Source organism: Pholis gunnellus (genome assembly GCF_910591455.1).
Source record: "Pholis gunnellus genome assembly, chromosome: 14".
In the NCBI taxonomy this organism is placed as follows: domain Eukaryota; kingdom Metazoa; phylum Chordata; class Actinopteri; order Perciformes; family Pholidae; genus Pholis; species Pholis gunnellus.
The window spans coordinates 13,980,012-14,250,050 of NC_136541.1; the positions used below are offsets into that span (position 1 = coordinate 13,980,012).

General features: G+C 42.3%; 16 protein-coding genes across 26 annotated transcripts; 6 read left to right on the forward strand and 10 right to left on the reverse strand.

Annotated features, from left to right (window-relative positions):
- Positions 1–2,087: 2,087 nt before the first annotated feature.
- Positions 2,088–9,259, reverse strand: LOC306706184 (cyclic AMP-responsive element-binding protein 3-like protein 3-B). 3 transcript variants are annotated; one of them, XM_079173138.1, is made up of 10 exons: positions 9,071–9,259; positions 8,736–8,834; positions 8,116–8,386; positions 7,395–7,513; positions 6,915–7,025; positions 6,548–6,654; positions 4,607–4,675; positions 3,388–3,472; positions 2,978–3,071; positions 2,088–2,885 (listed from the first exon to the last, which is right to left on the reverse strand). In XM_079173138.1, the coding sequence occupies exons 1-10, from the start codon at positions 9,089–9,091 to the stop codon at positions 2,773–2,775; spliced, it is 1,089 nt and encodes a 362-aa protein (XP_079029264.1). In that variant the 5' UTR covers positions 9,092–9,259; the 3' UTR covers positions 2,088–2,772. The 3 variants fall into 3 exon arrangements, with proteins under 3 accessions (XP_079029264.1, XP_079029265.1, XP_079029266.1); XM_079173139.1 differs by having other exon boundaries at positions 8,736–8,847; XM_079173140.1 differs by lacking the exon at positions 8,736–8,834.
- A 6,346-nt stretch (positions 9,260–15,605) lies between these two features.
- LOC306706076 (elongation factor 2b) lies at positions 15,606–22,040 on the forward strand (the record flags this gene model as incomplete). The annotated part of the gene is made up of 14 exons (XM_079172986.1): positions 15,606–15,713; positions 15,913–16,127; positions 17,200–17,381; positions 17,467–17,678; positions 17,804–17,979; positions 18,378–18,483; positions 18,851–19,103; positions 19,271–19,466; positions 19,619–19,742; positions 19,902–20,144; positions 20,393–20,746; positions 20,901–21,083; positions 21,442–21,574; positions 21,847–22,040. The coding sequence occupies 14 exons, from the start codon at positions 15,606–15,608 to the stop codon at positions 22,038–22,040; spliced, it is 2,679 nt and encodes an 892-aa protein (XP_079029112.1).
- Positions 22,041–23,336: 1,296 nt separating this feature from the next.
- btbd2b (BTB (POZ) domain containing 2b) lies at positions 23,337–27,298 on the reverse strand. Its single transcript, XM_079173134.1, has 9 exons — positions 26,757–27,298; positions 26,516–26,635; positions 26,131–26,287; positions 25,929–26,034; positions 25,637–25,834; positions 25,336–25,528; positions 25,066–25,153; positions 24,821–24,967; positions 23,337–24,402 (listed from the first exon to the last, which is right to left on the reverse strand). Exons 1-9 carry the CDS (start codon positions 27,275–27,277, stop codon positions 24,241–24,243), a joined length of 1,692 nt encoding a protein of 563 aa, XP_079029260.1. The 5' UTR covers positions 27,278–27,298; the 3' UTR covers positions 23,337–24,240.
- Positions 27,299–32,377: 5,079 nt separating this feature from the next.
- Positions 32,378–54,714, forward strand: LOC306706077 (protein unc-13 homolog A-like; the record flags this gene model as incomplete). Its single annotated transcript, XM_079172987.1, has 40 exons — positions 32,378–32,450; positions 32,663–32,762; positions 34,319–34,436; positions 34,583–34,706; positions 35,258–35,328; positions 35,530–35,584; positions 35,941–35,970; positions 36,204–36,417; positions 37,910–39,022; positions 39,154–39,256; positions 40,540–40,583; positions 41,150–41,228; positions 41,949–42,023; positions 42,129–42,348; positions 43,006–43,233; positions 43,421–43,562; positions 43,812–43,981; positions 44,154–44,269; positions 45,141–45,304; positions 45,501–45,654; positions 45,898–45,966; positions 46,237–46,326; positions 46,636–46,770; positions 46,956–47,083; positions 47,727–47,812; positions 47,971–48,097; positions 48,195–48,291; positions 49,715–49,858; positions 49,977–50,054; positions 50,545–50,622; positions 50,703–50,791; positions 50,901–51,044; positions 51,467–51,590; positions 52,246–52,302; positions 52,412–52,492; positions 52,878–53,025; positions 53,340–53,396; positions 53,776–53,862; positions 53,956–54,112; positions 54,426–54,714. 40 exons carry the CDS (start codon positions 32,378–32,380, stop codon positions 54,712–54,714), a joined length of 5,658 nt encoding a protein of 1,885 aa, XP_079029113.1.
- A 7,176-nt stretch (positions 54,715–61,890) lies between these two features.
- On the reverse strand, positions 61,891–67,915 carry LOC306705719 (RNA-binding protein MEX3B). The gene is made up of 4 exons (XM_079172547.1): positions 67,574–67,915; positions 66,503–67,047; positions 64,927–65,228; positions 61,891–64,799 (listed from the first exon to the last, which is right to left on the reverse strand). The coding sequence occupies exons 2-4, from the start codon at positions 66,984–66,986 to the stop codon at positions 63,570–63,572; spliced, it is 2,016 nt and encodes a 671-aa protein (XP_079028673.1). The 5' UTR covers positions 66,987–67,047; positions 67,574–67,915; the 3' UTR covers positions 61,891–63,569.
- Positions 67,916–69,160: 1,245 nt separating this feature from the next.
- mbd3a (methyl-CpG binding domain protein 3a) lies at positions 69,161–75,132 on the reverse strand. Its single transcript, XM_079173794.1, has 7 exons — positions 74,986–75,132; positions 73,976–74,141; positions 72,812–72,949; positions 72,476–72,566; positions 72,204–72,381; positions 70,149–70,319; positions 69,161–70,044 (listed from the first exon to the last, which is right to left on the reverse strand). Exons 1-6 carry the CDS (start codon positions 74,997–74,999, stop codon positions 70,154–70,156), a joined length of 753 nt encoding a protein of 250 aa, XP_079029920.1. The 5' UTR covers positions 75,000–75,132; the 3' UTR covers positions 69,161–70,044; positions 70,149–70,153.
- Positions 75,133–81,186: 6,054 nt separating this feature from the next.
- LOC306705633 (transcription factor E2-alpha-like) lies at positions 81,187–107,739 on the reverse strand. Of its 4 annotated transcripts, none has more exons than XM_079172443.1 (20): positions 107,454–107,739; positions 104,044–104,140; positions 103,591–103,663; positions 95,571–95,644; positions 94,643–94,718; positions 93,930–93,964; positions 93,633–93,768; positions 93,177–93,226; positions 91,726–91,825; positions 91,191–91,327; positions 90,918–91,074; positions 90,736–90,794; positions 90,545–90,623; positions 89,437–89,513; positions 89,118–89,291; positions 88,837–88,948; positions 88,611–88,698; positions 84,466–84,692; positions 83,864–83,992; positions 81,187–83,736 (listed from the first exon to the last, which is right to left on the reverse strand). In XM_079172443.1, exons 2-19 carry the CDS (start codon positions 104,095–104,097, stop codon positions 83,871–83,873), a joined length of 1,830 nt encoding a protein of 609 aa, XP_079028569.1. In that variant the 5' UTR covers positions 104,098–104,140; positions 107,454–107,739; the 3' UTR covers positions 81,187–83,736; positions 83,864–83,870. The 4 variants fall into 4 exon arrangements, with proteins under 4 accessions (XP_079028569.1, XP_079028568.1, XP_079028567.1 ...); XM_079172442.1 differs by lacking the exon at positions 84,466–84,692 and adding an exon at positions 87,345–87,583; XM_079172441.1 differs by having other exon boundaries at positions 88,566–88,698.
- Positions 107,740–111,336: 3,597 nt separating this feature from the next.
- On the reverse strand, positions 111,337–116,656 carry LOC306706452 (dual specificity mitogen-activated protein kinase kinase 2-like). Of its 2 annotated transcripts, none has more exons than XM_079173540.1 (11): positions 115,789–116,656; positions 115,475–115,685; positions 115,195–115,341; positions 114,509–114,586; positions 114,132–114,183; positions 113,727–113,851; positions 113,307–113,520; positions 112,874–112,926; positions 112,716–112,777; positions 112,563–112,608; positions 111,337–112,367 (listed from the first exon to the last, which is right to left on the reverse strand). In XM_079173540.1, the coding sequence occupies exons 1-11, from the start codon at positions 115,875–115,877 to the stop codon at positions 112,257–112,259; spliced, it is 1,188 nt and encodes a 395-aa protein (XP_079029666.1). In that variant the 5' UTR covers positions 115,878–116,656; the 3' UTR covers positions 111,337–112,256. The 2 variants fall into 2 exon arrangements, with proteins under 2 accessions (XP_079029666.1, XP_079029667.1); XM_079173541.1 differs by having other exon boundaries at positions 115,475–115,674; positions 115,789–115,901.
- A 1,378-nt stretch (positions 116,657–118,034) lies between these two features.
- LOC306706772 (solute carrier family 22 member 21-like) lies at positions 118,035–126,448 on the reverse strand. 4 transcript variants are annotated; one of them, XM_079173971.1, is made up of 9 exons: positions 125,944–126,448; positions 125,648–125,751; positions 123,309–123,460; positions 122,859–123,030; positions 122,185–122,326; positions 121,938–122,032; positions 120,967–121,181; positions 120,667–120,849; positions 118,035–119,693 (listed from the first exon to the last, which is right to left on the reverse strand). In XM_079173971.1, the coding sequence occupies exons 1-9, from the start codon at positions 126,301–126,303 to the stop codon at positions 119,458–119,460; spliced, it is 1,659 nt and encodes a 552-aa protein (XP_079030097.1). In that variant the 5' UTR covers positions 126,304–126,448; the 3' UTR covers positions 118,035–119,457. The 4 variants fall into 4 exon arrangements, with proteins under 4 accessions (XP_079030097.1, XP_079030096.1, XP_079030098.1 ...); XM_079173970.1 differs by having other exon boundaries at positions 118,035–119,160; positions 119,540–119,693; positions 120,667–121,181; XM_079173972.1 differs by having other exon boundaries at positions 118,035–119,160; positions 120,667–121,181.
- A 10,295-nt stretch (positions 126,449–136,743) lies between these two features.
- LOC306706691 (hepatocyte nuclear factor 6-like) lies at positions 136,744–147,321 on the forward strand (the record flags this gene model as incomplete). The annotated part of the gene is made up of 2 exons (XM_079173850.1): positions 136,744–137,818; positions 146,963–147,321. The coding sequence occupies 2 exons, from the start codon at positions 136,744–136,746 to the stop codon at positions 147,319–147,321; spliced, it is 1,434 nt and encodes a 477-aa protein (XP_079029976.1).
- A 12,356-nt stretch (positions 147,322–159,677) lies between these two features.
- LOC306706069 (leucine-rich repeat and immunoglobulin-like domain-containing nogo receptor-interacting protein 3) lies at positions 159,678–162,290 on the reverse strand (the record flags this gene model as incomplete). Its single annotated transcript, XM_079172980.1, has 3 exons — positions 159,678–160,247; positions 160,440–161,183; positions 161,736–162,290. 3 exons carry the CDS (start codon positions 162,288–162,290, stop codon positions 159,678–159,680), a joined length of 1,869 nt encoding a protein of 622 aa, XP_079029106.1.
- Positions 162,291–215,003: 52,713 nt separating this feature from the next.
- On the forward strand, positions 215,004–217,755 carry LOC306705654 (uncharacterized protein). 2 transcript variants are annotated; one of them, XM_079172466.1, is made up of 7 exons: positions 215,004–215,125; positions 215,700–215,800; positions 216,441–216,469; positions 216,565–216,640; positions 216,744–216,878; positions 216,968–217,062; positions 217,174–217,755. In XM_079172466.1, the coding sequence occupies exons 2-7, from the start codon at positions 215,707–215,709 to the stop codon at positions 217,546–217,548; spliced, it is 804 nt and encodes a 267-aa protein (XP_079028592.1). In that variant the 5' UTR covers positions 215,004–215,125; positions 215,700–215,706; the 3' UTR covers positions 217,549–217,755. The 2 variants fall into 2 exon arrangements, with proteins under 2 accessions (XP_079028592.1, XP_079028593.1); XM_079172467.1 differs by having other exon boundaries at positions 216,747–216,878.
- Positions 217,756–217,895: 140 nt separating this feature from the next.
- On the reverse strand, positions 217,896–221,539 carry sf3a2 (splicing factor 3a, subunit 2). Its single transcript, XM_079172465.1, has 8 exons — positions 221,512–221,539; positions 220,542–220,852; positions 220,386–220,432; positions 220,050–220,159; positions 219,882–219,931; positions 218,851–218,991; positions 218,706–218,774; positions 217,896–218,594 (listed from the first exon to the last, which is right to left on the reverse strand). The coding sequence occupies exons 2-8, from the start codon at positions 220,737–220,739 to the stop codon at positions 218,334–218,336; spliced, it is 876 nt and encodes a 291-aa protein (XP_079028591.1). The 5' UTR covers positions 220,740–220,852; positions 221,512–221,539; the 3' UTR covers positions 217,896–218,333.
- Positions 221,540–222,363: 824 nt separating this feature from the next.
- plekhj1 (pleckstrin homology domain containing, family J member 1) lies at positions 222,364–225,852 on the forward strand. Its single transcript, XM_079173685.1, has 6 exons — positions 222,364–222,689; positions 222,811–222,878; positions 223,014–223,080; positions 223,316–223,406; positions 223,919–223,982; positions 224,682–225,852. The coding sequence occupies exons 1-6, from the start codon at positions 222,596–222,598 to the stop codon at positions 224,772–224,774; spliced, it is 477 nt and encodes a 158-aa protein (XP_079029811.1). The 5' UTR covers positions 222,364–222,595; the 3' UTR covers positions 224,775–225,852.
- Positions 225,853–226,162: 310 nt separating this feature from the next.
- Positions 226,163–232,092, forward strand: LOC306705642 (fizzy-related protein homolog). The gene is made up of 14 exons (XM_079172453.1): positions 226,163–226,304; positions 227,221–227,294; positions 227,681–227,809; positions 227,991–228,054; positions 228,736–228,866; positions 228,963–229,048; positions 229,144–229,327; positions 229,572–229,637; positions 229,901–230,003; positions 230,149–230,333; positions 230,428–230,661; positions 230,783–230,887; positions 231,536–231,628; positions 231,768–232,092. Exons 2-14 carry the CDS (start codon positions 227,226–227,228, stop codon positions 231,807–231,809), a joined length of 1,491 nt encoding a protein of 496 aa, XP_079028579.1. The 5' UTR covers positions 226,163–226,304; positions 227,221–227,225; the 3' UTR covers positions 231,810–232,092.
- Positions 232,093–244,472: 12,380 nt separating this feature from the next.
- On the reverse strand, positions 244,473–248,853 carry LOC306705704 (spindlin-Z-like). The gene is made up of 5 exons (XM_079172530.1): positions 248,773–248,853; positions 248,090–248,131; positions 247,147–247,406; positions 246,463–246,696; positions 244,473–246,059 (listed from the first exon to the last, which is right to left on the reverse strand). Exons 2-5 carry the CDS (start codon positions 248,107–248,109, stop codon positions 245,854–245,856), a joined length of 720 nt encoding a protein of 239 aa, XP_079028656.1. The 5' UTR covers positions 248,110–248,131; positions 248,773–248,853; the 3' UTR covers positions 244,473–245,853.
- Positions 248,854–270,039: the final 21,186 nt, after the last annotated feature.

Genomic DNA, 270,039 nt, shown 5'->3' on the forward strand with positions numbered 1-270,039 from the left:
TCACGGATGATCAGGGAAAGGCTTGTGTTGCATGGTGGGAAAGATAATTTAGCATTCTGATAGAGTCTGTTTTTTTCTGAATTATCTTTGCTCTTTGGTGATTGTATTGTTCTAAAGAGCTCAGAAACACAGCTTGAAATACATGTTCTTCTGCTGTATTTAAGTTGTGAGTATTTGTATGCTTTAAGCTTGCTATTCAATGTTTGTCAAATGTCCCCTTTTTGATGGAGCCAGCTGATCACCCTCTCTGATGTTGTGTCCAAAAATCACCTCTAATATTTCTGCATATGATGTGTAAAATGACACTGAATGGTATTTTCAGAAAGGAACGCGCATCTGAAACAATGCACATCAGAGGAATGATACATTAGAGATCAAACAACTTTCAGTGTTTGTGAGGGAGCCGGAGACATTTCTTATAGGTCACTGTCAGTATTCACACAATGCACCAGTTTGGTCAGCTTTGTGTGCGCTTTAGAGAGAAAAGGAGGCTAGAAAGAATCATTTAAAGCAGCCTCAACAGTCCAGACTGGATTTGCTTGGACAGTCTGCAATCTATCAATTAGCTTTGCACAAATCCTTCATGTGCGTTGAGGGTTTGCAGAATTTGAGACTGACATCATGACTGATCCTCTAAAATGATGCATCGGGGTCTGATTTAAAGTCCAGTCGAAACAGTTTACAATTCACTCTCGTTTCTTTGTTTGGCTCGTATACCGCGAGGAGCTACTTCAAAAGAAAACCTCACTCATTTGTTGACAGTTATACTGAGATGGATGGAAATGAAGATATGTTTGGAGTCCGACCCTATAGGAGGTCTGTGAAGCTGCTAATTTGCATTCAGCTGAAGCTTTCCAAGACACTTGAAGAAGGACTTTAATTTTCACACTTTTATGTTTTCATGGCACCTATTGGCTGCCTCTTTTTTCATGTAGTCAAGGTGAGGGTAAAGTAACTAGGGATGGCATTGTTTGATGTTCAGTTATCCACCACTTGTTATCAGACTCAAATATCTCAACAACTATTGGATTGTTTGTCTTGAAATGCTGTACAGACATTCATAGTTGTCAGAGGATGAAGCCCACTGACTGGTGATCCCCTGACGTTTCCTCTAGTGCCACCAGCAGTTTGGCATTATTTGGCATGATTATCATGAAATGTGGTCCAGAACATGTCCCCCTTATGATGTAATAACTTTGGTGATCCCCTTAACTTTTCATCCACCGTCATCATCAGATCAAACTTTAAATTTGTCCATACTAAATGGCAGTATACTTGCAAAACGTACTGTAAATCCTTCAAATTTCCAAAAATATTATTAAGGACATGTTCTCGTATTGTCCCGTTAGCTACAGCGCTGTCTGCAAACTGTATTCCAGAGACATTTTAATACATCCAGTGTGTAAAGACCATCTTGGGACTCTTCCTCAACACGCCTCAACTGAGTTCATGTTATTTCAGTGAGCAGAGGACGCTTGAACATCAGCGTTTCATAAACCCACATGTGACCTTGATGTTGCCCTCGTTCTTTCGCTGGGAAGGCATCGAGCTGATCAAATGTGTTTTGAGATGCAAATTCTGTCCCAGACTTACAGCTGCGAAGATGATTCTGTGAAACAGACACACTGAATTATGATGCATTACGGTGTGGAACGGAGATGAGGAAGATAACAATGGATGTTTTGAACAGAAAGTGGGGCAGAAAACATGTACAGCACCAGCAAACTAGGGACAATAAATAACCGGTGAGTTGTTTAACGGATGGTCTCTATGTAACAGACAGCAGTTTCAATCACTATCCTTCAAATGCATTCAATGACAACAATGTTCTTTGGCCCCACTGGAAAAAGGCACTTAACATAATTACATGACCAGCCAATAATTATATTTCCATATATAAGATAACAAAGACGTTTGCTCTAAAATTGAGATATGAAATTCAATATGTTTTTAAACTGAAGCCCACTTTCCCACATTGACAGCTTTCATGAAAGTAAAGCTTATTATGACTTTTTTTTTTTCATTTAAGTGATAAGTGATAAGCCTTCCAGCAGCTTTTGCTCATAAAGAACTTTATTTTTGGGGGCCAAATATCTTTTGTTTTTCACATATATTACCTCATTATTTTTGTAATGCGAATCTCTTCCAAATTGGACACATGGCATTACTGAGAGAAACAAATCCCCTCGGGGGGGCTTCCAAAGAAAATCAGTCGTGTAAACATTTTAATTATCTTGTGCTTCGTTAGCATTGCAAACTAAAACTGTTACAAAGTGCAAATCTTTTTTGACAAACATTTTTTGAACATATACTTTAAAAGTCAATTATAAAATACAGCAGTGAATATATATTTGTGTTGTTTAGCAGATCATACCTGTCTACATCTTGCAGTAGTATGCAGCGTTTAGATATAATACATGCTCCACCAGGACCCCGAGGCTCCGTTTTCCAAAGCAACATGAACAATTACATTTGTTTGGATGACCTCCCCGCTGACTTCCATCTGAGTGACTGAATTTCAGTTTAATCTTTTAACTAGCAGCTTGTGTGTATGAGTGGCAAACACACCATAATACTTCACTCTCAGCTTCTGCAGGGAGAAACGGATGTTGAAAAGCAATCAAAATTGCTCATTTGAATGCTGCTCCTGCAAGCAACCCGGCTTTCCTTTCCTACGTCTTTCCTCCTGGGGGTTACCGAGGAGATCAGTGATTGCCTGCAATCCTGGTGGTGAGAGGATGGGAAGTCTACAAAGGAGAGATATGTCCAAGCTCAGCGCTTCTCCATCAGCTTGCACAGAGCCTCAACGCCCCTTGAGATGGAGAAGAGAGGAATAGGAGCGGCGTGTTGCACTTCATCCATCGCCTGCAGGGAGCGGGACGGCACTGAGGGGCACAGACGTGGTGGAGAGGAGTGAGTGTATGTTTGTGTGTGCGTGTGTGTTATAAAAGACAAACGTGTGTGGATGTCTACACACCTTTGGTCTGTGTGTACTCTCCCTGGCTGGGTTGGCTGTAGGGGTCTGGATGGAGATTTGAGGAAATGAGCAGCGAGAAGGAGAGGAGCAAAACCTGGACATGAATAAAGGAAGCAGGACAAATACAGGCCAAACACAGAAGACAGAGGCCAAAGAGAAATAACAAAAACTTTAGGCATAACCCACATACCATTTTGCACAAAAGATAAGCGCAGGGGCTAGCTAAAACCTCAAAGGTAATCACAGCAGTAGTCAACAGTGGAGCACAGGCAGTGGTTTAATGATGTGCTCAGGCAGTGTAGCGTCTATTATATATCTCTATCTATTATTCAGTTGTTGGAGATTATGCAGTCTGATCAAATTCTCAATGGTGTAAATCAATGTGCAAAGTTGTGTTGTATATTCCTCACCAGGAGGCAGGTCCCTCGGTGCGTTGTTTTGCTGGAGCTGTTAGGAAGGAGAGCCTGTAGCCGGCTCAGCTGCTCCAGCAGATCACTGCAATGCAAATACAGACAGGAGGATGAAAGGGACTGTGTGAAACTTTTACACGAGGGCCCACAGGCACCGTTTTCACGGTCAACTAAAAACAACAAAAAGAGGAGCAGCATGTGGCGGAGAAGTGCAGGTTACATGGTCTCTTTTCACGTTTTGTTTTCATTCACCACAGCACTCTGCCAGCGTCCGGAAGGAAAAGCAGCACAATGAGAAGTCAGGATGAAGAGTAAGCAAAGTCAGAGAATGCCGTGTGTGGTTTATAAATTGGATGGGCTTTGTATTCTGGCCATTTTACACTCATTCTCCTCAGTCCTGATTTTAAACAAGTTAAAAGTTTTCTTAACTGGGTTGTCAACATCTGGGGAGGGAGGGTCCATGGACAGAATAAAGAACACTGACAGACGTACTCCAACACATGGTCGTTGGTAAATGGACTTGTACTTGTATAGCGCTTTTCTAGTCTTCTGATCACTCAAAGCGCTTTTACACTACATGTCATTCATCCATTCATACACCGCAGGCAAAGCCTACGTGGACTAGCGGAGCCGGGGATCAAACCACCGATCCTCTGATTGAAGGACAACCCTACCACTGAGCCACAGTCGCCTCCACAACAAAGGTAAAAAAGAGAGGATGGCACATCAGGATGACACATGACTCATACACAAACTATTTAGCCATTATGTCATTGCTGGCTTTTTGCCTGGGACATTCAGTTTCAGTCTCTCAGCACCGTATCATCTATCTAACCATCAACAGCATATATAGACTTTAGCAGGGTCATTTCATTTTTAAACAACTCAGCCAGAGTCTGTGCTATTAACCAAACCGTGGAGCTAATGTCAGCGTAATTAATAAGCTACCGCTGATTAAATCTGCCAGTGGTAGTTTATTACTTCAGATGGCAGAATATTCATTTAAAACAAGAATGACATGCTCCTCTCTCTTCTAAATCACTGTAAATTGCATATATTTGTGTCAGACAAGACAAGCTACTTGAAGATGTCATTTTGGAAAAATTGTGATGGGGACACTACTTTCTGAAAAAAAAAAAACTTAAAGTCCCAAGAAAGATCCAGTCATAATGAAAACAACCGTTAGTTGCAGCCCCTGTTGGCTGATTTGAGGACTCACTTGTTGGTCTCATCCAGCTGCTGGATCTTTCTCTGCAGCTTGAGGTTGTGAGCACCACATGCAGACATCCTACAGAAAGCGACAGAAGAGAGAGGGGAAATACAGATAAAATTGGGAAATAAGGGTATCATATAATACTGTGTTATGATGTTGTTTTGTGTTCCCTTCGTTTCTCTCTTTGCCAATATCTGTCTGCTGAGTGTTATCTAGTCTCTGTGAGTCACGCTCCATTATGGCCCTATGACCGAGCTGAACCACGACTGATAATGACACCACGTTGATGCGCCCCGTGATAACCTCATCGTGTGATACTTTTGTTGTCCAGAGGCAACAGAGCTTGTGCTTGAATGAGATGTCGATATAAACACACGATCAGATGTTTAAAGCTCCTATTTGGTTAGTACGTTTTTTAAATGGTTATATGCACAAAGGTTTGTTTGGGGACTCTGCTGTAGGCCTACCATACATTTACATTAAGTTTGACAGATGTTTGAAACACACAAACTGTTTTCAGACTTCAGATACAATTGTAATGCATCTTTATTGATTCAGGTGGAAAACAACATGGTTTCTTGGTTTATAGATTACCTCTCGCTGGTTACAGCTTGTCCATCTTTGGACTCCAAACTCTCAATCTGCTCTCCTCTCTACATCTCTGATTTCACATTCAACTTTGGTCCTGGCACCTCCACACAGTCTCAGATGATTCAGCTATTCTGAGGTGAATCACTGATGAAAAGTTTTAGAGTTCAGTGCTGCAATCATCTGAAGCTCAGCATTAGTAAGATCAAGCAGTCCTACAAACACCCCGCGAAGGCTAATGGCTAAACCTGGAGGGATCTGACACGCAGAGTCTTGTGGGGATACTCCTGCATTGCCCTTTCTTTCAACATGCAAGCTCTACCACTCTGCATTATTTGCGGAGGTGTGATGGGGAGGAAGAGCCAACACGGGGGAGGCAGGCAGGATTAACAAATCTGGTGATGAGGCTCATTCTTCATAGCCTGGAGGTAGAGGAGGTGGAGTACTAAACTGAGCTTCATCTTGGCAAAACCACCTGCTCCTCTATTGTGAGATGTTGCATCTACACAGCATCTTCAACCACCGCTCAATCCCCCTCCAGCTGCAACACAGAGCCTCATCAGCTGCTCTTTTGTGTGTGTTCTGTCCAACCGACCTCAGATCAGACTAAGAAAGCTCACAGCTGCACTGTCTATTTTCAAATTTCTTGCTGGAAAATATTCACATTCTGTGACAGTTCATTCATTATATGTCAGTCCTTAGCATGCTAACATACTAAACTAAGTTGTGTTAGCATTTATCAATGTACCTGAGAACAGCCTCAGGAAGCTGCAAGCTGTCCTCATAGGACTTTCAGATACCATCTAAATATAATAAATGTGTGATTGTCTAGTGTTGATTATTAAAAATATGAGTGGATCTGCAAGAAACTTGTGTTTTACCTTTGGCGACTGCGGGGATAAGTCTTATTTCTTTGATGTTTTGGTGCTGAATTCCCCTGATATCAATTGACTTTGGGTGCAGCTCTGTGAAGCTCTTTTCTCTATGTGTGTGGTCTTTCTTTGTGACGGCTGCCGCCACTCAGCTTTATGTCTTTTATTCCAAACAAACCACTTCTATTGCAATGAATTTCCTGTGATGTTGAGAAGCTTTTTCAACCAAACACTTGATAGACAAAGAAAAAGCTTTCATGAAGTCCAGTTTATCAACGATGATATAGTAAAGTGGATATCTTTCTAATAAATGTTCCCATCCATGCAGCAGTTTGTTAAAGCTAATTAAGTGCCTGACAAAAGAGGCTCATAGATTGCTTCAGAGCGCAAACAAATCACTACAGATGAAGGTTTACATTTTTCCAGGTCAATGTCTGCAGAGATTGTGTTGTATTGAGTGAGGATGCTGTGTGCAGCCGGCTCCTACCTTCCCTCCAGACTGTCAACATAATCCCTCTTCTTCTTCCGACTTTCTTGAGCCGAGTGCTTGTTGCGGATTTTCCGCCGGATCTTCTTTAAAACCCTCTCTTCAAACTTGTCAGGGTGATGAAACACATGGGAGGATAGAGACAAGAGAGAAGGACGGAAGGAAAGGTTAAGTTAAGTGAGAGAAAACTGGGTTGTCAGAGGGGGGAGGGGGGGGGGGGCAACTGGCAGAGGTTGTGTAACTGGGGATACAGATTTAGATGTTGATGCATGCATGTGTGTGCCAGAGAGAGAAGAGGCGTTGAATGTGTATGGTGCGTGAAGACATCTGCCCTACATACGTGTAAGTGTGCGTCTTGCTCATGTACCTTGGACAGGGGCAGTTTGCTGGGTAAGTTCACCCCTTCTTTAGCCAGGAGCTTCTTCTCATCCTCATTCAGAAGAAGCTCCTGCGGGGAATGCTTGGGGATTTGCTGCACCTGTAAACCAGATGGACAGAATATTCCAGTTAGAGTGACTTTTTTGGCAGTTTACCTAAAGAAGGCACTGGAGTGGAGCGGTTCATAAAAGTCTGTTTATGTTTGTGCAAAGGGGGCTCGCTTGCTCTCAGAGTGGGACAGGTCACTTTAAAGAAATGTCTCTGGTCAAATTACACAGAGAAGTAGTGGACCGTACAGTTAGTTCATACTTTATTCATTCGGAGCACGGAGACTGAATTCTTTATATTTAATGGCCCCGCTGGTTAGAAAGTTTGACTAGAAAATCAAGTGAAGTCAAGCGAAGTTTGGATCGAAAGTTTGACAAAATGTCTCTCTTTTCACAGAGATATTCCACTCTTCTCTGCTTACATTCTGTCCTGGACTGGAAAGCAGCAGGTCCTTCACTGTGAGAGTCTCACTGGAGGTTTGGTTCGTAGCGTGGTAGTGTGCGAGGCCAAACGGCTCTTGGAGGTCATCGGACTCCCAGCCTGCAGATTGAACCAGTAAAACTCACCAGTGAATTTCACAAAATTGCCTTTATACGCTGACTGTGGCACCCAGCTGTTCGTCTACAAAACATTTTACAAAATCTATGTCATACTTTTCTCTGTGTTTGATATCTTTGTGTTGTTGCAGATCTGGTTTACTCATTCAATTTTAAAGTGACCACTGAGGGGTCAATAATGCAAAAGGGGAACATTATTCAAAAGAACCCTAAAAAGACAATTTCCTCACATGATGAATTGCACCTTTTATCCTTCATAAATACTCAGAAATGGGAAAACCAAATGATGTGCTCTCTGAAAGGACCCTGAACTGTCAAAAGGCTCAGATAGTAGCTCTCATTATTCTGCAACACTCAAAAGGATAAATCTCACACAAAGGTTTTCAATTTATACCTGACTGTCCAGTGCTCTGGTTCACATTGTTCCCTTTAGTTTTGGTCCACCTTAGAATAACATTTGTGCTCAATATTGAAACATTCTACTGTTTCACAGCTCAGACTGTCGCTGCGAGTATCACAGTTGCATTTTCACCACTATGAAGTGCCAGTTTATCTCACCATTTTCCTTTTCACATCTGGTCTTACCTAGATCAATGGAAACATCTGATGTTCTTTCATGCTGCGGTGGCTGGTTCTCTGGAAGTGGAGGCTGAGGGAAAGACTGCGTTTCAAAGGCTGGAAAAACTGAGCAGAAGGGTGGGTGAAGGCTCTCTCTGGGGTCCGCCGCTGCGTCCTCGTTGATGCCGCTGTCAGTGGTGCAGGGCGACCACAGGGGGGATGCTGGAGCAGAGGAGTCGCTCCCACCCAGCAAGGCATCCAGGAAGTCATCAGCAGTACTCCCTCCGGGGCTCAGGGTCTGAGGAGAAGGAAGAGGGGTACATAAGCATCATCCCAAGACACCACCACTGCTGAATAGACTGACTTAATCAGATAATCATATTCCTACACACGAGCACAGACGAGACAACACATCAGCCATTCATGTCCTTGAGCTCATTGGCCCGTGACTCTTTGCCTCATTGTTGTCAGTCACAGCTGCAACTATACCAGGAAGCGCAACGAAACTGAATGAGCTCCCAAGATTGAGCTCCTAAACACATGACCGTTGTTGAGAATACAGATCACACTCTGAGATTGGGTGGCTGTGATCATGTTGTCCCCCGAGTGCTCAGGAGGGAACTGTGCGGAATGACCGTCGCACTCACTTCAAGAATTGTGAAAGTACACGGTTGACTGCTGTGGCAACCGGTGGTATCGTCCGGGTTCCTGAGCAGGAGGTCAATGAAGTCCATCCCACCATGCACCTGAAACAAAGAACTACTCTGAGCATCGGGTTTAATATGGAGATGTTCGTCAGTTTCTTAAAGGAAAAGCTGTGTAGCCTGTGTCCCCTTCTGCTTGTTTTTTATACAATATGACTAAAGTCTTCAGTTCCTTGAACAAAGACTCCTTCAATGAATATACATTTAACCTTCTCAGTCTGAATCCATCTCTTACACGCATAGTCGCATCCTGTGATCCGATGACATATGTGTCTTACCTTGTCTGTATTCAGCGTCATAATTCCAACAGTAAAGCAGCAGCTGATGAAATTACAGTGAAACTACCCGGCGGGGGAAAAAACCACAAAGCCAGGTCAATACGTTCCTCTCTGTGTCTTCGATGTCTGAGAGGAATGCCTGAGTCTGTTGAAAGGGACAAAGTTGAAAGGCCATATCACACAACGGTATTCAGCAAACCCAGCTTATCACTGTCCAATCAAGTCTTTAGCAGACAGCTGAGCCAATGGGCACAGGAAGAAGACTTACTGACAGATGAACTACTCAGAGTTGCTCACAGGTAGCCTACAGTGACCTTTGATGTCAACATGATAAGGATATGATTCCCTGTGTGGTTTCACATTCATTTGTTGTTGGGTAGGTTTGTTTGAGAGCTCTTTTTTTTTTCTTTGAAAGGCAGAAGAGGGAGGGAGTCGCTCTTTTAACTTAATCTTCCACTGTCAGCAGAATGCTCAAATGTATTTGATGAGATTATGGCCTGATCCCTCACTCAGGGTGGTACAAACAAAAACATTACATTACTGACATTACTGTCATTTAGCAGATGCTTTTATCCAAAGCGACTTACAACAATTCAGATTCGATCACATTCTACACCGTAGGCACAGCTACGGGAGCAATTTTGCGGTTAAGTGTCTTGCTCAAGGGCGACTAGAGTGGAGCCGGAGCCGTATGGGGTCAGATCAGTCTCAATAATTGCAAATGCAAACAGAAAGATTCACAAATATATTCAATTTATAAATGCACACAGAAGGATTTACAAATAAAGTTGACTCACAAATGCACGCAGAACGATTCACAAATACATTCCAATGCACACATAAATAAATTACGATTTATATAAATGTAAAAAAAAAATCACAAATATATTTCTGCATTTGTGTGTATTTATGTGTGGATTTTTCTATTTGTTTGTGGATTTGTATGTATTTATTTGTGGATCGTACTGCATTTATTTGTGGATTGCTACACATTTGTTTGTGGGTTTTATGAGAATCCCCTGAGGTGGCTGGATTCGCAAATGCGTTTTTTTCACCATGTGCCATCTGTAGCCAATCAGATGTCAGCCTCATTTTCGTTGGAAACGTTCTCTTTCACACTATCCAAACTTTTACAGAACTCACAAACTCTAAATTAAATTCAGATCTTTCTCCAAATTGGTCAAAGTAGACTTTTAGAAAAAAAACTTTTCCACAGTTTCTTTGTGTCTATCAAAGAGAGACTTTGCTTCTATTATCAAAGTTGAACAATGGCAACTTATGTCTGCTTTTCTATAGCAGAACAACCTCGCCGTGCCTCACTCTTGCTTATCTTTATTGCTATAATAAGGAGCATCTGTTTCATGCTATGTCGAAGCAGACACGTCATAAAGCAAAGAAATTACGTAACATGTCCTCCAAGCAACACAAGAGGAACATGCACACTTGTAAAGACGTACCGAACAATTATCACAGTGGGGAAGATATTCTTTCAGTGGCAGAGCTATTATACTTGTCTTCATTATAGAAAAAGTACAATCAACACAATCCTTCCGCCACTCTCTTGTCTTCAAAGTGTTGCACCTCTGGGGAAAGAGACTCTGCCTATGTGGAAGCTCAAATAATTGAATACAATTTTCTTTTCTCTTCAGATGATTTCTTTTGACTTTTCTACATTCATGAGCCAGTTGAAAGCTGACAGAGACATGAATATATTTTCTTTTGATTTCTTTAAGTTTATTTTCTTTGTCCCTTACTATTCTGTCCAAAAGGTTCAGAGTGGGGAGGGACGTGAAGGTGTGGGAAGACAGAAAATGAGACTCTCATGCCACAAAGGTCCTGGGCCAGATTCAGGCCTGGGCTTTATGTGGCTCGAACCTTAGAGCAACATTTTCTGTATGAACTATAAAGCATGTTTCTCATCTTTTCTCATTATGTTTCACAATTTGAATAAATCAAACTCTGAAGCAGCTCTGGAGACGGAGATTCATTTTACAGCTCGTGGGCTTTTCAAAGAGTCTTTGCAGAATAGAAATACACAATTCAAAAAGAATCCCCATATAAAAGGTGATAATATACCAGGATACAAGATTAGAACATGTAATCCTTGTGGAGCCAGTGTGAGTTAGAGTTACAATGATTCATGAGGGACCAGGCCGGATGGATCCATTGATATTTTATTAAACTATAATTATGCATACGCTGTGGCCCCTGCGTGAACCCCATGACATCAACATCTCTCAGTCTTTCAAGCACGTGCCTTCAGTATATTTGTTGCATTAAATTCCAAATATCTGTGACAGCGAGCCCAGGATTATCAGTACTGTAATAAGTGTAATTGCATGGCAGCGGAGCGCTGCTATCTTTATTGTTGTTCTTTTCTTAGATTAGAGAGTTTCAAAGTACATGCAGATATGATCTAACCAGGACATATCGCTGGATGTCAATAATAGTTTGCAGCTCAGTACAGATAACACAGATTGCTGTGTTATTGCAAGTTGCTGATGATATCATACTGTAATCCATATTATCGTGTCCATTTAGATGCACGTGACTGAGGGTGAAGAAGAGTTACATCCAGGTATAGTTGGGATGAAAGGATACATATTTGACATTTCTGGAAGTGATTCACCAAATAATATGAAATTTACCATGAAATCACAGTCAAGCTGCTTAATCTAATAGCTACTGAGATGAATCCAGATAGACCTGTTTTTCATATCCATAGGACAGAGAGGCGGAGACTGTGCTCTAGGAATACAGCCTTATCACCAGCCGTGAAATGCATGTTGGATGGCTCTTATCTGGAGCTCAGTGATAACTCTGATGAGCACAAAATGATCCAGTACCGGTAGCTTGTGGAAACTTCTCGGTGTGTCACAAATAAGAGAAACGAAAGCAATTCTGTGCTGTGTGGAGTGAAATGGGTTGTTCAGGTTTGGAGCACTTCTTAAGTGGTGAAACCCCACATTCAGCTAGTGAAGATTAATGAAGATGAAGCACACCTCAAAACAATATGGCAACTCAGCACGTTTTCATCAACATCATAAACGCGAGATAACTGCCTCCCTGTCCTGAAGATTCTCCTTAACTTCCTAGCTACAAGTGTCTTGTAGGTGGTTTCACGACTGCAGCACTGGGAATTTTTTTCAGTCACTTAGGTTGTTGGTCAGCTCTCACATTTCATGAAAGAGCTTGACCCGTAGTTACTCCATTACTCATTATAAGTCTAGATTTAGATCAGTTTCTGCAGAGTAAAAATCTATCATTGGTATTGTTCTCAAATATGTCATCAGTATAGGAACCAATATTTAAATTATGCCTATGTGTTTAATCATGAAATATATTATATTAACATACATTTGATTATCTAATTCTAATTGTATTGGTATTTATTATTTGTATTCTAATCTTTTCTTCTTCTTCTGTTAAGTTTAGGAGCCAATTCTGTGCATTTCTAAAACCTTTTGCGATAAGCGACGGGTGCAGATTTCAGATTCAGATTTCTCCTCTTGATTTTTACAAAAGCCTGTTTTCACTCGAAGCAGCAGTGCGACAGTCAACATCCTACTGAAGGAAGCTTCAAGGTGACACCAGCCGTTCAAAAAATATAGGAAAAGGGTTTGGCAATGTTATGCAATAAAACAGGCACTATTTTTATAGCAAAGTAATCGGTGCTCATCTCCTTGAGTGACTGGCAGCAGGCTGCATTTGTACCAAGCATCGCAGTTAGTCAACTCCACTGGTGGAAACATGACACAGAGCAACTGAAAAGAAATGACCATGGAAATAATAGTTTTTTGGCTCTCACCAGAAACTTTAATATCTCGTCTCCTTTGTGTTTATTTTTTACCTTTCAATTTAACTTTAGTTTGCTTCTTGTTGTGGACTTCTTATGGTTAAACATGTGTTAATGTGTTATAGATAAGTATAAGTGAGTATAAAAAATAACTGAAGAGCATCTGAAAAAAAATCCATTTATTGTCGATCATTTTTCATTCTCATTCTGTTCTCATCTTATTGTCCCAATTCAGAGTCTGTCAACAATCCTAAGATGTTTGGCCCTGCTCTGCCCTCAGCTGGTGGAAGACTGCTACAACATCCTGAAAGAGTACAGCCTTTGCTTTGTTCACAGAGGATCCATATTTTCCAATAAGAAAAGCTGCTTACCCTCTTTATTAAAGGCATAGACACACCCACAAGGTGGTGCTCAAAGTGGTAGATATTTCTTGACTACTTTCACGTGCTAAAATGTCAGCAACACAAAGACAATCACAGGATGTCCACTTTGCTCAATTCTTTAATTAGAGTTTAATCACAATTCACAAATTCTTCTATTTTTAAGTAGAGATACCTTATCGTTTATGAGTGTAAGTGAATATCTCCTACATTAAAGATTTGATTCATAGTGTTGTAAGACTTATAACATAGTTTAGGAAATGGTAATGTTTGCTCAAATCAAGCCAAACCGTTAAAGATGAGGCCGACAAAATGATGGAAATAACAATAGACCTGCAGTGTTGACCTTGAAAAGCTGAATCTTTAGTCTGACATGTTCTAAAATAACCACAGAGGATCAATCATTAAAATCTAGGTCACAAAATGGCCTTTCATCCAGCTCCCAACTTTGCAATTTTGCAGTAGAAAAAAAGACAACTTTCTCTCAATTTTCTCTTTGATTACAAACCCAGTAAAAGGAGTTGTGTACTCAGAAGGAATGGATCCCTGGTTAACATGGATAACTGAGACAGACCTGACCAAATGATTCACCTAAGGTTAACACTTAATTACAATATTTGGCGAATTTGTTAATTGTGCATTTACGCAACTAATAGCTAAACACATTGCTACAGCAAGAGACCCAAAAACGTTTAAAGCTAGCTGAAGATTGCCACGGCTAGCCTTTATTAGCTTAAGCTACATTTAAATAGCGTTAACGCTACTTACTTTGCTGTACTAGTTAGCCATTTCTTATCATTTAAATATTTCGATGCACTAATATTCTGGTAAGTTGGTTTGTTATCCCACATAAATAAAAAAGTAGTTTAATTCACTCATGGAGATGTAAAACAGCTAAATTGGTCCTGCTAAAAAGGTAACTAGCCTAGCGTAGCAGAGTAACGTTTAACAGTAAGCTAACTGTCATTTTAGCTTTTGACTCAAGTGAAATTCAGCTTTTTTTGTTTGCTTTTGTGGGGCACCGTGATTCAAAATAGTAAATACTTGGACAAAATGTAATGTTGAAATGTAATGTTATGTTTCTTTCTCACACAGGCTCCAACATGAACCCACTTAGCAGCAGAGGCCTCCGTAGTACAACAGTGGGCCAGACGGGAATAGGACCCGGATGTTGAGGAGCAGCAGCGCCCCCCGCTGCCGGAGCCTCTGTATTGAACCGCTACACGGCATCAACAGCAGCAACAACAGCAGCAACAGCAGCAGCGTCTCTCCTGTCACCACCGGGACTGCCTGTCCTCCGAGGCAGTGTGTTACAGCAATAAACCGTTGCACGCAAAGACCAACCATCTGCAGACAAAATGGTGAGTCAGTACTGTGCTGATATGCGCAGATAATTGTGTGTTAAATCTATTTGTAGCAGGTTAAAAGCGGGCTGTCAGCCGCCCCAGCACACAACCTTAATGTATAGTTGTAAAGGTGTCGGTGCAACAAGCTGCAATGAAGCCTGTCAGGTGTGTGTGTGTGTGTGCGCGTGCATGTGAAAAGGATGCAGATGCTCTCGTTATGTGATCATATAAAGGCTCTGCATGCAGTCTGTTAAAAAACATACGCAGCAGCAGCCAACTGATGAGGCAGCCGGGCCTTTAAGTGCACGGCCCGCTCTGCTTCACTGTGACGTTCATAGCAAATCCTTTAATAATGTAATAATAATCAAGCTGCTGCTGTAGCATGACTGCACAAATATTGGGTGTTGACACATGTGGGAGACTCGGCGCATGCTGACATGTCCAATTCACATGTAGGGAATCATGTTTTCAATTGTAGATTTAGATTAGATTACCAGAGATCGCGCCATATCCATACTCCATATCATAACAGGCGACAACATATATTATTACTTATAATACGTCACCGACAGCGAGAGCTGCAGTGGATTTCGTTTCAAAGGTGGATGGTGATTTATAATGGCTTATAATTAATTATTATTATGATGTAATGGCCTTTGATTGTCTGAGTGAATGTCTGGACATCCCAAACTTCATATTTCTATCATTATTTCGAAGACATTTAACACGCTAGACATGTGTTAAATAATGCTGCTTGTCTTTTCATATTAACAAATAAATTCATAGGATAGGCCTACAGTGAAAATGCGAACAAACATCTCTTGAAAAGCCTTCAACATATAGTCTCTTCTTAATGTATGCATACATACTCAATTTTAGGCCTCACTTGTATCTTGTATCCTGTATTTGTGATCTCAGAGGATTGAGCATGAGCAACATATATTGCTTCAAATAAAATTCAACATGTACATTTACCCTTAAATATGAAGAATTTAAGGGGAATTCAAGGTATGATGGGAATGCTGTTCGCTTGTGATTGTGAGACGGTTCAGCTCGGCCCAGCCAGCTGCAGCATGGTGACTCAGTCATTACTGATGTGTTGCTTGATTAGGAACCAGAAGGTAACGTCTTCATGCAGTGCCCACACTCCTTCCCTAGTCCAGCTGATGGATTCAGTTTCAAGTTTCTTTCTTTTTATAACTCTTGGAACGGCTGCAGGGATCTGGCAGTGGACATAGATAAATATAATATGATGAATAAGATGAGCCGATGCTGGTTGTAAATGGATGAATGTAACCCCCCAAACCTAACCCCCACCAGGTGAACTTCACTGTGGATCAGATCCGTGCCATCATGGACAAGAAGTCCAACATCAGGAACATGTCTGTGATTGCCCACGTGGATCATGGGAAGTCCACTCTGACGGACTCGCTGGTGTCAAAGGCGGGCATCATTGCTTCCTCTCGTGCCGGAGAGACGCGCTTTACAGACACGCGCAAAGACGAGCAGGAGCGCTGCATCACCATCAAATCAACGTATGTGCTTCAGAGAAGTGGGTTTAGGAACAGCTCTGTGTTTTTTGGTGCAACCTATTATAAGTGGGGAAACTTGTATGTATTTCTCTAATTCAGCAAATAACCATAACTAAATAAGCAATAATTAAAGTTGTATTTGGGGGAAGACACATATTTAATAAGGCTTTACCGTCAAAATCTCAGCTAATCTGCTTCATCAGGACTGTGTGGGTGCAGATTGATCAGATCGACTGACAACATGAGGCAACAACCCAATACTGTCATCAGATTTTGAGTTTCCAAATACTAATTAGTAAACAGAAATTACATCAGATTTTTCCATCTGAGCCCCGACGAGCACAAATAAAAGTGCACGGACAGAAATCTCTCTTTAGGATCACATCACGAAGACGATTGAGGAAAAAAAAGGTTTTCAGGGCCTTTACATTTCAAAAGTACTATGTTGTTATGTTCCAGAGGAGAAACACACAGCCTAGTCGTACACGGGGTCTGTAGCTCAACTTAGTTATTAACAAGAAACACTTAAATGTTCCAAAGGTGTCAGGTCTCGTATTGTATTTGAGCCTTTACATGGCCACCATTTCTACTTTCTTGCTACTTTGGACAACGCCAAGTACCTACAAGGTGGATTCATAATCGCGTTTCTTTGCGGGTTGTTAATAGAATTATCAAAACTATGTCTGCAGTAACTTTGTAAAGGCAGAACACATGTTTGTACCAGAAAATCCATATTCTAGCCATGTAAAAGTCCCATTTTTATCAGCCTTAGGATTTTTAGTTCCTTTATTTAAATGTCGTGTTCAAAGATGTGGAGTGGAGATGCTGCATTTTCAAAAATCTACTGAAATCATTCCAGTCAAGCCACTCGGCACATCTGCCTCATTTGAGTTAGAGGACCGCCTGGCTCATTCCAATATTGTGATTACTCAGTTTAGAAATTAATTCAGTTGAATTACATTTTTATTGAACTTCATTTTATCCATCCTGGTCTTTCCATTTATTTCAATTAGTCGTGGTAGGTAGTGAGAGGTCAACAGTGAACAAGCCTTTTCCGGTTCCCTCTGTTATGCAGGGCCATCTCTTTGTACTACGAGCTTGGGGAAAACGACCTGGCGTTTATCAAGAACAATAAAGACGGAAACGGCTTCCTCATCAACCTGATTGATTCTCCCGGTCACGTCGACTTCTCCTCTGAGGTCACCGCTGCCCTCAGGGTAACTGACGGAGCCCTGGTAGTGGTGGACTGTGTCTCGGGTAATAACGACGCCCTCCATCCTCCACACTCTACACGCGCACTCTCGCTTTTAACAAAGGCTCACCTGTTCGTGTCCTCCGACAGGTGTGTGTGTGCAGACAGAGACCGTGCTGCGGCAGGCAATCGCTGAGCGCATCAAGCCGGTCCTGATGATGAACAAGATGGACCGGGCTCTGCTTGAGCTGCAGCTGGAGCCAGAGCAGCTTTTCCAGACTTTTCAGCGCATCGTGGAGAACGTCAACGTCATTATCTCCACCTACGGAGAGGATGAGGGGGGGCCCATGGGGAACATCATGGTGAGGCAGATGCTCGAAAACAACTCGGAGACAAAGATCTGCTGAAATAGCTGTGATTTGTTGCTATACATTTACTATAGCTACGATTTCTGAGAATGCTGAACCTCTTTTTTTTCCCCCCTCAGATTGACCCTGCTATCGGTACAGTTGGGTTCGGCTCAGGCCTCCATGGCTGGGCTTTCACCTTGAAGCAGTTCGCTGAGATGTATGTGGCGAAGTTCACTTCGAAAGGACATGCTCTGGGTCCAGCAGCGAGGTGTAAGAAAGTGGAGGACATGATGAAGAAACTGTGGGGTGATAGGTAAACTTAATGATCAACACGCCCAGACAGAAACATGCTTCACATAATAACTTAACATGAGGCTGAAAAGCAGCATTTGACTGCCCTCTCTGGTTGAAAGTTTCAAGTTTGTTGTACCTCAGAAGTGTGCTCTGTTGTACCTGTAACCACACACAACAGTGATACACGGTGCACAAACCACACTCTGAAGTACACTTCTACGTCACAAGAAGTAAACCCACCAGAGGTCAGCAAAACCTCGATTTTCAGCTGGTGTTAAGTTGCTCTTTAAATCATTCTTGCACACATCTGCAAGACTTTTTCATAATAACTGGCATATATTGCACAATTAAAACAGGATTATGAGCTAGATGTCAATCATCTGAGTGTCATGATGTTGTGCAATAATTTATATACAGATATTTTGATCCAAATGCCGGCAAGTTCAGTAAGACTGCCACCGGTCCTGATGGCCAGAAACTTCCCCGCACCTTCAGCCAGCTCGTTTTGGACCCCATCTTTAAGGTGAATGGAGAGAAGGAAAAAAAAAAAGTGACATAAACATACAATTAAGATGTTTACTAAGTCAGGCCTTCATTTTTCTGATGACCTTCAGACGTCTCTGTGTTGTTAAAAATGAATTGAAAGCGCCTACATGTAGGATTTTAACATTTCTGTCCTAAGCACCTTTTAGTGGTAACACCAAAAATAAACGTGGTTGACAGAAAAGGCACACAACCAGGAGGACATTAAGATGAAGACGCTGAAAGCAATACATAGACTGCACAGATTTTCACCAGTATTTCTCTACAAATTATTTCAAAGATTACATAAAAAGTGTACAGACAGGGGTTTTTAGTTAAGGATCGTTTTGCCCTTTCTCACTGTCTAGGTTTTTGACGTTATCATGAATTTCAAGAAGGAAGAGACAGCCAAACTAATTGAGAAGCTGGATGTCAAACTAGACTCCGAGGACAAGGAGAAAGAGGGGAAGCCTCTGCTGAAGGCTGTGATGCGCCGTTGGCTGCCTGCTGGGGAGGCCCTGCTCCAGATGATCACCATCCACCTGCCCTCCCCCGTCACTGCACAGAAGTACCGCTGTGAGCTGCTCTATGAAGGGCCGGGAGACGACGAGGCTGCCATGGGTCAGTGGAACATTTTCACAGCACCGCACGCCTTTACACTCTGGAGAAGACAGAGTTTGATCTGGAGTGTTTGATGATTAGTTTTTTTTATTAAATACTGACCTAATTTGTAAGCTGTATTTTAGCTTTACTATATGCAGGGCTTACTATCTCTGCTGTCTTCGCAGGTATTAAGAACTGCGACCCTAAGGCTCCTCTGATCATGTACATTTCCAAGATGGTCCCAACCAACGACAAGGGTCGTTTCTATGCATTTGGCCGTGTATTCTCTGGCTGTGTGTCCACTGGCCTGAAAGTGCGTATCATGGGGCCAAACTTCATCCCTGGCAAGAAGGAGGACCTTTACATCAAACCCATCCAGAGGTGAGGATGGCAAGGATAAAAACACTACAGTGAGGCCTGAGATGGTAGAAAAGCGAAAAGAGTTCTAAATTAATGTTTGTCCTCTCACACTTTTGTTTTCATGTTTTCGTTGGCAACTTTTTATATCCATTTCCTTCTTTCCCTTCATCCAGGACCATTCTGATGATGGGCCGGTATGTGGAGCCCATAGAAGATGTCCCATGTGGCAACATCGTGGGTCTTGTTGGAGTAGACCAGTTCCTGATTAAGACAGGGACTATTACCACCTTTGAACAAGTAGCGTATTGCTTTTTTTACATTACATTGCAGATCAACTACTGGTGCACCACACAGTGTATCCTCAGTTATTTATACTGATCTATTGCTCGCTGTCGGCATAATTCTTCCTGTTACAACAACACGTTTAGCTTGGTGACACTGGTGCTCTGTCCTCAGGCCCACAACATGAGGGTGATGAAGTTCAGTGTGAGCCCTGTGGTCAGAGTTGCTGTGGAGGCCAAGAACCCCGCTGACCTGCCCAAGCTGGTGGAGGGACTGAAGCGTCTGGCCAAGTCTGACCCCATGGTGCAGTGCATCATCGAGGAGTCCGGGGAGCACATCATCGCTGGAGCGGGAGAGCTGCACCTGGAGATCTGCCTGAAGGACCTGGAGGAAGACCACGCCGGCATTCCACTGAAGGTGAGATTTGTCTGTATTAAACTTAAGCGCTTTAGACAGCTGTGTGAGTGTGTGTCGTTAGTAACATTACATTCATGATAACAGCAAAGCTAGGAAAATAAGGCCCAAGTTGAGAATAACAAGAATTATTCTTGCGGAAACTCTATTTTAGGAGATTATACACAACAAAAGGCACATTTGCGGCTCACTTTGTTGCACCATCAGATGTGCTCTCAATTGTGACTCCCAGTTCCTTCATCTCCTTCCAGAAATCAGACCCGGTCGTGTCTTACAGAGAGACAGTGATGGACGAATCAGACCAGATGTGTCTGTCCAAGTCCCCCAACAAGCACAATCGTCTCTTCATGAAGTCCCGCCCTTTCCCCGACGGCCTGGCTGAAGATATCGAGAAGGGGGATGTCAGCCATCGCCAGGAGCTCAAGGCCCGCGCGCGTTACCTCGCCGACAAGTATGAGTGGGAGGTGACGGAGGCCAGGAAGATCTGGTGCTTCGGTCCAGACGGAAGCGGGGCCAACCTGCTGATAGACATGACGAAGGGGGTTCAGTACCTCAACGAGATCAAGGACAGTGTCGTGGCTGGTTTCCAGTGGGCGACTAAAGAGGTGGGCAGCAGTTAACTTTGACTGCAAGTACATTTTAGATAGTTAGCTGGGTGTAATCAGACACAATATAGTTCCGATGCATTTGTGATAGTGTTCTTTTAAAAGCGTGTGCGTGGGTTAGTAAGGTTGCAGTCTCTCTGTCATCATCGTGCAGGGTGCTCTGTGTGAGGAGAATATGCGCGCAGTTCGCTTTGACATTCACGACGTGACACTGCACGCAGACGCCATCCACCGTGGTGGAGGACAGATTATTCCCACGGCTCGTAGGGTCCTGTACGCCTGCCAGCTCACTGCTCAGCCACGACTCATGGAGCCTATATACCTGGTGGAGATACAGGTGTGTATGGAGGCCGATTGCCTCCAAAATGAATCCTTAAAACAACATTGTGAAGTGGTGCAATTGTAAATTACCCCAAATCAGTTTTGTAAATCTATAAATATTATTGTAGCATTTAAGTTTCTGTTATAATTGATGTCTGTACAGACTAAACTTGATTATGTTATGATCAGCAAATAGAAAAGCACTTAAAGGAAAACAGATTTAAAGAAGTGACTTCAGGTTTTTTATGACTGTACCATTATGGGACTACGTACAATTCTTTTATGTGAAAAAAAGTTAATAGTAATTATGCTTGAAAATTGTCTGATGCCAGTTCACACTTCAGGTCTGACTGCTCTGCTTCTTGTCCGTGCAGTGCCCCGAGCAGGTGGTCGGTGGTATCTATGGTGTGTTGAACAGGAAACGAGGTCATGTGTTTGAGGAATCCCAAGTGATTGGCACTCCCATGTTTGTGGTGAAAGCCTACCTGCCTGTCAACGAGTCCTTTGGTGAGTTTGTGTTTTAGTCTGTGCTGTATGATGACTTTCTTTGTGGGATCTAATACTCACCTATGTAGTTTCATGATGAATCTGTATGAATCCGACTAGATTCTCAATAGTTACACCCAAATGTAATGTTTTTGAATGCAACAAAATGTTTCGTTTTAAAATAATTCATTTATTTTATGCATTGGTCTTAGCTAGTTATTTCTTTATTAATGGCAGAGAAGAACACTGCTCTTTTTAAAACATTCGTATTTATCTGTATTTATTGCCTCCAGGGTTCACAGCTGACCTGCGCAGCAACACCGGAGGCCAGGCCTTTCCTCAGTGTGTGTTTGACCACTGGCAGATTCTTCAGGGAGACCCCAGCGACTCCACCACCAGACCCTTCCAGGTTGTCTCTGAAATTAGGAAACGCAAAGGTCTGAAAGAGGGCATTCCTGCTCTCGACAACTACTTGGACAAATTGTAAACATTGAGCCTGGATTCTAAAATACCAAATCAATCTCTAAACCCTAACCCCGTGGGCACTTTAAACATTTTGCACAGGCTTAAAGATACATCGCACAAGTTGTTTTGACTTTGAGTCCGGAGCAGAAGCAAAGCTTTAGTTGTAGGCTAGTGGAAGCAGTGATGCTCTTTTTCATTTCACAGCTACAGTACACCCCAAGTGCCTAGGGCGAGGGTTTTGGGGAACAATTGGATAGCAGTTGTATTCCTTGTTTCTTCTATTCCTCCACATCACCCCCCCCTCCCCAGATGGGCCTGTACAGTGCACTGTGATACTGCTGCAATAATGCATATATAAAGGCCAGATTAAACCATGGAAACCACAATAAAGTGTTACAGAAGTCAAACTTCCTGGATTGGACCTTTATTCAGTGGATGTAATTAATAAAAACATTCAACTCATGATGAAATTGTGACTCCCGAAATACAGTTATTTCTGTGGTGGACTTAATTTGGGAAATAGCTTCTTGGCTTTTGGCAGTGAATTAAATGAGAAGATCAACACCATTCTGACATTTATATGGCGAGTAGAGCCTGAGGCTATAGCCAGCAGCCGGTTAACTTAGCTTCGCACAAAGACGGAAAACAGAGAAACCTTCTAAATCTTCCTAATTCGTCCAGAGACAAACAGGCTAGCCAGCCTCTGTCCAACGGTATCAACATTCAGAGCTCACCAGTTAACACAATATGCTCAGTTCGTGAACTCTGTAATAAAGCCAGTGTTAAAACGTTGTCAGGCAACCACCAGAAACTAAAAGTTTCTATGCAGAGTTAAGAAATCAAATATGTTTGGGTTAAAATACAAAACATGAAGAATAAGCATACATCAAGTCTTGTACTTTTCTTGCCGACGACAAAAGTTTGGTTTTCAATAGAAAATAAGCAGTACGACTGCAAATGAGTGCATCACTTTTAACGTCTTTATTTGATTATCTTGTTGTTTAAAGTTGTATTTGATTGATTTGTATTCTTGCTATTTTTTGTCCAATTACTTCAACACTGAACTCCCCCACACCATTTAGTTCACAGGCTTGTACTTGATTTCATTCAATAAAATAAATACATTTTAAAAAGTCCCAAACAAACCCCCATCAGGTCGTGAGCTCACAAGGAGCTGGTAGACGACGGACAGAGCCGGAGACACATTTTCCTTTTTTTGATTCTTTATATTTTCTTTCACCTCAATGATGAGTTTCTGCTACTCCTGAGAGCAACTCTTTTCCAAAAACACAAGCAACACAATATCTTTCTTCACGCTTTAATCAATAGTTATTTCAAGTTACATATATAATGTTAATAAATGACATTTTAATATACAACCCTTTACCTTCCACATCAAGAGGGAAAGCTCTTCCGTCCACACTTTTTAAAACAAAGCTAAAAAGAAACTTATCTGAAGCGTTAGAGTGTGCATCCATAGAACAAACAAATGAACATATGCAAGGCCGAGAAGTGCAAGGTATCTTGGGAATAGGCAACTACCAAGCAAGGACACAAGATATCACAGATTGTACTTTATGTAGAAACCCGAAACATTGCTTACCATTATCATGTTGAGAGTAAGATGAAGTTTGGTTCAAAGAGTTTATAAAGCCTATGAGGTCTACTGTTCTATGGAAGTTACAGCTGATGTGAAATTGAGTGAAATGCTGGTCTGTACTGAACGGTGATATGGATCTTGTCTTGGCAGATCTGTACATTCATACAGTTAGTGACTCCTTTGCACTAATTCTGTGGGAGTACAGGAAGGGGAACTGTACAGCTTAAGTAGAATTCAGTGTCAAGCTTTATGCCGTCAATCCACAGCAGTGACATCGATACTGTGAATAATCTGAGAGGCTCCTCCCTCCGTCTTTTTCTCCCTTGTGGAGTCGGTAACAGTTTCAGAGGCTGGCGTCACTACAACACAAAGGGATGAAAGGAAGCTGCTGATAAAGAGAGAGGCAGCTTCTCAAATGACAAGCTACGCCCCATGTAGTGACCTACATTGCCTTTTTGGCTATTTGTCTTCCCATGTGGCCAACTGTAGTGCACTATATGGGGGGGGGGGGAACAGTATGATGTCTGAGAGATTAGTCCCCAGAACGGCTGCTGAGGTGTGGCCCCGCGCTGGTGTCAGGTTGTCACATTTGATGGAAGATCGTTGCAATGTCAGGAGGTGACTATGTGTAGAAGATGACCTCGGGAATCTGTCCGTCCTCTACAGAAGTGCCGTTGTTGTTGCCCGCCGCGTAGCAGAAAGTGAAACACGTCTTTGTGCCAGTGGACGATGACTCGTGCGTTACCTTTCGCATCCCCTTAGTGCCATAATGAGAGTCTGGGCCCTGAAACACAGACAGACAGACGGATGGAGAGGTTGAATAAACTGGTAAAGCCAACGCTGCATAGTGACAGATTAGATACTCTAAAAATGTCCACAAAGGGGGAAAAGAAACTACAGCTGAAATGCTATGTCAATTACTCAATCAACAGATTATTATTTCATTACTATTAAGTCAAGCTTCTCAGTTTTCTTTTCATGAGAGTACATTTTAATATATTTAGATTTGTGCACTGTTGGTCAAGCCAAAAAAGCCATTTAAAGACTGTGATTTCTGACTAACTTTTGATATTTTATAGACCAAACGATGAGGGTAATAATAAAAAAAAAAAAAAACATGCATCATTTCCTAGACTGGAATGCACTCCTAAAAAGCGTAGTGCTGCATGTGTATGTGGCATCATCACCAACACATCACGGACCTTCAGTGTAGAACAGGCAGTGTAGTTGACGTTGGGTAATATCTCCACCGGTTCTTTGAACATGACTCTGAAGGTGTTGGCTGAGCCGTCACAGCTGAAGCCTGTATCATTCTGGCCCAGCACCGTGTTGCTGTCTGTGTGAATGATCTGCATTGAGACACAAACGTCCAAAATATGTTTTAGTACATGCCTCCAACGTACAGTGAAACCAGACACAAACTTTCTGAAGGGTTCAGGCTCCACACCTGTATGTTAACTTGGTAGTCTGTGGGTCCGTGTATAGAGCCGTAGAGACCGAACCCAACCACAAATATCCTCCTGTTTACCGAGAACCTGAGAGGGAAAACACAACGGGAACACATCAAGAGGGGAGAGGGAGTGATAGCTATAGAGATGCATGTACAATGGTCATTGATTGATTGCATTTCATTAATATAACCTCACTAACTTCAACATATAAAAAAAGAAGAAGTAAGCTGTAATTATCTTTTTAAGATGATCTGCTCCTCACTCACCGTATGCGGTCGCTCGTCCCGCTGTAACCCCAGCGGCTCTCCACCTGTCCAAAGCGCGTGATGCTGCACTCCTTCCCGCGGAGGCAGCAGCGAGGCCGGTCAATGAATTCAACGCGGGGCTTCGGGTTCACAGTGAAGTGAAGGAAGAGACTCACCACCTCTCTGTCAGTCAGAATATTGGACTGGGCTGGACCTAACGGGACGACGACAAGACCCGAGGACAAGGGTCAGGCTCAGAAGCACAGGATGTGTGTGCGTGTGTGTGTGTGTAAAGCTACAGTTTCATTGCGTTTCTGTTCACCTGCAGCAAACTCCTCAATGGTCATGAGAGGGAAGCGGATGAGCGTGAGAGCTTTGCCCAGCACTTTGCGTTTGTTCTCGGGCGTTGGCTGCAGCTGCTGCCTGTGAGTCTCTGCGTCTGCCCAGCGCACCGACGCACCGAACAAACGCACCTCCCTCACCCCGAGAGTGTCCCGCTCCAACACCGCCACCAATGTATCTAAGAGAGGGAGAGAGGAGAACTCCATGGTCAGTTAGGCCGTTATTCTGAAAAACAACACGTGGCAATAACGACACTCACGAGGTGACATTACCCAAATCTATGTCCGTAAAGCCTTCGGCGGCGAGAGCATCCCCCGTGTTCTTATCAATGTTCTCTAGACAAAGGCTGGCAAGCTGAGGCTCATCAAACAACCGTGCCTGAAACGATGAACACACCGCCAGTTACAGAAACATTTTTACGTCAAGTCACATGCAGGAACTGGTCTACAGTCATCGCTGGGGGGGGGAGCAGACCTGTGTGAGCAGCATGAAAGCATTGTCTGCTCTCAGGTTCTTCTTGAGGAACTCCACACAGTGAGCCTCCAGTGCCGGCACTGCGTACTTTTTAGCTGTATATAGCGTGGTCATCACCGTCTCGGGCCCGATCTGGACTTCATCAGAGTAGAGAAACCTGCAGCAGGTCCACAGGTTATATCAGACATTGCTATTTCAAAATGTATTGACTTGTATGCTTGATGAATTCTAAATCATGTGATAAATACATATTGCATGATGCATTGCCTGAGCATTTGCAAAATGCTGTGATGACAAATGAAACGTGTTTTAAAAACACGCCCACTTTCAGGACAGCCTAATCACCAGTTTAAATGGCACGCCCTCGCCCTCGCAGACTGCTTACTTTAGCAGGGCCAGAAAGGCAGCTGGCTCCACATCAGGAAGCTCGATCTCCGTTGAGGTCGTCGCCATCCCACCGTTGAACATGGCATCAAACACTGCGCTCCCCACGGCCAGAACAAACCTGACAACGTCAACAATCAGCAGCAGCAAAGAAAAAGAAGCCTTTTCGCCTTTCAGATTCACAGTTAGCTAGCTCGTATTTAAAAAAAAACCCAAGCTGCAGTTAAGCTTATTTACGTTACCTGTGCGCAGGTATCCTCTGAACCCCCATTCCTTTGCCCACTAGAAAATGAACGTCACTGAGCACTTCGTTGTTGAAGAGGAACGCAAACCTCTCCTTGACGGTGCTCTTCGTCGCCTGCCAGTTGTACACCGGCTCTCGGTACACCAGCACAGAGGCAGCTGCCGGAGTGGCGTTCGGTGCTCCCGACGCCGACGCGTTTGACGCGACGGTGGCTGCCATGTTGGACGCCGGGGTGGCCATTACTCCGGCTGCCGCAGCACCTGCCGCAGCGGACTGCTGCAGGGAGTTCTGCGCAGTCGGCTGAGCTCCGCTCGAAACACCGTTGCTGTCTCCGCCGCCAGGCCCCAGCTGCGGGTTGGGTCGCCTCCCCGCTCCCTGTGCTCCGCCTGCCGCACCGGCCGCTCCGCCGTTGGACGCTGGCATGGAGAAAACGCTGTTGCTGGGCTGGCTGTTTCCCAAAGGACCCGGACCGGAGAAATTAAGGCAAGGAGGCCTACCGCTGTTGTCTCCAGCAGCCATCTTGAACCGAGTGTAGGCGTAAACAACACTCTTCGTCGCTTTAAGTATTTCTAGCACTCTACAGTCACAGCTGCCCCCTGGCGTCTGTTATTGGTACTACCACGTGCTCTCCTGAGCGTGAGGTCCATTTTCCCCTCACACCAGTATTTACTCAAACACGCCTGTTTCTGATTGCTTATATCTAAAGTAGACTATTAACTTTTAGGGTTATCTCTAGGCACAATCATTAGCTTTGGTAGTCCCTGTTTTAAATATCCCCACTGAGGAGAGTTCGAAAACTGTCCATTAGAGTCCAGACATCGGCCCATAACTGTCCCACTGGGCACAACTGGCCAGATCACATTTCAACTCAGGACGCCTTTGATAAAGGAACAATGTAAATCTTTGACCCAGCGCGCTACCAATGATTATCCATATCATCATCATCGCTGACTATCAATTAATGTATGAAAGTGGCTTATATATGCATGCTATTTCAGCTGCAGCACTCTCCTCAGCTATTGTTAAAAAACAAATATTTTGAAGTTGTCCTAGCATAAGAATACAACTATAGGATTGCATGAAACAAGCAACTCTTTTATAATCCCAGTTCACCAACATTTCTTCAAGAACAACAGAAAGAGAGACTTTGGTTATAGCAAGCGTATTAGAAATTACAGCTTGCCAAATTATTTTGAAACCTAAAAAAATAATGAATACTATTTTCCCTATCTTTCCATGAGATCTATGTTGTTATATTTGTAGAAACTGCAATCTTTGGTGAATAAATATTAGGCACTTAATTACACAAAACTGTATACTTCCCAATGTCTCAGGTTTCAAGTGAGCAAGTCAACAGACATGACTTAATATTATTATTTTCAGGACTGTAACAATATTTTCTGGGAATGTGAGGAGAGTTTACATTGAATCGTATTACCTGCAGATCAACCTAAAATAATAATGTTATCCCTGGTAGAATGAGGCGTAGAAAGAAGACGTAGTCCGTCATATGGGAAATAAATATGTAATTTGAAAAATGGGGGGATTAGGACTCATGACCTTAAGCATTATTAAGAATCACTTCATGTGTTTGGCCCTGGCTATTATTATATATTCCGGTCAAACATGTGTGTTGACATGCAGTTAAAATATGAATTGATTGCAGAGATGTAAAGTGCAATTGAATAAATACAATAATACAGTTTAAATTAAGTTTACAAAGCTGGGTATATTAGATTAAAAATAACTTTGCTAATGCTTTGTAACTTTGAAAACAATGAATGAAATTCCTCGAAGCCATCATTGAGTGCACCAGACCGGCCAGGCCGGTATTAATTCAGCCCCATCCCGTTTGTGTCTCCTTGCGCTCACCCCCCCTCTCTCTCTCCGTCTGCTTCTCATCAACCGTGACGTCAGGGCGGCGCGGGGGAACTGTCCTCGCGCGGAGGGTGCTGCTGCTGCTGCTGAAACAAGATGGCTGTGCGCGCAGGAGGAGCAGCAGCGGAGGAGAGCTGAGGCAATGCAGAGGAGGAAGAAGAGGGGGGCGAGGATTTCACTCTCGTGTGTCTTGTCCTGTCAAAAGAGCAACGGCTCTGCAGCGCGAGGGACGAGCGGTTCTGACATGATACTAATTGGCTTCCGGTACCATTTAGGGTAACGGTTGGGCGGGTAGAGTTTTTTTTTTTTTTTTTGTAACCAAGAGACGAACGGACTGACCAAACAAATCACGGAGCTCTCAGTAGAGGACAGCCGGGGACGCTCACACCGCTACCAGAGATGTCCCTGCTATGTGTGGGAGGTAAGAGAGGAGATCAAAGGGGTAACGAAACCCTCCGTTTGATGCTATTCAGGTGTCACTTCCTCCAGGTTGAGCTATACCGGTTGTCTGACAGAGCCCTGCGGGCTACCAGCTCCGTAGAAAAGTCTGTGTGACGTTAGCAGACCGGGTTGTGCTGATCAATCATTAAATCACACCGGAGCTATAGTCTCAACGGACAGCACAGCACGTTTTGGGGGGGATGCCACTGGTAGACTTTTCACGGCACTCTTGCTGAATGACATGTTGTTTATTTACTCATAGAAAGATGTGTGAACGAGGACTTTATTAATGTCTTCATGTAAGGAGGAGAACCGCTGTTTTCCTCCCCTTACTGTTGCGGTGTGTGTGTGAGTGTGTGTGTGTTTGTTTGTGTGTGTGTCATCTGCTCTGTTCATTCATGCGTGGGCAGTCAAAGGCGGTGGAGGACGAGGAAAAGCCCCTGCTGCCGCTGATGCTGCTGCCGCTGCCGCACCGCCGCCTCCGCTCTGCCGCTCCGCTGTAGTCGTGAGGGAATACTTGTAGACGGATGGAGATGCTCGTCGCTTCTCAACGTCCTTTTTTTTTTCCCCGAAGCGATGCGTCACCCTTCCTTGATGCTGACACTCGATGAATAAGCATCTGCTGTGGTTGCTCATGAAGTGGCAGCACCTCCAGCTTCACATCCTGGGTGCAGTGATCAGGGAATAGACAACCCAACTTGCAATTTTACTGCAACTTGAAGCTTGTTTAGGATTTTTCACTATCAAAAAAAGTACAAGGAAACAGAATATTTGTAGTTTTGCTTGAAAAATGACAACTCTTCTGTTGATCACCGAATTGATTAACGAACGACTCCTTTAAGCTCTAAATCTGACCGAGCCCTAGTCAGTAAATGAGTGTGTGTAGGTATGTTTGAGTTCCAGACATAAATGAAGGGGGGTTTCAAAGTCACCTTTTCTACACCAGGCCCATTATGGATGCTTCCCCACCTCATCCCGTCCCAGTCCCCCCCCCCCACCCCCACCCCCACCCACTTAGCGTCCCTGCAGCGAGTCAGTCCCGGGTGTCATTAGGACCCTGAGCGTTATTCATTCATAAACACCGGCTGCGGCTGTCAGTGTCGTAGACTACGAGACTTGGCAGAGAGCCCTCTTCCTGTTCCTGTTACATCATTCATGCTTACCTGACCGGAGCTATTTCTGGCCTCCACAGTACTTTGCGCCTCTTGAATAGGCAGCACTTTTTTTCCTCTTTTTGGAGCATCTGCCGACAAAGCAGAATTCAGATACAGATTAACTCGGGCATCTTTTCCTGCAGATATTACACATTTTTGTAAATGTAGTTTTGGGAGTGTAATGTCTCTGTCAGCAGCACTACTGCAGATCTGCGTTTATATAATCCTCAAGAATAAGGCGCCGTCTATCTGAATCATGTCGGTGGATGGCTGAACCCGGCTCACCCACTCCCTACTTTACATTCTCCTGACAGTTCACGTTGACGGGTTCGCTTGATTCCCTGTCAAGTCTCTGTTTTCTTGGCAATCCGCTTAGTTCCCATAAGTCACAGTCTGCTGTGTCAGAGGTACTTCCTGAATGAAGGAAATGGGGTTGCACAAAATGTACTGCTGCGGGCTCACAGATTATGCTGCACATTCTCTGATTAAAGAATAAAAAATACAAACACACTTTGATTTGTTATGTCCTTAAAGACATTTAATCAGATTTTGATAGATGGTAATAGCTTTGACCTCGTTTTATGAATCCAGGCTACTTACCTCTAACCTACATTTGAGTCAATTTATCCAAATGTTACAGCTTATTGTTTATGTTTATATTTTACAGTGTTTGTGTTGTGCTCCTCCCTTCTGCTTTGATACATTTGTGGAGCTTGTGGACATTTCTCATCGTAACTCACCTTGTCATAGAGATTTATGATTGTGTGGTTATTAAGCTTCAGCTTTCCACCGTTGAAAATCCAATTCCTCTGTTATTGATCCTCCTCATGTACTGATATATTTCCAGGGCTGTTTTAGTGTTGGCACTAAAACACAGCGTGGTCTGCCTAAACAGTGTAAAAGGACTGCTGAAGACATCGCTCGGGTCCTTTCTTGTCTTCATTCTTCGTTGTGTTTTTGTATTGAAGCAGAGATTTCTTTTTTCTTTTGTCATTGCTGCAGGTGTGTGTGTGTGTGTGTGTGTGTGTGTGAGTGAGTCACTGCAGCTGAGTGTGTGTGAGAGCTTCTGTGCCTGCTGACGTAACAGCATGCCACTTAAGCTGCAGATTGAGCTGGAAATGTGTGTGATTCATGAAAAGAAATACAAAGTAAAAGTAGTGAGAAATAGAAACAAGAAAAGTGCGTTTCTGACTCGGGGCAATTTTATGTCAACTTTTTAGTTTGATGGCGACCGGTTATGGTGCGGACGGGTGTGTGTGTGTGTGTGTGTGTGTGTGTGTGTGTGTGTGTGTGTGTGTGTGTGTGTGTGTGTGTGTGTGTGTGTGTGTGTGTGTGTGTGTGTGTGTGTGTGTGTGTGTGTGTGTGTGTGTGTGTGTGTGTGTGTGTGTGTGTGTGTGTGTGTGTTGTGGACACACCTGCATTGTGGCGTGGGGATCTGTAGCATGTGTGTGTGTGTGTGGTGGAGGGCAGCAGGTAGTGGAGCATTAAAAATGTATGTGTGAGTTACGTCAAAGCTGGTAAAAAAAGATGCTGCAGAGAGAGAGAGAGAGAGAGAGAGAGAGAGAGAGAGAGAGAGAGACAGACAGAGAGAGCCTGGGATTTAAATGTACTCTGAAAAAATCGTTCAAACTCTTTGTGTTTGATAAAGGTGGGCATGTTCCCTTTGAATGCTTGTACAATAAATACAGTCCCAAAGTTAACAGGTTTTATTGGGCCCTGTAATATGAAATGGTTTTACACCACATCTACTACTATTACAACTGGAAACCCTTCTAATAAACACATGTTATTAATATGAGTATTTAGGGAATCTGTTTTAAATCTGTGCTATATGGTTCTTTATCTTTGCACGCAGGTATATTCTGTACCTCCCAGGTTCTGTAACCCATACTGATGAAGCACAGCAGTGTGTGTTTCTATGTGTTGCTACCACACCCAGTGCCCCAAAAAAAAGGCAGAGCACTTATTCCAAATCTGCATAGTTGCAAAAAGTTATTGAGTATCCACTGAATATCTATTGCCAGTCAGTGGGGATTAGAAAATATGTCCAACATGTATTAACATTCTTAGTCCAGTTTAATGTATAATTCACGGACTAATTCATGTGTCTAAATGTATCACGCTCATCCTCTTGTTGTGAAAGCAGATGGCGTTGCTCTGTGTGACTTTGTCCCTCTCTGTGTCCACAGTGAAGAAAGCCAAGCTGGATGGACCCCAAGGTAAGACCCGGGATCCTGGCAGCAGAGAGAGGGAGAGACTCGCTGCTATCTGACATAAATCTTTTAAGCAGACTGAGGACACATTACATGCTGCAGCCATTAATAGAATTGGAGGGATGGGAAGCAGTTACTCTGTAGACTATAATATCTATATCTCACAGGGACTATACATTGTAACCCATCTCTTTCTTCACCCCTTCTCTCCTGAACAGAGAAATTCAACACTTATGTGACTCTAAAGGTACAAAATGTGAAGAGCACAACCATTGCTGTCAGGGGCAACTTGCCCAGCTGGGAGCAAGACTTCATGTTGTGAGTCCGTCATTATCTTCAGACAGAACTCTCTCTCTCTCCTCCTGTTCCTCCCTGTCCCTCGTGCTTTCCTCTACTTTCTTTTTTCATCCTCTCATCTACTCTCCACTTCAGCAGCTTGAGTGCTTTTGTGTTTTTTTTTTATCTCTTACATTCTATCAACCTCCCCCTCCTCTTTTTCCCTCCTCCATCCCGAGTGCCCTTCATCCCTGTATTGTTTCAAGCTGCTCTTCCTCTCCACATCCGCACCTCTGACAACCGCCTCATCCTCCTTTTCATCTGCTCTCCCTCGACCACCATTGCCTTCTCTCATCCTCGTTCACAACCATGGCACCCTCCCAGCCCCTCCTTCCTCTCCTCTGTCACTTCTTCTAAACACGACGCCTTAATCTTCATCTACTCGGCCCCTCCTCCTCCTCCTCATCTTTCCATTTCAACCTTACCTTTCCCCTCATATTCCCTCTCCTCCTATTTCTGCTCTCTGGGCATCACAAGCAGCATTTCCCACATTTTTTTTTTTTACAGGAGTTTGTTTGATATTGTGTTTGAATAAGTCTTGGAATGATGAGCTTGTTGCAATCTTTAAAACATTACACAACACAGTGTTTGGCATGCAAAGAGAATACCAGCATATGGGCGCTAAACGTTGAGAATCGTTTAGCATGTGGGATGCGGCAGGCAAGGCTGACTGCGGAGTCCTGTGCATTTGTAAGATGTTCGGAGGCGTTGAGCAGTACTGGGGGTTGCATCAGTGAAGCTGTGTTATGTAATGTTTGGGCTGCAGAGAGAGCCTCATCCCCTCCTTCAAACTGCCTTTAAATGACTGTTCCCCCCCCTCAGTCACAGCCATGAATCAAACAGCCACGTTTCCTTAAAGGAGTCACCTCTGAGACGGGAAATCCAGTCCCCTCATTTCTTAATTAAAGTTCCCACTCTCCTCCTCCTCCAGGCGTGCGATACAATCACCTCCTCCACTGCCTTCATCACACTCTTCTTCTTTCCTCCCTTCATTCATCTCTCTGTCTCTCTCTGTCTCTCTCTCTCTGTCTCTGTCTCTCTGTCGGTCCTGCTTCCTGCTGTCTTGTAAATGTTTTATGTTAGATTCTCTCAGGCTTGCTCCCACAGAGACATGTCTTATATTTGGCACAATGAAGCCCTCAAGTAATTACTGTGCATCATGTGTGTGTGTATGAGTGCCTCTGTGTGTTTAGCATCTGTCTCTAAATGGTGATAGAAGAAGTCCGTTGTTCAAACTCCTACTTAAGTAAAAGTATTTTCAGCAAAATGTGCTTTTCTCTAATTCTTGAAATATTGCATAATTTGACCTTGAACAGGTTTAATCTTTAACAATGCACTGAATTGTATTTAAGTTAATCATATGTTCTTTTATGGAAAATCCTAATCTGAGAAGTAACTACAGCTGTCAAATATATATATTTCCTATTGAAATGTAGTTGGAGTATAATTATTACTTTCCACATTTATTTTTTATACTAAGGCAGTTACATTGTCTCTTGGTTTTTAACGATTTTGTTTGTCTTTCTCTTCCTATCCAGCGAAATTAACCGCTTGGACCTGGGTCTGACAGTAGAGGTGTGGAACAAAGGGTTGATCTGGGACACCATGGTTGGTACCGTGTGGATTCCCCTCCATAGCATCCGGCAGTCAAATGAGGTTTGCCGCTAACCACTTGAGAAATACTGTAGCTAAACACTCTGTACTCTGCTGTACTCGAGGGACTCACTCAGTTGGCGGTTGGACATGTTTTCATCATGCTCATCCGTTTGTGTGTCAGCTGCAAAATGTCTCTCTGTTCGCAGGAAGGTCCGGGGGAGTGGCTCACACTGGACTCTCAGGTCATCATGACTGATAATGAGATCTGTGGCACCAAAGAGCCCACTCTCCACCTGGTGCTGCTCGACACACGCTTTGAACTGCCCCTCGGTGAGAAATCAATATTCGCATCAAAGTCAGAAAACTGTCAATAGGATGGAGAAGATGAGAATATGAAAATACAGGAAATCATCAACCCTTGAAGGAAGGAGACGAGGACTTGAATAAATGATGTCTGTCTGTATATTTCCACAGCAAACAGTGAACACCAAATACTCTCTGACCCACTTTAAAGTGACTTGTGTATTATTCTGTGTGTACGTGGGGAAGGTGTTAGTGTCCTTTCCCTCTCAGTGATCTAGCTGGAATCCTCTTAACATTGATTGGGGGTTATTTTCTTACTGTTTCCTCTTCCTCAAATCGATACTGTACACCTGACTCCTCAGTTTGTGAACCTAACCTGCTGATAGGGGTTTGGCTTTAAGGCTGTAGTATCTGGGTCAAATGATATTTGCAAATGGGTTCTTTGAAATGACTTTGTCATCATTCTTTGGAGGTTGTACAGAGAACCAAACGTGAATAACTCTTTTAACAGCCTACAAAGGCGGAGCCTCATGAGGGTTGTTTTCGCCACCTGAGTTTGTCTGGCTTGTTGTTTTCAGATATCCCCGAGGATGAGGCACGATACTGGGCTAAAAAACTGGAGCAGCTCAATGCCATGAGGGACCAAGATGTAAGCTGTCAACCCATTTGATTTAATACCCCAGCACTCACATTTTAGGAGCATGCCAACATGATAAATTAGGGGTTTAACTACATCATGCATTACAAGATGAAATCCAACTGTACATTTTCTCCACTTCCTGCATATAGGCATCACATTTACATTTAGTTTACAAGTTAATCTGAAGTGTACGTTTTATATTTGTCTGACTCTTCTTTCCAGGAGGAGCAGGAACGCCCTCTGCGTGCACCAGGAACCCAGTGCTGTGAGTGACTCGTGTGTTTGTGCTGAACAAGAGAATTATGTGTTTAACTGTTGAGATGTAATTAGATTGCTTACGCTCGGTGTGCGTGTGACCACACATGGGTTACTGTGTGTTAAATGGTAAAAGATCGCTGCACTGTAAAGGATCGATACGGGTATCAGATGTCCGGAGGTCTGCTGAGCCAGCTGTCGGGTGCAGGAGGAAAGACTCGGAGGCTCAGCACTCCCTCTGTGCTCTCTGTCCCATTCACAAGCTCAACGTGGGAACATTAATGCTTTAATTGTGTGAATGCATGTTTATGTTTGGACACCAGTGCAATTTATAATCAATACTGACACCTTGCTGTTTTATTGCAGGTAACTGGAGTCTATGGGGAGACCAACAAAGTAAGTGTACATAGTGTACATACAGTGCAGCACATCAGTATCTGGGGAATGAAAGAGGTTTCCGGGGGCTGACTTAACATGTATATTGGATGAACAGTGTCGGACTTGTACTCTTATCTCTGTGCCACATGACAAGTCGTCAACTGGGATCATCACTTTCATTCTGTCAATCTTTCATATTCACTTTCTTATCTTAGACCTAAAAGACTGTTTTCTCTTGTTCCTCTGTGCAGATGAAGACCCAGACAGTGCTGTGGACGACAGGGACAGCGACTATCGCAGTGAAACCAGTAACAGCATCCCCCCTCCCTACTACAGCACATCCCAGCCCAACGCCTCTGTCCACCAGTATCCCATCAGCCACCAGCACCGCAGCTCCAGAAGCCTCTCTTACCCACACTCTGGCACCAGCCAAGACCTCGACTACCAACATCAGAGGGCTGTCAGGTGTGTACCTGCTTCAGTGCGATCAGGAAGTTAAAGTAATGGTTGTCTTCATTATCAGTTTTTTTGTTTTGTTTGATACATTATTTTGTTTAGGAAATTGGGGGAAATGGGCATTGCAATCTAGAGCACGAGGTGACTTTAGATTCCCTACAGTCCCTAAAAAACACAAACAATGAAACTTCATGTTCACAATCAACAGTCTTTCAGAGTGGTTCTCAGAGAACATCCTACTGTTTAATATCAATAAAAGCAAGGAGCGGATGTTAGGAAAGGGAGGCAAAGACACACACCCTCTCTGCAAGTGAACAGTTTTAAGTTGCTGGGAATCAGCATCACAAACAACCTGACCTGGTCCCCATCATTCATTTCATTAGTTACACCTCAGACAGAAATGCCCACTAGTGAATGAACACAGTCAATGACCGCCGTGTGTGTGTGTGTGTGTGTGTGTGTGTGTGTGTGTGTGTGTGTGTGTGTGTGTGTGTGTGTGTGTGTGTGTGTGTGTGTGTGTGTGTGTGTGTGTGTGTGTGTGTGTGTGTGTGTGTGTGTGTGTGTGTGTGTGTGTGTGTGTGTGTGTGTGTGTGTGCGTGCGCGCGCCAGTCCTTCATTGGCCAAAATGCTATTTCGCTTTCACAGTTGTTTACAATACTGTTTAATTTCTCAGCTCGTATTGACATATTTCTCACAGACTGGGATTGAAACTATGCATCCCATCACCTCTTGCTTTATGAATTATTCAACTGGCAATCTAATGGTCAATACTGCACATAAGATTAGCTGCTTGTGTGAGTGTATTGGACAGAGCAACCTCCTCTCATCCCTGCCCATTCTTATTCCTCTCTTTCCTCTCAGCTCTCTACACTCCCTCCCTCCCTCCCTGTGCTCTCTCCTTCTATTTTGTCTCTGTGCTCACCACTCCCTTCTTGTCTTCATTATCTTCCTCTACCCCCAACCATCCTCCTTCCTCTCTGTGCCTCTATTCTGTTTTTAATATCCCCATTCGTCAAGGACTATAAATACTTTCCCCCTGTTTGTTACATTTCTGGATGCTTGTTCTTTTTCTTTTGTCAGCTTTCTGGAGGCCCCTCACCTTTCTGTTCTGCTCTATTTCTCTGCGCTTGTCTGGTACTCTTGTATCCCCAGTGCTGTTCATCGATTAGCCGTCAACATTATTCCTGGCCACCCAAAGACATGTAGAAAAGGTTTTTAGTAAGGCTGTCCGATAGAGTGTAAAGTGTAGAGGCCATTGAGTGCTCTAATAAATTGCTCTGTAGGCATTTTTTTTGATTATGGTTCATAAAGAGAGGGTAAACCATTTATTTCATATGTGTACATGTATACATGCAATAATGACCTGAATGAAAGTGCCTCTACGTTCATTAAAAAAAAACTGTATCCCTCATAAGTACTCAATAATTACCCTCTTCTGGGCATGTTGCGGTCTTGCACCCTAACTCTGTTTCTGTTTTCTCTTCGTTTCTCCTCCCTTCAGTCCGTCGGGGAGCTATGCGTCGTCTGCAGAGCTGAGTCGGTGCAGCAGTCAGCTGAGCGTGGAGGACTACGGTGTCGAGTATGGAGAGAGAGACCCTTACGACGAGAACGACTCTTACCACTCCTGCCACTCCTCGGTCAGCTGCAGTAAAGGCTCTCCGGACTGGGACCCTGATGAGACCCAGGGGGCGTACAGCGATGAGGGCGGCTACAGCAAAGACGGAGGAGAGGAGGCGGCTCTGTACGAGGAGGACGGAGGACTGTACGAGGGAGAAGAGGAGGGCCTCTATGAGGATGAGGAGATGATGTATGAAGAGGAGGATTTGTACAACTTGGATGGGACCCTCAGTGAGGACATGGAGCCTCCGTTTACCCCGACACCAACGTCAACAGCCCCCCCAACTCTGGATGTACCCAGCTCCAGACCTCCTCTGGAGAAACAGCCGTCTTTACACCAACAGCAGCCCCCTACTCAACCCCCCAACCAAACATCCAACCAGTCTCATCCACCTGGCGTGGCCCCGTCAGCACAGCCCCCCTCTGGTCAACCAACAGCCCAACCACCTAAACAGCCACAACCACAGCCTCAGCCACAGCCGCAGCCAGCCCCATCTGCCACTTCCTTCTTCTCAATGGCCAAACCTCTCACTGCTGCCGTCACAGGCTTGGCCTCTACTTTCTTATCTTCCGTTCCCACCGGGCAGCCTGCCCAGTCTCACCCTCCAGCCTCCGCCGTATCTCAACAACACCAGTCTGCTGCAGCCAGTGTTGTCCCTCCATCCCACCCTGCCAATGCGGCTAACTCGGCCTCCCAGCCCCCGTCGACGGCCGTGGGCCCTTCCTCCCAACAGACCCAGTCCCCTGGGCAGCCTCAATCCCATCTCAATGGTGCAGCCACCACCACCACCACCACCACCCAGTCAGCTGCCCCTGAGGACCAGGCTCTCCAGCTGGAGGAAGAGCCATGGTTAGAGGAGGAAATGATCTTGGAAAAAGAGGCCAGGACGCCCCCCGCTCAGCCAGAGGAGGCGTTCCCCATGGAGGAGGAAGAGGAACATTTCGAAGACAGCAGGCCGCCGACACCAGTAGAGGAAGAAGAGATGCTGCCTGATAGGTAGGGAAGAAGGTTGAACAGCATCGGATCAATTAATTCAACAACAAAAATAGGCTAGAAGAGCAACAACACGCTTACCACCAATCATATACATTTATCCGCTGAAGACATTCAATCTGTTTTTGTTTTAGTCCTCCAGTCATAGAGGAGCCCAAAGAGCCAGTGGATCCAGCCGTCAGAGCCAAAGAGAACTGGCTAAGGCTCTACAATAAAGTCCTAGAACAGCTTCGGGAGGTAAGACCCCTGGTTTGAACCCCACCCTCTCATTCCAAACAGTCCAGTCTGAATCCCAGCGCTGCAGGCCTGATTCAGTTCCACCCTGTTGCTTAAAAGATATACTCCGAGTTCAAGAGACTCTAAAAGTGTCTACAAAGTTTTTGAAATATGAATGTGCAGTGCATTATTTATGTGAAAGTCCGGGTACATCCAGTAAGTTTTGAATTCTATTTTCGCTGGACAGCAGAAAGAAAGCAGACTTGATGTGTTTCAGATTTTTTTTTTGACTGCTGCCTTTTAGTTTCCTTAAAATAAAAGCACCGATGGCTCGACAGACGGCCGCACTTTTTATTTTTGAGTTGAGGTGCAGCACCACACCACTCCCTGACTAAACTGCTTGATATAGTTTTACACTTTACATTTTGCTTGATCAGTTTTCACTTGCATATTTTATTCGCATGTTATGTTGCTATTCATTACCTTTGAATTCAGTTGTGCAGAGAATTAATCACTTGCTCTGATGTTTATGTTCATGTGTGTCACGTTGCGTTTTTTGTACATTTGGCTCCCTTTTGTTTGTCTTATTATTTCTTTTGTTTGTTCCGAAACCCACTTTGTTTGCTTTTCAGTTTCATGTCATTGCCATAGTGACACTCGCATGCACTTTGCTCGGCCATCATTGGAGCATGCTGACAGGTAGGTACAACCTGATCGGATGCTTGAGAGAAAGAAGGAAAGGCACAAAGGAAAGATGTCTTGTTGAACTTCTCATTGTGTGAAAACGGGCAACTTCACTATGCTCACTCGTCTTCACAACAATTTGATCTTTTCTGTTATATCGAGAGCTGTCATCCAGTCATAAGCCACACTGCCTCCGATTCCCCAAAGACATATTTCATTTCAGAATTTAGGCAAAGCACTTTTTTTGCAAAACCTGTATTCTCTAATGACGTGAATAAAGGTGACATTTATTGGTTCCTATTGAGTTCCCAGTTGTGCGTGCCTATGGATCAAGTCTTGGCAGGTTTATTTCCCAGTTTTACAAATTGTGAGAGGAATCTCAGCGATTCTTGAGCAACAGCATAATATCAGTTTTTACTGACCCAGCCCACTTACGACCACTGATTAAAAAACAAATGAGATCCACATTTAAAAGCCAAATATTGCTGTTTCATAATCAGATAATTAAACTCTACTGATGCAGCCTTATTTATAAGGTATATGAATGCTTGAAAAGGCTGCAGGGATGAACTTACGGTTGCTTATTTCTTAGTCTGACATTTCTTCTTTGTCTCTCTCAGGCTCGAGGAGAGACCTCCAGCTCGCTGTGGTTTGGTAAAGGAGGGTGAGTGTCTTCTTCAAGTAATATACTTTCTCTTGCATGGAACAAATTATAAATCACACAGTGTATTAGTTAATGCAATAACTCCATAACCTCAACTAAAATGATCCTCAGCTCATTGTGGAAATCTGCCACCGCTGCTTTGGATTGAAAATGCCTTTCTTTAGTCCGGGAATCCTCCGTTCAGGCTCACTCCGCTCATGGCATTTGGCCAGTGAGTATTAAATGCTGTGGGCTGCCCCGACTTAGCTGGCAGGTCATTTGTAGATGAGGCAGACCTCAGAGTGGAACTCAGGCTGCATACTAAATAAGTGCTAAGTTAGCAAAAATAAAAACTCAGCAATTATACCCGGGCGTGTGGAGTGTCATTCCCACTATTTGAGACGAGGCAGTCTGCATAATTAAACTCTCCAGCAGCGTTAGGAACAATGATAGAGGGAATCACATCTGCCCCATAGTAACAAAAACGCAATTTCATAGTAAGACATTTTGATGATCGTTAAATCTGCTGTAAATATTGCTGAACATATTTATAAGAATGTATAATTGTTCATTCCTTTCTCATTCAGGGTGGGAGGTGCACTGTACAGTATTGACAGCATGCCTGACCTTCGCAAGAGGAAAGCCATTCCTCCTATCAGAGATCTGGTGAGAAACAAACACAGACCTAAGCACACAAGCAGTAATGTTCACCAATACTGGGAGGTGCCCTGAAATCATTCTTGTTGCAAACATTATCGGTTTCACTAAGTCTCAGTTTACTCGACAACAATAATCTCTATTCCTGTCTCTGATGCTTTATAGTCATAGTTAGTTGAAAACAGCTAAACATATTTCTTCTTTACTTCCCAGCATTCCCTTTTTTCTGTAATGCAAAGTGAATATACTCTTAAAGGTTCCTCATCTTGATATCCTTTCCACAGCTGTCATATGTTTGATTTGTCGATAAATGAAATGCCTGCATATCTGTGGTGTTAATATAATTACAGTAATTAATCAATGTAGTTACAATGTTCTCTGGAGTTTAGGGCATACCTTTCAGATGCATAGTGGCTCACACACACACACACACACACACACACACACACACACACACACACACACACACACACACACACACACACACACACACACACACACACACACACACACACACACTGCATCATAAATATTTGTACAGCTCGTTGTGTAAAAGTCCTCACATATTGTTTCTTTGTCTCTCCTCCTCTGTTCCATCACTGCCTGGACTGATCAGCTAATGGTGAGTGCTTGTTCGTCCCTTACGAATGGCTAAATCAAAAGAAAAATATGAAGTCCACTGTGTAGTTCACGTTCAAACATAAACTGTTTTGTTCCGTTTGTCCCCAGTCTCTAGTGCAGAGCTCTCGCAAGGCTGGCATCACCTCCGCCATGGCTTCCACCACTCTCGGCAATGAAGAGCTAGTGGGTTTCCTCATCTCACTTCTACACAAATCTGTTCAGGATTCTCCAACCTTTAATCACTGCTGGTGTCAAACTCACATTTCTCTCCTCCATGCCCTTTTGCAGAAAAGTCATGTCTATAAAAAGACCCTGCAGGCTTTGATCTACCCGATCTCCTCCACTACTCCACACAACTTTGAGGTGTGGACAGCCACCACACCCACCTACTGCTACGAATGCGAGGGGCTGCTTTGGGGTATCGCCCGACAAGGCATGCGCTGCTCTGAGTGCGGCGTCAAATGCCACGACAAGTGCCAAGATCTGCTCAATGCCGACTGCCTGCAGAGTAAGGATCGCAGAGTCAACTCACGCACACATTTTTGCACACCCGCGCAAAAAACACACTAAACAAATTCATATTTTTACTTTGGCATACACATACTCATCCCTCCACACAAACCCTAAAACTATTTTAGCACCTCCTCTGAATCCCTCTGCCCGATTGACATCCCATTATTCTTGTCCTCCATCCACTCTCACATTCTCCTCCCTCTTCCTTTCTAATTTATCTCCTGAGTAATGTGCTGTCATAGCCCTGCCTCACCTCTCTTTTCTACCCATAGCCTTTGCATTCGTACTGCTTTGACTAATTCAGCTCCACACGGGGTGACTTATCCAATTCCCATACTGATTTTGGAGTCAATCTATGCAATGCATAATTACTCACTCTGCTGTCTCCAAAGAGTCTCATAAGATCTTGACATCTGTTGGTATTTTACTCTCTGATTATCTGTGGATACAGTTTCTGCCATAATATTGGAATGTTTGGGGTTTGATTCCTGGCCAAGAAATGTCAAAGATTTTCTAAATTGATTTGATGCTATCGTGGGTTGCAGGGAAACAGGAGATAAGCTGCTAGCCTATGCGCCATATTGCCTTGAATATATTTGACACTGTAAACTGTTCTTCCTACAACCCTCTCTTCATTCATCCATCTCATCAGGAGCTGCAGAGAAGAGCTCCAAGCACGGGGCAGAGGATCGAACCCAGAACATCATCATGGTCCTGAAAGACCGCATGAAAATCCGAGAGAGGAACAAACCAGAAATCTTTGAACTAATCCTGGAAGTGTTCGCCCTCGACAAAACAACACATGGCACGCAAATGAAACAGATCAAGCAGAGCGTGCTTGATGGGACCTCCAAATGGTCAGCGAAGATCAGCATCACCGGTGAGTTAAGGGTGGCATATGTTGTCCACTGAGGCAAATTTGTGATTGGTTATTTTGGGTTTTAGAAATCAAATGTACATGCTGTTTCTGATATTAGATATCATGGCTGTTGTTTTCTTTTGTTATTGTTGATGTAAAAAACATCTGTGTGGGTAATTGTTTAAATGTTTTAATGTCTCTTCCTCAGTGGTTTGTGCTCAAGGCCTGCAGGCTAAAGACAAAACTGGCTCCAGTGACCCTTATGTAACTGTTCAAGTTGGAAAGACCAAGAAGAGAACCAAGACCATCTATGGAAACCTCAACCCTGTCTGGGAAGAAAACTTTCACTTGTGAGTACAGTAGAACGTTTCAAAAAGAAAAGCTAATGTTTCATTCTATGACACTATATTGGATGGTGTAGGGCTCTAACTTAGGGTTATAGCTCAGAAAACTAATTTAAGACACATTTTTTAATCACCAGACAAGCATGCGGTACTTAGAGATGAGTCCATTTTCCCTTGTTTCCTCCACCATTATGATGTGTTCCTCTATATCACAGTCGTTGACCTTTCAACAATTTCTGTCTCTGCTTTATACAGTGAATGCCACAACTCGTCAGACCGCATCAAGGTTCGCGTGTGGGACGAGGATGACGACATCAAGTCGCGCGTGAAACAGAGGTTCAAACGTGAGAGCGATGACTTCCTGGGCCAAACCATCATCGAAGTCCGGACTCTGAGCGGGGAGATGGACGTTTGGTACAACCTGGGTGAGTTTTAAGATAAGAGCAAAGACGCTGGAGAATTAGAGACAGATGAGACGAGCAGCAAGTCACACAGAGATAACAGAACAAGAAACGGATCATTTAATGCTTGTCTCTTGTAGCTACAACAGATTTCAGTCAACTAAGAAAGCATCTATATCTCACTTTCTTTTGACAGACAAGAGAACTGATAAGTCTGCCGTGTCAGGAGCCATCCGGATGCACATAAGTGTGGAGATCAAAGGAGAGGAGACGGTTGCTCCTTACCATGTCCAGTACACCTGTTTACATGAGGTCAGTGGACGTCTGGTGGAAATCTTCTAAATGTTGTTGTGATTATTTGCCTGTGAGGTAATTAGTTCCAGTTACACAATAACACAATCAATCACCTTGTGAATTCTGTGTTTCTGCCTTTATAACCTAGGGAATTTGCCTTCTTTTAAAAAAAATGTTTATGTAATGTCGCCAACATCAGGTTCGTTGTAACAGTTTTACTGTTTAATTGTCTGGAATTATTGAGCCGTTTTCACCAATATAGGGGTGTATGGACTCCAGTGCGCTACATATGGACTCCCTGGATATTGGACAGGCACGGACACAGTTCTTCATATGAGACTCTGATGAAGTCCAATAGACTATTTCACAGTTTCATATATAATCCTGTTACACTGCAGGATTATAAGAAGGGGATGAGTGAGGAGCTGGGAAACTGCTTTGGCAATCAGCTGTGTTTAAATGATGAACTTGAAAGTCAAAATCAAGGTGGATTTGGGCATATTTATAGTTTGACATTGTTTTCAACATTGTTCTGTATCGGAGAATACAGAATATTGTTGTGTTTTTTTTTTACATTTCTTAACCATTACAAATTCAATCAGCTTCTCTCAGTTTACCTGAACCAAACGTATCTTCCCCCTTCTTGTCTCCTCACACCTGCTGGATGTGTATTTTAGATTAGATAAACAGATCATTCAAATAAACACATGAATAAGTTGCTTTGAGTTACCTCAAGCTCACTCGGCTGGTGTCATCAAGGCTGCTGGTTATCCAAGCGTCAACGCTGACAGTAGCTCTAAGGCCTCTTTAAGGGATCTGTATGACCTCGCCGTTATCTTTCTGGTTAGATGTATTTGAGATGCTATTTTTTCTGTTTTTCTTTCTTCAGCATCTGTTCCAGTACACCACTGAGGAGCAGAATGGCGGCGTGGTAAAGATCCCTGATGCCAAAGGGGACGATGCCTGGAAGGTGTACTTTGAGGAGACTGCTCAGGAGATAGTGGATGAGTTTGCCATGAGATATGGAGTAGAGTCCATCTACCAGGCCATGACGTCAGTCCCTCAGCCATTACTCTGCATGCTTACCGTAGAAAGTGAAATAAGATTATCCTGAGTTAGAAGCATTGGTTTTATTCCACTTGTTTTTAAACAGGGATATTATGACTACATATAGTTTATTCTTCTAATACATGGCAGTAGTGCATACATTAATGCACTAAATGTTCTTTTTGCCACTTCCACCCCACAGCCACTTTGCCTGCTTGTCATCTAAGTACATGTGCCCGGGAGTGCCGGCTGTGATGAGCACCCTGCTTGCCAACATCAATGCTTACTACGCCCACACCACGCAGTCCTCCAACAATGTTTCTGCCTCGGACAGATTTGCTGCATCAAACTTTGGCGTGAGTCCCTTCTTCATACATGTGACTGTATTCTACAAGAAGCCCCATATTCAAAACTTTTAAAAACTCCTAAGAAATGACGAGCTGTTGGTCCCTTGGGCTGTAGATGAAAGTCACTTTAATGTGGCCCTGCCTACTTCTCCAAACGTCCAATCGGCTCAGCCTCGTCAGTTCCTGCCTGGGGTTTGTGTAGTTAAATTGTGACAAATAATCTTTTTCTGTTTTGTGTCTTTTCCTGTTTAGAAGGAGAGGTTTGTCAAACTGTTGGATCAGCTGCACAACTCGCTGAGGATTGACCTGTCCATGTACCGGGTACTGACTGCTTCTCTGTCATGACAAATGCAAAACACTTTGATTCTAAGTTACTCACTGCTGCAGTCCACCTCTAGTTGTGCTATTTCTGTGTCTACATGTATAGGAATGTCTGTTCTGTGTCTGGGATGAAATGAAAATGATGTTTTGATATGGTCACTGTTGTGTGTATCATGTTACTACTTGAAGAAAAAGAAACCTCTTTAACTTGGGTGAACATTTTGTGCCGTTTATAATTGTGGCTTTGTTTGTTTGTGAATGTGCTTTCAGAATAATTTCCCTGCCAGCAGTCCTGAAAGACTACAAGACCTCAAGTCTACAGTTGATCTCTTGACAAGCATCACATTCTTCAGGATGAAGGTATGGATGACTTAAAGACCGATCTTTTCTTTTCACAATAGCACTTAAAAACTAAAATGGTACTTTCTGGAAAGTAGCCTAAGGCATGAACAGAGAATCAGCATAACATTACCCTATCCTAACATAAGCTGTTATATAACTCTGTGTGAGTGTGTGTGTGTCAGGGTGTTAATGTATTTCGGTAGGATTTGTGCAGCTCATTGAGTTTATGGTTAAATTCCCACTAAGATAACCTCTGAGACTGTGTGTCTGACGGCTCTTTGAGGTGAATTGGATTCAACCATATTGTCGTGTAACATTTGTTTTCAGGTTCAGGAGTTGCAGAGTCCCCCCAGGGCGAGCCAGGTGGTGAAGGACTGTGTGAAAGCCTGTCTTAACTCCACCTACGAGTACATTTTTAACAACTGCCACGACCTCTACAACAGGGAATATCAGACCGACCCTGTAAGTCTGTCTGTGCGTGTGTGTGTGTGTGTGAAGCGAAAGTAGGGTATATATGTGTTTGTAATTGATGCCATTGCAGTATTCCTGCTCTTTAGTGCCGATACTGTGCTCTCACTGCAAAGAAATTACGTTTCTTTTTATTACGAAAGTTACGATATGAATCTACAACCTCTTTTTGTCTCCAGTCAAAGGCGGTCCCTCCAGATGAGCAGGGCCCCAGCACCAAGAACCTGGACTTCTGGTCCAAACTTATCACCCTCATCGTCTCCATCATAGAGGAGGACAAAAACTCCTACACTCATTGCCTTAATCAGTGAGTCGTTACTCATAACATCGGCCTAATTCCTTAAAATCATGCATGCAGAGGCACTTCAAGGCCAGTCTAGGAAAAACTAAGACTTTATGAGTAGCTGTATGGTATTAGTTTAGAGAATAGCAATAGCATATAAAGAGAGGAGTGTGTAGCTAGGTATTTATTTTTACTGTTTTGCCTGTTTCTCTTAATTTATTTTGAGGCCACTGTCAGTTCTGAAATGGAAAGTAAAGCAAATGTACTTATGATATCTAAGAATATCAAACTGTAAAAAAACAAAAACATCCAATTGTTCAATATTTACAATATCTTTCTGTATTGTAGTTCTGTGTATGTCTACACTAAGCCAGTGTGCATACAAACGAGTCATTCCTGCACAACAGCCGCTTTGGTGGGTGGGGTAGTTTGGATCCAATGCTTCTTTTTAAATCAATTAATTTAATATTTATGATTATTAATATAAAGAAACTCATTGGCTTCGTTTTGGGTGACAATGATGATAACTGCGCCTTGTTAATATAGAAATGCTAAAACAAAACACTGATGGAGTTACATAAAAATGAGGCTGGGTTATCTTGTTAAATAATAGATTAGCATTACTGGATGCAGAGCTGGATTTAAGACTGAGTACTGCCTCTTACAGGTTTCCCCAGGAACTGAACGTGGGCAAGATCAGCGCTGAAGTCATGTGGAACATGTTTGCACAAGATATGAAATACGCCATGGAGGGTAGGTTGTTGTTGGGCCGGGGGGGGGAGATCACAGGCCTAGAAATAAGTCATTAGTTTGTTGATGAGTGTGTGTTTTATGTGTAAACTACTGTATGTAAGGACAAAGAGTGATGAAATGGGACTTTCTTCATTCTTTGTTTCTCTTTGATATTTCAGAGCACGAGAAGAACCGCCTGTGTAAAAGCGCAGATTACATGAACTTGCACTTCAAGGTGAAGTGGCTCTACAATGAGTACGTCAAGGAGCTGTCCACTTTCCAGAAGCATGTACCTGAGTATCCAGCGTAAGTATCTTATAAACAGCATCCACACTTTTCCTTCTACACCAACCTATTTTGGCACAGAGACTCATGTTGTCTCCGCTCGTTTCTTGTCCTGCAGCTGGTTTGAACCGTTTGTCGTCATGTGGTTGGACGAGAACGAAGAAGTGTCCAGAGATTTTCTGCATGGAGCCTTGGAGAGGGACAAAAAAGACGGGGTAACTGCATTCATCTAAATCCTTCATTAGTAAAATGCTAGCCTACTAGCACACTAACAGGTGTTCCTGCCTTCATTTTATATTTATAGGACTACTTTTAATATTCTGGGAAATACATTTATTTCCTTTTTGTCCCAGAGTTAGATGAGAAGATTGATCCCACTCAAACATCTGTAAAGTATGAAACTACCATCAGCAGCTGGCTAATTTAGCTTAGCATTAAGACGGGGGGGAAACATCCAGCCTGGCTCTGAACGAAAGTAACAAGATCGACCTACCAGCACCTCTAAAGCTCACTAATTAATATGTCATCCCATGTTTGTTGAATACATACATGAAAAGTGTAAAAACAACACTGGTTTTACGGGTGGTGACTGACTATTTCTTAGTAGGGTGCAGTGGCTTCCTGTAGAGACTGTTTGAAGTCTTTTGTGCAGGTCGAAGCTTCATATTTACTGCACAGACACGACAATGGTATCTTCTCATCCAATTACAGAAAACAAGCATATTTCTCAAAATGTCTAACCGTTCCTTTAATAAACAATGTCAGCCGTCCACAGCACAGTGTGCAGGAAAAATGTGGAGAAAAGAGTTTTGAAAGAAACAGGCAGTCATGTGAGACTAAAGTTTGACTAAAATTCAACCATCCAATTCTGCTGAGACGGTAATAAAATACACTATGAAAGCTTAAATGTGACCTCCTACCTGCAGCATTTCCCTCTCGTTAAAATGTATTCATGCATTTATCATGCAAATTCAGGCAGCTCACGCCATTTCTCCTGACTCGGCACATTCGAGGGGCTGGGAAGAGCAGGATGAAGGCCTCAAGGCCTCGAGGCAATCAATAATTACTCAATACAAATGAAAGGCAGATGAAAAAAACCTTCAATGCGGAGGAGTGTGGATGAGTGCATACATCGGCATAAGTCGATGTATGCACACATACCATGCATACCCAGTCTCACTCGCGCCTACATGTCCACACAGCAAGAAGGTCGATTCAAAGCAGCTGAAGATTCCCCCAGCTCATGTGTCAGGACTCCTTTGGGTCCAATTACTGTCGCCAGAGGCAGCTTCTGCATCCCCGTGTCAGCAAAAACAGCGGCTCCCCAGGCCCAGTCACAGAATGTGACACTATTCACTAATGGGCCGGGCTGTTCATGAAGGTCCTGCAACTCGTCATAACCCTCTGATTACCTCTATCTCATCCAAAGTCTTTCAGAGGAACCACCTCACACATCTTTTGATCACAGTCACGTTCAGTCGAAAAAAAAAGGGCTCAGTTTCACTGTCAATGAAGTGTAACAGCACTGTGAACTTCTACCACGGGTGGCCCTCGGGGGAATCCAGCTCCTCACTGGGATTACTGTGCTGCAGCATCACACGTTCACACTTTTCCCCCTCTTTTCTTCTCGTTCTGCAGTTCCAGGTTACATCGGAGCACGCTTTGTTCTCCTGCTCAGTGGTCGACGTGTTCTCTCAGCTCAATCAGAGTTTTGAAATCATCCGCAAACTGGAGTGTCCCGACCCTCAGATCGTTGGCAACTACATGAAGAGATTTGCCAAGGTGACGTCCACCTGCTAATGCTCTCACACACTGCTTTTACCTGAGTAGTCACTCTAAACCCAATAGGTTTCTCACTGCAAGTGTGCACTTATTCCATTATTTTCTTTCTTTCTCTCAGACCATTGGAAATGTCCTGCTGTCTTACGCCGACATCATTGCAAAGGACTTTCCAAATCATGTCAAGAAGGAGAAAGTGGTGGGTGTTAACAAAGTAGAAGACAGAAAAGTGTGTCAAAATGTTGGAGCAACAAGGTACCAGATGGAAATTTCAGTCAGCGGAATAAACGGCAATGATTGAATGAATGGTTTAATTTGAGCTCCATCAAGAGCATTGGTGTACGTGGACAACTTGATTAATTTTCGCAGAATAAACCACAAATTCACTGTTGTAGCCGTGCCCGCGTTTCAGTGTTTCAAAGTGAATTAGGGCTGTGTAATTAGCTGAATGTGGTGTACGCTCTGGGAGAAGTGGGCTGCTCTCCCAGAGCGACCAGGAGCCGCTAGAGGAGCAGCAATTACTGCAAACTCTTGCTTCTCCTGACCTGCATCACCAAGAGTTCTTTTGCCAAAGAAGCAATAAAAAAAAGTTAGGAGGACTAACCTTGATTGATTACAATGAAACACCGGGAGCAGGCCGAGGAAAGGGAGTGAGAAGTGTGTAACGATTTTTCTTTTTCTCCCTTCAGCCATGTATCATCATCAATAACATCCAGCAGCTCAGAGTTCAGCTGGAGAAGATGTTTGAGGCCATGGGAGGCAAAGACGTGAGTTTCCATACATGCTGCTGTTGTGATTGTGCTGTAATAACACGGTTCTTCTATTCATCCTATTTGTCTTCTTCCAGCTAAACCTGGAGGCCAGTGACTTCCTCAAGGAGCTGCAGAACAAACTCAACAGCGTTATGGACGACCTCAGCCGCATCTTTGCCGTCAGGTAGGTGTGTCTGTTTGATTCCCGTGTGGAACTAAGACGTATTGGAATCGGTCTCTCCTGCTGATTTCAAAGTCTGTTTGCATGTTGTTCTTTTTGTGTGGCGCTTCAGTTTCCAGCCACAGATCGAGGACAACGTGAGGCAGATGGGAGACATCCTGGCCCAGGTCAAAGGTCAGACCGTCCCGGCCAACGGCAGCGTGGTTCAGGAGGCCGACAACGTCCTGCAGCCCATCATGGACTTCCTGGACAGCAAGTAAGTATGACTGGACATTTAACATCAATACTGATAAATAATTGATTGAATGTGTCTCAGAAGTTGGCATTAAATGTTCTGATGATTCTTAGTCTTAGTTAGTCTGTCTTTGATCAAGATCATGATTCTGCCATTTTTAAATGACTTTTTGGAGGAATAAATTATTTCTAGGAAAAAATATTGATTTTCCTCAAACTAAGCAACTGGAAAAAAAAGGTTTTGTTTAGATACTCGTACTCAAGTATCGTATGGTATTAAAAAACTTCATACGAAGTCTAGCAAGTGAGTTATACATTATTAGGACCTTTATGAACGTTAACATGGCCTCAACAAGCTCCACACGCTCCACAAATAAATGAAAAGATGGGTTGCAGTGCTGCCTCCGTGTCTGTCAGTTGAAAGGTTGTGTCTTTGTGTTTCAGCCTGTCGTTGTTCGCTAAGATCTGTGAGAAGACCGTCCTAAAGAGAGTGCTGAAGGAGCTGTGGAAACTAGTGATGAATACGATGGAAAAAACAATTGTGCTTCCAACGCTCACTGACCAGACGGTATGTGGTAAAAAACAAAAAGAGACATTCACTCCTATTTTCTTCATCTTTTCATTCTTCTGTGCTTTTGAATTTCAGTGCCTTTCATTGATTTGGTCCATTGTGTACATTAACCCATCTATCCTGCCATTACCCCATTCTCTCTCCCTTCCTTCCTTCCTTAGGTTATTGTAAGTATGTGAGTGTGCGTGTGCGTGCGCGTGCGTGTGTGTATTTGCAGAATTTGTCTGCATGAAGAAACACTTTTTACCAGGAGCCTTAACACCCCCCTCTGTAGCCTTCGTTGTTTTGTTTTACAAGTCTTTCTCCTTCTCTGTGGATACCAGTGCATCAAACCTGATTTAGAAGGCAGCACGTAGCACCAGAGGCAACACTGCAACACTAACTGACCGTGCACCAAAGCACTAAAACCTTCTTTCTCTCCCAAGATATAGCTTGTGTATTCTGAATGTTTATTTCAAATATATATAGATTAGAATAGAATTAGCAATTTGACTCTTTTCCCCTCACTCTTCAAACTCTTTTCTTGTGTCTGCTGTGTTCTTGTCCTCACTGAACCTCCTGAACTCACAAGTCACTAAACTGCACATCTCTCAAACGCCACCCTTCTGTTTCTCTCCCTTCTCCACTCACTTGTTCTGGCTTTCCATGACAGGGCACTCAGATGATCTTCAACGCCGCCAAGGAGTTGGGCCAGCTCTCCAAGCTCAAGGTGATGAAAATAGAAAGCGGCATAACAGAACGAATTAACAAAAAATATATGCCAGATTTGAAAGGGAACCGTTTCATAGACTGACTCCTTCGTTTGATCTGTCCTGCAGGAGCACATGGGCCGAGAGGAGGCCAAAGCTCTAAGTCCTAAACAGTGTGCAGTAATAGAGCTGGCGCTGGACACTATTAAGGTATCGTATGCTGTGTCACACAAACACAACAGCTGTGTTTTACTTTTACAATATTTAGTTTGCTCTCTGTTTCTTAACATAAAGAAATAGTAATGGGATGATCATCAACCCTACAAATGTAATGTAATATATATTCAAATATATATCAATGAAATATAAACAATTTCTAATCAAAACATGTAACTTTATACATCATAAACATCATGTTTGGTGTAGATTAGTGTAGGTTTCGAGGCGATAGTCACTATGCCGTTGCTCCATAGCTCCAGGACTGTCACATTTATATATTGCCCACTTAGAGCTCTCTGTGTCCTAACCCCTGTCTGTCTTTCTGCCTGTTCACTTGCCGCCTACGCATCTACAATTCATCATATCCGTTTCGCAGCAATACTTCCACGCCGGCGGTGTGGGCCTGAAGAAGACGTTCTTGGAAAAGAGTCCAGACCTGCAGTCTCTGCGCTACGCCTTATCTCTGTACACCCAGGCCACAGACAAGCTCATCAGGAAGTTTGTCCTCTCACAGAGCGCTCAGGGTACGGACTTCACACGGCAACAAATATTGAATGAATTGCTTCGGTGAATTACAGTAGCTATACCAGCAAATGCTGGTCGTAGTTATACACAGTCTCACTCCAAATGCCCACAGATGGATTTTAGATGAGCAGAAAACATGAGCGATAGATACATTTAAATGTCGCATGGACACCATAGTTGTCCAGCTATTTATACAATCAGCTATAACACTTTGCAGTTTAAAAAAAAATGTGTATACATGCTCTTCTCCTGGTGTATAAAATAATACTTGGTTGCCATCCTCTAATGCTGACTTTCTTTTGTCCCCTCTCAGTCCACGGAGGGAAAGGGCTCAGGTGCACGGCGAATGAAGACACACCGCCAGAGAAAGGTACGTGTCAGCAATGTTATGTGAAGTCTGCATGTCCCCCCACAGCAACCTGCAGCTGCAGCTCAGACTTGTGCTCAGACATCTTTGTGATCAGAAACCAAAGATAAGTGAGTAGACAGTGAGTGGTGTAAGACCGTGGCACTCTGCTTCTTCCTGTTACCAGCCGTGTGTGTGTGTGTGTGTGTGTGTGTGTGTGTTGCACTGTGTGCTGCAGCTGTGTGTGTGTGTGTGTAGTTCTGCATGTTTAAATTGAGTTCAAAATCTGCTGATGCATCCCAGTTCTATATCTCAGCTGTGCTACATTCTGGACTACAAAAAACACTGGTTATGGCCAGACTAGGACAAATGGGCACAAATTCAACTGAGTATGTCTTCACAGCATCTGGAGTGGATGCAGTTGGCGAGGTGGTCATGTGCGTGGACATTTTGCCTCAACCGAATGGAGAGCACAAGATTAATGTCAAAGGTAAAAAAAGAAAAAAGCTGAGCAGACGGCAACGCCGTCACAGTTTTCTCCTCACATTTTCTTTCTTTAATTCTACCTCCGTCTATCCTCCAGTGGTGGCTGCTAATGACCTGAAATGGAAGGCTCAGGGCTTCAGGCCCTTCGTGGAGGTCTACATCATCGGCCCTCACCTCAGCGACAAGAAGAGGAAATTTGCCACAAAGTCCAAGAACAACACCTGGTCACCCAAGTTCATTGAGAGCTTCCAGTTGTGAGTGTCGGACATTTCTGCTGGATTTGATTGTCTTCGTTCTTGATTTCCTTTGAGTTAACTTGTAGTGCAACTGGACAGACAGGACAACATGCAACACATCAAACTATAATTAGACGTATTGAAATACAACAAATACCATACACCAATACAGTGAAGACAATAACATGAAAACATGTATGTTTACTGCAAGAATTGTAAACTGGTTGACTGAAATGTATTGGACAAGTTTGAAATACTTGACTTTTGAATGCTAGTATAAAACCACTTAATAAGGCAGTGAAGTAAAACATGGACTCTTTTCTTGTTTCAGCTCCTTGGGCACTGAGGTTGGTCCGGAGAGCTACGAGCTGCAGGTGTGCGTGAAGGACTACTGCTTTGCCAGAGAGGACCGCACCGTGGGCATGGCCGTGGTGCAGGTGAAGGACATAGCCAGCAAGGGCAGCGTCACCCTCTGGATGCCGCTGGGCAGACGTGTCCACATGGACGAGACGGGCCTGACGGTGCTGCGCATCCTCTCTCAGCGCAACAACGACGACGTGGCGAAAGAGTTCGTCAAGCTCAAATCGGACCAGCGCTCGGTGGAGGAGGGCCGTAGTTGAGGGGGACACACGTGTGCACACCAGAGACATCGTAGGCTATTCTGCACACCTATAATAGTCACACCTACATAGATAAACCACCGTGTGCAAATACACAAGCACACACATGAACGTCCTCTATTGTACATATACCTGCATACATTATGCAACATTCACATTATCAATGCAAACATAAAGGAATATGTTTATAAATACTCATGTTTAATTTTGAATATTTCAACAGCTTCGACTCAAAGCTTTCAGTTTAGGGTTAGTCTCACATTAGCGAGCACTCGTCTGACCCTTCGCTCAATCTTTTCCATAACACATCGCACCTTTTTGATACGCTGTACATTTAGATGTGATATAATGCAACGCAGAACAACAACTAAACCATGTGAAGGACGACCACTTTGCACTTTTGCTTCTCCGCGTCTTCAGGAGAGCTGTCTTTGCATCGCTGTGCTCTCCGTCCGTCCGTCCGTCTGCTTGCCTGCCCGACTGTGTGTCGTTCTCCCAGTATGTTGGTCTTTCTCCCCACCCCCCCCCACACCCCTCCTCCCCTCCTCGTCGTCTGCTCTGGGTAGTCTTCCTCCCGGTGGGATGTGTTGCGTAGGTTGGAGTTCAGGCACAGATCTATGATCAGCTCCCTTTTGCCCAAACAATCGGGGCAACGTCACTTCTAGTCTGTCCCTAAAAGTACTAGCGTCCTGCATGTTGACCCCAGAAACACTGTGATTCACTTTGCTGCAAACACGGCGACCGTTCCCCCTCCCACATAAAAGTTGGGGGCCTTCAATATTTTCCCTGTGTGAGCATGGTGCATATATAACCCTGGTGTAATACGTTTTTTTATAATTATGACCTGACTAACAGTCATTATCACGGAGTGGAAACATGCTGAGCCTGATATGTGTTGATAAAGAAGAAGGTAGAGGCCACAATGTGCTTCTTATTTATTTTTTATTCTTGCTTCACATCACAACAAACGAAGCAATACCCCAGTGTCTAGCACATCCACTCCCCTAGAGTGCACATTAACTCCAAAAAGGGCTACAGGATTAGTGGTCTGGGATGTTTGTTTACGCACTAATACATACTGTCCACGCTTCTTTTGGCAAATTGACCCCAACGTTTCCCCTCGTGCCCCCTCGTCTACCTTCTCTGCCACAGATACACCGTCACACAGAGAGTCTTTCACAAGTGACACTATGGAGGAAGCCCAAAGGACACGCGATGTAGGACGACACCCTCCTCCCGATTGCCTGCACACTAAACCCAACTCTTTAAGGCAATAGTGGTTTGTTTGTATGTTCACGGACCCTCGTGGTTTTTACGAAGAACAAACCCCCTGAGAACACTGTTGTTTCTTTTGTTATTTTGTGCGTGCGTGCGTGCGTGTGTGTGTGAGTGTGTGTGGGTGTGTGTGGGCTGATTGTCACACCTGGCGAAATGGGATTCGAGATTGTGAGCAATATATTCTATTTACACACCTAAATGTATGCGCTGTCAATATAAATACAGGAGCACCAACTGCAATATCCAGATCCAAGGAATGGGAAAGTTATTCTAATTTGTATTTTTTATTATTTTAGCTATGGACTCATAAAATCTCCATTCTCGCTGGAGGTATGTTAGCTTGTTCTCACATTTTGGACAAGAAAGAGCGTGTTTTGTCCTTGAAGTCCTATTTGCCTTTAGGACCAAATTTGCACGAACCATAGCGCGTTTTGTTTTTTTTTCTCAAATAAAGAAGCCATCGGAGTCACCGCCAAGCATTTATGTTGTTTTCAGTCTTGTCATGTAATGAACCCCTTTACTTTTCACTGTCCTAGTCCGGCTCGTTTGTAAACTACCGACTGTCACTGCTGGCCTGTCACATGTTGTCTTTACTGAGTACTGTTGAATTCTACCAAAAACAAAACTTCTGAATGTTATTTCTCCTCAGCAGAGCCTTCTTTTTACGATCAACGGGTCAGTTAAATCCAAAACCACGACTAGCTTGGGGACACCGATTCATGCCGTTAATGTAGGCGTCCAAATTTAATTTCCATAAAATGGATCATTTTGGGTGAACTAGCCTTTTAAAAAAAGAGCTTTACCCCACATTTAACACGCAGTGCAGTTGCATTGTTTGTATGTTTATTAAGTCATTCAAGACTAAACTTGACATGTCAGGTTGTAGCTGAAAAAAAGCAACAACAGAAAAACATTTATAACCGATCATCCAGTTTCGGGCTCGTTGGTTGCCTGCTTCATGTATGTACGCACACACACACACACACACACACACACACACACTACTGCACACACACTGCACACACACACACACACCGATCTCTGCTCAAGCACAAAAGGGCACATGTAAGATGAAGCATGCATGCATGCACGCCGACACAACTCCGTGGAGACCAATGACGCCCACCCTGTGAATAGAACCTACTTACAACTGCATGATGGGAAACTTTATCGTGCCAGCACGTGTCTCTTTGATGTAACTTTTTCCATTTCTTTTTTATTTCCATAGCTATGTAATAAGTCATCAATGTTTTGTTTTCAAAAAGCTTGTGAATACGTCATCTGTAACCAATATGAATGTAGTGTCTACACAGAACTCGCATGAGAGAATTATTTTCTACAAAGGATGTTTCTAATTTGTTTCTTATCATTATTGATCGTTCTTTAATGAGGAGAAAGGGGAACCGGAATGCAGCCTGGTTGTGATCTGCTTCCTATTAAAGGGACATTTGTGTCATGATCTACACGTCTGTTTTATTATTCACTCTGTGGTACCTAAGGGATCGCATTACTGCACTTGTGTTTATTCAATTATTAAATCTCAGAATACATATGTTTGACTGATACTAACAGGAGCCTTCAAAGCCATACGTTATGAAAACGTGTACGTTTCAAAAGGAGTTTCGACAGATGCTTTATCCTCGCAGATGAAGACAACAGAGCGGTATATTGACACAAACCTTCATCCACTTCAGTCTGTTGTCGACGTGCCCTCTGACCTCTCTGTGCATGGGGGAGGGGGCTACCACTCACCACCACTTGGCTCAGGTTGAACCAGGTGTTTTAGCTCCTTCACAGTCAACAGAAGTGAGGAACAAAAGCTCAGTTGCGTTTAGTCTAACGCTGTTTATTTAAAGTTCCAGCTGTAATGCTCAAACCTGCTGGAGAGTAAAGAAACCAAACCTGGTGAACACAGTTTGTGCTACAGGAGCACAGCAGGGGTTGGCAACCATTCTGATATATTCATTTTGTCATTTAAACTTGTATTCTTTTTAACATATTGACATTATACATGGATACAAAAAAAGGATTCATAGACAGTAAACAATAACAATTAAGTTACAATTAGTTTTTTTTGTTATCAGCCTGATCCCTGCCTTGTGTTATGTGATTTGTCCGCTAGCGGGTACAGCTGTAGGGATTCTGGTGAAGGCCATTTGAGCCTTCATTACCACCTTCCAAAGAATCAGTGCTATGGAACAACTCCACAGAGAACTGTGACCATTTCTTTGTTGCATTCCCAACATTTACAACCCTGCATTAAGCCCATTTTAGACGGTTTCAAGGGTGTAAAATAATATCTATTAATAAACTATAATATCTCCTGCTGCACTTCTCTAATCTCATTGTCATGATCCTTTTGCCGTATCAGTCTCAGGCATTCACACATTCTAGTTTGAATATTTGACATTTCTCTATGAAACAGAGGCAGAGTGTAAGGTACGGGAAGAGTGTAGAAACTTTTAAATCGTGTTCTCTTTCTTTTGTTCTCTTTTCTGTCCAAAAACAGACCTGATGCTGCTCGCCATCTGTAAGTTATTCTAGAAATCCCCCTTCTCATTTAAATTAAGTAGTTCTTTAAGGTCCTTGTATGTATCCCTTTTGCCAGCCACGTATCCCAAAGAAATATATTTTTCCCGATTTTATCACTTTTTTCGACATACTATACTAAGACCGTTTCATGATTATTTCGACATACTATGCTATCTCTTTTTTCCACATGCTATACTATCACTTACTAATGACTATTTTCACCATTCAATAGTATGACTTTTTATCGAAATACTATACTATGACGTTCTTGGACATGCTATAGTGTGACTTTTTCATGGTTATTTCGACATACTATACTATTACTGTTTTCAATCACTTTTCTTCAAAATATAGTATGTCGAAAAAAGTAATAGTATAACGTACCTCGTATAGTATGTCGAAATAATTATAAAAAAGTCGTAGTGCAGGATGTCGAAAAAAGTCATAGTATTGTTTTTAATGATATATAAAGTCATAGTATAGTGTTCCATAAAGAATGTCATAAAATAGTATAGTATGCCAATTATAAAATATTAGTCATTGTATTGTAAGCCATAAAGATGTCATAATATATGGAGGAAATGAAGTCATAGTATAGTAAGCCATAAAAATGTATTGTTTGTCACAAAAAGACATTGTATAGTATATAATAAAAAAATGATGTTAGCTTAGCATAGGCAATAAAGTGATATATACCGTAAAGTGATCATATAAAGTCATAGAACAGTATGTTGTAAAGTCAGTGTTCCATAAAGAATGCCATTAGTCGTAGAATAGGATGCAGTGTAAATATAAACATGCTGTAAAAAAGCAATAGTACATCGCAAAATAAATAATTTGCTGTCAAACAAATCTTAAAGAATTTGTCGTAAAGTCATAGTATGCCATAAAAAATGAATTTGAGAAGCTGTGGTCTTTAAACATTTTGCATTTTGCCTGAAAACAGTTCCCAATTAATCTGCTGTCCATTGTCTGATTTTTTTTGTTTCAGTTCATCAGTTTATAAAAATTCCTGAAAACTGAAAGATTTCCACCAGAATCCAAACGGACATTAACTTGTTTTACAAACCAGCAGTCTATAAAGATATGTAATCCATAGCAACATAAAACAAATCCTCAAATATTAAAAGCATCAAATTGTTGACAAAAAGGCACTTTTGCTCGATAAGGGCTGTAACAAACTAAAATGGTAAATGTACTGTTGACTGATCAGTTTAGCACGACTCCAGACAACACTTTCCTTCCAAAGCTACACCTAAAGCTATTCAAGTGTTTGATTGAAGGGACTGTGGGCCATCCCAATGTTCTATTGATGTTCTATTGATGTTCTAGATTCACAAACATGCCTGAACGGCAGATTTCATTCATGCTTGTATCTGCTGCAGGTGCGTCTGTACTGCCACCATGTGGCAAAGACACCGATGATCAGGCTGCAGCACCTTTCCCCTCCGAACAGAAGAACAAATAAAGACACCAGACACAAGCTCTTATTTTACAGTAAAAAAATGAAACCAAAAACAAGACTTTATTAAAGAAGCATAAAAAATAAAACTCTTGATACATTTCTCATAACCGTCAAGTCAGCTCAAATTATACGATTATACAATTTTTCCGGCTCTTGGTTAAAAGGTCCATAAACTTTCAAATAAAATATATTTCAATTTTAAAATTTCTTCAATAATTTTCTCATTTTGTTATAAATTGCCTATATGTAGTACACAGGAAATAAGGAAAATAAAAAAATGGAAAATAAAAATAAATTTGAAGTAATAAAAAGGGTCACATTATTGTCTGGGATATTTAGGTAAGCAAATAAATTGTAAAAAATAAAATGTGTAAAAAGTTTTTGTTTTTTTTTATCTTAAAAATTATTAGCTAATGCCAGATGGCTTGAAGACATGCAGATGGTTAACTTACAAATAATGATACATGTTCTTTAGAAACTACACTTATCTTCATTTAAGTCATTTTGCTTTTGAAAACAACATCCCAATGATTGTATTCAGGGTATATACACACACAGGTCAGGCCTGAAACCTAGTTTGTCCACGTTTTACATTTTGGTTCTGCATACAAAGAATTAAAGCCAAAAATAGAAGAGCGGCGGCTTAAGGGGAGTCCCCCCCCCTTACTGGCATGGCTCTCTTTGCATCCCCCCCCCTCCTCCTCTAATCACAAAAAAAGGTCAGAGGTCACTGGCTAGCATGCCTCAGGAAACCCTGTTTTCAAACCTTTAGGGAGGAAATGGGGGAAGGGTGAGTTTGGCTCAAAAAATAAAAATCAGCAGTCAATCTGAAAAACTTTGTACCTTTTAAACAATGAAACTACTGTACATTAAACCCTAACATCCTCTTATTGGCCAGAAACATCCCAGGTGCAACACCGGGATTTACATTAGACCCATCTGGCAAATACAACACGCTTAACTCCTTTAACACGTCGACTTGAAAAGGGGCTTTAAGATCGGCCTCAAGACTCACGAGACGGCCTTCGACGGATCTGTTCATTTGGACGCGTTCGCGGCCCTGCATCTGATCCGAGGGCGCACGAGTGTGACACCAGAGCCAGTTTTGACGGGAATGATAACCGGGTTGTCGGGTCTACAGTGCACTGCAGAAGTTTAGCTCGAGAACCACTTCTAACTGGGTTTGTTGATCGCAGTGTTTCAGTAGGGAGTTGCACCAAAGCACCATGGGATAGTCTTCACTAAGACTACCGGTTCAGCTCCCGGGCAGATTTTGTTCCTACACATGTGGACACATGAATTAGTGCATTACTGCAACAGGACAGCGGCTTATTAGATTCCTCTGTGCAGCTGCTGCTGCCCTCGTCACTTAACTGAATGAACAGTCAGACAGCAAATAAGTTTAACATCCTACCGGCTGGAGCAACTTAAAAGCGCAGCAGAAACTGCCCATACTCACATATTATTGACTCAAGTAGAGCTACCCTTTATTTCCCCCTTGATATTAAAACCCGTCCTGATCTGAGACTACGTCCAGAGAGGAGGACACACTGTGACTGCAATGCCCTGCGCTCTACCGACAGGATACGAATGTGAAGACTGTATTAGGAACAGTTAGGAAATAAAATGAATTAAAAAAAAAAGCAAAACATTCTGCAGCTGCTGGGATTTGAACACAACGAGTGTCTGGAAGCCCTGGATGACCTAGCTACTAGCTGCCATAAAGGATAAAGTTCTACCTACTGCGCGTGAGCCTGAACATGTGATTGTGTGTCTGTGCAGTCAGAGGAAGCCCTTGAGAATTAGATGTGTCGTTTAAATTCTGTTTTCATGGCTTGTCTCATTCAATGAGCTGATTCCATGCATGTTCAAAAAAAAAAAAAAAAAAAAAAAGGGCCACAAACTGAAACCGTGTACGAGTCATACGTACAGTATTTAACACTATAAGAGGCGGTTACTGCAAACTCACACTGACTTCTTTAAAAACCACTAACACAAAACAGGATGCAACCGCCTCATCTGGAGTTACTCAGTAATGCTTCGAAAACATAGGACGAAGCTCAAACAGCTAACCATTTAGTGCACCACGGTTGGCCAGGAGGACAGCGCTGTATGGGTACGAGTCCTCTGAGAGAGTGCCATACAGCTTTGCCGTGAGAGTGGGGTGGAAGACCAAAACAAAAACAGTAAGAGCCGTTTCTTATCTTTTTTTAGAGGGGCCGGGAGTTACAGTGCATGAAAAGAAATTGTTCTATCGAGCCCCTTGTTATTGTTCCTTGCGGGGCCGAGAGGCCGCCTCTCCGTAACCTTATTGGACGAAAACATTCACGTGTGATATCAGAAAAGCCCTATCTTATCTTAAGAGTTCAAAATATGTCTGCGAGCCACACACTTGACAGTCACGAGTCAAAAACTAGTAGAAAATGCTAAATGAGCCGATCCGAGTGTAACAGACAGGATGTGAAAAGGAAAATGTCCCGGTGTGGATGGATCGGAGCGAGAGTGAGAGAAGTGAAGTGAAGGTCTAAAAACCAGGTCTTCTCATGGTGAGGACACATAATGGTGCAGATGTGAAAACAGCATGAGTGGGCATTAGTCACATACAGCCAAGAGAGAGAGAGAGAGAGAGCGATGTGTGGGATTGTGGGGAGGGATTGTCAGGCAGCCCAAACGTACAGAGAACTGACCTCAAACATTCCCATAGTATCACTAATGGTACGTGTCCCCCTAATTAAAAAGGATAATTAATGTGAATTAATGCAGCAGCCACATTTGAAACGTGGAGCATCCAAATTCATCCGACATGTTATTGAATTTGATCAATTTAAGTCTATTAATAGCATTCATTTTTAGCGTTACGAGAAACAGGGAGTCATCCTCAAGTGGTCCGTGGGTGTATTCCTCCGATAGGTGCCGGACTACATGTGGACCTATAAAAAAAGTTCCAAGCTTGCAGAAAAATAGCAACCACGCCGCTTAAACAACAGCATGAGTTAGAGGCAAGATGAGGAAGCAAAGGTGTGTGGGGGTAGGGGGGGGGTTGTTGGAACGGTTTGCGTCCTGTCAAGAACATTAAAATAAGGAGTAAAAAATTGCAGGCCTCATTGACAGCTCCATTGAAAAATATCTGTTAAGTACAAAAGTGTCAAAAGGAAAGGCTGTGAGAGAGAAAGCAGGCAGAGATCTGAAGAAGCCAGAATGAAGAAATGCTCCGGGTCAAAATGAAGGCCTGAAGAGAGATAAGACACTAGTTTCCTTCCAAAAGTTCACCGCTGACAGACTGAGCCCCAACCGTCTGAAGATCCAGTCTCAGTTAGCTTCACTCGGAAAATAAGTCATTGTAATTATTATTATTATTATTAATCTTGACAGTTACCAGCGAAACAAAATCAACATCCGTATCGTATCGTCATCTCTATTATGCATTTATTATGGTCCATCATGTGTGTGTGTGAGCATTATTAGTGTGAATCCTTCCATTGCCTCTGCCACAGCTAAAGCACCACTTCAGTCTTCTTCCTGCCCCCCCACCCCCCCTTCCCCATATTCTACCTCCCAACCCACTCCCCAGCCCAGGGCATTAGGAGAAGATGCGGATGCACTGTGTAGTGGGGGTGTGGCAGACGGGGCACTCTGGGTCAGCTGACTGGCAGATTTGCCCAGCGCACTCCATGCAGAACAGGTTGTGGCCGCAAGGCACCAGGGCCGCCGTCACCTCGCTCTCAAAACACACAAAGCAGTCCCTGTTGATCCCGGGGCCGACTCCGACGAGACCCGGGACCCCGGGGCCGGAGCTCCCTTTCAGCCGGCTCAGCATCCCAGAACTGAGGCCCACGCCGCTGCTGCCGCCCTCGGAGTCAGTGGGTGAGCCGCCGGGCAGGGAGGAGGCCGAGCAAGAGGAGTAACCGGTCGACGACCCGCCGGAGCTGGAGCTTGACGCTCCGGAGAAGGAGCCGCCCCCTGCGTTGCCAGACTGCAACCAGGAGAGAGTGCTGAGGGGGTCGCTCTGTGCGCGACGGGCTAGGGGATGATCCAGGGGGCCCACGCCCGTGTCCTGAGGCAGAGTTGGAGACAATCGTGGAGTGATGGCGCCGCCACTGAGGCCGCTGCTGTTGCGACGTAGAGGCTGCTGCTGCTGCTGCTGGGCGGAGCCGGCCGTCTTATTGCCTGGTCCACCGTTGACGAAAGGTGCCCAGATGTTAGCGGCACTGAACTCAAAGCCCAGTTCCTCTGAGGAGGGCAGCCCCGGGGTGGAGTCGCCCCCGAAAGTGAATCCTCCTCCAGCGCTGCTGGAGCCGGTGCTGAAGGGGCTCGTGGGGCTGCCTCCCTCGTTGGCCTTGCGACCGGTGCTGAAGTTGTCTGAGCTCATCCCGCCGTTGTGGGTGTGATAGGCTACTGAGGACGACATCTTCCGGTTCGATGAGTGATGCATGGACATGGGAACAGGAGGAGGAGGCGGGGAGGGCGGAGGAGGAGGGGGGGCAGAATGGTGGCCAGAAGCCCTGGACCACAGAGACGACCCCAGTCCTCCGCTCAGGGCGCCCAGGCCTTCTAGACTGACATCGGTGCCGTTGGAGTGGAAGTCATTGTCTCCCTGCAGGTCTACAAAGGTTCCAGTTCGCAGGGTGATGTGGGTCTCGATCTCCTCTCTCGCTCGGTCCACGTTCTCCGGCATGCCGGTCACCTCGAACACCGGGTCTTTCTCTCTGCTAGGCGTCACGATGTAGGTGTGAGTCTGCTGCTGGATGCGCTTAATAGTTGCTCCTTTTGGTCCAACAACTAAACCAACTACTCGGTAGGGTACCCTCACCTGGATGAGTGACAAAGAGAAATGCTTTAGTGTAACTACAGATGTTATATATTTAACATCCAGTTATCCCTTTGTTACCCAGCAGAGTAAACACAGTATGACGACTAAGTCACGGGGGTTTCTGTACCTGTATAGTGGTCTGTCCAGGTAGGTGTGGTGGTCCAGGAAGAGAGCCACCGCCGCCGCCGCCACCACCACCACTGCCTGCTGCTGCCGCTCCTCCTGCCGCTCCTCCTCCTCCACCAGGCCCTCCGGCTTTGCAGCGGGACGCCCGGATCATAGAGAAATGCTCCGCCGCAGAGACAATTTCACGCTTGGCCATCTCCACGTCCTCCCTGCGCCCCGTCACGATGAAAACTGGCTCCTCACCTCGGACTGGAGTCTTTATGTAGGTATTTGTTTTGGCACGCAAGGCCTTAATCTTACAACCTGGAAGATGCATAAACATCTTGGTTTTTACACAATCACAACACACGCAGTATAAATACACTTTGTACAATTACAATTTGTGATGCTGCAGTTTGTTGTGCTGGTGTTTCTAGTATTTGGCTGAGCGTATTGATGTAAGATAGATAGACAAAAGGTGTGGACTGTTATAATAGAGTATGTGTATCTAATTAACTGTCAACTTATAGGCTATTCAAAACATGTAGTCAATTTAAAACTGCTGTTGGGTACGGAAGTGATGTGTTCGTGCAACGTAACAGAACTAACACAAAAGCAGAAGACACTATGCAGGATGTTCACGAGGAGTCTGTCTGTCAAAACACCAAGCCAGTAGCTGCTGCACTGCTCGCGTCAGCTCGTGCTCTGTTTCTTTAAATATGGACGCTTCATTCTCGCCGACCAATGAGGCACGCGGAGTGTGATGTCATTCTGGGAAGCAGAAAGCATGGCTTTTTCAAACAAAGAGAACAATGCCGTAACGCTGCCGCGGCTGCGACGGGCGAACCAAACCCACAACATTAGTCTATTTAAAGTGGAGACCATACGCTGATTAAGAAAACCCGATACAAATTTTAAAAAATGACATGTATACAACGTAGCGACTGATACTGGAGCAGCAGCGGCAGACAGCGCTGGGTGCAGGGCGTAACACCGCCCAGCCCCGTGTTTGTGCGTCTGCTGCTCCGTTTCAGCTCCAAATCTGCTCAGCAGAGACCGTAATAATACACCATACATGTCGACATGAGCTAGAAATGTGCGTTCCGTGTCCACGGCTGCCCATTAGGGTCTGCGATACATAAAATCAACATATTTCCTTTGTCTGGTGCAGGCTGCTAGACATGTCCAGACTCCCGACAATCTGCCGCTTTGTCTGACCCTCTCCCACCCCTCCCCCTCTCTGCTGATCATCAACCGCACTCTCTCTCTCTCTCTCTCTCTCTCTCTCTCTCTCTCTCTCTATGTTGGGGCATTGTTTTAATATTGTTTAAAATGGAATATGAATATAGCCGGTGACGCTTTTTGGTGGCGCTCCCGCAGCATGCTGACATTTAAAGACACAAACGGTGAATGCACACCGAGCAGAGCACCAAGCTCGGGCTGTAAAAGTTCAGAGACCCTCCTCTCGCCAGACTGCCACCCAAACAAAGGACACCCGGACTGCATGCTGCCTGAACAGGCGGCCCAAAAACATAAACACCAAATAATTCATCACTAACTAAACTGCACCACACACACCCCCACCCCCGTGCTCTTACCTTGTCTCCCCACTATTTCGGCCACATGTTCGGAGCTGGGGACGGGCACACACTCCGTCATGTTGACACTTCTTTTCCTGCTGCAGAGGACGGAGCTTTGTTCTCCGTGGAGCATGGGGTGCGAGCCGGCCATGTGGTACCCGCCCGTGCCGTAGTACTCCGGGGATGGAGAACAAGACGACGGCGAGTCCTGGGACCCGTTGGGATGCTCCATCATCTGTAGATCCACGTAGCCCACACCGTTGCAGCCCTCGGAACCCGGACCCTGGGTCACATCCATAGTGTCCACAAGCCCGCCGCCCACACAGTCCACCTTCTCCAGGGCCATGAGTGACAGCTGGTCCAGGGCGAAGCGAAGCGCCTCTTGGTGGTCCTCTTCCCGGGACTCGTGGTCCGTCTCTCGGAGCAGACCGACCCCGTTGTGCTGGCTGCTGATCACCACGTCGTGGTCCATAATCTCGGGGTGGAATAAAGGGCTAGGCATAGTCTCTCCGTGGATCTCACATCAGATCGCAGATGCCTAATGGGAGTGAGCTCACCCTCTTCTGAAATTAAATTAAAAAAACAAAAAAACAACATTAAAAAGTGTTTTGTTTACAATTTAAACCCAAAACAGGAGCGGAGATGAGCACCGTGCAGCCACCTATCAGCCACAAACAGCCGCGTGCGTTCGCGGTGTTGATTTGGGCGCCTTGCTTTGTCTGTTGTTGCTTCTTGTCTGACAACTGAAGCCATCCAGGAGGCTGGCTGTTTTCTCAGCTCGGGTCTGTTTTTAACACAAGTGAACAAAGTATTCATACACACAGATACGAACAACCCGCGTGGCACCAACTCCAGACACACATTTATGTACTGATCGTATTTTTTTTAAAAGAGGGGTTTATTCTGTTGTTAGCTGTTAGCTAACAGGCTAGCTCCACATAGTCGGCACTCAGTCACGTTGTCGACCCCTTTGTTTGGGAGCACCACGGCTAGCTGGTTAGCTCTGCTCTGACAGTCTCGTGCTCGTTCTCAACGGCAGCCGCGTGGGTTTTTTTAAATTAAACAAGTGAGAAAACAACATTAACTTACTTTATCTGGCCTCTGTCGACGAGATCCTGTCTTCGCTTGACGCCCAGTTTTTCGTGGGAGAGATGAGAAGCAGCCAGAAGCGGACCTGTGCGGTGCTAGGGAGCTAGCGGGGGAGCTAACTAGCACGCCAAACGGGGGGCGTAGGAGAAAAACGTTCAACGCCGAATAGAGAGCACTGTTGTTTTTTTTGTCTCTTTCTGGAGAGTCGAAGCGTATTCCTGGGTGTGTCACTGGGTCTTCATTCTGCGCACCGTCAGGAAGACGGCAGCTGAAATCCAAGGTTAGCAGTTACCTTTTAGTTAAAACACACACAGTGGCTCTCTCGCTCGCTCGCTCTCTCTCTCTTTCTCTCTGCTGCTGCTGCTGCTGCCTGACCCCGGTCGGTCCGCCGCCTTTGTCTCGCCAGGCGCACGCCGCTCCGTCTCCCGCACACGGCACTGACGTCACCCGCGACACAACAATAGGTTCAAAGGCCACATGCAGCAAAGGGGGGGGCATCCACGGCCAAGTCACCTCTGCTGGCACTATTGTGTCTGGCAGTCTGCAGGGCACTATTTCATCTCCCTCTCCTGTAGTGCATGTTTTGCGACCCGGCTGTTAACGCATTGATACACGTTTTTTTTTTTAAATGTAGTCATATTTGGGTGTGTTCATCATGGCTACCGATGAAGTGCTTTGGGTGGTTCAACAACAACGTTGGATGGTGCTCATGCACACTGCATGTGTGTGTGTTTTTCTTTCTAGGTAGTAAGAAAATAAAAATGATATAAAAAATAATCATGGGCAATATGTTCATGTCAACGCTCTTATAGGCAACACCTTTTCTTGCATCATGAGCTGAAAGGAATAAATTATAGGGTTTATAATTTTTTTCAAATTTGAACAAAAATGAAATTTAAATACCAACAGTGACAGAGTTAAATGTCATTGAAACTATTCGTATTGACTGTGAAAACAGTCCGCCCTGAAATATATTTATATATTTTTTGTACCGAGCTCTCTTTGTTGTCCCCAGGCAGTGTTTCCTTGCTGATACGATACAAAGGGGGGGATTTATTAGATAGCACATGTATGAGAATATCACTATGTGTTATGTGCTTAATTTAACAGAAGTGTTGAGATCTTTTTCAGCAGAAACGCCTTACCAGGGATCGGGGTCACACATTAGCCGTGGCATGAAATATAAGCAATTTATTATGTATTTGTAAGCTGTTACAATGATTAATGCATTGTCCCCGACACAAACAGTTGCATTTAATTGTACTGAAAAGAGTAACTCTGGAAGATACCAACTTATATTAGCATTGGCTCAACAGACAGTGGATTTTGTAAAGGAGGACTCATCACAGGGACTAACGTCGTACATGTAGGCATGAGAATATTATATAAAGACTTGAACAATGTGAACCCATCCTTTACGGAAGAAGGGACCTTTTAATCACAAAATCTAAAAACATGTCCACCTACTACAACCTCCTAGATTTAAAAATGATAATGACCCAGAAAAAAACTAAACACCAGCCATGAAAGAGCTGCATTTATTTCACAGTGGTATAGAGACAAATAAGGATTCTTGTAATGAGGTACAGTACATCATGTTACGAGGTACATCAGTGTTTTATTGTTTTTTCTGAAGGTACACACTTTTTCTGTTACATATTAAACTCAAATGTAGCTGGCGAAAGAGTACTGAAAAATCTTTTGTCAACACAAATACCGTGACTTAAACTTCAAAACCATGTAAACTCAAGTTATTGTGAGCAATAACACTGCTTTGAGCTGTAAAAACATGAAATCAAACAAACTAAACTTGATTAGTCACAGCCACAACAGTGCCGTGTGCATGTAAACATACTGCAACCTTTCTATGCTTCCAAACGTAACACAATACCTGCAGTGCCAGAGTAAAATATAAAAGAGCAACGTGTCAAAAAAGAAACACACTTAAGACGTCAACATGAAAGGATACATTCAACACAAACACACACACACGCTCACACACATCAGGTTTGTGTTTTTGACTTTACTTTGAGCTTGAACAGCTGTTTACTAACTGTAACACTGCATTGTGTAGAGAATCATCCACAACTGCCGCAAACCGCCTTAAAAGTACAACCACTTACAGGAACAGTAATTTCGTTTGACTCAATATAGTATCAATGATGAAACGGTGATGTCATCGGGACATGAAAACGCTGAACAGAATGGAAAGTCTAAAGAAAGTCGCCTTACATTAGTAGAGGTAAAAATGAACTGGAAATCCAAAGCACCCTTCCAGAATTACACTATTGAATGTAAAAAATAATAATAATAATAATAATATTAAAGAAAACAGTCTTTGTTTAGGTAAACAAAATCTGCAGAACGTCTGCATTTAGGGTCTATTTCAGTTCAAAGTGTATAAAAATCTTCATGGAGCCAATTATTTGATAATGAAAGGAGTTTACCAGCAAACTTCACGTCAAACGAGCCTGTGGGAGAGAAGAGAAGGAGACACGTTAGATGTACTGAAGTTCATAACAAGACAAACAGAGGAAATGGATATAGCGACACTGGAACCTGTAGTTTTGTGTACCTTGGCTATAATTCCTCCTTGTCCACCTGCTCCACCTGCTCAGCCTTCTCCTGCTCAACCTTCTCCTCCGCTTTGTTGGCTGCAGTGGCGTCCTCTATGTGAGCCAACATATCAGCTGTGAGGGCTTCCTCGAGCCGCCTCCTCACATTCTGCACCAGGTCCTCCTGCTTCCTAAGAGACACAGACAAGGATCATTCTAATTGTATCTGCCAATCATTATCTTTCTTCGGTCTACAAAATGTCAGAAAATATTGAAAAACTGTCAGTTCCTCAAACTCCAAGATGCTGTTTTTAAATGGCTTGTCTGGTCAGTTCAATTCACTCAAATGTTCTGTTTAATCTGACAGAGAAAAGCAGGAAATCTCCATATCTGAGAGCCGGACATCTTCTGCCATTATTGCATGAAATATTGGTGGCACTTATGTATACAAAACTTTCACGGCAAAGAGTGCTGTGAGACAAAATCTGCCACAGTCACCCATTTAGTCAGAACATTTACACGACAGAGAGTTAACGATACGATTATTTTGACCGTCTTAACCAAAGTCTCTTCATCTACCTTCACCAGTGGGTTAATAAGGTCCTTAAATAGATTATCATCACTGCAGAGTAGGTTACTCTCAACAGCCAACTGCTGAGCACAATGTATGTGATCATGCAGCAGGCATGTATTAGGGCTGGTTTATAAGGCAAACATCTTCTATCACAATATAGATCATTTTATCTTTATCTTAATAATGATTTATATGAGAAAAAAAAGCATATATTCTGTTAATTTACATTGACATGAAATGACCACATGGTAAAGCACTTTACTCATGTCTGAATTGAATATTTCACAGTGAAAAGTACTGAGTATTATCACAATTAATTTAGACCTTTTGTGCAAAATGAACATAAGTTTCAAGAAAATTGCAGAGAACAAAATAATGAATATATGCAGCTATACACGGACGATGTTTACATGCATGCACACACATCTGGAGAAGTCAGATTAAGACAATAGTTGGATTTAACTACAGAATTCTTATCAATTCAGATGTTTTTGAGAAAGCTTAGTTAGTCTGTGCTTGTTTATCAACTTAGACGATGCACTTGCGTATAACGATATCGAGATATAATGACTTCATCACGATACGATTCCACTGAAACACGATAAAGTATCATTGAATTAATCGCTCTACTTTACAGGAGAAGTGACAAAAACACAAAACCAGCTTGCTAGCTATTTAAGTTGACTGTAGCTCATTTAAAGCTTGGTGCTGTTTTCTCAGGCAGAGGACACACGTACACTCTTCAATATGTAACAGCAATAACAACCGTTTCACTAGTTCAGCAACTCAGCGTGATAACCCACAACTAACAACAGGCAAAGCATTTACACCACCGTGTTACTATATTGGACAGCTTGAACGGCCAACTTAAAATGTGTGCCCAGCGGTGGATTCAGCCTATCGTCATTTTCCAATGAATTCATAAGATTAATCAACCCTACATTAGAGGTGTGCAAATGTCTCAATTCTAAAAAGGTGTATCGCAATTCGGACATGGACGATTTTGCATGGATGCAGTGACAGAACATAATCAGTTTGGTTTCATTTTAGCGCAGCGAGTCTAAAATGCGTTTTTACTGTCGCGTTCTCTCTCCTCTGCGTGGAGCAGAGAGACATCACTCGGCAGTCCACCTTTGCTTGTTGCTCTTGCAGGCTGAAATTCAACCGTGGTGTTGTTAAACCTGTCGGGAGAGGCTGCGACTTAAACCAAGAAAGAGTAGAAGAGCTACGAGTAAGGAACACTCTGCTAGGCAAATGTATGTGGTGTAAAATGCCAAAGACATTCAGGAGGTGCCCTGTTAGAGCCATGTCAAAACCGGACTCTTGTAGATTGCAGCACACTCGCTGCACTGCAGAAGGATTTACGTTATGCATCGAGAATCACTGTGCTTTTGAATTGTTGACGGGTGAATCGTAGCTGAATTGTGAGGCCAGTGAAGACTCCCTTCTCTACTCTACAGTGAGGGAAGCTGCAGCCGTGCTGCTGGTGTGAACAGCTTACCTGATGTCATCGTCAGTCACCACAAAGGCCTTGCAGAGAGGTTGTGATGTGTTGAGCCAGACTCCCGGGTTTTTCTCCACAGCAGCAGTGAGTTGTCCAGTGACAGGTGAGGGGCTGGTGTGCAGAGCACTGGCGATGGCAGAAAGAAGTGTTTTATCTGAACACGCAGGCCCAACACCTAGAAAGAGGACAACAGGGAGGCATAAGTCAAGCAAAAAAATTCACTGCTGTGAATCGCACAATGTCGTCACGTTTGTTTCGGTTACGCTCACCCTGTAAGCCTTTGGGAAGATCCATAGTTTTCACCAGCTCCTCTGCGATATCGAATGCATTCAACCCGCCCAGCTTCCTCTCCCAGAACAACTGAAGATCGAAGCAAATCAAAAATACTAAAATAATTTCCTTGTTAAGTTTCGAGCATTGTTTTCCACAAACTGAATATGTGAATCGTTATATAATGTATTGAAAAAGCTAAAAATGAATAAAACAACAGCAAAGCCAGAAAGACACAACACAGAACACTAAGGTTTCATATTGGTCAACATGACAGCTACTTACAGGAACAATTTCATTTACCCTTTTTAGTGTTAATGAATGAAAGAACCTACTTGTTTGGGTTGGTCCACAGCCTTCTGTGGGTCGGTCTTCACCTTGTTGTTGGGGTGATTTGTAACCTTGGTCACGGGTTGTTTGAAGATGGATGCCGTCTGTCGAACTGGTAGTGTTGTGTTTAAATCCGGCTTGTTCTTTGAGAGAGACGATACAACAACTTTGTTACACACACACACACACACACACACACACACGTTACTGTACAAACCTACACGGTTGTATGACTGAGTTATTGTTAGTTTCATCGGTACAGAACAGGAGGTACAGTGGCATCCCTTCAGTACTTCCATGCAGTGAGAAGAGACGATGGAAACATCACAATGAACCGGGACGATTATTTTGATTATGAGCAGTTTGGAGAGAAAAAAAAAGGTCCTTCAGCAGCAGAAATAAAAAGCTGTGATGATGTCACCGTTTTACAGAAGCACTGAATACCCCGAGGCAGTACAGTCATCAGTTAATCATAAAACAACATCTGTGGGAGAGGTTTAACAGCAAGGGAGGCAACAACACGGCCTATTGTAACTCTGAAGGAGCTACAGGTTTCCACTGCTAAGATTTAGATGTGTCCAAAACCATTTGCTACCTAGTAAACTATATATAATGTTTAAATTATAACACAATATATATGCATATAGTCATGTTAGGAATCTAGATGTAAAGCTCACTAGAGTAAACTATTTAATGTTTATCATGTGTAGACCATAGTAACTGTGTACGCCACAAATGTTGCCTGGGCCATTCAGTTCTTTATGATACAATGAGACTTGAGCTATTTGGCCGTATTATTAAAACTTAACTTTATGTTTTGGGTTCAAAGCCAAACTGTGGATGTGTCTTGGAGACACTAAGTCGATCCAAAATATGTGGCAGGTCCACATGGAACGTGGGCTTGAGCAGGTTTACACGGAAGAAAAACGTCAAGAGTCAAAACGTACAAAGCCGACACAAACCTTTGGATGTAATCATTGCCACCTGTGCCTCCACGGATTACTTTGGTTAACTTTTAACATGGAAATATTTATTGCGTCATAAAGTTAAATAAAAACCCCTTCGATTCAATTGTGTAAAAACAATAACATGAATATATTGTATCGGTATAAACACTAATTTAACGGTCATTCACGCCTCATACAAACCCAAAGCAAACACATTCTCACCCTGTTCTGATGGTTGATTTCGTACAGGTTCTTGTGCCTGCTGCGCTGCACTTTGGTCAGGAGCGACCATCCAGCCCGGGAGTGGCTGGCATTCACATCTGGGTGAAGGCTGCCGCCCAGACTGCGGACTATCTGCGGCTTGTTGAGGATGCGCTTAATCGGTACACTGGAGAGAGAAAACACAAAACCAGTCATCACAACGTTCACCTCTTCAATACCTGAGGCATTGAAGCGCTTAAGGCACCCATACATGGCTTCTTAGTTATTCTAAACGGTGGGAGTGGGCTGTAGCTTTGTGTGGGGAGACACTTGCAACTTAATAAATAATCAAAAGTAGGTTTTCCTACATAACAAGGTGTCAGGAAATGTCAGGCAAACACATCTGCACACGCCCACAGCTGCTGAAGTAGTTTTAATCAGCCACAGTACGTGTGGGTGCTCTCTGTGTGTGTGTGTGTGTGTGTGTAGGTGGAGCTTTGAGGTAGAGAGTCGCGATGACTCTGTACCTGTAATACAACAGGCTGCCTCCTTCCAAGAGTGAGCTCACTAACGTTACTCAGACCGGGGGGGGGGGTTTACAAACGGATAAGAACTACACACGAGGCGGCATATTCCTAATTACCTACAAGTTTTAACAAGACAACCGAGCTGCAGCTGATGTTTTATAGCGCACGCTCACGACTGGCGCAGACGTACCGGGGCCCAACGCACCGCAGGTCATGCGTGTGTAAACAATGAAACTTAGCTAGCTAATCAAGCTAGCAGCGTTGGCAACGTCAACGTACCCGCGACCACACTATCAATGACTATTGTTCAAAGTTGCGAGTTTACAAACTTAATCAAGTCAAAACGAGCTAACGCCTGCGTTTAGCTAACGTAACAAAAGTGTAAATAACACAGACTTGACAATTAGCTTAGTGTTGTTCTAAACGCATGTATGCATGCGTGCATTTCCTGCAGAGAAACTTTCATCTTAAGTCCTTCGACTGAGCGGTTTTTTAAAGTCTCACCCTTTTCTCTCCATGGTCTTGGTTGTCTTGCTTTGCTTGTCCGGGATTCTGGCTTGTAAAAGATCAGAAGCCAGCTAGCTGCCTATTGTTGCAGTCATAGTTTTTCACCGAGTCTGGTTTGTTATCGATCCACTGCCTGTCTCCCGTCAGGACCTTCACAACTGCAGATCACTCCGCCAGAGGGCCTTGTAACACAATGAGCGGAAGACATCCGCGACACTCCTGTAAAAATAGTCCGAAAATGACGCGCCGGGTCACAAAGGATCTGTTAGCTGCACACTGTGAGAGGTGGAAAGTAACTCATATTGAAGTAAGTACATTTTATTAAGTACCACACTTTGTACAGTTGAGGTTCTTTTGTACTAGATTTAAGAGAAATCATTTTACTTCCTAACTCACAACGTTGCACACAGAGTATCTGCACAATAATACATACTGTAAATATATCTATAAATTAAACTGAGTAAAGTGGTTGACACAACACAACCTGGACCTGGCTAAATTAAAATGCTGCTTAAACATTAGTCAATAACTTATATCGAAAAATCATTCCGTATGAGTACTGTAAATGATATTTAGAACATTTTGCTGCTAACTATGTCCTTTTTGTGTAATTTTATTCCAGGACTAATACCAGTAATGGGCTCACTTTACATTATTGCATATTATTTACTTTGCAACCTGTAGTTGTAAAAAAAGTATAAGACTCTTATACAGAAAAAAGTAGTCCCACCATCTAACATTTAAATTCAGTATCGGAACAGTCGTCTCTCCCAGATTGTTTGGCTGCTCTTTTAATACACGGACGTGTGTTCTGATGATTTCTAAGGGCTTGATTAGCCTGTTAACACCTTTATTATTATTATTATTATTATTATTATTTAAGCCTTTATTATGATCAGCTGTAGTTTTTAGGTATATACACACAAATCAGAGGCTTAATTCAGGATCTCCTTGATCTGACCAAACGTTAAGTCCAAGCAATGTGTACTGGGCTGCATTCAGGATACAAATACACTTCAGTTTAATTCAACTTAATATTAAATCATTGCAAGTGAAATAATTATACACAACCACAACATAGGATACATCTCACATACTTTACTTCTCTCCAAAACAATTACAGTGTGACATGAAGGACAGAGTTTTTCTACTGGTGAATCAGGTGTGACACACATGAGAATGATAAAATAAATACCTGACCCCCCCCCCCAAAAAAAACTAAGTAAGAAAAGAAAACAAAAGTCCATTTATCGTTGGTGTTTTCATATTCCTTCCATCCAAGTTGTCGCTGGTTGAGGAACTTTGAAATGACTCCAGTGCATTTCATGTGGCGATGGTGAACAGTTCAATGTTGACTGCAGGATGAAGGTCTGGCACGCAGAGCGGGCTGCAGCAGCTCTTCTTCATTATTGAAGTCTTTGTGTAAAAAAACAGCACCGACCTGAGTGTGGAAAAACAAAGTCATTAGTTTAACAGTAGAACTGTGGTTTGGCTGTGACAGACAAATCAAAGCTGGATGTAAACTCAGCAAGTTCAGTGGAGAAATGTTACGCTTAAGTGACACTGACGAGACCATTTGTTCACCATTTGATGCTTTTTTTGTTTTGTCTGTTTTTCACTTAAAAAACTAATTCAACATCAAACACCGTTTGTGAACTTTATTGGATTTGTGGGTTATACGTCTACCGATTTTGACATTTTCAAGCCAAATACCTAAGCTGCAGAGTGGTTGACGGTTTAAGAGACATTCCGGTCCTAATAGAAGCTGCTACACATGGTCTTAAAATAGACCACTGTCCTGGATTCTGGTCCCCTGACACCTCTAAACTACCCGGCATGTCTCTGATATTCACTTTGTCGTTTCCGCCGTCCTGACAGTTTCCTGGGACCCGTTCCAAAAAGCCAGTTGACCAAACGAGCTGATTTCAGGTAGTCTGACTCATTTTCAGTAGATTCGGTTCCATAATGCAAATCCAACATCGGTCACGCTCAGTTACTATGAAACCCTATGCTGGGAAGCTGACCTGGTTTGGAGTCGTTGTCGAACCAGAGTTTCTGTAACACCGAACTGCCAGGAAAGCAGTGATTTCACCACCGACTTTCTGGCGTGCTGACATATTATTTCACTTTATGAACCACTATCTAAAACTTAAAAGTGAATAGAAAATCTACTGAAATAAACTAAATAAATGATAAAAGATAAAAGATAAGATATAGACCCACATACTTGGTTAATGATATGGTATGAGAAATCAAACGTATGTAATATAAAATAAGTCTCAATCTAAATTACCCCAATAGAATGATAAGAGTTAATAAAGTTTACCGTACAATTGTAAAAGAAATTGCCTCTATCCTAGATAGAAAAAATAAAAACATGTTTAATGTATTGTATCTCCGGCTGCTTACTGAAGTATCTTGACTACCTGAACCTGATTGATGTCACCTGACTGCCTGACCGTGAATTCACCTTTATGGAAACGCTTTAGCCTCGCGTCGTGCAGTCTTTGTGAGAGCAGTGTGTACAGTTTGTCGGTCACTAAATATGGGCTGCACGCAAACGTCCACATAGAGTTTGCGTGGACACGGGTGGTTGATGACATTTACATCACACGGACCACCGTGGACTCAGACGGGGAAAGTATGAACTGACCGTTAGCCCACCTGTGCGAGAACGACGCTCTTTAGTGTCTTTTTAAACTGTTCTCTTCGGGGATTATGACCTGAAAAAGATGGCTTATGTCTTCACATGAACCTGTCAGCTTTACTTGACATCAACTTTGACATTCATTTCTCTCACCAGCAGCCACTGTGGCTAGTAGTAGTTTTCTTTACTTACGTTTCAAAGTAACTAGCCACTCAGCATTTTCACCAGCCACAATTTCATATTCAGGAAATTATGTTTTTATTTGATTCAAGTTAACTGGTGTGCTACGATTTTCTTTAAGAACGAGATTTACAACCCTTTAAAATGTCAATGACCGATATGAACACCTAAATCAACACTAGGCTACATGAAATAAATAACACTACAGTCATAAAATAAATAACACTACAGTCATAAAATAAATAACACTACAGTCATAAAATAAATAACACTACAGTCATAAGATATTCAGCTCGGATAAAGCTGTTTGTGCAAAGCTCCCGTTACATGAAAAATGATCTTTCTGAAGCCGTGTCTCATGTCTTGAGATGTCAAAGTAAAGACCGGGCATTTAGAGGATTTACAACCTAATGTTCAGTCGACCTCAACTAAACCACATAAACTTCATTATGAAGGTGTTTGTGAAGCAAATTTCCCTGATATTTCCAAAACTTTCTGGGTTTATATGTTTTTGACTCAACAAGGAATTTCTCTAGATCTTCGAACACACAGTCATCTTTAATGCTGCAGGTAGACTGAAAACGGATGGAAAAATAATGAATACGTTTATTTATATGAAGTATTGAAGCAAAGAGTCTAAACATATACTTATATACTATTCTAAAATAACAGGTTCTGTACAAACAGAATGATTTGCAAACAATCCTAAATGTGTTTGTTTTGTAATTACAATTATTAAGATTTAACTTTTGTTATAGATGATTGGAAATAGATAGCTGTAGAGCATTTTAAATTACCACATGTAAGAATTGAGAGTCTGTATAGTCGTAGAAGCCAGTCTAACTTATATAAAGGTTGAAAATGAAAAACGATACAGTAGGTGCAGAAATAATGATGCTGACCAAACTGTCCTGATTCATCACATGCTGTTTCACCTCCTCTCTTATGTCTGTACACATCTCTTTGCCGTTCCCTCGAGACTAACCTGAGTGTCGCTACTCGTCCTTCTTGAATTTGCCGCTGATGTATGGGACATAACCCAAAATCAATTGCCAATCTGTGAAGTGGACCAGAGCCACGCCTCCGGCTGTGCCCCAAACCGCCATGGTTGGGATCCTGTGGAGTGAAAACATTGTCAATGTGTACATATTTAAAATTGATTTACACTTAATGAATATGATCTGTGAAGACACACGTTCATTCTATGGACAAACACCAAGCACACTGTAAACTGAGTAGTTAAGACTGTAGTGTTTTGAGTAATGTATGCCAAAGATGAGTAACTTTAATCTTAATATATGCTTTGTTTATGTAAAAATATCAATAGATTTGCTGGTTAAACCTTTATCTATACAAATATGAAGAGTTAGATATCACATCAGTTATCTTGTTAGACTGTGTACACATTTAAAATGCATAATGTTGACCCAATACCTGATTCTAGACTAAACAAATGATCTTTTTGACTGATCTATAACTAAACTAATAGCTCTAGAGATCAGTAAGTCAGCTATCCAGCTGATTAACTTAAGATGGAATTCACATTTTTGCTATGATCAAGGAACAAACATGACAGTCATTGAGGAAAGGTAATGCTGACTTTGTTTACTTCGTTATAACAGTTCATTTTAGGTAATCATAGAGTTGAGCTGACAGGAGCTAAAGTTAGCATGTCCCCAAAGCTATGACCTCGGCTAAGCTATCAGCTAGCTAATGTTAGCTAAGGACACATCATGATACTGTTGACCGAAAGTCTTCCGCTTTCTACCACCAGAACAATATAAACAGCACATACCATGACTTGGCAATGGCCACATACTTTGCACCGACCACTTTACTGATCATTTCGGCTGAATTATGTCCTCCACAAAACGCAGGATGCGCCGCTTTGAAAGCTGTAAAGAACTTCCGATATGGTTTGACGACTACGCCTAGTGCGCATGTGCAATGTACGTGGGCTACTTCCGGTTACTGGAGAAACAAGTTACAATAACAATAAAACAGATTCAATTAAATAGCAACTCGTAGCATTTTTACCCATTTTTTTTGTCACATTGGGGGAACTGTTTTTAAAATACATTTGTTCACCTTTATTATTTCAGTTAAGATTTCCCTACATGGTGCTTATTTTAAAAATATATGCGTTTATTCAAACTAATACATATTAATGTACACACAGCAAACCAGGTAGTATTAACAGCAGAGAAGGGACGATTTGTTTGCAAGGCTCTGAAAAACATGTGTCTGCAGTGTATTATTATTATTATTATTATCATTAATGGCAGTGTGTGTTTGTGAGTGCAGCTCATTTCTGCCCCATAGCGGGCAAATCAAGCTATGGCCCTGCCAGCCATGGAGCTACCCGATGGATCTGTCCCAGTTGGCTAAACTCAATTTCACAAACAAAATATTGACTGGGTCGGTCGCTACCACGAAGCAGGATTTGGGGTTTTCAGTTCCACGACAGAGGATCACTTCTTACCGGGATAGACCACCATGGTATCCTGCTCCGGAACAGGTTATGTGGGAGATAAGAGATAAAATGGTATAAAAATACCGCCATACTGACCAATCAAAGCTTGGTACGTGGATCGTAAATTAACATCACACAAATAAATATAATTTAAAGTCATAATCCAGAAAGCAACACAGTTTGGACAGAGACATGAAAAAAAAAAGACAGCTGGTAATAAATCCCCGACTATGTAAATTATTAAATTAACAGATTTATAATATCACTGCTTCATCTAGAGCACGATATCTGACTATATATCTGTTAAATTAATGTGTTGCAGATGTATTCTGGTGGCGTGCGAGTCAATATTTTAGCCGTAATATTCAGCTGCAACCAGCGGCGTGAAGCAGGCTTGGGAGCAACAACAACAAAATAATCGGTATATATTCTCTCATGTCATATTTTCACTTATGCGTGTCTGCTTCTTGAGCCAGGTGACATGTCGGAGTCGTGGATGCAGTGTTACTTTGCTCGGGTTACCTTTATGTATGATTTATAAATTATGGATTGAAACCTTCTTACTGCTTAGAATTACGTTTTAAAATATATTTTTAATTCGCTCCCATGTCTGTTTCTCACCGCCGGGGTTGCAGCTGCTGCTAAAAAATGTGACACACGCCATAAGAATACCTCAAAACACCACAATAGTTTAACGGAACACACACATACTGTATAGTCAGTCAGCTCTGCTCGTGCTCTCCCGGTGACCATTTCCCGTTAAAGAGACGTGATATTATAGATCTGACAATTTTCGTGGTACAGGCCTGTGGTTGGTTGCATTGCAGAAAGAAAAATGCACATGTAACTTTTATTCATGGGTTGAAAAAAAAGACATTGGATAAACGTGGTGTTTGTTATTAAAAATGGCACATTTATTGCTACATTACTGTTATATACACAACAGTTCTCTATATCTACTTTATATATAAAAAATAGGAAACTGGAGGCACTTTGAGGACATAGCCTACATAGATGTTGTCCCCAAACATGAGTGAAGACAGAGAGATTTGTAGCAGGTCATCTGTGGTAGAGGACAAAAAGGGTCTGTTAACAAAGGATATCAGGTGCATTTTTGATCCTTGGATACTGCAGACATATCTTTCATGTAAAGAAATAAAAGTACAAGTCTTTAGTAGAGATTTTTCATATCACAACAACACCACGTTTTTTTTTCTGCAGAAAGGTTAGAGTGACTTGACAAAGAAAATAAGGGTTGGGGCTAGTCCGAGGGGCAAGATTTGGGATAAAATGACAGGTAGAAAACCAAATACTGTTACATATCAGTATCAGCTTATAATGATAAAGCTGATATATCACAGCTGTACATACATATCAATGCACATGCCAGTCAAGGACAAAATTATACTTAACAAAATCAGTACATAAAAGATGAAACATATTAAGTAGTTTTCAGCGTCAAAGTTGAAGACCGGGTTATTAGTCATCTTACATTTAATGACACACACACTGAAGCAGTCAGCGTGTGTGATTCTTCATTTAGATGTTCTGAGACACTGTCAGATGTTACTGAAGTATATATGTTTTTATACATCTGTAATATAAAAAGGTACAACCTATAAATCATCAAATGCAACGTCATCCACCATGTAGCAGAGAAGTATTCAGGCACTGGTGAGTAACCATTATCAAAACTCCCAAAGTCAGGAAAATGACTAAGGCCACCCTATTTGATTCATTTTATATGCTTCATATCATTATGAAACAGTGAATTGTGTTGCAGATTGTGCAGACCTCCCCCTCCGCCCCTTTCCCCAAACTGATCAACAAGCTCCTCAGAGAGCCGGACATCCGAGGAGAGCAGAGGGGGAGTGTGCCGAAGAAAAATATTGTGTTTCATTTAAGAAAGAAAACTGTCGCAAACACCAGAACAATCCAATTACAACTGGCATGACAGGTTTGTTTTCAAACATGCATTTAAAAAAAAAAAAAAAAGGAAAAAGAGAGAGAGCAATATCACAACATGTGATGTTACAGCCAGATAAGTTTGTCATTTCTAACATTTCTAAGCACCTGGCACAAAAGAAAACACCTCACTTTGTTCCTGGAATCTAAATTGAGAGTCGTCTTACATTTAAACAACGTAAACAAAAAAAGAAAGAGCATTCCAAAATGATAAAAACAAAACTCATACAACTATCTTACAAAGTAAAAAAAACAAACCAATAAAAAACAATGATAAATCAATTCTACAAAAGGAAGATCCTTACAACAGGCTTTGCAATTGTTCAAAAAATAAGGGGGATAAAAACAAAAAAAACAAAAAACACCAAATGCTCAACACAGCAACAACCAAAACAAGTCCGAGTGAAGTCTCTACAGGGTAGCAGGAACACTCATGATCCCTTTCAATGCTCAATTATTTCTCTCTTCTGGCAAAATGTGATTTACCAGAATACAGATTGCTCAGAGACTTAAGTTTAGTAAGCTCACCGTGCTGTAACAGAGTCTTTAGGTATGATTTGACCGGGGCAGGCGGAGAGTGACTTCATGATGCTGGGCAGTGAGAGTGACATCTATATACGCTGGAGTCCAACCTGTCGGGCGGTGCAGGAGCACAGCTGACTCAACGTCACTGTGGTTCCTGGGTTCGGAGCGAGTCTTTGCTTGCGTCAGTGGAGGGTCTCTCTCTCTCCAGCAGTCGCCACAGTTAAAAAGAGGAACTAAAGAATAACTCATGTGTGAGTTGGTGACTGTGGCTCCTTTTGGAGCCAAACCAAGAAATAAAAAAAAATAAAAAATATGACATCCAGAAATACCAGCATACCACAAAGAAAGGAGTCTCTGATGTCTCCAGACCTACCTCTGTAATTCAGTCATTACGTAAGAAGATAATAACGATGGCTCTCTTATCTTAATGAAACACTATGCATTAGGCCTCATTTGGGCACATGTTTAAACAGGTTTTGTTCAATCATAAGATATAAACCCGGGTGTCCCTCTTTGCCTGTGAAGAATGTAAGACCTGCTTTTCAGATGGGAATGCCAATAATCATCCAACAATACAAATCCTAACTCTGCTTACACAAGCAGTTGATCCAAAGGGTTTCATTTGATCCAAACAAGTTTTGCTCCCAACATGTAAAGCAATTTTTCAAAATGTCTTACAAAAACATGATCATAAGAATGTCCTTATGTCCAATTTCCACTGTCTCCAAACCGGTGTCCTCGGTTCAAAGTGTTGTCTTGTTAAGATTAATACATTTTCCCTCTTCCTGCAAGAGTGTGCTTGTTACGTTTGTATTCATAGTCAGGAATGTGGCCACCTGCTTTGTCAGTAATGAGGTGTGTGCGTGTGTGCTTTCCAAAAGTTGATTAACACACACTGAGATGCATGACAATGATAGATTAAGGCCACGTGTTCTAAGGGCTGTACAATCAACAGGAACTGGAAGGGAAAGGAGAAAAGACAATGAACATTTTTTTCCACATAATACAAAACAAGCCATTGTTCATGATGTTATTGTGCAAGGGAACGCAACACAAATCACACAGTACAAACTCTATACACTGACCTGAGAATCACATATGTCCATCTCCAAGACCAGGGTGACCCCCGCCAAGCTGCATCTGGGGGTCAATGCCTGAAACCTTCTCCTCCTCTCTCCTCTTGAGGCAGGCGGCCTTTGGGTTCAAATTACGCTCTTTGAAGAAAGGACCAACATGCAAGTTAAAAACAGGAAGGGAAGAGGACTAGGAATTCTTGAGATTATATCATAATGCTTCCCCCTTAGAGATCTATTAAGACATTAAAGTAGAGTTTTGAACATAAAAAAAAAAAAAAAAAAAAGGTCAACAGCAGACGGGGAGAACAGAAAATGGGAAAAGCAAGACAAGAAAATGAAAAGAAAGACGAGAATTGCAGACGTTTGGCAGAAAAGCAGGGATATACTTCCTCAAATAGACTCCCCTTCTTCTCCATTTTTCTTAATTTTTTTTTTCAAAAGTGATACGATCAAATAGCAAAGAGAAAGCCAAAGTGAATGCCACACAGTAAGTACGATCAAAATCAAAGAGGAGAGGTCCCTGTGGGTGAATGACTGGCAACTTGTCCAGCTATGATAAGAGATGGTTGGTTGTCTATGTGGATCCGACCTTCCTGTATTGGCTGACCTACCTCGCACCTGCTTCTCCAGGCCCATTATGACCTGGACAGCCTGCTGCAGGATGATAAGCTTGGTCTGGGCCTTGTCAGTCTGCATGTGGACCTGAACCATCCTGCCCAGATCTCTGAAGGCTTCGTTAATGTCGCGCACACGCACCCTCTCCCTAGTGTTGTTAGCGTGGCGCCGCTCACGCTCCCTCAGCTCCTTCTCCTCGGCAGTCAGGTTCTCATCGGCAACACTGCAGCCAGGAGGAGAAGTGGGGGTTGGAGGGGCTGGTTAACAAACCCAAATGACATCCCTGGCTGAACCTCGGCTAGACGTTCTCCCTCTACCCGCAGTTATACAGTCTTAAGCCTATGATATGACTATTAAACTTGTTTATTGAAGTTTTCCTACACAGAATCCTTGTTTAGTTGCTACATTTTTTGCTTTGTTTCTTTATGTATGATGCTAATTTCAAGCTCTACACCCAAGATGAGAACAGTGGAATTGCTGAAGAAGATCCCAGTCGAGTAAGGCTGTGTAGGAGAGCGAGCGGAGGGAACAGTTTTTTTTCGCAGATCTACAGATAATAAATAATACATCTTTGCAAACATGAATGAACGTAATGTCAATCAAGTGTCGTGGGTTGAGCGAGCGCGACACCAAACGATCTCAAACCAAGACACGACGGTCAACCCGAGCGGCCGGGTCTAATTAATCTGTCCTGAAATCTAACCAACCAACATTTCAATTTGGTCATTGGGGTCCAGGATGGAAGTTGAGGGGATTTGGTGACTGTCCAGCAGAATGAGAGAAGTTATGAGGAGGGAGAGAGAAAGGGAGAGAGGAAGCAACACCCTCTGCCAACATAGAAAGAGCCCACAGTAGAGAGACACAGAGAAGAGAGACTGAGGGCATCATGTTAAATACATCAGCAGTAGATGTATTTATCGGAATGGGAGGAAGAGGAGGTCCCTGTTGATATCTGTAAAAAGAAAATGACAGAGGACAGGGGAGTGAATGAAGAAGTGAAAAGGTTTGTCTAAAAAAATAAATAAAAAGAAGGGTGAATGCTTTAAAGGGCTGTGACATGCAGCACAGAGACAGACACTGCAACAAAGCAGGTTAATGCACAAACTACTGACAGCCCTGCGTTCATGCTAACCGGGGTGCCAGTGAACAGACAGGTACACTACGAGTGAAAAGGTTGAAAAAATAAAAAAATAAAACGTGAAATTATGAATTTGCTTAATGAGGCAACAGTGGAGAAAGCAAATGAGCACAAAAAGATGCGTTACTACAGTCGGAGGGGTAAGGCGGAGAGACACAGAAGCATTTTCACAGTGGAAACAGACGGCCAATTATGAGACATGGCAACACATACTGCATCAGGACAAACAGCAGTCCTGTATGTGTTACCAGAGGACGAGAACCTTAGAAGATGAACAATGGGCATGTCTTAAAAAACAGTCACACAGCTTAATTTCCTTATGCTATGCCCTCACTTTAGTGAGACGTTTTATGGACTGAAAAATGTGCTTTGACTCACTGGTATTGAGCAGGGACAACGGGCCTCATTCACCAACTGTACGCACCATTCTGTGCTTAAACTGTACCAACGCTTTACGCTGACATCCAGGATTCAGCATGACTTCGTTCTTACTCTGCCGACAAATTTAGAAGCCGTCTCAGACCGATGAAGGCCCGGCCGGCTGTCTGCATCTCATACCAACACCACATTCATTAAAAAAGGCTCTAATAGACGTTATTTAAAACCCTTAGTTTATGTATTAACCAACCATGAAACTCACGCCCTTTCATCCTGATCAATTGTCATAATTCAAATATATTGTATATTTCTAAGCTCTATTGAGGTTTTAGAATGAAGGTTTGAATGTCAGTTCAATAACGCTAGGGAGTTATTGGAAATGTTTGACTCGCAGGAGTCGGAAACAACGCAGCCACCACTGAAATCCAATTCTACAAATAGTATAATACTAATAAGATTAGTTTAGCCTGATCTTTATCTGCAACTGTGCCAAATACAGAATTAGAAGTATGAATAGACGTGCAACAAAAGAAGAAGCTTCGCAGCATTGAAACGTTGATTTATAATTGGAACGTCAACGTCGTTATGAATGAAGCTTCAAAGTATTTGGTTCAGCACTTATGTACCAATTATGAACTAATTACATCTTGGTGAAAGTCACTTTCACCCTCGTTTCTTTGACATATTCCACTTATGGATTATGACAAATCAGATGGTCCTTGTCCTCCTCCACCTGTTCCCTTATTTCTCTTCATAAACTTTATTAAACCATTTATTTTAATTTTCTTTTTACCTGAGCCACACTCCGTCTCTCAGGGGACACAACATCCAACACCCGCCATCTCAAGTGTCTTCTTAAATTGTTTTTATCGCCGTCACTCCCGTGGAAACGCTTTGTTTGCCTTTTCTGCCTTCCAACACATTATTATATCAATGTCTATAGTAGTTTGTATTTTTTAAAGTGCTTTGCTTCTCTCTTTTACAACATCACTTCCTCCATGATAATCCTCCAGCCTAACATATTTCCGTATTTAGAGAAATGAGGATGTGGCGGTATGCTGATTGCAAATAGCGGGCCCGCGCCTGGCAGGTGAGCACATGTCATGAATCCGATGGTCATTTTTTTCGTGTGCACTCGTTTGTTTTTTTGCCACGTGAGAACATTTCTACGCATATATTAGTGAATGAGGCCCAATGCGTTTACCAACACAAGTGGAGTCGAATGAAGTACCACAAGGAATTTCAAAAAGGTTTGAAATAAGGACATGAAAGGAGCTGGGAAGTGAAGCCGTGTGGGAGTTTGATTTTGTAAAGGAGGCCCTTCCCCTCCTCTTCCTTCCTCCCTGGACACCCACTGACCTCGAACTTGCTGCTCCAGGTTGAGTATAACGTTAACGGCCTGTTGCAGTACGATCAATTTGGTCTGCGGTTTCTCGTGGCTCAGATGGAGCTGACACATGCGGCCCAGCTCCTTAAAAGCCTCGTTGATGTCCCGCACACGTAGTCGCTCACGGGTGTTGTTTGCCATCCTCCTCACTTTCTCCCGCTCAGCCTTAACCTCCACTGGTAGATCTTCATCGTCTTCCTCATCATCCAGACTAGCAAAGAGCCAATGGCAGATGAGGCGGAAATGAAACAAAAGTATGCGTACAGTTCACTGATGATAAGTTTCCAATTATGGTGTGAAATGTGTTTTCCTAGTAATGTCAACTCCACATGTAGAGGGATACAACTCCGGAGTCACTTCATGACAATCACAAACACTGCTACAAAGGTAGGTAACATTAGGGTTTGGTCTTGGCAATTTGTCAGTTTTTGACCAAATAGCAACTTAACTTCATTAACAATGAAACTCGCTAACAAACTATAGCATGTAAGATAATGTGATCGACAACTGTAGCAGTGTTTTTTTCTGTCATTTAATTACTTTCAGGTTGAAGTCCCATTGCATGAAGAGTTGATCTTGTTTAAACCTTAAATCTTTTGTCTGTACCGTTGCCTACTAGATTAGTGCATTTTCTGTTCATGAACCTTTATATCTGATACAGATGATGTTACGCCTGCAAGGATGTCAGATTTAGAAAAGGAGTTATCTTTTCACTCTGCCACAACTCTTCTTGGATGTAGATTCAGATGTTTGGTCTCCGATAGTTATATTTGGTTATGTTGTTATGTTGTCCATTTACACTTTTTAATGTAAATGACAGCTCCAGCTAGTGAGGTATCCTACTTAACAGAAGATTAATCTTTTAACAATCCAGGTGAAGCAGATTTAGCGAGATATATATATATATATATATATATATATATATATATATATATAAATAAAACTGGTCAGTCTCTCTTACCATGCAAGAGAAGACTGGGGCGCAACTGAAGTCCTTTCAAAATGAATTATTGCCCGTTTTGATTTTGTTGACTTAAATAAGCGATTTACTATAAAGAATCCTATCTAGAAAGGTTGAAAGACCATTTTCTTGACACGTATTATACTTAAACCACAGCAGCATGTTATGCCATGAAATCTCATGCAGTGATAAAAGAGTATAAATCTTGTGTGGAAAAAAAGGTTTAAGACACCTTGTTCCCAGGCGAGCCTTCATGTCTTTTTTCTCATCCTCTGACCTGTCGGTGATTGAGCAGTTTTCATCGTCCTCCTTGTCCTCTCGTTTGATATCAGAACCACTGGAGCGCTTCAGGCTACCAGACAGGCCTGCACCGGGAGTTCAGAAACAAGGATACCAGATAAGAGAACGTATAAAACCCCCAAAAAATATGAATTAACCTCCAATGTTGGCAAAGTACTACCGTCCTTTCTGACACGAGTGTAGAAAACAACAGACAGACTCACCTGTGAAACCTTCAGGCTGAGAGCCTGGCTGGACAGATGTGGGGCCGTGGTGACCTTGCATAAGTCCCCCACTAGAGGGCAGACCAGCAGACTCCTCATGGAGACCAGACATCTTCAGGACAACAATTAAACAGCGTTTTAATGACCTTGCAAGACGTTTGCGGTACTAGCGTAAGAGCAACAAAACAGGTATACCGCTCACACACACTTTAATTTGAAATACCACATTTCATTTTGTCATTTGTGGATAGATTTTCTGTGCCGCTATCAATTAATCTCACCAGTCCAGGCAGGCGACTGGCCAATCCAAGTGCTGCACTGGTGAAGCCTGGAGGTAACCCTAAGCCAGACGAGAGCAGATTGTGCATCTCAGCCAGGCCTGGCACTCCTTGTCCGCTGGCATGACGCTGTAGAACATTGATGGCTTCGTCCAGACGGTCCTCCATTTTGCTCGGCTACAGAGAATGAAGAATAACGGACGATGAGATGGCAGAAGGCTACGCACCAAGGACTGTAGCATCCTGTATTTGCCTCTGTGATTTACTTCAACAAGCTTTTGTCGCTTCCCTCACATGAAAAAGAAAAGACATGTTGACTCACCATGGACTGAATTCCACCCTCAAAGTTGGGTGAAGGTGTGGCCTGACCAGAGGACCGAGTCCACTGTGATGCAGAGCCTAGCAGAAATAAGATCACATGGTTTTGCTGAGTACATTTGCCCCTCATTGCCCGATACGGATGTGTTAACACATAAGCAAGACCCCACGCTCAGTGTTGGATGTTTGCGGATACTCCATTTATCTAAAAATGGATATTGCCCCCGTGTTCACAGGGAGATGAGTGCTGGATTGGTCAACAGGAACCACTCCTGGAAATAAGCTTTTCATGTCTCACTAAAAAACACTACAGAGTAGATGATTGATGCAACTAAGGCTTAAGCTTGTCGCATCATGTTGGTCAAATGCTAAAACAAATACAACCCTTTATGTTAATTGTCGTGTACACACAGTGTTAAATGCAGACGTCAATACTATCCTATAGTATTAACTATAAACATTATGAAACACTGGATGACAGTTTCACATTTGCAACATGTGAAACTAATGTGATGGAGCTATGAAACAAGTAATATGAAAGATACATTTGTCATCAACACTTGGCTTAAGTATGAATCAAATCCATCATTTCAATGAAGTTTTTTTCATTTCGACGATCATCATCTTCTCACACATTGGTTCTTCTCTCACCTTGTGCCTGCAGCAGTATTTGACGAGTGGGATGAGGTCACTCATGGACTCAATGCAGAGACAAATGGGGAAGTGTGACCCCACCCCATTTTACATGTTTACTGTATTTTCATTTCTTCTCTCATAAGTTATATTTGGATAGTGTGTGTGTGTGTGTGTGTGTGTGTGTGTGTGTGTGTGTGTGTGTGTGTGTGTGTGTGTGTGTGTGTGTGTGTGTGTGTGTGTGTGTGTGTGTGTGTTAATCTTTGGATGGTGCACCACGATTTACATGACAGTGCCATTGTGAGCTATTTCCTGAACTGCTGCAAAGTTTAAAAATCTGAAGAAATTTCAACAAAAATATGGCTTAGATAGAACAACAATGCATTTTTAAAGATCATACACAACAGGAAGGACCCTGTGTTGAATCAACACAACGACAAAAACAGCTCAGGAAAACCGGACTGGAGCTATTCCCTCACCTGAAACCGCCTGGGGAGAGCCAGAGGGAGTAGACGGAGACGGAGGGAAGGTGTTACTGTGTGGGTCTGAAGGGTAGATCTGGACAGAGGAAGAATGTTTTTAATTCAATGCAACATATTCCCTTACAATCATTATGTGATAGAAATATGATAATACATAACACTTCTTGTGTTGATTCATTATTACTTACAGATGCCAGGGCTTTCCCAATCTCGTCACCTGAGCTTCCAGGTGCTGCTCCTCGATTGGCTTTTAGGAAACAAAAAAAGCATTTCAATTGAGGATCCTATGCTCAATAAATGCGTGAGAATGTTGCATGAAAACATAAAGAGCACTTTTCACGGAGTAAAGAGCAAGCATTAAAGGGTTTACCCATAATAGGGTCAGCCATAGGGGGTGTGTGGCTGGGGACTCCGAAGCTGCTGGGGCCAGAGTGGGGGCCAGAGTGGAAGCTAGAGGGATGAGTCCCGTTCACCTCACTGCCGTGCATGGGGTAGTTCTGGGGCGAGAGAGGCAGTGGCTGCCGTTTCTGGGAAGCGAAGACACAAAAAATGATTTACAAAATGATGCATTAGTCAAAAAGTGTCTAAGAACTTCTTAAGCCTTCATAGAAAAACAAGACCAAAGGGAGAAGGCACAACTCACCAGTCTGTCTTGGGGGTTGAGGGCAGTGAAGGGAGCATGCTGGCTCAGATGGGGGGAGTTGCCCAGCATGGCAGAATAACCAGGCTGAACCATCGACCTGGCAGAGCCCCATGGATCAGAGGGCGGGTGGAGGCCTTCTGTAAGGGGGCATCCAGCCGGGGGGGAGGAGGGGGAGGAAGAAGGGCGAAGGATAACCAGCCACAGGAGATGAGAAAACAATAAAGGCCACATATGAGACATGTCACATTACCGTGATGACTTCATTCAACTGTAATGCACTATTCAGCACTCAGGCACCATAGGGTGTTCACTAGCATACGGCTACAGCACCTAAGTTCACCCAGACTTCCCTACGGATATTGTGGGGACCTAATGTCACATCCATGGCTGTAAAAGAATATAATTATCTTTCTTTGTGTCTGATACATTTACCCCCCCCCCCCCCCCCCCATTAACAAAAAGTGTCAGACGAAACTTTTCAACCCAACACAATGAACAAGGGGAGGCTCTGAAGGCAGGTCTTGTTTTGACTGACCTTGCACATAGAATGGTGGTGGGAAGACGTTTCCTGCCTTGGAGACCGGGTAGCCAGCATTGTCCCTGTTGAAATCCTCTCCTGAGGCAGATGCATAAACCTACAAAAGGATACACAGAAGAAAATAAGCTTGAAAATAAGCTTTAATAAGGTTGTAAACTTTGTCACAAACCCCGATAATACTAGTAGCAAACTACATGGTGGAACTTACTCGTTGCATGAACGACATGCAGCAGATACTATATAAGACTTTTGAGATACTCGTACGTATAAGTTCCTTGGGAGCTTCCTGGGATGACCACCAATTGATTTCCCCATAAAATAGTATCTGTACCTGAGTTAAGTTTTCAAACTAAAAAAAAAAAAACCACCTAAAAAAAAGCATTAAATCCCTAATTAAACACAGCACTTCAAAAGTATGTGTTCCTTACTAGGCTAGAATCCATTTTTACGATCCGGTTTTACTACTTAATTCAATAAACAGGCTGTTGCAACATTTCTGCAGACTGGAGCGCTGAGCATTATGTATCGAATATGCAGTGTCAGTGAATTTATTGGGCTCCGTCTCCCATGTCTGTAGGGCTTTTGCATTATATTCTGTTGAACAGAAACACACTGAGAATGGTTTACAGATACATAATTCACACTCTTTAACACAGCGAGATGAGACCACACAATGGGAGATGCAGTCAGATTTAGTGCACGGTATAATGGGTGGTAAGGAACCAATGTTCTGTACCACAATAACATTCTCAATCAACACTATTCTCGACGAAAAGCAAGTATCAAACTGCATCTGCAATACTCAAATCCAAATGGACTGAAGTTTTCTTCTGTAATTTGATTAAACAGAGAGAAAAGGAGAGAAAAAAAAGAGGGGAGAGGAGAAGAGGGAACGAAGAGATGCACTCCTAATTACTGAACCATCTGCCGAATGCTGGATGGCAGCCAACTCCACTGGCAGCTGGGAAAGAGGGATGGGGGAGGGAGAGAGAGAAAGAAAGGGGAGGGAGGCGGAGGGAGGGTGTGGGCTAGAGGAGGGGGGGAGGGGGTAACGAAGAAACAGGAAGAAAAAGAGTGTCCAGAGAGTGGGAGGGAAAAAAATAAGGTGGAGTACGAAGCCCAGTATACATTTCCTTCAGTGATCCACGGTGGCCATAAAGTAAAGGGCCTACAAATACAACACACTATAAATACATGCTGCAAATGAGTGACTGGGTTAATGAGTGGCTGCTTTTTTTCCCTCGCTTTTCCGTTTTTTTTTTCATTTCGGTGGTGTAGATGCACAGCTGTAAGAGCTGGATGTCCTGTACAGCAGCCAAGGAGAGGCTTAAGATGCCGAATGGTATGTGAAAAGGGGCGTAAAACATGACAACATGAGCTCCCATGGACCGACTGCAATAGCCGAGATGTAGTTCAGGGCTGCAACGTTTCCTGATGCTAGTACTCACCGAGGACGGCAGGCCAGGGGGCACCTTCCTGATCTTTTTGGGCTGTGGTCCTGAGGGGAGGAGGAAGGAGGGAAATCACATAAGCATTCACACACACACACAAAAAGCTTTAACTTAAGTGACCAATGCGGGGATTCATTCGTATAGCGCCCTTCCTTCTGAAGCCCTGCTAAGCCAATCTAACCATCTGTCTTGTGACCGCTCATTAATACGTAGTGAAAAGGTATTCTAGTCCGATGTTATTCAATAACTTTCCTCGTTGAGAACTCAGTGATTTCACTTTCTTAAAACTAAGCAGAAGTGAGATTTCTCAAACACTTTAGAAAACCTCAGCAGGAGAAGTGGGGATATACACAGAACTATAAATAGAAATCAGAACAAAGAACACGGTTTCTGAAATGATATCTTAGGACTATGTTCAACAACTGTGCTTGAAACTATCCTTCACAATCTTACCAATGGGCTCCTGTGAGGGTCTCCTGCGAGAGTTGCTTCCCTCATAGGAGGAATAAAACTGGGAGTTGGACTTCAGGCCAGACGGGGAGAGGGCATCAGGACTGGGCATGGGCATCTCACTGGGCATAAAGCCCGGCTAGAGACGGTGCAAAAAAAAAGCACAAGCTTCTGTAGTAAGTAAAGTAAATCATTGTGGCAGGAAATGCAGAATGATACAGGAAGAGAAAACTGAGTAAGCGACAGAGTCTCCCCTAAAGAGCATGAGGAGAGAAGGGGTGATGCGTCCGACTGCTTTACCTGTGCTGCAAAGTATGGTCCTCGCTCAGCCTTCCCTGTTAGGACAACAGAATATAAAATCAGGTCATGATCGCGAATATTGGGCTTTTATGTCAGTATTAAATCTCAATCTGGTCATTCTCCTTTCTCCATTTGGGGGGCCTCCCATCTGCTGTGTGAGTGTATTATGATGATGTGTGGTATTTATGGCCCCGGACAGCAAAACAACAACAAATTGGCCCATTATAAATGGTTCAGGGGCAATTGTGCCAAACCTCTGTCCCCTCCCCTGACAGTTAAACAGAGGAGAGCTATAGGCTACCATAGTCCCAAGGGACAGCCTTGTTTGTGCATGGGTGCCCTTTCCCCCCCCCCCCCCCCACACCCTGCCCTGAACACACAAACTGCAACAACAACACACAAAAAAAAAGAAACCCTCCTCCACATCCTCCCTGATTACTCTGCTCCCTTCATCCACTGCCACCTAAGCAGAAATATGGCTTGCACTAAAGTGGTACATCAGTGTCCAACCTAGGAACGACTGCCCTCTCAAACAAACACCTCATTGTGTTGGTTCGGTCACTCCAGTGATACAAACGTGTGCATTTCAATCAGCATGTTCTGCTGTCACTAAGTCCTACTATTAGAAACACTAGATTCTCTTTGGTTTTTATTAAAAAAAAAAAAAGTTGTGGTTTCTATGCTTCAGCAGCTTAGTTCAACCAAAAGCTTACCAACAATCCCTGATCCATACATGGGGGCAGAGGCAATGCCCTCTTGCTCATTGTAAAGGCCTTGTTCTGCATAACCCTGTGGGAAAGACAACAGAGACATTAGGGATGTAAAAATAGATACAAATAAATTAAGCCCCAAAGAAACTGTTGTGTGTTCATGTGAATAGAAAGAGAAAAAAAAAAAGATTATGCAACTTGGCTCTGAGACTGTGCACCATACCTAGTGTTAAGGCAGGTCTGACACTGTTTTGGGATGAAAGGGTGAATATGGGATTCTTCAGAAACTACAGGATTACTATAGGAACCCACAAATATACCAATATGTCTTATATTTTATTGGATCTAATGAAAAATGTTGTTGGTCGGAATATGCATTTATTTGCATAAGGTATAAAAATCAATTAATCCAGTTTAACCAATGTTGAACTCAGAATATCTGGTCATTTGATTGGTGTAGAGATGAGATCATAACCCTTCCGAGTTGCTGCTCCAACAAATGCAAACCTGTTTCATATCAGTAAGAATCTGGACGGTAACATTAAGGCTTTTTGAGCTTCATAATATTGTGTAATGTGTGATGAACCATTACTTCATGATTCAGTGTGAAAATGTTTACGCTGTTGTTCATAGATCACGAGTCAAATGTCTCCCTGCGTGTGGAACATATCTTCATTTCTCCTCAAATCTGAGTCTGGTCAAAGCAGTAAAGTGTTTCAAACTAAGAGAGTAGAACTTTTTACCCTCGACCAAACTGGTGCTGTATCGGTGGTCCAAATATTATAAACTAATATTATAAATTGTGTTTGTGTGTGTGAGCGGTATAAATGACACGATCACCCGAACTTGCACAACGCAAGTTCAGGTGATCGTGTCATTTATACACGTTTCACTCAATAGCATGACATCTACGAGTTCAGATAAAACGTACCCTTCCTTGGTTGAAAGATGGACCGTTCTGTTCTCCTGGCCCCCAGGGGCCGGACCCACTCCTGTCATCCATACCTGTAAGACAAAGAACTGGGTTAGGCCTATTAACCCACGAAAGAGGCACGCGAGTCGCTTAAGCTTGGCAAAACTCAGTCTAACTTCAGAGAATGATGAAGTTGACCTGCTTTGATTCAGTTTTTCTCCCGGCTGCTCAACGTAACCTCAATTGAAGAGCCTCACTTCACAGCTCACACAGAGACAGCATAGTGACAGCGCTGTCACATAGCGTGGATATGAGCTGTAGGAAGTTTGAATAATTAACACCCGGTATGAGGTTCCCAGAATCATCCTCGACATTCTTCATTCTCCCACTCCACTCCTTTACATTTTCCATGGCAACAGTCATTCGTCCCCCATCCACTCGCTCGCATGAAGCCGACACCTTTGTGTTAACACAGGACGCACGCTGAAGGTCTCAATCGTACATAGTGGACACGCGTTATCTCCGGCCAACGCGCTACAGCTTTCAGAAAAGATGAACGTGTTAAAAAAGGAGTGATTTTAAAGATTGGTGAAGCAGAAATTCCTGCCCGGCCCCTTTCTCTCAATCTCCTCTCGTACTGCAACACAGCATCTCTGGGGGAAAGCTGAAGCTTAATTGCGTACTGATTTGCATAATTGTGCATATTAATGAAGCCCGGGCCTATGAATATTCATATTTTTGTTTTGTTGTCTAATTAAAAAAGGGGAGATGGGAGAGAGGAGGGGGGGGGGGGGGGGGGGTAGAGGAGGGCTAGAATCATGACAGGATCAGCAGTAGAGCAGACTGATGGGTCCACAGTGCTGAGAGCAGCTAGACTGCCGTGACAACTCTGATCTACACACACACACACACACACACACACACACACACGACACCAGCAGAATAAGAGATGGAGACAATGTCTCGTCCCCTCTCTATGGCTGACTGTCACTCTCCACGTCAATCAAAAGACCAGAAAGAAAATGCACGAACCATTTCTTTCTGCTTTAAAAATCAGCAGCTCCAGACAAGAAAAGGCTCCAATTTAATGTTTAATGTTTGAGAGCGCGTTACAGTTTTCAGTTGTGTTATCAATACTACATTTAAGTGAGCTAGTTGCAGTGTCAAACAAAAAGAAGATGCAAAGCTAATTATCGAGACATTTTTACCCTCTTTAGAAGAACTGAGGCACGAGAAACACAAACTGTCACCTTTCATTCCACAAATAGCACGGCGCATATAGCACTTTACAGAAAACTAACACACGAGCCCTCTCGTATCAGAATACCCTTTTCAAGGCACTCGAGTGTAGGGTGAACAGGTGTTAAAGTTAAGACATGACTTTGGGCTCACATTTAATTGAATCAATGAATTGTGTGAGGAAATAATGGGAGGATTAATGTGAATATTCACACCTGAAGGAGTGGAATTATGGGATAAAGGCGAGAGGAAGTAAGACACACCAAGAGGAGTCAGTAGAGAGCAATTTAAATTAATGTAAATTATTTCTAATCAACTGATCTGATGATAAGCAGATGAAGAAAACTGAGCAAACTCCCTTTAATCAATTGGAAATTTCATATAATGACATTAACCACACAAAAGGAGGATTACAGAGGAGGTTCTATCATTGCGGTCACTGTATTGTGTGTTCTTTATTAATGTGCCGGGATAATATTTAAGTGCCTCTATACACAAAGCTATTGTGGATTGAACCATAAGAGTAAAACAATAGAAATAGCACACACATATATATATATATATATATGAAAGTGATGGGGGGGGGGGGGGGGGGCGGCTGGTAGGGAGGGAAAGACAATGAGAGGTTCTTACCTCACTAATGATGAGGGAGGGAGAGACTGACTGAGCCGCTGTCATTGATTGTGGAGTATGTACTCAGATATCTGACTTAAGTAAAAGTACAAACACCACTTTCTTTTTAAAAACACTCTGTTTTAAGTGGAAGTCCTGCATCCAAAATCGTACTTAAGAAAAGTATGTATATAATCAAGAAAATGTACTTTACGGTTCTCCAGATGACATTCAGGGCATTAATATAGCAGCAATAAACCACTATCTATGTTGAGACATAGTGGAGTATAGTATGGAGTCGCTCTCCTGTGTGTGTGTGTTGTAATCCGAGCTTCTCTATGTTTTGTTTACATAGCCGGGCCGCCCCACACGTGCCTTTTAGTGCCTGTGCTTGTACAGCGGTTACAGCTGATAATGCCGTTGTGACCGGCAGCGTCATAGCAGAAGTGTAGCCCCCCCCCCCCCCCCCCCCTTCAGTTCCCTCTCAGCTAAACACCGTTAGCTCCGTCAGCTCATTGCTGTTGTTTGCACCATTAGCTGTGAGCCGCCCGCACAGCGTCGCCATGTTGAGACAATAGAAACCCTCTGAATTTTGAATTTTTGCACCATTAATGCATAAAAGTCAACGCATTTACTGTGGAGCCAAATGGGCTCTTTAGTTGTTAATTATATATATATATATATAAAATATTAGATTATTATTATTAGTGATACAGTAACATGTAAGAAGCATATCATTAGTATAGCTGGTTTCAATGCAGCTAATTTTATTCATTTCTATTCTTTTGGGTGGTTTAACTATGTTACAATACATTGTATTTTATTTACTTATAAATAAATGTAGTGAAGAAGAAATAGCATCACAATTGTACTGCAGCTCAGATGCCTCCAGTGATCGGTAGAGAGGCCCGTTCTGTTTCCTGTTCATCAGATAGGTTGAAACACGGAACTGCCGGCAAAGCATTCATGTGAAAATGGTATAGTTGACCTGTTTTGGTCATTTAGTTATCGTATCGGTGCGGTCCCGATAAAACTAGGCTTCTCTGGTCTTCTCCTCCAAATTCCAATGCGTAAGACTCTCTTTAAATTGTTCTCCTGAGCCTTGCTTGTGTCATTTCAGGGTTACTGTGGCTCAGCGTCATCCTCCAATCAGAGGATCGGCTCCGCTAGTCCATGCCGATGTGTCCCGGGGCACACACCGCAGGCTGTGCCTACGAATGCGAGCGTGTTCTGATGGGCAGGTGGTAGTGGTGCAAACTCACGGATCAGATCGGCGCAAAAGAAAAAAAGGGAGCAAATATAAAACTTTTAGAGATCCCTGATCACTTATTCCCCCGCTGATACTAATTGCAGATCATTGATGATCCATATTGGCAGATACAGATCCCTTTGTTGTTTGATTATAGCAGCTGGTCCACAAGGCTCCAGGCTTTTTTGCCACCGTTCCAAAAATGATTTCAACCGCTCTGAAGTCAGTAAACCATCAAAAATTCAACATGTTATACTTTTACTTTGTTAAAGTAATTTATAGTGTTTTTTCATAAAAAGGCACACAACTCAGATGATTAGGAAATAAAAGATTGTATTTTCATTGATTAAAACAAATCTTGTCATTAGTAGTTTTAATGATGTATTATTAGCCGTTTTATAGATTTTCACTGAATAGAGCCTGAACGCATCACAATGTAACTGAGCGGAACCTTCGTTCATGAGCCACTTCGCTCTCCTTTGGTCAATTTAAACACAGACTGGTTGTTTACAATGTAACGTCATCAGAGATCCGCAAACATAAAGCATGAATGCCGATGTCCCGATCGCATATTTTACTGAATATCGGTGGATAACGAGGTCAGTAAAACTTTATTTCACACTGTGATGGTTAAGGTAAACTGTGTAATTAAATCAGCGGTTCACACGTGTGCCGAAGCGTGCGGGACAATCCGTTGCACCACTAGCAGTAGCAGCATCAGTGTATGAATGAGTGTATGAACGGTGGTGACTGGGTGAATGACGTGTAGTGTTAAAGTGCTTTGAGTGGTTAGAAGACTAGAGAAGTGCAACCATTTCAGGTGGTTGGATAAATATGTTTCCATACGCTGGTAGAAAAGTGAATACTTTTGACAGTATAGACATCTCTATAAATTATCATAATTTGTTGATTTTCATGTTTTTGTCAGAACTGGGATTAGATATGTGGTTTTTTTCTTCTTCCTCACTATTCCCAGCAGGGTTTCCTTGATTCAGACACATGTTGTTAACTCAGTTGGTACTTCAGTTAGTAGTTGTGTTTTTTTCTGTTTGTAATGCGTTACTTTTCCCTTTACATTCTTGTGTCATTTATACGATTTCCATTAGCGACACCAGAAGAGCCAAAAACCATTAGAAAAGCCTGAGTAGCGCACCACTCAGACAGTCTACCGGGACGGGAGGAATAAAAATGAAAGAATAGGGTGAGTAACATCAGACAAGTTCACTGGTGAACCCCAATGCACTTCTCCTCCCAGCATGAAACGCCCCTTTGAGCACGGCTAGTCTGTAATTACACAGGAAGAGATACTGGAAACAGACAGCCAGCCTGAGTCACAGGCTTCATGAGCTAAACTCCGGCACATACATTGACCAAACTTGCAGACGTGCCTCAGCTTTTATGTGAACGGAGCCCCGGGCACCTAAAACTGAATGTTCCATTTTGTCTACACACCTCCTTCCTTCCTCTGCCAACATGAGTCACACAGACACAAAGCATGATGTCAGGTCAGATCTTAAGAGAGTGAACACTGTTAATGAAATACTGAACAATGTACAATAACACAGGCCTGGTTGTTTTAACCTGGGAGTCACTGACTCTCACACACCAGTGTGCATCAATACATCCTAGTTCTGACACTGTATGAAGTCACATTAGAAATGGGAACGCACCAATACCGGGCCGATACTGACTCAAATACCCGGATCGGATATCGTAACAATGGGGCAAATTTATTATGGGTTTTTTTTACTGGAATTTAAATTCCTGTGTAAGTTTTGACCATTTTCTTGCTGCTTTGAAATTGATGTAGTGTACGATTTATTATTTTAGTGAAATTGTATCAGAGTATTTAATTGTTGCATTTTGTTTTAAAAAGTTAGAAACGCAATGTTTAAGTGAAGCCCACACAGTGAGGCACACGGTCTATTAATAGAACACCGGTGTCGGATCGGTACTGAAAACGTCAGATCAGTGAAACTGTAAATGACTTAAACATCCTTTAGTCTCTGATTCTCCAACACATCGATTTGAAACAAAAAAAAAAAAAAACATGCAAATTTCAAACTCTTCCCCTTCTGCATTTCAGCCCTACCTAAGTTTAAAAATACTTTGTAGGATTCTCAGTTTCCAGTCACCAAAAAACGAAAGTGCAGTGAAATGACTTTGACTGACTAGTGACAGGGATTGAACAGGCACACATGACACCAGAGCAGAGATATTATCATCCCCCCAAAGACTCTACAAAAGGAGGTTCCCCATAGCCACACATGTTAAACCTCCACATGACCCAAACCTTCACCATACTGGGGCAAAGAAAGGGATCCAACTGACTCTACAAGGACAACACGTGGCAGCTGCTCCACAAAAAGCAGGAATACAGAGAGAGTCAGGTTCTTTGAAACACATCTTAGCGTGGCTTTAGGTAACCAGAAAAACATTTACCAACGTTACTACAGACAGACAGGCATTTTTCTTCTAAATTATTCTTTTAGCCACATATGCCACGTCCAACATCCAACATACCCCGCTGCCAAAGTATCTTAAACAAAACGTAGGGCCTTGTGCAAGATACATTGTTTTTTACATTTTGGGAAATATGCTTTCTTTCCGAGAGTGCGCACAGATTTTAGAATAGGTCTCTGTCGAGGGTTTGTGGTACCAAACCTGGCAACCTCACTGTGACCATAAGACTTCAGATAGCACTGCGTCCAGCATGCAACTACTCCTAAAACCACAAATGATTGTTTTTATATTTCTGTTTTTATACAAATGAGATAAAACATTGAATCTAATGTAATAAGTGAGCTTCAGAGATGTTGGTAGGCATGTTTTTGACCTTTAGAAAGAGCCGGTCTTGATGCTTTGTAGTTAACATTCAGACATGAGGGCCACACACTAACCCTCTGTCAGCTTGAAAGGTGTTAAAAATTCCCCATTTGCTCCTTCACAGAGAACAGTAGGGCTGTAGTCAACCAAAGACAATCTCAGTTGACTGAAATTCTACCTACTTTTTAACCAATGGATTGATCAATGAGGAGAATAAACAATTGTGTTAGTTACCATTTACATTAACAAAATGGCCACAGTGCACTCTACCCGGTAGCCTAAATGAATTAGCGCCTGCCCACATTACGAGGAACAGTGTGTAACATTTAGGGAGGTGTATTTGTAGATATTGAATCGAATATTCAAAACTATGTTGAAGTCAGTGTATTTACACAAGCACAGCATGCACGATCGGCCAAAAGATTGTTTTTGTAAACTTCTCTGCCGGCTGAGACAAAGCAGCCAGCAGAGCAGAGGACGGGTGTCTGCGTTGAGGATTATCGAGTTGGTTGCAACCTGCCACAAATCACTAGATGCCACTAAAACGTACACACTGTTATATTGTAATATCACACTCTCACAAACACACACACACATCCCTTCCACCCCCCAAAATATAATGGATTTAGAGGCGCTCATCTTCTTAAACCTAACAATGAGATTTTGGGAGGACAATGGCGTATCGACCGACCCATTGACCAGAATGTGGCAGCTCTTAAGAACAGCCACTCAATTAGTAACAATAATTAAGATAATGATTTTTCACAACAGTGGAAAAAGAAGTATCAAACTTCTAAAGAAATGTTTTGTACCACTGCAGCATTCCACTGTACTTCTCTACTGTTCCTCCATTTGCTTATTGTGCTCCCAGATATCATTAGTTTAATACTTTAAATGCTTTTCACGTTTCTATAAACCTCATTGCTGCTGTGAAAACTTCTCTCTATGGGAATCCACTGTAAATAACATGAATTTAAGCAGACCATAGTAGCTATTTGCATTTCTTATTTATTTATTTTTTACAGCTAGCGAGGGTGTGTGTGTGTGTGTGTTTGATGCTAAAATGATTTTGAGAGGAGTATAATTTTAAGCCTGAGGGAGAATGCCATGAGCAGCCGTTGGATTGATAACATCAATGTGTCTCTTTTGTAAGTACACACCTTGCTCCAACAAAGGAACATGTAAGTGGCCCTCAAGTGAATGGAAGAAATAGAGCCCCCCAAACCCCACCCAGCTAACGCTTGTCTTGTCTTTCATCTTGGCTTCAATATCCTGTTTCATTTCTATTACCGCTGCACCTCTACAGATTCGAGGATGACAGAAGAAGGTGGATGTGCTACAGTAGGAATAGCGAATGACAGGAAGCCATTTTTAAAAGCTAACCACTTTTTGTGTATGACGGCAATACAAAAGGGCCCCAGAAACATTAAAAAAAATAAAGGAAACTGATATTCATATTGAGTATTTCCGAAGCGGTTTGGGCTATCTGATGGGCTAAGCTAATGATGAGGATGGGGCATGGCGCTAAGTGAAAATGAGTTATGTGAAGAGGATAAGTAGGGTGCGAGATTGCAGGACAAGGGAAAGCACTTCTTCACAGAGTAAGCAGAGAAGATTAATTGGGCTGTTTCCCCATCAACTCCCGCCCTGTGTCTCTATCCATCAGTGATTGAAAGGCAATAGCTGAGAAGGTGAGGAAAGGACACCTGCAAGGCGAGGATGAGAGAGTGCGGAGGAGATGACGCTTGATCTACATAAGATAAAATAAACTGGCAATTTTCCTGAGGTTTCTTCCAATAATCTGTGATCTGAAACACAATTTATGAGAACGGGAACAGTTTCCTGTTCTATTACCATTCAAAACACCACGAATGAGTGAAGGGTGGAGTAGCGCTTTACTTTCAGGAGATGTACTAGAGAGCATGACAAACTATCACGAAGCTTTAGGGGAGAGAAAGGAAAGGGATTTCTTTTTTTTCCCTTCTAATTAAGATAATCAAATCCAGAAGAATGGAGCATTTCATTTATTCTGGAGGCAAAAGAAAAGTGAATGAGAAAGACAGAAAATCCTTCTTTTTTTTTTTTAAAGAGAGAAATCTGTTTTCGTCTTACCTGAACCTCCAAACTGACTGCTAGCGAGAGTAGTCGGACGGTTTTTGCCGTTAGAAACTGGAGGCTCAAACATCTGAAAAGAGAGAAATTAAACTGTTAACTGCAGTCCATCTCAGACTTTGAATCACCACCTGATCAACCTTCACACAAGTAAAGATGACACAACTCAAACTGTCCTATCCTGTATCCCATCGTATTCAGCCAGCAGTGACAACAGGCATGAAGCAATCTACACCTTCAGCTTTCACTGAGTGACCGCTAACATTTAAGTGACACAACAACAACAGTCTCGTGTAAAAAAAAAAAAGAAAATGGCATGCTGCAATCGCTGAAAAGCCTCTGATAATTCATTCACATTTCAACCTACTTGACAACTGTTGAAGAATCATAAAAGTGCAAGCATAGAATGAAATGTACAGGATGCACATTCAATTCAATTTTCAGAGATCTTACCGCGCTAAAATCCAGTAAGTCGTTGAGCTCCTTGTCCGTTTCCACTGCAGCCATTCTCTGCTGCTGTTAACTCGGCCCTTTCAGTCTCAGCAAGCGACTACAAGCAGAGGTAAGGAGAATATGAGTATATCTTCACTTACAAATACGTGGTTCAGAAGATATAGTTTGACTGCAGCCGCGTTTTTAACATGTGCCCGAATTGTTGCCTCTTCCATTGTCAAGTTGTTGCTAGTGGCGTTGTTGAGTGCCCATCACTCAACAATAAAGCTGATGAATAAAATGGTGTCACAACCAATAGGAACGGTGGCAAAAGTTATGAGAATAAGAAAAGAGATCTTGCTTCAGATAGTATTACAATAAACAACTCCAGACAGTGTCCAAACCTATATCCATTGTCCATCTAATAATGATTTCACATGACTCAAAAGTATGCACTTTGCTCAATATGAGAAGTAACGGGGATGAGGCTTCTACTTCCTACATCCACCGGGGGGGGGGGGGGGGGGGGGGGGCGCTATTATTCAAGCGCTTTGCGACGATTCCCGTGTCCAGCGACGTTACCAGCCCTACACGAACAACTGGTTTCGGGTAAAGACGGAAGGAAAGGAATCATTTTTCTAGTAAAGTTGTGGTATTGCCCGACCATGGCGGGTGCATGTGAATGTTTACATCGGGCATGGTAGCGCGCTTAAGAACATTTCCCGGAATGAGATCATCTTTATTTCAAATGAAAACATTGGTGCTTTAGATGTAGCCTTCTTTTGCGACCATCAACCATTATTGAACAAGTACTGAGAAATCCACTTCATTCTAAGAGTTTCCCCCCTGCCCGCATCTAACATGTGTGACCACGGTTCAGCCGCAGGCCACAGTGCATTCGTTGTTAGTCGGGTGCAGGACTCGGGCAGCTTCCTCTACCTCAAATACCAACATGCTCTAACAGCTCTTTTGAAAAAACCGTAGAGCAATAACAGGACATCAATCTAAAAAAAAAAACAATGTATGGCCAGCCGGTATCAAATGCAGATTCAGGCCATGTGTGTTAAAACATCTAAATAAGTAGCATTTCTACACACGGCGAGCCAACCAGCCGACGCTTTGCAATACAAAGCACCGCGGTAAATACCAGCTGGGCGAAGTCATAATGTCATGATTTTGTCAGTGCTCAGAGGTGTTGATAATACTCAGAATTCAATTTTGAGGCTGCAATCTGTGACGCTGTCAAGCACATAAACTTCTACGTAAGTGATGTTGAGTTTGTGTTGTTGGGGGTTGACTTGTGGCCACCGTTCCTTTAAGTTAGTGCAGTACTTCTGAGACTAGAATATGTTATTGTTGAAGTTTTTTACTTTTGCGTTGCCACTTTAAAAAGGATTTGAAACTGTGTACCTCTTTTAATTGCCCTAAAAACTGGCTAACGATGTTTTTCCTACATCTGCAAATGTTGATGCAACATATTCACCTCATGAGTGCCGGCAAATAGTGTCTGATTACCAAGACTGCAAAATGCTATGCACCGTCAAACAAAAGACATTGGAAAACTGTGTTGCCAATAGAGACCATTGGGTGCAGAGATCTGTCACCAACAAGACGTAACTTAAAGTATAACAATTACTTTTACTTCAAACATTTATACAAAATTGAATTAGCAATTTGGCAGTCAACCAACAAAAGCCGACCACTGTGAGATTCTCCAAATGTTTATTTAGTCCAATAGTTTGTTTTGCTGCAATTAGTTAGTCCAGTCAAGAAGGGGACAGAAAGCTAAAATAACAAATACTACAACATTCATACAGTATTTTAAACAATGTGGGTGGGGTTTTAGATAAGTATGAGTCATGACCTCATGAAGGCTACATATGTAAATGCTCCCGGGATGATTTCACTTCTACCACTAAAATAACTGAGGATCATTTTCAGGGCATGATTGAAGATTCATTTTAAATCTAAAATGATGCACTAGTCACAGAAAAGGCCAATTATCTTAACTAAGTTTAGCTGTTCATGGCAACTAACTTTATACCTATGTTATGTGCATTAAAGTGCAACTTTTACCAGTGATACTCCTGGAAATATTGGAGGTAATGTCACTACTTTGTTTATAATCAAGTAAAACTGTGATAACACACACACACAAAAAAAAGGTGAAATAACATCTACATCTGAGTCTGAAGGCACGAAAAGGATGCAACCACTAACATCAAGACTAATGGGGGGGGGGGGGGGGGGACTAATAAAATAATGTAACATGTAATACTTTCTGAAAGATTAACGACTAAAGAGAAACGTGTTATTACATAAAAACAAGCGCAAATACTTTGGCACTACATAATGTGGTGATTCCTGTCTTCCACTGGGCTGAGGTCAAAATGGGGGATAAGTGTTAGCCCCTCCTAACAAATGGAAGTTGCATACGCTTGTCTTGAGCACCCCCACCTCCGGCCTTCCCATTTGGCGAAAAAAAAGTTTTAAAGGCACAAATACCCCCCATAACATGTCATACCTAGCGTGAAAAAGGGATATTTGAGAGTTTTAGTGTGTCGTCGGTGGGTTTAAACCCTGCGGGACGTTTAAAAAAAAGGCCTTAAAACCTGTTGCCTGCTCCCCACGTCGAGCAGCAGAATGGGGGCACTAATGAACACAAAGACTCGGGCCACCAAAGTTTCAGCTGAAAGGCCGGAACCCGACAAAATGAGAATAAAAGTCAAGAATTCTTGAAATAACTGTTCAAAAACGTGTTTTGAATGAAGCAAGATGGAGTAAATAAGGCTTTAGCTGCGTTCTTGTTGCGTGTTAAAGTGGTGTGCTGTTGGTGGAGGGAGGGTAAAAAAAAAATAAAAAGAATACCCCCAGAGTTACACTTATAACTAGGATTTCATTATAAAATCACACAATGTTGCGTTTTAAACCTACGAGTACAGTGACCCGAGCTACATTAGTGAAACTCTCACATATTGATACCAGGTGGAGAATACTGCCATTTTAGCTACAACCGGGAATGTTGCACCGTTAGATGAAACAAATCGATGTTAACGCTTCACGGCTAACGTTAATACGCTTGTGTCTAGCAAAACCGACATACTATAGAAAGATGAATCCTGGGGGAGCCGATTGAGTCCGACGATATGCTAATGTGTAGTAACAGCTACCGTTATGGCCCACTGAAGTGAACAAAGACGTCTTTTCCACCACATATAACCCGCCGATAGTCCGAATTGTAAGAACGCCGCGAGCTCGCTCAGGCCGAAGGGACGAAAATCCAAGACCCCGCTTTTCCCGGCTGAGCCACTCGGTTACAACTTGAACGATGCGCTTAAAAACTTGATCATTACTCCGGCAACAACGCGACAGGCGACTTCTGTTTGACATGCATGCGTTTCTCGCGAATGTATAGTTAGACACATATTTACCTGGATTCAATTTTCTGGCATCCAACAGGGAGAAATCGACGGCTGCAGTAGAGAGAAAAACAAAGTTGTGGATCGGATCCTTCCCCCCGTGGTCCGGACTGTGGGCTCGATGAAAACGAGGAAAGACAATATGAACCACTCCTCCCGTCGACTCGTCTGCTTCTTGTTTTCGTCACGAAACTGAAAACACGTTTCTAACCATAACGCTGAAGCCGCTCTGTTTCCTTATTGTTGGAGAAAATGTAACAATTTCATTTTCCAAGTAGACATTTTAACAGCCTCCACATTGTCGGTTCCAATGAAGTGAAGATCACTCCGCAGCTCAGCCTACGGGGGGACATGGACGCTGAAACATCAGCGATGTCCAATCTCGACTCAAACGAACACACCAAACGATGCAGGCTTCAGTAATCCTTGAATAACCGGGGCAGTTATCTCAAATACCATAAAATACCTCTGCTTTGTGGGTGTAAACACGACACAAAATGACCGTACTTAGCAATTCGCAGGGACCTATGTCGACTGGCGGATGAGGACAGCGGAAAGCCCAACAGCCTCGACCAGTAGAAGATGGAATGATAATATCACAGGGTGGACCAATCGGAGACGACAAAATATTGATTGACAAGTGGGACGTCCAAGTATATTTCATCATCAAGCTTTAGGGCAGTCTCGTTTTTGCCTTCGGGTTGCTTGCGTTTTAATTTTGTTCTCAAGCTGTGCCTGCGCTACAAAAAATGTTCGTGTTTGTTTGTGAGTCTGAGAGAGATAGCAGTCCGCCATCCCCGGCTATGCTCTTGTGCTAAACATGGATAAGACCGGAAGAAAGTTGTTCTTTTGAGGATTGTAATTGTCCATGTCGTCTAAATTCATGGCCAAGAACCTCAGATTATTGTGCGACCTGGTTATGAATACATACCACAATGAGCTATGTATTTGATACCATGTACAATCTTGCAATGTTACTTATTATGCATTCGCAATACCCATTTGTTTTCAAATAGTGTTAGTTTAGTGCACAGTTCCCGTGTTAGGGTTAGTAGTACATGAATATACCCCTAATAAGTAGCGTATTTATAGAAATAACAGTAGCCCCTATGATCATATTTTACATATTTTAATATACTATTACACATTCACAATGTGTCCAATAGTTATGGCTTAGGTTTAACTTAGTAATTAGGGAGGAATAAAAACATTTGCAGTTAGAAAATGGGTGCAACATGTGTGAATGCATGAGTGTGTGTGTATTTATTATCTATGTGTGGAAGAGAGAAAGATAGTGGCAGAAAAGAAAATAATAACGGTACAGCTACTTTCTTTTGCCAAGCTGGAATCAGAAGAGTTTGCATGAACCCGCATCTAACTCACAAAAATGGCCTGGTTGCTGTTTTCTCATGAGTTGTACCTTGGTGGTTATGTAAACATGGCTGCAGTTAATGTCGGCGTTTGTTTTGAGACTTTCTAAAGAAAACCTCAACTGGTTTGAGGGGAAACAACCTAAATAACATCTGTGCTGGCCTTTACGAGAAAACTCAGCCATCCACTTTGTGGTTCATGCACGCACACACACACACACACACACACACACACACACACACACATGCTCAGCATGCGTTGCACACATGCAACTCAAGCACACACCTGTATGTCATTAACATTGGGCCTAAAGACTGGTTACCATGTTATCCTTTTAGGACTAAATAAATGCATAAAAATGTAGGCTACAACAGTATATTTTAATTAGGCACAGGGACAGCCAATGCATGCTTAGAGATGCATTGTTATAGACAGATGCAGTCAAATGCGTCTTTATGTTTTTCCAACAGGGTGAGGAGCATTCAGTCAACGGGAGCAGATCAACCTCATTATGACAAAACTGGTCTCATGTCACAGATTCACTCGAGAAGCTCCTACAGCACACCTGGGGAAAGACGGTGCATGTGTTTTGCCGTGGAAGTGATCATATCACAGCTCTCTGCAAAACATCAAACAATGTTTGGTTTGTTGCCTTTTAAAAAGTAGGACAAATGGCACGGAGGCAAAACAACACCGAGGTTGAACGTAAGGCACAAGACACACACCCAAAAAAAAAGAAGCTATATTTAGAGTGGAACTCCATTTTCCTAACCCCCAAGTGTGTACCCTCCTATCCACCCACTCTTTCCTGGGCTCTCTCTTCTTCTAGACGATAGCTTTGTAAATGGGTTACCCCCATGCAGCCACCCACGCATCAGGTACAGTATGAAAACCTGGGGCATCCTGTTATGACTTCTGGTTTCCTGTTTCCTGCGAAAAATAAAGCCCCCTCTCTCTCTTTCACACACATGCAAACACACTCATATACTCCACCACTTGTCACATAGAGCAGGCCTAGGATCAGCTGCTATAACAACCCATTCCAAATATATCAGTTTGAGTGTTTGCACTTATAGTCCCGGCTCAAGTATTTGGGAGTGTATTAAAAAATGTAAATATCAAACTTGTTCAGTGGCGTGCTTTCTCTTTTGGGATTATTCCCAACAAGACTCCATCTAATATCTGGTGTATTTTGACTGGGTATCACAGACATTGTTGTGGCGAGAACGCAGCCCTGGGAGAAACTGCTGCATTGTGAGAAAGCCATTATGCTATAAGGTGACAAGAGCAGCTGTTTTGCCCCATTCTTCACAACATTTAATTTGTTTTTATTCCTTGTATACACATTCTCATTTCACATGCCAAGGAGGGAGGAAGATGTACAAGTGTCAAGGGACCACTGAAACAACGATAACAGCAGTGTGTGCTCATGTGTGAACTGTAGGCGCCCGTTCTCCAGAAATATGAAAATAACACTGTTTGTGACACACAACATGCTGCCACTGCACACCCCCTGCCAAGGTACCTGAGCATCTCTCTCTCTACAGGGGTCAGCCACATCACTCTTAATGAGCAGAAATCTCTCTTCCTTCCTGTGGTGGATCTAGTCTGCCATGCCGAATGCTTAGTGACGGTGTACATGGTTAATTGTCTTGGCACAAACTCATAGCTCCGTTTCCCCCCTTTCACGCTGTGGCTCCTCTTCGTGCTCAAACAGAATTATAACGTACTCGCTCGTTACATGCGATTCTTGTTTTTTTTTTTATCAGTTTTGGCTGGGCGTTGTCGTCTTTCTTGTATTTGATGCGAGTCTAACGGCATCAATGTTCAGTATTCTCTTCTGTTGAATAGGGCCTTTACATTCTATAGACCGCTCACTATTCTTTCTTGTTTTTTGCAAGCAAAAGCACAATAGCGTCCTGTTCTTTTTCGGTTTTTAGCTCATCCTCCCCTCCCCCTTTCTTGCAGATTTGAATTCATTAGCAATCAAAGAGCCACTGACAAACGCCCAATCTTAATTACCCTCTCATTTGCATATTTGCATATTAATGACTGCAGACTTTGCTGTTTTTCTGCTGCAGTAGTCCCCCTCCCATCAACATTGCTCAGACTAGCCACCCCACACATTGCAACACCACGTCTCTCTATTAGCTCAACGCCTCACATTTTCAGCCTGAAGTTGACAAGACATTCAAGGGAAGACATTTCATTATTAGTCCAGACATGAGCCAAACAGATGAATCATTGTGCTGGTAATTTAAATGGAGGACTAATGTATTTGAGCAGGGCTTTATATCACGGTCCTGCTTTTCCTTTCAGTCAGTATACGCATGAGCTAACTTGGTTGCAGCAATGTAGGCACAATACACTACACATACAGTACCAAGTATATTTTGATATCTCTGTTTGATAGCATAGTTTTGTTAGTAATTGAACCAAAGTCCTCAGTGCATTTCATGTGAGTGCTTCCCCCTTCTGGTGAGATGAGTGCATAGTGATAGTCTGGCAAATGAAGACGTAATCTTTCAATACATGCCATTTATTGACAATTCAGACTTCATGAGGACAAAGCGTTCAATGACATTACCATAAAAAACATCTATATTGTTACTTAAAGGAGGAAGTAGACAAAGGAGAAAAATGCCCAGATTCTGCCGCAACACAGGACGCACTTCAATCAAATCCATGTCCTGTTGTTTACATTACTGCAAATACAATGCAATAATAATTTGCTTCCTCTGGGACTGCTCAGAGAGTCGTGATGCCGCTTGCTCACATGATTAAAGCAGTCTTGTTACAGCGGGTACTGTCCAGGGATGAATCTCCAGTATTTTCAAAGGCAACCTCTGCCCCAGTGTAGCTAATCTGAAGCTAAAGGTAACGCAACAAGCTGAGGATGCTTCTTAAATTTAACAACCCTGACCTACAGAGGAAGCAGAGGGTGTATTTATTGTTCTAACTTCTTTTTTGTTTTTGGCTTTGACACGAGGGTCATGCTAACATATATTAAACATTGTGTTTCACCTTTAGACATCTCAAAATGTGTAGAAATCACATCACCAAATGCAAAAAAAACATCCTAGAACTCAATCATCTCTTGCTAACACAGACACACCTGAGGTCATAACCTGACATGTATCCATAAAATAAACTTATTTTTACATTTCTAAATGTGTTTGCATAACACATATGAAAACAAATTCATATATACTTCTGCCTGTACACATGTACGGATACATAACCATGATTGTAATAACTGGGCTTTACACACTCGTGCTGTAGATACAGTGTCTTTCCTGGCTTACTTGTCGGTAGAGTTCATTAGACAGATGGAAACTTCAGAGGTTCACCTGAGAGAGGACGTGGCAAACAGGGTGTGTATGTGGGTGTTGCCTCCATGTTTTTACATGTACATACTGTGTGCATGAGTGTGTGTGTGTGTGTTCAGTCGGCAGTGCGCGTTGGACTGCTGGGTTGGTTCAGCCCCATGGTTTTGCAAAGCCACCCAGCAAAGTCTACCTCCTCCACCTCAGACCGCTTGATAAACATGTGGTTCTGCAACAAAACATACAATAAATGCAAATACCATACTGGATATTACAAACTCAATCATATAACAGTTGCCTTCACAAAATGTAACAGAGTTCAACCTCAGTTTGTGATTTAAACCTTGAATCTGTCAGATATTGCCCATTTCAAAGACAAATGTGGGAGCATAAATTCAAACATAGTATAACTGAGGACACTCACCGTCAACATCTTCAAGTCAGCCCTGTCTGCTGGATTTTTGATGAGACTGAAAATGACAGAGCAGAGAGAACTTTTCATCCATGAATAAAAAGGCAGATTATGTGCATGTGAAAAGGAGAAATGAACTGTTTTCAGGGTAAAATGTTGTCTCACCACTTTGTCACAAAGTCCTGGAAATCAGAGGTGAAGACGCCATGTGGTAGTTTGGGAGGAGGCTGAAATACACGACAAAGTTGAATGAACATGTCCACTAATTATGGAACCAGAGAACAGTTTGTAGACGTTCTTTGGAAAACTGCTAAGATTCTCACCTCATTCACTATGTAGTCTAGTAGTTCAAAGATGGCCATGGCAGGACCATGACCTGGAAAAAAGAGCCGGGATCAACTGTGTTTAATATTTCAAGTAAGACTGCTGTAAAAACACAATTTCATCAGCTTAAATTACACAGTCAAGCTTCAACAAAATCCTGTTCTACCATAATGATTGAGCACATGCAATATTGTATATATATATATATAAAATATATTGTATATTTATAATTAACTTAATAGATAATAATAATAATTGTACTTATTTTGCCATAAATCTGATTCCAATGGCATTAGCGATCACAGACTGGCCAGGTAGGTATACCTTAGTGCTAACTTTACTTCTCATGCTGCCACCTACAGCTGCATGAATGCAAAGTAACCACCTGCAATTTAAAAAAAGCCAATTTAAACGGTTGTGTGCATTGCTCACCGCCGACAGGTCTACCCGATGATCTAGGTCTGGGTGAAGTGCTGAGCGTCTCTCCCTCACTACCACCCAAGATGGGACGTCCAAATATGGCCTCCAGCTCTTTAGCATCTGGAGGAGGGATGGGGAAGCGTCCGACTGACATCTCCACAAGGGACAGCCCCATACTCCACACATCTGACTGCACAGAATAGTGGGTTCCCTGCAGTCTCTCAGGCTATACAGAAAACATGAAAAACACACATTACAACAAATAAACACTTACATTTGATCAACAACTATAGGGAACTCTTGCTCACTGCACAAGTCTTAAATTATCTTAAATAAAATGGCACATATATTGTTTATTTCTATTACAGTAAAGTGGAGGAACTAAACCGAGTTGATCCTTTCAAGGCATAATTCAGAGAAGGACCAACATACCGACATATAGGATCTTGTGCCGACAAAGGAATTGGCCATAGAGTCTATGAGCTGCCCGCTCACACCGAAGTCACACAACTTGATCTCCCCCCGCGAGTTCACGAGTATGTTTGAAGGCTTCACATCTGGGGGTAAAAAAGGTATTAAAAAAAAACATTACCTGACTGGTTATCTACAACAGAGTGCAGTGAAAAGCAAATTTCTTTACCAACCATCGTACAGACTACAACCCTAATATTAACACAAAGGTTAAGATTTAGATTTGTATTATCTTTGACATGAGACCACGTATATGAACAGGTTGATTCACGTTTTAATAAAATACAATGCACTTTGCTACTGTGTAGTAGGCTTTACTGATGAAATACAAGAATCAGTAATTAACCCCTTGAAAACAACGAGTACCTCTGTGCATGATTTGATGTTTTTCTCTTAGGTACACAAGGCCTCTCAAAACCTGTTTTGAAAAAGGGGAGAAATCACACAAGTCAATAATCATAAATAAGCTTAATGTGAAAATAACAGTTAGAAACAAGCATAAAACCCACCCCATGGTGTGTGTGTTTTTATATCACGGTCACAATTTCCTTTGAGCCCAATACAGTAAACAGAACGAGCGAGTGATAAGATTATAAAAGGTTGGAGGTTAAATAAAAGATTGTTTAAGCTTTGATGAAATTGTTTTATTCAAACAGAACAATTTAAACTAACCATTGTCTTATTAATGCCAGTAATGTAATATCACATAACCTTACAAATGTGGAAGATAACCATAGACTTACAGCAATGCTGACTTTGCCCAGAATCTCTTCAGGGATCCTCTTTGCTTCTTTCAGCACCTGGTCCAGAGATCCACCATCCTGCACAACAAAGAACACAACAGGTCGTAATACAACTCGATAAAAAGCACACCCTGTCTACAATGGTGTTCCAAAGGATCCCATCTTTCCCATTGGTGTTATGTGCACTGAGCATGTTTACTGAAAAAGCACAGGTCTTCTGTGGAACATATACAGGTCTGATACAGGAATTTTATTTCATGATTATCACAATAAATTTGGTTTACATTTTACCATAAAGATCACACACCACATAGTTTCAATTTACATGTAATCATTCTGCAGAGAAGCATACAAGTTAGGTACAATCCAACCACAGTAGGTCATGGATAATTTGAGATTAGCATTTGAACTGTTTATCGACTGACATATGTACATATAGAAGGGACATTGAGGATCTCCTATTTCTTCCTTGATTCAATGTCACAATCCTTGAAATAAGCAAAAAAAAGCAATCTAGGAGCCGAAGTCAGTTAAAGGTTTTCTGTACCTGACCTTCCGCAGACGCACATAAGATAAAAAATGTGCAAAGGGGGAAAAGAAGATAGTATCCCTTTGGGGATGAATTGATCAATACCGAAATACCCGTAAGACCTTAACCTGCTACCCACACACAGTCACTCCCTCACCATGTTCTCCATGCAGATGCTGATCTCTCCATCGCTGTAAAATGATCCATAGAAGCCCACAATGTAGGGAGAGTTACACTCATGCAGCACCTGAAGCTCTCGGATGATCTGGTTTCTGATTGCAGGTTTAATTTCAAGATGAATAAGCTGAAAAGAAAAGAGAATTTTTTTATATCGAATGTGTTTTATGACCAGTTGGTACAGGATCACGGTTTTATTACCAGGTTCAGCATGACTTTTTGTCATCACATTCACATCATTAGTATAATTTGTAGCTCACCTTTCTGGCCATGATTATTCCTGAAGATTTGTGGCGTTCCTTATTGACAACTCCTCCGTTGCCTGCACCCAGCTCACAGACACGATGGAAGTCGTCGGCTCTCAGCTCACCCACCTTGGCCTTTTGGGTAAGGAAAGCTTCCAACCTTTTCTTCTGTTGTTCATCCAGGTCCAACTCTTCCAATATTCTTTTAAGTGCCTCTAAATTGGCCCTCGGAAAAAACGACAAAAGAACAGGAATAAAGCATCTTTCACATAAACGACTGAAATATTTAGATTACACAGTATATTAGTGTGGTCAGTAGAATAACTTACTCAGACGAAACATCCGTGTTGGTGGAGCTGGATAACCCATCAGCAGCAGGAGCAATGGTTAAGGGCACTGGTCTCTTTTTAGGAGCCATGTTCACTGATGGATAAACTATGAGGTGGGCTTAAGTGGCAGTTTTCTCCAGGTTACAACTGATAATTTACTATTAAAGTAATGCGATTTGTGATTAGGATCAAATTTGACTTTCCGTGCAAACGTTTGGATAAATGGTTAAATAGCAAAACAGGTATTATCTTGCAGATGCTATCTGGACTAACTATCCTAGTTAGTGGACTGTCAGTTATTAGGTGGGACAGTTAAAGGTAAATGTGACCTAACATAAGTATTGGGCTCAACATTTTAAGCTTGGCCTCAGACTCTGCTTAAATGACCAGTCTCCGATTCAAAATACTGTAACTGACTAACAACAGTGAGGCTAACGTTGGCTACCTTCTTAGCTGGATTATAGTCACGTTAGCTAGCCAGTTGTTGTGAATGATGAGGCGTAACGGAGACGTAGCTGGTAAGCACGATGATTAGCATTATGGCCACTGCACTAAAGTGAAAAATGTGAATTTTGTAATGACTCTACGCTGAACTAGCTTCAACATAACGGAAGACAAAATATATCAAAACCACAGCCATCAGTAGCAGCGCTTCACGTTAGCTAACTTCCTTCATCTGCTAGCTAGTTAGCTGTTGCATGAGAGTAACGTTAACACATTTAAAGCTAGCTGATAGCGAGCGACTGTTTTCCTTTACGGACGTTGTGACAGTGTCGTAAACCCGCCCAGGTGTTTAAATTACAAACACCCGCCTAATGGGGCTGTAGTGTCCGTCTATTATAACCCTTGCCCCTTATTGCCTCTTACAGGTATGTGGTCGCTGCAGACAGACGGACACTGGTCCCAGTATCAGAAGCAGAGATGAGGTCCAGGGGCCGACCAGCATTCGTACGCTTGCTGGACTCTGCCTCTGATTGGCTGAGCATGATATTTATTTTAACCCTAAACCTACAACCTAACCAATCCTACAAACGATAGCAACGAGTACTAGCCAATCAGAGACCGAGGAGGGCGGGCACTTATAGATTACTGCACATGGGAGAAGTCTGCCTCCAGGGCTTTCTGCCAGGAATGTCCTTAGGTTTAGGTAACAAACGTACTGAGTCAGGTTTGGGAACATATCATGATTTGGGGTTAAAATAAACCCGTTCTGGCAAAAAGCCCTGAAGGCAACCTTCTTCCATGTGCTGGTATTTTTTGCTAACCATCCTATGAAAAACGTAGGGAAATGGGATTATGTAATGGCCTAAAACTCTTCTCACATAACAATAAAAAAGGACAACCAGAATTATGTTTAGCCATTGTTCCAAGCATGGATTATGTTATATCTTTGCAATATTTGCTGTTGGGCCCCTATTGACAACACCAACTACCTACTGCTCTGTGAATGTACCCTGTTGCAAGTCAAAACACAGTCAATGCATGACCAAATATTGAGATATATAGTTCAACCAGTGCTATTTTACCAAAATAATAATGACTGTTTCCAAGTGAAATATCATTCCAATAAGTTATGGTATTGTTATTAAACAATAGTTTTAGCACTGTGACAGCACAATATTTACCATAATAAAAAATACTTTTTGAATTAATCAAATTACTAAAACCAATTGGCATGCAGCGATTTCTTTGACTTTTTGGAGCCTTTCGGAAGTTGCCTGCTTTGAACTGCTGGTAATCCAACTGTGGACCAGCTGTGGTACAAGAATCAGGTGTGATAGCTATGAATTCTGAACACCTTGAAAGAATCCTGCTCTGCTGTCCTTGGTTATAAAATAATCTTTGCGGATAGTGTTTGCCCTCTCCAGCTGGGCGGGCAGAACTGTCATCAAATTTAAAAAAATGCACTACAGGAATTCACTACTGTTGTTGTTCTTTTGTGTGTGTGTGTCGCATAAAGGGGCAGCAACTTTATTTCGTTATACAACCATGTGTTGTAAAATAACAATAAATAAACTCTGAACCTTGATTCTTGAAGCCTGGATTTTCAAAAAGAAACTATAGTTTCAGAAAATGTAACAAAGCTACCAGCTACCTTTATGTATAAACACGGACACAAATATTATCATAATATCAAGACGACATAAATGTATTTGAAAAGACCTGAGAAGCTCGGAAGTTCCATCCCATAAACAACATTAATGTCTGCCCAACACATCAGAAAACAATGCACTGCTTTTGTGTGTATTCACTTCCCTCTTGCTGTGATTGTCGTCCAGCAGAGGGCGCTGTTGCGCATTTCTTTACAGCCTTCAGAGTTATATCTGACTGGGCTGGAGTATGGACGTATTAAAAGCCATTTAATCCCATCGGTAAAAAAAAGTTTTCAGTTATAAGGCTCTGAAAATGTTACTGATGTATCAATGCATTTCCAGCAAATATTGAAATAATAATGAGTGTAAGTGAAATATGTGCAGAGCCACATGTTAAGTACATGGTCACATGACCTGAGCTGTTTACTTCCTTGCTGCACAATGACAAGAGGAGGGCTGCATCAAAGCTCCCAAACAAAATGATACTAAATACTGTTTAAATGAAGATAGGGCAAAGATGTTTGGTACACATAATCTTTAAGGTGTCAAATGTTCATACATGCATTTGCAATTACTCAACTTTGTTCAGTGTGGCCATAGAATGAGTAAACATGTTAACGGCAACAAAAGTGACCGGCAGGATAACACAGTGCATCTCGGTATGAATACTTAAACACAAACATAGTTCTTGTTCTACCTAACTATCTACTCTGTTCTTCCTTTTACTTTGACTTTGAGTCAAGATAAGGAGGAACCAAAGGCCTCTGTCTGTCTCTCGCATACCACTTTATTACATTTCAAGAAGATTATCAGCACGTTAAACCTTGAAGCAGACGGGGTACTATAGTGCTCCTTTGTTGATCTGGGACTGACAGAACTCTTTGGTTACGCTGAAATGGATGGTGACCGAAAGCATTTGTTTATGATCTTTTATTAAAGATCTTTTCAAAACTTGCAAAATTGTAATTCTCGGGAATAAAATAGGGTATGACACAATATGAAGCCGTGACATTTCCTCTTTTAACCCTCCTTGTATCTCGGGCTCATACACATGAACAGAGGTAGGAATTTATCTCAAACATGAACTTTTTTACCTAAAAAAAAAAAAGATCAAGGCCGAGGTCTCTTTTCCAATGTAAGTCTATTGGAAAAAGTCTTTTTTGGTTCAAATGGCATCACATGATGGACCTGGAAGTTGAAATTCCACTGTTTTGGCCACTATGGAAAATTTGCTTCAGAGCCCCGCGCTCTTCCTGGGGGTTTGGACTGGAGCTGTGTCCTTTAAGATACAAAGAGAAATAGAGTTAGATGAAATAGATAACTGCTGAAATGCACATTATCACAAACTAAGACATAAAACTCAGTTTACTATAAAACATTTTTGCTCCATTGTGTATACATATTTCTGACAAATGCTCCTCATTTGAAATCATCACTATCTCTAACACTGAAAATGTAGCTCCAAGCCTGCTCTTTTCAGTTATAGCAGTTATAAAGTCATGCAAAATCTTACTTAGGTCACAAGATTTAATTGTGTCAGTTTTATAGAATTGGTGTCTGGTAGGTCTGTTAATCATTATTCACACACACACACACACACACACACACACACACACACACACACACACACACACACACACACACACACACACACACACCCACACACAGCCATATGTCCTCTAATGGGTTTAGCCTGGCTGATGAGGTCAGGAAGTTTGCTGTTTCTGGTGTCTGGCAGCAACATGCTAACAGCAGCAGCCATGATGGTGATTGTGCCAAAAACAATGTATGGCAGGATCTTGCTGTACACACCTGCAGACAGAATAAATAGCGCTTGAATTAGAATTGCCACTGATCTGTTTATTTCCATGGGTTACAGTCATAGGCCTTTTCACACCATTACGGTACTGGGACTCTTATGCTTTTACTACTGTGACAGGCCAAAATGTCTGCTGCAAAAAAAGGCCTAAAACAAAGAAACTCAACTTGTCACAAGCAGGGGTAATGCATAGCATATGAATTGCTGCATTGGAACAGAACCATCATTGATATCATTAGCTTCACTTGACCGACCTGCTCATCAAGCAAACACATCAAGCAAACACATCAAGCAAACACATCAAGCAACTGTAAAATGTGGGAGAGCTTTATGTCTTTTAACTGTAAAGTATAAGTTACTACTTTCCTCAGTGTTGTTACTGACTGACTTTAGAATCACTTGGTAATATTAAGCCTATCCTCGATGAGAAGGTCAATGTTGGCATGACACACGTCTCATATGGAGCTAACCTATCCAAAATGTCACCAGACGCCTAACCCTGTGGTGCTTTTAATGTTGTGAACAAAATCCTAAAAATTAGTCTTGAAGTATCAAATATAATCACATTTTTATACAAAACAATTCTATGCACATATAATGTTAGTTATTTAAAAAATGTGACATTGCAACAAAGACATTTTAGGGGAGGTTACGTTTTCCACCAATAGCGGCCGATACTCCTCATTCCCTTTAGATTTTTTTGGGTTATGTGTAATTTAAAGGGGCACTCCACCTCACTGATTTTAGATATTGGCATGTGAAGTTTGAAAGTCTCTTGTGAGTCTCGAAACCTTGTGAAAGAAGAATAAATTGCTTGAGTAAAGTGAAATAAATTATGTTCACTCAGGTGTATTAATATCATCGACAGTGAGTCATTCCAATCTCTCTCTCAGAGTACTGTAGTTTCAACAGTGTGCACAAATACAACAGCAACAAGAACAACAGAAAGACTCCAAAAACACTTACCCATGTAGATCACATAGGGACACATGATGGTGCCTATGCGTGCAGCTGTGGAGGCGATGCCTAAGCCCATGTTCCTGACCACCGTGGGGAACAGCTCAGAGAAAAACACAAAGATCATGCTGTAAGCAGCAGACACACCAGCCTTTCCCACAAAGGCTAACACCTGGAGCATGACATGCATGTCTGAGAAAAACAAACACAAGATCATTAGACAAGGCCTATACAATCTCACACGTGCATAGTGTCTTCTGGTACTTTCAGGGATGCCGGATTCAGTCAATATTGCATTGAGAAACAGACCTTCAGGCACCAGCTTGATGATGAGAAGCATGATGCCACAGAACATCAAAGTGGAGAAGAGGATTGTAGGTCGGGACACCCGGTTAACTAGCGCCCAAGTGGCTCCATACGCCACAATGTCAATGGCTGCTGAAATGAAGCAGTTGAGGTAGACATCTCCATTCAGGTTACTGGTATTGAGAGAGAGACCATAGAAGACCATGGAAGTGGACATCCTGCAGAAATACAAAATCAAGACTGGATAAAGGCAGAAGGCAGTGTGTTTGAATAATACATTGACGGTGCCATATGGTGCTCTATAGCTCAGATTGAGACCAAATTGCTTTGAAGAAGCTACAGTTTATTTTAGTTTTAATTTAACTATTTAAAAGGCAATTTCAATTTATTTTCCTTGATTTGTTTTTGTTATCAACAAACAAAAAGTTGGAACATGATTTGGAACCTGCTGTTATTCTCAAATCACTAACAACTAAATCTAAATTATTAATATTTTCTGATACAATTAAAAAATAATCACAGAAAAACCCTTTAGCGTTAAGACAAACTTTTAAATGTGAAAGTGTGGATTTCACAGTCAGAAATTTATAATAATTTATATTGTGCCTTATGTAATTAAGGTAGTAATAACGTTTTCTTAACTCTCCAGTCGAACACATTCTAACTGTTACTGATCTTGTTCATCTTTTTTCTAAACTACACTTGTTTGCAATATATTTTCAGGGCCTCCATTTAATATTTGTTTATCTATTTCAAGTTCAGGGTGGCAGTCTGGCAATCAGAGTTATTTGTATTTATTTGTCAAACATAACTGTAAATTTAGCCAGCCTGCTTGGCCTGCTGCCACTGCAACCCGACCCCGGAGGAAAATGGATGGATGGATGGGACTGTAAATTTAAGGAATTACTTTGGTATAGAATAAAGTGTACGCACAATCATGTTCAGAAAAGTTACGAACAAAGAAGTCATGTTACCATATGAAAACACTCAGAATTGTAATATTCCTTATGTTAGGGGTGCGTATCAGGTCCATATAAGTGTATGTCTGCTCCTCTTCACCTTTATTTTGCTGAAATAGACATATGAAAAGAAACAGAACGGTCACATTGCATTCAGTGAAATGTAATTCTAGTCAAAAATGCCACCTGACTCACAGTTTTGGCTATATTTCATACTACACAATAGGTTCCACAGCATGAGGAGTAAAAATGGAGTAAATACCATTAGTTCCAAGCACTCTTCAGCCCTGAATATGACCTCAGGAGCAGGGACTCTGTTCCTTTTGGCCAAAACGCGTATGACAAGCTCAGCCTCCTCCACACGACCTTTCTGCAACAGCCAACGGGGAGACTCAGGAATCAACCTTAGCAGAGATAGAAGAACAGAATTTTATTGATCTTTGGCAGTTGTTTAAAAGAATGAAACACTTCAAGAGGTGTATTTGTACTTGGTAAGGCATGGACTATATGTCACAGAGAACATGAGAGTGTGCTCATAGTTTTATGATGACAGAGAGGAAGCAAAAACAGTCCACCATGCAGGAAGTTGAAACATCACTTTTGAATTGATTCTGACTGACCTTTGGTTTGGATAAACTATCATGTGTTTGCAAATAGTGGTGATGGTAGACCATTATTTTGAATAATTTGGATCTATTAAATTAGATGTATTACTTTATTTCCCCTTTTCAATACGTCCAAGGTTGATTCTGTGTTTTTTATTCTTCTTTTATGACGTTTTAGGATAATCCAAAAAAGTTACAAGCGGTACAACAATCATTGGCATCGGGACCACTCCGACATTATGTTATGAGACACAAGGGGAATTTAAATCCCAGTCCTTACATAGAACATACCATTGACCAATTATATTCAGCCAACATTCATCAGACTTACCACCATGCTGGAATGACTAGGAAGCCAGGGATGGCAGTAGCAACCAGCAGCATTCTCCAGCCTCGTATGAAGTAGGCAAGGAGTGGCAACAAGGCATATCCAACACCAAAACCTATACAGTGGCCCAACAGAGCAAAGCTCATCCTGGCAGTCTGGCTCAGCGTCTCAGACCCTAACCAAGAAGAGGATTTGGAGCATGGTGTTAATATGAGACAGTACAGTATCTTTGATATCAAATGAACACAACAACAATGTGAAAACTATCTGCAGCCCTTTTGAGTTCATTGCTTCCTTCAACTGCCTGAGCACAAGGCAATGACCTAGTACAGCTTGCATCATAGGAAAACTACAAGCACACAAGTAAGCTGCGCTTTGTCACAGGAAGATATTGGAGAAGAGCTAAAGACATGGACTCTTTTGAGACCAATAGGAGTGCATGTGCTGCCTCACCCAGTACTAATGAGACAACGTAATTGGAGTAGCCAAGTCCTCTCAGAGCGTTGAGGATACAGAACATGACCCAACTGACGGAGGTGGCCTGGATCAAGGGAGTGACTGTTAGTAAGGCCATGGTGAAAAAAAACACCGGCCTCCTGCCAAACCTGTAAGACAATGCACAGGAACATGAAATTAACAGGGCACGTGTAATCTGTGAGTGTACACCATTACACACATTTATTTTTTTTTGCTGCTAGCACCGCAGACATCAGTGAAAACTATTAGGCAGTAAAACAACAAATCTAAAATTGTATTTTCATTATTAGAGCTAAATAATTAGTCAATCAATCAGTTAGATACAAACATGTACTAAAACATGCAAACTGAAGATATTATCAATTAATTAACTGATCGTCAGATCGTCAGATTTATATATATTTACATATATACAATTTGAACATTTAAGTTAACCGAGACCATGAAAAAACAAATCTATTACGTTCTAAAATAACATAAAATTGCATTTAAAAGTTATTTCCAATTACGCAGTTATGCAATCAATCAGAAATAGTACAACAATCTACTGTATATTTAAGAATCATTTGAGTTTAGATAAAAATTCACTTTGATTGTGAGTTTTAAGTTGGCAAGATTCACTGACTGGTTCGAGATATTTGTTCAAAATAATGTTAATCTGTCTCATTTCATGCAATATCATATCTGTATCTGCTTTCCTTTGACTTTAATATTATTGTTTGTTTGTCCAGCTAACAGACTAATGTTGCAGTTGAGGATGACCATAGGTGTTGAAATCAAAAAGGGCAAGTTCAATTTATTATTTAGACAATACTGTTAAGATTGTGGTTGGATTACTGCCCCATGTGGCCAGCCATAGCATTACATTGTTACTAAATGGGCACTGTTGATGGCGTATAGTTAAATAAATATTTTAAATAAACCTGGGACCGGAATAATCATTACAGAAAATTAGCAGTGTTTGTGATAATGATATGTATTGTATAGCCTTAAGTATGGCTGAAGAAGAGATGCCTGGACACGAAAAGGTTCAAATGGAGCGCAGAAGGCGCGAGCGAAGGGCCGATCACACCGAGACGCGTCGCTAGAAACGCGTCTTCTGCAAAACCATTATTTGCCTATGTGTTATGGTGCACCTGGTTCGCGCGCTTCTCCTGGGCTGCACCGCGTTTTCCAGGCGGTTTTGGACGCGCATAAAAGTATAAATATGTTCAACTGTTCAGCTCCAGGCGCATAGTCGCACCACTCGTCAATGTCACAATTGACCGAGGCAGCCAATCAAATCAAGCAAGAGGCGGGCTTTATACTTTATCACCGACTTCCCGTTTTTGTGCCGCTAGATGTGGTAGGAACGGACATAATAATTAAAATGAACTGTATAATTCCCCCCTCACCCCATTCAACAACGGGACAACATCTAGCCTACAGCTTAATGTCTGCACTGAATCATTTCCCCCCGTTATTTACATTTGATCGCCTGGTTGCGCACGCAACCCCGCTCAACTGGCCCGACTCGCTATACATCCTGCGACTTACCTTTGAACCGAATAAAAAGGTGTGGTGTGGGATGAATACTTTACAGCTCAACCTAAACACAAACTTGTTGGTGTTGGTATTATTCGGTGGAAGGGTTTTTGTTCCACGCTGTGTTGTGCTGGAGCAGTAGACTGAGAACAACACTGACATTCATCTTTTTCTCTCCATCCAATTTGCGTGTGAACAAGATGATTGGCTGGTGTGTATTTTAGTGAAATGTTGGTAATTATGCTTTTAGTCTTTAAAGGGATCATAAAGGCACTGCCCAATCTATTCAGTCAGACAAGCACTCACTGAAGGTTTTTGTTTGGCTGTTAAAGTGTGACCCTGGCGTTCCTCGTCTCTTATTTAAATGGTAAATGTCAAACTTATTTTTGGAGGTTATTTATGTCCATCCAATCGTAATTGTGCTGTCTGTTAAGGAACCATGCAGTGCTTAGTCAGTGTGGACGAAGATCTTAACAAAAAGATATGCATGAGAAAGAATGATTTTTAAATAAAAGTTAGAAAAATAAATAGATAAAACAGACAAACAGAAACTGGAACAGGCAGCACCAAAATGATAGCTGCTCTTTTAGGATGAGCTACAAGAGGAACAAAAGTAAGTTATATGTATCCTTTGGAAAGGATCTGTCAAAATGGACTATTACATGTGTTTGAAATAGTCTTTTTTTCATAAATGATTGATCAACTTCATGTACTGCAACTTGTTATTGTTATTGTTATTATTATTATTATTATTATTAATAATAATCATTATTCACAAAGAGCATACTTGCCGATCTGAGAGGTCACCACTGATAAAGGATCCAATCAAGACTCCTACAAAGAACAAGGAGGTGGAAAAGGGGACCTTCCATGCATCGTCACACACCAGATCCCACTGGAAGTAACAGAGAGAGAACAGTTGCAGCAAGACACACATTGGAGGATCCTGACATTGAAGTCAAATGTCATCTAAAATAATCTAAAGTTTAAAAAAAGTTAAAGGAAGAGAACAGTCATCTTCATGAACAAAGGATTTAGGCCTATACGTCCAATTATTTTTAGCTTAATCCTTATTCTACAAATATACCTCAGACACAATAGTGGCGGTGTATCTCTCAGTGCTAAAGGTCCATCCATCCAGACATTGCTCCGTGTCATTGCTGGGTCTCGCTGTATCGGTCCAGTTTCCGTTCAGTTTGTACCGGGAACAGCCGTCCGGTCCGATCCAGCTGCTCTGCTCTCGGAAGGGAACCTCCACATCCGTGCGCGTGGAGGTGTTCGATGCTTTGCAGTGGTACTCTGGTGTGTCCGAAACGAAAACCACGAGCATTCCCGTGTATCCGCATACGATTGCACTTAAACTGAGCAGAGTAATTATTAGAATTTGAGAGATGCCATAGACGCCCAAGAAAGATGTAATTTCATCGAAGTCCTTTCCACACGACATGACTAGATAGTGCTAAAGTCCGATGTGACATCTCAGAGTGTTACATTTTATCGCGTATAGTATATAAAAAAGCTTCCTTGAAGTTAGAGTGGCAGCAAAGAAATCTGCTCTGTGTCTGCAGAACAGGTCTTTCGTGTTCCTTATACCGTGCCTCTTATTTAGAATGTTAGTTTTGTTTGTATAGAGACTTTGGTAGTTTGGCAGTTTGCCCAACCCTGCAGTAGTGCATGCTGGGATACGGCTTATTGTCTGGATGTATTTGGTGAGCCAAAAGGTTGCAGGCAGTGTTATGAAAGTCTGCAATAATGCAATTAAAAAGCTGTCAGAACACTATACTGACAAATGTGTCTTCAGTGAGTGTTAGCAATGTGTAAACGTGTACTCTCATTCTGGCAGTATTTACACATGTCCCTACCTGTAAATCTTTACATTTTAGGCTTAAGACTTGGTTTAATGTTAAGATTTGGGTTATGGTTGGCGTTAGGTTATGCACGCAGTGATTATGGATAAAGGTGAATCTCCAGTGAAAAGAGAGTGCAGAGACCAAACAAGTTTGTTTTTGAGACTAGAAGAGAAACGCCTACAGCTTCTTTCTGTCTACTTCACAGTTAAAGTCTTGAAAGCCAGTAAATTGGTCTTGAGTTAAGATTATTTTGTCAAATGTCCAATGATGAGGTAGGGAATGCATCAGATGAAATGCACAGGCAGTGAGACATTATTTAACCCTACAGGTACATATGTCCCCAATGTGGCAATCAGCTAAATCTCTAGAAGAGCAATTTGTTTGCAAGATAAAACAGGCAGAGGACATAACATCTGTGAGAATAAATGAATAGTATTGTTATATTTATACCCGTAGCACCAAGAGTAAACAGAAACAGCCATTAAAACACCACAGTAGTTGTGTGTACAACCACCACAAGATGGTGCAACAATGCATGAAATAGTCAGTGGTCCTGCTTCTGCCCAGATATTTGTTTTCACAGGAATGAGGTCGGCTGCTGTGCCTTACATTTCAAGGTTGTGAATAAAGCAGTGGTGGAATAAGTATTCAGAAACTTCACTTACAGGTACAAATCAATACCAAGATGTAAAAATAATCATCATGTAGAACCACCATCCAATATAAAAGGGCAGACACTTTAAAACTTTAAAGAAAAGGGATGTTGAAGAACCAGGTCGATAAGCAGAAGTAGAGCAAAAATACTGAAAGAAAGGACAAAAATGAAATGTGGTTATTTTAATAACGCTGAATTTAACTGAAGAAAAAGTCCACCAAAGAAATTGGAACCTACACCTGCCCGGGTAAATGTAGGGTGAGATAAACCGAGCCAGCGCCCAAATTCACACAGAATAATGGACACACCGTTAATACAAGATCTCTAAGTTACTGCTGACATCACAATCTATCTATGGACACTCATTACAATGAGCAAACCAAACATAACAGAATATAATTACTTGCAGATCTATCTACCTGTACCTACATAATGAGGCATATCTGCCCTTGATTGAGCTGCTGAGCAGCTGATCTACCACAACATACCAGGCAGAAAAACAGAAATCTAACGAACCCGTAAAACAAACAAACTACATTTTGGGGAATAGGGCCTGGTGAAAAGGGAGAATGGCAACCTTTTCGCAATCAACAGTATTCTTTGACAGCTCTAGCTGTGAGATGAATATATAGAGTAAAATATAACATTTCCTTTTGAAATGTAGTGAAGTAAAAGTGGAAAGCAGCATACATTGGGAGTATTCAAGTAAAGCATAATTATCGCAAAAGTGTACTAAAGTGCAGTATAAGAGTAAATAATTACATTCCACCACTAAATAAAAAGGTGTTTTATTTATAAAACAGATGGAACAAAGCACCATTAAAAGACTGACCTGAATGTTAATAATTACATTTCATCAAACCTTGGAGTCAAACACTAGAGTGCAGCATCTTGATATCTAGTTTTATTAACTTTTTGATTTTCTGCATGTCATCAAATAAGTAATCAAATTAGTGAAGCACTTCTGATAAATGAACTGAGTTCATTTGCATGTGTTAGAAGCCTTTGATGCAGTTTGCATGAAATCATATTGGGATGGTTACTGAACCTGACAGCCACACCTCTTCCCCCGCTTGCCACCGAATGCCGCTTAAACAAGTGGAGTAACACCGCATCACCGCTCGGCCCATCCACATTGACCCCTCTCCTCCTGATTGCCACACCTCGCCATTCTTCGGCCAGTGCTGTTACCATAGCAACGCCTCTCTCTCTGGCCGTGCCCTCTGACCCCCGGAGAGGAGACCTTTGGCCTGAGGGTCATCAAACGGGGTCATGGGGTCAGCTCTGGCTCGAGGACAGTAAAAGCACTTCAATGATTGGCTATCATTTGCCCTTTCTATACCCTCATCTATGTAATTGGCATATTGACAAACTGGCCCTTTGCACATTGTTAGCACCTTATCCAGTTTACATAGGATGGTGTGTGGAGGGCGGGGACATTTATGTGCATAGTCATTTTTTGTTTGCCTCTTCTTCTCTTGCTTCTCTCTTGCTAACGCTTTCTGAGTCATGGAGAAAGCAAATCAACCGATGAAGGACTTCGGTGGACGTTGTGAAACTGGTGGATGTCTGCTGGGCAACCAGAGAAGGCTAGCTGTATAGGGTGGATGATAGGGAAACCCCTCCATCCATTTGGCATGGCCACATCCCAGCCCTCTTTTCTTCCCCTCTCCCGCCTGATGATCTATGCCTGCAGGCCCATCACTTGTCAATATCTCTACATTAATTTGAGAGACTGAGACACTGGGGGGTGGGGGAGGGGCTCTCTGAGCAGGTAGTGGGAGGCATGGAGGGGGAGTGGCACACAGGAGGCAAGGACATAGGAAGGAGAGAGCCAGGCAGAGGAGGAGAAATGAGAGGAAAATGAGGAAATGGAAGCGGGTTGAATAATGGGAGAGCCGAGCGTGGGTGAGAAGGAGATGACCGGACAAAGAGGCTGTGTTTTGTCCATTAACCATTCTTTTACATGGCTTCCCTCAAATATCAAAAGCCCTCTCCATTTGTCCAAATCAGCAGGATCCGTAATGATAATGGTTGTTTGAGAGCTGAGCCCCAATGCCAGGAGAATCCATCACTCTCCGCCATCAAATCTCCAACGCCTCTGCGAAGAGAAAGCGGAGCACAGCGGTGATACACGAGAAGAAAAGGGACGTGTTTTCATTTCGATGGAGAAATATCACATACCTGCACTGACAACCTGACTCCACTTTGGGTGCTTTAACCCAACCCGCTGTAGTGAAAGACTTCCGGTATGTGGGAGCTGACAATAAAAATGATGGCTTGTTCAATAACCATCCTCTCCTCTATTACTCTGACATACGTCCTCGGGGCTCTGTGGTATTTTCAAGGACCAAAAGTGAGCTTTCACCTCTCACCCCTCAACTCTGACCCCAGCCTGCATGGTCCAGATTACACCAGGGAGCGACAAACCTTGTAACATCATGACCTCTTTACTGGTGACACACATACAAAGACACCTGCACAGAAATATACACACACAGTGTCATCTTTCTGTGTCAACTGATTTAATTAGCTTGTTGTGATAGCTGTTTGTTTTTTTAAAGAATGATCTCTCAGTATTCATTTTTCAGACTCCAATATCCGTTGAGCTCGGCTGCGAGGAGGCCTGAGGGACCGGGTGGTTAACAGCCATGTTTGTCATCATCTGATTATTTGTACAAGATCTTGCATCATCTTGCTGTTTAATGCTCTGAACAGAGAATATGCACTGACACATTCTTGGATGCAACACATTTGTATTTTTGCAGCCCAAAGTCTGCACAAAGAAAAGTAAGTGGAGTTTGGCAGCTTTCTTTCTTTTCTGCTTTTGTTTGCATTCAAATTTGTCACCCGTTTCTAATAGACTTATTGCAGAGCATTTAAAAAGGCTTCAGGGTGAGTATCGAGTGAGACTTGCTTCAGTGAATATTTCTGCCTAGAGGAATTCTTTGAAGTAATGGTCTGCTAAGTAACTTCACTGCATTGAGCTCAATAGTTCCTCCACACTACTTACAGAAATGATTTTTCTTTTGCATGCAGCCATATCAACAAATCGTCTGTACCATGCTAATTTGAAAGTGGGAAAAGTATTCGTAAAACATTTAGAAAATGCACCAGCATGTGTGTGTGTTTGTGTGTGTGTGTGTGTGTGTGTGTGTGTGTGTGTGTGTGTGTGCAGCAGGAAGGATTTCCAGATTGTCCAGCTCTCCTGCAATCTAATGGGTTATTTGTCATCTGCAGAGTAAAGGATTTTTAAAAGTCAAGTCAGGACCGACTCCCTCCCTATCCTTTCTCTCGCCCTCTCACCCTCCTTCTCTTTCCCACTACCCCCCTGACACTCGCAATGGGAGATCGATAGGTTATTGATCAACTCTCTCTATCGCCAACCCACCAGACTAATCACCTTAACACCAGCCCGACTCTCTCCCTTCCTCTCTCTCTCTCTCTTCCCTTCTTCTTCTCCTTCTTCTTCTTCTTCTTCTTCTTCTTCTTCCCTGTTGCTCTCAGCTTCCGTCCCTCGCTCTGTTGCTCTGTGTCACACTCATTCGCAGAGTAAACGCCATTTTTTCCCGCATTTGGAGCTCGAAGCCTGCTTCATGAGCGTTTCGAATGTTTGAATTCTCCCAATATTAAATGCCCTTCCTTGTTTCTCCAAGTTGCCAATAATCGGCTAAAGAGAATCTATGTGGCCGTGCTTTAGATAAAACAAGAACGTTTACTTTGGCAAGTGCTCTTCATCCATCTCTCATTTCTCTCCTCCGCTCCCTGCCTCCATCTCTCTCTGTCTGTCTTTGTTTGAGGGCAAAATCGATGGAGTGTATGAAACCAGCATATTTCTCTGCCTCCTGCTGTAAGAGACCTGAAGGAAACAAACATGGAGAAAGTGGTTTAAAGTTAAGCTTTACATTTACCTTAATTTTTGTTGGTTATAGTGTACCAATCTCTTAAGCATTGGAAGCTCGGTTAGTGAACATTGAGGCCTGGGGACCAGAAATCTCACGTATTTTCATGGAGAAGTTAGGAAAGCTAAGCTGATTGAAGTGTTTTTTCACATGTGATTTGTCTTGATTTGCCGTTTCCACATCACGATCAACTGTGACCTTCCCAGGCATAAACCAGGCTCACTCATTTTATTTAGGTACCCAAAAATCACTCATTTGTCTCAAAGAGCATTACAGTCCGTACAACATACGGCCCTCTATACGGATGACAAAAACAAAACACACACACACACAAATAACCCTCTTTTGTCTGTTGAATAAATCATCAAAAACAGAAGATCTCTTTTCAGCATGTCAACAGTTCAACAATATGTTTTTACGAAGAGTCTGAACAAGAGCAACAAACTCCAGCAAGAGGTCAGTAATGTTTGTTTTTGTTTGTGTTTTCGATCCAGAATAAGCGAATGATGTCCAATGCATCCCTTTTGGGTAAGGTCTTCCAGTGGTGCAGCTGACTAATAATCAGTTACTTTGGCTCTGTATGGTGAAGATAAGAGTTTCCCTTGTATAAGCCTCTAACTGTAGAGTGATGTGCTAAAAAGCAGATAATCCCTGGAGGAGACGCCAGGCGACCTTTGCCCTTTGGATTTAAAACGGTTGAAGATTATGTTGCTCTCGATATTAAGTGGTTGAAATGACAAGTGTGGGAAACTATCCTATAATTTGTGATCTGATCCGTTTATATTGTAATCTACTTTCCAATATTTAATTGCTGAAAATAAAGTGATAATTCAAATATCCACATACAGACATACAGTGAACTGCAGAAACAATATAACTGTGCAATACTAAGACAAACACCAGGCGCACGCACGCACACACACACACACACACACACACACACACACACACACACACACACACACACACACACACACACACACCTACACGCACACACACACACACACACACACACACACACACACACACACACACCTCGCAGGAGAATTGATTGACTATTCTGTCTCAATACATCTCTCCTTCTGTTACTTAGCAACCGGTGTCTGAGCGGGTATGGATGCTGGACAAGTTGTACTCCTGTGCATTTTCAGTTGATGAAGAGATATGATTAATGAAAATGTCACCATCTCTATGTGGTGAAACGCTAGAAAAAATGACTCAGAAATAAATGACACCACATGGTCTTTTGGATCTTGTTGTTATGTTCTTGACTTACAATACTGCACCGCTGCATAGTTACAAATCTAAAAATCTTTACTTTTATTAATGTCTTATGTGCATTTTCATTCTTTCATAATCACAGACGCTCCTGAGATGGAATAATGTGTTTTTTATATTTTCTTTAATTTCCTTCTTGGTCAGACTTATTAGATTTTAACAAGGGTGACTTGTATTCTTTCATCTTGAAGAAGCTGATGATAGATTGTGTTTTCAGAGTTCTCACTTCATAAACTTGATGTATTTTCTTTACAGCTACTGCAACAAAAGCAAGGTGGACAAAATACCTACTAGGGCAATGTAAAAATATACACTCCAACAAATGCTGCTTTATAAATCTGAATTATCTCATGTGTCAGGTTTCATATAAAACACTGGAGATTAAATTGTTTTTTTAATGATGTTCTTGTTGCAGTAAAAGAAGTTTCTTGTCTGTCTGCCTCTTATTAAAACACAAACTGTCCCATGTGTTGTATTGACTTTGTGAGAACATTCAAAAAGCTGAATTTCCCTTTAACACCCTTAAACCTCAAATAAATTCCCCATGATGCAATGACATATTTAGAATGCTTTGATGAAATAAAATAACACAAAGAAATGTGACAGACATCCCTCGGCTTTCTGCCACAGAAGATGTGCAGCTCTATAAAAAAAAGACCAGACTATTGAAGTGGCAAAAGCAAATGTGGGGGAAAAAATTATAACGTATTACTAATGAATATATTATTTAGAAATATACAGTTTTAAACAAAGGAAAGCTTGAGTCAGCCTGCAGCAGATGTATGTTGTAGCTCCAGGACCTTTGTAATTTGTTTCAACTTGAAAATAAGCATGTGTGGACTTTCTTCTTTCCAGCCAACATGTACAGATTACATTACACTTTTTTTTATTTTGCATTTCAATATACCGTTTTAGCTTTGGCTTAGTCATCACAAGATACAACATTTGTAAAACATTCAATCAACTCCATGTGTTATGTTGGCTAGACAGCAGATAAGCAGATGGGACTTTTTGTCAGCTATTTGCACATAAATAAGCTGCAGTGTCCTCTAATGATACTCAGTGCACTTCAGCACATGTTGACGACCAAGAGAAAACATCTTAAAATGGGTTTAAATGAGCTTGTTATATATAGATAATTATTTTTTTGCCACAACTCACCAATCTCTCTGTAAGATGAACAGGTGGTGAATTTTGTTGACAGGGTGACTTTTGGAAAATACTGAAGAAATACCCGTCATTCTGCCGATATTTAATTTAAATAGGTAAATAAGTAAATTATAGATGCACTGCTATATTGCTTTATGTGACACTCGAATCTCACTTGAAGTCAAATTACATTTAATCTGCATTTTTCAATTACACACACGAGTATTATCGTCGCGAGCAAACCACGATAACAGCCGTGCAGTGCAAAGAAATGTGTTAAAGCCAAAACGACTCAATCGGTACGTTGTGTTACTGTAACAGATAGGACGGACGACGAATAGCCTACAACACATTTCTGATGAAATAAAGAGGAAAAATGTTTTATTTTCATTCTCATCATCGAAATAACTTCTTGCCTGTGAAGAAGCTGAATTACAGGCCCACGCGGATATCATTATTAACCTTATTGAAAGGAGGAGGAAGCACACGTTTTTAATGGCCTTTTGCTCAATAAGATAATAAAACAACACAATTCTTTTTTTAATTCAACAAATACCTGCTGCTAGTCATTCATGTGCTACAGGTCAACGCCTAAACACTGAAACGATCTCACAGAAATGCCTCTGTGTTTAGGAAACAACGCCGAGCGAGATTGAAGTGATCGATGATCAATATATCGAACGCGGAGATCAATTTCTGAACTTTAGGGGAAACAGCCGAACCATCGAGCTTTATGATATCCAGGAATAACAGTTAGTATGGATGCACCTTTCCGGTTTAATATACAGGTTATGCTTGGTTTAAAAAAGGAAGGTGACCCGATGAATTCGCGATTAAAATCTGGCAAATAAAAGCAAAAACAGTGTAATTAATAAGCTTCGGCTCAGTCTTTATCTTTAAAGTTGATTTTGGCATGAAGGATAGGAGGCCCGTCGCTCAGAAAATTACATATACTCACATAAAGTGTGTGTGTTTGTGTGTGTGTGTGTGTGTGTGTGTGTGTGTGTGTGTGTGTGTGTGTGTGTGTGTGTATGCGTTTCTGCTCGGTTATGCTCTTTAATTCTAAAAAAATAAGAAACCTTATATTGAAAATTATATTTAGGTTTATTTCAGGCTTTTAAAAAGATCGAACAAATCCTTTGGTGCCTTATGGGGCAGAGTTCAACATCCAATGGCAAGGACCATTATTTAATTGCCTTGTTTAAATTAATTCAAAGTATTGACTAAGTTGTAAAACCTCCTTTTCTAAAAAGCTCTTTTAGCTTTATTTAGTAAGCTACTTTGGCTGACAATTGTCACGGTTGAATTAAAGGCAGGCTGCCTTTCTTTCTGTGAATATTCTGTTCTGTTAATCGTTAATGAACAAAGTCAATAATGTGAAAGAAAAGAAAATTAAATATTTTAATTTCTTTTCGATGCAATTTCTTAATTTTTCCTGTGCAGCAAACTAAATCCCTTAGAACTATTTAAAAAAAAATCTATAAAAATTAAAAAAGAGACTATTTGACTCAACAAATTGTCCCAACTATTTCTTAAATGTCCTTAATACACACATGTAAACACACACATAAACACACACGGAGACACACACACGGAGACTCAGATAAAATAGTCAGCACCTGCATGTCAGCCGCGGTTGAAGAAGCGGATGGACCCAACATGCATCAATCCCGGCAGAGAGCACGATGCACATCTGCTCCCCGAACAGAGAGCTTATAGACAGCTAACACACTGAAGATCTGACTGTAAAATAAATAAATAAAAACTCATATTTAATACACAATACAATAAAAGAAATATAGGCTCATATCATTATTATTAATATTATTAATAATAACACTAATAACAATACCTTAAATAGTATTGTTAAAAAGTTCTTTTTTATATTACACTACTATATTATTAGTGATCCAAACGATTGATTTAACATGACATATATTACAAGTCAAGAGTATTCTATTTCTTTATGGTTATGGGTTTTATCCATACTATTAATTATACATCATTTAAAACCTCTTGCCCTGTAAGGCTGAAGTCCACTTTCCTTTGGGCTATGTTTTTTTTGGGTGTGTCATATGAAAAATATAGTCGACACAATATTATGTATGGAAAGAATTGTTCAAAGCAGATAAAAGCAAACACTGAACTTCGTCTCCGGCCTTGCTGAACTTCGCATCAACCAAACCAGCGGGCTGTTCTCTCATTGGTCTGCAGCGTTGGGATCCTAACTCACTTTGTGACCTCCTTCACCCCCTCCCAACCCCCCTCTTACCGGCCTGCGCCACGTCATTAATCTCTGTCAATCAATACTTCGATCAGGTTTATCACTAAGCGCATAAATGCAAAACCATACAGTCCGTGGGAAAACAAAGTTTATCTGTAAGGAACTCCTGTATCTGGAAACTGATACTGACTATATTTTACGCATATCACGTCAGGCCATCACCTGTCTGATTGTCATGTGTGTACAGGTAGGCCTACACGCGGGCTACATGCACGCACACGCCCATACAAACGTCAGTTGCTATTTTACATATTTACAACTAGTCAAAACTAAATGATATCCGTAATAGTTTATATTTGTGAGTTATCCGTTGTGAGACGCTGTGATTTCACCGGACGTGTTTTCATCGCAGTGAGGAAGACTATTAAAAAGAACTCTGCTCGTACCCGCCCCGCATTTTAAATACACAGAGGCGCGCTCCCATCTCTCTGACACGCGGCTCAGCCTGCTCTTAGTGGAAGCGCTGTTGGACCAGAGATGAGATATAGCCCTGGAGAGCTCCCATCCACATGAATGCATAAAGCGCTACGGCGCCGCGGAGACGCTCGGTTCTGTACCTCCCTCGGAACATCAGAACCTATCGGCACCACACCGAATTGATCGAAGAGTTTTGATCAATGGATTGGCATTCAAACGGTTTGGTCATTTTATCTCTCCAGGAGGGCTAGGGAGCGCGTCTCTGAGCGAGCGTGAGAGACAGGAGCGAGAGGTAGAGACAGGGGGAGAGGGTGGGGAGGGTGGGACAGGGGGAACGCGTATCCTTTCAGCTATGGAGCTCACCATGGAGAACCTTCACAGCATCTCCTCGCACTCCCATGCGGGGGACCTCATGAGCTCTCCGCACGCACGACCCTCGCCGTCTCCCAGCTGCGCTCCCCGGAATCTGGTCTCACATGGTCCCGGCGCGCGGTCAGCCATGGTCTCCGGCATGGCCTCACTCCTGGAGGGCTCCGGTGGGGACTACCGGACAGATCCGTCAGCGCTGTCCGGACACCTGCACCCGTCCATCAGCATGTGCGAGACCGGGATGAGCCTTAGCAACACTTACACCACACTGACCCCTCTGCAGCATCTACCTCCGATATCCACCGTCTCGGATAAGTTCCACCACCCGCACTCACATCACCATGCTGCCGCCCACCAACGACTCTCCGCCGGGAACGTCAGCGGCAGCTTCACGCTGATGCGGGACGACCACCGGGGGCTCGCCTCCATGGGCAATCTGTACAGTCACTACCCGAAAGAGATGTCCGTGTCCGGCATGGGCCACAGCTCGCTCTCCCCGCTATCCAGCGGGCTGGGTTCTTTGCACAACTCCCAGCAGCCGCTGTCAGCCTACGGTCCGAGCGCACACCTCTCCACTGACGGCAAGATGCTCTCTCCGGTATCAGGGTTCGAGTCCCACGCCTCTATGCTGTCCCGGAGTGACCAGGAGCACCTGGCTAGGAGTTTAGGGGGCCACGGCCACGGTATGATCTCCAACCTCAACGGCATGCACCACCACCCGCACAGTCACCTCCACTCACAGGCGAACGGCGCAGTGATGCTGGGGGACCGAGAGAGGCACGGTCACGGAGCCGGGCAGGCGGGTTCAGGCATGCAGGGGGAAGAAATCAACACAAAGGAGGTTGCTCAGCGGATAACGGCCGAGTTAAAGCGGTACTCCATCCCTCAGGCCATATTCGCCCAGAGGATCTTGAGCCGGTCGCAGGGAACCCTCTCAGACCTGCTACGGAACCCCAAACCCTGGAGTAAGCTCAAGTCAGGCCGGGAGACCTTCAGGAGGATGTGGAAGTGGCTGCAGGAGCCCGAGTTTCAACGGATGTCTGCTCTCCGGCTGGCCGGTAAGATGGGTTTCTGCCCCTTCAGTATTATTATTTCACAATAAAACTGATCCATCTTAGAGTAACAGGCCGGCCACCTTCCGTTGTATCTTTTTCAAATCAGGCTGTTATCAGGCACACTGAACTTGCGGAGGCCTGAAAGATTCAGCACCACGGACAGTTCAACCGATTAAAACAGAGCGCTCAGAGGCACAGCAGCTTCACCGCTAAAATTAAATCTTTATTTCATAAAAATACCTGAAACAAATATAAATTGTACATAGAAAAAGAAAAGTCAAGTCGTAGTGAATTTAGAACTCTGTAAAACAAATACTTGAATGGTTTAATGGGCGTGAACATTTGCGTTCACGCGGGCTGTTGTTGACTAAATTTGCAGGCCTATATATTTTTGATCGGCACCTAGCAAATCGTCATTGATTCACAATAAACCTCGAAATAGTTGCCCTCCCACGACGCCTTTTTTTCTCTCCCTCTCTCTGTCCGACTATTAACACACAGCGGTGGTGGGGTTACATGAGCCAACTAGTTGCGCGGGAGAAGCGGGGTGACCCCAGGTTGCCTGATCAATACGCCAGTTCCCACTCTCCTTTTTAAATGTGGCACACAGATCAATACTCGTATCTGAGCTGAAAGACGCAATAACCGCACGGTCTCTCCGGCCATGTAGTAAAAGCTCTAAATTTAGAACATAGACAGGTATGATCGCTGGTGTGATGCAGGACAGACGCTTTTTCCAAGGCTGTCATCGTAATTTTCATTGGATTAAACAACCTGTAAAACATTGATTATACAGGACACAATTACTTTAATGACGGATGTAAAAAATAAATTAAAAAAACCTTAAAAACATGGCTGAGGCTGCACCGAAAATCGGTACCTCCAACGCGGCCCATTTATGATCCCCAGATCTATTTCAAGGAAACCATAAGGTAAAACTGTTCTGATTAAATATTGATTGCAGCTGGGATGGGAAGTGCTAACAGGGACCAGTAGCCTACAGAGAAGAAGGTACAGAGTTTCTGATCTTGAATAACAAAGGGTGATACAATTAATGAGAACTCTGCCCTGTTTTGCCTGTGAATAGCACCATGTGATCATAACTCAGAAGAGTATCCAGTGTCCTGATCAGAGTAAAATTAATCACAGTTATACCGTTGATATCCTTCTTTTCCTTGTAATCCATCACAGTTTATGGACAACAACATTAGATTTAGCGGAATCACTACAGTGGCTTTACATAAGTGATAAATAGGGTGCCTATAAAAAAGTATTCACTCTACTTGGTAGCCGGTTTTTATGTTGTAAAATGTTGAATCAGAGGCGTTTTAATGTGAGACGGTGAGATGGATAGATGGATAGAAGGATAGATGGATAGATAGATGGATATGGCTAGATGGATAGAAGGATAGATGGATAGATAGATAGATGAGGATTAGTAGCTGAGGCTGTGAGTGTCATTAATAGTGTAGCTCTGTCCTCTCCATGTTTGCCTGGCTTTGCACATAGGAGATCAATAAGGCCGTTTCCCCTTTCCTACCCCCTCCTCTCCCACTCCCTGGTGCTTTCTCTCTCTCTCTCTCTCTCTCTCTCTCTCTCTCTCTCTGCAGCATATGGCAATAATATCACTAATCTTTCACTGGTTAACGTGGCAACAGGCAGGCAGGTTGTTTAGCTTCAGGAGATCGGCGCCACAGAACAAAACAAAACAAAAATCATTGCCTGGAGAACGAGGATGAATGAGAGCTGTTTCATAAAGTCAAACAATGCACACAGCCATTTTCCACAGTCTCTGCTCTCTCACCAGATCCATCTTTTAATGCCCATCAAAGTTGCTTGTGGCATGAAAGATTAATATCAGCCTGTTGTGTCTCATATTTCTGAAGAATCCGAATGGACTAAATTGGATGTACAAAACTTCATTCAGCCCGACTTAAGAGCAAAAGCGAGAAAAGCAAAACTGACATGTGGAAAAAGAGCAAGGAGATGCCATTGATTGAGTGAGGGTAGGCAGGTTTGGTCTTTGTGTGAACAGCCAGATAGAGGCAGGATAGTGAAAGGATCAATACCAACCTTAATAATTGATAAGTAGGGAGATGAAGGGGAGAGGGGAAGAAAGAGAGAAGCAGAGCGGTGGTGTTAGAGCTTGTAACAGCATCTTAGGTAAGCAAAGTCAAATCTGTGGTTAACAGCTGAGGACCACACACCCTAAACACCACGGCACAGAGCATGTAAGTGGTTTTGAAGCATTCTGTTTACTCCCCAAAACATCCTGCACAAATACACAGCACTGATCTGACAACAACAAGCATGGTGTAGACTTCCAGTGCTGAAAAAAAATTAAATAAATCACATTTATGAGGCTGGAAAAGGAAGCCTCTGACAATTGGAAACAAAACAACTGCAATATTTGTAGTGAAATGAGGGCAGGGAGGCTGGTATTTCAACACAAACATAAAAGGTTCAGCGCTTAAGAGCATCTTACAGTAGACAAAGAGCACCAGAGCGTCCAGTTGCCTATCGAGTCGTAGTAATGAGTGCTTTCTGCTCATGTCAGCGAATCCTCAAAGCAATCCAAGGTTGTGATGTCATTTGATTTTAAAGGTTGCAATGCTTTATGGGGTTTGTAATGCGCCTTTATGGAGGCATGCAAGCACATTTCACCCAGTGCGTGTGTGTGTCTGTGTGAGTGCTTCCACATGCACATGTGTATGTGTGTGTGTGTGTGTGTGTGTGTGACTGGTTTATAGAGTGTGTCTGCACTATACATTGTTCAGGCTTATCTGACTCACTCTGAATCGGTATTGATTTCCTCTCCTCTGCTCTCTTCGGCTCTCTCATTCTCTCTCTCTCTCTCTCCCTCGCTGCCTTCCTCCTTCCTCCCCCTTCTTTCTCTTCTCTGTACAAGCATCAGCAGAGCAAGATCAGTTGCCTTCCTCCCTTATTTCATTTCTGCTCCCTGGTCATCTCTCTCTGTAACAGACAGAACTCACGTTGGCACACTGGAGTCAAATATTTTGACACTCCGTATACATAAGAGTGAATGTGTGTGGACCTGGGAAAACATTAAAATATAGCACAGTATAATGTAGAAATGCAAATTGCAAAACAATATTTGAAATGACCTTTCACAACATAGAAATAGATATTAGTGGCAGTTATGACCAAACCCCCATTATGATCAATCATGTCTCATTTTTTTAACTTCACCAAACATGATCGTGCTAGGATGCAGTGCTGCAACACTTAATAAAAAATGAATGTGAGACATCAATTTTTAAACTACATGTTGAAGCCCTGCATATCATCATGATTACATCCCTCCACTTTGCCTGCTATTGAGTATAAGGGTCTCATGATAAATATGAATAAATAATAATGACACACATATCAGCAGCCGGACAATAAGTCTGTTGATTTGAAGCATCTCCATATCCAAGCTCTTAATTTGTAGTAATTTAGTCATTTGGAGCACAGTCAGCTTTGGTAAACCTTCACTAATTGCCTCGTGCCAGTTTGGAAAATGCCTCCTGATCTCACACAGCAGCAGATTGGTGTTAAAGGTGCTGATTATTCTGATTAGTCAGGATTAAATTAGTCTTTAAACTTTTCAACATCAACTTTATTTACTTAAGTAAATTAATCATACAGAAACGTGTTTCAATATTATACTCTCTGTAGCTGTGAGAGAGAGAGTGTGCGTGTGTGTGTGTGTGCGTTTATAAATGAGGTAAATCTGAGCAGAGAATCGTTCTAGCGAGACCTTATAGTTCCAGTTACATATTTTCCCATTTAGACAATATCATTTATTAAAATGTCTGGCAGTAGAAACTGACACAGACTGAATCGTTATTAAGTTAGTTTTCAGTTAAACTTCAGTACGATGATACCCGTTTTTAAAGAAAAGATGAACTGTCTAACAATGTTGTTTAGTTAAAAAAAAAAGCTTTTCATTATAGTCTCCAACTTCCCACACTATTAATAGTCAGTTAGACAATAGCAGGTCGCACGTATGGTATTTCAGGCAAAACACGTTCCGGTTCTGATCAAATAAAAGCTTAAACGGTAAAACACATGCTCATAATAAAATGAATAAAATGAAAAAAAACTTCCGGACAATTAAAACAGTTAAAGAGACCGTGTGTGTGGCTTCACTGAAAGCATCATCACTAATAGAAAATGTAACAACCGTCTAATAAACGTTTCTAAGTTCTTCAACACCGCAGACATTTCTCTTAACTTTTCCCTCAGTGGCTCGTTTTTTCTCATTTGCCTCGCGAACTCGTTTTATTTTCTTTAGCAGCACATGTTTGATAGAAGCGGTCTCTGGATTCAATCGGGCAGTTTATTCTGAGACGTTTTGAAGAAGCTAAATAAAGTAAACCGTTTGGTTAGGGGAACAGGGAGAGGCATTAAACACGGTTTATAGACTACAAGCCAATATCTAATAGGTTGTAAAGCGGCCGATCTCTTGTCTCAACAGGACAACACAAGCTTTACATTGACAAATAAACGAAAGCTTTCAAATACGCCAATCCTAATCAATTGAGAGTATTTTTTTCTTTAAGGACGGGTTGGTTTGGTTTCCCCGCTGCTGTGCGTGTTAATGCCGGTGGGGTTGATGGCGTTTTACTTTCCCAGCAATGAATAGGCCTATAATATGATCAATACAATCAATAACCGTACATCTGAGAGGTGTGACAGAGAGTGATTGACGCCAAACTGTTTCTCGCCTGCAGTAGTCCGTCCAGGGCGGGAGAGGGCCCGTCTCAGCGGACACAAAGCCCGATCTCATCCGTCCGTCCAGGCGTCGACTAGCAGCAGCACGGTGCGGTTAGTTCACCGTCTGCCCCCCTCATGCCCCATCTGCCCACACACACACAGACACAGACACACACACACACACACAGACACAGACACACACACACACACACACACACACACACACACACACACACACACACACACACACACACACACACACACACACACACACACACACACGTTTTGTAAGTAAAGAAACACATAACACAATGCACTCCTGCTATGCTCTAATTGATTTTTATTTATATTAGTGGTTCCCTGCCTTTTGAGGATTACCCTGATATCAAACCTGCTTTGTCATTTTACCACATCCCAGGATGTAGATAGAGAGATGGCCTTTTAAATGTGACTCACACACACTTATTGGTTTTCTCTTTTTAAGCTGCCATCCACTCATGTTGCTCCTGCACATTTAACATTTTAAAAACACAGCAGGCAGAGCGACTTCACACAGAGTCCTGTTGTTAGGAGTCTGAAGTCAGCGTCATTCAGTAACATGTGTGATCTAATGTGTTTGATAATGACTGTCTGATGAAGGAGGACATTTAGAGTCCCCCCCCTTCACTCAAAAATGTCTTGTGCACTTGAGCTTCACTGTGCAGAATGATGCATGTGCAGAGTTTGACACTTTTCTCCTTCATCTGCTGAAGGAGAAAAGTTTGTCTGTGTTCACCTGAGCCAATCGTGGGTCAATATGCAATTTATACAAGTGTGACGTGGACACTTGACGCCTCCAGTCTGCCTAAAGTTAGAATGGACTTTTCAGTGAAGACAACTTGTGTCCGGTAATTAAACCTTTGAAATGAAAACTATTATGCATCTTCATAGATTCTGGATTTTGCTGTGAAGGAGTGGATGTCATTTTAAGAGTTTTTAAAGGGATAATTGTACTTTTATTGTGAAATGAACATATCTGTCACAGTATTTTTTATGTCTTAAAACACGTCTGGAAGTGGATCTTTAAAGAAATAGACAGAATATTATAGAGTGTTGTCCAATCCAATGTTTTTTGTGAGCTAGTCCACTGTAGCTGTCACCCGCGCTATCACAACTACTGTAACAAAGGCTAACCGACAAAAGTCAACCATTGTCCATACTGCTCTTCCCATCTCCACTAGTGCACAGTCTTATAGACAGTGGACAGTGGAAGGCAAAGTAGAAACTGCAGCCACTTAAGTGATAAGTGGAGCAGATCTTAAAGGTGATTTAATCTTTGGATCAGCAAGAGGTTGAGATTAAGCAAAGTACTTTTAGCATCATTGACACCAGGACATATGAAAGAGACGACACAAGCGAGTGCCACTTGAGACTGCTGAGCGTCACCACTTGTCTCTTCAGAAAAGCCCATTTGGTAATGAGGCAACTAAAGATAGCCTACAACGCTGAGGTTCTCGTCTCAAGAGAGGTGGTTTTAATGAGCAGCTCCCTCTTTACCTTCCCTGTGGTCCTATCCATTGCTGTGGAGGGGGATGTTTAGGGGTCTCATTTGAAATGGATCTATTGATTATCTGAAATATGTACTGACCAGGCCCAGGCCTTGTGTTATAGCTCCTCGGTTTCACTTGGTTTAGGATGTGTCGTTCTGCAAGCCTCAGAGTTGAACAGTTGCATTTCAGCTGATGGAGGAGGACCAGAGTGGTGTTGGCATTGTAAAATGGCCGGTAGCACAAGTTGTTCGAAAACAGGCATTACATATTAAATTATCACTATATTAGCACTAGCATTCAGTCATTACATTAGGGAGTATTGAGTTTGGTTTGAGACAGCACTTAGAGAGCCGCGAGGAGATTCTGGCATGGCTGGGCCTGAACCAATTGAATAAACGTTCCATGGAATGGTTCTGAAGTGAGGATCAATCAATATGGGGGCTATCAATCTGAGGGCAAATTAAAACAATTGAGAAAAACAACAAGAGGGAAACAGTTGAAGAAGTCCAGGAGGTATCAGTGGAGGCTCTAATGCGGGGACAAACATCTACTGCTCAGGAAAACATCTTAATTATGCTTTGCTTGCAGTAACAAAGCCTGAACAATGGCAATTCAAACATGCACGCTCACACACAGGCATGCATACACATGTGCACATTCATATTGATCCCCCCCCCCCCCCCCCCCCCCCCAGTCAAATCTGTTTACTGCTGTTGTCTAAACCTGCTGTAAAGTCATCAATCATTTGCATACATCACATCCACACTGCAGCCATGCAGCGTTTCTCCCCCTCACTACCTCCTTTTATACCCTCACCCTTTCCTATTTTTCTCCCTTCCTCTCCCACACATGTGCACAAACACCCCAAGTCTGGGATGACTATAATTCCTCACTTTGTTTGTTTCTTTCACGCAAGCCCGCAGACCACATCTCGTGCACGCTAACACACTTTTATCAAAAACAAATATCAGAGACGTAGCCTATTATGAGGGACATTCCATTGTCCTCTCTCGGACTGGATGACTGCCTCTTTTCCGCCACATCTCCTTTGTTCTTCCACAGATAAACAATTTCTTCTCCATCTGTCTGTCACACAAAGCGCGCTTCCGCGCTATACTCCCCAATGCGAGGCAGGGCACGCGCAACACACACGCGCGCAACACACACACGCACACACACAAACACACACCTCGGTCTCGCGGATCGATGGGGATCGATCGGGTGGGGAAGGGAGCCCTGATTACTGGACCACGTGTTCAGGAGAAAACCGCGGAAAATCGATCATTGCAGCTTTTTAGGGCAGCAGAACAGAACAGACTCCCTTCAGTCTCCACAGCTACACAGCCGGGTCTACTGACGGTGCATCCAGGCACGACACTCCGCTTCTTTGTCAGCATTTCACATCACGCTCCTCCAGTTTCAACGAGACACAGGCCCACAATGTAAACCAGGCTATTTATGCAATATAACCTATTTTTTCTTTAGAAAACTGCATCATAAGACCAAGAGAATACAATGAAACCACATGTTCCCACATAACACATGAACTCGTCCCACATTTAACCACTGTAGCCTAAACTTTAAAGGACAATGGTGTTTTGCATGTGGTACACTCACTGTACAACCCACTTTAAATTACTGATGATCATTTCCAAGGCTTCTGTAGTTTTTAGATTGATTTCCTATCCTCCAGGCGGCTGCTGCTTTCAGCTGATTTCACTGCACTTTAAAAAATCAACTGGTAGAGATTTGAAACTTGCTTATAGGGAATCCATCCCGATGAACAATTAAGTCTCATTAATATTTGCTTAAAAAAAAATTATTTACTTGCTGTTGATGTTAGCAGGGAGCATTAAAAGAACACTATATCCTTGTCCAGCATTTAAGGATAGTTGGACATCTGGAAGTTGATACTCAGCTGCTGGAAAGTATACATTCACAATATAAATATAAACAAGTATACATGTTCGTAGTTTCCTCTGAGCAAAAATATATATATACTGTTTAACAACTGGGTTTTCAAAACTACATGTTTGAAGTAGACTACTGATCGACTTCGACGAGAACATTAAGACAACTTAGCTGTCAAGCAAGACTCAGATATCCTCAAGTTGATTGTCATTCCACAATGAAATAAAAGGAAAGCAAAGACTGCATGCAGGTAAGAAATCAATCTAAAAACTCTTAGTGTACTTTGGCAATTAGTAATAATATAACATATACTACATTTTAAAGGCTGAAACTTGCAAAAGCTACAGTAATGGCCACTAAAAGATCCCAAGGGTGGTCCGGTACTCCACTTGGAAGGATATCACAGTTTATAGAACATGAAAATCAGTTTTAATTGGTCTTTTTCACTCACAAGCAGCGACTCACTGACTCATTGCTTTCCTTTCTGCCTTTTCCACTTTTCCATTCTCTCTTTTGTGGCCAGCTTACCCTCCTGTTACCCTCCCATGTGACATGTACATGTTGTTTTGTAATGTGTTCATTTCAACTCCAAATGCGTTTCTTTCTACCTGCACCATTATGTGTATCTGCAGTTTCACAGCGAGCGAAACACATTCGGCTGAAATTCATGACACAAAAACATTCATGCACATCCATGCACAGTACACAAACGCCTGCATTAGTTTCCCCGTCTGATTTGCTCTTTAACCGTTTTAATAGTCTAAAATTATTCAGCATTTCCTTTTATGTCATATGGTGTCTAAGGCATCACCTCATCTTGTAGCCATACAGTACGATGCATTATTTGTTAGTTTCCACCCAATTATGTGTTTTGTATTCAGTAAATGTAAAGGACTAGTTCGAGTATTTTGATGGCAATGAAACTCCTTCCTTTTGTTCCGTCCTTCCCCCTCCTTTCCTCGGTCCCTTCCTTTCCCCTCTCCAGCATGTAAACGCAAGGAGGAGGACCGAGGACGGGATCGCAACCAGGTGCCAAAGAAGCAGCGACTGGTCTTCACCGACCTGCAGCGTCGCACCTTGGTAGCCATCTTTAGAGAGAACCGCCGCCCCTCCAAGGAGATGCAGATCACCATCTCCCAGCAGCTGGGCCTGGAGCTCTCCACCGTCTCTAACTTCTTCATGAACGCACGCCGCCGCTGTACGGACCGCTGGGACACGGAGGAGCACAGCCACGGGGTGCACGGTCACGTGCACACTCCTCACGGAAACAGCAACAACAACAACAACAACTCCTCACCGATCCAACCCGGTACCTCCTCTGCCGCCACTTTCTCTACGGCCTGACGGTGGCAGGACGGATGGTTGAACAGATACATGGAGGACGGTGAGCTGCAGGGTGTGTAGCTTCAGACCGATCATCTGATTCATCTGCTCAGAGTGCTCATGACTTGAGCAGATTAATCAGATCTTCTCTACGATCCATGTGTTTTCTTTTAATCTGAATGTTACTCATGGGGGTTACACATGCATTTCAAATTGTGTTTTTTCTTCTTCTTCAAACCAAAGATCCAGCAGCTTTGAGATAGTTGCCCTCAAACAACCACACATGGCTCTTAGTGAACCCACCTATAAACCAAAGAAAATCAATCTACACTAAACTCTATGTGGGTCTGTGTTAAAGCCTTGAAAAGGGAGGGTTTTGCTTTCGGAACCTCTGGTGGTTGTGAGGATGTAAACACACCAAAGAATCACTCATGACAGGGAGCGGATAGCTGTAAGGGCAGGAAACCTCGAGCAGCCACACGCGTCGGCCTTTTGCTGGGCCGTGATCAACCGCTCCTCGTTTCAGTAACAGACACTGAGGCTGATTGAGAGGCGCGTTTGTGTGTCAAGTGTGTGTGAAACGCTCCCGACAGGTCCTCTGACCCGTGAACCACATACCACCTCTGCATCACTGCAGGTGCGCGTGTGCGTAATGCTCTCAGGCTGCGTGTTGCTCCTGGGGTGTAATTCCTCTGCAGTGTTTCGGCCTACTCCATGTCAGGGTAACAGTGCCACCTGCTGTCCATTGAATCCACATCTGAACATGTTCTGAGCATGTGTTAACAGCCCCATGTCTCTCACAGGCCGGCAGCAACACACTGTAGCCTGCAGTGCAGATTTATATTAGGATAAAGATACCAAAAAACTCCATATAAGCAGACGTGTAGCCCTGCAAACACCAAAGAAACGGACAAAACATGATTATACTCACAATCCCGTTGATACACATTTGAATGTTTGTTTCTTAAGAATGTCTCGTTGTACGGCTCCACGTCCATACACCGTGTAGCCACTTGAGAGGTTATTTTCAGGTTACTAAGGGAGAACAATCAAACAGGGGTGACACCCATTTAGAAAGTGTCGTGCCCGAGTGTAGGGAGGGAGTGGGGGGGTGGGGGGTGGGGGTCTGCTCTGTTCTAGTGGCCAAACGCAGAGGTCAAATGTCACAATATAGGATCCTGAGTGCCAATGATGTTTGCCTCTTTATGATAATCAGAGAACAGGTGCAGTCCGCTCCGTCGCCATGCGCCCCGTCTGGCCTGCGTCATTACAACCGTCACATTGCGAGCACTACACGGGCACGTTGCCTATTCCATACCTCAGAAAAACATTGATGTGATCGACAAGAAACACAATGCCTGTAAATAGTGTTTCATTTCATCTCTCTTTCTCTCTCTGTCTTATCTATTCTCTATTTATCTATACTCTCTTGCTACTCCCCCTGTTGTGTATTTCTTTCATTTCTCCCTCCTTAACTACTGATGCGGGTAATAATAGTACCATAGACACATGGTTTCTCTTTCGTGACTATTGTGCTATGTTGTGCTAAAACTTTATGTAAAGAAGCACCTTGTCGACAAAATGTAAAAAACTTAAAGATGAAAAAAAAGAAGAATCAACATGGACTGATCTTATACACAGACGAGGAAGGAATACCACAAATGACTAACTGTGCATATTTGTGAATAATTGTGTGAGTGAAGGCCCCTGATCCTTGATCTCTGAACTATCAGCCCTTTGAACTGGACAGTCACTGCATTCCTCTGGTAATGCTGTTTTTGGGTTACCATGAGAACCGCCTCATTTCTCTGTGTCTTTTTAAATTTGTTTCATTTTTTTGGGTGTGCAAAGCCACTTGTTGTTTAGCATCTTCTAGCGGGAGATAATCATATTAGAGAGGAGACGCAGACAGGAGGAAGAAGGGTGCAGTGGGAGCATCAGAGGCCCATCATCGGAAACATTTAAGTGACATTCCTCCACACTTTGGGTTCTGGTCGTGCACTAAAACAGATTCCCTGTTGGAGGAGGTCTCATTTAAGACGTCTCATAGAGTCCAGAAGGGAAAAACTGTCGCGTTTCAGTGCAGATATTTGAAGCTCAGACCCAGAGAGTTAGTGATGGAAACAGTTGAATGTGTGTGTGTGTGTGTGTGTGGCTACCTCACAGAATAGAGTGGACTGTGACACAGCCATCAATACCAAAGATACTTCAAGCCTGCCGTGTTCACACTGGACCTGGGACGTGCGCACACATGCAAACACTACACACATGCAGATGTGCTTCTTAGTGCACACACACACACACTTCCGCAGAGCAGTCGTGCTGCATGGCAAATACACGGAGGTGTTTGTTATGTGGGAAGAGTTGAGTGCCTTTTTCCTTCAACCAAGGGGTTGGATTGCTCTGCACACACACACACACACACACACACACACACACACACACACACACACACACACACACACACACACACACACACACACACAGACACAGTGTTTAGGGTGAAGGGGGGCACACACAGGAGCGGGTCCTCATGACATAAAAACACAATTTTGTTTCGAATTTTTCCCACAAGGAAGGAAAAATATTGTTTACCGCCACCGTTTAGTTTTTTTAATACGTTTTTACATGCTGGTGAGACGATGTCATCTCACAGAGTCCTCTCCACGATACACACATGCACACACACTCCCACCAGAGATATTTTTGTGTAATTTGTAACTCGAGTGTATGTGTGTGTGTGTCTCCGATTGTTTACAAAGCCCTCTAACCCCACTCTCTCATTGGCTCGCATCTAAAACTTTAACCTTTGTATCAACCAACCGATGCTCAATCAGTACAGAAATGATGAGACCTAACAGCTCCAAAAGACACATGAAGCCCGCCCGTGACCCCCACCCATCCACACCCTCTTTACTGGTCCCTCCGTCCAGGGTAGCATCACAACGAGGCAGGCATGTGTAGACAATTCATCTTGATATACCTCAAATCTTTATTGTAAAGGTTAATGTAGTGAAACAATAATGATAATGTTTAGCTATGGGAGTGGCATTAAAGTCACAGCAAAAATGATTGTTTGTTTTTAAAAGATTTGTTTGAAGGAGTGTGTGCAGTATAAGCCGTCTTATAGTTTGACATCTTTTTGAGTTGGTTAATTTATTGTTTGTAGGTTTGCACGTTTTCCTTTTTGGAGTTAGGAGAAACATTGAAAGGAGGAGTATGAATACTTGATCAGGTAGGAAAGGACATAATATATATGACGATGTAGCAGAAGAGGACAAAGAAATCAGTGACGAATGATTATGAATACAAATGAAGACGTAGGAATGGAGAAAATTGTTCAAGATCAACGTGAAAATGACTCATAAATGACGCACTAATTTCTGTTTTGCATCACTTTTTGGCTTATTTTGTGTTTAATGATTGTTTCCGAAGTGTGTAAAAGTGATTCCCATATTAAAAAAAGAGAACCAACCAAAGCACCTCTGTCATTATGGTTGGGATGAGCGATTCCTTTATGCATGGATACTATATATGTGTATATAAACTGCAGGATGAATTGTACCTCTACAGGTGAAGAGGGGGAGAAACAGGGAAAAAAACAACTGAGCTTAGTTTCCAGGTACATTGTTTTTTAGCTCTGTGTCTTTTATGTGCTATTTATGTACTTGTTAAAAAAGAAGTGTGTATTTGTACGTGTATCAGCTTCATCGCTGTGCGTCTGTCCTCCTGTTGTAACCCTTCCCTTTGTGTGGAAATAGTCTCCACACCGTCTGTATCCGCCCTTTGTTTCGTCACACAGGTGAGAGTGAGTTTCTCTGTTTTGTTCCTGTGTTTCCACTCATTCGTATTTAATCTAAATTCGACCAGCCAGTGTGTTTGTCTGCTTTAGTAGAGACATGAACAAACAGACAGCTGAAATGCGGGTTTCCTTCAGTGCTTCAAAATGGCGTTGTTTGCTTTTTCCTTCTGACAGACCTCAGAGTTGTTGAAGACCCAGTGTCGATGTTCTCTCCCTCTCCCTTAGCAATCAATCAGAACCAAGTGTCTTTGTGATGGTAGAAGACAATCAATTTCAAATAGAGCAGAGACAAAAAAGAAGAAGAAGGAGAGCGAGAAAGAGAGTGATGGAGGAGGGCAGAGAAAATGACTGGACAGGAGAAATGGGAGGGGAGGAGGAAGGATGGCTCTCAGTGTGTGTGTGTGTGTGGTCACCTTTAACCTCTGCAGAGTGACCTTTACGGTGGGGGCTGAGGCACCCGGGACCCTCCCCCGGCTATGATGGAGGTGTAGGTGTAGGTGGTGGGGGGGGGATCTGACTTGTTAAGTGGACGTGTAATCGAAGATGTTGATCAAATGCCTGCACACACACAAGAGCCTTTCTTCTGATCTTCACCTCCCAGCAACACAGTCACGTTGGTCTGCCTTCAGCCTGTGGAGGGAGACTCAAGTAATAACTGGGACAAATAATGCACCAAGTGAAAACCAGTATGGTTAAATTGTGTGTTTTGACTAAAACAAATAAAGAAACAAGCGATTGGCTGACTTACTTCCTTTCTGTGTGATGGTTTCTGACTGTGGAGCTCTGTTGCCATCTGGTGGTGTGAAATAAAAATATGTGGACAATCAAGTCCAGGAAATTTACAGCATGAGGACCACGGCCAGGATTTTAGAAACACCGATGTACCTATAACACCACGTCTGTGGATCAAAATCAATCAATGTATACATATATATTTCTTTTGAATATTTACTCAGTTCACTTTTCAGTAAAATATAATAATTACTTCATAAGGCTGTTTTTTCCCCCTGAGCTTTACATTTGATCGTGTTAATTTAGTCATGACGTATTCATATTATAGAAAAATACTTTAATTTCATAACTGAAAGCTTGTTTCAAAGTCTTTTTCCACACAGCAAGGAAAGATGTTCTGGTGAGGAAATACTACTAATCTATGCATGTCTCAGCAGGAAAAGCACAGATGTCAAAATAAGATCCTGGTATTGTGCAATCACCGTCACGCTGTGACTTACCGGGACACCTGAACAGAACAGAGCTATGAGTAGTTTTATTAATTAGTCTAGAGTCATGTCCCAAAGCCATTAATACAGTATGTGCTGTATACTATTTGTCAGACTGTTTTGGTTAGTAAAGAAAGATATCAGCATACTTTACCATTTTATACTGACAAGAAATGATACTATACACTGCCACTTTGAAAAGCTACATCACAAAGAGACATCAAGATGTTTTTCCTAAGATTTAATTCTTCCTTTTTTTGTTTTCCAAGATATTTTGGAGCTGTTTCACCACCACCTACAGTTTATGTAAATGTTTTCCAGCTTTCAGCTTGTCCTCCATTTCCTTAGTGCTTTGCATTGAGGGCGAATACACCAAACAGCACACTTGAAAATAGACGTTATTTAATGTGAAGTACTAACGACATACTCAAAACCAGCTCAGAACCAATATGTAGTACAGAATTGGGACATCGCATAAATCATATATCATCAGCCTTTGTCAATCAAGACAAACAAGAGTCAGTTATGTGATCCATTCATTCAGTCTGAAGCAACAGCCAATCACGTAACTGCTCTGTTGTTTGTCTTAATAGACAAGGACTCTGTAATGAATTAACGTTGTGAAACAATGATATCTATTTTTTATTTGTGTTAAAGGACCATAATCAACTGCTTTTGTGAAAATAAACACAGGACGCTTTTGACAGAGTCACATCATGCTTTTATGATGAAAGGAGTTCATTTACAAGACAGACAGTATATAAAACATGTATTGAAATAAAAAAAGAACTAATATGTGTTTTATAGACAAGTACATTATTGTCTCATCTTTCCCTTTGAGACCAAGCAGCCATGGGACTGAGCAAAACATGGGTGATCCCTGGAGAAAAGAAGCAGCAGTTAATTGCTATATTACTATAACTACACTATTTACAGTTCAACAGTCATTTTCCTCTGTCAGACATGGCAAAGAGGTCTACAGATTTGATGACATGATATGGCTAATAGATCTAATATGTACAATTTCTGTTCTTTACACCCAAGGATCCACACATCGCGGTGCAAAATCTAAATGTTATAATTCTGTTACGGTCGGATGTTCTTGCGACCAGAGAGGAATTTGGTACTCACTGTGTAACAGCCTCTATTATGAGCCATCGTATGCTTTAATGGTTGATCAGTCCACTCAATCTGTCAAGCTGAATTCTTAATGCTAGCTCTGCATTTCATTGGAGCGCTCAGCACCCATTCCTAGGTTTCAGGGGTCAGTAATGACCGTGTCAACAGGCTACACATATGCATTAGCACAAAAACTAAGAGTGATCGATGAAAAATGTTTAACGAGGTCGGCGCCAAGTTGAAAGAGAGACAGAGAGAAAAGACAGAGAGAGAGAAAAGAGAGAAAGAGAGAGAGAGAGAGAGAGAGAGAGAGAGGAGAAAAATAAGTTAGCATATTTGAGAACTTCACTAATAACTATATTTTCTGTTAGAGGGCTCCAACAAATACAGAGCTAGACCATCGTGACAGCTTCCTCTGAAGAGTGGGAGAGGTAAGAGAGCGATACATTGACTCAGACCTGGGAAAAAAAAAATCTAAATCTAAATCTGGCACCATCTCGTTCTTAAAAGAGGAAAATCATCTTAAAAGGTAATGTGGAAACCTAGGAATGAGTGCCAACCAGGTCTGTTAGAGCTCTGCACGCCTCCTCCTACTTCAGAGGGATTCTGGGAGAGTGGTAAGGTTCAAGACAGATCAATGAAAGTATGCCATTAATTATCCAATCCCCATACAGCATTGATCAGTCCCACCATCCTGCTTGGAATATCAATCGTTTTATCTACAGCTAAACACATCCTGTGTGTGAGTAGATATGTGTAAAAGTACAACCATCCCAAGTAAACAAATGCTTCTTTTGTAAGATGCACACTTCTTTTAGATATTTGTGAATGCACGTGCAGGTGATTACCAGATTAGAAACACTTTAATGGTCCCACCTGCTCTCGCAGTAAGTCTGTTTCAACCAGTCCCATGGCCAGCAACAATGGCACCCATAGCTCTCCGTACAAGTGTAGCTGAGAGTTTGGCAAGACCGATCACTGTATACAAAAGGCATGCATAGATTAAACCTGCTAAAACCAAAAGAAAGAAAGAGTTTGAAAGTGAGACTGATTACTGTTCAGCTCTCAGCCATACGTAGGGAAAGAATGATGCTGTGGCATTTTATCATGTTTTGTGATTATTTGTTGTGAAGTCGGAGAGACTCGTGGGGGCGTCAGAAAGCGTTTGTCTAATCTACAGACCCGAGTCTCAGCAAACCAGGTCAGAAGTGTTCCGATCAGATGGAGGCCTCTCCTCATAACTCCCTCACAGGTAGCTGAGAGGGAGACCCTCGCCCCGGACACCCAACAGCGGAGAGGAGGTCCCGCTATGGCAGGAAGAGAAATCAGCGAAGCACTGACATATGAATCTAACAGTCAAAGTGCTCTCTTTAGTGTCTCACTGTATGAGACCCAAGAGCTTGATTTATTTTCCCACCACAGACAATAACACTGGTACGTCAGCGTCATGGTCCCATTGTGTTGCTGTTACTCACATTGACCACCTGGAGGCAGTATTGCCACATAGAAAAGTGGGGCAGTTGCAGTTGTCTGGTCAAGGTTAAGATGAAGCAGTTGTCAGCTCAAGGTGCTTTAAACAATCCTTCAACAATGCTCTGCCACATGTCCAATTAAACCTGCATGTCAGATAACAATAACAGCGTTGTATTACCATCTCATTGGAGGAAACTACCATATGTAATATTTCTATCTAACAGATATGTAGAAAGCGTGAATTCAGCCTCCAGTATTTGCATGGCACACTGTCATGAGAGGTCTGTTATGGAAATGAGATTAATAAGCCCAGTAATCACCCAATCAGTCGAGCTCACTTCTTCGTCATCCCATTACGGCTCCTCTCAGCTCTGATAATTCACCTCAGATCTAATCCAATCGAAACAGCAGCTGTAGGATCTGGAGCAGGAGATGGATGCAAGAGCAAATCTGGTGTCAGAAAGAAGATGAAACCAAGGAAATGCATAAAGAAATGCAGCCTTGTTAATAAATAGTGGGAGAACAGCTGACTGGTCCTCTTATTGAGAAACAATGTTAAATAAAAAACTGAAAAGATTCAGGTTTAGCCATGATTATTGGTGTCTAAGGGTTCGTCTTATTATGTCTGGGTCTTTGACGAGTTACCCAGTGGAAGGTATCCTAATAGTGAGGTTGCTGCTGCTGCAAATGGGGCGTCTAGACTACAGTACATCAACCCGGGGCAAGGGCGACCCGGAGGAGGGAGGAGGGGATCGCTCAGCCTACTTTCTCAAGTGTTACAGCGGAGGAAATGAATGAAGCTCCGGCTCCACCGGTATCTCCAGCACAGAGAATCTGTCAGGCGGACTGAGGCAATGGTGTGTGTACTGCCACATTTGTTTGGCAAAGTGTCTATCAATTCAAATGTTTCATGTATTTCTAAAGCCTTTGATAATGGATATCTGGCAGAAGATTAAAGAGGTGGGGGCGACAGGAAAGATATTTATATTTATTTTGTAAAGCCTCCTCTAGCTTTCAAGGCCTTTGAATAGATCCAAACGCATATTTTTTTAACCCTGAACAACATGAAGTTGTCTGTTTTCAGTGAATGAGCTGCTTCCTTGACAAAATGACTCAGTGAACCATAGTAGGCAGAAAGTGAGTGTAGGCTCATAGTCACAGTATTAAAACAACCCAACCCCATTTTCTACATTTGTAAGTTAAAGTGTGACAAGATATCATCAGAGAAAACACATACAGCACAGTCTGTGGGTTTCCATATCCAGAGAAAGATCCCAGAGCGGCGCTGTGCAGAGCGGGAAAGTTCCAGAAGTGCTTTTTTTTCAGGAATGAGTAGGGCGTGAAATGGGAATCAATGTCTGTTTTTTTTTTGCTTTTCTTTTTTTTTAGGGAACCTGGGTCACCCCTTTCATCTTTTGTCTCCACTGATCCGATCAATGCTCCGTGCTCGATGGCATCACAGGGAGCAACAAATCATAACACGACAACACGAAACACGTGTCTACTACCACACAACCATAATCCAGCCTAATACTGTGAACAGGGACAACGAGGGTTGGAAATGTTAAGAAGACAGGGAAAGGGAAGATTGGAGGAGGAAGGGAGAGAGGGGGAGGAGAAGGAGAAGATGATAATAAAACAAAACACGCCCTCATCTACGCTTACATTTGTGATTGATGTTTGCACAATAACGCCATCTACAATCACTAGACATTCTCACTGTCTTCTAAACCTAGTTTTCACCGAGAAATACCAGGGAATGGAAACACAAAGGGGGTCGGCGCAGGGAGAGGAGACGTCCGTGACGGCGACGTCCTGTTCTCAACACAAAAATGGCCACTGACACTGTTAACGGGCGGTGTTGGAAAACCAGGCCAATTTGTTCATCTATTCTCATTCGGCCTCATGAATCTTTAACAGCTGTTGAGTTATTCATCCTGACACAGAAGCCGTGGTTTCATCATCCCTCACAAGGGACAAAAATGGAGTTTGCAGGAATTATTTAGCAAACGTTTTGAGAGTTTGAGGTTCTATCATACCTGGGCAAATTATTTCCAAAACCCTAAGCATGTTATATGTGCTTTAGATGGTGGTTGCCAACTCTTTACAGTACGACCCTTAACAATGAAGCAATGCTCCTCATGACATATTGCACACGTCAATGAGCTTAATGAGTTTGTGTGTCCTTCATAGGTTCCTATAACGACTAACTGGTTTCAAAATGCAAACATATTTTAAACTTAACTGCCAGTGCTCTGCATGTGGTATGATTTTGTTAGAATTCCACATAGAGTGCACTGTCTTCTCACACACTCCAGACAATTGCAAAAGAAGACAATTGCAATGCCACCATGCAACTCCCATCCTGCAAACCAGCCTCTGATTAGAACCACACAGACAGAAACTAAAGTGTTATACACATAGCGGGAAGGTGGTATATATAGATATCACCAAATGATACAAATATTAAATATATAGTAACTTTGTGTAGCAGACTTATGTTTTCTTTCATTCTTATTCTGTCAACCATCTGGTGACAACTCCAATTTAACTTGTGACACTATGTTAGCCACCACTGCTTTAGATGAGGTCTTGTTTCTTTAGTCCTGGTTCCAGTGGATATGCACGCCGAGATGCAGGGACAAGGTCTAGTGTGTGGGAACAATATTAGGTGTTGAGAACAGAACAGTCCCACACGGAGGACGGTGAACTTTAAAAACGGTAAACTGTTAAAAGGTTACGGAGAACAACAACTGAGGAAATTAAAATAGAGGACAAACAAGAAACAACAGAACACCTCAAAGAAAGTTTTGTTTTTTTGTCTTTTTTTTTAAACCACAGTACTACTCTCCACTCTACGATGCACATGGCGTGGGTAGGGTTAACACGTACTTCATTTACATTTTGAATCCTCAGTCTCCAGCCAGGGACCTCTCCCAAAGGAGGACCCAGTGGGGGTGTGTAGGGGGGTGGGGGTGAGGAGGGGGGGATGCACTGGGCTAGGGGGGCAGAGACATTCGCACACCGACCGTCTCAGAGACAGAGAGAGAGCAGCGTCATACTTTGCTGTGGCGCTTCATCAATTTGTATGTTCTTTGACGTGTAACTATGATTGTTGTTCCTATAAATCAACGTAACCTTGATGAGGTTTTACCACTTCTGTGTGTGTGTGTGTGTGTGTGTGTGTGTGTTATGGGGTGCAACTCTATGCAAGCCCAGTGACAGCAGATGGTCTTGTGATCATCCCACCAGCTTGTAAGATGGCAGTAGCAATAATTATTATCATATAACTGAATCATGCACACGGCTCGCTCTACAAAAACAACCTACACATACTATGGCTTTGTTTCTTCACTCAGACATTTACAGTTCTCTCTTGGAGAATGGATTTTGGCTTTATGGCTCTATACGTACAGTATTGCTGGAATGTAATATTTTAACAGAGCACTCTATAGGCTAGTTATTTAACTTTTCCTGAGAAAAGGTGCTATGCATATGTTGCTATGTGTGTTTTTCCGCTCCTAGAATGACAGTGTGTGTTTACTTGAAGACCCCCGACAGCGGTACTGTGTGTCCTCTCTTTGCCTCTGAGTGTGACCCAACACTCCGGGCTGCTCCCCCCTGGCAGCGCTGGGAAGGTCAGGTGTCCACCAACACAGCAGAGGGCAGGGACAGAGGTGAGGGCCGGCAGGTTGAGCCTCTCTTGTTGATGAAAGAGCATCGATGAGGCTTGTGATGTAGGTACCCAGCGACCCTCCTGCGGCCACCAGCCTGGTCCCCATTGCTCTCTAATGTGTTAGTTGCTATAGTTGCAGTGGCTGCCCGTGTCCGGTGGGCTTGACTTCCTAACCAAACCCTCCGGGCCAAGGGCAGCCACGGCAGCTCTCGGCCAGTGCGCTCGTCCCAAACTCACACAGCTAACGTTGTCGCTAAATCTCACAAAGAAGAAGAGGCCGAATCTTTTGTCTATTTGTCATTTATGCGAATGGTCCAAATCCAGCGTTTCTTATCAGATATTATCATCAGATCGTATTTTACAGCCTTTAAGCTTGACATAAAATAATGCTAATGAAGAACCCTTCTCACTGTTCAGCCGTGGTCAGAAAAGATAAAGGAGGCTCTTATATGTTCTATAGAAAAACATATTCAAAATGTCTTTCAAAACAATTTGTTTTATTCGGTGGCATGAACTCACAACTTAACTCTCATCTGCATCTCTACATGCACGATTCTTAACAGGGCAGACTTTAAAAGAGCAAAACCACAAATGATATAAATGGATGGTAGCCAGGTCTCCCTGCAGCTCATTTCTCTTAAAATCCCTGACTGTACAGAATACAGTAAAGTATTTAAATTCATTATCTCATTAATGTAACAGAGAAACAGGGCTACCGGTATCCCACAGCACAGTAATCATGCCAATTTCCAAAACTTATCTCCTATAATTCTTAACTCTATTATTCTTGTCAAGAACGGACGACAAGTTATCTCCTTTAAATCTATCAATACTGTAGTTCTTAACAGTATCAATTAAACATGTTTCTTTACCACAAGCTGAATGAAACCACTGAAAGGCAGAGAGATCTGGGTCCAAATTGTGTCATTTGATGTGGGCACTCAATTTTGAATAGAGAAAATAGACAGGAACTTATATTGTGCTTTAACACTTCTTTGCGAGTCAGTGGCTGTGTGTGTTTGCGTGTGTCAAACACGTTTTTGGGACGTGCTCATGCCTCCCCCGAGGGACCCCTGGCTGCGTTGTTTCATATCATCTTCATGTTGAACTTCCTGGTCCCTCCTGAGGAGCTGCCGGTGACGGGTTCAGATTTCCGGAAGGAGTACTCCACTGTGAAGTTGTTCTTGCGTTGGCCGCGTCCCCGGCTCCACACGAACAACAGCAGGAAACAGAAGAGGACCACCCCCAGGAAGGTGATGCAACCCATTGCCGTGGACACCAAGATGGTGGTCAGGTCCAAGGTGAACTTGAGGAAAACGCGCGTGTTGTTCAGATTTGTGTCGTTGAAGAACTCGCCGCTGTACAGCGAGCGGTTGAGAAAGAAGGCTGAGGCGGCATCTAGTGGCTGGCCACGCACTGTGAGTGTAGCAAAGTAGGTGTCATTGCCTCCGGCGTTACTGGCGATGCAGATGTATGTTCCGCTGTCAGTAAGCTGGGCGTAGCGGATCTCCAGGGTGCCACTAGGGAGGACAGTAATGCGCCCGGAACTTTTAGTTGTGATCCGTCTGCGCTGTGGGGAAATCCAGACAATAGCAGGTGCAGGTTCTCCTTCAGCTCGACACAGAAAACTCACAGGTTGGCCCTCACGAGCGATCACCTGTAAAAAGGTGGAGGAAAGGAGTGCATAAACCAATTATTTCAGGAGAATATGTGCACAACAAAATCTGGCAGATCACAGAAAATACTTTTTGTGCTTGCAGAAGCAATTAGAGTGACCTCAATGATAAAACAATAAGCATTTATCAAAGTTCAGCTAAATATTAAAGCTAAATGCAGTCATCTTCATTACCTGCTGCAGCTTACGGTTGCGTATCTTAGGTTTCTGGCATGTAAAGTGATCGAAGAGTGCAGAATCGGTGAAGGTGCTGAGGCTGACCCCTTGCACCTCCACCGGCCCCGCACACACCGGCACTCTGCCGTCAAAGTTGAGGGTCTTGCGTCTCTGCAGGATCCACAACAGACGGCAGTCACACATCAGGGGGTTCCCATCCACTCTGAGGGTCTCCATACTGTTGACAGAGTGGAAGGAGCCCTCTTCAAGAGTCTGCAGGTCGTTGGAGGAGAAGTTGAGGACCCGGATCTGTCGAAGGCCCCCGAGGGCATGGAGCTCCACTGTCATCAACCCTGTGCTTACCATGATGAGCTCCTTCAGCCTCAGCAGGTCCTTGAAGGCCCAGGGCTCTAGTGTGGTGATGGGATTGTAGGACAGGTTGAGGTGGGTGAGGTGCACCAGGTTTTTGAAGGAAGCGGAGGGGACAGAGGTGATGTTGGTGTTGGTGATGGAGAGCCGGTGGAGGTCCAGGCCCTGGAAACTAAGAGGGGAGATGTACTCCAGGTACGGCCAGTGATCGATGTCCAGACTCCGCATGTTAGAGAGCTTGCGGAAGTTCTGGTCCTCCAGGGCAATGATGCTGAGGTGATGGAGGCGAAGGGTGACCAGGCTGCGTAGGTACGACAGGGTCTGGCCGGAGATGGATGTCAGGTTGCAGCGCTCTATTGTGAGATCTTCCAGCCCCAGCAGCCCTGTGAATGCCTGGAAATCAGGAAGATAAAGGGGTTTAAAACCTAAAATAAAATGTATTTACTTATTGACATGTATGCATGATGGCCAGCAGAGAATGTTCAATTTTGCTGTTGAACAAACAGTGGAAAGACAGTATGTTTACACCTATCTGGTGAGTCTATTATAATATGACCAAATACATGTTTTGCATGTATATTTTGCTTCTAATAAGAAATTCTAGGAGTTTGTGGCACCACGAGTATTGCGAAAGGTGCCGACAAACTCATATATTAACAAAAAAATATATTTGTATACACAAACTTCAGTTTTGTGTTACTCTTTTCCTTTGTTAAAGAAATAGTTCAACATTTAAATGTGATATGAGAGTTGAATCGATCCTCATCTAACTCTCTTCCCATTCCTCCAAATGTTGAACCACATATTACTGTTTATTTGGAACCACAGAGTATATTCCACTACGATCTCATTTCCTGGGATTTGTTAAAATAAATTGATTGTTCGTCCATCTACTTCTTCATCAGTGACACGGTGAAGATACAGACAAAATGCTGGAGAGCCTACCTTGTGGGAGATATAAACCAGGTCGTTGTCTCCCACCTCCAAATGTTTCAGACCCCTCAGATCCTGGAAGGTGTAGTCCAATAAAATCACCATCTTGTTCTCGCTCAGGTCTAGGCTGGTCAGATTGCCCAGCTTGGCGAAAGCCCCCATGGGCACTAACTTCAGCTGGTTTCCCCTTAACTTCAGCACTTTAAGACTCTGGAGGGTGGCGAAGGCATTTGGCTCCAACGTGGCGATGAGGTTCTCACTGAGGTCCACTTCCTCCAGCCGCGGGTACGGTGCCAGGTCACCTGCTTGCACCCAGCGGAGCCGGTTCTTGCTGAGGTCCAGAAGTTTCGTCTCCGTGGGGATGCCCTCTGGGATGTTGGTGAGCCGCCGCCGCTGGCACGACACCGACCTCAGCTGAGCCGAGCACTCGCACCGTGGCGGACAGGCCTGGCTATTTCCTGGCAGCGTCAAGGTTATTATGGCAACCAAAGAAGCAGCCAGGAACCACGGCCGCACCCTTGGCCATGGCACTAAGGCACGCCCACCAGGGCCAGGAAAGCCAGTCATGGCCCTGGTCCTCCAACTCCTCGCCTGTTGAAGGCAGGGTCAGCGCACCATGCACCTGCAAGAGGAGACAGAGGGGCGGAATTAACAGGAGAGAAGCAAAGAGAGAGAGAGAGTGGAGAAACCGGAAACATGAGATTAATGAATGATATGTGGAAATGATCATCTCCCAGGCTCATAAAAATTACATTAACACGGCTGTGAAGTTTAAGTAATATTCCACCGAAAGCTGTGGAGATTTGAGGCATATCATTGGCACGGCATTAAAATATAACTGACGAGACCACATGACAGGAACACGGCTCCATGTGAGATATTTAAGATCATTTGTCTGATCTATGGTTTGAGTTGGAGAACTGGGACACCGGGAGCCATGTGAGGGAGCTTCCTGCTTCAGCTGAATTCATGTACATTGCACCTCCTCAGCTCCTCCTTGCAGCACTGAGACCGTCTGCTCCATTTTGACAAACACAATTCATTTATCATCAGCGCGCATAAACACAGACTGAGCTCCTCATCATTCACATTATGCCTGGAAGCCAATGCACGCTATCAAATGTGAAGAGCAACAGGCGTTTGAATCATTGTGTACTCAAGTCACATAATGTGTTTGATCAGGTATGTGCTGATGCATGCCTGCGTAGGACGTGGCATTTTGCTGGGTATGAATTAAAAATCGCTTTGGTTCTCCTTGCGCGGTGATGAGATGAATCACTCGTGCTTCAACATTCCTTCAGGCAACTTGTCATCTCTCCCACACACTGTTTTCAACTCGGAGACAGTCAAAGAGCACCTGGCATTAGATCTGGAACACAACGCAGTGCCCATCTAGTTAGCAGTAAGTGGAGATACTTTTACACTTGAGAAAAACTTGTGTGTGGAAAGAGGAACATTTTTTGCTATTATCCTCACCAGAAACCCCAGATGTTAAACTCTTTACTCTTTGCTTGTTTCTTTTACAGATGAAGTGAAAAAAAGAGAGAATACATCATCATCACAAGGGAGTATGATGTTAAAATGCCCTCTGATGCTGGCAGTAGAGGAAGAAAGAGTCAAACAGATTAATAATATATGGGTTGGTGTTTATAGGGCGAGTCTAACAGTAAAAGGAATAAGTTGCCAGTCTCTCCTTGCTGGGCTTTGCCTCAAGTCTCTTTTGTAGTATGTTGGATTTTGAAAACAGCCTCTTGAACGCCTAATCATATCGGACTGTTTCAATGTGTTGGCATCAATTGGATCAAACAGGATGAAATGGGATTTAAGCTCAATTTAAATGATGGCAGGCGTAAACTCCTCGCACACATGCACAAAACTCATATTTTCACACATGATCACATACAAACTCGCAGTAAAACCCCAGAGAAAGTGTGTCTCATCTACTGAGCCTCAGGGTGGATAGTCCCACAATTTCTTTGACAGATCTGAAAAATACTTTGTTTACAGATCCCATATCTGAAGGGTCTGGTTGTAAATCTGGCACAATTTTCCATTTGCTGAGACAAAAACGCAGGCAGAGGGAGGCTGACCCAGTTCTCAGCCTCGCACTATCAACCAGCAACAACTCCCCATGACCACAACAACAGAGCAGCAAACCGCAGCGTCTCCGTGGAGTAAAGCCCAGGAGAGTAACAGAGATCTGAAAAACAAACACGAGTAAACAGGTGTTACCAAATAACGAGCTATTTATAAGACAAAAATCAAACAAAATTAGCATCTGCATCCCAGCACCAGCTCGATAATGACATGATAATATTTCCTCACCTCTTACTTCCCTACTCGTGGTCCCCGAAGGGGACTTTGATGATAACCTGACCTTTCCTCTAGTGCCATAATGAGATTTAAATTTGAGCTTCTTATTGCGATAAACAGAGTGAAATATCTCTGCAACTGTCGGATGGATTGCTATGAAATATGGCACAGACGTTCATGGTCCCCTGAGGATGTTTTGTAAAAACTTTTAACCCCTGAACTTCACCTTGCGCTATCTTCAGGTCAACATTCTTCAGGTGTATATTGTTAATTTGCAAATGTTACCATGCTAATATGCTGACACAGGTTGTGGGATACTCAATCTGTACATATATGTACACTAAATTAATTAAATGCTTTTAGCAGCAGACTGTTCACACTGAAGTTAACTCAAGCAATGTGTCTTCTCTGCATCACGTGACTGTATTGACTATGAGCTGCCATAGACTGAAAATTATTTTAAGGCATTTTGGTGTTTAATATATTTTCTACAGTACATCATATACGTGAGCTTTTCTTCTTAACTGTACCTTAACTTCATCCACCATAATTCGTAAGAAAGCTAATTATTTTGTCTGCCTTACAGTCCACCATTGGGCAGTCTGAATGAATGCAATCATTTGTGGGTGCTTAAGTATGTCTCGTAAACTCTGGTCTCTTTCTCAGAAACTCTTGCTAATCTAGAAGGCCTTGCTTAGACTACCAGCTGAAATCGGTATTTTGGCATATCCAGATTCATTTTAGAAAACCTGGACCGCTAAAAAACACACATGAAATGCAATTTTTGCAAATCAGATTTCTAGGGATGCATCTCAGTCTGTATGCTCTGGCTGCTCAAATTGGATTACACTGTGCAGAGCAGAGTCCATGCTGTTTACTGGCACTTTCACTTTTACTTCCTGCTGCTTCCCCATCGCAATGTTTACCTCTTCTGTCGCTGAGTTTGTCTGGTGTGACGGCGGAGTTCTGCACCATGGCAGTGCCATCGTTTCCTCGAGCGAATGCTTCCTCGCTGGAAAGCCGCGTCAGCAGCATTGCCGCGTAGCTAGCGACGCCTACATTGTTACCGTAGCAACCGATGCGGATAAGTTGGGGATGTCTGGACGCATCAATCCGATCTCATCACTTGCAAATAACAGACTGTCTTAAAGATTTGATGTGAGAAACAAATCAGATTTGCCTGGAGTCTGAACTGCGTGTACACAAAATGTGCATACTTTGCGGATCCTCAGTTTTATGTCATGTGCTAGTATGTTAGGATGCGTGTGTCTTATATTGTGAGTGAATATAGTGTCTGTGTCAGTGAACGTCTGCCCAGCTCTTAGGCCATGCGATGGATGCAGCCTGTCCCCCCCCATGAGAGTCATTCTACGGATCAGTGGCGGTTGCAGCATGAATCAGTGAGCTGACACCGTGGAGGCAGACAAGGTCCTCACTGCTGGACTCAAGGACAGGCAGGACTCTTTAAAACACACACACACACACACACTCCATTAAACCCATGGACCCGGAGGAGTCCAGTGTGCAGACGAATGAATACACACCTTTGCTCTCACTCCCATGGCAAACACTGAGGAGGTAGCTGTTCTAGTATTGTAGCAGCAGGTGGTTTCATCAGCAGCTTGTCTCTCTATTCTGCTTCAACAGAGCTCAGGGTAAGTCTTGCAGCTTGTTCCCGCATCTGGACAGCCAAGACATACAAAATCACACTAAGAGGCCCCAAATCGACACCACAAACTGTAAATTAACATTTGCCAGATGTTGAGGCAACAGCAGTGGCAAATCCAACAACCATCCCGACAGATTCTGCAGCAGACCAGCTGTCCAGGCAGAGAGATGAAGAAGAATGGGAGGAAAATCTGCCCGGGAGCTAAAAATAATTAACTTTTAGATAGCTGACCTGATGAACAGATGTTTGGGAACAACATCCCTGTCCAATCGCACATGCATCAGCGTGCTCTGACCATGGCCGGATGTCTCAAACACCGGTTGTTTCACCTGATTTACACAGACAGGATAGCCCAATTAAAAACACCATGTTGCCGAGAAAGAACCCTTCAAAAAATGGAAAAAAATGAGGTTGTGTTCATTGTCTGGTGTGCATTTGTGTAGTGGTGTGTCTGACCGTAAATAGGTCATCCATGTTGACTGGTAGCCTTTATAAGCCTTTATATTCGGCCAGCAGAGCGTGGTCCTCCTCAACCGTCATATCCCTCCTTCCTCCGCTTTGTCTGGCTTTTTTGCTTTTGCTTTAACTAACACACACACACACACACACACACACACACACACACACACACACACACACACACACACACACACACACACACACACACACACGCACACACACACACACACACAAACTACCTCTACAAATAGAATCAGTGATGTAGGTGCAGTCGAGCAGTCAGCAGGTTATTAGAGAGCGAGCGGTTACATTATATTGTTGCCAACCAACCGCGAGGTGCTAACTTGACAAGTTTTTACTTTTCAGAAGAAAGCTGACAGTTTACGCTTTCCATTGCTAAGTAGCTATAAGTCCAACATTAAATCTGTGCTTACTCGCTCCATTTTAAGCCCAAGTGTGGAGTACAGCTTAGCAGCTCTCTAATACAGACGCACTGAATGGGGGGAGAGAGGGGGGGTCGACAATGGGAGGGAAGACAACTGTGGTAAGTTTGTTCAAAGCGGAGAGTTATGATTTTATTAAAGCCTGGAAATTCTCAGTTTTGTTATATTAATCTACAAGCAACATCAAGTCCAAGTCAACAAGAAAAGAAATTCTTTTGTAAGTCTGAAAAGTCAAATCGAGTTGTGTCTCCTCTAATCAAAGTTTGAGTCACAGAAAGGTTTTACAATGCTCACATTGTAATCTAGTCAGTGAAAACAAAAACAACAGCGCTCAAACTTAGACCCTCGATAAAAACAAAGGAAAACTGTCATCACAACATAATTAGTCGGAAAGAAATGGAAGAAGCCCTGGTGTGCAGCTCAAAGAGCAGGATCCCCACAGTGATGAGGCGTACAGAGCTTGGAGTGGGAACACGACGATAAAAATATGAATAAAAAAAACTGAAAAAAGGAACGCAGAAATAATCAACAGAATACAAACACCTGGTCAAAATTTGCAAACTCTTGGTCGCTTGTCTACATCATGGATTTGATTACAGCGAGACCCATTAACCATAAACCGCAACTCCCAATGTTCACGAAGAAAAACTGAGCATTTTCAAAGCTGACATCAGTTCAGTGGGCAAGTTAAAGGACACGGCAACTGTTTTGAGTTAGCAAAGAGAGAGCATACTCATGATGGTGCCATGCAATCGTACTGTAGCTGCATCCTCTTCCTCCAACAACTCTGAGTCACTGAGGCAGCGAGTGTGAACTGATTAAGACCGACATACTGCCTCGTTTGACCTTTATCTGATTAGCACAAACCCTATACTTGACTGATGCAGTCGTGTTTTATTGCACAGACTAATGGAATATCTAGTGTTTAAACAACAAATCAAAGAGGTCATCTCCTGTAGTCAGAAAATACCCATGAACAGAGGGTCAGATGAGATGTAAATACTTGATTCTGATTGGCTGTTCCTGCTCGGAACATGTGTGTGATTGATGATGTGAGAGCTGCTATTAAAGAGCAACTTAACAACGTTGTTGTGATGCAGAAGTGTACCACAGGACCCTGTGACATCACTGTTGGCAGTTGTTTATAGGGGCAACAGGCTTCAGACGTTCAAACTCAGAGCATTACACAGCTAATCAGCCTGCTGTTAAGTTACTCTTGAAAGGTTTCCCTGACATTTTTGCTCAAAGTAAGTTGATTAATACATTTGAATTGTTCTTCATTTTTAGCAACAAAAAAATAAATTGAATAATTGCAAAAAAAGTGGCTCTTCAAAGCATTACAATTGTAATTCTTTGAGGTTTGAGAGACATGGGCCCCAGTCACACACACACACACACACACACACACACACACACACACACACACACACACACACACACACACACACACACACACACACACACACACACACTTTCACACAGCCACTGCATGCGTGTACACTGAGTAGACGGGCTGCTGAGCTGAGGATAGAAGGTAAAATATCCACACTATCAGTCTCAATCCTCTCATATATACTCCTGAGAACTTGAGTCTGCAGCAAAGCAAGAGGCTTACAACACACACACACACACACACACACGCACGCGCACACACACGCACGTACACACACACTTCATCATCCTTTGGGGAAGCATCACCCCCGTAATGATGACTGTCTTCTCGTACAGGGGATGATGTTCCACCAAACTAGAGACAGTTTCTGACTCATCCTACAGTACTGTTTACCGTTGGAATGGGTGATCCCAAAAATACTTGACAGAGCTGTGTGATTTCTCTGAGCCGATGTCTGTCTGCATCTTTCCTGAGAAGCACAGCAGAGTGACACGCCACCGATACCGAGAGTTAGTTAGCTAAAAGTGGTACGAGTTGAGGAAGCCAAACTCCAGCCTGTTTACCGACTGCTTCAAAGTCAGCCATAATCACATTGAGACTGAACGCCAGACGAGAACGCACAGTGCATCAAGAACAATGCCTCACAGCCACAGAGGAACAACAACACAACAGACAAAAGCTAAAACAAGCTAAGATAAAACCCCACAAGAACAAAACCAACAACAACCATGTGCTGCTTGTTCATTAGGGGGAAAGAATCTCAGTCCTCAAATGACTTCTTCAACAAACACCACCCCCCAAAAGCTATTTACTTCATCATTCTAAAAATACTTTTCATATTGGAATGACTGTTGGTTGAATAATACTCCAACACACACACACACACACACACACACACACACACACACACACACACTATAAATGTCCCTGCATTCAGACAGGAGCTGTCTGGGTTGGTGTGTGGGTAGAAGGTAGACAACGCAAAGTGGATTAGAATGGAGATGAGCCCAAAAGGTCGTTTCATCCCTGTGTGTGTATATGTGTGTGTGTGTGTGTGTCTGTCAAATGTTTTCCCTTTGAACATCACCAACACCGAGACCTCAGTGAGGGGCGCCGGGCACAGCGGGGAGTCTGACTGGTAAATCCCATGACCCCGATAGCTTTGGTCTGTATCAGTTTGACTCAGTGCAGCAGAAGTTACTCAAAGTGATTACTGATCAGTAAAATATGGAGGTAATTAATCAATGATTATTCTCTGAACTAAATACAATATATTATTCTGTCCTACACTTGAACACTAGGGACCTTTGAAAGTGGTTCTGCAGGTTTCTACTGGAACATGTCTACAGGTTTATTCAGACTGTCTGAATAAACCTGTATTCACCCTCCGTCTGAAACGCTTCATTTTAGCAACTGTCTCTTTAAGCCCCCATCCCGAAAAAAAGCTCTAGTCTGCTCTGATTGGCTTGCAAGACCTTTGCAAAGGTAGCTCTCAAGTTGTGGGTGGAGTTATTAGGATGGGGGACGGTGCATTCGAATGAGCTGCATGTGACATAACAAGGGAAGCCAAAATGAATGGCTTTTTGGATCACATGTTTTCCGATCCAGGCAGCCAACGAACAACTGTCAAGGTTGTCTTATTTCGCAGTTTGTGGGTTGGTAGGCACTCCAGATGCCCAAATGTATGAGCACAAGCACTGATAAAGTAAGTTATTCATGATATGTCCCCTTCAAGTTTTTGCCAAATTCAACACTCGCCCATTATGAGACGATGAGCCGTCTGTAGTGACAGTATTTGATACAAGTCTGATGGTGCTAACTGAGAGCACAGCCCTTGGTCAGATGCACATTTTTTATTTTATAACTAACTATACTGCCCTTGGCATGCAATTAAAAAATATTCAGGACTCTTGTAAATTTGGAAAACTTGTAAATTACATTTGAAACATTTGCCAATTTCGAGGGAGCTGATTTAAATGCTTTTAAAATACTTTAAAGTATTCCTAAGACAACAGTGTCCAGCAAGAATCTCTTGTTTTTCTGTTATCTCTAACCTGAGACCTGGTACAAGAGAAGGTTGTGAACCAAAACTAGTTTTTGGTACAGATCTGATTCCTATTGTGCTATCAGGAGTTATTCGAGGGATCTCTCAACATTTGTGAACATTTTTGCAATTTTCTTTCAAGGGTTGCCAGACAGCATCAGGGGCGCTGCCGTCAGATGGGTCTTCGGCCGGTGCAATTTTCTCACCAAATACTCATCATTCCACGACTGTCTATCAATATATGTGAATTCAGATGGTCAAATGACAAATGTGGCCTGTGTGGCCTCGATGGGGATTCGAGCTGTCTGAGGATTATCCATCTATCTATGTAGAAAGTTATGTACAGAACTGCGGTTTGTGATTTCACTGCAGCAAACTATTTGGAATAGTCAGTTTATTCATAAATGATCATGACTTGAATTTGAACATGAAGCCTGTCCTGAGTGAGACCGCTGCGTACATGTGAAGACATTATCTTCCTGTGATATTACGTACAATCTATGAATGTGGTGTCAAGTCAATGACACCTTAAGAAATGTCAAATAAATTAAATCAGCTGATACTAAGATCTTGGAGAGAACAAACTTCTAAATTTAAATCAAGACACAAGAGTTAACTTCCTCACTGGTTTCAAATGTCTTTGGGATTTTGACCGTTTCTCTCCCTTGTTTTCTTCGACCAATACAACCAGTAAGTCAGTATCTGATCCAGACCCAGCTGTTGATATCGTACCTCAGCGGGTAAGGTGTTGCATCAAATGTGTCACTGAGAACATGCATATTGAGAAAGAAAGAGATACAATACGCTTGCTTCACTTCTTTGATGTCGTGTTACTTTGTTCCGTGCTTGATTTTGCTCCCACTCAATACCGGCTTTGTTATTTTCCTCTCTGTCATAATGAGCAACAGCGCCGTGCAGTACAGAGAATCAAATCCATGACAAACATCAATGAAGTGTGTGCGTGTGAGCGTGTGAGTGTGTGTGTGTGTGTGTGAGTGCGTGTGTGTGTGTGTGTGTATCTGTTGGGGGGGTTCAATCCTCTGAAGTGATAGTATCTTTATTTCATTTTTTTCTGCAGTAATTATTTTTTTGTTGCTCACTGCAAGCGAGACCAGAAAGAGAATCTGTGAACGCTTTGCTAAACCATCCACCTGTCGAAACAGCCATCTGTGTGTGTGTGTGTGTGTGTGTGTGTGTGTCCTGTCTAGTCAGTCAGATTACATTAACTGACAATCGTCAAACAAAAAATTGGTGGAAAGTATTCCTGATCACAAAACTAATCGCTAGATAGTTTTCAGTGTCTCAGCTTTCACAGCGTTGGTATTTCAACCTTTAAGAGAAATCCCCCGTGCACCCAAAATAGATTAAACTGGAATCCTGCACTCTTTCTTTCTGGGTGTAATCTGACAGCTGAAGAGAGACTGTGTTTGACAGTTGTGACGAATATACACGGAGGGATGGTGGGATTAAAGGGAAAAACAAAAACAAGACACTGCATCATCCAATGAATCACTTCAAACATTGGTTGTTCTCAAAAGTAGAACAAACATCTTTGAATTTATCTATAACTCTGTTGTGCCCTATCTGTGGCAGCCTTGCATTACTGACCCATATGGAACAAACACACATTGAGATTAACGAAGAAATAATTCCCATTCATACAGGAAGACAATCCGTATATACACACACAGCAGGTGTCAGAAAGGAAAGACGCTCTCCTGAAGTTAAACCCCGTCAGACGTGTGTCTAACTTTACTCAGTCCGGCCAGAACTTTCCTCCTCATCCCCCAAATCAAAGTGCTAAACATCTGAACCTCTTGGATTTACAAGAAGCTGAATAACCTCACCACTTTTGATAACACAAACATTAATATGATATAGAAAACATGTATCATGATTGACATGACTATCATAACCACACAAACCATGAGGATAATATGATCTAAACAGAAAACAAAACTAAGTCTACAGGTCTGTGAGACTATACTTAGGGCACAGTGGTGCTTTGGGCTAAATGCTAAGATGCTCACATTGACAATGTTAACATGTTGATGTCAACAAAGTCTGAAAGATTCATCCTCGGAGCATCATAAATGTGTGTACAAGCGTTCACATAAATCCTTCTGATAGTAGTTGAGATGCTTTAGTGACCATTTCCATCGGCACAGACCAATAAATATTTGATGTCCCTTTACAGTAGACAGTGGGTCTAAAGGGGTTAATAGTTACTCTTTCCGTCTAAACTTGTAACGTGTTCAAAAGAAAGAGGATTCCAGTCAGTGCTCACATTTACTGGATCACAACATGGATCCTTCTGTTTTACGCAAAGGCCTGGCACATTTAATTAGCGGTAGCTACTCTGATGATTCGCACACCCTGCAGTGTTTTGACCTGCTTTTCTCTGGCTCAAACCTGAGCACATGGATACACACACACACACACACACACACACACACACACACACACACACACACACACACACACACACACACACACACACACACACACACACACACACACACAGAGGCAGATACACATGGTACACAAACAACAGAGGGCGGCCCAGGAATCCTGGCTTATTATGGGTAACTTTGCCTGCAACCATACGGCCTCTGCTCAGGTCTCTGTAAGTTTTAAGTGCACCCCCAAAAAACTATTTCTACCTCGTGATGTCCCCTTTTTCCCCCTCCACCTTTTAATGAAGTCATGTGATCTGAAGGTTCAGGGGTTACGCCGTTATCATATATAAAAAGGAAGAGATTGGTTTACATTCTAAATAAAAGTCACCCACACATTATCACTAAATTAAGGTCTGTTTAAGTTCCCAACATATATTCGCTTATGTCACTGGCAGCTCTGACTCACATGCACATAAACACTCAAAGCCTAAATACACGGACATATGCTTTTGGGCAAGTCCTTAAGAGTGAATGAGTAAAACTTCAGTTATCACGATGGAAATGTGTCTGTTACGTAGCCCACAAGTAAGTATAGTACAAGGATGTTTCCCTAAACGAGGGAGTTCACTTGTCAACACAATTCATCTGCATTCAGCAGCTTCAGTAGGGCAGTGTCACTACAAGCGCGGCACTGTTATCCAGGATGGGACTTTGCCTCATTAACGAGCAGGTTGGAGCAACTACAGAGCCCATTTCCACATCCTAAAGAAAATCATAAAAAATCATTAAAAAAAAGAGCAGTGAAGTGTTGAGATGACATGTGTGTCGGTCTGTGTGATACGCTGCTATAGGTGCTCATAATGTCATTTCAGGAACGATCAGGAGCTTCCTATGCAGATCAGATGTTTGGACACCTGCCAGCTGGTAGGCAGATAGAGGACTTAAGTCATTAAGTCGATACGTGCACTACTGAAGCCGCACAAATTGTTTGCATGCACACGAATAAGCCTGTGTTTACCCAGCTTTTTGAAAAGGGTATTCAGGAAAAGCATTTTGTGTGGCAATTGTTTATCCTGAGGTGTAATTAACCAACAAGTGCAGATTATTACACTATGAGCAACAGTTCAAGTTAGAGGAAAAGAGTTAAGAATAGCAGGGAGATACAAATCAATCTAATCAAACTTGACCCGTCTGAGGAAAAAGAACTTTCACACATGCAGACACCAATCATTTTGAGTGACACACAGTCTGACAAGTGACTGAACAGCCTTGAATTAGTCTTGCCCTTTGGGGATCTGTGGCCTTATTACTCGCGTGGATTGAAATGACTCATTAATTATCTCAGACGTGCTTCCAAAAAGCTTGGTCAGCGCCTTGAGCTATTTCCTCACATTTGTGAAATACTCGCAGAATATTCAGCTGTAGTAGTAGTAGTAGTAGTAGTAGTAGTACTCTTGCAGTATTGTGCGGGTCATGCTGATAAATGAGGTCTTATATCGTTGTCACAGAAGATAAATCTCTCCTTCACGTAAACAGGAGACCGTCATCGCAGTTGTGATTACCGGGCGCTAGATGGGATTTGAAGGGAGTTCATTTCTTGTGTCATTTCCTTTCCAAAGGCTAATGAATTTCCAGATGACAAAATGGTGGGGCGATCCTGAGGGTTGGTCATTTGGAAGTGAAATCACGTCTTCTTCTCAGCACCGACGGAGCAGCCGCAGATTGCGATGATAGCCGGACGATAGCTGCGAAGAAAAACATTTCCTTGGAGACATCTCACCTGAAAGGCAACGGCCCCTTTTTCACCCTGTGCTGCTCAGCGTGTGTGTGTGTGTGTGTGTGTGTGTGTGCATGTTTGAGAGTTTGTATGAGTTGCGGTGGTGTGCTTTGATATCCCTTCGGTGCTGAGAAGAAAATAAATTAATTCAATTCTCCAGCTCGTTAGATATGTGAAAGCCAAACAGGGAATTTAAAACCAAGATAGACGACGCCTCCTCGATATACCGCCGCGAATACGCCGACTGCAGGAAGAAGCGCTATCACAATAAACTGAAGGGAGGAGATTGAAAAAGATAAGTGCAGAGCTGCATAATATGACCACAATGTGAGCGACTGATAAATTTGGGTATCTGGGGAGGAGATGAGGGACATGAAGGACAGCAAAGAAGTGAGTATCTAAAGAGGAGGGAAAGAGCGAACAGGGGGGGAGGTAAGAGGGACACTTTGACTGTCTCACTCTGTCACTAATGATGGAGGAAGGTCAAAGCTATTCCACAGTTGAGAGAATCTAATGATGCAAATTACGTTACGCTCAGTCAGATGCCAGAAGAGAGGCCCAGGAATCCTGATGTTGCTCGATAACACACAGCGAGAAATGTTGTATTCGAAATATTCTCCGTTCATAAAACAAGACGTCAGTGGAATTTTAAAAGGCAATATCTGTCTAAAGAAGGAAAAGGGGAAAGCTGAATGCAGCCTGGCTGACTGACTGGTACAAATATATAACTGTCTGTGTGGCAAGTAAACAGCGAGAAAAGGATTGAGTTGGAGAAAGAAGGGGGAGGGGAGGAGTGTGACAGCTTTCCATCCCGAGTCTTTGAAGAGCCGCGTGGTGCCGGATTCACATGTGGCAGAATTTGCAATGAATATGTACATAGCTTTAACCTGAATGCATAAACTGATTGCAAATCGCACACATAGTTTTTCAATTGCATTTTCTAAAATTGCATTTTGCCTAAAAATGCACCAAATAAATGTGGAAAATGGAATAACTTGACATCAAATGATCCCCCAGCATTTAAAATGACCTTTCACTCTCAGTCAAGCTGTTGCTGTGAATAAACCATATATCCAAGAAGGACCTTCATGTACAGTAGAAATGTGCAGTAGAGGCGCAAGGACGGGGAAAGCATTGCATATGCATACATGGCAGGGACATAGACGGCAGAGTAATTGCAGCGCTTCATGGATAATAGTGACCTTGTTAGCCCAAAATCTTATTGGCTGCCTGTTTCACTGACTCCGTCTGCGCAACCAATGGGGGCGGTCGCTACCGTTTCAGATGTGGGGATGAAGGGGCAGAAAGAGGGGGTGGGGGGTGTGAAGCACAGAGAAAAAGAGGTGAATGCAGGAAAAAAGAAAACGGGAATGGATGACGTGGGGAGAGAAATGGAGAGTGACAAGGATGGAGATGCAGAATAAAAGAGAGCGGGACAGAGCGAAATCCTTTGTACTGAGGAAACAAAGGCGACAATCCCTGAGCACTGATAAAACCGTTCAGCTTGTGGTTGTACAACACCAACAGAGCATACTGTGTGTGCGTGTGTGTGTGTGTGTGTGTGTGTGTAGGTGTGTGTGTGTGTGTGTATGTGTTTGTGTGTGTGTAAGAAGATGGTGCTTCACAGGACATTAGGTGCTAATCACAATTCCTGGATCCTTTTCTCACCAGAGATCCCTGAGGAGGATCCAGAAACCCCCATAAATACACATGTATGTAGACACACGTATGGCTGTGAAGGCTTTGTAAACACTGCAGAGCAAGATGGTGATAAGAAACAGATCATTGTGAGGAGGAGGAGGAGGAGGAGGAGGAAGAGAAGTGGGATCACAGGGGAGGAAGTTTCTGGAAAGGTCATAAAGGCGGTTGAACAAATGAGGGAGAAGACGGTAAAATGATGAACACACAGGATGGGAAATAGATGAGAGCTGATTAAAGGGACGACAAGTCAGAGAGAGCTTGAACAGGTTGCCAGGTTTGGGGACAGTTAGGGGTTATTTTGTTTATTAGCCTGTCCATGTCTGCACCTCTATATGTGTGTGTGTTTGACAATAAAAGCAAATTCTGCTTTTATATAATCTTATTATAATAGTTTTACACTATGCCCATCGGTAAAATGGAGTTGTTCTCAATAAATGTATTGCTTAGATTGAGAGAGATGGAGAACAATATGCAACAGAGGTTCCCGGGGGAACTCAAACTGGAGACATTGCGATTCATGGTCACGCCTTAACCCTGTAGAGCACCAGAGCGCCCCCAATCAGACTGTGAACTACTCCCACGTAAAGAGAAAATAAAAAATCTGAGTTCAAGTTAATTCTTGACCTTGAAACACTAGAAAAGGGGAAAACAGTCAAGAATGAACTGGAAGATCAAGTGATACGATCAGAAGCCCCAAAACAACCCCCAGTGAGACTGCTCTGTCAGCTATTGTTTCCAAGGTCAAAGAATGTTTGTATCCTGCAAGCTAGCGGACAACTCTTTTTGTTGGGATCTTGAAGGACACTCAATGTTTGCCTCCATCCCTAGCTTTACGATTACCTTCTGTGCATCGCTGTGTGTAACCCAAATGAAATGAAGCAAAGGGCAAGCGGTGTACAGTGCTGAAAAACACAGACCCCCACGACCTCCCACCACCCAGCTCAAGTAAAGCGATGCCACTGGAGGTGAGCTGAACTCTCTGGGGCTCAGACAACATGACGGTGCTTCACATTGTTGAAGCATATGTCCTGCAAGCAGCTGCTCCCGCCTCAAGACAGGGTGTTGATTTGGCTAATTTGTTGCTTTATTTACAACCTGTCTTCAACGCAGTTGCTGTGTTCTCAGTTCTCAACAATTACCTGGGGCAGTGCAATGTTATCATAACTGACCAAAAAGGGTGGCTAAAACTACAAACGTGAAACCCACATTGCAAGAAACACACACTACTATGGGGATGATGTAGTTAGAACCCTGATCACATTACTGATAACAGATAGTGACATTTATCCTCTGGTACATCCTCTGCTCTGGAAGAATTGGCTACCGCTGGAGGAATGTCATTATCCAGCGCTAAAACCGGATAAGAGACACCCTTTGCCACTGATTCATCAAATTACTTTTCTCCCCAAAAAAAGCAGCTAGAAAGTGAGCGGTGGCAGACGAGATTCCCTGACAGAATACCAGAGCAGTCAGGGTCCTTGAGCTCCGAAAAGGCTGATGTGGGACACTGGCATTGAAGACACACAGAGATGATAGGAGTTCTCCCCGGGGAGCATCCGGTTAAAATTCAAGGACTCTTTCATTTACGCTCCCTCTAATGCTCATCTCGCTCGCTCTCTCCCTCTTAGCGAGGTCACGGCTGAAAAGTTTCAATGATGCCCCAGGAGGTCGAGAATAATCATCCAAGTGTGCATCTGCATCCGTGTGTGTGTATCCAGGCGGGGGACCTTATGTGTGCACAGAGATTTGTGTGTCTGTCCTTTTGTCCATGTGAATGTATAGACGCGTGGTTGACCGCCCTGTGGCCGCTGTCGCACCCTCGCAGGGTCCCCAGATCCCCCAGCGGCACTATTTTGCCTCCCAATCGGGCCGTCTGATGTGAAGAGAAAAGCACTTTAGCCTCTCCCCTGTGATTTCCTCTTCGTATTAAAATGCAAAGTGAGAGCTAGTGGAACTCCTTTTGGGGCATTCAATACGTGTCACTCCACATCTCAAACGGCAAACATCGAATGCGAGTCAAAGAGAGTGAGACGGGAAGCTCTCCGTGATGAGATCAATGGCGGTCTTTTGAGTAGAAAGCTGGTGAAATAAACTGTTGCATGCTATGCCATCAAAGCTATTCAGTAGAAAACTGCAAAACAGGATTCATAATCACCACTTAAGTACTGACAAACAAACTCAAGGATTATTACTTGAAAATGCATAAACCTATCAACAAACATTGTAAAGACAGCAAACAAACACAACAAATGTAAACACACAAATAGCATTTATTATATATATAAAAAGCAACAAGCACACACAGAACGAGGCTGACAATCGCATCATATCTACGCAGTCCTTCCCGAGGACAGAGAAGAATCTGTTCTCTCCTCATGTGATAGTGATTGAACTGGTGGGAGGAATGATAGAGAGCAAGAAGAGAGGGAGAAGAAAGAGTGAGCGCTACAGGAGAGGCGCTGACAGCTCGCCAGCCGGAATAGTGCGGCTCCAAAATAATTCTCTTTTTCTTTCTCCTGATCCAAAATTCAACCACAGTGGCTGAATTATTCATTTACAGACCAATGGCATGCAGAGATGGGGACAAAGAGTCATTGCTCTATTTTGATTCGCATAATAAATTCATGACTCGGTGTTTAAAAGGAGGGGAGGTAAAGACAGAGGAGGGGAGGGAAGGGGGAGACGGTGGAGGGCTCAGGTCAGGTTGAGAGTGCCGGAAAGTGTAAAACAAGGATGAAACAGGAGCGAGCGGAGGGAGGAGGAGCAGGAGATCGAGGAATCAAGACTGGAAAGGATGTGCGCGTTTGGAGGTAAATGCGTTTCAGTAGCTTCTCAGTGAAAAATCCACACACACGTGAAGGTGCGGCTGACGCGGCATATTAACCCGAGATCAGCTGAGAGTGGAGCTGACAGGCTGCAAGCGAAACCAAAAAGGAGAAGAGTGAATCACACGTTTATAAATACTGTATTGGCACAGATATGAGACACTACTTCGTGTTAGATTCTGGGACTAGATATTTATGTATTCACAACATCACATATTCTTTCTGAATGTGACACTGGCTCCTACAGAGAGTGTTGCATTATGGGTCGTTTGTAGCCTTAATGGTGCGGCCCACAAACGAAATAAATTAGTTTCGAGTGAAAACAAGTTATAAGGAGCTTCCGACGGCAAAAACGAGCCAAACCGAATCTTCCGTGGAATAAAAATAATCTGTCCAATTACCCCCGTCAACAATATCATAAAGAGGAGGTCAAAACAAGTAAAACAGTCTGAAAATGGAAACAACCAGAGAAAATGATTGTGATCGATTCAAGAGCCTGACAGGAGAGTGTGTGAGTAGGCTACACATTATACTTAAATAGAAGTATTGCATATTTTACTTTTACAGGAGGAGAGATTTTAAGAATGAGAGCTATCTTCTCTTTTGGCGTAATAGTATCTCGGAGCAACTCTCCAAACAGGACTCCTGTTGGAAAAAGAGGGGTCATTTTGTAATTCAGTTAGCTTGCAGAAAACAAGGTCGAGATAATAACAGAAGGAGAGGCAAGAAGACAAAGAAAAAAGCAACTTGCCACAGGCTTTCTTTCACCACTAAAACCAACAACAGTCACTGAAACACACTGAGTCAGGGGTCACACGACTCCACACAGTTACGCAAGTTCAGCCACACTTCCTCTTCCTCTTCCTCAAGCCTGGAAATGCAGCACGCCTTTCCGTAGGAAGTTCTTCAAGGATAAAGCCTCTCTCCTCTAGAATTTGTTTTCAAATGCTATAAAATGACCACGGCTGCCTTGCTAAAGGGCAACAATTCTCGAGCCAGTTTTTCTGGTGAGGCCGACACTCAATGGAGCAGATGATTAATGAGAGTGTTGCTGTACAAACGGGAGCAGGAGCCAAGAAAAGAGTGATTTCATATTAAAGAGGCGACTAACCTTTAGCTCTACAAGAGCCTTAATAGATACTGCATACGTTTACACAGCTACTCATCAGCTGGCCTCTTTGTTATACGTGATGCATATAAAGGACAAAGTGACACATATGTGCTGGCATCCCCAAGTGACTTCCACATGCCTCCAGTCCTGCAAGCGAGGGTGACGCACTGTGATGCCTCTGTATGTCCGTGTAGCACGCACACACACCAATGGGGAACAGTCCCTAGGCTTCTGCAAGCCTGTTTGTGTGGCAGTGAGGCAGAAGCAATGTTTGAATCTGTGCTCCCTCAGAGCGAAATGTATGTCTGTGATTGTGAAGGGGGTCAGTGCTGAAGGACATTATAGAAAATCTGTCCATCTACAGTCACCCAAAACTAATTATTCCCACAGCAGGGTGGGTGTTTAATGTGGGGCAAATGCAGAACAGATTAAAATGACATCTCACACTGATAATCATTGCCTTTGAGCGTCTGTTAAAGTCGAATTGACCTGCTCCGTATGTAGATACAACAGCTCATTCTAAAGTAACAAAAACACAACAAGTCTTATTTTCAGGTGATTATACACAATATACACTGTATGAGAAAACATACCTTTTAATATTATACCTGAGTTCTGCCAAAAGATCCCCCTCAATGCTACACACTGTTCCTTTAAGGCAAAATAAACATGTTGTTCACAGTGATGTAAAATGGCCATATATCTGACACAATTTCAGATCGAATGCCAATAACATAAACTTACTGACCCTTTCTTCCATTCTTTCATGGAGGGCAGCCCATTTTAATTTCTGCGGGGAGCAGAGAGCAGTGTTCAAGAAATGATACTTGACTCATTAAAATCCAATTTGCAGGACCGGGTCACAACACTCCATCACAGCTCAGCTGAGCACTCCGTACCACATTCACAGGAAAACATGCTTTTGTATTGTGCCTGAACAAAGGGAGGGATCAGAGGAGAAATCAATAGCAATACAGCATTAATTTAACAGAGTCCTTAAGGATCAGAAAGCTGTTCATCCCCTCAGAATCACAGCTGAAAGAGCGAACAAGAGCAACGGAGAGAAAGACAAGAGAGAGGACCGGAGAAAAGTGAAGCGTACAAGCGAGACTGATTGACCTTATGTGGGCAAAGAGCACACGCACACACTTTAACAGCGCTCTTGCCTTTAAGTCATGCGGCTAAAGTTAATGAATAACGTCCCCCCTGCCCCAAAGGTCTGTTCTACAGATGGCATTAGATGGTAATACACACACACACACACACACACACACACACACACACACACACACACACACTGTGACAACACACACACTTACATGCACAGTACAGGCCATCAGGGCAGTCATTAAAATAACTAACAGCAAATCTGTGTGGGTATTCACATGTCATAGCAGAACGTTATCACATCAATTCAAACCAAACCAGCATCAAAATATTAAAACAGATTTCTATCTCTCTCACACACACACACACACACACACACACACACACACACACACACACACACACACACACACACACACACACACACACACACACACACTCAAACACGCAGAAGACAATAGAGACCACAATAGAGAAAGGCAGAGGAGTAAAGGTAGAGTGAAGGAATTAGAGCTCCTGAATCCTGCGTGTGGTCATTAATAGAGTTGCATTATTAAAACGCAAGGTGATGTTATTTAACCTGCATTACCGTTCAATTAACAATCACAGATATGGGCACGGGTGCACTTTCACTCACACATATACAGTAAAGGGTAATCTCATTGACCTGCATTTACATCTGCGAAGCGACGGGGGAGCACAGGTGAGCAGAGTCACAAACTTCATGACCCACATCAATATTTAATGAGGTCTGAGAAACACAAAGCCTTGATTCAAGCAGAGCATGTGATGATACGGCATTTAGATATCAGAATATTGCTAATAGAGCAAATGTATTTATTATCATAATCAACTAAGTTTAAACTGTTTTGGTCCAGCTAGTTTAAGTATTTTTACCTTGACTTGGGCGTAGAGGGGTAGATGATTATTTTGAAGATGTGGGAATATTCAAAGTGAATCACCTTTCGACAGCCTCCTTTGCAAATTGGACATCTGTCTCACAACTCCTTGGTCATTTTGTAGATATCCAAAATGCTCCCACACTGCCGATGTAAGGCTCTTATTGGCAGATATAAAGGCTGCAATATCACTTCCTTCTTACAGCTCTTCTTGTCAGAGCGGCACGACTCTCAAACACAAAACGAAAAAAATAAACAGCGCACAAACACACGAGAGAGGATTTCACTGCACACAAACAAAATTACTCGCAAGAATCGTGTTCACAGAGAGACAACGTAGGAGCCAGGACACCATAGATATCGTAGCTTCTATAATTCTTACAGTTATGAAAGGTTTTGTAAGCGCTGTTGAATCGGTTAAACCTGACAACCCTAATCACACACACACACACACACACACACACACACACACAGTTGGTGGAGCCGACTTCTGTCATTGCAACAAGCAATAACAGAGATTATTACTGTACTACGATCACCATTACTAATCATTCACTCTAATAAGCTTTTATTTTAGGTCACATTTTGCCGTAGGAAGTGAGATTTCATTTGAGTCTCATTTGTAGCAACGACAGAAATCTTGTGTTGCAAATGTCTGTGAATACCAAACCAAAACTGGTCACAGCTCAGACAGAAGAGGTCAAAATCATTAGAGGTCTGGAGGAATTCACACTCGAGTGTCAGAAAAAGGATGTCGACACACTCAGTCATTGATTTACTGTTAATGACCGAGAGGATGGAAGTCTGGCAGTGAGATAGGTCCTTGTTTGGTTTCAAAGACCGCATGCCTCTTCACATCGTGATGTTAAGATTGTAAATAGTAGTGATCAAGTTGTTTTTGCGCCATGCTGCTTCAGAACCAGTGAAAGTACATGTACTGATGGAACTGAGAGCCCTGGAGTAGTGTTGCTAGCTATAGCAAAAACATGGCAGTGTCTGTTCAAGGCTTAGCTTGAAGGTCAATACGATGCTGCTGTTGTCTCCATTGTATGAACCAAACTGGATTTCCACTAAGCCAGTGTATATTCATGTTTTTTTAACTCCGCTTTGAAGAAGCAGTTTGACAATAATGGCTGTTGGCAGAGTGTAACATTAAGTGCAGTTATGTGATGTTGAGGCTGTTTGTCTCGAATAGTTTAGTTTTTTGCTTTCTGTGGTTGAACAAGAAACCTTATTAGGAATCCTCAGAGTGAGGTGTTGAAGTAAGAAGCTTTCTTCCGAATGAGACAAAGACATAGCGTAACTGTAAACTAACAAATACAGGAAATATATATATATATATATATATGCATTGATTTGACAGGAAAAACCCTTGGAAATCTGTGAAATGTGTCCCTTTTGTCATTATTAAATGAATCTTTACCTGGCTGAGCAGTCTCTAGTCACAGTGGTGTTGAATTATTTAACAGGAAAACGGGAAGGGCTTTGTCTCTCTCCAAGATTTTTGTAATTTGAAAGGAAAGATTCAATCATTACCAAATTCAATATGAGAGTTTATTTGAAAGAGAATGACTTCAGGGACGGTTTTGTCGGACTGAATAATGAAGCAAAGCTAAATGCTAATATATTATGAGCGTTAGGCGAGAGATACCAGGTGACCTTAAAATCAGACCCAAGCAGACGAGAGAGAGAGGGAAAGTTAAGGAGGCCGACAGCCAGACAGCAGCAGAATCTACAGGCGAGGGGTCACGTCAGAGAAAATGCAGGCGGGAAAAAAAATGAAAATAAGCAAAATGGAAAGTGGAAGGGCAGAATGAGGAACAGAGGGAAAGTGCGAGGCAGAATTATTGATCGTGAGGGAGGGAGGGAAATGAAGAGAAACGGCTCGAGGAGGAAGAGTTGGAGAAGAAGGTCAGGAGGTCGTAATAGAGCAGTGAGACTGCACAGAAGTCGTAGTTCCCACCTGCTGGTTATTTGCCCTGAGGCCAAAGCCCACATGTTCAATACTGACTGGTACCGTGCCCTTCATGCCACACCGTACATGTGAGACAACACCAGCGGCAAACGTCGTAAAAGCCTAATAACCTCTGTGTATCTGCACAATTAATGGAAATTTTAACGAAATCTTGATATGACCAGCAGCAATTTACAAACCGCAAGAGGTGCAATATTTGTTAAAAGGTGAAATGTGTGTCAAAAAAATACCATTCTAAATATAATATTGTTGTGCTGTTGTTGTATCGTTATGAAAACATCTGTGTTTTGCACAGATCTCTGCATGAATCACACCATAATAATTGAAATATATCTTTCAATGAAAGTAATGATGATGATGATTCCTTCTAATATTGCCAAAAAATTGCAATTAGATAGTTTTTCAGAATCGTTCAGCCCTACTGGTGTGGACACTATCAAAAGCAAGTACGTTAAATTCAGTTTTGTGAGCAACCTCTGATGCAACCACAAGGCTCTGTACTGTAATTCCACAGCGTAATAAAGACTGGTGTTGTATTGTGTGTGTGTGTGTGTGTGTGTGTGTGTGTGTATTGACATGGAGGTGTGTGTGCCGGTAGGTAGATAGCTGTGGGCGTTGTGCCCTGCATGCACCTCAATCTCCGTCCAGGATTCTAATAGCAGCAATCTTCCACTCAGGACAGCTTTTAAGACCCTCGCTAGTGCATTTCTCAAGGTCACCCATCATGCTCACACACACACACACACACACACACATACACACTTGTGCACACACCAAGATCAAAAGCTCCTTCAACACGCCCACATATACCCCCGGTCGCCTTCCCAATCAAATCGTCTCACTACGCAGATAACCACTGCTCCCTCTCTCCTCTCATCACGCGTTCACATTTTTCTCCCTGAAGTCTTAACCTTCTGTGTTTCAGAAACTCCCATGTTACCTGAACTGCCCACTCTGCTGAGGCGTTGAAGCCTAAAAAGGGAAATTCTAGTTTCATACAACCCGTGTCTTATTATTCATAGCTTTGACCATCCTTCCTTTCGGTTACAATAAAACGGTACTCACCAGTTGCTAAAAAGAAGTGAGACAGGGCAAGAGTCAAGAGCATGATCATCACGTCAATGTGGAACTGCCATCTTTAATTACCATCTTGTGTACGTTAATTAATTTGAATATGTTTGCCATTTTTTTTATTTGCTCCTTTTAGTTTATTTTTATCTGGTGTCACTTCACCATGTTAGAAAAACATGTTTTGAAGAGAAAACGAAGGGCGGAATGTAACATTTATGCCCAAACCGTCAGCCGTTAGCATCCATTCAAGCTTACAGATGGACTTTATGGTTCAATTTTAACCTAATGGACCCATTTGTTAAGTCACGTGTTACATGTACTGTCAAATCTAAAATGTTCACAAGTTGTCTGTGACAATAAGAGGTCCATGTAAACATTTGGTGATCAATCTATATACAAACTACAACAATGCAGAGCTCTGCATTCTCAACGCTACACTGCTGATCCTATGTTTGCATTTAGCCTTAAGTCTGGCTTGGACCAGCCCAACAAGCTGCAAACACAACATTTGCATTTCCCCATATTAAGCTGTTGTGCAAGTCCAACTGTTGCTTATTTACACATCCAGAAGATATAAAGCAACATTATAACTCATTTGGAGTTGTGTTTCAGGCTTGATGACGTCCCTTTAGCTCTATTGGTCTCCACTTACTCCTGAGAAACATATTTGTCTCTCTAGCTGCTAAATACTCCACTATGTTCACCAGTTAGTCGTTGACTGTGTCTGTCTGCTGTTTGGTGCTGAGCTGTATGTCTAGGAATTTAGAGCTTGTCCACCGAAAACAAGGTTGATGTCATCGGTGAAACTGAACTAAAACTGACCCTGACCTGTTGAGACATTTTCTCTTCTCCGTGCACCTTGTAAGTAGTGAAGATGTCACTGTGAAGGACACCTTCAACATTACACATCATTAACACGCCATTTGACAAGAGGTTAACGTCATAAAGTGGTTTCAGGTGCGGTTGTATCCGAGTAGTTTTTACAAGTATGAGTACATGAGCACAGTATTGGGCCTCATACCCGATAATCAGTGCATCTCTTCAGTCGTGTTACTTCCCCCACGTAAGTACAACATTATCATGACTGACAGGAATGATGACAAAACTACAAAGAAAGACTCAATAATAAACAAGCGTTTGCCTTCCAGAAGCAGCTGAATGCTCTTTTTTATGAAGCAACCACCCTGTGGCACTCTCTCCCTCTCTGTGTCTGTCTTCACCTTCCTTCCCCTGGGGTGGCTGAAAACTATCAGGAAAGACATCAGCAATCAGCACCTGTCAACACCGAGGCCGAACATTTTCACCAACATTCTCACATTTTTAGCCACCGTCTAGTGCTTCCTTTCCCTTTGACTCCCCGCCTTATTCCATCACCGCCTCAGTCCTCTTTCATTCAAACTGAACTTGGAGTGTAAGAAATCAGCGGGGATGAAGATTGGAGGCAAGTTTTTCCTCTCTCAGACACCAACAGCAAGATCGCCCATACGCTGGGAGCGATGTGCCCGCCAGCTCTGTCTGGGTGAGTTTTTGTTTTTGTTTTCAGGAAGACGAGACTGCGAACAGCGATAAAGTTAGAAACCCAAACAAGTTAATGAGGAGCAGGAAATAATGAGCTGATTGCATGATTAGAGGCATAATTCTTCGGAACACTAAAAATAAACCGCAGCTATTTCCTATTTGCAAATCTTTTCTGGATCTATGAGTGCAGCAATGATATGAAGTGGCTGCCGTGCTCAGGCTTCACTGAGGGCGCTCTTTGATAAAGTTGGGTTAACCAGAAGAAAATGTCCATGAAATCACCACCCATCCTTCACTTTGATTGAGGAAAAGGCAGACATGAAACTAACCAGCCATGCTGTCCGGAGGGGCAGACTCAGGTAAAGGTAATTGCTTAGCAAGAGAATGAAACAGCCGATAGGATCAGAGGGAAAGGGAGAGAGGTGACAGCCTATAATTGGAAACTGAGAAAGGAGGAAGATGGTGGAAAAAGAGGGATAGAGAGAGAGCAATGCGTGGGGGGAGGGCTGATATACCTCATGCAAACCTGCTGTCATAAAGACATATGCCCTCTGCCACAACATGACATAACACATGGACACATGGCATCCTGCAGTGTAGCACGTCTCAGACCAGAGAGCACAAACAGCAGCCACACAAGTTACACCCTTTCAGATATTTCTGGTGTGCACAATTTATGACTGCAAATGACTCACGTACAAAATTAATGTAATGAGCAATGTTATACAGCCACAAAAAAAAAAGAAGAGTTAAATCACAGTTACTGACGTGAAACATGGCAACGTTCCACCAGTGGAGGTTTATTTACATGCATCACTCTGACAGCCTACGAAACCCATTATGAAATGCCTCCAGTGCTATACAACAACGTTATAACGGGATGTAGACGGTAAGAAAGCATGACCAGGCACACACGCACACGCACACGCACACACACACACACACACACACACACACACACACACACACACACACACACACACACACACACACACACACACACACACACAATCTCTCCTCCTCATCCTCCTTCCTTTGCTGCAAGTATCTGAGGGCAAGTAGGGAGACTTGTCAGGGTGGGTAGTCGTCAACCCTTAAGATCTGCGAGCATGCACTGTTGCGTTTCAAGTGCTTCTGTGCTCTATTGGTAAAATCACAGCACCCATTGAGTATAAAACGTACATGCTTGTGTGTATGAGTGTGTGTAGTTTAAGTGAACATACCCAGGACTGAAGCGTGGTCCCTGATGCCTCCTCATCTGTCCAGCTGTTTGCGTATGTGAATCTATTTTCCTCTCCTCTTGGCCCACAAGTTGCCAACACTGCTCCACACGTGCCAGCTCCTCCACTCCTCAGTCCGTCTCCGTCTCACTCTCAGACCGTGGCATCAGCAGCTGTACCAAAGCTGCCACTCATCCCCCCCCCGCCTCTTTTCTCTCCTACTCCCTCCCTCCAGCCGGCAGGCTCGTATGTGCACACACCTCCTTTCACTCCTTGTTGGTTATTGTCCCAAAATATGATCCAGGCACTCACAGGAGGGGTTGCTCGTGTGAGATTTTCCTCTCCTTCAAACAGTGCTCCTCAGCGTGTCGGGGCGCCCTCCATCTCGCCCGACGTGGACGTGGGATTATAAGAGAGGAGAGGGAGGATGGGGAAGGAGCGTGCTGTTGCTGTAGCTGTTGCCTCTGCCTCCTTGAGTGTGAGCGCCTCTCTCTCGCTTAGCATGCTTTTCATCTTTTTCTCTCTCTCTCTCTCTCTCTCTCTCTCTCTCTCTCTCTCTCTCTCTCTCTCTCTCTCAGTACCCCCCTCCTCCCTCCCTTTTCTCAGTCACTGTCTATCTGCTGCTCCGGCTGTTTGAATTCACAATTCAGTGGGCTGCCGGGCGTACAGCTTAGGGAGTCTCTCCAATCATCCAGGCAGGAAGAAAAACGAACAGACTGAGAGAAGAAATTCAGAAGAGAGGGAGATCATTCGATTTTGAGCCTGTAAAAGATGAAAATAAATAATAATTAAAAACTATTATACGGTGCTTTACAAAAGACAAAACAGAGAAATGTTAAGATTACGGTTAAATTATTTTTAGATACTTCAGATTCAATCAAATACAATTTAACAAATGAAATTAAAACAACAATACATGTATTATCATTACATGTATTCAAATGCATGTCATGATAACACACTGCGGAACCACCAGCATGGCTCTAGAATCCTGAAAGAATCTTCTGTACATCTGGATTAAAAAAACATTTGTCTGCTCCACAATAAACCTTTTTGTTTTTACCCATTTCCCAAGTTGCCAACAAACCATTTTACTAGTTACTAGTTAATTTATGTATTTTCATATAAGGTGGATGGAATCATTTTTCATTCAGAAGGTTAGAAATGACTTTGAGGATTCGGGATGTACCTTCAGAACAGCAGTAAGTGTTGTGAAACTTTAAGTCTTCTAGGTTTGACAGAGATCGAAAGGGATTTAGCTTTCAGAAAAACAGAAGCTTAGCGAATGAATTATACAGAAAATGAGACAAAGAATAGAAACAATAGAAAGTTATTTGGAGACATTCAAACAGATAAAGAACTAGCTTGCCTGATTTACTCCAGCAGGTTTCTCTAGAGTCGAGGCATCGAGACTGCATCGGTATCTGACGGTTCAATTTCTTGAGATTCTTCAGGTCACGATTTGATTCAAAATCTATTCCTGATTAACTTTAGGACTAACTTTTGGCTACATTGTATGTCATTTCCAGTGATATTTCTTTTTCAAATATATATTTGAATTTTGAATATTTGTTGACAGCCCTAGTGTGCAGGATTACTGTCCCTCTGTAGCAATATCTCGGTCCTTCGTAGAAAGAATGAATAGATTATTTTCCCTCACCTCCAGTGATCATTATTGTCGTAAAAATCCATTCTACCACATACAGGCCACCAACGTAGAAATGCGTAAATATTGGTTATAGACATTCTGGGTCTGTTCAATGACTTTGCTGCACCATTCTGGAAGAAACAGAACCAAACCGGTACTGATATATTATTATGAATATAACATAGAAAAGAGGGGTTTAAGCTCAAACAATTGTTCTTCGCGAGTGTCATTCTTCCAGTGGGTTGGTTCTGTTTAATCATCTACCTCGTTCCGCCTGAAGCACGCAGAGAGAGGGAATAGAGGAAAAATAGACATTTTTATTGTCCGGTCCTGTTGCCTTGTCAGGGTAAATCAAATCACAGGACCTGAGGTTCAAACACACACACGCACAGAAACACACTCTTCTACCCTGACTGACTGCCCCCGAGGTCAGTTAACAGCTCATCGCAGGAAAGAAGAAGTCTGGCCTGCGACCCTCAGGTCAGGTGCCGGGCTCGTCATGATGCCTGGTGGAGGCCAAGTCCAGCAAACGCCCACCACTCCAACCTCTGAGCCTGTGATTTCACAAGCAGCCAAGCCCACAGTGACTTCACACAGCATATCTGTCTTCTGCACAAAGAATTTTCAAATGATGGCCTGCCAGTGGATAATATTGGCATTTTAGCTGAGATGACAAAACATTTAAAAGAGAAGACGTTGGACTGTTTTTAGTGTAGTTATATTTATGGCGATGAAGATCGATACTTTTGTAACCCACTCCTGGCTTTGGTGATCACCTTAAGTCGCTGTGGGAGTTTGTCCGTATGTGGGATTTCTCAAAAGTTTAAAGTAACTTCCAAGTCAATGTCTGATGATCATGTCAAAGCCAAACTTAGTTTGAGTTCCGACCAGATGGAGGTCTGATCTGTCAGCGTCTGACGAGTCAGAGTACGCTCTTTAAGTATATTGTATGTTCGGGCTGATACCAATACATGTAACTTGTACAATCCTACCACAAAGCTGATAGTTCACCGGGCTGCTTCAGTGGCAATGTTGATCCAGGAAATCAAGCTGGGAGGCTCACCATCTCCTGGAGTCATTGGGTCTTCTTCACTGGAGCTCCTCACTCAATAAAACAGCCGACCTGCATTTATAAACAGGCTTATAGTCTTTGTTCTACTTTCCTTCACATTTAAAAAATGCTTCTCTAATATTGAATAACATCATACTAGATTATAAAACATCACAGTAAGTGCTGACTGAATGCAGATACAGTCAAATACATATTGACATATTGTTATTGTTGTTTTTACATACAGCACTGACCCAATATAATTATAAAACATTAAAATAGAATTAAACTGTTAAACTGCCAATATTTGAGTAAGCAATTAAACACACATCTTTCCCTACACAGCTTATTCTCTCAGTGTGAATAAAACGTACTAATCACACCATAGATGGCTCTATTCAAGTGTTCCAGTGACAGTGAGCAAGCATGCATTACACCAGGACCTTGAAATCAAGCAACAATCCGGTTACTTTAAGGATGCGACAGAAATGAGTGAAGTTAAATATTTTACTAAGTTATCACAACGGTAGAGTCTAATATGAGAAATAAAAGCATTCAAATAAACCTTAAGTCAATAGTTAAATTGTTTGTAACTTTATTTATTTTTACTTTAGCCTGTTTTGTACAGTTGTTCTACGCTTTGATTCATGAACAGCAGGAATTACAAAGTGTTTTATCGATGGATGAATTTACTGCAGTGACTGTCATGACCGAGTCGGATTAGAGTTGCTCTTAAACGACAGTGAAACCCTTGTGCTATAAATGAATGATGCACATCTAGCAGACTTGCTTATGCCACGATGTGGAGAAAGTTAAAAAAATTTATATTTTTTTGCTTTCTCAACTGCAGATCTAATTTAATAAATTAGATGTTGGTTGAATTTGTATGTGCTTCTAAACAGAGAAATGGGTGACATCCTGTGAGAGCCTGTAACACAATTTGCTGCAACATTTGTTATTGGGCCATTTTGTTTATGTTTTAGATTTATTCAGACATTATTGATGGTATGCCATCTGACTCAAACACCAGAAGAGCAGGTGGTGTTTTTCTACTGCTGTGTACTTAATAAACAACCTATCCTGCTGTACTTAAATAATTAAGTAATTAAATGGAGTGCCAGAGAAGAAAGAAATAAATGAATGAGCTCCGGTAAACCACATGTATGAAATGAGAAAAGTACTTTTGTCTCAGGATTTAACATTACTCGAACCAGATTATTGAAGTGTGTTTTTCACCCACAATTACTGAAACAGACGTGCAGAAATCCAGTCTTCCCGTAACCTCTCCCTCTACTTCAAGGTCATGAAATTATTTCCAGCTCCGCTGACGATTCTTGTATTTGCTTTGTGGCTCCACCTTGAATGACGGCAAAGTGTACTGGTGGGTGTACAGTGACTGCATACACAAGATGTCTTCACAGTGGGTGCAGAGCGTCAAGATTATGGCTGCAAATGTAAGTGAGACTTTGATTCCAGCGTGAGTCTCACACGGCAGCCAAATGACAGTCTCCTTTCTCAAAGCCCCCCTTTTGGGAGGACTTTCATTTGCACTGACATTTAGGACAGAATAGGATGACATTTGAGTTGTGAATGTACGTGGGACGTGGGTCGGACATAAATGTATCTGATGGTTTGGATGGAATATAGCAGGAAACTAACTGGTACAAATCCCACCCGTTTAAGAGAGCTGAATGTGAGGAAAGTATACGCAATAAATGGAGCTTCTGAGTTGTGGTTATGATTCATGCTCACACGTACCTTTCCGTGTCATCTTATGCTTAAGCACCTCAAGATGTGCAAATGAATCCCATAATAAGAGGAACTTCTCAGCGATGAAAACTGAAATTTGATTTCAACATGCATACATTATGGGTGTCTTTTTGTTCTAGGTTACATGCTCCCTATCCGCAGCTGTGCCCTGAAACTAATCACAGCCTTGTTCATCACTGTTGCGTTTGGCAACTTCTCTGCATTTCAGCCTGTTCAAAAGGCCGACAGTCAAGAGCCAAGTGGAATTACATCTCTGACTGTGGTCACGCTCACCAAAATACCACACACTTCTCATATGACCTGAACTATCTAGCATCAAGTAACTCTATACTGAGGATGTGGTGCTCTGGAAACAGCTCCAAAACAGAAAGCTGTTAAATGCTACAGATGTATTATAGTTGTAAGATATTTAGTTCTTAAAAGCCTTCAAGAATATAGGTTCACAGTTATTGGTTTCTGTAATCGTATCTCCTGTTGATATTGGCCATTAAGAGATCGCTTTCCAACACGACTACAGTGTAAAAGATGAGGGAAAAATCCACGGTTCAGCTGGAGTTAAAATGACCTGCCAACTCAACTGCATTTGTGTTACGCCGGATGCAGCAAGTCATATACAACAGCAGCACCAAGTTACAGCTGGCGACACCAAAACCCTTTGGGATGACACTAAAAACTGCGAACATGATAGTAATTAGTAAAAGGCTTATGCTAGCCTCATATTGTTTCAGATGAACAAGGACTGTGGATTTTGTTCAACATCTCTTACACAGCCAGGATGATTACAGTGACCAATAACTCTTTAATTGCACATATTGCAAGTGAGTGTTGTATTAAGACGGACCTTTTAATACTTATATCCTCCAACATCCTAAAGATGCTAAAAGAAATCCTAATTCAGTTTTTCACATATGTTGAGACCTTAATTCCGTCCAAACCTGAAGGAGCCCATATAATAAGCCAAATATATAATCAAGTCAAATCCACGTTAAACAAAGTATTCTTATTTACAGTAAGTAGGACATCTGACATATATATCTAGACTTCCTGATGACACACTGCCTCACTTCTGTTTTCCTTATGCCCTGAATTCAAATTAAAAATGATACTTGTATACAATATGTTTGTGTCATTCTTCTCAGGAATGCCTACAATAAGGTCAGATAAATGTTTTTTAATTTGATTAATTGAGACTTGTATTCTGGAAAGGCCTTTTTTACAGCAGACATTTTGACTTGTCATGGTAAGAAAAGCACAGGTGTTACGAATAACTCCATAGATGGCTCTGTTCAAGTGTTCCAGTGACAGTAAGCAAGCATGCATTATACCAGGACCTTGAAATCAAAGCAACAATAATTTAATTATTTATGTCTGTGTTTTCCCTTCTGTGACAAGTCAAAATGTCTTCCTGGGAAAAGGCCAATAAACTGTTTGACCTGTAGCTCAGCCTGTGGTGTCAGATAGAGCAGCATGTTCACCACTCCCTCTAAATGAGCCGAACATGACATGTCAGGTAACAACCTGATATTCAGTGCAGCCCCAAACAAAACGGATTGACAAAAAAAAGAAATAACTTTTTGTCTTGTTTGTTCACCTTCTTCCTCTGTCCATTTTTTTTTTCCCGTCTACTCACCGCTTCTATTTGGCTCAGAGAGAAAGATCACTGATGACACATTCATTTGCGATGATATTAGGGAAGAGAGGAATAGCAGTTAACTGTGATGCTAACTATGTTGGCAATGCAACATCGTTATCTCTTCCACTGCGTGTTGCTGACAGTCTTATCAGTGGAAACAGACCTGGACGTGAGCAGGGTGGCGAGCAGGAGGAGGATGTTGAGGGGGAGCAGGGGGTAGAAAAGCAACAGTGAAATTAAAGGATAAGAAAAGAAATAGGAGACTGGGGGATGAGTGGAAATGGACGATAGACACATGGAGGATTTCAAAAAGGTATAATGCTTTGTTAACGAGGAGAACGCGAGATCAATGACAAAAAAGGAGGACAGTGGGAGGGAGATGGGGAGAAAAGGGGACGTGATCCGGGTGGAAAGTAGGAGCAGAGGGAGGGACTGGGAGGAAGAGGACAGCGAAGTTGGGTGAGTGAGGAGATGCCTAAAAGGTGATAAGGAAGACTGGGCGAGGGGAGACAGGCTTCAGAAATTAGGTTTCTGATGGACTGATCTTCCGTGCAAGTGCCTCGAGGGTGGGTAGATGCCACTAATCCCTCGCTTATGGCTCAACGTATTGGCATGCTGGTTTAGTCTGTCCTGAAGGCTATAATATACATAATGTCCAAAGTATCCTGAACCGTGGTGACACAAACAACATGTGGACTCCAAAGTATAATTCAACACTAGTGGCAGGCAGTGTCCCTCAGGAAGACATCATTAAATTATCCCCCAGGGCAATTTGTATCCACAACACTGGTACCTCACATCCCATATTTCCTGAAACATGTTTTTGTGTCTGGGAGTCAGGCAACATGTGTGAGCACCAGTGTAGTTGTGTGTGTGTTCTGCTCCAAACAACCAATGTGAAAACACATGCACATCTATCTTGTCCAGATGCTGAAGTGTGATTCATATCTCCCTCTACTCCCAACACCATCATCTGCTCCCAATGAAATGTATTTCATTAAGAATAGCATAATTGTTTTGACAACAAAGTGGCGCCTCGACAAAAAGGTTCAGGTTTGTGTCGAAGAAATAGCCTGAAAGTCTCACCCACACGTGTTGTTACAGCCAACACATCCAGGCCTGACTTAAGATACGAAGAAAAACACATCACAAATGACTGAACAAATGTCCGTACACATACTGGTGTGTACTGTTATCATACATGCTGACATACTGACATGCTTGGTTTTTTTGGAACGCTTGATTGTATCATCAGATGAAGTGGTTTGCTCACTTGTCATTGAATTAATTGACTTTATTATTGTTAATTGAACTGCTGGATATATTAGTTCATATCTTTTATCTTTTTTTACATTTTTCATTGGTCGTCATGAGGTCTCTCTGTTGCCTCGTGGCCTAAGACCATGTGATTGCATCATCACTCTGGTTTGATTCCAGCTTTTGCTTCCTCCATGTGTCTCAAGTCAACCTCGCTTTCATCTGTAAAAATAAAAGCAAAAATGGATTTGAAAAGTTTTGTTACGTGATATAAAGAAGAATTTCTGGCCTAAAAAATGTGCTGTCAACCATGAAAAATGATAGAGTAGCAATCAATCACAAAATGAAGACTTATTGATAATTTGATGGCTCAACCTCTGTGCCACCTGCTATCCTTCTCTCCTCAACCAATTGTTTGACATAATGGAGCTACGCATGTAATGTTGAGTTTTTAAAGCCATGCATGTTATCCAAAAACCTGTTTCATGCTGTGCAAAAATGTTTTTGTATCTTTGCAGAAGCATGTTTCACACATGGGCTTTACACAGACGTTCAGTACAGGCAGGATCGCGAATTCACTGCTATGCAACAGTTCGATGTTTCACTCCTTCACCTCCACAGCAACAAGCAATAAAAACTCTCTATACTGGATATAAATCTTCAGCATGGCACAGACGCACAATGTGTTTTTCTCACTGATACCATCAGAGAGGAAAAGGGCATTATCAGCGTTTTACCCTACAAACGCTCTGCAGCTACGCAGCGCCCTGAAGGCAGTACAGACACAGATTGCCTCACTCAGAAGCCACAGCAGGCAGGCAGAGCCAGTTTGTGTGAAGTCCAACAGAAAGTCACAACAAAAGCGCAGACATAAAGGGAGATGAAAAGGAGTGTCAAAGAAATTTAAAGAAGTGAGTGGGACACAGCTTCGTCGGTCGGAGATATTAGAGGAGATAGAAAAGTAGAAAAAGAGATTAAAAATAATCATTTCTGCAAGGGAAAGTGAGATACAGTGTATGCCTGGCAGAGATAGCTGGAGAAAAGTGATAGAGAGGGAGGGCGTGATTTTGTAATTTTGTTTGTGTGTGAAAATGCAAACAACCCCGCAAGGTGTGGAGAGACGGAGTGAGTGTGGGAATTAAGAGACAAGAAGATATGACAGCAGAGGAAAATCAATACAGATATAACTGGAGAGAGATAAAGTGGATTGAAGGAGAATTGGGGCATGGGAGGAAGGAGAACGGTGACAATAACGCTGAAAGAAGGATACGGAAGGCAGGGGGAAGGGGCGAGAGAGGGAATGAGAGGGTTACAAGAAGAAAAAGAGAGGGAGAGAGAGGGTGTGATGAATATAAGAGAGCGCAAGATGATGTGAGAGGAGCTGTTGTTTGTCCTCAGGCTGCTCTCTCCGAGGAAGGACAAGGATGTGGGGGTGGTTAGCAACATTTACTGACACAAACTGTGAGCGTGTGCGTGTGTTCATTTTTCGCAGCAACCAGCAACCAGCCACCAATAACATTATATAAGAATGATCAAAACAGAGGAAACCATGGCAACTGTAATCCAACAGCCACTAGCATAGAGGGAACACGCCATAGGTGTGACAGCGCAATTACAGATGCTAAATATCTTTTCAGGTACCAAAAAAAAATATCTTTCTTCCACGCCTGACGTCATTTATTTTTTCCACCACGAGGAGAGAAGAGCTCACAGCCTAACAGGGAAGAGATGTTTTCGTTATCGTGCCACGGGGCTCTTACTCAGAAAATTCCTGACGGGAGCCCAGACAGTGACGGGCATAGCTTCTGGGAGATGAGTGTATTTCAGGCTTGAAACAGAGGCTTGATGGACAGAAGATCACGTCATCTGGGTCACTGTCCCAAATGACACCCTTGCTTCCAAAAACTCAGGCACGAGCCTCCAACGGCTGTCTGGATCCCCAGCTTAGGAGAGGATGAGGGGGATAAATGAGGTAGCTCCAGAGAATGCTGCTTCACTAGCTACAGCTTAAAAGCTCATTTACATCTGTTTCGCCCTCACACGGGGCTAAACTGGGCCTTGGATGGCCTGAATACCAGTTACCCCACCTGTCTTTACTTTTAGACCCAAAGACCATCAGAATCAACCAAACATTCCACCAAACTGATTGTTTGGCCTGAGCAGAGTCTGCAGTGAGACAGCTTCGAAGCATGTGTCTAAAGGCGCTGAAGGAGCTACTTGCTAAGTATGAATGCACACTATTGAAATGTTCATATATGTGTGGTTATATTGGTGTTCTTTTCCTTTTCCATTTTTCATTTTCAATGGCACTCCATCCAATAGTTGCTAAAATATTTCAGTCTGGACCAAAGTGGTGGACTGGGCAACAGACATTGCCATAAATTGAGTCATGCAATTAATTACAACAGTTGACCACTAAATATTGCCAGATTACGAAGAGATAGAGCGCATCACATCATAGTCTGAGAAACCACATCCACCTGAGGGGAAACATAACACTGCATAGCTTTCTGATTTATTCAAACTGCACTAAAACACACGTTGCAAAATGTCTAAATGATTCAGGTTAACTTTCAGATATATGCTTGGTGCACATGTAACGTGAGGCATGTTGAGTGACAGGATCCACAGCGTGGGCAGGTCTTAAATGTGTGCTTTCTCTATAGCAATATTGAGGTATATCATTAAAAACTTTGTGATATTTGATTTTCCTCCACATTATCCTCCAAACAGCAATTAGAGGAGAGACACATTCATTAATATACTGTGTGAGATTTCTGTCCAAGTCTGTGTGAGTTAGAGACTAAAAAAGAAAGGCTTGGCTGCTTCTTGATTTTCATAGCAAGTCTAATGGTCAGGCGTCCTGCGGGGACCTGTGGGCCGTCTCATTGAAAATAAGGAAATAACATGCTTAAAAAAGGAGTCAGCCAGAAGATCCAGTGAGGCCTTTTATGCAATAATTTAAACTTAACTATCAAATCCGAAAATCATTAGAGGCCACTGCGGGGGAAGAGAGCAGCAGAGTGTCTAGTGTTTGTTTAGATTTCATCAGTAGGACACACGGGGAGATTTAATCTAGTGTCCGTCTCAGCTTTCACGTCTCAATTGTCCAGCTTGAGGTGTATAATTCCTCATTGACTCCGAAAACAGTAGTGTGCGCGGAGTGTGTGTCGGTGGGTCGATGGCGGGGTTGTGGCTGATTGCTTCCCTCTTAACATCACCTGCTGATTTAATATTATCAAAAATGTGGCGCGAATAAACAGACGACAGAAGGCATTCCTCGCTGTGAAGCAACAGTTTCCATTCAGAGCCAAAAATGGGGCATCTGTCACAGTAGCTCATGCAATATTCCATCACATAGTCACTCCGGACCATATCGGTTATAGACAAATTCTGGGAATTTAACGAAGCATTTCATTACATTATGTTGTCTTTCTTTGCTGTGTTTGCAACAGAAGTGATGGTGCGGAGGACGAGCCACAGCACTCGATACAGTTTATCTTGAATTCACAGACATTTACTTGTTTATTTTGTGCAGGGTCACAGGGGGCTGGAGCCTATCCCAGCATAGGGTGAGAGGTGAGGTACACACACGCCGAATGATGCCAACATCCATCCAGGTGCCAAATAATTGTATTGCACTGTAAACACAGAAAAAGGACAGTCATGGATCAACGTCGGCTTTTTTGTTTGCTGCTATCCTGACTGTCTTGTGCTCAGACTGGGCCACCTTGCTTCTAAATAAGAACAACGGCGCCAGTGGCTAACATAGCAAAACTGCTACTGCCAGCTATTGGTGAAAAAGAACATCGCCTTAAAACTATTTAACTTTAAGGCAGGTGACTTTGCTATTGTCTTCCAAGTGACACAAAGCTTCTGAAATAATAAAAATAACTAAAATGTCCAGGGTGTCACAGTTGCAGACGGTGAACATGGCAAACATTATACCTGCATGTTAGCATGCCATGCTGATGTTAGCATTTAGCTCAAAGCTTCACAGAGCTGATAGCATAGCTGCGGAATCTTAGTCTTGTTAATAACAACTATACATTCAAATAATCCTTGTGGTTTTAAAATGGGGAGTTTATAACGGATTTACAGATCGAGATTAACAATAAATGGACCCAAAATCTGATATTTGAAGAAAACAAATCATCAAGATGAGATATAACAGACCTGTAATGAGCTGCCAAAATGCAGTCAGAGACGAACTTGTGTAATTGCTGCTTTTTTGGGAAATTGAAACAAGAAAGTAAATTATAACTAGTTCTGTGTCATTACAATCTATCACACACCTGTGATTTCTACTCATTTCACAATAGGTTTGATTATGCTGTGTGATACTGTGTGGGTGCCAATGTGAGCATCTTTTGTGTCTGGTGCTGAATTGTATTCACGAATATCATCCTGAGAAGACAATGGAGCAATTGTTGAACAGCCGCCCTGTCTCCTCTAAGAGCTACCCTAACATTTCAATAAAGTCTTAACCAACTTTACTGAGTAAAAATCTGCAGCCACACAGAGATACACTTTTCTTTTCTTTTTTTACGCACTTTAAACTTAATTTTTATTCATAAACAGACACAAATGAATCACAATCATTTATGCACATTATCATCTTCATTGCTTCCCTTTTTTTGTTCGTCATAATGTCTCCAGTAGACGAGAGCGGAGCCTGGAGATGAGTCCTTGTACGCGCTGAATAAATGAAATGAAAGAAAGATGAGTCAATTACTGCGATGCAACAACAATAATGTCTTTTAACATGTGGAATGAAGTGTGAGGATCACATATTCTCACTGCAGATGCGCAAACACAAAAACACAATTATTGTGGCCGTGCATCTCTGCAGTGTGTGTGTGTGTGTGTGTGTGTGAATTTGTGCCTTGCATCTGATGATCTTTGAAAATGGCTTGTGACATGTGGTAGGCCAGAGGACACATCATTGAATCATATTGGTTGCTGCTTATATTAGATTCTCTTGTTTTCTTTTCGTCACGTGACACAAAACACATCTCCTACCTGAGGCTGCTCTCACCTTCTTGTTAATGTGCATGGGGTTTCATTTTCTCACAGCATCGATCTGATTTGGACCGCAGATGTGGAGGAGGAAGAGAGAGAGAAGGAGAGAGAGAGAAGGAGAGAGAGAGAGGGAGAGCTGTTGATTTTCTTTGAGTGTCGAAGCATTATCTGCTTTTTAGAGGGTGTTGTTGTTCAGAAGCAGCCGGCTGGAGAGCAGTGCCTGCTGTACCTAATCGGAACCGAGTGCGTGACGCCCTGATTAAAAACCCAATGAAAGCACACTCTCACAGACACACACACTAACACACACACTAACACACTCACACACATACACCCAATCCATGTCTGCTTTGAAAACAACAACTCTTTCCAAACCTTCTCTTCGCTTAATTCACACACTTAGATGAAAGCTCATTACGTTGGAGGTGCCCAGAAAAAGACACAGCTATATCACAAATAGATTTCAGTGTATTCGACAGTGTGCTCTGCTTGGTCAAAATAATGTCTTTAATGTACCGGGAACCACGTCTAGAGATGGTATGCTCTGTGTAAAATCAAGAGTAAAGTATAGTCCTCCAGTGTGAAGGGTAACACTTATGAGCACATGATGTGGCTTGAATCCTATAACGGCAGTGATTCTAATAGGTCCTCATATCCTATAGCTTTATATATATGCTATCATCTTCCTCAGTCACCTAATAATTGCTATCCTCTTGCCTGTGACATCCGTGTTGATGCACATTGCATGTCTCGTCTGCTAGTCCAATGCACATGTTGTGCAGAGCACATGATGCCACAATGATCTTCACCATTATGACCAAATGGGTGTTGCTGTGCACCACTTACACTTCAGGTGTCCAAATGCCTGCTCCACCACCACTCTGCCTCGGCTGATCTGAGCATTCAGCTGCTGGTCCTCCATCGTCAGAGCACCATTGTCTTGCTTAGGGCTGATGACGAAGGGGTAGGTGTATGTAGGCAGTGTCTTACAGGAGCTTGTACTGCATGGACTGTCTCTGAACTTCCTTTGGTCATCAACTATAGATATATATTGAATAGAAGGTATTTTTATTATTTAGATAATTATGTACCTGTAAAATAAAGTTACTGAAACATTCTCCTCTTGTTAAAAAGGGCAATGGATCTTCCCAAAACCACTGCCTGGAGGCCGAGAGGGGATGTTTTGGACCGTTTCCAGGTGTAAAGATGAAGCTTAGTAAGCCTTCCATGTATGCCAACACACACATACTGATGGCTGTGGATATACATCTAGTAGGCTGTTAGCGAAGGACAAGGCGGTTATTAATCTTTCACCCTCGTCACTCTGCTCCCTCTCTCCGCCTCTCTCAGTTTCAGTATCTCTCTCTCTCCCCACTCTAACCTTTCATTCTCTGCCTTTCTCCTAGTTTTGCAGGCCCTCAACCCTGTGGTCACGAGCAGTGTGTGGTTATGTATGCATAAAAAGAGAAAGGGGAGGAGAGGGGGAATATAAATTAATTTCCATGTCTATATCTCCCCCCATCCACCTGCTCTGTAGTCCTAGCCGGCAGAATGTAACCTGGAGTCAAGCCCAAGCCTCCATGACGGGAGAATTGCAATTATTTCTTCAACGCCCTTATCTCACCTCATAATCACATTCATCCACCCAAGTTCTCTCTTTTAAAGCCTTCATTCAGAAAATGAGGGCAGAGCACAGATACACTTTTCCATAAGCGCTTAAACGGACACAAGTAAATATATACACGCCAAAGTGTTACCCAGTGTGCCAAAATTCTCCATTTACTACCGCAAAGCTCTGGTGGCTATAGTCGCAGATAGAGACACCACGCATGTTTTCGGTGAATACAAATTGATTACATTTTAAATTGCAGGCTACACTGTTTTTCTACACTGTTGTCCATTATCAAACACATGTGACACAATTAACCCTGACTGCTATTTTTCACCTGTTTATTTATCTGAGACATTTTTGGGAGGTTTCCTTTTTTGGCCAAAATAAGGAAACATGTATGATTTGATAAGAAGACAAAAATAATATCAAGTAAGTAAGTGTTTCTTGCATTTAAAATGGATATTCAATACTGTCTCTTAAACTTTCTCAGGTGTGGCTCAGATGGTAGAGTGGGTTGGGTGTGGAATCAATTATAGATTTGGTGGGTTGATTCCTTGCTCCTCCTGTCCTGTTCTGCTGATGTGTCCTTGATTATGAAAACAATGTTTCCACTATTGCTAAGAATTGCGTCTGTACTGTACAATTCTGCATGTCACAATTTGGAGTTCTAGTCCGATCACAGACCTGCAATAAATGCTTGTTTTAATATAGTGTATGACCACAATCTTTCCCTGGCCTGAACCAAAATGTTTTGCCAAACGCTTACCAGTTGATTTTCAAACAGTTGATAAATGAGTGGAAACCAGCAGCTGTTTGGAAGGAAGGGAAGATATATGAAGTTTGCACTTGACAGACTTAACACGCAAAACAACTGGTACTGACCCTCGAGGACCTTGCTCAGGGACACTGTTGTAGAAATTGCTGCAAGTTGTATTTATTAAACTCTGCCACCCACAAGCTCCAGACAGTGCGAGGATTCTTTCACCTTTACTCACCTTTACCTCCACTGCTGCCCTGCATTAACTCCAAGAATATAAGGAGAGACATTTCTGCTATGAAAAAAACACATGTAGTGAATGTTAATAGGTTGTGCTCTATCCAGCATGGAGAAATCGACACATTTCTCCTCTGAAATAAGTGGAAACTATTTATTTAATTAACTGACTTCCTCTTTCCTTCTGCCCCACTTCCTGTCCTTGTGCTGCCTTTCCCCTCCTAGGATGTCCGATCTGCATGAGGGGAGATAAGACAGCGCATTAATCACCACTGGTATTACTTGCAACTCCCCTGACAATAGCTGAAGCACACACGCACACACACACACACACACACTCACACACACATTGAAGATAATAAATCTTGCACACCCTCAAGCTCTTCGAACCCTCAGAAAACAGTTGTTTAAGCACTTGGGGCCTCTCACAGGGTTTAAAGAAGCAATGCTTAGAGCCAGGTTGGAGGAGGTCAGGCAGAAGGGCACGGAGGGATGGAGCTGAGAAAGAGGAAGAGATCCTGGAAAGGAGGAAAGTAAAAGTTGGGGATTGGAGCAGCAGGGGGATAGATTAACCGGCCTGAAAGAGGGAGGTCTAAATAAGAATATATTAAGCGTGAACAAGAGGAGGATTGACAAGTGAGTGGGTGGAAGTGAAGGGAAAATGGAGGCTTTGACAGAAATACAGTATGAAATTGGTTGCAGAGTTAGAGTGCATTTGGAGACACGCAGCCAGAGAGGCCCGAAAATGAGAGGATTGTGCAAAGAGGATAAGGGAGAAGGAAAGTGGGAGACTGTTGAAGCCTTTGGTGGTTACCTCTCGTCACCTCAGACTGAAAAATGTATCCTCTGCTATAGGCAAAACAACACACCCATGTGCATATGTTCACTCTCTTTTTACACTTAAACACACACAAGGTAGGATGCCTATCCCTGGACCCATGACTCAACCATTGAGCCCGTGCCACCACGCTCTCTCTCTCTGTGTCTCTATCTCTCTGTCCCTCTATAACTGATGTGAAATCAGGCCTGAAACACGGAGAGATTATTCCAGCACACTGCAGTTTATTACACCAGAACCACGCTCTGCTGCAGATGCATCCAGTGAAGAGCTTGCCCAATACAGTACACTGCACAGGCCCTCGCCACTTGACTCCTTGCTGTTGTTTTCCCTTTGGTAATGATTTTATATCAATATTATAAGGTAGAGACTAATCCTAGAAGGTGCACTTAGCCAAGTGAAGAGCCAGTTAGCATATGGCCAGCAAACCTTTTTATAAACAGAGACCAGGCAGTAACTGGCAGCACACTGTGCATTTGACTGCACTGTGAACTCACTGATGTGATGTAATGCAGCATTATAGTTGCTATGTACTTAAAATAGCCGGCTGCAGCCATGCAATATACAGTTACGGTATGTATGGCGTCATAAGAACATGTATCGGGAGATTTACAATTCATGAATAGCACTCTAAACCATAAACAGGCAGTGATTTAATCCTGCATGTCCATATTAGGGACTCATGAGACAGACTAAAATAAAAAAGCCGGCATATCCTGACTTTTAGATCTTTCCCATAATGCAACTCAACATCATCATCTACCACGTCTTTTGTAATGCAGGATTTCTGTTATAAATCTGAATATAAATCTGAACTCTCCAAGTCGAAGCCGAGATAACCCCGATGACATCACAATCACTTCCTCAGGGTTATTTTTTTAGATGTGACAAAGCTCCTTCCAGAGCCACAGAGGACATTATGAGACTGTTGTCAACGGCCCGATTGTACCAACCGCCACTAAGAAATTAACTGACTGACATAAAAAAAATGGTGGAGTCTCCCTTTAACATCATATTTACCATCAAGGAAGCCTCTGTAACTATGACTACGAGCGTGTGCGCACCAGTGTGCGTTCACATTCCAGTGTGTGTGTGTGTGTGTAAGGCCTGTGTCCCATCAGTAGAATACAACTGACAGAGACGGGGAAAAAAAGGTGTTATCCTTTTAGATTCCTTGATGTGTACGTTTGTGTATGTCAGTGTGTGTTTTCATACAGGGGCTCATAAGTGTTGATGTGCGCAGTGGTGCGTGGCCCACTCTTCGTCTGTGCAGGACATCTGATAATAAGCCAATCAGCGGGGCTGATGGTGAGGGCTGAGTGATGAGAGCTCTATCTCCCAGCGGAGAATGAGACTGAGGGGGATAGATGATGTGTTCTCATGCAGTCAGGGCTGCTTTCTATCTTTCACGACCACCTAACACCTGAGACCAGGGCCATGGCAACACTGCCAGCCCCAGCTGATAGGCCTCATTGTTATAGAGAGCACATACACAGTGAATTATTGTCTCAGAGAAAACCTCGCCAAAGTAACGACAGAAAAACACAGTTTGTTTTATAATGCATTGCGCCTGCAGAGAGGGCTGATTCTTGTCTGAGCTCTGTTTGCTTTCACACTGGACAGCAATTATCTTGTGATATATTAACAAGCATCGTGGCATTTTATGCATACAGAAGAGAAAACATTGATAAATGAGGCTCAGGTTTACATTAATCACTGCACTCTAACTGCACTGAGAAAGTAAATGGTAATCTTACTTCATTTTGGCACCTGGCGTGGGAGTCCTGCGCACAGCTGAAATGGAAACAGTCTTGAACTGTTATCACGAGGTATACATTGATCACCCTCTTATCACCAGCTGCAGGACCACACAAACATAAACACACAGAGAAATGCACATTCAAGCAGAAGTTCCATTATACAGTTTACAAGTTGCCCGTCACGCATCTCTCTCCTGTATAGATCCCATATTGATTGTTACTTTTTCGCTGCAGTTCTATGTTGAACTGGGCTGTATATAACCGGCTCCCTGGATTACTGTAAATGCCAAAAAGGGAAAGATAGAAGCAGAACTCCACAGCGCTAAACAAGCAAAAGAAGACAGAAATTACCACCAAAGTTTCTAGATGATCTGTGATGGTACTACAGGGTCACAATCATGCAAATAGCCCAGTGGGGATGAATCAAAGGAAGCGGCAGCAAAATCCTTCTCATCTATGTAGCCATTCACACATGCAAAGGAATATATTCAGCTGGAAGGGGGGGGGGGGGGACATTTGGCCGGAGCATCCTTTTCGCTCAAATATTCAAAAATGATTGCTAGCCTCTGTCTTTTTTTAGAAAGAATAATCACCACGACACACAAATAAGCACAGGCAGGTGCAATGTGCTCAACAGACAGGCAATAAGAAATCTACTGTCAGGTGCCAGCTAACACTCAGTGGGCATGGCAATCACATATGTGAGCCTGCATGGGAAATCAGAGTGCCTGCAGTGGCGAGATAAACAGAAAAGCAAGGCCTGCCCTTTTTTTCTGTTTGTCTGCGCATCCGCATCTGTGCTCTGCCTTCCAGGATGATAGAAGCCTGAAGGAGACCAGGGGCACAGTTCAGTTCAATAATCGTACACTTACTGCCATATTTCTCCCCAATAGTTCTTCTGTCTCACGCTCCTCCTCTGGACGCCTCATTTCACAGCCAATAAATACAAACAGAAAACAGTAAGAAGAAGAAAACTAAATACATCCAATAAAGGTATTCTTGTGATTTTATAGGATTATCTTTTACAGTGGAGTCACATTAGGAAGGGATATTTTCACTGTGTGGACAGGAGAAATGATTATAGCAATAACTTGTTCAATGGACATATGGGGATGTGAGAATTTCATTAAGATAGATTTGAAAACATTAACAAGTACAATACAATCCTAAACTCCAGTGCAACCATTGCCCTCCTCTGGACAATTGACCTCCCGTCACTCTGGAGACCTTCCTGGTCAGGTTTTTATATGTTAACCTCTGAAGACAGGAGAGTCGCTGCTCATGATCAGCCACAGTAGCGAGAAAGCAGCCCTTATACTTACATTTCATTTCTTTAAAAAAAATAAGAAAAAAAGACAACAACAAAGCACAAATGCACCTTAGCTTTCTGTTTATTTTGGGATGGTTATATTTCCATTTTTTTATATCTATTGTTCTTGTTGAGTTATTTGTAATTGCTATGGTCTAAAGCAGGCATTCTCAACCGTCTGTAACTTGAGACCAACTTCTGATCAGCTGAACATTTCCGAGGACCACCTTCCCAAAAGAAAATATAAAAAAATAACATGACAAAAAAGTAGAAGAAATAAACATCTGTCAGCTAATGACCAAAATAAATATTCTGCTTACCCTCAGCCATCACTGCCTGCCATCATGACTCCAAATTTAAATGTGCTTTTTGTGAGATTGGGAACCTTTCTATTGCCTCTCAATGGCTCTCAACATGGTGACAGCTGAGCCGGCGGCTCACAGCTAACGTGCTGACAGAGACAGAACAGTGTTTACCTGAAGGGAAAACTGTAGAGTAAGTGCTACGCTTCTGCGATGAAGCTGTTGGTCAGGGCGGCGTGATCAGCTTTAATCACCGTATGAGAGCAGTGTAGAGCGTGAGCTAACAAGAGGGCATGCACGCATCCACGAACATGCACTCAAATCACGCCCGGCCGAGCTCTTAATGTTTCAGATTGTCTCTAACATTGCTTCTTTTTTTTAGACCTTTAGTAGATCTGGTGGTTTAATTGTGACGGGTTTGTAACCATCCATTTAGCATTCAGTTACATTTGCAGAGAAGTTGGGGGTCCTGTTAGAATGATCCTTGAGTACCAACAGACAACTTCCATATCCCCTCTTTTATTTGCAATTTCTGTCAACCCTGCATCTCCTTTCATCATGAGGAATATACTCATAAAACAAGTTATTGCTTTGAACTTTTGGGTCCACTTTGAAAGTAATGTTCCTCATGCATGTCAAGTGAGAGTCAAAGAGACGGAGTGTGTGTGGGAGAGGGATGCACAAAGACGGAGAGAGAGAAAGCGTTATCTTTTTCTGCTTTGATCTGGCTTGCTATTATCCACTTCTGCCGGCGGTCAAGTGTGCAGCTCTCATGGCTCCCCATGAAACAAGGAGGCAGACAGAAAGGGGGGGTTCCTGTTGAGTGATGGCTGCGATGGGTCCTCAAGTCTCCGCTGTCACTGCACAGAACGCAGCTTATGTAAGCAGGAGGCCGACGGAGGGAGATGGAGACGCAGAGGACAATGAGCAGAGAAAAGAGAAAGACGGGGAAGAGAAAACTGCGTCAGACAAGCAGTAAGAGAAAGAGAAGAAGATAGAGAAAGAGAGGAGAGCTGTCATCATAAAGAGTCTGACTCATTCCTACTGTTCTGGATATAGCACTGAGCTGAGAGGCATGTACGACAGCTCCAGAACAATTACATTCCCTCAAACCAGGATTAGTTTCATAATATGTGCGTGAACGGGCCAGTCTCTGCAAAACTACACAGAGAACGAACTCAATTTCCACTGAGACTGCCACTAAATCATGTCGAGTTATTTTATTCCTCAAATAAATTGTTACATTTCAAGGACTTTAAATTATATTTTGTAACATTCCTGCTTGGAAAGAAATGGTAAAAAGGGAATTGTCTTTCTGCATAACCAAGGGCCAGCACTTAATGTTTAGGAAGATATTCATATTGCATTTTTGCTAATGCAGTACAGCTTTATGTGAAATACCTCACTGCAGCAGCATGGTCAGATATATGATTCAGTTTCTCTCCCATTGTGTCTGTAGTTATCCGCAGAGGCAGTTAAGGGCCTCTGCTTGGCATGTTCTCCCTCCGTAAGTGCCTCCAGAAAGGACTGGCTGTGAAAGCTGCAGTCAAATAGCTGTAATTATCTACAATCAGTTGACAACCGGGGGCCGGCTGAAAGGCTGCGAGCACACAAACACGGCGGAGGGAAAGAGGCATTGAGGGGGCAGAGGCTATAATATATCTGGAGAAGAAAAGAAAATGGTAGCGATGTTAGTTTCAAAATCAGCCGGTAACGGTTGTGAAAATCACGCTATAATTGAGATCACAAATGAAGCTGCAGCAGATGTGAATACTAATCGGAGTCGAAATGACAACAGGACTGACTCGGGTCTGTAAAGCCTTCCGTCTACGACAAAACATCATGTTTCTCTCTAAAAACGCCATCTTTATCAGAGGATGTTGTTTTAAACGAAACGCATTTTCAGTAGGTTGTACAGTATTTTACCACTACTTTAGTAAAACATTTAAATCGAGTCACAAGACTGCCACTTGTACAGGATATTTTGTGACACTTCACACAATATTGCCCATAAAGCCTGAGAGGATAATATTCCTAATGCACAGGTTGCTACTGATGGCTCAGGCAGGCAGAGAGAGACTATAGGCTCCTTTATTTGGTGGAGAAGAAGGCTGATGGATGAGTACGGTTTAGGATGTTGTCATGCAGTAGTCATTCCTCTTAACAGCCATCATATGAGAGCAAATGAGAGGCAACTTTTTTTTAGCAAGATGAAACTACAATTTTACAAGACAAATGTCAGATATCCAACTAAAGGTAAAAAACTGAAGGCTGAATGTCAGAGAGGATAAGAGAGCACAAACAGTAGCCTAAACAGAGAAGCTTGGGATAATCAGCTCTGTATGTTTTTCATATTAAATATACACGTCTTGTGTGTATGTAACTGGCACATGAGTAGTGTTAGTGGAGTGCCAATTGCTTCTTTATCAGTGCTTATACATCAAATAGTCTCCAAAAACAAAAACAAATCCCTCCTCTTCTTTCTCTGACCTCTCTCTCTCTCCATCTTCCTGTCTAACTCTCACTGCATGCAAATGACAGATTTATCTGAAAGTGATTAGCAGTTTCACAAATTCCTAATCAGTTTCAGACACTGGAATGATTATACAGGCCCGTGTGCCAACAACTAACATGAAGGAGCATGCATTGAGCGGTGGGGCTGAAGACCTCAATGAAGACAAAACGCATTTTATAATCCGTGATGTCACGTGACCAAAGCTGTCCACACTCACGCGGTCATCGGCGAGCAGCAGTAATATATCACACTCTTCCTCAGCACACAAGGTTGCTCATTACTCGTCTCCCATAGGCACACGAGCGCTTCTGCAGGAGCATTAAGGGCCGTCACAGAAGCTGTGAAGCATTGGCCTGGAACCGTTGCTCTGGAAGGCTGAACAGCCTCAGATGAATAGATGGTAATTAATACACATAGCACACAGGAGACCGCAGTACAGTCTCAGGGCAAATTACCCCATCAATAAAATGGCCTATTGACACAATGAGAGACAGAGAGCAGGGGAGGGAGGAGGGGAGAAAACTACATATTAGGGCCAAGCAACTCTCCGGTGTGAAAGTGAAGTGGTTCATTTCTTAATAAAGAGACACTCAGTCATGCCTCCCTGGAGAAATGAACACAAAAGACACATTAAACGAGTTTTAAACGGAAGGTAAGATAACGTGTGGCAGGCTAATACAAAAGATATCATAATACCTAAAATATACAATGGGCTCTGTAGCAGGGGCATCATAAAGTTTAACTTAATGTTCATAATGAAACATTATTAATTGGATTTCCCCTGCCTTTTAAGAAATCCAATGTCTCTTCTCTCTTCTTTGCTTCTCATCTTCCCTCTCGTCCCATAATGATGAAACAAGGCTTCAAGATATTTGGAAGAAAAGATCAATGGGGGGAAATGCGTAGCCAGCACATAATGAAAATCTTTCTTCCAATCTTCTTCTCTGATCATCCCATCCACTGTGCAAGTGTCACCCACCGATCATTCCTCTGGGTCAGCGTCTCGCTCCTGCTCATTTTCTCTCAGACGTATCTCTCGGGACGTTACACCTCTGCTTCCCCCTCTAACGATGGGGAAATGAGGGAGAGCTTATCACATTGTTTAGACATTTGAACATTAATCTGACGGCAGGGTCCGGATAACAGCAAAGCGCCCCCCCCCCCCCCCCCCCCCCCCCAGTGAACTCTGCAGGACTCGCACTCATGATCCGGTCAGTTGCATGTTGTGGTCTCCGAAAGATCAAAAGGCTGAGCAAGCTGCCTGAAGAGATACGGAGAAACACACGAGTCCCACAGTGACTCCGAGAGAGCATGAAGGCTTTGGTTTGAGATTGAAAGTGAAAGGCGAGCAGCACCGAGACATATGACTGAATCCTTGTGGATCCAGTGTCATTCCTCTTCAAATACAGGTTTTACACTGTCAGCACATCTGAGAGGGAGGGTGTTTAACACAGGCAGATATCTGTGCCGAAAGGCAGGCAGGTTGACTTGTGAGGCTGTCTGGTAGCTGAGCGTTCAGAGCCACTGACTTACTCTCGTGATGACAGCTGCTTGTTTTGGCCATTTTATTTATATAAAACAGCATGTAGGGACAACGTTAGCAAGGCAATACAACTGCCAAAATAAATACAAATAATAATAAGAGCAGCTTAAAGTCTGGTTTATAGGCGTAATAAAAGATACAAATAGGCTATGCTACACAGTACTAAGTCTATAAGGGGAAGTGTGCTGCTGGGTCAGCAGCATAGCAAGCACAAAAGCACTTGTAAATGTGTGTGTAGACAGAACTCACATCACTCACACACAAGGCAAAGGCTAAACACTTCTTTACAAGCTTCTATTATGCAGAAACGCTGTGGTGTAAATAAAATGTTTTCCATATCCTTCCTCTGGACTTACAACCTTCGCTGCTACAAAGACGGTTGATTCGCTGAAGCACGCTACTCCAGTAAGAGCTGACTGGAACAGTTATCTAACTCTGTTCGCAGCCTCATCTTCATCCCTATAGTGTCCTAACTTCATGTCCACTGTTTATGATCATGATTCAATACTTGCACAGTGTCCATTTTGATAAATGCAGAGCAGTTTTATTAGTCCAAGTCCAAGTCAAGAACAAGTGTCATAACTTAAATACTTCAGTACAAGTTAAGCCTTTTTCAAATTGAAAGACAACATGCAAGTCTCTGAATGCTGATCATTAAGATGACACAGCTTTTGAGTGTTAATTATTTTACGGAGCAACCTCAAATCAAAGCCCACTTCTCCCGGAGCTCTCAGAGTTATTTTAGTGAACTCATATTTCCAAGGTCAAGAATGAGCTTTCATTCTTAAATGGTAAGCCAAGATGAATTAGAAGTGTGAAAGAAATAAGAATAAAATCCTAACGGCACTTTCATGTCAATGTACATCTGCATGTCAAAAAAGAAAAACTTACCTTGTGATATGGCTGAGGGCTCTGGAAAAAGCTTTGTAGACCTTGAGTTGTGATTGTTTTGTCCAACTTTGCAAGATCAAGACAGCACTCAAGTGCGTATGTGTTCGACATCTTTTTACATAGCCATAGAGTCGACAACAAGTCCTTTCAAGGAAATAGACCTGATGGTTAGATATGCAAGGCCTGTTTGAAGGTCACTTTTCTATTTTTCCTGATTTAGCAAATCAAAACATGAGGCATGAACGTGTTCGTCTTCTAATTTCGAGTTAAGTTCTTCAAGGACAGAGAGTAAAAACTCAAGCAAACGGTGCAAACCTTTTCCACACAAGCTTTCATGGTGTTGAACTCAGCTGTACACATGAAAAGTGGCAGGATAGTTGTGTGAAGAATGGAAAAAGTGAGCTTGAGAGATACAGATACTTTCTCATTGTAAGTTACAGAGAGGTTGTTTGAACGGTGTAAGGTGAGGTTGTTTTGTATGCTTATACGGTCGGAGAAGCATTTTGTTTCAACCATACTGAGGCCTCATGTCTGTCTATAGCTCTGGAAACATCATCTGTTTGCGTTAGCTTTATAAAGACACATCAGCTCTTCCTTTACAATGACTTAAATATTAAAGGTGCAATATACGATATTCAGAGCATTAATAGAGTAGCAAACAATGCTGCTCTATGTAAAGATATAGTGGAGTAATGTCCATCGGAACAGAGAATTAAGTTGCTCTTCCTCTGTGTGTGCTGTAATCTGAGTTTGTCCATGCTTTGTTGACTGTGCCTGCTGCTTTTTAGTGCATGTTAGTGCATGTGGGCGTGTCCCATTGCCTATCTGCTCTGCACTGCTCTCATACGGCTGTTACAGCTGATAACGCCGTCCCGACCAATGGCGTCGTCGTAGAATCGTAGCTCTCGCCCTCCGGTTCCCTCTCAGGTAAACACTGTTAGCTATGCCAGCACTTTTGCCATATTGTTAGCCCTGTTAGCACCTTTAGCTGCGAGCCGCTGACATGTTGAGAAACGTTTAGAGGCAATCAAAATGCTCCCATTCTCATATAAAGTACATTTAAATCTAATAGAAGTCCCCACAAGTCATTTAAGCCTGTTACTTTTGAACAGTCCACACAGTTAATATTGTTTCACGCTCCACTGTACTCCTCAGTGTACGAGGGCATAGAGCAGCTCCCACTGGGTGCTGGACGGTCAGTGTGTCCTTGGAACACAGTCCACAATATGTAAGGACAAAAAGGGGGCTGAAAGCTTTACCCAGCTTGGATCTCTCCACTGACTTAATTTGGAATGTAGATGTCCGCGAGCGAACATTTGCTCACTTTATTTGGCACGACGTGTCCACACGGGGCTCCTGTTGCCCTTGAAACATTCTTTAAGACTTTGGCCCAGACGTGGCACTTTGTTTTTACCTCGACACATGCTGAGAATAAGAGCTCAGATTATTTCTTGACATTAAGGAGGAAATCTTTAGGCTCCGTTTAATGTTGGAAGACTTAATTAATTCATCCAAATCAAATGTGCAATTAGAACTGTTCCCTCAGAAGATGCACTCTAACTAGTGATGAAGCTGTGTCCTTGGGACTAGAGTGTAAGCACTGACAAATCAGTGGGGTGAGAGTGTGCACTTGGTCAATTAAGTCTGCAGACAAGCTCATTATAGGCAAGAATAACACTAAATGAACACATGATGCCACTATAGCAGTCAGTGTGTGTTCTGTATACTGTAATATGAGAGCCCACAGCACATCATATGCACATACATGCTGAACATATTGTACACTTTGTGTTTTAAACACTATGAATATAAAGGTGCTACATTTCAAATTCAGAGCACGATTGAGAGATTTCATCCACACGGCTCTCAGCTAACAGTAAATATTTTGTAACAACACGAAGAATCTACAGCCTCGCTAGCTGCTCTGTCAAAGGCACAATAGTACTTTGAACACATGCTAACATCAGCATGCTAACATGCTCACAGTGATAATGCTTAGACACTGATGTTTACCATGTTCACCAGTTTGGTGTGTTAGCAAGCTACCATTTGCTAATTGTTACCATCAGTTATCAATCAATCCGTGTTCCTGACGGGAACATAGCTGTCTGAACCAAATGTCATGGCAATGTATCCAATAGTTATTGAGATATTGGGCCACCCAATTTAGATTTTCTTTTTTTTTAAAGCACCACAACTGACAGAGATTGGTTGTGTCAGTTTAGGGACATGACATCATGTGATGCAGCTCTGAGCACGATTGGAGACCCGGGCCTCCTTCTTGGTCAGTCTACCCACGGCGAAAGGTTACAGAGCTTATGTCCACTTCAAAGAGATTACTGAGGGGTATATCAGTGTGTGATTCAGCTGGAATTGGGCAGAGTCCCAGCAAAGGTATGAGTCATCAACATCGCCTTCTGTTTATCAACACTTCCTCTCTCCTCCCACATGAAGGTGGCCTGCAACCACCTCACCCTGATATAACCCAATCATCTTTACATCTGTTTACACTGCTTCCTGTTAGCGGCCTTCATCTCTCTCTCTCTCTCACACACACACACACACACACACACACACACACACACACACACACACACACACACAGTATGAGAATAATAATGCACTTCTGCGATAATGTACAAAGGAAACATAAAGAGGATAATTTGACAAATGGGTCATATGTGTTTGATGTAGAGGCTGCAGCTGACGGTCAGCTCATTAGACGTGTGTCAGTCCTTCTGCTCGTCTGTTTGACAGAATACAGACTTCATTTGTGGAGCAAAGCAGCCTGAAACTCTGTCTTGCAAGTACAGTAGCGTCCTCTGCTGGTGACTTATGAAATTCAAAATAATGTCCAAAAAGGAGAGAAAAGGTGGGAAAGCGTCTTAAAATATAATCATAACCATACACAAGTCTTAATTGTTTCTTCTAGCTGTTTTCAAAGTACAAAACCAGTTTTTCAGTTTTTCTTATTAGGGGTGTTGCCCTAGTTGCTCAAACTATGTGGGATTGACACAGAATAAGATTATTATGCGATTTCTTCCATATGGCTCAGAGTTTTCCAAAGCTTGGTGTACGGTTTGGCTTTCTTCCTCAACTCTCAGCCCTCTCTTGGGATTCGACAGCTGTATGGCACATGTTAATGTCAACCCTCCCTCAGTCAACGCCTCTGACTGACACTCAATTCTTTTTTGTTTTTTCATTCTCCGGCACCTGTGCTTGGCTGTCAGACAGTACAGAGCCTGACTCTGCTGCCATCTCTGCCGAGGAACAACAGGCTTTGTGACAAAGGCTTGCCGACGCTGCCCGGGGGGACCCCAAATGTCGAGACAGGTAGGTCCCTATTTCAATCAGGGCCAAAGGTTAGGCTTCATCACAAGGGAAAGGCTAGCCAGGTGTGTAACGGTAACATCGGCCCTTATATTCAGTTTGTATCCATCTGTCTCTCCAGTGGCTTTGCGTCACCTATTTATAGGGCTGCTAGGACATGAGCTCAATGTCCGGGTAGAAATGTCATGGAAGACATAAGGCCCTCAGCTTTCATCTGTAAATGTGAAGGTCAAGAAACTGCGTTAAGTTTATTCATAAACTAGAGAAGTTGACCTTTTATTTCTCAGCATTTTGTGAAGCCAATGTGAAACCCTGATGAGAAAATAGAAGTAACTTTAACAAAGAAGAATAGACATTGTGGTCCAGCGAATCATCTTGTTTCTGGGATGTAATAGGTGGCACAAAAAGAGCATTTCTAAAAAAAATATCAACAATCCATAGGCTGAGCTGGCCTCTGACAACAGCCAGGCTCATATGCGAAGCTTTGTGTAGTATGGATATGTCTAAATCTGCTGACTCATTTTTAAACAAACTCAGTTTTGAGCCACATCCATCTTCGTCCCTCTCTTTCTCTCAGGAAAGAAATGGAAGAGAGCTATGAGAAATTTGAAGAGGAGTTAAGGCCACCAAGAGCAGATCCTCCTCCACAGAAGCCTGCTCGACAGATCCTCAGACCAGGTGGCGACACACACACACACACACACACACACAGATATAATCTGTAATGCCTGCACATAATAGCCTTTGTACATATATTGCACAACTCTATAAATAGTTGGGAACAGCAGCACAGGGAGCCACTGTAATATGACCCCTTGCCAAAGGCAACACAGTGATAATGCTGAATGGATGGTGGGTGTAATACGACTCACTCTCTACAAACAAACACAAAGTCCTGCTTGTGAGGCATAGCTCTAACATGTCTAAAAAGACCATGTGGTGTGTTTATTTGCCAGCGCTTTGGTCCAGATTGAAACCATTTTGTACAATCTTTCAAGGTCCCCAGACGATGAATGCTAATGAATTAGAGTTTTTGTCAATTTATGACAAAATACTTGTAAAAGTATTGAAAATGGTTGATGTTAGCATGTAGTTCAATGCACAGCCTCACAGTCACTGGCATGGCTGTTAACTCCAATCTGTTATGTCTGTCCGAAATACAAAACTTTGTCATAGTAGACTTGTATTTATAAGAGGTTTTAATGTCAGCCAACAGTAAAGGTTGAATACAAATCCAATCAATGGGGATAAATACATTTGAGGGAAAGGTTGTTTGTTGTCGTTTACCCCTCAGTATATGTCCATCTGTCTGTTTCAGAAATGTATGCTCCAAGAAAAGTCAGAGAGGTTAGTTGGAAAACAACCAACATGAAACATTTTTTGTACAGTGTTCAAATCCCTAATACATCTTTTATTCTGAGCTACATGTTGTTCTCCAACAGGAAAAGTCTCAGTTAACACAGCAACCTAGAGCAGAACCCAAGATTTTACCCAGGGAGCCCAGCTTCCCCAGAACAAGTGAGTCATTCCCATCTTTCTCCTCAACCTCTGTCAGCTTTCCGTGTTTACTTTACTGGATTACAATAAAAGCTTTTCCTCCTCTTTCATTCATTTCCGTCAGCAGCCTTACGTAAAGCCTCGTCCATCCAAAACTTGACCCAGATTGAAACGCCGTGGGAGAATGTCACCCTCAACCGCTGTCTGTTTGTGGCCATTACCATCCTGGTGCTCACCTCAGGCTTTCAGAGGCTTCATGGCAAGTAAACTAAAAGTACAACCACAGTTACCAAATGACATGCCTGCTGTGACTAAGTGGTCTCTTTTCAAAAAATAAAAAATAAACAGAAACCCTGCGTGGTCAAGGGGCAGCAGAGGAAGAGGAAATTGGACTGACCGTGAGACGTACGGGCAAAATCCAACACAGGAGACAACCACCAGAGGTAAGGACAGTAACGAATAACTTGGATTCACATATTTGACACGTTTAACCGAAGATAAACAGATGTACATGTACCACAGTGTCAACTACGCCATGTGTTCTCCCCCCTCAGCCCGAGACAAGTCTTTGGGAGGTCATGTTATGGTGGCTGCCAGACCTTGATGATGAAGAGGATGAGGAGGATGACGATGACGACGACGATGGACAAGTCAAAATAGAAAAGTCAAAGAGGGGAGCGACAGCGCGAGCATCAAGAGGTCTCAGAAATAAGCCACTGCCGGACAAAAAACTCATGAAACAAAGAGAAGGGAAATTTAAGGAAAGGAGAGCCAAAAAAGCCAAGGACGACGAAATCGAAGACAAAAAGGAGGAACCTGAAGCAGCAGCCGATGAGGAAGATGAGGATGAAGGAAAGGAGGAGGCAGAGTTTGAGAATAATCAAAAGCTGGAGGAAAAGAAAGAGAAGAAAAACACTCAAAAGGGATGAGTCAGATTCTTTCTACCGTAGCAGATGGCAATTTATTTTCTAATCCAGTTTCACCAGAATTGATTTAACATTTATGAAGGTGGTAATGTTGAATTCAATAATAGATATCCTGTCAAATCTTTGAAATACCACTGAGACTCAAAATAATGTTTTTGCTTTGCATAACGGATGTGATTCTGAGTAATGAAACACTGAGTTACCTGTTAAGACGTTTGCATTTTCCTTTCATTTAATCTGCCGGCGGCTTTATCTTAAATCTCCATGTGATCGTTTGTTGTTGTTTCCCTTTGAAAAGTCTACATCTTTAATAAACTGCAGTTAGTTGTCAATATTATGTAACTAGAAGGTTTTGAACATGGCAAACTAAAGCTCGAGGTTGTGACTAATTTGACCCACTTAGCCCGTTGTTCCCTCTGAGAGCTGCTCCAGAGAGGCCCAGTTAAAAGGTGTTTCAACCGGACCTCTATCTCGATATTTCAGGAACTCTTTCTCTTCTGCTATGACCCATTCACACGCTAAATTCATCTTTCTGTGTGATGTCTTTCTAAAAACAGACTTTGAGAGGCAAATGCTTTTTTTTCCAAAGAATTTAATTACAAAAACAGAATCCTAAAAGATTATCTATTTTCAATCATAGCTCCAAATTCAGAAAGTAAGCATTTATACAAAACAGTGTGGTCATACAAACATAAACCAAATAAATGTATAGAAATCTACTAAAGGTAGACTTTAAACATAATTAAAAACACCATGAAAGAAAGCAATCATGTTACACTGGTAGGGGATCAGTTATTAGACATAAGGCCCTCTGGAGGAGGGGGCCTCATTGGCATGGGAGGCATGGGCATCTGAGGAGGCATATGGGGGGTTCCCGGAGCGCCAGGTGGGAGAGGGGGCATCCCTCCTGGCGGGGGAGGGGGCATAGACTCATTTGGTGGGCGATGTCCACTCATGAGAGGAGGGGGGCGCTTCACACCTGCAGGAGGTGGGGGTCCACTGGACTGGGGAACCGCTTTCTCCATTTTGAAGTGGAACTGTAGGAAGAACTGGGAGGAAAGATAACACGGAAGACCAGTTAAAGCACATGTTTCCACATTCCTCCCATCAAATAGCCGGGTCAGCTTTGTGGTAACAAATGTTAATCAGCTGATCAATACCTGTTTAGTTTCCCTGTTCCAGTGGGTCCAGAAGCGGTTTTCTGCTTTATCAATTTCTCTACTGGGGACCTAAACAAGAAAAGATGTTGTGTCAAAGCCAGAATAACAATATAATAAGAGCGTATTAGACGCGGCTTCCACTCACCTTAAAGGCAATAGTCTCGTATGGTTCAGCAGCCAGAAGCAGGTACTGCCAGCGACGATCAGGAGGCTCGATGCGCTGTTCGTATGCAGACATGAAACGATGTCGGGGTCCAATTCCTTCAGCGATCTCCGGGTAGTCGATCTGATGAACGGAGGAAGTGGATTTCAGATGCCGATTAAAAAAAACGAGCCGACCAATAAAACAAAATACTTTCCACGCGATCAATATATTTTCTCATCATTCACACTCGTTACAAAAACATGCTTTGACGCCACACATAGAAAATAGTAACACATTGTAACTCTTCTACACAGTCCTGCACACTTGTAATAACAAGAATAATGAGTGTAATAAGCGTGTCCAGTTTGTAGAGTTGGATATGGGTTTAATAAAGTAAAAACAACTTATCAATTGAGGATTGTCTGACAGAACGAACTTCAATTTCTGGTGGAATGCACCAAATGCAAATATTTGTCGGCATTGGTGTGAAAGGTTTGAATGCAAAAAAAATGTCAACAAATATTCCCCATTTTCTTATTTTGTCCCCGGTATGAAATGGCCAACCAGAAATAAGTGTGGCATTAAGCTTTGATTTTAGGTTCAACACAAACTATGTAGAATAAAAAGAAACAACATCTACTCTGCTGTAAATCATAAGCTTGAAAGCTCCCCGATAAAAAAAATATGCACAAAAAAAGAAGAAAGCGAGTACTGACTTCAGCATGTGGCACTGTATTAAAAAGCTGCTTTTGACGAGAAAAAGTACAGTTTCTTAGAAGTACAGGATAAAGCCAGCCACGGGTGAGCGGGTATTGAGAAGCCGGACAATATCGGTTTACAGTTGCTTCAGCTGTCAGTGGTGAAACAACACTACACTCTAAAGCCAAACAAAACTAACTATTTAAGCTAACTGAATAACTTTAAAGCATCTGTCTTAAGGGGAGCTTTAATGTTGAATTACTTGTTTCAGAATCTTTCTAAAATTAAAAACTCCTTCCATACAAAAGGATTCCCCCCCCAAACACACTAACCTGGAAAAGTAAGGACTGCTGTCCAGTCTCTGAATCCCTCTGTTTGGTTACTATAAAGAAGAAAAAGACATGGACCATATGTTAAAATATAATAGATTTACAGTGAAACCTAAATCAGCATAAAGTAAATAATGATTGCACTGATTCATAACCACGCAGACAGCTTACCTTTGTATCCTGGTCGGCCAATTTTCACAAACTTTTTGACCTCAACTTTCACTTTGGCTGGCGCTGGCTGAGCAGGAGCTTCTTTTGCCTCTTTGGCTGCTCGCCGTGCTCTGAAAACAAACAAATTATACAGTTTTTAATTGTTAATCAACTCACTGGACAAAATGGGTTGTTTCACTGTCAATTCACAGCAACCATCAAATTGCTGATGATCCACCACAAGCCCAGTAAATGTAATGTGGACTTGTGGTTTGATTCATTTGTCAGTCGTGGTTAAGTGAAGTGGAATGAATCAGTCACATAAAAGACAACATATAAATTGCACCGTGCTCTTACAAGTTGGTCTGATGTTTCTTTCCTTGTGTGTGAGCCAAGTAGCTGCCCTGTAATGCAGAGGAGAGCAGTTTGTCAAACAAGATATTTAAGAAAACAAGAATGAACACCAAGTTCAGATAACATAAAATGGGAAAGCGTCACTGTGTGCCTCCATACCTCATTGTTATGAAGTGTCAAGCAAAGTTTGCACTCGTACGATCCTAAATGATTTTTCATAAAGTAGGGGTCTTTGTTGATGTCGATTGTCTCCAGGGCCAGCTGACGTAACCGCTCTCGCCTGTCACGGTTACTCTCAGAGGCAGATGCCACCCCACCGCTCCCCGTCTTCCCTCCAGCTCGATGCTGGAAATCCATCTTTGCAATGTGATGAGCTCAATCACCCAGACACACACACACACACACACACACACACACGTGTTTACCCAGTCAGCACTGGACAGGTGCCCCAAGTAAATCTTCCTGAGTATCTGAAGAAAAACAAAGCACACGATGTTGCCAAACATGTAGCTAAAGAATACTATTTACTGTTTACCTGGATTGTGGTGCAACACAGTACCATGTGTGGAGTTACCACCACTTATGAATAAACTGTACAAGACTGCTGACATTACTCAGTATTATAAGTTCACCATTCATTTTAAAAGGCATGTAAAAAACAAATAAATGGTGGCAACTGGTCACATTTTTCACAATGACTCCTCGGACCCCTATTGACTGAGATTATTTATGCTAGCTTCCCTTGCAATGGATCGGTCTAAATACTGGGAAATAAAGCAAAAAGTTAACAGAACCAAATATTTTCTGATAACTTAGATATAATTTACACCAGTAAAGAGAAAGAGGGTTATCACGCTACAAAACAAACGTACCCTGGTGATCTTTACAAACTCCAGTGATCTAGTATGTTAACGCAACGCTAGCTCCTCAATACAATACGACACGGCTTAGGCTAAGCTAACGGTGTTAGCAGCTAATAGTTGATGGATTTTAAGAAATCTGAACGGTTAAACGAAAAAATAAACATACCTAGCTGTGTATGTGTGCTAATAAATGTGTTAGTTACACGACAAAACGATAACTATAAATTAAGGGATACTGAAAGGTTTAGTTTGTTCAAAACACTCACCGACACTACAACGTTAGGATCATGCCGAAGTAGGTTTGTAGTGCGCATGTGCAAGAAGATTCTTCTCAGGCTTTTGGCGGTTGGCAAACCTCTTCAGGCGCATTACCGCCGCCTGCTGGACTGGAGCGGACTGACTTTCCTGATAAAGATAATCATGGCCCTATTTTTTCTCGAGACTCCACCGTGTCTTAGAGTTCAATCTTTTTTGGTATCAATAAGACAGCCACCACAAACATCTCTTTATCAATAGAATTGAGAATGACTAAATAAAGCCACATAAGGGCTCTTGCTGCGGCTGCATCCGATTATCTATGGTACTTTTTTTACCCATGCACAACATTTTTTATATGGCCTCTCAAATAAACTATTCAAGCGAAACCACAAACAAGTCCTAACAAGATGGGTATATAGAAAGTAAATCTAATTAGTCTCATATGGCCTACTTTTCATTAATGCCTATTTGCTCTCCACTCCTTTCCTCTCAGACTTTTAACACTGTCTTGCATTTCCCACTAGTTCATAGGGTTGTAAATAGCTCAACTGATATATAAATACTGTACATTAGTAGCTTTTCTTAACACAATACATACATACATACAGAACATACATCCACGGTGTCAAATGATTAATGTGTTTTTAATTATTTGCTTTAATAATGTATTATAATGTTAAAGAATATATGTATCCATGCTGTTAATTACATGTGTGTCATAACAGTAAACATGACATTTGATTGTCACTGCAACAGGCTGCCTCGTGTAAGGTTAGTAAACGCACTGTTCGTCTAGTTTGCCCCTCACCGGCTACCATAAGTTACTATTACAGAGGAGTGTCACTACCAATCCGAGTGTGTGTCCGGTATGTGGTATGAAGGAGAAGTCCGTCTCTACTGTGTTTGCTTGATACATAAATGACTAAACACACCCCGCCACACTTCACGAACACAAGATAGCGAGACAGCGACGTTAAACCGACGGGTATTGACGCGTTGTTACCTCACTCCGTTAGTATGTTTTCGGTGGGAATGGCTCGGCCGCAGCCAAACTATCCCCTTTAACCTGCCTTTACTGCGTCAGTGACCGCGATGCGTTTCAACGAGAAGGAGCTGGTGTCCCTGAGCCGCCAGCCCTCAGAGAGGGCAGCCGAGCTGGGGATGCGAGGACCCAAGAAAGGAGAAGGTACGGTGTATTACTCATGTCGTGTGGACAGCACACAGCTAATGCTAGTAGGACCAGCCACCACCAAAGATGGTTCAAGTTCATGTTATTCACCAGTTGTGTCTCTTTTGTTATTATACAGTTGTAAAGAAGAGGCTGGTGAAACTCGTCGTTAACTTCCTCTTTTACTTCAGAACTGATGAGGAGGAGGTCAGTTGAAGAATACTCCATATTTCATTTATTGCCACAGCAGTTCCTTTATGTATTCATGGTCTTACCTGTTCCTTATGAGGAAGTGAACCCATTTCTTGCTAAAGACAACAACATTAACTTTGTATTCTTCAGCCAATTGGAGCTTTGCTGCTGGAGCAGTGTCGGGTGGAGCGGGAGGACAGTCAGAGCTTCTCTATTGGTGAGTTTACTCGCATTCACATGACTCACCCTCACTTTCTCTCTCGCTGACTGCTTTAAAATCCTCTCAGTCAGTGTAAATAAGTGGATTCACGTTTGTGCTGATGCTATTCAAAATGCATTGTTGATATGTTTGCTTGACACCGAACATGTATCCATTACTCATGACTTTATATTACAGTTTGTGCATTTTCTGATATGTATTTTTGAGTCACTTTGTGTGTTTCTCTCTGCAGCATTTCTGGATGAAGCAGAGAGGAAGTATCTGTTTGAGTGTGACTCAGAAGAGCAGTGTGGGGAGTGGGTGGACTCCATTATCAAGGCCAGGTAGGACTGACTCTTTCCATCTTAATACAACAGATACCACAATCATATACACATGTTTGGGTATAATCTGGAATCAACACGAAACAACGGAGGGTCATTTTTGCTGTAGAAACATAAAACATTCATACATATTGCATATGGATCATTGACTAATCTAAAAAACAAAACAAAAGGCAGTATGTCTGTATTTTTCCAACTTGTCTACGAAACTATTAGAATGAACATTATAGCAACTGGTCACATATCTGCAGCAGTAAACAGCTCGGCAGGTCTCAATGAACAACTTGCACCTAATTGTGTTTTAGCCTCCAGTAATAGACTCACATGGGTTGTGATGCAGCTGTTTCCAGAGACACATTGTCCAAAATGTGACTTGAGTTGAACGGTTTTCAAATGATTCATCACTACTTGACCTTTTGTTTGTGTTTACTGGGAAAACAATAATGCTCCCAAACAGGGGATGCCCCCCCCCCCTCCAATGTCAAATTAATTTGTCATCTCATCTCTTGCAGTTACGAGTTCATGAGGAAGAACTTGATATTCTATCGAACTGAAATCCACCGGCTCACCGGCAAGGTAAGGTCCATCACAGCGGCTTACAGACAGCGCTTCTATCGAACAGTGTCGCACTAGACAGGAGTTATGTGTGAAAGTGTATTTGTGCCATGCTACTGAAATGCACAGTAGCAACAGAAGATAGTGTAGGAAGATTCAGAAGTTTAGGTTTTTTTTAATGAGGTTTCGCTGTTGAGATTTATGCCACAACCCCCCAAAACAATAGAGGTATGTGGGATTTAATTTGCGGCGCTCAAAGCCTACATTAAGTACGTTAGAAACACTTAAAAGCAATATTTATCTTCAGAAAGAGACCTTCAAATGGTTCTAAAAAAAAACAGTTTAAAGTTAGGATTTTATTGTCACATACACGAAATTTGACTTCTGCATTTAACCCATTTAACACATAGCAGCCAAGGATCGAACCCCCGACCTTGCAGTTATCAGACAACCCTCTCTACCCATTGAGCCACAGCAATTATAGCAAAGTCTGTGAAGAAATATGGTTGTTGACATTGTCAAATGTAAAAAGAGCCACTAATTAAAATGTCACTCACCTAAATCGTACTGTGAGGGAGGCAGAAGTCTCAAAGATGTCAAAACCTGAACTAAACATTTAAAATATAAAGTTTGATTCTGCGTCAATAACAGGGAATTTGCATTGAACACTCTAAGTATTTGTTTTAGGACAGTCTTTACTCATCTTGTCCTTCCTCACAGGACCCCTTGGAGCAGTACGGTATATCGGATGAAACTCGCTTCCAGGTCCACAACGGCCTGCAACTTCTGCCGAGGGACACTTCCTCCCTGTAGACAAGCGGCCGGTGTCCAGATGGACATTTATCTTTTCATTTTAGTTCGCTCTGCCATTCCAACAATCTCTCCTCACTGGTTTGAGAACCATGGCATTACCATAAGCACACCTGCTTTTTAGATCTTCACTGCTCTGAATGTATTTAGTGTGTCTCCAGACTTACAGAGACATGCTTATGCACATGTTATAGCTCAGTATCTGCGGCCATGCAAAGTAGTGGGCTGATAACGCTCAATCATTACAGGTAACGCAGTACTGTTGAACTTGACACTTTCATATTTTTCGGTTTAGGGGATTTTTCATGTCATTTTCTGTATCATTTTCAGACCTTTTCTCTGTTACTTGGTTGTCAGTGTAAAACATGTTTTCTACTATGTTTTCTACTGGACATACTGTCCTGTTAGACAGTATGATTTAAGAGGATCTCAACGTAATTGTGCTGTAGAGCTGCGGCTGTGACTTTCTTTGAGGACTGTTCGTATGATGACTGGGTTTAACAGGAATTAATCCAGGACATATGAAAAATGTTCATCAAGTAAATGTAAAAGCTGTTTGAAGAAGCGTATGATTATTGCCCAATTCAGAGAACAACGTAAGCAGTATTTGAACTGCATGGGCCCTTTGATCTGCTGAGTTGAGCCACACATTTTACTCCAGTTTTGCTTATAAGAAATCATTCTTTTTAGCTATCCCAATATATATATTTATCTAGCCCGTTTAGACTATTTAGTTTTAAAAACTATACTTTTGCACATATTGTTGGGTGTTGAGGGGTTTCTTTTTTAGAATTTCAATACTGTACTTGAATCTACTGTATGTTTTCTGTGGCACTTTGAATCAGATTCCTCTAGGTAAGCTGCTGGACCCGGCTCTTGACATGGTTTTAATATCTCACTCACTTCTTTGTCAGTTCACTAGCAGTCCAGAGTCCACAAACAGGATATGTTGTTGAATGTGTCTTTATTTTTAAGCTTTTGCACATGAAATGTGTTTAGTCTGTTTTTACTTCATGTTAGATTATATGTGTTTCACTGGCATCTTTCTTTTTTTTTACTAATAAAGCCATTTGAAAGATACTGCAAATCGATGTCCTGGCAATAGTGCTGCGACGTGTGTCCACGACCATTGCACAGATTGAGAATGACCGTTCGTAATTTTTAGCAATTAACATTAAGCTGTGCTATTAGCTTCATGTTAATTGCTAAAAATTAAAACAATTTTTATTGTATTATGTTTTAGCCATACAATTATTTAAGAAAAAGAGATGACTGCTGAAGATGAGTGAGTCTTCGTGACAGTGACACGTTTCCTTAGCAACGCAAAATGTGTGATTCAAAAAACAGCGACGTCACATCCTTCCCGTGATGCTTAGCGGGCCCAAATTGAACGATCGGCAAAAGAAAACAATTGTATTTTGCATGCTCTGTTTTAAAGAGTCAAACGCACAAAACAAGATATTTCCACTGGAACTAACACCGCACAGAAAAACACTTTAACGGCGCGCAACGGGACGGTTTAATCCGGGCACGGTGGGTGTTAATGAAAGAGTAGATTGTGAACAAACAACGTTGCTAATGTATTAGCCGGACCGCTAGCGTGTTTTACGTTAGGTCAAGCAGCTGGGCTAGCGTTAGCAAAGCTTTGTATGCTGGGTGACTGAATAATAAGGTTTTTAAATAACTTTAGCGTCACCATTACAGATCGACAATGACCACCACACCCGAGTTTGTTGTTTCATGTAACCAGCAAGCTGAAACCTTCAGTCAACGTTACAAGTTTCTTTCGTGAACTAACGTTAGTTAATTTTGTCAGCAAAAGACTGATCACATGTAACTACTGTAACTGCTGTCATTGTCGTTTACGAACAGATTTGCTGCTAGTTAGCTAGTTTAAGTAGGTTTTACATGAAGGCACGAGAGTTTAACAGTTGTTTGTCTGCCGTTATATCTAGTAATGATCATTAAAGGCCCCTTTTGAAGTTTTCATTACCATCCAGTTAAATGTACTGTTATTTTCTTTACCTAATGGGTCGATAGCGGAGCAACATCCACTGACGAGTGTGATCCTCAGTCAGCCTTCAGTAGTCAATTCAATGAAGTGGATCGATTTTTTGTCAAAAGATATAGGTTAGGCTATCACTACACTGAAGTGTTTATTATTGAAGTTTAGTAATCAATGAGTTGATCTACAAAAAAATAATAACAAAAATATTGATGAGCCATCCCAGGTTGAAAATGCAGGTTCCAGCTTCTTAATAAGCAGATCAAAATTAATAGACTGAAAATGATACTTTGTTGAAAACCCTCCATGGTGACATTTCTTTTGCTCAACAGTCATTCATGAGCAGAATATGCTGTCAGTATCAGGACTGACCAGAAGTCAGCAAGTCATAGCATTCAGGAAACTGTTTTACAAATGTGTTGATCAGTCTTGACCTGTTTTCAGGCGTCATGGATCAGGACTATGAGTGCAGGCTGCTCAGGCAGATCAACATTCAAAATGAGAACGCGAGCCCCATAGTAAGTAAATTATACACACACTTGTACATAAAGGAGCTGTGTTTCCTCCACTCTTGCACGATGGTAGCGCCTCCCAAAGAGGATTATTAACTAGCAAAGGAGATGGTGTTGCTTTCCATCTGTTGGCAGAATAAACATTTTAACAGGCCATTCTCTCTTCTTCTTTTTTGACGATGTCATTAGTGTTGAGTGAAAACAAGACCTCACCAGCCAAATGACTGGGTTTTGTGAATGATGCCTCCTGTTGTTGACACCTCAGACAAACGCACCATCTGCCACCTAAATGATCTTCCTGCTTTGACCAAGTTTTCACATCCCTGTCCAAGGCCTGTTTGCACTTGGCCTCCAGTCAGAAAATGCTTTCTCCTCTCAACCAACTTGTGTAGAAAGCGGTAGGAGCGGTGCGGGCTCTGACACCCACCAGCTCCCCCCTGTCCTCCCCGAGCAAGCACGGCGATCGCTTTATTCCCTCCCGGGCCGGAGCCAACTGGAGTGTCAACTTCCACCGCATCAATGTGAGCCTGCTGCAATACACCCAGGACTTCACTGTCTTTCCTACCAAAAGAACAGTGTTCTCAAGATCAATGTGTTTATTATAGCTTACAAAGGAAAAAACCTCACCCCTTGTCATTCTTCTTTTGCTCGTCTGTAATTGCTGTCAATGATTTTTTTTTTTTATTCCATTTTCTGATGTAGGAAATTGAAAAGTCGCACAATCAAAACAGAAAAACCAAAGATGGCACAACCGACAGCAACAAAGGTAATCAATCCACCTTTATATCCAGAAACTAGTCGGGGGGACAAGTTTCAATAATAGATTGTGATACAATGTTTTTCTCTTCAGTTTCGTCGCTACTGTGATGTATTGAAGACTAGTGCTGACATTTCATTATCCATTACTTGTTTGGTCTATAAAATGTCAGCAAATAAAAAAATACTATCATAGACAAATAAGAAATTAGACATTTGCCAGCTTTGAATTTTTTCTTAAAAAACTACTTAAATGTCTAATTGATTATCAACATTGATGCAGATTGATTTTCTGTCGATCGGCTCTAAAGATGCCTTTCACTATATTTTCTTTCACTGTGACACTTAAGATATTAAGATTATGATATCAATGCAATCCTGAGTTATCCTACGACTGTCTGCCCCTAAAAGACAAATACTCTCTGGTGTGAGTCTTGTCTCTTTATCAGCTCATTTCTACATGCGTCTGTCTGCTCCAGTCAAAGTTGATCATTTGACCTTCTCTTGTTTACTAAGCCTGGACAGGCTCATGGAAACTGGAGATAGGGACGAAACAAAGCTTTGTGAAAAAATTCTCTCTGATGTTCAAAATGGGAGAGAGGGCTGTCAAATTGCTGAGGGAGCAGTGTTTGAACTTAATCATTTCGACAGCCCGGTTTGATTTCCCCTCTGTCTCTTCCTTTGCCTACAGCGGACGGTCTGGCGTACTCGGCTCTACTGAAGAACGAGCTGCTCGGAGCGGGCATCGAGAAAGTCCAGGACCCCCAGTCAGAAGACCGCCGTCTGCAGCCATCTACTCCAGCCAAGAGAAGCCTTTTTAGTGTAAAAATAGTTACCGTGGCTGCAACTTTGAATGCACTCGTTTCATGGGGAGTTTTTTTCCCCTGAATCAGTAATCATCTGTTTTGTGTTTTGTAGTATTCTGTAAGTGCGAAGCGGGCTCTGCCAGAAGAGGATGGAAACACAGTCTCTCCATATTCTCTATCACCTGTCAGTAGCAACAGGTAATATGTTTTCCGTGTCGTTACTCAATTGCCATCTCTTTCATTTTTGGAAAAGTAGCATCGTATTCCTCATGTTGTTGTGTTGTGCGTTACAGCCAGAAACTGCTCCGGTCGCCAAGAAAACCTACACGCAAAATATCCAAAATACCTTTTAAAGTCTTGGATGCTCCAGAGCTTCAGGACGACTTCTACCTCAACTTAGTGGACTGGTCCTCTCTGAATGTACTCAGCGTTGGACTGGGTACCTGTGTCTACCTGTGGAGTGCCTGCACCAGCCAGGTGTGTGTGTGTGTGTGTGTGTGATCTGTCAACACTGACATTAAGCAAAGCAATGAGACAGCGAGGCAAATGAACTAAGAGTATACATTTCTCTCTCAAATAATGTTTCCCATCACACTGGATCTCTCAATCACAGGTTTCACTGGTTGTGTATCACACATTGACTAAAAGAGTCTTAGGATGTAATTCCGCTGCCTCTTGGACGTCGTGTTGATCTGTCTTGTTTTCCTCACCATCTTTTCAGGTGACACGTCTATGCGATCTTTCTGTAGAAGGAGATTCTGTAACGTCGGTGGGCTGGTCCGAGAGGGTGAGTTTGTCTGTCATCTATTATCATCTTTTCAAATTAAAAAACAAAAAAAAACATCTGGCATCTCAAGTACATTTGTACAACCTGCACACTAAAACACATTTTTACTAGCACAGAGTTGGTGACAAAGTTAATGGGGTTTTAGTGTGTAGGTCCTGTTTAAAACTCCCGTTCTTTGTGTTAGTTTTTTGGAAAAGGCTGTCTTGAAGTCATTTTTCGACTCTTGGGGAGTATGATATTCAAAGTGTGCCGTCTATTTTTAGGGTAACCTGGTGGCGGTGGGGACTCATAAAGGCTATGTACAGATCTGGGATGCAGCAGCAGGAAAAAAGCTCTCCGTACTAGAGGGACACACAGCCAGAGTGGGTGAGTTAAGTGGCTGGAGCGACGGAGGCGGAGACGGTCGTTGGAGTAGATGTTACAACCATCATTCATTTCACAGTTGTTTAGCAACATCTCTCATTCGCGGTCGGTGAATCCTCTTCCCTTCGATTTCATTCTTTGCTGCCAGGTGCGTTGGCATGGAACGCGGACCAGCTGTCGTCTGGGAGCCGTGATCGGGTGATCCTCCAGCGGGACATCAGGGCCCCGCCTCTCCAGTCAGAGCGCCGTCTCCAAGGACACAGACAGGAAGTCTGCGGGCTCAAGTGGAGCACAGACCACCAGCTGCTAGCCTCGGGTGGAAATGACAACAAGGTATGCAGTCGGAGAATCTCACCTGTCTGTGAGCCACTCGGGACCACTTTTCTCACAGCATTTCTCTCCCCTCGTCTCAACCTGCTGTCTGTAGCTACTTGTATGGAACCACTCGAGCGTCATCCCGGTGCAGCAGTACACGGAGCACTTGGCTGCAGTGAAGGCCATCGCCTGGTCTCCCCACCAGCACGGCCTGCTGGCCTCCGGCGGCGGCACTGCCGACCGCTGCATCCGCTTCTGGAACACTCTGACTGGCCAGCCCTTACAGTGCACAGACACCGGCTCTCAGGTCTGCAACCTGGCCTGGTCCAAGCACACCAATGAACTGGTGAGTCGCCCGGAGTTATGCTAGCCAATCATACAGCATCTTATGAGTTCTATTTCCATAGTAAAGTTGAGGCGACTCCTGAGTGTGTTGGTGAATATGTGAAAAACACTCTTTTCTGCAGGTCAGCACACATGGTTATTCCCAGAACCAGATCCTGGTGTGGAAGTATCCCTCTCTCACTCAAGTGGCTAAACTTACTGGACATTCCTACAGAGTACTCTACCTGGTCAGTACATACTCTGTGTGTTTGTGCGTCTGTCTGCAGAACAATGGGCCACATACAAGGACATTTTCGTTTTCTTATCTCAACTTTCTCTTACTTTTTTTGTACGCTGGGCTCGTACGAGTCGATCGGATTTAGACCAGCATAAACATGATGAATGCGTAAATGAGCGTGCGTTCATTAGAATTGTCAATTAGCATAATTAACGACAAAAAAGGCTATACGTCGTGCCTCGTATGTCCTATATTGAAGCCCTGCTACATAAAGGGACGCTTATAATTTTTAACGGTGTCAGCAGCAGAATTAAGGCACCTGATGAAGCCACGGAATGGGGGGAAAAAAGCAGGTGCTGTTACCGCCTGAGGGTCGTACTGTCACTGAAATAAAGAAGAAAAGGTTCGATATACAAACACCTCGCCCCAGCAAGCTGATCGATCAACGGGAGGAGGTCAAATAATTTGTCGTTTTGCAGTTAGAGATGTTCATATTGTATTGTTATACAATAGCCAACAATTGCCAACTTAAATTATTAGTGATTTTGTTTGGCTATATGATTACATTTAAGAACCCGCAAAAATACCCCTGGTTACTTTGATGTTGTACTGTTATAATACTGTATATTCCGTGTATAATAATAGAGTGTATTTGCAGGCCATGTCCCCTGACGGAGAGGCCATTGTGACGGGAGCGGGAGATGAAACACTTCGGTTTTGGAACGTCTTTAGCAAGATGAGATCCACTAAGGTCTTTATCCTTTTCCATTTCTCATTTCACGCTGAAGATCCCGTTCTCTGTTCTCTACCTTTATCTGTCTGTAAGGTTTTATTCACAGTGGTCTTTGTCTAACCACCTCCGCCTTCTTCTCTCTTCCTCCCTGTTTTAGGAATCCGTGTCAGTGCTGAACCTCTTCACCAGGATCCGGTAGTTAGCGCGTCACTCTACTACGAGGGGATAATGCCGGGAAGGGAATTTAACTTTGCATGTATCAAACTGTAAATGGGCCCCTTCTTTTGAGTATTTACCTCAGTAGTCTGCAGAGGGCCCCCCTCGATCGCTCTTAGTTATTTAGCCAAGTTGTAGCTGGAGGTGGGAGTGAGCGGGAGAGAGTGTCGAGGGCAGAGGAGATACGCATGTACAGTATTCCACTTCCTCCTTCATGATGGAGCCACAGGCTCATCCAACAGACCGGGGATCTCTGGTGACAAGGAGAATTGGGGGGGGGGGGGGGCGTTTCTCTCCCCGTGTGATAATTGTTTTGTTTACAGACTGACATTGTGCTTTCCTGCCAAATATTGAGTTTGTCCTTTTGTTTGTCTTATTTATTTTATTTAGTTTTTTTGTTTTTTTTGGTATTTTAAAAACATTTTAAAAATGTGTTCCTACTCGTTCTGAAGGCTGGTAGATTTTCTTTTATGTGTGTAACTGCAGTTTTTGGTCTGATCTGTGGAGTATGTTTGCAGAACAAATCCAGGCTTGTCTTTTTTTACTGAGAGACAATAATGTTTCACGTACACTGATAACCGATCACATCATCCTGTGCCGTTTCGAGAACTGTAAATCGGCCTGATCTCTTTTTATTTTTTTTATTTAAACATTATTGGCTCATAGTTTTATAGTCTAATCTCAAGAAAAATGTTTTAAATCAAGTGGCACGTCTTAGAAGGAAATACTTATTTGGTAACACAAGACATAAGAGTATATTCTTGAGTGGAAAATCAGGCATGGGAATTTAAAATGAAAACACTTTGTTTTACCAGCGTAGTTTGTAACAGTGACTAAAGCACACAGTAAAAACATTTGGGATTAGATCAGTGAAATGCTCGTGCAGAGCTGCTGCTTTGTGCTGTGTCTAAGGTATTCAAGCTGGAGGCACTTGTCCTATTTCACACCGTGTCTGTGTTGAGCAGTCATGCAATTCTACTTTATTTTTGTTATATATCTGAGAAAAGAAATTTCATATCTGCAACCGCCTCCCCCCATTTAGATTATCCTTTTTCCTCGTTGGAATGTTTGAGTCAACTAGCGTGCCACATTTAAACAAATGCTATTTATTTGTGTTGTGAAGAAAGGTTATTGTACAGAAATGGCATGTTTGTTTACTAATGACATCTGGGGGAAGTTGATGGGCAGTTTCACTGCCAGACTTTATGGAAATTTATTTGAATGCCACTTCAAAATCAAGACAATGCTGCAAACTTGAATTACAGAAAGAATGTTAAAAATAAATATTTCTGTACTGAGAGATAATCAACAATTAAATGATCATATCTTGTACCTTATGTCGTCGCTGTTTTATTGTACAACTTGAGTGAAATGCTACTGGGAAGTAAAAAGGGCGATCTCATCGTTGTCATTCTATCTAGCTCAAAAATTAATTGTGCTTTTCCTTAAAAAAAAAACCCATTATGGTAATGATTTAATCATTTAAAAAACATTGACTGGTCCAAAATAACTGTTTTGTTTATCTCTGTGGAAGATATCTGACGTTGGATTGCCACTTCTAACAAGGCTAATGAGCCAATAGTATAGTGACGTTGGTATCACGTGGCATCTGAGTCGTCAATGATCAAGTTGTCAGTTAGTTTGGAAAAAACTGATAAATGGCTGAATTTTTAAGCGCCCAGCTTCACTTCAGTACCAATCCTGGCCTAGCCTGCAGCCTGATGGTGTCTCCATCAGGCTGCAGGGTACATGAATATTTACTGTGTTACCTCATTTATTAAATGGTTGTGCAGAACACGGGGCGAGCTAACATACAACATCTGTACTCTCTTCAAGTCTCTGTTTACTTCTTGAATTTCCACCAATCCTGTCAAATCCTGGATACAGAAACATAGCTGTACTATAAGTAAAGATGCACACTCCTGCATATATTCTTGACAGAACTGGCAACCGCTTGGTGTGAAGTGAATGCAATGGTCCAGGGGAGGGAGAGAGCAACATCTATTGGTGGAATGTTATCAATGGCACCTAAAAATTACTGTGCCCAGCTGATTTGCCTTTTTCAAAAAGAAAATATACTACATATTTGTTCCCAATTTTTAACAATTAACATCTTTGGAAGGAACCAATGGGCTTGAGGCTGAATGCCACACGCAGGCTAGAGAACTCAGAAAAGTACAGAGGGACTAAAGCATTGCTGGTTTTATTCTTTGCATGGGATTTGCTAACAATAAAAAATTATATCATGTTTCAATTCAATTTCAGAAGATCCCAAAAGAAGTTCTTCTGAATTATGGCGTATACCTTTTAAGGGCCCGGAGAGAACTTCACATCTAACTGTTAGTGGTAGCATTCTACTGTGAAGTTATGGGTTCTAGTGATTGTGAAAGCCGTAGCGTATAATTCACATGTTGTACATATTGTGCAGTCTTTTTTTCTCCACCCAATTGATCTGTTTTTCCAAAGGTTTCAAAGTGAACACCAGAGGGAGCCATCCTATGAGCAGACACAACACTGCTGCTACCACACCCATACAACCAGCCTTAACCACAGCACATTGAAGGTGAGGATCAGGTTTAACACTCACTAGAGGAGTATCCTGCCCCGTTGACTGTCTTTATAACACGCTATGCAGGAAGCGAAACATCCCAATAAATTCTATCTGGTTTCATTGTATCCTCAAAATTAGAGTTTTTAATGGCTGCAAAACATCCTGTGGCTTCCCTCACCTTGTTCACTACAAGTCTGAAAATGTTCATATTACCAGTCCAGCCCACACTAATTTCACCCAGAGCCCGAAAAATAATGAATGCCCACCGCCTCACAAAACTCCTACACCTCTGCTTGTGCCGTGTGGTCGAACCAAACTCCCTCTTTATGAGGTTTTGTGTGTTTAATGACGTCAACCTGCCAGCGACTACAGAGGAAAATTAGCCTGTATAGCTAAATTTGTCACATTTACCTGGCTCATGTTAATGAATTGGCATTGTGTTTAAAGAACATGCTATGGGGCCTGAATACATGAAGAAAAATTGACCTTAAATGCTTCCAATCTTGTGGTTTTGCTATCATTTACAGATAGATATCAGACAGTGGCTAATACTGAATACTGGCTGCTATTAATAAGATGGACTGAAAAAACGAAAGGTCTTTTTTGTAAAGTCTTTTTCAGTGTGATGAAGATCAGGTGCTGTAGTCCTCTGTGACTCAGCTCCTCTCAACGCCAGAGAGCCTGAGCTTTTCTCTCCTTCAGACTCCATTATAATGTCATCTAAATAACATGCATAGTCCATTATAGTGATCAGATAAATCATCTGAATGGAAGACATTGAACACAGTCTTCCAGCTCATCTGTGGCTCTTGGTGGGCAGATGTTAACAATAAGCCCTGAAAGCAGAGGGTCGGACAGACAGGGATTGCTAATATGCATAATCCTACCTCCTGATGTTTCTATCAAGAGGCACGGAGTGTGATGTTCGCTATACAGCTAAAGCCTCACAACACAGAGAGCAGGATCTTCCCCCAGGTTCCTCCATAAGCCAGACTCCTGAGTTGTATTGATAAACTGCCTACAGAGGTATCAAAGGAACAAGGCTTTTGTGAGAACTAATGGCTGCAGCCACCCAGGCTTCTTTTGTAATTTTTTTCAGAACACGGGAGGTGGGGGGGGGGGGGGGCGCTCATGCGCCTTATTCATAAATAGACACTAGTCACTCACCTCAGCAGCCCCATTGCATTCATAAACTGGGGGTTGATAGGGTGTTCCTCCACAGCCCAACTATGACGAGCCCTGCTGTGATGACTACACAATTAATTGATTAATACCAGTTGGTTAATACCCATGAATTCATGAGAGTGATTCAAGTCATACACTAATGAAACACATTCTGGTCCACGGGGAAAAAAAAGAATGCCCAGAATTAAAAGGGCCCCCAACAGCTATAAATGATGATGTTTAGATATGAAAACAATTGAATAATGTTAAGATTCTAACTCATACCCCGAAATAAATATACAAAAGCCCCGCAAAGCACTTTAGAAATATGCAACTCAGTTGTATACTAGTGTGTGCTTTTACTTCAGAGGAAGACATACCACTAATACAAAATATATCAATGCATGATCAATAATATGATTTATTATATTTATTAAACTACCCAGCATTATATTAGAAACAAAAGCTCCACTTTGAACAGGCATTGAGTAAATTTAAGTACATTTGTGCTAATAATGCCTCTTTCACTCTTCAATTGAAGTGAACATTTTGTGTGGTATTAATAGTTTTACTAATAATAATCAATAATTCTACTAAGGAAAGAAAGTTTAGAGAACTTCTTCTACGACTGCAAATACCAACATTCCCAGTCAGAGAAAGGGTGAAAAGTCAAGCAAGAGGGCGTTTATTGCCTGGGTCCCCAAATCACTAAATCCGCCCCAAAATACACCCAAGTCACGGTTAATTGTGGTCAGAAACACATGGTTTTACAAATAACTAAGTTATGAACTGAATTCAGAGTATATCTATGATTCAGTCAGTCTTGGCTCGGATTGCCTCCACACGGCTCAAAACATGGCGACGGTCAGCCAGCTAACGGTGCTAACCGCAGGATCAGTGCTGACAGAGCTAACAGTGTTAGCATGAGGGTGGGTGCCATATGCTTCCGCGACGATGTCGTGGCTCGGGATTGTGTGAATACAGTATATGGTTGTAAACGGTAATCTTAGTATGAGCGAAGTGCAGACGCGATTAGCTAGCCAGTGGCGCGGGCGGCTTATGCTGCCAGTGGCAAAGTTATTGCTCTACTAAATTAGTATGGTGAAAACTATAGACTCTATAAAAGGTTTCCTGTGTAGGCTATCCGCTCGTGCTCCTTGACTCCAGAGAAGTAAAGTTATTCAGCATCCAGCAGCCATTGAGCGTCTACACGCCGCTGACGACATGCTCGAGCGTGCAAAGCCCTGAAAGTCCCGCCCCTGTTTCCCGGTTTATTCAAAGTGTATTAACATTGAACGTGTCCTGTGTCCAAATATAACCAAATTCAACAAGGCACTCCCTTTGGTCCCCAGCAGTACACCACGTTGTGTGAAGTAGATCAGATGAGTGGTTCTTACTTTATGCTAAGGACGTACAAACATACAGAGGTTCCTTAGACAAAATAAATGGGTTCCGGTTTCAGTCCTTGCAAATAAAAATGTACAGCTTTGCAAATATGAATAGTTGCTTCCTTTTCTCTGCATTTTACTGAATACTGAAAACATGATTTCAAAACACCCCGGAGGACTTTGGTAAGTTGTGAATAGAATTTAAGAATCATTTTTGATATTTTCTATGTGGAAACACTTGTTAGATGGAGCTCTAAAATGTAGACTTGGCAACACGTAACCATTAGACTCACATGGAGTTGCCAGATGCCATCTGTGTCGAAATGCTGACATAGCTTCTTAAATAACCCACGGCTTGCTGACAATTATTATAATTGTGAATTATAATTCACGAGGAGATAATCCAATCCTTACATAGACCAGAAAAGTTTAAATTTCATCAGCACAGTTGTCCTCTGTTTCAGATGAGTGAGGAGCGGTCAGAGTCATGAAGCAGAAGGATCGCAGACATCTCTGCTCGCTGCTCAGTCATTGCTCTACTGGATGAAACAAATCTAATACTATTATACCAATAATACTGAAATAAAACTCTTAAAAGTACAATATTTGCACATTTAAATCACTCGCCATATAGCCTAAAACTAAATAAGGAGGTCAAAAAATATATATAAATTAATTAGACACATTAGATCAGAACCAGCATAAGTGTGTTGATACTGTCCATAAGACACTGTAATGCATACACATCATAGTTGGTTTGTGATGAGGATGGATCCTCTTGTTGAACCATTTATCATTGTTGAAGGTTGCATGAAGGTTTTATGGTTGACTATGACCATTTTAAGTTTCTTCCCACTTGTCTTATGTCCTAGTGTGGTTACTGTGTGTGATGTTTGTGTTTTATGTGAGCTGAAAGCGAACAGTTAAGATAAATAAAGATGTGGGCTCAAACTAAACATGTACAAATCAATGTGAATGTATCTGCACACGATGATAAATTAAATTGTATTCCGCCCAGCCGATTTTATTCCAAAGCAATTAATTTTACCAATTACAATTTCCACTGCCCTTAAGGTATGTAACGTCACTCTTGTTGTTTCCCGCACCAATTAATTTGATACATAATCTTGATCTGCACAATTCAGGTTTTAATTCAATTACTTCTGAGCTCCTCACCCCACGGTGCTCAGTATTTCGCACTCTTGGGACACATTTCAATTTAATTTGTATTTATGTCTCTGTGTGTGTGTGTGTGTGTGTGTGTGTGTGTGTGTGTGTGTGTGTGTGTGTGTGTGTGTGTGTGTGTGTGTGTGTGTGTGTGTGTGTGTGTGTGAGAGAGAGATTTTTCTTCGATCAGATTATAATTTACGCGCTAACATAAAGTTAGAAAACGGCATTGATTTAACCATCAGTCCATAAATAGAAAGGTATGTTCCATCGACATGCATAAACAACCCCCCATGTTTTATTCATATGTATCCTAGACCTTCATATAATATAATTTGGCTGCTGGTTTTGGGCCGCACCCTTAACAAGGTCTGGAGGAGAAAAAAGAAATCAGCGTCAATTGGCCTCCCCTTGCCGTCGTCACTCCACCTCGTCCCGCCTCCTCGCTGTCTTCTCCGGGCAGCAGACGTATATATAAACACGCTGATCCATCTTCCCCCAGCCTACCCAGTAACATCACGCTAACCAGTACACGGAGCTCCGATGGGAGGGCGCAACAGCCCCAGATCGTGGCTGATTTCAACAGAAAAACCACCAACAGTCCAAGAGACGCAGCCGTGTCTACTCATCCAGCCCACGCGGCACAACATTGTGTCGGCGTCACCTGTTGTTTTCATCGACACACGGTGAGTCCACCACTTACAGCCTTTGTCCTGCTCCTTATATTAAGCGAATGCAATGTTATACAGGCTATTCAATTGCCACATATTCATATGTTTGCATTGTCTCTCGCTCCACAACCTTTCCTCCTTTATTTTTTTTTGCACTTCAGGATTGAAAAACAGATATGATGAAGCAAAAAAAAAATAAAAAAATGCCTCGAATAGCTGTTTAAATCCCGACGGCGTCTACTGGAAATTAAATGACAGTCCCTTCCTCCTCTTCCTGCCTCGCCTGGGAGGTGGAGGGAATGTTTATCATGTCGTCATGTTGCCGTGATTTGAGAGAGAGAGAGAGAAAAAAAAAAGATATGTGACCTTACTTTTAGATGAGGAGCAGGGCCGCTGCACATTAAATGTGTCACATAGCAGAGGTCTGTTGGCTTTCCAACCTCCTGAGAGAAAACTTCGGTGCAGCAACAGGTGGCATGTTTTTTCTTTTTTTTTTTTTTTTCCCGGGCCGAGATGCTGAGGAGGAGATGGACGTGGAAGGAAGTAGGGCGTCATTCAGCACCGAGACACTGGACAGCTCCCACGTCGAAGGGCTCGTTTCTCTTTAGCTGCGATCATCTGGACGGAGTAACAGGTTTATTCGGCGCTTTTATAGCTCACATTTTAAATCATGCCAACGTGTCCTGTGAATATTAACACAATCTAATGGTCGGCATTCAAATGCTTGGAAACTAAATGGACGATTTTTGAGAGGCAGATGCTTGAATGTGGAGCAAAAAAAGTAAATTGTCTTTAATCAACACTACATCAAAATGACTCTAGTGAATATTATTGATGATCTCCTCTTGGTCTAAATAGAGTGTTGTCTCTGCTCAGCTCTCCTCTTTTCTCTAGTTTACACTCACAGACCCCCCTTTCCCTCCTTCCTTGCTTCCTTCCTTCCTCTCACTAAACTGTCCCCATCTTCCCATCCCCCTCTTCCACTGACTCCCAGTCTTGTTGCATAGCTACCAGCTCAGAAACATACTGGAGATGCAGGACAATCCGTCTGTCTCTTTTCTCTGCCTCTTCCTCTTCCAGTCCAAATGAGACTTATTGGAAAGAAAGCACATATCACTGAGTTGACGGCCTGCGTTCACATTTCCATTTTCTCATTCTAAATGGGGTGTAATTGCAAATTGTGCACAGCTTGGGGCTTCTGTTCGTTGCATATGGTGAACAACGTTTATTCTAAGTGCTGTGATCCTCTCTGTTCCTCCCCTCCTCCTCTTCCTGTCTCCCTCTTTTGAGAGGAGCTGAAAGGTTGGCATTACAACAACAAAGGAGGGATGGAATGTCAACAGGCTTCAGAGAGAAACGGGTTGAGGAAAACACAGAGATGGGAATTGCATGTAGTGTTTCCATCTCCGACATTTGAAGTTCACCACCTGTCAACACACCACTAGCCGCTGGGTGCTCTGCAACACCTGAGACACATGCATATCCTGAAATGCTCTGTAACTCTGGGTGTGCGGGAATCGATATATCATGTTTTAACAGAGGAGGGAAGACACCAACTTAAGTATGTCCTGTGGTGTTACAACTCTTTTTCTTTTAATACAGACTGAAGCAGTGGATGTGGAGCTCCAAACAAAAAGGAGAGGATGCTTTGGGGAAAGTGTTGGTGGTGCTGAGTGGAAGACTAGTGATTTTGTTGTGAAGCTGATCAAAGAACAACAAGTCCCAGTCTACCTCTCAGCACAAGCAGTGCTCTTCAGTCCACGTCTGCTTCGACCTGCAAGGCTCTTCAATTCAGAATGTGTTCACATTTCAATGTTGGAAGTGTAACGGAGGTTTCCCGTTTAATCAGCTTCAACAATATGTAACCTGCACTTAAAATGTTCTGATGTATCTCTGCCTGCACGCCCCTGTGACTGGGCCTTTATTTTTCATGAAACAGATTAACAAACAATGAAAGCAGCTCCAAAACCTCTGGAAGAAACCGTAATAATGGCATACATCAGCACACTTTGTACAAAATAGTGTAGTAATAATGTAATTGTTCATTAATTAATCTGCATTTGACCTTGTATCTAGCATTCTTTTATTGGGGAAATAAAACCTGGATGTAAAACCTTTACGTGTATTTCTGCATTTCCTCACGTCAGCATCAACATGACAGCATTAAATGAACACGTGCACTATATACGTCACACACCAGGTGCAACAGGTCTAATGCCACCAAATGTTGAAGATATCACGGAACCAACTATGCAGGCAAACATCCTAATTATTAAAAGAAGTGTTGGGAGGCTGACCTGACTTCCTGCACGGGGATTAACACAATGCTTTGAAGAAAGCATTTAGTGAGAACATAGTGTCAGTGCTAAGGGCTCATTAGGATCAGAAGTAATTAGGGAATGAGTCTCTTTATACACAGTATCTATCCTTTTTGTACGTTTTCTTTTTCTTACACTTTGCTGCCAGTTTGTGATCTTTTATTTGGAGCTTTGAGTAATATCAGTAAACAGACGTAAGCAAATATAAAGATATCTACAGTCACTACTCACTAAGAAGTCTGAGCAGCAACCTGCTCTCTGCTCTGATGCTGTATTCACAAATATGAGCAAATTTATCTCAAACCGGAAAAAATGTATAGTAACAGACTCAGATGTACAACTAAAAGATGACAGATCACGATGCTTCAGCATTATGTCAAATTCTTCCAGCTGTGCTTCAACATATACAAACCAGTGGAGGTGAGCGCAATTATTTCCTAGAAAATGGGAAATTAAAAAGATTGGATGAAAATGAAATAAAGACCCGAGGCTTCAGACATGTCTTTTTTTTAAACACACATATAATCTATCTGCCTCTCCTCCTCCAGGATACCTGCATGAGTGACCTCACAGGATCAGCATTTAAACGGTGCTTACAACAGAAAGTCAAGCCCACCGCAAACGGAAAAAAAGCTCAATCTTAAAAAGAAAGGCGCTAGATTTACGTTGAATGTTGTCTGATGAATGCAAGGTAAAGATTGTTCCATTTACCATCATTGAAATCCAAATCTGACATGAAAGCTACATGTAGGATGTGAAGGACGAATCATCTTTATCTCCGCTGACACTGCACCTAGAAATCAATCATGTCATTATCCCCCGTTAATAACAGACTATGCTTACAGACGGTTTTCACTCAGAAAAGCTTGCAACGTTTAATTAAATATGCGTCGTGGCTGGTCTCATTCACACTGCACCCTGTAGGTCTCCAGATTGGCGGCATGCTGGCTTTTCATATATAAAAACCAGGGACTGGCTTGCGTTGCTAAGCAACACAAAAGAGTCAAGTGCATTTGTTTATTGGCCAATAAGAATGCAGACAAAGTTTCAAGGTCCTGTAATATTGTAACTCACACAGAGAGAGAGAAAAATGTGTTCCACAACCTTTCATATATTCATTTTTCATACGAGTGTATAAATAGAGTTTTGCTTTAAGAGGTTTCTGTCTTCACAGAGCTCATACACGGCTCTCAGCCGGTTTGGTAAAGCGATTAAAAGCTGGTCGATATATTGTTGGTTCTAGCACCAAAGAACATTAAAAAAAAATCTTGAATTAAACTATATACATTTAAAAACCACTGAGGTGGTCAGCAGTGAATGGCTATATAGTGATTGTTCTGTTAATAAAGAAAGTTACATAGCTGTCCAGAAACACACATCACAGCCATAACCAGGCACACATGGTGCTTTATTTATCCCGTTTTGCCTGTATCAAAAGTCAAAGCTACGGCCTTGTGAGAAGAGATGGTTTCACAGACATGTCTGAACATAGAAAGCGGTCGCCGCGAGTCCAGGCTGATGGTTTTCACAAAGGAAGAAAATGCTAGAAAATAGTAACGGCTGTGTGAAAGGAAGTGCACAACAGGTGACAAAATGCATCAGACACATTCTCAAGAGCACAGACCTTGTGTAATGCATGTACTCCCTCCTCGTTGTCATTACTATCTGGGCACCGAGCCTGGCGTGACGCTATGCCAACTGTTCCCCCGCAAGTCTGTACTGGCACCTGTCACCAGCACCCTGGCACCTCGGCGGGGCTCTGGGGGAGGGAGAGGCAGTCAGTAGTCAGCATGGGGCTGCTTCGGTGGTCTGGTGGAGCAGGAATCGGGGAGAAAATGTCTGCTGGTCATCAAAGTGGGACTGACATTTGATGAGCAGACACTCGTCAACCCTTTCCTGATGCATAAGCTCCACCTCATGGCAGATTGTGCTTGGCATTACATAATTACACATATCTAAGCAGGGTCAGCTCTAATGTCTTTTTGTTGATGATAAAAAAAATAAACTGTCGTGTGGGACACATAACTGCTGCTTTCAGAAAATAAGGGAAAGCTATTCACTTCAAAATAGCGGCCTTTGTGCGCCGCATCTTTTCAGAAATAGCCCACTTTATGAGAATTACAAAATAATCAATAAGGGTTATGGCAATGTTTAGCTTAGACAGTATGTCTACTGCTGTATAAAAAGAGATTTAGATGATTCTGAATCTGAATCATCAACTGTGTAAGTTAATAGTTTCTGTCCCCCTGATTTTATTGGCCTTTAAATAAAGAAGCTAATCAGGAATCTGATTTAAATAGGTTGCACAAAAAGTGAAGCAGCTGAGCAAGAAGGTAAATGTTTAGTCAAACTAAATCCTTAAGTTACTTAACCTTTTAAAGCATGACACACATCACTGATTATTCTGCTTGCTACACTTATTTTATGTGTAAACGCCTGTTTTTAAGCATTATTATCTGAGCCCCTTTAAAACGTGCAACAGTTTTTGCCGCACTGGTAATCATGGTAGTGAAATGTCAGAATCCAAATGTTAAATAAATGAGCTCAATTAAAAAGACAGGTGATCGTTTGTTTAAGTTTCTGACGTGGTCAAAGCAACCCGTCCACCACACACACACACACACAGGCCACTAGCATGAAGAGGAAAGAAACGAATAAACTCGCTCATTCCCAGTGCTGTTTCTTGTTTACATGCATTAGTGCAGGGAGGTTGACTGAGCTGTTTCTAAGCAATTAAAGATGTTTTGACACTCAAAAACACAGTCACACCTGAGCTGTAGGAGTTAACTGATTTAAGTTAGTAAGTAGGTTGTTATATCTGTCTCATAATGTGATATAGGACCTTTTGTTCCCTCATGTGTATAGCGTTCATAACACAAGACGGTGTTTCGGGAAGCCGGAGGCTAAAATGCATTGTATGTGAAAGATGAAGATGGTAGCTTTGGAGAAAAAATAGCTCTGCATTCAAACATTTTGTACAAAATGTACATAGAGCATCTATTCACTGTGGGTCAAGTATTCACTGCATCAAGTGAGATCACGGACAAACGTCTCTCATAAAGTAATTGTAAAGAGGGGAATTTCACGTTCAGTTACAAGGTCAATATGCACATAGGGACTACATTTAAGTGGAATACATTTACATTCTGAATGGATCAATGGTGCCACTATATCAGCAGTGTGTAGATAGACATACAACTACAGGTCATATGGTCAGAGCATTGGATTATTAATTATAGAGTTATGTGTCGCGTGCCATTAAATAGGCAACATCACCTCAGACAGTACAATCACAGGGTTAGAAATATGCTAATCTGATAAATGTGCTTACTATTGGATTGAATTAATGTATTGTGGGACTGATTCACACGAATGAAAACAAATATCCACAACAGAAACAGCATTTAAAAATAACGCAACAGGAAAATCATTTTCAAGCAGCTTTGTTTCAAGTTCATAAAAATGTCTCCAATTATATATACACAACAGGAGAAAACATATTTAGGGTCACAATGAACAATATGTTGAGGCTTGAATATTTCGTATCACAGCATTCATTTTTTGGCAAATAATAGAGACTTTAGAGTCCAAAATTCCAAACAATGTTGGGAGCCAATTTTAACTACATAAATAGTGTGTAGCACAAACACCGTTGAAACAACTCGACATCAACATCAGTATTTTTTATATATATATTATCATAATGTAGAAAACTTGCAATTTACATGATGAAACAGAAATATGATGAATGACTTTTTATAATGATCTGTGTTTGATATCCACGATGTGAGACGGTCAAGTCGCATCAACGCCTAAACACGGTGAAGGTGAAATTAGCACACTGGTCAAATGAATATGACTTTTATATTCAACAAACTGGGAGCTACCCAGTGACACACGTAAAGCACAGCAGGCAAGTTTTAACAAAAGGTTACCGGCAGGACAGCCAGATATTCCAGGAGAAATAAATAGCACAGACATATAAAAGTGAAATGAAATGAGAGTAAAACACAGAGGTAACGGTAAGAAAGCTGAATTATTTTTAGTTCGATGTGTAGCTTACAAAAAGTATGATGTTGGAGTTTGAAAGTTGCAATATACACGTTTGATTTAACCAAAACAAAAGATCCATTTCATCTGCTTTATTTACATTGAAAAGGACTTAAAAGTCATACATTAAGGTCAACTTAAAGGCACAATGAGTAGGATATTCCTAAAACGTGATGCATGGACTCAAACAGAAACAATCCCTCACAATCATCGCCTATGACCCATTAGGAGTGTGTGGCGGTGTCTGTCTCTGCAGAGACCCTGCTTCCCTTTGCCTGTATTTTCTCTTTTCTTTTCATTTTGGGACCTTTCTGGGCATCAACCTCAAAAAAAAAACATAGCGACCAGGTGCCAGATCGTTAGAACGCGAACAAGAAGAAGCTACACACAGCGCCTAACGAGTGAATCTGGTAAACACCACAACTCTTGTTGAGCCAGGGAGGAGGGGCCAACGTTGAATGTTGTTTACAAACCGCTACCGACAAATCGTACTCATTGTGCCTTAAAACACTCAGAATCAAAAAATTAAATGTTTGATGATGATGTGAGAATGAAAGAAGCCACTGGAGGCCAAAAAAAGAAAACTAAAAACAAGGCTTTTAATCTTCGGCACATGCCTCCCGCTGGAGGAAAACTCAAATCTGTAACACTTTCACAGGTAACGACTGGTCGGGTCACAGGTGAGCCGTCAGCTGTAGATGATCCGGGACAGTCAGTACTAGGTGGTCTTCACCAGATCATAGACGTGGATGTGAACGTCATCGTCATATTTGATGTAGTATACCGTGGGCTTGGCTGGGACCTGGTAGCTGACCAGGCCCGTCCTCTTCAGACCGTTATCCGTGACGTATTCCACCTGTTTACCCACAAGGCTCTCTGGCTCCTCACCTGGCTTCCTGTCTGCTGGCAGCAGGTGTTTGTTCTCTGGGTGACGGACAAATATACAGCCAGATTAAAATAAAATAAGCAGCCAAGTTGAAAAATGTGCAAAGACAACAGCAAGGTTAAGAAAGTAAATTATCTGCAGTTTGAAGCTGAACCTTGTCCTCTACCAAACACGCTTGCTTATTTATTTATTTATTCACTTCTTCTTGTCTCTTCTAATTCCTTGTACATAGCATAACAGGACTATCTGACTATTGAGTCAAGCAGAAACTCCGGAAATTATGTTAAAAAAGAAAAGAAGGCGGCATACAGATTGGAGTGTTTCGTAATGCTGACTATGTAAATTTGTCCTGCCCTCTTCCTCCCACCTTTCCTAGAGGATGTGAAATGTGAAACATTCACAGTTTCATGCATACAAACACTAAATCTCTTGTTACTTTACCCGATTCGGGCAGGACACGTAGATCTCCGTCCTTATAGTCGTCCCACAGCTGGTACATATAGAGCACCGGGTCCTTCTCGTAGGTGATGTAGTACCAGTGGGTCATGATGGGGGCACGGGACAGCACCATGCCTCGCCACTCATTTTTCTCACCGTCCTCCTTCTCAAACAGATGCTCCACAGCCCGGCCCACCAGCTCCTCCGCCCCGGGAGGCACCTTGATCTTATTGTTCACTGCGGGAAGAAGACACTTTGAAATGCCTGGTAACTGGAAAACTGTATGGTAGGACATTCAAAAAATATATTATCTTACAATGCTGACAAAGCACTAATAAAATGTGCAAATACTCCTTAAAGGACTATTGGTTTTGCTTAATGTTAGCTATTGATTAGCTCACTGAAGTCGAAAAAAGTTATAGATTAACCATAAAAATGTTTGACTGATATATCAGATAAAACAAATTATTCTTCTCCGTAAAAAAGTCCAGTATCGACTGAAGTGTTCACACTGTAAGGGTCACTTTCTTAATTATTTTGCTACTTTCTAAAACCCGTTCGTTCACAACAACAGAAGAAGAAGAAGAACTGTGCAGTTAGCGTTAGCAACGATATTTAACACACTAGAAGAGAATGAGAAAAACACAAAATATGTCCATAATTAGAGATAGACGTTGTCACACTCACCGACTTTCTCTGTCAACACCTGCAGGTTGGACACCCGGTTGTCTTTGAAGAGCTCAATGCCATACACACAGTCAAAGCCATCATATTTGACCATGTAGAGGCAGCTGTTCACAGTCAGGCGCTCCAGAACGGTGCCTTTCCACTTGGTCACGTTACCCTTCTCCCTCCAGCTGTGCTGAATCCTTCGGCCGAGCAGGTTGTCAGGGTCTGGGCTCAGGGTCGCCGCCGAGCTCTCACTCAGCTCTCCACTGCTACGCTTCCTATGAACGTGGAGGGAGTCAGGTGAGTGTGTAACTGTTGTAGACACAAAAAGGCCTTTTTTTCAAACATCCAGGGTGCCAAATGGGTCCTGTTGCCCCAAATAGTGAAATGTTAAAAATGCACACAAGGGTTTATGCCTGTCATGTATTTAATATTCACATATGTCATGCTACAGCTTGTTTAGTCATCTTCCCACTGATGAAACCTTACACAGTGTTTACACATGCCATTACTAATATAGCTTTATCTGAGCCAATGGTGCTGTCAAACCACAGCTAAAATGTTTGTTAATCCATAGGTAGGACTGGTCAGACTAATTCAATTCATCAATAGTATGTGTGGTGGTTATGATGTGGCAATGCATCAGACTCCACAAAAAAATATTATGTATTACAAACACCTATTTATTGTACTCAATGTAAATGTGATGTGATCTTTAAAAGCTGAAATAAGCAAGAACATAGTATAAACGATGGTAAACAGTTTGAGAATCACATTAAGTTTAAAGCCACTAGGCTGTGGATTTAAGAGGAAAACTGGACTAAAGTTAATGTTAAACGTTATATTTGTTGAAGAGGAGTCCCAGCCCACAGTATATATGTCCTGCTGTGTAGAGCTACGTGCATATAAAAGTACAGTCATACAACACTTCTGGGTCAAAGAGTTGCATCAGTGATCCTACCTGCCCCGTTTCTTTGACATGTTTCCATAAAGTCACACAACCCTGCGAGACACAAGACAGTTCAGTTAGCTAATATGACCAGCTGCGACGCTCACATTCTTCTCTAACCTCAGTAAATATGAATTAAAATAGTGTTAAGTTCATTTAATGTTACTCAGCAGGTCTGCTGCCCTGAGCTATGTCAACCACAACCACGCAAATGAGCCAACAGACCCGCATTACCGGATGTAAACAACGTGTAATGCTAACTAACGTAGCTCAATGCTAATATAGACTAGCGTTACAGGTTATCTATTTATACAGCTAACCGTACAGCAAAACATGCGTAACTTTACCAAGACAAGCTGAACAAATGTCGACGTGTCGAGTGTCGTGTGGAATGTGTGTCTACAGAGAGTCTAACATCGTAAACAGCCCGGGTTAGTCAACGTTAATGAATACGTTCAGTCACTGTTTATGTTACATGAGTAACATTTCTGAGGATTTGACTCGTGCATTTCTACACATTAAGCTAGCTGAACAAAAGGAAATGCATCGCCATGTAGGCGCTGATTTTGCACACTGCTTGTAGCTTCGAGATTAACGGGCAAAACAAGGACTGAACGTAAGAAATAAACTGACATTTGTAATCACATCGACAGGTTCGATTGGCGGGAGTCGGCGGAAGAAAACGTTTGCCCTACCTGATCAAAAATTCCACATGTGTTTGTCTTTACAGAGCAGATTCCACCACCTAACACTAACGAAAGGTAGATACACGGAAACGATCCTGATGTGTGGACTACAACTACCAGAAGCAACTCTCAGCACTCAAAGCACACTGGGATTTTAAGTCAGTTTTATGTAGTTCCTTTTGATTTGGGGCAATCGTGAAGAAATCCAGAGCAAAGTGTCACCACATTTGCATACTCCAGTGTTTTATGTAATTTAGACCAGTTCGATATTCGTATTAACACTTTGTTCTCTTTTAGATGTGTAGGATATGGTGACGCTTACAAAGCCTTGAAACTACATTTCCCAGCATCCACCATAGAGCAAGCGCACATTTTTTCTTAAGTCGATGACTGCTGCACATTTACATACGGAAGCCCATTGCACACTGTTGGAAAAAACATCCTGTAAATCATAACAATGAGAAACTATATAAAAAATAATGAATTAGTATCTCAAAATAATGAATTAGTATCTCAATATTTTAACTTGTGTCTCAAAATAATGACAAACAATCTCAATCTTTTAAGATAGTTTTTCATTTTAATGTCTTACAGGACCCCCCCCCCCCCTCCCCCCCCCCCAACGTTTGTGTCAGTCGATTGTCTATTAATCAATTCTCTCAACAATTTCACCGTAAAACAACAATTAAATACTGGCAGCTCCTGAAGCAGCTCCTGTAATTTATGTTAATGGTATCTTATCGTATTACAATAGTAGACTAAGTGGGTTTCAAAGGATTTTAACAGTATATACCAACATTTTACCGTTTATTTACAACGGATAATAAAATCTTCTACTTTTGCATTTAATTCCCCACAACTATTAGTAATAAACACAATAATTCATGTATTCACAAATACCGCTGACATTTTACACATGTAAATGTGACCTACATGAACTACATGACAGTAAAAAAGAGAGCGAACAGTGAGAGAAGATTTGACTGTCTCACTTCTTCATCTTCAAAGGGACACAACTCCAGGTCTCCTCTACATTTTGAATTCTGGTTTGCAGTTCTACAGTGGGCTCTATATTAGCACAAATAAACACAGTTAGGAAATCAACGTTGCATCCTCACACTCTAATTGGCAATTAACTTTACAAACGTTAACTTTGCTGGCTATGCTGTAAGCAAACGTTACAGCTACTTGAGCTTGAGCTAGCTGGCGTTACAGAGCTCGCTTCGAAAATTCTAGCAACCTGAAACATTATTTGAGATGATAACGGTTCAATAATCATGAAGACAAAACAATACTGGACTCTGTCAGTTCATGGTGATAAGCGTAACTTTACCTCGGCTCCTCGGTTGATCTCCACATGGCTGTGCTCAGAAGGATGAACTGAAGCTGTGAAGTCCAAGGTCACGTTCAGGAGCAGTCGCTCACATCTCGTCACTCAAACATGATTAGTGGGCTTTAAGCAGTTTGATTAATAAAAATGTGCTAACATCATACAGAAACATTAGCCTACAGTCAACAGTACGATGTGGATGACAGCGACTCACTGAACTTATGGAAGCGTATTTCCACCACTCCATTATGTGTATTACGCTGATAAATTAGGGTTATCTGCCGCTGTGGTTAACTGACGGCATTAACTGTTCATTTACATGCGAAGAATGAATATTTAACAGTATGTTACCGTTATTATGAATTTACCTTTGTAAATCAATTTACAGCAATTTACTACAGTGAAGGTATTCAGAACATGTGTGAAAGGCATAGCTTGCTATAGCCAACCATTTAACGTATTATGAAATACACCACAGTATGTGCTTTAATACTTGAACGCCGTCATAACAACCTAAAGGATTGTCGCTGAAATGCTAATTTCCACCACAAGATGTCATACTAAACACAAAAACTCAGCCACAGGCTCTTTTAACTGACTTCAGATGATGGACTCACCAGTGTGGAGAGTGAATGATGCAGTACCCTTGGGTGCCTGTCTGACAGCTTTTTCAGGGTGAAAAGTGTTTGGTTTTATCTTGTGCCAAACCACCTGTGTGTGTGTGTGTGTGTGTGTGTGTGTGTGTGTGTGTGTGTGTGTGTGTGTGTGTGTGTGTGTGTGTGTGTGTGTGTGTGACTCACCTGTGATGTGAACACACTGCGTAAACCTTAGCCTTGATGTATTGTAGCTCCATTTCTTTGAAAATACCTTCTTGACACATTTTGCTGTCATTTGTCTTACTACTAAGACTTCATTTATTCGCCTATTTATGGTAAATTGTGTAATTTTAGTTTAAAATGTGAGCATTCATCATACATAATACATATTTTATGACCAAACAGAGCAGTAAAAAGAAAAAAAGATTCTTGGCCCTTTCTTGAAAACAAACTAAGCAACATAAACAAAGACTGCAAGCCAATCATTTAATTGAATGGATGTTTGTGGTAAATTATTGTCTTCGTGATAATTATCATTTTGTCACAGAGTAATAAACATGATAATGTGTGGTGCTCTACATTGTTTCAATATTGTTTCAGAAATACAACAGGTCCTTGTGTAACAATGGGTGCAAAAACACTGCTGCGTATTTCCCTCTGCAAAATTATTAAATGCTGATGTTGACTTCTCACGTCCAACTAAAGGGTAAAACCTGCTAAAGGCACCACATTTGTGAAGCAGTCTGCCGAACTGTATTTTTAGAAGTTCTCAGATTGAGAATAACACTCGGATTTCCATACTAAGTCAAAACTGGAAATCATTTAATTAACCACTTTCCTTCCTAAATGTAGTGTAACATTATCTCAAAAGAGGATACACCCTCACAAATATCATTCATAGTGTAGACGCATGCGTTATCTCCAACACACTTCTTCTTTATCAAAAACAGACTGGGCTACCATTTTTGTCAACCCTGCAAAAGTGACAAAACTTGTTTGATGACAAGCTCTCTACATATGCACATAGGGAGGGGATTGCTAAATTATCTAAGTGGCTTGTTTTACTATCAGAATTTGATCAATTCCATCCAAAAGTCCAATTTATGAAAACAGTTGGAAACCAGCCCGAGGCGCGGGAACCAGAACATTACTTAATCACAGACTGCGCTTCGTGCTCTAAAGCTTTGTTTATACTCGTGTGTCTTTGAAAGAGTGCAATGATTACCATTTGTGACAGTCACGTGATCGCGAGAAAAGGCCCAGAGCATCCGATGTGCTCAGCATGTGGCCAATTAATAATAGCTCGTGGCTGCAGAGACACCTGTATCCACAAGCTAACGTTAAATCACATTTTAACCAAAATAAGTTTCAGCAAACCGCTGGAAAATAGCTGAATATTTCTTCCGCTTAGGAGTAATAAAAGTGTAACTTAATATTAACACTAACGTGACCCAGAAAATCACGTTACCCAGACAAGCTAGGTAGCTTTAGCTGGTGAGCTAACGCTAAACCAACGGTAACTTTAGTTGCGAATCACTTGTGACCATGGCAACTTGGCTTCACAAATTTTTGAAAATTGTTTCACTCAAAGAAAAACGTAACTTACGTTGCATCTCCATGTTAGCGACGTTCCCCTACAGACAGACAGACAGATATAAAAAGAAAGAGCAGCGAGATGCAGTGTGAGGAACAAGATGGCTGCCGTGATTGGCTGACGAGAAACAGCTGTTAGCCAGTCCTTTGAAATTTCTATATTTTCTGTCTCTTTATTTATTTGTAATCGTTTTAATGATTGTACAAGCTATCATTTCAAACAAGTTTACATGTGTATTAATCTTAATAAACAAATCTGCCCCCCTCTGGAGAGAACACGTGAACTGTGTCAATCCATCCAGACACAGTTAACACATTGTGGGCTGAAATGTGTGAAAACGCTGTTGACCCAAATAATGTGTATTTTATTGACACATCTCTTCTAGCTGAGTACACCTGGCAATTTCTGAGTTTGTGGTGGATGTTTTAAAGCTGATAGTATTTTTTTGACTCATCATATTTAAATTGAAAAACCTTTGGACTAAAAAGAAATAAATTATTCAGTAGCCCAAATCTTATTCCTGGCAGTGTGAAAGCTTTACAGCATTTAAACCTTCCTGTCGGGGAATCAAAATTTACAGAAACTGAACAGTAACAGAATGAATAAAATATGATAAAATAAATAATTTGACCTCATTAGTGTCATGTCCAAATTTGTAATGGGAAGGGGAGGGATGTTGGCGTGGACTCGAATCTTGGCTACAACCCTGATCCTGACATAGGCCCACATCCTGCACGTCTGCCTTAAAAATTGGGAGGACAAAAATGCAAAAACAGAGAGGTGAAGGTATTTTTGTTCAGGTTAACCTCCTCTACTCTTGAACTCATCATTATTCAGCCACCCAGGGTCTAAACTCTACTGTCATTTCAGAAACGGTTTGCTCTCAACTGGATTTAGCTTATTTCACCCAATAAACGGTTCTGATTCTGATTCTGAGAGAAATTGAATTTGCTGTCTTCCATTAGCAGCAGGTTAGCCGAAGGTCGCTCTTTATGATAATCAACTTCTGGATTAAAACAGTTTGACCACAGATAGGTATGATTAGTTCACTACATACTGAATTGATGTGAGGTGTGAGTCGATGTCCGTATAGCTGACAGCCTTCAGGAGAAAGCCAGTGTTCTATCGACACAAAGCTGTCCGGCGTCCAAGGTTGCCTCCTTTTGGACTTGTTGTTGTCACAGCAACAGAAAAGCCTGGATGTGGGAGAAATGGGCTGATTTCTTTTATCCTTTTTTTTCTTACATTCACCGTGATGCTCTCTGCAGGCGTTCAGTAAATCAGTGGAGGTCACTCAGTCTTCAGGGCAAAAGGAAGTATGGAGTGAGACATGCAACTCAGCACATTTTGGTTGTTACATCTCAGCCACTTGAATATGTCGATTTAAGCCGACTGTTTTGCATAAGCAAGGCCCCAAAATATAAATCCTTATGTTTACTCTGACTGACACCTCTTGCTGCTCGTCTCTTGCTAAATTTCTCAAATGTCTGCCTTCTGAGAAGGGGAGCCCACAGCGGCCGTCTCTCCTGGGACACCATGCCGTCTCCCAAAATAGAGGTCTCCTCCTCTCCTTCCAAGTCTTCAACTCTTCCAGGTGTCAGTCGCCTCCATTTGCATTACTGGTTAGAGGAAAAACTCACAGATCATCCACACACTCCTGCACAGAAATGACTTGCATACTGCTGAGAAATCTTGTTGATGTTTTTTGTCAAGTATTGCAGGGAGATTGCATTACAGACTTGTAAAGTCAACCCAAGGTTAGTGTGTGTGTGTGCGTGTGCCTGTGTGTGTGTGTGTGTGTGTGTGTGTGTGTGTGTGTGTGTGTGTGTGTGTGCATGTGTGTGTGTGTGCATTGATTAGATATCTCTATTATTAGCCACATATGCAACTTGAACTACGGCTTTAAAGGGACGGCATATCATGGCTGTGTCATGCCTGTCTAGAGGTGAAAAGAACTTGACTGTGATGTGTGCACGTGTGTGCGTAGGTGTGTGTGTGTGCGTGTGTGAAGCAGGGTGTTGGAGCTAAAAAAGAAGTGTGTTTGATGACGTTAATTAACAGGGTTGTATTTCTGTCTGGATCACACTTCCTCTCTGAAGATGAACTGGCAAATATGAACGTATTCAACAAAACCCTGTGAGCCGAGTCAAGACCAAACATGAAGAAACAGTATCTCGAGTGTTGTGATGTTGATTATGAATAGTTTTCAGAGACTGCGAGATGAGTAGATACAGAACAACACATGAGCATGTGCATTCAAATGGCAGCTGGCTATTCCTGTGTTTTCATTCATGTATCATCTACATGTAGATGAAAGCCAAAGCCACTTTGCTGCTGAGACTGTTTCACATGTTTGATTTTTGTTATTTTCTATTTTAAAGGTTAAGTGTGTAGATATATTTCATAGACTTTTCTCAAAGAGGCACCTGTATTTGGCTTCTGACAGCTCATCGTCATGTATTCAGTCTAATAAATAAAATTCACCATTTCTGATGACAGAATGATTCACATTTGGATTGTATGTGTGTAATTTAATCTCCTGGAACATGTGATGATGAAGTGCTGTTTGGTCAGGTTGACAGTTTGCGTCTCCCTGAGGTGTTTTGCTCGTCTGTTCTTCATCTCATCTATGTGTGAACATGCGAGCTTACAAGATTTATTGGACCTGCCTTGTGGACAATGCGACGGTTGGTGTTTCCATACTGCCTTCTGATTACACATGCTGGGGATTTATGTGGTCTGATTGTCAGATGGTGGTGAGATTCTTTTCAGCAGTTTGGGATTTCTTGCAGGGAGTCGATATCTAGTAAAGACTGAAGCAAGAGTTTATCCGTCTAATAGTATGTTGAGTATTTCAGAAGCACAAAAAAACACATAGACCGTCTCAAACAACAGCGGCTGATACCGCCACAGACGTAACCACACGATTAACAGCGTTCCCTTCTGAGAGCTGAAGGTAGCCGTAGCGTCTGCCACCCAGCACTCAACCAGAATGCAAAATGTTTCAATATAATTATATCCTGTCGGTGTGATAACAAGTAAATCCTCTCATTAATTGGGTCTTAGGATTGTGTAGCTCTTGCTGTCACAGCTAATTGACCCCAAGAATGAGGTGGAGTACATCGGCCTTCATTCATGCACAACTCTAATTAACACCACCACTGCAGAGAGAGATGCATTTGTGTGTGCATACATCTCAGTGTGTGTGTGTGTGTGTGTGACATGGGATCTATCAGGCTGGTCTCATCCAGCATTCGTTGGATCTGGTGACCCCAATCAACAGAGTCAGACCATATGGAGACGGAAGAGAGAGAGACTTTAGCTTTTATTTGGAGTTGTATTTCTGTCCACCTGGCGAAAGTCCAACATTAAACCACTGTAGGCACTAACTGTGTCTGTCTGCCAGCTGCTTGGTGCTGAGCAAGTGTACAGTGGAGCTTTTTAGCTAAAAACAGCTGCCAACAGCTGCAGAAAATAAAGCGGATGAGAGCGGATATGAAATGAACAATTTCCAAATGTAACACGTCATATTGCTTTTTCTTCAAAAAAAAAAGTGCTTTTTCAAATTGATTTGAAGGTCCATTCTTGCCAATTCAATCCCAAGTAACTGAGGTAAACGGGAGGGGTTTAGCGTCTTGCTCAAGGACACTTTTACAGGACATTGATGGACAGAGTAGCTGTGGTGAAGATGCATTCTGACACTGTCTGCTTACGGGACGGCCTCATACACCACGAGGCAGCCGCCTCAGAGGACACAGACGTCCCTCCGTTTACTCCTCCCACTCTAAGAAATGAGTCGAGGTTTATGTTTCCCCGCTGAGATAATAAACGGCGCTGAATGTATTGATCACTTCACCATCAAGAGGTGTTATCCTATATAACGTTGATTACAGTTTATTTTGATGAGTAACAGCGCTGTGTTTCTTTCCAGCGGGCGACTGGACTTAGTGGACTCTCTATCTGTCTGCCCACGCTTTCTCTCCCTTGTTCTTCAATCCTTTAATCTCTGCATAAACCCACTCTGACTTCATAGCCCTGAGTCATACTGTATCACATCAGAGTCTCCTCTCCTCTCCTCTCATCCTCTCTTCTTGTTTCTCTCCTCTCCTCTCCTCTCCTTTTGTTTCTCACAGTATGTTTTTGAATTTCACAATGTGTGTGTTCTTCCTGTCACTGTTACCCAAACAGCTGGAGGTGCTGCTCTGTCAATGGATTGCTGATGCTGCATGCTGATTCCATACGAGCTAATCTGATGGCTTTATATTGTGTGTGTGTGTGTGTGTGCGTGTGTTAAGTGTTCTTTTTTTAAACTGACACGAAAATTGCCAGTGGCATAGCAATGATCCTGCTCTGAACAGGCACGTATGGAACAGGCACTGCACTTGTAGAAGTATAAATGCACCAAATCAGAGCCAAAATTAGTTAGCATCAGTTGGTTTTCATGAGAATATAAATCATAGTTTGTTGGCGGTAATTTGAACTTCAGTAGTGTCTTCCCAACACACTGCTGTTGTTATACATTCACTGTTGGCGAGTACTACTATAAATTTAATCCATCCTGACCAATCAAATAAATGCTTTCTGCCCACTGAGCAGTGTAACAGTTAGGATGATTAAGCTTTGCCAATCACCGATTTGCACACACTAATTTCTAATCCGAAGGGCAGCAAGCTAAGTGGAGCATGTGAGTTTGAATTTTATACCAAGTCAGAGGTTTGTAGCACGGCACGACATATGGGAACGATACAGAATCCTGCAGATATTGCAGAAACAAAATGAACAGCGATATGGTCACATCCACATGCTGCTTTGACCAGAGGCTGAGCATTTAAATAGCGCTACATTTTCAACCTGCTTTTTTTTCCTGGTGAATACTAGAACCTGTGAAGCCTCTGTGTGATTTGAAAAGCATTTCAGGATGTGACGTCAAATACACGTCATCTGACTGCAAGGCCTCCAGTCTGACTGCTTAAGTTTTAAATAAATGTTTTGTTCTTCCTGTTTAATGCAGTTTGGTATGTTTGTAAGAGTCATTATGATGTAAGCAAAGCTGCAATTATACCACAGGAAAGCTGTGGAGTAACAATATGTCTCATCCTGGGTTGTGATGGTGCGTGAGTGTGTGTTTGGCGGTGACAGCGGGGTGGGGACAAGCTGTGTGTCTTCGTCTGGAGCTTGTGGGGGAGAAAAAGACAGAAGGAAGCTGGTCTGCAGCTTACCCTTCCAGTGACTCAGCAATTTCAGAGATGAGTTTTTTGTAAATAATCCCCTTTTCTAATTTCTGCTTCCTTCACTCCTTATCCCCTTTGCCCTTTTCACACTCCAACACCGCCTCTGCCCTCCTCGCTCCCATTAATGATTTATGTGTCATTACTTAATTGTTTTGTACATAAAAATAACATCTCATCACTGTAATGACTCTCAATTAGAGAAAAGGGGGACAGCAAATTTGATAACGCCTCCATTGTCTTAATGTCGCTCCTTTTCTAGAACGAGGGATTGAGGTAACATGTAATATGGTGAAATAAAAAAAAAGGGAAATCACTATTCAAATTCTGTTGGTTTGCGGTACGATCGTCATCTGAACACCAATCACTGACAGCCCTCATCTGTTTAGTGCAGAGAGAGAGAGAGAGACGTCAGTTGCACTTTGCTGAAAGCAGAGAGACGCAGGGACAGAAATAGACCATGCTGGGATATCTGTGAGGGGAGGAGAAGGGAGAGGCCCTGGGTATTCTGCCATCCTAGATAACACCGGCTCTACGGCTTGGTGGGGTGGAGAATGAACGCCAACAGAGACGATGAGGAGCATGAGCGGTCATGCGCTGAACTTGTGTCTGTGTCTGCATGTGAGCAATGAGGTGGTCGCAGCAGCGGTGGCCGGATGGAAGACAGAGAAAGGAAGGGGAAAGGAAACGAGCTTCCTATTAGATTAGGAAGAGAGACTACAAGAGACACCGGAGAACGTTTGCAATGCAAGAAATGTGTCATGGCTGTAGAATGTAAACTCAGCAGAAGATATTGATCCTTTTCCTTAATTCAATTATTAGCACATTTTGGTTTGAGGACTGACTTGATGTTGGTTTGTTAATCTGACTGCTGTTAGTTTCACACCATTATTCAGTCTAACATTGTGTTCTTGTTTGCCAGTTTCTCTTCGGGAGGGCAGTGACTGAGGGATCTGCCCACTTACGTTCAGTCATCACTGTTTCTAGGTACATTTAACTGAAGTTTTTCACGTCAGCTGAGTAAATATGTCAATTTAGGAGTTGTTATTTACCGTATATACGTTGACTTCCATTGCCAAATAGGCTGTATACGGATATAGTGGTGCTTTTAAGTAGATACTAACGTCAGCATGCTAACATATACTCACCAATGACAATGTTAAGCTGATGTTTGGTAGGATTTGATGATGTAAACCAGTGTTTTACTATTTAGCACTAAACATTAAGTACAACCGAGGCTGATGGGGGTGTCATAAATGTTGCCAGCATTTGGTCAAAACTAGAGGGCTGGACAAAATGTGGTACGATAAAGGAAAAGTCAGGAGATTAAGATGCATCCTCAAAAAAAAGAAAAGAAAAGAAAAACAACAACTTGTACAGCTGTGTCAATCTTTTTCATGCTTGTGGACATTTTTCTGCCATTGTTTTTCTGGCTCTGGCTCAGGAAGATGACAAAAGTTTGATGCTTTGGAGATAACCAACAACGAGCACGAAAAGGAAAAATTCTGATTTGTGTACAGACAATCTGGGGTCTGGAACTAGCAGGAACTCTTGGAGACCACATTTGAGACACATCATGACGAAATCGGCGAGCAACCCAGCGTCCTCAGACTGGAAATCATGTCTCTCGCCATTTCAGTCCAAAGTCAGTGGCTTCCTGACATTAGCCACGTCAGATTGAACTATGGGTCACTATGACTGGTTTGACTTTTCCTCAAAGCTCACTGTGCCCAGACCTCACTCCCACTCATTCCCATTACTCACCACTTATTTATACTTATCATATGAAGGCCAGATATGATGTAGATGGTTGTGCATGCCTCATTTGGTTTTGCCCGGATGACATGGGTTACAGAACAATAAAACGCAAATGTCTAGTCATCATGGCTGCAAATATATCTGCTCAGCATGAAGGAGAGAGAGAGAGCCATCACTCGCTTGTTGAGAGGCACAAAATGATTTAACTGTTAGCTACATCAAACCAGACTGAATAGTTTGACTTTATTCTCATGAGCACAGTAATGTGTCTTTACTTTCTGCTTGCACATCCTTTTTTTTTTTTTTAAATGGATTTAGTTTTTCTCTTAGTAGCCACTGAAACATCTTGTTTTCATTGAATAGCTTAATGATGATCGATAATTTGACAGACGCTGTAATTGGCTGTGTTGTCTAATTGGCACGCTGTTTCGCATGCATTAAAATATAAAAAATCAACTTTGTACCACAATTTCTAGTATATTATTCTAATCAGTGGGAGCATTCAAAGGGTGACTGGGCCTTGTTGTCCCTCCCTCCCCCCCCCTCTCTTTTTCTCCATTACACTGTACATAATTAGTTGGTATCATATTTTTTCAGTTGCAAGTGCTTCTGCTCACCTTTTCGAGGATACAGGTCACAGTTCTTCAGGTAAACATGAATACTGTTATTATCATAATTACAAATTATAGCGTGCAGGGGATTCAAATGAGTAAATGTACACGCCGTAACAAAATGCTGAAAACTCAGACATGAATATGATTATTCAACATATGTTGGGTTTTACAACTGAATATTGTCTTGTGAACACCCGGTAGGAAGTTGTGATAAGTCATTCAAAGAATTGAGGTAGTGAACTCATAAACACTGTCAAATACTGGATGGGCAATATGAAATATATCATATTTATCAACAATACAAGTTAAAGTAGGGTACATTGGTACAGTAGATTAAAAACAACCACTTCAAGAAGCTACAATGTGCAGAAAATTCATCTGTAATTTGAACTCGCATGTAAGTTTGCACAGTCCCAAGCTTTCAGCAAAACACTTGATTCTCCAAATCTGTTAAACTGTAGAAGCTCCCACATCTAGACTTGTGTGGCTGACACTAAAATAAGAGCAAAGCTTCCTTGAAACAAATAAAGATAAATATGTCGTGTCATGGTGATAAACAAACGGCTCATGACACAGTGTATGCTGAGCACGGAGCCTTTTACTACATTTCTATTGCAGTTGTTTGTCTTAACGGGACTTACCTGAGGCCTGTTTGTTCCCAGGTGAGAGACAGAGAGAGACAAGGGTGCTGTGAGGACCCAGGGGTGCTCTGCGTGAATGTGATGGATGCTGTGGGGTTTCTGCATCCTCCCGACAATTAGACCGTCACTGCTGTTCCCCACTCACACCCAGAAACAGTGGTCTGCTTGAGACTCCTCAGCACACTGTCATCAATCTTTACCAAGGCCACTTAAAATCACTACTAGAGATTATGTTTCTGCACAGAGTGCTGGATTTCACTAGAAAATGCAATCCCCAACAGTATATTAGCTATTACGGTCGCATAGCCAGACGCTGTGACGGAGCAGAACAGACTGGCCCCTGGGCTAATGCTCGACAACAACGAGAGCCCTGCTAAAGCACTGCTAAAGGGTCACGGCAACAAATAGTTTATCTTGTTTTTAGTTTTTCTCTGTTTTCTGTCACTTCCTCTCTGCCTCACATCACATCTGAGCTGTTAGTTGATTGCTTTCACTCACACAATGAATCTGCTTTCAAAGGATGGCCCAGTGATTTGTGCATTTCTCTCTGCAACTGTGTCAAAATGAGAGAAATCAGTTTTGCCTCTTTTCAGTGACCTTGAAAATATAATTCAAAAGTATATTTTCACCTCAAATTGATCTTTCACGGCCTGAATTAAAGGATCTTCTGGACCTGGATCTTTAGAGATTTGGGAAACGTATATCCTCTAAACTTTCATTTTAAATTAATCATTCAGATCCCAATGCAGTTAGCTAAAACAGCTAATCCAGGGGGCTAATGTCTGTGTTTACTTTAAATCAGAATCAGAGACAAGCAGCATTTTAAATGATGAGTTTATTTCCAAAGTGTCAGAAGGCTGGTGCTGCACACTGTAATGTTCTTTGTTTTTATTCATGTATTTAATTGTATTTGTTAGGGACATATTACAATATTACTGTAAACAAAGATGTTACCACTTGATGAATTGTACCATTGTTCAATTTAGCTCAAATTTGCAAATACAAACAAGACAAAACACAAAATGACACACAGCAGCACATAACACACACACACACACACACACACACACACACAAACAGACCATGTCAGCAGTAAATCTATGTTAGACAATGCATGAATATTTGTATACAAAGCAAAAATAACAACACTTTGTGTCAGTGAGCAGACATATCACTCTAGCTTTAAAGCCACTGATAGAACCGGAGCAGCTTGGTTAGCCAGCACGTTGGCTCAGAAATTGATGCTCACTTTGTATCTAGCTATCAGACTCAGAGACAAGTGTTTGAAAAGATTTACGTAAGTACACACTTGCAAAGTGTTGAAATAATAACACACTTAAACACACAGAAATACGGTGTGGGGACTTAAGTGTGTTCTGCACAGACTCGTTAATAAAAGCTCTGCAATGACAGGCATACTGTGATGGTGAATGTTTTGTCTTTCGCTGTGTGTGTGTGCGTGTGTGTGCGTGTGTGTGTGTGTGTGTATGAGTGTATGAGAGACACAGTGTGTGAATGTGTGTGTGTGTGTGTGTGTGTGTGTGTGTGTGTGTCTGCTCTGATGAATAGCCACAGTGTCACTGAGTACAGACCTTGACAGAGCAGAACAGATGAGATGATTCAGACGCCAAAGCATTGTCCTGGCTCTCATCACTTCAGTTGGCGGCCCAGAGCAAATATTATCGTGGAAGTGGATGATGGAGTGAATTCATTGAGCGGGGGGGGGCTTTGTTTCCTGTCGCAAAACAATCACAGCTGAAACAGCCTAAAGACCTGGAGGAGATTAAATGTTTGCGAACGAAACAAAGTGCTTTGAGAGAAAAGAGGTAATAATATATGACTGGAGTCCATGAACCATACTTCCTGTTGCTCGCATATTGCTTGCATATCACTGCTTAGCATTCTGCAACCTTTTTTTTTTTTTTTCCTTCATCCTTTTTCTCTTCTCTTCTTTAAGCCAGAGGGCTCGTGGACATTTCTGGGTCGTCTGTAATGGGAAGTGTTTAGCAGAGCAGATGCATGGAGTGCTGCTCAGACCAGCTGCTCACTGAGAGCCCAGCAGTCAGGGACCTTTCAGCATTTAACAAAAATAGCAGTAAGAAACAGTTTTCATTTTAACTTTGAAAACAGTATTCTGAGACTTTCTCAGGAAGCCATTTTCAAGCAGTTCATAATTTACATAAAACATTGTATTTATGAGCTGCATACTGCATGCAGGATGTGCCCTTGTTACTGTTGTTGCCCTCTTCTTCCGCCTCCTCCTCCTCTAGAGACACGCTGCTCATTACATAATTTGTTGCACATATACAGTACTCGATAAGAAATGTTAAACTCTCGACTTTAGCTGCCAATTTACTGATTCTGAATTCACATCTCACTATTCATTACATAATGGGTTGTGTTAATCAAAGGTGTTCACATTTTAAACCTTTTTTAATGTAATTTTTTGATTCATGCACTGAAATATACAGCGTACCGCCATACGGATGAGAAAGTAGCTACAATCATATAAAATTGGGAATGACAATGGTGCTTGGCTAGATTGTAATATTTGATAAAAATTGGTTGGTTTTAAAGGATTGTTTGTTGCTCAATAAAAGAAACCATTTTCACTATACAATCATATTAATCATACTACAGTTTGATTTATATGTATCGTGATTAGGAGACGTTGTGTAATCGTTTTCTGACAGAAGTTGTATATTGACACGTGTGCTAATCATTGATTCCTGGATAGTTGGACTCTTTGCCATGTCTTGCCTCTTGATCTATGCCTGCAGTAAGTGTGCCACTGAATGGCAGACTGAATTACAGTTGGTTGTGAGTCACATGATTTAAAGGCCGTGTGTCCTTGGATGAAGGCTGCATTGATCACTCAGAGAAACCGCTCTCTTTCTGTCTCAATGAGGAATAAAACAAAGTCAAACGAAACCCCCACAGTGACCAAAGATAAGAGGACCTATATGAATTTAAATAAGATGACACCGCTTGTAGAACACCACGTGACCCTTCCCTCCTGTCTGTTTCTGTGCAATTTTCTTTTGATCATTTCAGCTTGACGCATTTCTCACTTCCTCCCCAGCCCACTGTCCAGCAACTGTGATGCTACTGAGGCTGCCTGTGGCTGTAAGATGATTTACTGTATCTCTCTCTCTCTCTCTCTCTCTCTCTCTCTCTCTCTCTGTCTCTCTCTCTCTCTCTCTCTCTCTCTCTCTCTCTCTCTCTGTCTCTCTCTCTCTCTCTCTGTCGCTGTGTCTTGCTCACTGACTCATTCATGGACTCAGAGCTTGGACCAAATGCTAATTCTGGCATTCAGATTTGAGCTGTGTTCTCTAGATGCTCCCCGGTGCAGAGGCACATGGCCGAAGCAGCTTCAGCAGAGAGGAACAGTTACAGGGCAAACGTTTAAATGTCTTCTTGCCGTACAGACACACATGGAGTTTTCCTGGGTACATCCATACCTGCAAAAGTTACACCAGTAAACCGCACCTGTTCTTATGAATTGCAGTTGCTGAAAATGCTCAAAAGCCCCGGGGGACAAAAAATGTTTTAGCTTGTAAAAGCGGGCCAAATAGGAAGTTTGCACCCAGTAAGGGAGCAGTGAGAGGGAACTGGAGGAAGATGGATGGGAGAGGGACGAGGATACCAGTAAGGAGCTAAATAAACAAATTGCCCTCTGGAGGTAAACATCCTAGTCGGTAGGGAGGGAGATGCTGATATGATTAATTGAAGTAGGACAGCCAGGGACATAGTAGAGGGCCGGCACTGCAGAGGAAACCAGGTAGAGGACAATCCTCGGCCATATACAGGATGAAACTATATACTCAGACATATAGCTTCACAACTTGGTGTAGTATCTGCCTGCAGCCACTATCAGTACATTGCTTCCTCATTGAATTACAAAGAAATGGATAGAGAGAGAGAGAAAGAGTTTGTGTGTGTCAATAGAGCGGAAGAGCGAGAGAGAGAGGACATTATGTCACGTCAAGGTAAAACGATGTACACGCACTGCGGATGGACTCACCCACCTTTGTACCAGCCTCATGAGGATCTGAGGAGGCAACATGAATGGTGTAAAGCGCTGTGTCGAAACCTCACCTTGCATGTGATTTCCATCTCAGTGTACCATGCATAATCACTGAGGATCCAGACAGCAGTGTGTGTGTGTGTGTAAAGGAAATAGACAGAAAAGGAAGGGGTGGGTACTGCTCCCAGGCTGCCAGAGGAGTTTGTCCTTGGACTGCCCTCATCTGTGACGCACACACACACACACACACACACACTAACCCTTTCTCACACACACACACACACACATATACACTTCCACTGGTTCATTTACTCTCTCTCCGTATCAGACAAATATAAAACTAGGGCTTGCATGTGCACGCTCGCGCTCTATAGGTACAGGAATAAATACACTTGCTGCTGTGCTCTGTGTGTGTGCCTGAAAGCTCTTAGACTGAGCTCAGACGTCTCATCAGGGATGCAGCAGAGCCCTTGTCTGCAGAGAGAGAGAGAGATCTCATCTGATGTGGGGTAGAATGTGGGTGGAGGGGTTGCTGGCTGATTTACAAGGTTGAGGTGTGTGTGTGTGTGTGTGTGTGTGTGTGTGTGTGTTTGCAGCTACGGTTAAATGTTCACATGCACTGCATCCAATACAGAGGAACAACCAACAGAGATACACCAGTGAATAAAAGTCCACACACAGAGGTAAGTATGCCAATGCGCTCATCTTTTTATTGCACAACAATGTATCGTCTTTTTACGAACGCTTAAACGACATTGCCACTGACTGACAGACCAGCTTATTGAGAGAGACCAGGGTGTGGCTCTGTGTTCTCGGCCAACAGAGGTGGTGGACAAGACAGCCTTTTGGACGCAGGCTCAAATCAGCCCCCACGCCCATCGCCGCCAGCTGTGCATCTCAGTCTGAAAAGACTTGACAGCCCAAAATGTTACCAGCATCCCAAGTATCCCCCCCTGATCCTTTGAGATCGATTTGGAAGTGCTGCGACTCGGGCTGGGAGCTGATTTGTCCCTGGATTGTAGACATCAACTTAGACAGAGCTGGAGTTCTGAAATACTTGAACCTTTTTGTTAAGCAGAGCACAGCCTGAGATGGTTGGCCTCCAGAGAGAAAGAGAGAGAGGACACATGCTGTGTCAGATATCTGTGCTGTTGTCTACGTACATGGTGCTGGTAAAGTGTGTCTGGATGCCCACACCGAGCTGCTCTTGCGGGCTGTGGAATGCTACTAAGTCTATGGATGTGCTAGAGTCTTTTTTTAGGAGCATTACAGTGTTTTCTTTTTTTTTTTAGTCGTGACCGTGTAACACTTTCCAGCTTGTGCTGGCGTCTCTCTCAGCCTCATGTGGGTTTCAAACGCCTAAATGGCATCATATTCTCAAGTGGGACCAACATTATAGAAGGAAAGGCACAGGAACACACACACGCACACACAAACTCAAGCACACAATACACAAAGTCCTGAAGCAGAGAGAAGGCTTAGGTAAGCTAAGCAGGCTACAGTAGCTACGACACAAAAGGTTTAACTGTTAGACTAAATAAAATCATTGTACAGTAGTTTGGTTCACGACAATGTCTAGATTTGAAGGTCCCACTAAGAATCGTACACAGAACTAGAATACAAGCATGCACTCTGCTATTATCTGTCAAGGTAGCTCAACCAGGGAGTCGAGCTTGTGACTGCTGTGGCTCGTGAGCCAAATTCAGCCTCGAAGAGATCTTTGTTTTTGTTTGTTTTATGGCAAACCAGATCAGTGTGCAACCAGCATCAGAGTTTAAAGACCTGTGCAACAATATAGTTTGAGAAAGACTTTCCAGCATGTGCACATTGTCTTGTTTTGTTCCTGTATTTATATTTATGTGCAGGCATCTCCACAGTTTTAGTTAATATTTTATTTGTCATTTTTGGCTCTGTGCAGCAAGCAGGTCATCCAAGCTAACGTCTAGACTGCCGATATCCACCAGAAGCCTGTCAGAGCTCACCCTCTCACTGTAGAAAATGTAACTTATACAGGAGGTTGTGGAAAAACGCAACAAAGTGCCCCACATCTCTGTGTATACCATATGTACAGAACATGAAAGTACAGAGTACAGCGCGCATGGTGTTGGAAGGCTCAAACCAACAAAAATGTGCAATTTTGTGTTTCCCAAATCAGGGAAAATTATATATACTGACATTGTCATTTTAATTCAGCAATACTAGTCTTTATCTAATGTTTTTTTTTTACATATATTGCAAGTTGAAAATAAAAACACATATTTGCATTTTTACAGGCACATACATACCACAAAAATAGACTGTGGAAACTAGATATACTAGGCACAAGGTATATACAGTCCGTGTGCATGGGGCACATTGCAAAAACAATAAACAAATAAAATATACTAATAAATCAAAGACACTTTTACAGACAAAAAGAATACCCTGATTTGCTAACATATCAACACCAAGGCATTCAGTACCCTTAATATCTGGTACAGCGAGAATGAGAGGTTTGGAACTTAGATACTCTCAATAGTTGTCAGTCAGTGTCAAACATGTATGAGGGATTTAAATCCCACTTCACAGCAAGGTCCAAAAGAAGAACCATTAGACAATCGCACTTTGAACCCCCCGTCATCAGGCAAATACAGCGCTATATCACACACACACAATTCGACAGTGGCGGTGAGCCAACTGACTGAACACACTTGTGACACAGACACAAAACAGATAACTGACAGAAGTATGTGCTTGGCCAGGGCTGTATCAGCTTCATGGCTGAGGGTTGAAACAGAGTGGTACTGATCAAAGTGTCGGGTATGCCATCCTTTGAGTGGGAGTGAATTACACACTACGGTATCTTACTGGATGGACGCAATGAAACAGAGACGGTGCCTGATATTGCCTGAAACATTAGCTCTTTAACTCTCCTTCCATCTTGCTCTCACTGACTGTGGACTCATTCAAATAATATCAGCACAGTCCTGATAGCAGCTTAATAGGGCAAACTCTGGTATTAGCACAAAGGAACAGGGAAGAGGACCAACTGATTGCACTGGAACAGTATTGAAGCACACAACAGTTATTGACTCAAATGGACTGGATTCATTCACAATCGTATTGGCATTTTGGCATCTACCTTTCCCATAGGAAAAAAGCAATACAAAGTTCCCGTGCTGCTGATGGAGTGGGTGGCAGCACTGAGACCCAGGTACGACAATGAACAAGGTTTAGTGCATGTTACTGATCAAATGGAAAGTGGAAATGTTGCCGCTCTACAGTGACAATGAGCCAGGGTTTATAAGCCATATAATGAAGCCCTTGTAAAAAAACAATCACTTACACATTGTTTCAGGACTTAAGCAGCTCTCAAAGTGATCAAAACGGCAGCGAGTTTTGTTAATAACAATCTGAGGGTTGTGTCTCCACTCGATAGATCCTTGTTTTTCTCAGCCAATCAAAATTCAAGGGGACTCTTTCGGCATGGTTAAATCAACAAGTTGATTATGGGAGGATGGAGAAGACTACATAAATCAATGAACAGCCACGCTGCTGCAATCAATAGATCTCTCTGAAAAGGTGGCAAACCTGAGTGAAATGTCCATTCCATCGATTTGGCTCTGGATCGATGCTCAGAGCTGAAAAGTTGGTGTTTGTTTAATGCATTGAATCAGCTGCCTGTTTTCTTTCCCGATTGGATTCATTGTTCGTCCTTTATAGTTTAACCAGATAATGGGTCCAGAAGGAGTTCTGCACCCGTTTTAAGGGAATAGAGCATCAAATTTCAGTTTGATTACAAGGTCAAAGTGCAACACAAGGTGGCTGACTGGATGAATTCAATGCTTGCTTTCGACCGAGGAGTTCAAAATGGTTACGACTCGCGCTCGTTCACGCCCACCACAATAAATTAACAAAAAAAAGGATCCTCTCGTTATAGATCTGGGGATGGGATGTGTGTGTGTGTGTGGGGGGGAGGGGGGGTAACATACAGGTTAAATACAACAACGTTCTACCCAGAGAAGCATCATGAAACCTAAAAAGATCACACAGACACTCAGCAACACATACAGCATCCCCCTTGCATCATAAAAGCCTCTTTAAATCTCTGTCCCTTTATTTACATGGCAGTTTATATCTGATTAGCTGTCTTCCTTCTCATATGGCATACATTCAGCAAGAGAAGGCTTTTAGGTTCAACAGGATCCGAATATTTAGAACAAATACAACCAAAGCCGAAATTTGAACGATGGGTTTGTTGGGGATCAAAATGTTGAGACATTCATGGGAGTCTTGTGTGATATGGGGCATATGGAGACTAGCAAAGCAGGCATTTGTGCCCCATATTGCCCACCCCCATTCATCTTACAATTTAATTTCTTCAAATGGGTTTTAAAGTGACGATTTTGAGGATCTGACTTGTTGAACTCAAAGTGCGGATTCCTCCTGTGACTCTAAACCAGTTTTGAGCAGTTTGTCCCGTCTGTTTTAACGAAAATGGCACTGCATGTCCTCTCATTCCCTCCCAACATTTTTGGTTAAGGTAACAACATGGTCACTGGATTACAATACTTCAAGTGAAGCCACAATAGCTGCTGGATTCTTTAAAATTTCACATTAAAAAGAAAACAAAAGGAAAACTTTCCTGTACAGCATATGTAAAGATATTTATATTCATATATATTTATATATAGGCGGGGTAGAGTATTGCAGAATTATATTGCATGTGTTAATCAATAAACCTAGACAAAAACAAGCAATTATACAGTATGGGTTGTTCACAAATGTTTCCTTTCGATAAAGCTCAGATTATTTAACCACCTTTGCCTTCAGGGTTACAATCAGTGCACTGACAAAACAGCTGACCGCCTCCCAGATGTTTCATGAAAACAGGTCAGTGCTGCCGTCAGCATGTGAAACCAATCGCGCTTGACAAAGCAAGTGTGTGTGAGTCCATCCTCTGAAAATTGAACCAAAACATACCAACAAACTCATGCACACAAACTTACACCCACATATATACATACACACAAACCAAATATATGGCTTCTAACGTTGAATCAAGGCAGTTAAATAAATGGCATTTTCTTCTATGTTTCTTTTTTAGTTGATACAGACACAACCAGACTTTGTGTTCAAGCTCAACTTTGGTTTGGGTAGATACAATGAATATAATATCCCTCCGTACTTTTTTCATCAACTATTTACACATCGATGTAAGATCGACCAGCGGTCTAAAACACTATTTTCACTACTATTTAAACAATATGAAGAGCAATGTGTTCTTTTGCTACGACAGCTTATACAGAAAAAGTACACTCAAAACACTTTTTAAACGCTTAAAATGTCATTGTCATTTGACCTCAAGTCCCTGATTTTCATTTTTAAGTCCAGCTCCTGCTAGATTGCATTGCATGGATTCTACACAGTATGCAATAGTTACATAAATCATACTTTTCTTTATACCTTTACAGTAAAGACAGCGATATACAGTAGGTGTTTGGAAGCA

Excerpts from the sequence above, each read along its gene's own strand:
- LOC306706184 (XM_079173138.1), bottom strand. The coding sequence starts at position 9,091 with ATGACGCTGAATACAGACAAG. Across the intron at positions 4,676-6,547 it reads GTTGACAGTCTGGAGGGAAG|GATGTCTGCATGTGGTGCTC; the intron begins GTAGGAGCCGGC and ends CGCTTTCTGTAG. Across the intron at positions 3,473-4,606 it reads CAGCTGGATGAGACCAACAA|TGATCTGCTGGAGCAGCTGA; the intron begins GTGAGTCCTCAA and ends TTTGCATTGCAG.
- btbd2b (XM_079173134.1), bottom strand. The coding sequence starts at position 27,277 with ATGGCTGCTGGAGACAACAGCGGTAGGCCTCCTTGCCTTAATTTCTCC. Across the intron at positions 24,968-25,065 it reads ACTACCAAGTTAACATACAG|ATCATTCACACAGACAGCAA; the intron begins GTGTGGAGCCTG and ends GTCTCAATGCAG. Across the intron at positions 24,403-24,820 it reads CTGCCTGTTCTACACTGAAG|GGCCCAGACTCTCATTATGG; the intron begins GTCCGTGATGTG and ends TCTGTGTTTCAG.
- LOC306705719 (XM_079172547.1), bottom strand. The coding sequence starts at position 66,986 with ATGCCTAGCCCTTTATTCCACCCCGAGATTATGGACCACGACGTGGTG. Across the intron at positions 65,229-66,502 it reads CGAAATAGTGGGGAGACAAG|GTTGTAAGATTAAGGCCTTG; the intron begins GTAAGAGCACGG and ends TGCATCTTCCAG. Across the intron at positions 64,800-64,926 it reads CTGGACAGACCACTATACAG|GTGAGGGTACCCTACCGAGT; the intron begins GTACAGAAACCC and ends TCACTCATCCAG.
- mbd3a (XM_079173794.1), bottom strand. Across the intron at positions 72,567-72,811 it reads CTGTGGACCAACCCAAACAA|TTGTTCTGGGAGAGGAAGCT; the intron begins GTAGGTTCTTTC and ends TTCGATCTTCAG. Across the intron at positions 72,382-72,475 it reads TCTTCCCAAAGGCTTACAGG|GTGTTGGGCCTGCGTGTTCA; the intron begins GTGAGCGTAACC and ends TCCTCTTTCTAG.
- LOC306705633 (XM_079172440.1), bottom strand. The coding sequence starts at position 104,097 with ATGGCTGCAGTGGAAACGGACAAGGAGCTCAACGACTTACTGGATTTT. Across the intron at positions 91,826-93,176 it reads CCCCTGGCCTGCCGTCCTCG|GTTTATGCATCTGCCTCAGG; the intron begins GTGAGTACTAGC and ends ATCCTTTTGTAG. Across the intron at positions 91,075-91,190 it reads TCAACCCCCAAGACAGACTG|AAACGGCAGCCACTGCCTCT; the intron begins GTGAGTTGTGCC and ends TTCGCTTCCCAG.
- LOC306706452 (XM_079173540.1), bottom strand. The coding sequence starts at position 115,877 with ATGGCTCCTAAAAAGAGACCAGTGCCCTTAACCATTGCTCCTGCTGCT. Across the intron at positions 114,184-114,508 it reads TGGGCAAAGTCAGCATTGCT|GTTTTGAGAGGCCTTGTGTA; the intron begins GTAAGTCTATGG and ends TTTTCAAAACAG. Across the intron at positions 112,778-112,873 it reads TAGACTACATAGTGAATGAG|CCTCCTCCCAAACTACCACA; the intron begins GTGAGAATCTTA and ends CGTGTATTTCAG.
- LOC306706772 (XM_079173969.1), bottom strand. The coding sequence starts at position 126,303 with ATGTCGTGTGGAAAGGACTTCGATGAAATTACATCTTTCTTGGGCGTC. Across the intron at positions 125,752-125,943 it reads CCGCCACTATTGTGTCTGAG|TGGGATCTGGTGTGTGACGA; the intron begins GTATATTTGTAG and ends TGTTACTTCCAG. Across the intron at positions 122,033-122,184 it reads AAGAGTGCTTGGAACTAATG|CAAAATAAAGGTGAAGAGGA; the intron begins GTATTTACTCCA and ends TGTCTATTTCAG.
- LOC306705654 (XM_079172466.1), top strand. The coding sequence starts at position 215,707 with ATGGAAGAGAGCTATGAGAAATTTGAAGAGGAGTTAAGGCCACCAAGA. Across the intron at positions 216,470-216,564 it reads CTCCAAGAAAAGTCAGAGAG|GAAAAGTCTCAGTTAACACA; the intron begins GTTAGTTGGAAA and ends GTTCTCCAACAG. Across the intron at positions 217,063-217,173 it reads ACAGGAGACAACCACCAGAG|CCCGAGACAAGTCTTTGGGA; the intron begins GTAAGGACAGTA and ends CTCCCCCCTCAG.
- sf3a2 (XM_079172465.1), bottom strand. The coding sequence starts at position 220,739 with ATGGATTTCCAGCATCGAGCTGGAGGGAAGACGGGGAGCGGTGGGGTG. Across the intron at positions 220,160-220,385 it reads AAGAAACATCAGACCAACTT|AGCACGGCGAGCAGCCAAAG; the intron begins GTAAGAGCACGG and ends GTTTGTTTTCAG. Across the intron at positions 219,932-220,049 it reads TGGCCGACCAGGATACAAAG|TAACCAAACAGAGGGATTCA; the intron begins GTAAGCTGTCTG and ends TCTTCTTTATAG.
- plekhj1 (XM_079173685.1), top strand. The coding sequence starts at position 222,596 with ATGCGTTTCAACGAGAAGGAGCTGGTGTCCCTGAGCCGCCAGCCCTCA. Across the intron at positions 222,690-222,810 it reads AGGACCCAAGAAAGGAGAAG|TTGTAAAGAAGAGGCTGGTG; the intron begins GTACGGTGTATT and ends GTTATTATACAG. Across the intron at positions 223,983-224,681 it reads TCCACCGGCTCACCGGCAAG|GACCCCTTGGAGCAGTACGG; the intron begins GTAAGGTCCATC and ends CCTTCCTCACAG.
- LOC306705642 (XM_079172453.1), top strand. The coding sequence starts at position 227,226 with ATGGATCAGGACTATGAGTGCAGGCTGCTCAGGCAGATCAACATTCAA. Across the intron at positions 230,662-230,782 it reads CCAAGCACACCAATGAACTG|GTCAGCACACATGGTTATTC; the intron begins GTGAGTCGCCCG and ends TCTTTTCTGCAG. Across the intron at positions 231,629-231,767 it reads GCAAGATGAGATCCACTAAG|GAATCCGTGTCAGTGCTGAA; the intron begins GTCTTTATCCTT and ends TCCCTGTTTTAG.
- LOC306705704 (XM_079172530.1), bottom strand. The coding sequence starts at position 248,109 with ATGTCAAAGAAACGGGGCAG. Across the intron at positions 246,697-247,146 it reads GGTGTTGACAGAGAAAGTCG|TGAACAATAAGATCAAGGTG; the intron begins GTGAGTGTGACA and ends TTCTTCCCGCAG. Across the intron at positions 246,060-246,462 it reads ACGTGTCCTGCCCGAATCGG|AGAACAAACACCTGCTGCCA; the intron begins GTAAAGTAACAA and ends TCCGTCACCCAG.